This window comes from Esox lucius, chromosome 15, assembly GCF_011004845.1.
Source record: "Esox lucius isolate fEsoLuc1 chromosome 15, fEsoLuc1.pri, whole genome shotgun sequence".
Lineage (NCBI taxonomy): Eukaryota > Metazoa > Chordata > Actinopteri > Esociformes > Esocidae > Esox > Esox lucius.
Window position 1 is genome coordinate 7,291,472 of NC_047583.1, and position 229,051 is coordinate 7,520,522.

A 229,051-nucleotide genomic window follows, 5' to 3' on the forward strand; every position below is an offset into this window, starting at 1 on the left:
CCACAACTGTCTTCATTACTTAAAAGTCTGCCGGTTGGAACTTGAATCTGGTTTCGAGCACTAGCCCATATCAACTTAACTGAACCAGGGAGTGGTTGTGAATACCTCTGATGTGGAGCATGGAAGTAAAAACACCAGTGAAATATACTCAAGTGCAAGCTCTGATTCTGGTATAGCAGAAATCGGTCAAGGTTACTTGGTCTTGTAAGAAAGCTTGTTCATTACAATGTCTAGCATTTCTAATTTTAATGATAATTCAAGGTGAGTCTCTGAATTCTGACCCTCCGATACATGCATATATGGCAATGTTATCTGGAGTTTAAGTGAGATCTGAAATTAACTTATAGAACTCTGTTCTAAGAATAACATGTGTGCCATAACCTGAAAAAGCTGTCTACAAATTTGTCTGCTAAACTGTATGACTAACTTATCTGAACACGTAATAATATAGCCTTGTGTCATTACATAAATATTTCAAATCCATGCAACCGTGCCTGCAACAAACAGGTGGCTAAAAATGCATTTACTCTGAGACTATGTAATAGTTGTAGGAAGACGATGTGGGACACAACTATTTATAAACCTGTATTTGGGCAATGGCATAGATATATAGAGAATAGAGAATGAGTGCTGTTGATGTTATAGACACTGTCCACATGGGCATTAGATTCGATCCAGTGCGTTAGCGCGCCTTTAACGCCCAGAAATACCTTGGACCAGAGATTCACCCATATGCTCCTGACATGACGAGATGTCCAAATAGGGCGAGACATCCCATTGCGCCGTGGAGGTGGTTCTGAAAGGACAGCTACCGGGCTCCCGATAAATGGGAGCCTCAGGACACTGACGTTTTATTTTTTTTAAACAACGGATTGTGTTAGGATGAATAACCAGCAGTAGTAGTTCGTAAGACGAGCAGTCTGTCTCATGAGAGTGAACTTCACCGTGTCTTTATGATGAAGAAACAGAACGTACGCACCCTGGTCCTCATCGTCAGCATATTTACCTACCTGCTGGTTGGGGCAGCTGTCTTCGATACCTTGGAATCCAAACAGGAGAAAAGCCAAAAGAGAATGCTGGATGAAAGGAAATATGAACTGATGCGCAAATACAACTTGACCAAAGTGAACTTTGACGAGCTTGAGGTCGTGATGTTGCAACTGAAACCGCACAAAGCCGGCGTGCAGTGGAAATTCGCCGGATCTTTTTACTTCGCCATCACTGTGATAACTACAATAGGTAAGCTAAACTACTGTTTGTTAAGGGTTCGGCTTTACTGTTTTTTTATGGAGAAAGTGTACTAGATTCTTGTCTACCTTACACACATTTTGTGTGTTTTAGTAACTATAACAGGGGCGAAAATGTCCCGAAACCGAATCAGAAGTATTGAGAATTTCTTCCTGTCTCCATTTTGTAAAAGACAATTTCACGGCTGATGCGTTGAGGTTTAGGGCAAAAGTCACAGTTGGGGTTAGGGTGAGAATAGGGATTTGGGTTAGAATTGGGATTTGGGTAAGGCATTTTCGGTTTAATGTTAGCCAATATGGCTTGGTTAAATTTAGGCATAAATGATCGGTTATTGAGGTTACAGTACGGATGGGTTGAGGTTAGGATTTTAAAAAGGCAATCTACTTAAGTGTCCTCCTTAAGATAGCTAAGTAAACGTGTGTGTGTGTGTGTGTGTGTGTGTGTGCAGAATATTTCTTGCCTTGTGCTAACCTGTTTATAATGGTGAATAGCATTAGATAGGATTAAACATATTAAACATATTGTAGATCACAGTGATAGTACAACGTGATCTCTAAATTACACTTTGATATTTGGCAACATGGAAACAAACGTCAGAGTCAGGTACCCTGCAGACTCTAATCCGCCCTCTCCACCTCTCCCATGATCTGCTCTCCACCCCCCCCCCTTCTCTTTTTTCTTCTCCTCCGTCCCGCCAGGATACGGCCACGCTGCTCCCAGCACGGACTCAGGGAAGGTGTTCTGCATGTTCTACGCCCTGCTGGGGATCCCCCTCACACTGGTCATGTTCCAGAGCATGGGAGAACGCATCAACACCCTGGTGCGCTTCCTGTTACACCGGGCCAAACAGTGCCTGGGCCTTCGGCACACCGAGGTGTCCATGGCCAACATGGTGACCATCGGCTTCTTCTCCTGCATGTCCACGCTGTGCTTGGGCGCCGCCGCCTTTTCCCACTACGAGGGCTGGAGCTTCTTCCACGCCTACTACTACTGCTTCATCACGCTGACCACCATCGGGTTCGGCGACTACGTGGCCCTGCAGAAGGATCACGCGCTCCAAAATGACCCGCGCTACGTGGCCTTCTGCTTCGTCTACATTCTTACTGGACTCACCGTGATCGGAGCCTTCCTCAATCTGGTGGTGCTGAGGTTCCTGATGATGAACACAGAGGACGAGCGACGGGACGCCGAGCAGAAGGTCCTCCTCTCCACCAGGGGGCGGAAGAACGCGGACGGATGCCCCACTGCAGGCTCGGCCTCAGTTTCCCCCTCCGCTCCCCTAGGGGTCACCGGACGAGCCAAGCAAGGCCGGAAGGACATGTATGGTGATGTGCTGGGCTTCCAGACTCTGTGTTCGTGCCTGTGGTACCGTGGCCGGGAGAAGCTGCAGGCTCGGGGATCCATCCCCATGACAATCAACCCAGAGCTGAGCTTCTCCGACCAGTACCTGTGCAGCCAGTGTGAAGCGGAGGTCGGCGCCAGGAGAGGGACGAAGGCCACCCTGCTACACATGGAGCGCTGTGCCATGCTCTCCCCCCACCGTGACCCTGTGTACCCCCACTGCTACGAGCCGGGGGACATTGGGTGCGTCTGCAGCCCTCGCCATTGCTCCAGCATCAGTTCCATATCCACTGGGATGAATTTCCTCGCCCCGTTCATGGCCTTTGCCAAGAGACGAAGCTCTGTCTAGACCCGGAGAATTCAAATCTGGACCTGGAAGCCAGTACCTCTGCCGTTGTTCACCCTTTCCCTTTAAACAAGGACCAGTTTGGACCTGGGACACCTGCTAGGGGATATTATCAGTTGGAGCAGAAGACCTGTAGTAATCCAAACCTCCAGGCTAATATTCAAATAGCCCTGATCTAAACTTATAGCTGGCCATAATTCTCGAAGCACCACGGAGACGAAAATCACTTGAAACTGAGAAGGACTAACTTATCTTATAGCTCCAATAATTAGGGCTTGTTTTGATTTTCCACTGCGAAACCTTTTGCCCTCACGAATGTGTTCCAGTTGTTGGAAACTGTGATGCAGCTCTGTATATGCTATAGTCCATATCCTGGTCCTGTTCCAAGGATCTGAGACTGGTTTAGGGTCGGTCTGGATTCCAGTGTACGAGATTGTCCTTTCTGGGTCCGTTAATGCCAGGCCAAGAACGTGGTTTCAATTCCTGCAGGGATCATATTTACATACGAGTAAAAATGTATGCTTTCTCTGTACTGTGAGCTGCTTTAGATAAAAGTGTCTGGTCTACTAAATGGCTTTGGAATACAGTACCAGGCCAAAGTGAAGACATCAAAACTATGAAATAACATATATGGAATCATGTAGTAACAGTAAAAAGTGTTAAAACCAGTTTCTTGACAGTAATCTGGAATGCTTTTCCAACAGCCTTGAAGGGGTGCCCACACTTGTTGGCTAGTTTTCTCATCCCAAACCTTCTCAGAGGGGTTTAGTTTTGATGATTTTGGAGGCCAGGTCGTCTGACACTGCACTCCAGCACTCCTTCTGGGTCAAGCCTTGCCCATTGAGTATGCCTTGATTTCTAAATAAATCACAGAATTTCACCAGCGCAAGCAGAGATCATTCGTCCACCCGCTCTGCGTCTCACAAAGACACAGCGTTTGAAAGCAAAAATCTAAAATTTGGACACTTCACACCAAAGGACAGATTTTCACCGGTATTTCCCGTATTTCATGGCCCAGGCAAGTCTCTTCTTCTTGTTGGTGTCCTTTCACTAGTGTTTTTTTTTTAGCAATTCAACCAGAATGGCCTCATTCACATGGTCTCATCTGAACAGTTAATGTTGAAATGTGTCTGTTACTTGAACTTTGTGAAGCATTTATTTGGGCTGTAATAAGAGGTACAAATAATTTCCAATTTCTGAGGCTGGTCATTCTAATGAACTTATCCTCTCCAGCAAAGGGAACTCTGGGTCTTCGTTTCCTGCGGTGGTCTCCATGAGAGACAAGTTTCATCATAGCATTTGATGATTTTTGCCACTGCACTTGAAAACACTTTCAAAGTTGTTGACATTTTCGTTCCTGACATAATATGGACTACTACAGTACAGACATGAAGATGGTCTTTTCTGTTCCCACCCTACCCTGTCAACCTCTGTATATTAACCCCAATGCATTACATTTTAACAAAACACACCTGTTAATGGAAATGCATTACAGGTGACTACCTCATGAAGCTGGTTAAGAGAATGCGATGAGTGCACAAATCTGTCATCGATGCAACAGGTGGCTGCTTTGAAGTGAAATGTATTTTGGTCTGTTAAACACTTTTTTGGTTTCTACATTAATTCCATATACATTATTTCACAGATGATGTCTTCACTATTATTCTACAGTGTGGAAATTTAGTAAAAATGAAGAAATAACCTTGAAGGAGTAGCTTTGTCCAAAGCTGTGACTGGTACTGTATTATAATTTAAATTTAAGTAATTTATCAGACACTTACAATTGAGTGCTAAGATTTTCATACTTTGTTTTTTCTTTGTACTGTCAGCAGTTTATGGAAACTACAGTTAATGGTAATATTTTATTATTCTAGATATTCCATGTTGTATTTTGATGAGAGTACCCAAACACAGACTTCTTTCTAAAGGGGCATCCTTTGTCTTACTGTTTGGGCAAAAACTACCGCAAAGCCAATGAATATTGCAAAAACGACACTAAGCTTTTGAACCGATTTAAGAATGCGTAATCAATTCAGTCACCAATGTGGTGACTGAAATAAATCTGTTGCTAAAAGTAGTCATGTTGTCTAGGAGGAAAGTCACATGTTAGCAATCAAATTACCACTGTGTTTGTCAAGGAGACAGGACCACTGGCTGGTGTGTTGTCAAAGAGACGGGACCACTGACTGGTGTGTTGTCAAGGAGACAGGACCACTGACTGGTGTGTTGTCAAGGAGACAGGACCACTGACTGGTGTGTTTTCAAGGAGACAGGACCCCTGACTGGTGTGTTGTCAACGTGACAGGACCACTGTCTGGTGTGTTGTCAAGGTGACAGGACCACTGGCTGGTGTGTTGTCATTTGTGTAAAATATAGAGCTCAAATGAAATACACCTACTGTGATGTTGCTAAATAAATGGTAACTTCCCCCAACGTTACTGGTTTTCCAGGCTCTGGAGTTTGTGCTTATTACCTCCTGATTCCAGAAAGAAATTATTTTCTAGTAATTTAGGAAAGGTTTCTGAAATTGTACAACTCTTATTACAGAAATTGAATACATTTGTTGTGAATGATATCCTGTACTGTATACTACTGTCCTGAATAACAATGAGGCACTGTATATTAACTGCATAGTACACTATGATAGCACTATGATCACTGTGGCTAATCATTTATTTCTGATAATCTAATAAATTTATATTTGAAAACCATGTTTTTTCTTAAACTCTGCAATGGGATACCCAGAACCTGCCAGTTCAGCTGTCCCCCCCAGAAAACCCAAAGCCTCAGCTTTGTGTAAGCAAACACTGTGTAAGTAAACACGGTGTAGCCTCAAACTATGGTTACAACTATAACATGTACATCTCTGTAGTTATAGGTCAGTGATTTTGAGAGTGGTATCTTTCTCTAGTACATTCTTCGGTGAGCACGGCATAAGGATTATATAGTTTTGACTGCCGATTGTTGCTTTATGCCTCATGTGTAATCCTGCCCCGAAAGTCATGCTCAGTGAAAATCACTATAACAAAACCTTTACTTTATATTACTTTACTTTCCTATTGCCAAATTAATATGACCAGTATCAAGTGTCTGTCAGTAGGAAGACTTCAATTCAGGTGTGAATGTTTCTGGAACACACCATAAACCAGGCAGGGATTGGTCTCGGGCAGGACAGGTTGTCTCCACAGGACCTCTGGTCCAAGACCAGGTGCAGCTCTGCTCTTCTGGCCACAGCAACCAAACCTTCCGATGCACCTCTTTCTGAGGTGTCGTAATGCCCAACCGGCACCAATGTGCGGCATCAAAGCCTGGGTTGGCAAATGGTAACTTTCACAAATGATTGGTTTTGGGAAGTTTCCGTGAATAGATAATTAATAATTAAAACCCTGGTGATCCTACAACCAGAATTTCTGCTGGTGGAAGCATATGTGAGTGAGATTACTGAGATTACAGGAAATCCACACAGCAGAGAAGTGTTTAGGTTTGACTGTGTATAGGTTTCACCTGGAAATCAGGTGGTCTTGCCACCCAACCAAGCAGAGAACAGTCTGGGTTCCCTACACAATTCTGACTTCAGGCATTGGGCTAGGGTTCAGTCCAAACAGATTTCAGCAATTAGACTAGGGCCTGGTCCAAACTTAATTCAGCCATTAGATTAGGTCTCTGTCCAAACTGCATTATGTCATTGGAGTAGGGCTTGATCCAAACTGCCTTTAGCCATTAGACGAGGTTTCGTTCCAAACCGCTTTTTGCCATTGGACAAGGGCTTGATCCAAAAGGCACCCTATTCACCCGTATACATCATTTTTGACAGGAAATGGCAACATAATTTCTAGTGCACTGCTCCTCACAGGAGAATGCACTATTTCCTACATTCAGTCAGTGAGTGAATTGATTCTGTCTCTGGTGCCATTTGGGAAGCACTCCACCACCAAACCGCAACAGAAGGAGGGTCCATTCAAAGGCCCTGTGTTGCCTCCCCAGGGAGAGAGCATCTGCTGTTTTTTTGCTTGGCCACAGACTGTTATATTCATGTCAGAGACAGAAATAGTTCACTATGCTGGTCCGATATGACATTACATCATCAAGTCCTTTTGTCACTGCCTTGACCATACAAGGACAGTTCTTTTGTGCTGATTTTCTTTTTTAGTGTTGACTACATTCTGTGACCGAAATCAAATTCGGTCTCATTTTGGCAAAACAGATTTAGCCCAAATCTCATTACAAAATGATCTGACACAGTTGAAAGGGAATTATAGATTTATTGTATATTATCGGGAATATGTGGGAGCAGAATAATTCTCAGGTTAATGGCTGGTGATTATACAGTCTATGATGACATAAGGATGAATTTACAAGGAAAACGTTTTGACATTGCTTTGCCAACCTCTGCCCTACGGTTTATCTTATTTAGGAAATCGAAATTATTATTACTGCGAAAAGTACTGCAGCCTACGCCTGTTTTTAAATTAAATTGTGATATCTGCTCCAACACTTAATGTGTTTTAACTGGCATAGCTGTGTCTCATGTCTTGTTGTTTTCTAAATGAATGTTGGTTGACTATTCAGTGCAGGTAAATGAACCAATAATTTTGGTCTTGGATGGAGTTACGTCAAAATAGGGGCGGTATGTTCTCCTGTGAGTGACTTTAAATAAGTGACAGCAAATAAACATGATATGGTTCAACGTCCACTCGGCAGAATTTGAAGATGAACTTTAAAGAAACATTTGTTAAAGCGTTTCCAGAGAACAAAAACATTCTACTCTTAGCTGGAGGTGCTGGTCTTACTGTTGTAGGATTGGGACTAGGATATAAGTATTTTCTAAAGAAATCGGAGAAAGTGACCCGAGTGGGAGTTGTCTCACAGCTGCTTATTCACCCACTGAAGTCTGGCAAAGCTGTGTCTGTATCCCTTGCAGAGTGTCAACAGATTGGTCTGAAGTACGGCGAACTGCAAGATCGGTTAGTTCGATTTTCTGAAGTATTTTCAGGCCCTAAATCTCAAATGTTATAGCCGCCACCATCCTACTCGGCCTCATTAGTGAATGATGTAAAATATTAATATATATTTTTTTAACGAATTGCTTGTTGACAAAATAAATACACTTTATGAATATTATGCGTTGAAATTGCCTAAGTATAGGCCTACGGTGGTCATTTTGACATATTATGCCAATATGAAGAAACATTTTAAATTCAGTGTAATAACACCCGTATTGTGTTGTCACTTTAACTGAATGTGTTCTCCCACCTACTTTAACTACCTAGCCACCGTAGTTATAACTCGATTGGAGAGTCGGCTGAGTTACTCCAGTTGTTTTGCTGCAGGCACTGGCTGGTGATCACCGAGGACGGTCATTTCGTGACGGGCAGACAGGAGCCTCGTCTAGTGCTGGTGTCTCTGACCAGTGAGAGGGGCCAAACGTGCTTAAATGGACCAGACATGGAAGAGCTGCGGTTCCCGTTGCTGCAACCGGACAACGCCATCATCAACTGCAGGTGTGCGTGTTGTAAAAGCCTGTCACAAATGTCTCCATTTACTCCATATTGTACTACTTTTGTTCTGGGCAACAGTAGTGCACTAGATAGGCTGGAAAATATGAGCTCGCTATTTTGAATTGTGTGGAATAATAGCATCTGCAAAATGACTTGAATTAAAACATTTAATTAAGTTTCTAAGTCTTCTGTCTGGGTCCACAGGGTTTAGTGTCTCTAATGCTTTCTTTTGGGACCCAGAGGTTTTAGTGTTTCTAGCCATTTTGTCTAGAGTCCAGAGGGTTTAGTTCCTCTAACCCTAATGTCTGGTGTAAAGAGGGTTTAGTGCCTCTAACCCTTCGTTCTGGGTCCAGAGTGTTTGGTGCTGACATCCAGGGCAGGGACTGTGGAGATGAGGCGTCTGACTGGCTGACTCGCTTCCTGGGGGTGGGTAAAACCTTTCGTCTGGTGCACTTTGAACCCCACATGACACCCAGGAGGGCAGCGGACAAGATTCCTCTCTTTCCCCCCAATGAAAAGGTAACATTACAGTTTATTTCAAATAAAATACAATAAAAGATAGCAAAATCGCTGATAATACCCATCTCAAATATTAGGGAAATAATTTAGAAATGTAAAACATCTGGAACTGTAATGAACTCTGGAAGAAGACACATATTTTGCCCCTAAAAGTTAGCTTTTTGTCAACAAACATCAGAGGTGTATTATGTTTATTTCCTTCTTATGGGAATCAAAATGCCTATTGTATCAGGACATAAGTATCCTGATAAGTGTATTGTGAGGTTCATGAAAATTCCCAGTTCTATTTAGTCAATTGCCATGGGATTTTAATGACCACAGTGAGTCACAGCACCTATTTATGACCCCATCCAAAAGACATACTACTTCTTATTCTTTTGTCATTGTTTTACGGTGATAAACTAGGATAAATCATATCAGATTAAAATGTGAGTTTGCCAAATGATTTCTGGCTCCTCTGTACCCCAGGTGGTGTACCCGGACATTGCACCGGTCATGTTGCTGTCCGAAGCGTCTGTGAATGACCTTAGCAGCCGCTTGGAGAAGGCGGTCACTGTGGCACAGTTTCGACCAAGCATCGTTGTCAGTGGTTGTGAAGCTTTTGAAGAGGTATTGTGGTTGTGTTGTTGTCAGTTCGGATCAACACGTACAGTAAACCTCTTTATATATACATGTTTATATATACATACATATGTATATACATCTTATACCTCTTTATATCTTGTTTAATATGTCTTTATTTAGGGGTCCTTGCCTCAAACGGGCTTAAGGAGCTAGATTATGTTTGTTAGGATTATTATTATTTATTTAAAAAAATTGGACGCATATTCCTTTGAGATGGTATGCACTACAGACACGCCACTTGGCCCATAGGTGTATACCGTCTGCCGAATACATCTATTACACTATGGGTCTATCACACTATGGGCGCCATTAAAAAGCAAGTCCCTCCAAAAGCCCCACTGGCATTTCCACCCCGTATGACCCTGTATTGGTCTGAAATTCGGTCCACAGATCCCTCTTCATTTAAGTAACACATTTGCTTCAAGAACCCATAAAGTCTGCAATCTTGAATTTACCACCATTTAGAATTTTGTCTAAAACACTAAAAAGTTATCTTCAACTAGAGCTCTGCATCGATCTTCATGCCACTCGGTACATAGCATCTTGGGACAAATATCTAAAGATTTGGTTTAAGGATTGTTGATATCTTTAACAGAATGGCTGATATGAGCCAATGAAAATTCCTGCGGGCATGGTCTCAGTTCAAATGCTCATTAATGCAAGGTGGTGAGGCCTACTGCAAGCAAACTTAGTATATGGGTTCAGGCCTATGGCAGGAAGGCCTCCACAAAGTTTCAAGCTGATCGGCCTGATGGTGGTGCTATAATCAACAAATGCACGGAGCTCCATATGAAATGAATGGAAGTCAATGGGGAATTCATGCAAGTCAATGGGGAATAAATGGAGGTCAATGGGGAATGAATGGGAGTCAATGGTGATTCAATGGGTGTCTATGGTGAACACATAGAAGTCAATGGGGAATGAATGGGGTTCTATGGGAAATTAATGGAGGTCAATGGGGAATTAATGGGGTTCAATGGAAAATAAATGGAAGTCTATGGGGAGTGAATGGGGAGTCTACAGGGAATTAATAGGAGCCAATGGGGAAAGAATGGCAATGATTTCATATATAATTGATGGTGTAGGTATACTTAAAATTCCTAAGAAGTAGTTCCTATCAAAAGCAGTAAATATTGAATTCCCTTGAGATTAAATGTGGATTGTTCTGGTTGCATTTAGTAAGTGAAAATGTTGTTCCAGTGGATGAAAGAGGATACTGATTCTAACAAATCGCTGAATTCTGTGTTCCCCCTTGATCAGGATTCTTGGGAAGACATCCGTATTGGAGACGTGTGGCTGCATCGTGTCATGGCATGTGGAAGGTACTGAGGTTTGAACTAGTCACAGTCGTCTTCAGTTTGTCAGGATCTTCAACGTTGTATCATCCCTATTTGTCATTCTTACCAGATGTATATTCACAACGGTGGACCCTGAAACGGGAGTCCTTACTGGAAAACAGCCACTGGAGACACTCAAAAGGTAACAGAGAATCTGCCTGTGCCTATTGTCAGGAGGAGGTGCATGTGGTGGTTTGGCAGTGCCTTGGGCAGAAGGAGGTGCAGAGGGGGAGAAATAAGATGCACACATTTGAACTAAATATTATTTAAAACCGCTAAAAACCAAATTGAAGCTGTTTCCAAATGATAAAGGACCTAGTGTGTCCATATTGCTAATGATCATTGAAGGCTTAACTGTCAGGGAGATTTAAACAGTTAAAAAACAGTGCCTCTGGGAATTGGATTTTGTTGCAATTATTTCAAAGATCTAAGAAAAACCGATACAGTACCTAGGACAGGTACAAGAAAAGGCTTCATGGTGTTTGTGCTGTCACTGGGACAACACCAGCTATGGAATCTGTTATGTACAAATGTTTCTCAGCACTGTGAATATGAATATTTCAGTTGATTTGTCATTGATAAATGATTCCATATATAGTGTCATTTTCTTAATTAAACTATAGTGTTTGAGAGAGGATAACATGCTGGCCAATAACCAAAGTCTTTCAGTTCCATTCCTGAATAATCATCTATGATGGTGATCAATTGTGGGTTGTTATTAAACAAACTGCTTAAGTCCTCCATTTTCTTTGCTCCGTAGTTATCGAAAGAGTGACCCAGCCCAAAAGAACATCTATAAGTCTGCCCCACTGTTTGGACAGATGTACATTGTCCGCAAGACTGGCTTCCTACAAGTTGGAGATGTGGTGTACAAGATCAGTCACTGAGATGGAAGATAGATAATAATAACAATAATATGAATAAGTCTCATTTTGGATTGTGTGAAGTGCAACAAAGGTTTGTGATCCGTAAAAAATTAGATTTTCAATGTATCATACTACTTGCACAAAACAGTCAGGAAAGTCTGAAGATCTAAAATGTGTGACCGTACACAAATGGATGATGTGTGACTACACAAATGGATGATGTGTGACTACACAAATGGATGATGTGTGACTACAAGAATGCCAGTTTTTGCCCTTGAAAACAACTTTTACAATGACAGGCTGAAATTATACAAAGTCTTCACGATGCACTTTTATTATCCTATTAGAATTCAAGACAAATGACAAAAAATTATAAAATGAACAGTTATTTCCTCAGATTAACAGCAGTCTTTTGAAAGAGTAAAGATTAAGCCTTTTTTTTTGGCAGATTAGATGATTTTGTGATATAACTTTTTTTCATATATAAACTGGACTATAATGTAACAGGATTGTAATATTACAGGACTATATAAATGTTATGAATAATGACATAGATGGCTTGAAGGTTAATGTTACTTTAATTACTATCAATAAATGGAAATAAGACTAACTAATCAGTATACAGGTGGCCTCTATTCTGGGGTGTGTTTAGCTTTAACTATCTTTTACTATGTTCAGTCTACTTTTCTGTCAGTTTGTGTTCTCAGTAAAAGTAAACAATCAAAGTTGTCTTTTTTTTTTTTTATTGCTGCAGGAATATATAGTTCCATAACTTTAAAGCTGGCAGAGACTCCACTCAAACTTTGGTATGATAAGAATATATAATGTAGAACAACTTGTTGAAACAAAAGTCAAATCAAACCTTTCTATATTCATGAATATATTTTCAATGATTCATAGATGTAGGTTTTCTCATAACAGGATACTCCTTATATTACAACGAAAAAGCTTTATAGGAGACACATTTACGTTTTTAACACCTTCAGATGAAACACAGTCTTACATATTGCTATATTGTGTATAGGATTGGACTATATACCAATTGCAGGTTGTTTTTTTGAGGTCATATTCAAAATACATGATGTAATGCTGGATAACTTGCTTATCAAGAACCCCATTTGAACTTCTGGCTGCAAAATCTCCTGAGGCTGGACTAAACCAACTGTTTTTTTCCCCCCAGTTAGGCAAATATCATTGTAGGCCTGTCAATCTGTGCTCCACGGGACAGTTCTTAGTTTGAAAACCCATCAGGTTTTTTGATTGTCTAGATTTAATGGGAAATTACTCATATACAGTGATGTGATCTTTGAAATGCTGTTTACATTCTTAAAGAGAACCGGTGACATTTCACTCCATGTTCCCTGACACCAGAAAGTAATGATGGTGTCCCTCAGTGTGGGCGGGTTAAACGTTTGGAGCAGTCATTTCCACAATCGTCCGGCACTCAAAGTCCATTTTCACGCTTCACCAAAAGAATGGACCACAAATAACGTCAAGTATATACATTTTACGAATAAATAATAAGTAATAATAAGTATAACCCATATACATGGGTTGGTAGACATTGATATGCGCTCACGTAATATATGTTGCTGTTTCTCTAGGTCGATATCGCGAAAACGTTACCACCAACCTGTAAATTAAACAACCGTCAGTCTTCGGTGCGGATGACCTAACGAGATTTTCAGTGTGTAGTAGACCGGAATTACGTAAAAGGCCGCAGCATGTGGCGAGTTTGGCCACTTAACGGGGGACTTCAAATCAGCGACACAGTAGCTAGACACTCTCTAATTCAGTGGTCGAAAATTAAAGATGACCTTTATAGAAACGTTTGTTAAAGCGTTCCTCGAGAACAAAAAAGTTATGCTCTTAGCTGGAGGTGCTGGTCTTACTGTTGTAGGATTGGGACTAGGATATAAGTATTTTCTAAAGAAACCAGAGAAAGTTACCCGAGTGGGAGTTGTCTCACAGCTGCTTATTCACCCACTGAAGTCTGGCAAAGCTGTGTCTGTATCCCTTGCAGAATGTCAACAGATTGGTCTGAAGTACGGCGAACTACAAGATCGGTTAGTTTGCTTATTTTTTCTTTCGTCGAAACACGAATCAACACGAATGCGTTTAATTTGTGGTGGCCTGTTCCACATATTATTACTTACCGGTAATAAAAAGCATTATCATTGATTCTCTAAGCACGATTTTATGTTGAACAAGCAGATGTTTGTTCTTTCGTTTTTTTTATAAAATGCTTATTTGTTTCCTTAGTGAAAAATGCTTTGGGATTTTCTACGGTAATCTACTAGTATTCTTTGGGGCTTGATCATTTAGGATTTATATAGGACGCAGTCCTATCCGTTTTATACCCTCTTCTGGATTTTTATCATAAACATATTTACCAATACAGTGTTATGAGTATCTTCTGGAAGAAGTTAGAAATAATTTGTTTTGAAGCAGGTCATTGAATTGGACTCACATGTCCTGAGTTGCTGAGGCCTGCAACATGAAAACCACTCGTTCAATCAGTACTTTCCTGTTGTGTGTCAGTGTGTGTACCGCAATAAGCATGGATACAAGAAGGGAAACCAGAGAATGTTCTGAGGTCAATACACATGACATTACATGGACAATCACAAGTCCATCTACAAAAAACTTTATGTCCCTGTTACATGAGAGAGGCTGACAGCAGTTTCCCAAAACACACCTAAATATGCCACCATCTGTCTGGGAGAATCTCCTATGGACAGATGAGAATAAAATAATGCTTTCAAATCACACTGTGTTTTCAGAACTGAATGAAGCCAAAATGAAAGGAACACCTTCCCCCGCAGACTAACGTGGAGGAGGTTCCGTGTGAACGTCTTCCCCCGCAGACTAACGTGGAGGAGGTTCAGTGTGAACGTCTTCCCCCGCAGACTAACGTGGAGGAGGTTCAGTGTGAACGTCTTCCCCCGCAGACTAACGTGGAGGAGGTTCCGTGTGAACGTCTTCCCCCGCAGACTAACGTGGAGGAGGTTCAGTGTGAACGTCTTCCCCCGCAGACTAACGTGGAGGAGGTTCCGTGTGAACGTCTTCCCCCGCAGACTAACGTGGAGGAGGTTCCGTGTGAACGTCTTCCCCCGCAGACTAACGTGGAGGAGGTTCCGTGTGAACGTCTTCCCCCGCAGACTAACGTGGAGGAGGTTCCGTGTGAACGTCTTCCCCCGCAGACTAACGTGGAGGAGGTTCCGTGTGAACGTCTTCCTCGCAGACTAACGTGGAGGAGGTTCCGTGTGAACGTCTTCCTCGCAGACTAACATGGAGGAGGTTCAGTGTGAACGTCTTCCCCCGCAGACTAACGTGGAGGAGGTTCCGTGTGAAAGTCTTCCCCGCAGACTAACGTGGAGGAGGTTCAGTGTGAACGTCTTCCCCGCAGACTAACGTGGAGGAGGTTTCGTTTAGGATTTAGCAAGAATTTATCATTTGTAAAGTGATTATTGTTGTTTTGCTGCAGGCACTGGCTGGTGATCACAGAGGATGGTCATTTCGTGACGGGCAGACAGGAGCCTCGTCTAGTGCTGGTGTCTCTGACCAGTGAGAGGGGCCAAACGTGCCTAAATGGACCAGACATGGAAGAGCTACGGTTCCCGTTGCTGCAACCGGACAACGCCATCATCAACTGCAGGTGTGCGTGTGTTGTAAAGGCCCAATCCAATACGACCTCAGTTTCTCATATTTCTAATGTTTCTGTCTGGGGTCCAGGGTTTAGTGTCTTTAACGCTTCTATCTGGGGTCCAGGGTTTAGTGTCTTTAACGCTTCTATCTGGGGTCCAGTGGGTTTAGTGTCTTTAACACTTCTATCTGGGGTCCAGTGGGTTTAGTGTCTCTAACGCTTCTGTCTGGGGTCCAGAAGGTTTAGTGTCTCTAACGCTTATGATTTGGTCCAGAGTGTTTAGCACTGACATCCAGGGCAGGGACTGTGGTGATGAGGCATCTAGCTGGCTGACCCGCTTCCTAGGGGCGGGTAAAACCTTTCGCCTGGTGCACTTTGAGCCCCACATGTCACTCAGGAGGGCAGCAGATGTGGAGCCTCTCTTTCCTCCAAATGAAAAGGTAACAGTTTAGTCGGTTGATTGAAAAGCAGTAGTGTATCTGTACACGTACAACTATGCCTTAACCAAATTGCTTCCAATGTGCCACAGACCATATGTCTAAAAAAGGGTAGTAGTTACCAGCTTCTCAAGTCAATTGCTGGGATCGACATACTCAGGTTGTGCTGATCCAGTGCTTGCATTTCCAAGTCTACCTCATAGAAGAGGTCTGCCTGACTTCAGTTGGTCTTTGTGGGTAAATCTATTTTAAATGAATTGAATGTTACTTATCCCAGTATAAAATCTCAGTGTGTATAGAATTGTGAAAACCATGAGAATTGCAATATACATTGCAGCAACACAAAATCATCTTGACAAAAAGGATACCTTGAGGTTCTGGGATATTCCCAGCCCTACCGATGTTTGCCATTTTAGTCATTTAGCTGACAATCTTTGTCCAGAGTGACTAAGCTACATACTTAGTGGAATACAAACATTTATTTACCAAAAGTACTTTTCTAATTAATTTTACTTAATTGTAAGGATATTAAATGCGATAATTTAGCCAGTTGAATGTTTGGGACCATTTCGTGGTCATGGTGATACAAAGATCTAATTGGTAATGTGGCCATCTCACCAGGTTTAACATCCCTGCTCTTACAATTTGAGCCACAGGATCTTTAATGACCAGGGAGTCAGGACACCTGTTTAAAATCAACCACTTTGAAAGAGGGATTACTTGTTATGTAGTCATTGTTTCAATGTCATAAACCAAGATACATTTTATATTTCTGAGAAATCCTTCTCACGAGACTGTTTGCCAAATGACATCCGGGTCCTCTGTACCCCAGGTGGTGTACCCGGACATGGGGCCGGTCATGTTGCTGTCCGAAGCGTCTGTGAATGACCTTAGCAGCCGGTTGGAGAAGGCGGTCACCGTGGCACAGTTTCGACCAAGCATCGTTGTCAGTGGTTGTGAAGCTTTTGAAGAGGTATTGTGGTTGGGTTGTTGTCAGCTTGGTCGACACATTCAACATCTTAAATTGTCTCTGTCTCGTTTAATATCATTAACTAAAATTATGTTTGATATACACCACCAGTTTTTGAAAGAAAAGCAAATACTTTGACCATTATAATGACATCAAAGTGATCAGAAATACAGTGAAGACATTGTTAATGTTGTAAATGACTATTGTAGCTGGAAACGGCAGTCTTTTTATGGAATATCTACATAGGTGTACAGAGGCCCGTTATCAGTAACCATCATTCTGTTTCCTGACAAACCTGGATTAGCCAACAACGTGCCACTGGCCATGGTCCTCAGTCGGAAAAGGGTGGCTTGCCCACTTCAGGTGGGTGGAGAGTGCCTGCCTCAAGTGGAGGAGTTTAAGTATCTAGGGGTCTTGTTCACGAGTGAGGGAAGGATGGAACGGGAGATTGACAGATGGATCGGTGCAGCTTCTGCAGTAATGCGGTCGATGTATCGGTCTGTCGTTGGTGAAGAAAGAGCTGAGCCGCAAGCCGAAGCTCTCGATTTACCGGTCAATCTACGTTCCTACTCTCACCTATGGTCATGAGCTTTGGGTCATGACCGAAAGGACAAGATCCCGGATACAGGCGGCCGAAATAAGCTTTCTCCGCAGGGTGGCTGGGTGATCCCTTAGAGATAGGGTGAGAAGCTCGGTCACCCGGGAGGAGCTCAGAGTAGAGCCGCTGCTCCTCCACATCGAGAGGGGTCAGCTGAGGTGGCTTGGGCATCTGTTTCGGATGCCTCCGGAACGCTTTCCTGGGAAGGTGTTCCGGTCCCGTCCCACCGGGAGGAGACCCCGGGGAAGACCTAGGACACGCTGGAGGGACTATGTCTCCCGGCTGGCGTGGGAACGCCTCGGTGTCCCCCCGGAAGAGCTGGAGGAAGTGTCTGGGGAGAGGGAAGTCTGGGCATCTCTGCTTAGACTGCTGCCCCCGCGACCCGGCCCCGGATAAGCGGAAGATGATGGATGGATGGACGTGCCACTGGAACAAAGAAGTTTGTTCTGAAACTCGTCAGTCTGTTCTTGTTTTGAGAATTTAAGGCTATTCCATGTGAGAAATTGCCAATAAACTGAAGATCTCGTACAATGTTGTGTACTTCTCCCACCACAGACCAGCACAAACTGGTCTAACCAGAATAGAAAGAGGTGTGGGAGGCCCCGGTGCACAACTGAGCAAGAGGACAAACACATTAGTGTAGATGTACGAATATGTAGATATTCCATAGCAAATCTGCTGTTTCCGGATACAATTGCCATTTACAACTTTCACGATATACACTATTTCTGAACAATTTCATGTTATTTCAATAGACATAAAATTTGCTTTTCTTTTGAAAACAAGGACATTTCTACGTGACCCTAACATTTTGAAAGGTAGTGTATATCTTATGTTGTAGGTGTGTACCACATTCCTAAAAGTAATTTATATCAAAAGCAGCAAATATTCAATTCCTTTGAGATTTAATGTGTGTGGTTGTCAGCAACATCTTAGTTCCACTGGATGATGGACAAATCGCTGAATTGTGTTTTCCTTGATCAGGATTCTTGGGAAGACATCCGTATTGGAGACGTGTGGCTGCATCGTGTCATGGCATGTGGAAGGTACTGAGGTTTGAACCGGTCACAGTCGTCTTCGTTATTAGGGGTCTTCATTATTGTCGTTAGGCTCCAGAATGAATTGTTAACTAATAATTTGGTGCTTCAAGGAGCAACAGGTCTTGATGGTTGTATCATCCCTATTTGTCATCCAAACTAGATGTTTATTCACAACAGTGGACCCTGAAACGGGAGTCCGTACCGGAAAACAGCCACTGGAGACACTCAAAAGGTAACAGAATCTGGCAGTGCCTATGTCAGGAGGAGGGGAAGTGGGATGGTCTGGCTGTGCCTAGGACAGGAGGAGGTGCAGAGCAATAGTCTGGCAGTGCCTAGGACAGGAGGAGGGGAAGAGGGGTGGTCTGGCAGTGTCTGTGGCAGGAGGAGGTGGGTTCTGATGTACTGCCTTTACAGGGTTTTAACTCTTCCATTCTCTTTGCACTGCAGCTATCGAATGTGTGACCCGGCCCAGAAGAACATCTATAAGTCTGCCCCACTGTTTGGACAGGTGTACATTGTCAACAAGACTGGCATCCTACAAGTCGGAGATGTGGTGTACAAGATCAGTCACTGAGATGGAAGATATGTAATAATATTAATCCTATGTGCTATTTAAAAATGCTCAGTAGGATCTTAAGAACGCCAGATCTGTATAGTCTTGAATATGTGTACTGGATTGTAAAGTGTAACATGCAGGAGGAAAAAAAGGGAAAGTTCACAAAGTGGCAAAATTAATGTTGTGCACAACTGCTATTTCTTTTAAATTAACTAGAAATATTTTGGAAGAAAAAAAGTAGTTTATTTGGCAGATTTAATATATAATTTTTGATATGATAAGACTATAATATAACGAACTATATATACAGCTCTGGAAAAAATTAAGAGGCTGCTGCACCTCCAAAAAAGTCGAAAAGGAAATTTTTGAGTGAGGAACAGAAGCGTTCAATTTGCAGTGGTCTCTTTAATTTTAACTCTTCTGTTCCTCACTCAAAACCTTCCTTTTTGACTTATTTGGAAAGGAAAGAAAAAGGCACAGTGGTCTCTTCATTTGTCACAGAGCTGCATGTAGCAACATACTGAGTGTAGATATTAATGTTACTGTGATGGTACCCATTGAGAGGAAATAAACCAAAATAATCGATGCTCAGATGGCCAATCTACTGTTGATTCAAGTTGATTTTCCCAACTGTAACCTTTTTTGCCTGACCTGCCATGTTACTAATTTGTGATTCATCTGATATGAAAACACTGTCAAATTGGTAGTAAATTCCTATGTGCTGGAATATTGTGTCAAAACATCTGTAAATGTTTCCCAGTCCAAGTACTTTACGTTCACTGTCTCTAGATCAGCACATGTTATCATGTTCAACCTCAGGGTGTTGAATGATTGAAGAAGGACCTGGAAGTGGTGATGGACAATTCACTGTGCAGTTAGCTGGTGGCTGTGCTACTCTTTTTCCATACCTTGTGGTGGCTAGTAGTTTTCCAAAGTTACTAGCCACTCAGCATTTTCACTAGCCACTAAAATATATATATACACACACACACAGTATCTCACAAGTGAGTACACCCCTCACATATAATATTTGATTTTCTTTTCATGTGACAACACTGAAGAAATGACACTTTGCTACAATGTGAAGTAGTGGGTGTACAGCTTGTATAAATGTAAATATGGTGTCCCATCAAAATAACACAGCCATGTCTAAACCGCTGGCAACAAAAGTGAGTACACCCCTAAGTGAAAATGTCCAAATTGGGCCCAAAGTGTCAATATTTTGTGTGGCCACTATTATTTTCCAGCTGTGCATTAACCCTCTTGGGCATGGTGTTCAGCAGAGCTTCACAGGTTGCCACTGAAGTCCATGATGACATCACGGAGCTGGTGGATGTTAGACGTTGCGCCCCCTCCACCTTCTGTTTGTGGATGCTCAATAGGGTTTAGGTCTGGAGACATGCTTGTCCAGTCCATCACCTTTACCCTCAGCTTCTTTAGCAAGCCAGTGGTCGTCTTGGAGGTGTGTTTGGGGTAGTTATCATGTTGAAATATTGCCCTGCAGCCCAGTCTCTTGAGGGTGGGTTCATGCTCTGCGACAGTATGTCACAGTACAGGTTGGCATTCATGGTTCCCTCAATTAACTGTAGCTCCCCAGTGCCGGCAGCACTCATGGAGCCCCAGACCATGACACTCCCACCACCATGCTTGACTGTAGGCAAGACACACTTGTCTTTGTACTCCTCACCTGGTTGCTGCCACACACGTTTGACACCATCTGAACCATATAAGTTTATCTTGGTCTCATCAGACCACAGGACATGGTTCCAGTAATCCATGTCCTTAGTCTGCTTGTCAGCAGCAAACTGTTTGCAGGCTTTCATCTTTAGAAGAGGCTTCCTTCTGGGACGACAGCCATGCAGACCAATTTAATGCAGTGTGTAGCGTATAGTCTGAGCACTGACAGGCTGACCCCCCCATCCCTTCAACCTCTGCATCAATGCTGGCAGCACTCATACGTCTATTTCCCAAAGACAACCTCTGGATATGACGCTGAGCATGTGCACTCAACTTCTTTGGTCGACCATGGCAAGGCCTGTTCTGAGTGCAACCTGTCCTGTTAAACTGCTGTATGGTCTTGGCCACCGTGCTGCAGCTCAGTTTCAGGGTCTTGGCAATCTTCTTATAGCCTAGGTCAGTGTCTCCCAACCTTTTTCAGTTACTGTACCCCCAAAATGTTTTTGCACTGCTTTCAGTACCCCTGAAGTACCCCCTCATGTTAATTTCACTAGTAAGTCTATGGTGTCACGAGTGTTTTCAAGTACCCCCTGTGGAGAGGCCAAGTACCCCCAGGGGTCCTAGTACCCCTGGTTGGGAACCACTGGCCTAGGTCATCTTTATGTAGAGTAACAATTCTTTATTTCAGATCATCAGAGAGTTTTTTGCCATGAGGTGCCATGTTGAATGTCCAGTGACCAGAATGAGGGTGTGTGAGAGTGATGACACCAAATGTAACTCACCTGCTCCCCATTCACACCTGAGACCTTGTAACACTAACGAGTCACATGACACCAGGGAGGGAAAATGGCTAATTGGGTCCAATTTGGACATTTTCACTTAGGGGTGTGCTAACTTTAGTAGACATGAATGGCTGTGTGTTGAGTTATTTTGAGGGGACAGCAAATTTACAATGTTATACAAGCTGTACACTCACTACTTTACATTGTAGCAAAGTGTCATTTCTTCAGTGTTGTCACATGAAAAGATATAATAAAATATTTATTAATATATTTATATATATATATATATATATATATATATAAAAATAGATAAAATATATACACACAAAGGTTTTCCTGGTTCAAAATTAGGCAAAGGTGGTACCCCAACCCTCGCAATCTACCGGATACCCCTCTGTTAAATACTTTATATAATATGTGGCTACACACTTGAAAAAGACAACTATTAAATCTGCCCTGTTGTCCATGTCCACTTGAGCAGCTAATGTCTTCCCTAATATCAACCAAAATACATGCAATATATTTATTCTTAACATATTAGCATCTTATTTAAAAAGAAATATGATCTCATTCATCAGCTATATAATTAATAGCAGTCAATATTATTGTTGTCTATTTTCGTTGTTATGCTATATTTCTTGTTAATATAGACTTGCATAAAAACGAAACAGAGCTGTATATATTGCAGCCGTGTCAAGTTATTTTTCCTCCATCCTTGCCTTGACGCCGCATCGTTTATCTCCCTCTATCGACGTCCTTCATCTGTACTAGGCTCTGCTACAGTCGCTGATCCAAAGTCTTCACGTTCATATATTTATATTCTTAGTGACTTAAATATGTTAATCGTGTATTTTTTCATTGTATATTGAATATATAGCCCAATGTTTTTGGTGACAATACAAACCTTAATCTGATGATCTTTTCACCAGTCCTCTTCATTTGTCTGGCAATTTCTCTTTAAATAAATCTGTAATTGTTGGCTACTAGAAGTCACCTGACAAGTTTTAAAAATGTATGCGGATTGGATGTAGTTTTAGATTATTACTTTTTATTGAAATCTTTTGACATGCTTGGGTGTAAAAGAAAACTAGGATCCGCTTGTTTCTGACCTAACTCATCTCCGCGATGTCAGGACCCGTGAGGTCCTGTATGCAAGGTTGCCAGATTTAATGGACAGTACGACTATTCCCCAGCACAAAATCATGTTTTAACATGCCAACAACCAGGCGGTACGAAATTTTGGTAAGACTTTCGCCTTTGAGTTTTTAAAACTGGAAAAAACGTTTGTATAGATATGGAATTCCGCACGCTAAAAGTGGCTAGTAAGAGTGACAGCGTTACCCGCCACAGCCGAATTCCTCCCGCTTGGCGGGTGGGTGCCAATGTCAAGCCCTGGTGGCAATTGAGTGGCACATCTGAACCTACATGTTCTGCTCTCCGGGAGTTTGTTTTTTTTGTCAGCTCAGTGTTTGTATGTATGTAAATGTATTGGGTAAAAAGACAGGTCTCATGAGAGCCAAATGGTATCAATTTGGCCAGAGAACTTAGGAGAACCAAATAAGGAATCAATTTGGCCAGTAGAGGGCAACAGCTCACTGGTAATGACAACAAAACTAAAACTCAACCGTGCAGGAGACCTGAGTTGAAAGATGCAGAAAAAGTTTGCCGGTTTGTCCGGCACTAAGTCAGCCTGTGAGTCATGCACTTTACCATCTGTCGGCTCACCTGGTTAAATAAAGTTAAAGTAACAATAAATGAATTGCTTTATGGTCACCGTAGATGGCAACATGCACTTGCCATGTCAAAGGTGGATGTTTGTATTATCACCGTTTACCTCTCCTGACTTCACATTTAACCGCCCGGGGCAAGGATTTAGCGCTGACTATTTTCACCACAAATACATGCACTGGGAGTTCTGTGATTTCCCGGTCTTAGTCCAAATAGCAGTTAGTCCATTATTAGTCTTTAGTCTGTGTACTCCACTGTGACTAGCTAAAACCTGCTGGCCGATTCAACAGCCTTTAGATTAAGCAACTTAGCAATAAGTAATAGTGGTTCAGGTTAAGCAATTTAGCAATAAGAAATATTCTGTCCACTAGGTGGTAATATGCAACTGTGTTGGGTTTTTTCTTTTGACCCGCTTTAGATCACGCTGAAGAAGAAAAAGGAAACGGAAATGCGTCATAACACTTCATTTATTTTGCTCCAGTTTGTGTGTGTTTACATGAGTAAGCCAGTGCGCCTCTTTTTACTTTTTCGAAATTGCACTCATGTTTTGGGGGGGCTGTCTACAGCGGTAGGTGTAGGTGTATTTGGGATACAAAAGTTGTACAATTTGTTGTTAACCTGGGACGCTATTTGTGAAGAAAACGGGCCTGCGTAGTCACCCTTTGGCGATTGCCCTACAATGAGCTCTGTCCACCAGAGCGACAGTGAGGAAGCCGATGAGTCGCATGACCGGCCTAGCCGCAGGGTTTGTGACAGGGACGACCCCGGCCTGGAAGACTCCGACGATGAAGGCAATACACGGACACCTCCGCAGAGCAGCCGAGAGGAGAATGCTGCTGCCCGGGACAATTCGGAATCCACGGCCGCGGAGGACAGTCGAAATTCTCCGTCTCAGCCGACTGTACGAGGAGCTTTGAGTCACGAGTGTACTGCCACGACTGACCCTGGTTCTGTTGAAAGTAACTCCAACAGTCTGTTCTCCTGGCTACACAACAGGACTATTAGGAGAGGGCTATTCGTGGATCCCGCTCGTGACAACTTTAGGGCAATGACGAACTTGTATTCTTCCATGAGTCCGGCTGCAGACTCCGTCAACCTTAGCACCCAGACTCACGGCGCAGTGTTCAATCTGGAATACTCCCCCGACGGGTAAGGACAGGGTGGAATGGATGTCACGTGTCTGTCTCTGTGCTTTTGTTTACATACGTTCTATCCTTAGTTTGACGGTACTATGTGATAATAGTAAATAGTAGTTGGTAAACCAAGCTGTGCGATCACTGATCGCAATCCACAGACAGACCCTCTACATTACCCAAGTGACTCCTGGTCAACCTGTCAGGGAGATTTAGGGGAGTTCCTGTAGTTGTTGTGACTGAGTGCCTTTCCCTCACCCAGATCGGTTCTCACTGTGGCCTGTGAGCAGACAGAGGTGCTCCTGTTTGACCCTGTGTCCTCCAAACACATAAAGACCCTGGTGGAAGCCCATGAAGACTGTGTCAACAACATCAGGTAACATCAGGCTTTCCAGAAACCTGTGATTCCTCCTGATTCAAGGTCTGTAGACTCTAACCCCCGTTTGGTAACTCTAACCTCTTCCACAGATTTCTGGACAACCGTTTGTTTGCCACATGCTCTGACGACACCACTATAGCCCTGTGGGACCTGAGGAAGCTCAACTCAAAGGTGTGCTCGCTGCACGGTCATGCCAGCTGGGTCAAGAACATTGAGTATGACACCAACACGCGGCTCCTCGTCACCTCTGGCTTTGATGGGAACGTCATCACCTGGGATACCAACAGGTGCGTGTCGATTCCATTATGTTTTCATGGCGGCATGTTCACCATGTTTACTAATGTTAAAGTGTAAAGTTCCTGTAAGGTAGAGGCGCCTTAAATGAAATCTCTAAATAGATTGATTTGGACCCCAGACACTTACCCTTTCCTATCTCCCTGTAGGGTGACTGAGGACGGCTGCCCCCACAAGAAGTTCTTCCATACGCGCTACCTGATGAGGATGCGTCTGACCCCAGACTGTTCCAAAATGCTGATATCCACGTCGTCGGGGTACCTGCTGATCCTTCACGACCTGGACCTCACCCAGTCCCTGGAGGTCGGCAGCTACCGCATGCTGCGGGCCCGACGCACGCCCCTCAGCTCCGGTAAGAAGCCCCCGCCCCTCACACACACACACACACACACACATGCACACTACTGCCTGTGAGTGTGTCTCTGTGGAGGCCACTGTACTGTTTACATTAGGTTACAGGAAGTGCTTCTTCTCTGTCTCTCTAGATGGCTCTGCGTCTGGCTCCAGGTCTACCGGGGCTCCTCGCCATGGGAATGACTCCGGCAAGATCCATCCTCACAGAGAAGGCAAGACTGAACAGGATATATAGTCATTGGAATTAGCAGTGGAGTGTAGTAGCTAGCTAATGCATAGTATAATCCCAATTCATATGGACACCAAATATTGGTATATACAGTCAGAATATTGTACAGCAATGCCCCTGCCAATAACAATATTTTATGGTGAGGTCCCTGCCTTTAAGAGTATTGTATGGTGTTCGCAGGATTCAGTTGTCAGAGGAGATTAAACCCAGTCGAGATGTTTCAAAATATTTCCTTGTACCCCGCTGTAGGCCTCTCCCCCAGAAACAGTTTGGAAGTGTTAACGCCGGAGATCCCCGGGGAGAGGGACCGAGGGAACTGCATCACTTCCCTCCAGCTGCACCCCAAAGGTTGGGCCGCTCTCATTCGCTGCTCCTCCAACATGGATGACCAGGAGGTGAGTCACCTGACCTCCCACAACCCCCAGGAGGTAATTTCCACTACACACCACCCCAACATCTACCTTGTGATTCTGTTCAGCACAGCAACCCAACATCTACCTCATGATTCTCTTTAATACAGCGCTAGACACCTACCTCATGATTTTGTGTAATACAGTGCCCTGACATCTACCTTTATGATTCTGTGTAATACAGTGCCCTGATATCAACCTCATGATTCTATGTAATACAGTGCCCTGACATCTACCTTTATGATTCTGTGTAATACAGTGCCCTAACATCTACCTTTATGATTCTGTGTAATACAGTGCCCTGATATCAACCTCATGAGTCTGTGTAATACAGTGCCCTGATATCAACCTCATGAGTCTGTGTAATACAGTGCCCTGATATCAACCTCATGAGTCTGTGTAATACAGTGCCCTGATATCAACCTCATGAGTCTGTGTAATACAGTGCCCTGATATCAACCTCATGAGTCTGTGTAATACAGTGCCCTGATATCAACCTCATGAGTCTGTGTAATATAGCGCCCCGGGCATCTACCTTTATGATTCAGTTTAACTCAGGACCATTGTCTTGAACATGTTTTTCAAATGACCTTTCTGTCAGCGTAAATGATTGAGGTTATGTTTTGGTATCCAACTTTCTGCTCCTTTCTCTCTCTCTGTCCCTCGGTACAGTGGACATGTGTATATGAATTCCAGGATGGAGCCCCCACACGACCCCCTGTCTCCCCCCGCTGCTCTCTGCGTCTCACCCACTACATAGAGGAGGCCAATGTCGGGAGGGGTTACATCAAGGAGCTGTGTTTCAGCCCCGACGGACGGCTCATCTGCTCCCCCTATGGGTATGGCATTGCTGGCTCTCGATTTTAATACACAGAAGATATACATTTTTAAATGTATTTTAAGGGATTTATTGTTGAAGAGAAATACATTTCAGAGGTGGACTCGTCCATCACCCAGGATGAAGTCACTGAGGTATTCAAGAAACTCCTTGGTGGCAAGGCACCGGGGGTGGATGAGATCCATCTAGAGTACCTCAAGTCTCTGGATGTTGTGGGGCTGTCTTGGTTGACATGCCTCTGCAGCATCGCGTGGTGGTCAGGGACAGTGCCTCTGGGATGGCAGACTGAGGTGGTGGTCCATCTTTTTAAGAAGGGGGACCGGAGGGTGTGTTCCAATTATAGGGGGATCACACTTCTCAGCCTGCCTGGGAAAGTCTGTGCCAGGGTACTGGAGAGGAGAATACTGCCGATTGTAGAACCTCGGATTCAGGAGGAACAGTGTGGTTTTCATCTGGGCCGTGGAACACTGGACCAGCTCTATACCCTCTCCAGGATGATGGAGGGTTCATGGGAGTTTGCCCAACCAATCCACATGTGTTTTGTGGATTTGGAGAAGGCATTCGACTGAGTGTGAAGCGGTTGGGATGAAAATCAGTACTTCCAAATCAGAGGCCATGGTCCTCAGTCGGAAAAGGGTGGCTTGCCCACTTCAGGTTGGTGGAGAGTTCTTGCCTCATGTGGAGGAGTTTAAGTATCTAGGGGTCTTGTTCACGAGTGAGGGAAGGATGGAACGGGAGATTGACAGACAGATCGGTGCAGCTTCTGCAGTAATGCTGTCGATGTATCGGTCTGTCGTGGTGAAGAAATTTACCGGTCAATCTACGTTCCTACTCTCACATATTGTCATGACCGAAAGGACAAGATCCCGGATACAGGCGGCCGAAATGAGCTTTCTCCGCAGGGTGGCTGGGCGATCCCTTAGAGATAGGGTGAAAAGCTCGGTCACCCGGGAGGAGTTCAGAGTAGAGCCGCTGCTCCTCCACATCGAGAGGGGTCAGCTGAGGTGGCTTGGGCATCTGTTCCGGATGCCTCCTGAACGCCTTCCTGGGAAGGTGTTCCGGTCCCGTCCCACCGGGAGGAGACCCCGGGGAAGTCCTAGGACACGCTGGAGGGACTATGTCTCCCGGCTGGCCTGGGAACGCCTCGGTGTCCCCCCGGAAGAGCTAGAGGAAGTGTCTAAGGAGAGGGAAGTCTGGGCATCTCTGCTTAGACTGCTGCCCCCGCGACCCGGCCCCGGATAAGCGGAAGAAGATGGATGGATGGATGGATGGAAGGAGAAATACATTGAAAAGACATGTTGTGTATGATTATTTTACATGGACATTTTTATGGTAAATGTTTTTATGGGAATGTTTTTTTGGGGGGGTGGTTTCCTGTTATGGTTCATACTGGCAAACAGAGTTTGCAACTATGGCTAAATAATGGGTTAACATTTCTAAAGTGGTTTGCTCCTTTTGGTTTAATTTACAGCTCCTTTTGGTTTAATTTACACCCTAGAAACTAACCTGATCTCATCAGGATTATTATCAAACAGCTAATTATTAAAAACTGCTGCGCTAAAAAAAAGAGCACTCCAGATTTGAACGTGATGCACTGGAACAGTATGCCTCCAGATTACAACCTGATGCACTGGAACAGTATGACTCCAGATTACAACCTGATGCACTGGAACAGTAACACTCCAGATTACAACCTGGTGCACTGGAACAGTAACACTCCAGATTACAACCTGGTGCACTGGAACAGTAACACTCCAGATTACAACCTGGTGCACTGGAACAGTAACACTCCAGATTACAACCTGGTGCACTGGAACAGTAACACTCCAGATTACAACCTGGTGCACTGGAACAGTATGCCTCCAGATTACAACCTGGTGCACTGGAACAGTATGCCTCCAGATTACAACCTGGTGCACTGGAACAGTATGCCTTCAGATTACAACCTGGTGCACTGGAACAGTATGCCTCCAGATTACAACCTGGTGCACTGGAACAGTATGCCTCCAGATTACAACCTGGTGCACTGGAACAGTATGCCTCCAGATTACAACCTGGTGCACTGGAACAGTATGCCTCCAGATTACAACCTGGTGCACTGGAACAGTAACACTCCAGATTACAACCTGGTGCACTGGAACAGTAACACTCCAGATTACAACCTGGTGCACTGGAACAGTAACACTCCAGATTAGAACCTTATCCAAAAAAAGCATAAAATGCCATAAATAAATAATATTATGAACCGATGTATCGGCCACCATTTGGTGTTGGATGATTATTGGCCAAACGTAATAATCAGTGTTGAAATGGCAGATTATTTCGACCGATTGTACGTACGTTTGAATAGGCGTTCAAACTGTTCCAGTAGATTTCATTATAATGTTGTTTTTTTTGCTTGAGGATTGGGTTTTGTTGTGATCTGTTGCAGTTTTGTTGACAAAATCTAATACGCATTACTTCAGGAGTTGTAAAATGTTCAGGTGAAGAAAGAGAATGTGTATTTATTTATTATCATAAATGTTTCTATTCATTGCACTTATTTGTGTGGTAGTCTTTCGTTATTTAGATATATAAAAAGATACGTTTGCGTGACTCAATTTGCAATTGTTGGAATTCGAAGCATCGTCAGAAACAGCATTTCTATTCCTTGCCAGGTACAGAAATGACAACAAGAATGGGCATTGATCCTTAAGAACATCCGCTGTCAGCCTCAGGCCAACAAAACAATATATTTTTTTGTTGTCAGTATATAAATCTAACTTGCATGGTTCCATTTCCGTAATGGCTTCCCACTTGGTTCCTACAGGTACGGAGTGCGCCTGCTGTCCTTCGATGAGAACTGCATGGAGCTGTCTGACTGCCTGCCCGTCCAGACCAGCTGTCTGAGGGAGGTCCGCTCCATCTACTCCCACAGCGACGTGGTCCTCACCACCAAGTTCTCTCCGACACACTGCCAGCTTGCCTCAGGCTGCCTTAGTGGCCGGGTCTCCCTCTACCAGCCCCGGTTCTAAACCCCTGTGGCGGGGCGCGGCCACCAAGGTCCCTTCAGAGCACTACAATAGACCAGGACCCAGCGGGTTGGATTAGAGCCACTCCAAACCAGGTTGGCCGTGGTGGAATTTAAGGAGCAAAACACAGTGTTGCACCGACCTTGAAACCCTGACCAATAAGAAACACTATTTTCGGCCTCACGGCACCCCAGTGAATCCAACAGTGGACTCGTAGTGGGCGGACGCTGTCGGGTGGTCTGGTTGTCCAGGGCAGAGAAGAGGTGAAAGGTTAGAGGTGCTAACCCGTCCTACCTTCAACCATTATTAGGGTCAGTTTAAAACTGACCCCGGATCAGAGACTATGGGTTTCTTTAACTGTTGGTTGGGACCCCATGGGAGTCCTGATGGTTCATGAGTATTACCTATTTGGATTGCTGGCAGGCAGTTTGGTTTTACGGGAGGACGCTCCCCTTCCCATTCGGGTCTCGAGCACAGAACATTTCCAAACCGCTGCCCTACACTACTGAAGACATTGGCCTATTGGGCAAGGAACTCATCTTGTAGGAGAGGACCGGAGGGGTTTTCAATCCAACTCCTAACCCAAAGGGTGTCCTGGATCATTCTATCATGCCTGCATTAGTCGAATGGCTTTGTCATCGGTCAGTCACAAGCTAAGAGACAGGGCAGGGCTGCAGTCCAAATGGTGCCCTATTCCCCTCATAGTGCACTACTCTTTTACGAGGGCCAATGGGTCTTGGCTCCCAGTGAGTGCACTATTTAGGGTTTATGGTGTGATTTGGGACTAAAGTCTAAGTGTGATTCTGTTTTTTTGTTTTGTTTTGAAATGTTAGAGATGTTCTGGAATAGAGACTTTGATGGTCATTGTCTGTTCTGGAATAGAGACTTTGATGGTCATTGTCTGTTCTGGAATAGAGACTTTGATGGTCATTGTCTGACAAGTCTCCTCCAACACTTGTCTTCCTTTCCTGATCCTGTAGACTGAAGTGTTCCTCGTTCTCCTCCTCTCCCTTCTTTTTCTCCTTCTTTTCTTCCTGTCTTCCATGATCCTGCTATCTCCTACTCCACACACCTCCACTCTGATTATAGTGTCTCAGTCCATTGGTGTTTGTCCGCCATGCCTTTTAGCGGGTTATTGCTTCCCTTTCCCTCACTGGGTGAAGTTTCCCCTCACTACAGATCTAGGATCAGTTTCAAATCCTATAACCTTAAATATTAGTGGGGGAAATGTGACACCTACCACAGATCACCGCCAAGGGTTCTTAAGCCAATTTAAGCCTATTCGCCTCTGCTCATACAATCAATTTCAGCCTTCTCTGACTTCGCACCTGAAATCTAATGCCTCAGCTTCCTGTCCTTTTTCCTTCTGATATTAATGTTTTTTCTGCTCCACTTCCGATTAATGTTGTGTCCGCTGACCAATGATGTTTATAACCATTTAACCCCTGCTACAACATCCACATCACTCACTTATTAGTGCTGAGTAATGTCTGTCCATTAACCTGCCTCTCTGACGTAGAATCAGGAATCATGGCGCCCTTCACGCCATTTTTAATTAGCAATGTCATAAGTGTGTCGATGCAACTTGGCAACGGGTCATGTTCACTCGGAGACAAACCTGACCGCTGCCTTCATCGGAAAGGTTTTGTTAGCAGTTGCAGAACGCCTGACCGCTCTGCGCGCTAATGAACCAACAGCAATGAACCCCGCCCATATGCCCTCTGACAGCGAAGTGCAAGACGGCAGACATCTGTGGGCCAGATGTTGCTCTTTCAACTGTGGCTTTTCTACTTCCTGATTCATTGTGTGTAAATTATTGCATTCACAAATTAGAAATGCTCACTGCGGATACATCAGTATGTTCCACTTACTGCTCGTGGGGACCGGACGCCCTAAAAGAGCCCTATGTACCGTGGTCAAAAGTTGTGTTGCCATTTGGGATGCTTTATTTATGTTTTACCGTAACCTACACCGAACCTTAAACAAGCAGTATGGTTTTATTAATAAGCCCTTACCAGTACTGTTCAGGGATCAGTTTCCCAAATGCGTCTTTAGAACCGTAGGACCTTGAGTATTGTTGAACTTTGCCTTAAGATGCTTTTGTGAAACCGATCCTTTAAAAAAAAAAAAAAAATCTCATGTTTAGTGGAAGATACACGATGTGTGGTCATTTCTAAGATCTTCATAATCCCAGCAATGTTATTGAAATGGTACTTATCACTGAAATAAATGGTGACATTTTGCACTGTTGGCAGTTCCTATGTCTTCTGTTCCTGTGGTCATTCTGTGCTACGGAATTCAGTATACGAAGGCTGCCACAAGGAGACGTGTGTGTGTGTGTGTGTGTGTGTGTGTGTGTGTGTGTGTGTGTGTGTGTGTGTGTGTGTGTGTGTGTGTGTGTGTGTGTGTGTGTGTGTGTGTGTGTGTGTGTGTGTGTGTGTGTGTGTGTGTGTGTGTGTGTGTGTGTGTGTGTGTGTGTGTGTGTGTGTGTGTGTGTGTGTGTGTGTGTGTGTGTGTGTGTGTGTGTGTGTGTGTGTGTGTGTGTGTGTGTGTGTGTGTGTGTGTGTGTGTGTGTGTGTGTGTGTGTTTTCATTTCAGTGTTTTATCCCTGCTCCATTAATTTCTCATTTCCAACTTACAAGACAATCCTATGACATGCATGAGTGGATGGGCAGAGCAGACAAGCAGAGGCTCTTAAGTGTTCTGCGTTGTGACCTCTGGTGGTTTAGTGGTGCTCCTGGTTGTTTGGTGGTCTAGGCCACAGCCTCCCAGGTACCGGTACAACTACAGCATGGGTTTGAGTCTGGCCAGCGACTCTTATAGCAAATATTCTGTTTTTCTCCACTGTCTCTAACCAATAAAAGTAAACATTTACAAAATATATATTTTTTACCCACCTGTAGCATTTCCCCCAGGTCGTTGCTGTAAATAACACTACACCGTGCTACACTACACAACGCTATGCTACACCTTCCAACGCTACACTTTACTGATTGAATGACAGCAGAAAACATTATACCCTTCCACGTGACAATGTCAGAAACCTGACATTGAAAAACCGTGCCTGAGCAGTAAAGAATAAAATAAAATGATCCGGTACTGTGATCAAATCCCTACTTGATCGAACTCCCAAGCGGTCCTTTAATGAAACCGTCAAATGCATAATGATACACATGGTTATAAAACAAGACAGTACCAGGCCAGCTGATACTGTAGTGGCCACATGAAACATTTAACTTGACCACACAGAGAAGCTGGATGATAGGAGCCATAAACAACTGGACATTCACTAGCCTGGTGCCCAGATACATTGTTGCTGTCTTGCTGACAGCTATTGTCCAATTGTAATTGCTAAACTGCACAAAGAGATCTGCCACTGGGCTACACATTCACTGGGAATACAGAGACTGCAGTGTTTAAGGTTCTGTGTGTCTGTCAGATGGACCACATGGCTGACTTTCTAGAGAAACACTCTTCAAATCTCATCTTGTTCGCCTGATATCAGTCTGTTCAAAGTCGCCGACTGGGAAATGGTCCACCTGAAGTACACAGTCGAGTCCAAGCCTTAGTCTGCATCCCAAATCGCACTCTGTTACCTACATAGCTCACTACATTTGACAGGGGCCCTATGGGGTAACAGGTTGTCATTTGAGACTGCACCTCAGTCCCTCCTCAGTCTCTCAGGCAAGAGGTGTGAGAGGGCGTGGCGCCCAAGCCGATCGCCTCCTTCCGGTGGAGCGCCTCCCCCTGGCCTTCCGGCCCTGCTCCCTACGCTGGTTGATGGCCTTGGTGGAGGCCCTGAGCTTGCGGAGCCGCAGAGCCCGGAGCTTCAGCTGCAGGTCCTGGGGCAGTTTCCCTCCTTTGGCTAGGATTTCCCTAATCGTCTGCTGAGGTGTCTTGATCAGGGCGAAGTCGCAGATGGTGGCTTGTGCTTCAGTCCCGACCCTGCACTGCCTCACGGACGGGAGGTATCCCTGCGCCAACGCCGTCACTTTGAAATCCCCCGGGTTTAGCAAACGCCAGTAGTCCCCATCCGCCGCTGAGGAGAGGAGGTCGTCAATGTTTTCAGTCACACACCGGTCGCCAACACCGTATTTACTGGGTTGAATGAGTCGCTGTGTCCAATGAAGCGACGACAACAACGCGGTGCACGTTTATCTTTATGCAGCATCGAATTAAACGCTGCAGAATTGTTGCGGCTCTTTTGTTTGAGCATGGTAACACCAGGAATCTATGCTCAGTCCCCAACGACCATCAAAACATAATGATTCCTGCATAGATATGTAATATACTGTACATAAATGCAGCTCCTTGGGTGGTGTGTAAAGTATACCTGATCGGATGTCGTGGTCCAGGTCTTCTACTTTGATGATGGCATCTGCGATGCCCTTCTTTGTCAGCTTGTCCCTCACCACACCCTTAATGCCTCTGTGGACCTGGTGAACAAAAGCCCAAACAAACCCAATCGGGGACAAGATGTAGGAATCAGAGAGCTGGTTAGCAACAGCTTGGATTTAGAGTGGAAACAAGGACACGTTCAGGTGTTCCAATTTCAAAAATGTTTTAGTTGTTAGAATACATGCACTGGCTGTAAGAATAACTTCCCCAGTGGAGAGCCGGTTTGGTAAATAATAAAATGTGAAGTAGAGAACCAGTGACCTGCTCCATGTAGATCAGCAAAGACTCCTTGTTGTTATCCCACTCAGTAGGCAGTTCACTGGCGTGGGGGAATTTATCGCAGGACAGCTCCACCGTCACCTCGAAGCAGTTTGTGTGCAAGTAGCTGAAGTCATTCATACCTGCCATGCACAATAGGTAAAAAAAAGGTGTCACTTGACAGAGAAACGACTCAAGATGTTTGTGATAAGGTTTTATACAACATATAGGGACATCTGCTCATTGTGAAGAGAGGGACCTATGTACCAAACCATGTAAAGTTAGCATTTTCACTCCACGTAGCGTCATTATCTGTTTGCAAACGGTGGACATAAATGGCAACACGCATCTTCCACCCAAGTCCGGTAAATATAGCATCAGTGGAGCCATACTGGGTGACAACGATTGTTTGAAACTGGATAGAATAAGTCTAGTATATATCCAAACGGAAAACATTTACTACTCTTTAGTCATCATGGGATATACATCGGTTCTGACTGGCGCTGTGCATTTGCCGAGGAGTCTCTCGGTCATGGTGGACACTACAGTGAGTGAGGTCATCTGTGTGAGGTCATCTGTGTGAGGTCATCTGTGTGGTAACCTACTGCCAGGGACCGTGTGCCAGGCTCCCCCGTTGATGATGTTGTTGTGCTGTTGGAAGTCCTCCGTGTGGCAGATCCTCCGGTCAGGGTTGGCCATGACCAGGTTGGTGGAGGCATAGACGGTGGCCAGCCAGCGGAAGAAAACGTCGTCCGGCGTCGGGGTGTTCTCCTGCGGCGCCCAGTCCCGGGTGCAGTCGAAAGGGTAGGTGACCACCAGTTCGCCCCCGTGGAGGTTGGCACTCAGGACGAAGGGGATGTCCTGCATCCAGCTGATGACGGCGCGTGTCTCCGGGGTCACCTGGAGTAGGGCGACGTGTTACTGACTTGGAACCTTCAGCAACGCCGACACAACCTGGAGCAGCACTGACACAACCTGGAGCAGCACTGACACAACCTGGAGCAGCACTGACACAACCTGGAGCAACACTGACAGAACCTGGAGTCTCATTGACTCAACCTGGAGCAACACTGACAGAACCTGGAGCAGCACTGACACAACCTGGAGCAGCACTGACACAACCTGGAGCAACACTGACAGAACCTGGAGCCTCATTGACTCAACCTGGAGCAACACTGACACAACCTGGAGCCTCACTGACTCAACCTGGAGCAGCACTGACTCAACCTGTAGCAACATTGACAGAACCTGGAGCAGCACTGACTCAACTTGGAGCAGCACTGACAGAACCTGGAGCAGCACTCACTCAACCTGGAGCAGCACTGACACAACCTGGAGCAGCACTGACTCACCCTGGAGCAACACTGACAGAACCTGGAGCAGCACTCACTCAACCTGGAGCAGCACTGACACAACCTGGAGCCTCACTGACTCAACCTGGAGCAACACTGACAGAACTGACACCACCCGGAGCAACACTGACTGAACCTGGAGCAGCACTGACTCAACCTGGAGCAACACTGACAGAACTGACTGAACCATTAGCAACATTTTTGTTGAGTCATTTCCCCCAGCTCTGCTAGCCTATGGCATTTGGTACGCATCGCTACTATTTCCTGCTGAGAGACGGCCCACATATCACAGAGAGGAAGAACACACATTCCTTCAGATCAGCCGGCCCCTTTCCTCCTTAAGCTGTCCTCAGACGCTCCTTCAATAAAAACACCTCTGTGCTCCACAGAATGGTCAGTCACTGGTTATTCTCACAGCTCTCACAGTACCATGGTGTAGTGTAGCATGGTGTAGTGCAGCTTGGTGTAGTTTGGTGTGATGCAGTGTAGCGTGGTGTAGTTTGGTGTGATGCAGTGTAGCGTGGTGTCTTGCATTGTGTAATGTGGCGTAGCATGGTCTAGTGTGGCATGCTGTTATGTAGCTTGGTGTAGTGTAGCATGCTGTTGTGTAGCTGGTGTAGTGTAGCATGGTGTAGTGTAGCATGCTGTTGTATAGCATGGTGTAGTGTAGCATGCTGTTGTGTAGCATGGTGTAGTGTAGCATGCTGTTGTGTAGCTTGGTGTAGTGTAGCTTGGTGTAGTGTAGCATGGTGTAGTGTAGCATCTTGTAGTGTTCTGTAGTGTGACGTGGTGCAGTATAGTGTGATCTTGGTTACTTACGAAGGCATCTTCTTTAGTGTAGTACTCTGGTATTGGGATGTAGTGGTTGGCTGTTTTAACCGTCTCTGTGTCGTTCTCCTTGGCGTCCCACATGATGTTGTTCAGGTCAGGAAAGTTGTGGTTCATGTCAACCCACTCGTAGCTGTACCGCCCCAGGGCCCAGCCTGCCAGGTCTGATCCCTAAAGATCAGCACAGTTCAGGTTATCATAAGGTTATCACGCTGTCCCCAGAGCTTATCATATGGTTATCATAAGGTTATCACGCTGTCCCCAGAGCTTATCATATGGTTATCATAAGGTTATCATGCTGTCCCCAGAGCTTATCATATGGTTATCATTAGGTTATGACGCTGTCCCCAGAGCTTATCATATGGTTATCATAAGGTTATCATGCTGTCCCCAGAGCTTATCATATGGTTATCATTAGGTTATGATGCTGTCCCCAGAGCTTATCATATGGTTATCATAAGGTTATCATTCTGTCCCCAGAGCTTATCATATGGTTATCATAAGGTTATCATTCTGTCCCCAGGGCTTATCATATGGTTATCATGAGGTTATCACGCTGTCCCCAGAGCTTATCATATGGTTATCATAAGGTTAACTTAAGGTTGCCAGAGGTAATCTCAAAGTTGACAGTTGTATCGGCTCAGTCTGCCAGCTCTGATCCCTGAAGACCAGGGGAGTTCAGGTTATCTTAAGGCTTTCATAAGGTCCCCAGAGTTTATCATATGGTTATCATAAGGTTATCTTAAGGTTGACCTAGCTGTACTGCCTCAGGGCCCAGTCTGCCAGCTCTGATCCCTCAGGTTATGATCAGGTCCCCAGAGGTTATCATAATGTTAACATAGCTGTACTGCCCCGTGTACACAGCCAGGCGCTTCTGATACCTGAGGAGTAGTTAATTTGCAGTTTAAATGGCTACTTTCCATATCACATCAATCGGCCCATCTATTAATTGGTTAATGACTCAATCTTTATGTCCTATGTCCAGTCCTTCCAACATGAAGGTTGTATAAAATCTTATCACAAACATCTTGAGTTGTTTCTCTATCACTTTCTCTCTGTGATGATATTGTTTGCAAAGTTTTTCTTTGTTTACAGAGCCCTCGGTCTCTCCCACCTCAGGCCGAAATGAGGGCTTTCATATGAATTACTTTCACAGGAATGTGTAATTGACAGTGTGTGGATTACTTCGAGTAAACCATCCCTGCTGGGAAAAGATAATGCCATCAAAATGTTTTTTTACTCCCACAACTGCTTTACCTTTTCCAGAACATCCCCAAGTCCTTTTATAAACAGCTGCAACCAATCATCTAGCCATTTATCTGGAATCATAAAACACCAAGTACAGGAGGAGGTCCAGGATGAAGAACTGGCTCTCCCAAATTTTAGGTTAAAGACAATCCCAGAAAACCCCACACCCTCTCTGTTTGTGCCCCACTTCAAATTAAAGTGTATATGTAACACTCTGACAACTACACATGGGGCTTGAACTCACAACCCTCTGAAAACAACCAAGTCCGTCACCCAGATAGTACTGTTATCATCGCTCCACAAACTCAGAGCGAGTGGAATAACAAATTGAAATGCTACCAGCACCGACTGTGGACACCCGATACATATACATCTTGTCTACATAACACATTTCAATCAGTTAAAGCACCTCTTCGCAGAGGATATCAGGGCAAAATGGGAGGAGGAACTATGCATGCCGGGAAACCCCAAGATGGAGGAACATAATTGTAATGAACCTAAGAAACCAAGAGAGTGAGTATCAGGCCCATACTATAAGTGTAACGGTTATTGTATGACATGTTCTGAAATGGGAGCGTGGAGATGCGCTGCAGAAGCAGGGTACCGTGGCATGAATCAGCCCAGGATGGTGCCTAGGAGCCCAACACGTCAAGAATGAAACCAAAAGTGTCTCAGTTGAACTTCAGAAATATATCACATTTCTGAAGTTACGTGCAGTCCACGGAGATTCATCCATCGAGCGGGACACGCGAGTCCACCAGTCTCTCGGCCCCAGCCCGCACGCTCTCACCTTCTCGTAGGCCGTCTCGTATCCGTCGGGGTTCATGGACGGCAGAAGGTGTATGCGTGTGGAGGTCACCAGGCGCACGATGCGCGGGTTGCCCCGCCGGAACTCCCGGCAGATGTACTGCATGAGGTTCAGCAGCAGCTCTCTGCCCACCACCTCGTTGCCATGCATACCGGCCACATAGCGAAACTCTGGCTCACCTGTGGGGTGGGGGAGGCAGGGGGAGTCAAGGAGGAGGGGAAGGAGTTGTTTAGATGTACTTTAGACACAGCTGTAGGCAAAGTTTTACTGGGACACATATGAACATTTTCAGCCCATGCACAGATTCTGATGCACACACACACACTCTGAGTCACCCACCACAGGCATGTGCTACATTGACATGTGCCTTCTCTTCTAAAGCCGCCAAAACATTCTTTCTACTTGATTAAGTTTCCAAGCTTTGATTACTGTGTTGGTTTGTGACGCAGCAGGGCAGTAACCAGGGCAGAGCCTGCCAGCGCGTATGTGAATTACTGTGACTGTGCTCATCCTGGGCAGATGGGGGTGGGGGGGGACTGTGAATCAACGAGACGCCGGGACCATGTTTACGCCACAAGGATTGTAAGACGGCCCTGTTTGCTCAAGCGGGGAAATAATCCTTTGGCTGATTCATTTGTCTGCTAGCATAGATCCACAGTCACTGTGCTGACAAATCGCCCCCTGACTCCGCCCATCCGGGCCACGTAGGCATGGTAGTGATATGCACAGGTTCTTCCCACTCTGGAGATAGACAGGGGGTCTTATCATTAAAGTCCAGACCCATCCCTTTATAGATCAGATACCCAACATGTTGTTTATTTCTTGCATTGCTGAACAGTTCTCCTTCACCGTGGAGGTTCCGTATCAGTGGCACAGTGCAGGAGGGCAGATTTAGGGTCAGCTATGTCTTCTAAATGCCAGGGCTGATCTCAGAGTAGGAGTGCTGGCCTCAGAACTTTCAGATCATAGTTAATTTGATTATATAAACAGGTCCTAGATCAGCTTGTATACAGATTGTGTTGTAATAAATAACCCTCCAAAATGAAGAATGTTGTAATATCTTACCCTTTAATTTCTGATTCCAATCTGTTTATTGTCCATATAAGGCCGCTGGTACAAAAGAAGTGCACTTTATAGGGAATAGGTTGCAATTTGAGATAATACTCTAATGAAAAACACAGCCACTGTGACATGATTCAAAACAAAAGGCTTTGGTCTAGAGAACGACCCTTGACCCCCATAACAAGTATCAGCTGTCAATACAGAAACCACGGTCATATCCTTCTGTTGCTCTGAGAGGAAACCAAACCCTTTTCCAATCTATTCAATACATCGTCTTTAAAGATGCTTTGTCGTCTATCAAGAAACGTAATCTTCTTTCAAGAAGCTTTATCGTTCAAACTTTTTAGCTAGTATGTAAAAATACATCATAATGTGTTTCCTGTATGTTATTTGAGCAATCCATGAAAAAAGAAAGAAAAAGTTGGTCACAAAAGAAAATGTGTTTGGAAGACACATTTCTGCCTCAGCTCTACAATGGAATGGAATAGCAGCAGAGGAAAGAAATAGTTTGCTGAGATTGGAAATCCTTATCAGTTTGTTGATATAAGTGAGGCCTCCGCTCTAAAAACCATGTGTGTGTCTCTGTGTGTGGGGTGTCTGTGTGTGGGTAGTGTGTATGTTCCTTCCACAGAACCCTCCCTGTAGAAACCCTTTCTCAGATCCCAAGGAATACACAGCATTTCAGTCAGAAAAGCTAGACACCCCCACAACACCAAGCATATTGAACATCCTCCACACAGATGTTCGATATCAAACCCTGTTCAAAGACTGACAAATGGAATCCCCATTCCCTCACACTCTACCACGCTACTTATTACATGGCGCACCACTCTCGCGTCTGACGGGAATATACTGGAAGCCTGGTCACCTAGTTCATGTTTGCCGGGGTTGTCAGAGATCTCCATGACGTACAGCTTCAGTCCGGTGTAGCTCTTGCCGATGGTGTAGACACGGGTGATGCGAGGGCATTCTTCCGTCACAGCCTTCATCAGCTACACGGGGCGACAAAACACGTACGGCACTGAGTGTTGGAACTCACGGGATGGTCCAACGAGTGGGAATTCCCGTAGCCAGATGTGGTTTTTATTTCTATTTTATACCAGCACGAATAAAGGTTTTACTGAAGAAGTATGTAATGGAGTTATTGGGTATCTACTTAAGCAGGAACAGCTTAATTGCTCCTAAATATCATACACCCTCCCTTGTATCCTTGGAGGAAAGCCACACCATTCTGAATTTTCAGTTTTGTTCATGATAGCGGTAAACCCTGCCTCGGTAAACCCTGTCTCGGGGATCGCGGTTGATTCCCTGTGCGGTTTGAGATCTGGCGACTGTGACGGTCGTGGCATGTTGTGAAATATTGTTTTTTAATACTCCTCTAGTGGTGCAGTTAATACTCGTCCCCTGTGGATGGTCATCCTATTGGCCAGAGTCATGGCAACAGCATTTGGCTCTAAGCATGATAGGGTGTTAACTGGTTTATTAACCCAGGAATGCCAGCTGTGGACCCTCGAGCCAAAAGGTTTGCCCAACCCTGATTTCATTACAAGTAGGTTATTCCAAATGTTACTAGTATTTTATTTTTTTTACAAGTAAATGTTGATTGGATACTATAACTTATTTTTTGGATGCTAGTAAGTACTAACTTTGTTACTAGTTGCAATTCCATGTTTGCTGGTCAAAATTGCATTCCAAATAAAGATATTCTAAACTGTGCTAAGTACTAGTAACAAAGACATGTTTTAATATTTACCAGTACATGCTAAACATTACATTCAATGCATTCCACTTGAGGTTGAGCAGACTGTAGCGTGTGGACGAGAGGCCATCCCATGTCAGAGAATGCATACATTTCTTCAACTGAAGGGGGCTTGAGATTCCACTCCATTGTGCACAGTCTCCATTGACATGAACTACAGACTTTGGACTCGTACCATACATGAGGTGCAATGGTGGCGGTGTGAAACAACCTGATGCTCCATCAAGGTGTGTGGTTTTCTACTGGGAAATCTGTGCAAGTATGGGATTATCTAGTGTCTGAGGGTACAATCTTACCTTCCTCATCTCCTTGTAGTTGTGGTGTCTGAAGTCCAGATTATCTTTAGAGCCAGTTGGTTTCTCAGAAAGGTGTTGCCAGACGTTGTCTGGATCTATGAGAAGACATGGATATTTGGGTGGACCAGGATCAGGATAGCATATCCATGAGCATACCATTGTTGCATTTCAGTATCGATTCTCTTCGGTGCTTTTCAATTGGGAACATTTGGAATCGGAAAATGTTTTTACTGCCTGGATGAACTGGAATGTAAATGGAATTGACCCTTACTCTGTAAACCCTGTCTAGGCCCCATGGTTTTCAAATAGTTGCTATACTGTAAACCCTACCAGTCCTAGACTTGGTACATGTAGTTTACAGTCAGCTCAATAAATCAGATGTAGTTCATCACAGCACAATGCGCTTTGTCACCAGTGTCCCCCACAACACTCATCACAGTGCATTCACCACACCAGACTCACTGATACCTACTTATCTACTAGTCCCTCCTCGGCAAATCCCACTTCTCCACTCCTCAACATCTATCAGTCCAGTAGAATGCTGAACGTAGAGTATCTAAGCACTTATCAATCTGTTGATGTATCACCTCATGTGGTGAGTATCTAAGCACTTATCAATCTGTTGATCTATCTCCTCATGTGGTGAGTATCTAAGCACTTATCAATCTGTTCATGTATCACCTCATGTGGTGAGTATCTAAGCACTTATCAATCTGTTGATGTATCACCTCATGTGGTGAGTATCTAAGCACTTATCAATCTGTTGATCTATCACCTCATGTGGTGAGTATCTAAGCACTTATCAATCTGTTCATGTATCACCTCATGTGGTGAGTATCTAAGCACTTATCAATCTGTTCATGTATCACCTCATGTGGTGAGTATCTAAGCACTTATCAATCTGTTGATGTATCACCTCATGTGGTGAGTATCTAAGCACCTCAGCTGCTGTTTAATTATATCCTGATATGGTATAATTTGTTGACCTCTTGCCTATTCTAATGTGCATAGAGTTCTGACTGTATTTCGTACTCTAATGCATTGAGTTTCTACATTTACCACAATGGTGGTTGCATTATACAAGTTTTAAGTATATTATATGCAATTTTTCAAGAATTGGTCCTGTATGACTTGGTAGAACATGGTGCTTCCAACACAAACGGTTGTGGGTCCAAATCCCACTGGGGCCAAGTTTTTAAGATTGACTGTAAGCGCCTTTGGATGAATGTTCCTGCTAAACGGAATCAGCCCCAGATGCAATTAGTTCTGACCCACCTGGAAGAGGGCAGCCCAGTATCTCAGCTCTGAGACAGATGGTCCCGTTGAAGTACCAGGTCTGGGGGTTGATGCGGATCCAGCGAGCTACCATGGGCTCTGGGAAGAGGGCCAGATAGGGGGTCTCAGGTTCATTTCTGGACCCATCAAACACCTACAGAACCGAAGAACAAACATTTCCGTTTACTTGCAGAACAAAGAAAATCTGTCGGTTCACCTACAGAACAACGTAACTTGTTGACCTTTATATTGCAACCGTTCAAGAGTAATTTACGTGATTCACAAACGTTTTCATCATAGGTTTGGTGACAGACAATTTGCAAATGCGGCCTTGCCCCCACAGTTGATATAGAATAGTGGAAGGCCCAGGAATGCTGTGTCGGGGTCCGGTGTAGCGGTCTCATGCTGTGCCGGGGTCCGGTGTAGCGGTCTCATGCTGTGTTGGGGTCCGGTGTAGTGGTCTCATGCTGTGCCGGGGTCCGGTGTAGCGGTCTCATGCTGTGTTGGGGTCCGGTGTAGCGTTCTCATGCTGTGCCGGGGTCCGGTGTAGCGGTCTCATGATTTCAGACCACACATTCTGCAGGACGACGTGGTTCGAAGCCTGGCTTGACTGACCGTCAGGTCCCTGTCTCCTTCTACCTCTCTCCCTAGCCTCTCCTTCCTACTTTGAAAAGTTTTCCCACCAAGCACATTTTACCACTACCAATCAGATGTGGGTTAAATCATTTGCCCTGTAGAGGTGTTAATGTGATTGGTCAAAAGACCACACAGCCTTAGTCGTTACTGTTTTACTCGTTATGTACAGAACAATACCTATTTCACTTTGGAAATGAAACCGATGGCCTGTCCCTTAATGGACTTATGGACCTCCTAGTATTCAGCAGCACATCAAGTCACACCAGAATAACATTTTCACGCTGTAACAACAACCATCTTCTTGATACATTTCCCTCTACATCCTAAAGGGTTGGCCTCCAGTTTCTTTGTTAACGAACCCATGTTCTATTGCTCACAGGGGCAGGCATCATTCACGACTCCATTCTGTAACTTCTACATCAACTTTGCACAGTCCTCAGTGTTTACTCACCGCCTCCACCGTCCCATTCATGCAGGGTTTCCAGGTCTCCGAGTCATTACTCAGCTGCACCTTGTATGTTTCAACCCAGTCCCAGCTAAAAGGACATATCGGTAATATACAACAGATTCATGATTAACATTCAGTTGATGTATTTCATTATTATTATTATTTTTCAATAAATGCTTAATTAATGAAATTACATTAAGAGAGTCCTGGATGGATTATCTAAATGTGTATTTCTATGATTGTTTCTCCAGATACCCTCCCATGACCAGGCCTGCGTCACCACCCAGCCGCCCATCAGACTGACCTCCAGATTGAGTTGCGTCCCTGTAGGATGACCCCTGTGAACAGAGTGGGCTGTAAAGCGTCCACCTGCAGCCACTGGTTCTGGTCCTCGTACTCAGCACACCATGCTCCATCATACATGTCCCCATCCTCGATACCTGACTGGACACACACACCACACACACACACACGCCACACCAACATTCACACACACACACACATAAACCATACACCCGCCACACCATACACATCACACCACACACACACACACACCACACCAACGTTCACACACATAACACCACACACATGCACACATCACACCGCAACACATACACGCACATCACACCATACACATACACACACCACACATACAAGAAAACAAACCACACCAACATTCACAAACACCAGGCACACACACACAACAGATAAAGAGCCCTGTGTTCAGTTGGTAGATAACAAGAGGCCTGACAGCTTCGTATAGTATTGGCTATAAAATGTATACTGTGGCAGTATTGAGTAATGACTACAGGTATAGACCCACCTGTATATTGAGTCTTGCCCTGTGAGGTCCCAGTCCCATCTGAAGGTAAGAAGAGGCCTGGAACTGGCTGTCATCAACCCTCAGTGACTTCAAGCCCAGTGGTGGGCAATCTGGAGAGATTACAGCAAATGGAGGATCAGATTAGCCTGGGTGCCACGGCACATTAAGGATCAGTGTAGCCTGGGTGCCAGTTTGTCAGTGCCATGGTGCCCCCCCTGGACACCATATGCTAATTTAATTCACTGAATTCAGTTTAGGAGGGATGGTCCAATCAGTAACCATTACCATGGAATTCCAGGGAGTCCCTCTGTGACATGTTGAACATCACAGGGAGTTAACGTGACAGGCCAAACCAGACGAGCTCATGGCTGTTATCAAAACACACACAGGCTCTGAACAGATCTATGCAGAAGATTCAATCTGAATGTTTTCAGAAAGTGTTGAACATCTAAGGAAAAACATCTTAAATTATGGACAGACATGTAGAGGACATCTGGAAGGCACCCACTACCTCAGGAACAATCAACTATTTTTCTGAAGGGCTGCCTAAGGTTGTGCAAGAGTTTATTATGTTCCTTTCTGGAGCTCAAATATCAATAATTCCCCTGGGTCTGTTCTCTGGAAGGGTGGAGGAATTCACCCCTTCCTGGCTTGTTAAGGATTAGAGTCTAGTTACAAAACCACCCGTAACAAGGATGTCCCAAATGAGCACTTATGCCCATATGCAGCCTATAGCGCTCTGGTTTGGACCAGCGTCAACAGGGCTGTGTTCAAAGTGCACTATATAGGAAATAGGGTGTCATTTGGAAGACATTTTAGGGGGACATGTTCAAGTGATCATACTACTTTTTGCAATAATATTTTGTATTATACGATAACATTATTACAGTTATATCATAACATCATCTTTATGAGGATTTTAAATAAATATAAACTGTGGAACAAACGCCAGTGATATTGGCCAGCACAGTGTGTGTGTGTGTATATGTGTGTATGTGTGTGTGTGTGTGTGTGTGTTGGTTGGGGGTATCTGGCAGAATGACAGAGGACTACGGACCGTTGCATGACCAGCTGTAGCCTTGTCCCTTATAAAGTATTAATAACAGGCTGTGTTTAGTAGATTCGTAAGTCTATAATTATTTCTGCTGAAAACTCAATTTACAGACTGCTGAATGTGAAGGTGATGGCCAAATACAATGCAACACAAGAACAGAAAAACGTCTATAATAAATTATTATAAATGCAGAGAAAATGTATCCATGCAAAAAAAAATTAGTAAGGATAAATAAATATATTTTCAAACAAAAAGTAAAATTTACCCGGTCCTTTCCTAGTGTCTGCAGCTGTGGTTGGCTTGGTTACTCTTTTTCCGTCCTCGTCTAAATCGATGCCCTTGTTCTCAACATTTTTTTCCTTTTCCACATTATTCTTTTCTACAACTTTGGTATTGGCTGTGTTGCTGGAGACCAAAGTGGGCAAAGTTGTCGTTTTATAAGCAATGGTGCTATTAACTGTAGAGTTCAATGTAATGCTCACAGCTGTGGTATTTGCATAAAATTCGCCGACATCATCAGTTTTCACAACAATAACTATTGCAGACAAAATGCATAATATTTTAGCCATTCTCTCGGGTCAGAGCGCAAAATCTCTCCAACTACAGAACCCAAGCGCCTCTATTTATAAGACCTTAATACACCAAAAAGTTGCACAATTACCGTAAAATACCGTAAAAGATACATCGTGTAAAAATAACTTAGGAGAGAGATAATTGTATTGTTGAGTTTTTCTTATTCGATGATAGATGAATTTTAATTATTCATATTAAATGACATTTTTACGTATAATTATATTATAAAAAATATTATTTTCATCATATTATTGGTGAGAACTACTGCGTCGTAGACGAATGACGTATATTCCCGGAAATGGCCACGCAAGCGACTCGAATAGTTAGAAAATCATAACAATTCACTTCCATTTTAATTTACAACATTATGTGAATGTAATTTTATTTGCGATTTCTCGATCATCTATGTTTCTTTTGAATGAACGGTTCTGGAGTAATCAGAATTGGGAATATTTTACTTATCGTCAGTAATGACATCGTTATGTCACAATGTAGCTAACGGTAGCTATATTTAGTATGCTAGCGCACAGCGAGAATTGGATTTAAGTACTACTATCAAACGCTATGTCCTTCAAGTCATAGACCATTACAATATTTCGCTCGCTGAAAATCTTGCCATGCAGGAAACTTCTAACGTCGCACATATTTTCAGGTGGTGCAACATCCTGGACAAACCTAGTTTTTTCATATGTAACTAATGTAGACATCTTGGGGAGAAAACAAGTCAAGTTAATTATATTGGACAGGTATGACAATCGTTGGCAAGCTGATTGTTATGACGATCTTGGGCATATGGATTGATCCATTTTCTTTGATCAGTAAAAGGCAATGGACCAGTGGGGTGTGTGCCTATAGCAAGTGAAAAACCGAACATGAAGAACGAACAGTCAGACAAACAGACACACACCTGCTGCTACTCCTTTTCCACTAAGAGATCATTCATGGATCTAGCCATGTGACAAAAATCTTTGCTCAACCACATATTTTCCAACACGCCAGCGGACAGATTTTCTCAAGATGCCGCGTTTGGACGACGTTGCCAACATTGCTCTGAGGGTGCCAAGTATCCTGGTACTGGACCTGCTGTATAAATGTGACATTGATAGTTTCACAGAGCACCTCAGGGCCAAAAACGAAGACATGCTCTTCAAATACAAATATGTCATTTGGAACCTGTATTATCTAGGTATGCAATTGAAACATATCACAAATCTCTCCAATGCCATTTCCCTGTCTAACTAGAATTAACATATTCATTGATTTGTCACCTTCAACGCCAGGCATTTGTTCAGCAGTATAAAACATTTTGGTATTTTCTGAATGAAATATGACATGCTTCTCTGACATGTAGAATACGGGTGTCCATACTAACAGAACTATGCTGAGACAGAGATTTCATGATTACAAAATGATCCAGAGACTGAGGTTTCTCACTGATTTGCCAAAAAAAAGAATGAACAGTGAATGAAAAAATCTAACAAACCATACCAGTCTGCAAAATAACTAGTTAGAATAATTGTAAACAAAAGAAAAATACAGTACTTATGACATTCTGTTTCTGTGGAATTGACCGGCAGGACTCATGTAATCTCTGTTTGTAGTGAATTGACTTGCAATGTTGGACAGCATTCTGTGTATATGCCCCAGCTGTTCAGCTCTGTCTATGGTGTGAACAGTACTATCTCTCTCTGCCAGGTCATCTGGTGAATGTGGTGGTGCTTGTCCTGCCACTAAGACACATCGTTAAGCTCTACCTCCACATCCTCACCGCCCTGCTCTTATACGTGGGACACCAGATTTCCAAGTGAGGGCAGCAACCCTTCCTTAACATGCCACAAACCATGCTTATAGATTTTCGTTCTTTGTTTCCCAAGTTCAGTCATCAAATAGAACACATTTGTGTTGTATGCCTAGACATCCTCAGTTGAAAACAGTGATTGACAGCTTGTGTGGTCCCCGCAGGGACTACGTTCGTGGAGAGGTGCAGTATGGGTATGATGGAGCCCTATATCTCGACGCTTTGGCCTTCAATCGCTTTGTCACCGCACTGACTAGTAAGTGTCATCTCACTTACTAGTAAATCTTTGTCACACCTCACTGCCTACTGTTTCTCACCTCACTGACTACTGTTTGTCACTTCACTGACTAGTTAGTCTTTGTCACCTCACTGACTAGTGTTTGTCACCTCACTGACTAGTAAGTCTTTGTCACCTCACTGACTAGTTAGTCTTTGTCACCTCACTGACTAGTTAGCCCTTGTCACCTCACTGACTAGTAAGTGTTTGTCATCTCAATGACTGGTAAATGTTTGGCAAATCACAGACACAAACACCCAACCACAACACTGGCCTGTGGAGGTTTTCTCGTGTAGGTCTTTGTTTTCCTATTAGATTGTGTCTTTGTACTTTTGTGTGTTGTGTGTAGGTCAGATCATTCTCAGTACTCTGTGTGCCTTCCTCATGAAGACCAGGAAGGTGTGGCTGTTTTCCACCCACCTGCTGCCCCTATTGGCCCGCCTTTGTGCCGTGCCCCATGAAACCTTGCTATTGGTCAACTCCTTCTCCATGGTCCTGACTGGAGTAGGCGTGATCATGTTTCTGCTGTCCAATCTCTTTGTGCCATACCGACTAGCCAGGGCCGCCTACTCCGAGCTGCTACAACTGGAGGTACTGAAAAAGACGGCAGAGATGTAGAGGATTACGCTATGCTCCTGCCTGTCCTACCTGTCATTCCCCTCCATCTTACCCCCTCTATCTCATTCTCCCTCTTTTTGTTGCCAAAGCAAGTGGTAAATAAGAAATATAAAACAAAGTAAGCATTACACCTACAAAAACATCCAAAGCATAAATCAATTTCAAATGTTATGATATTATCTCTCACCACCTCCCCTGGATCAGGTAATAGAGCTCTACCGGCTCCTTGCAGTGGCCATCTCTCTGTGGAACCAGTATGCAGTCCCAGTGCTGTTCAGTGTGTTCTGGACTGTGCTGTTTGTGGTCCAGCTATGCTCTTACTTCACGGATGTCGACTCCTCTGGCAGCCACCAGGGGGTGCTGTTCTTCATACTTACGAGGTACACTCTGTAGAAGTGCATGTTGTTTCCCGAGCAGAAGTTACTTTTCCTTGGGGCCACACAAAAACATTTAAGAAATGAAAGCAGATCATGAGAATACATTGGTCAGTGTTGTCCAGGTTTTTTGACATCATAGTCTGGAAAGTGTAGTGTTGTTAGAACTTTGTCACACATTTTAGGAGATCTAAAAACCTGACCTTCATAGCCACAATTCTGCCATATTATTTTCTTTCTACCGGTCTCACAGGAATTCGCACTTACATTTTTCACGGCGGAAAACAAAAGAATAATGATTACCAATGCAAACCAATACATTGCTGAAACATTACTAATAACCAACGGTAACAAACCAACGTCTGTCTGTCCACATGTCTGCCTTCCTATCGGTCTGTCCCTTGCCAGTGTCTCAGAGTGCTGCGCCACACCCTACTCCCTGCTGGGCCTGGCGTTTGTAGTGTCCTTCCTGGCTTTGGGACTGCTTAACCTCACCAAGTTCTACCTGGGTGGCTACACGGCCGTCTTAACCGACAACGTCATGCACAGGTAATGATGGTAATCAGGTGTCCTGTTTTCCATTATAAGTGAGTCTGGGTGAATTGGAAATGTTTCTTCCGGCTGAGCAACCCATGTGACAGATGTGACATCGAGGCAAGATGCATCCACAGTGGCACCCTATTTCATATATAGGACTATTCCATATATAGGACTAAATATTATAGGACTAAATATTATAGGACTGTTCCATATATAGAACTAAATATTATAGGACTATTCCATACATAGGACTACATATTATAAGACTGTTCCATATATAGGACAAAATATTATAAGACTATTACATATATAGGACTACATATTATAGGACTATTCCATATTTAGGACTACATATTATAGGACTATTCCATATATAGAAGTAAATATTATAGGACTATTCCATATATAAGACTCAATATACCAGGACTATTCCATATATAGGGCTAAATATTAACCAGTGTTTGGTTAATATTTAGTTTATTCTACTTATGAACGTCAGGTTTTATCTTTTCATAATTGAGAGCTTTCTAACTGTAGTATGTATTGATTGTATTGATTGTGTGGCTCAGGTTGGTGCAGTGGTCAGCTGCCTACATTGCACATGTTCTGCTGAAGCATTGGTTTGAATCCAACCCGCAGCTCTTTCAGCAAAAACCCCCTCCCCTTTCTTTCCCACTGTCCCTCAGTCAGAACAAGCATAAAACTGTTTTCATTATTTTTTCCTGGTGAAAAATATCCGATATGGAATCACGGTGGCCAGCAATGCCGTACTCTTTCTCCCTCGAGCATCATTACGAGTTGCGTGTCTGTCTTTCTGTGTCCGTGTGTCTGTCCGGGTGTCCGTCTGTCTCTTCAGAGGGGTCACCGAGGGCGTGACCTTGCTGCTGCTGGCCCTTCAGACGGGTCTGTTAGACATGGCCGCCCTGCAGCGTACCTTCCTCCTCAGTATCATTCTCTTCATCGTCGTCACCTCCACACTACAGTCCATGATAGAGATCACAGACCCCATCATTCTGGCCCTGGGGGCGTCTCGAAACAGGTACATTGCACCCGTAACCATTGCCCTGTCAGGACACTCGCGCATGGTTCCTAACTAACCATTATTTAAACAGGTAAGTTGATTGACTTGACTTGGGATAAAATAAGTACAGTAACTGACAAATCGCAAATTTGACTATGCTCATGAAAATGTATGTGTTAATAAGGCTTGGCTAAAAAAGGAACCGGAATGCTGTTTGCCTAACTCAAGTCAAGAATTGTTGAGAACGGATTAGAATTTTCAACAACATGCAGGCCAAAGGCATTGAGTTGAAAGATGACGACAACACACAGAACCAAATAAATTATACAAACTATATTCAATAAAATAGACAATACGGATTTTTGTTAGGTTAGTCCACGCTTAACCAATCACCTTAACCCTGGGGGTGATCTGAAATGGTTGAAATCAACAGCCAAGCTTTAAAACAATTCACTTTTACAAAAAAAGGTTAAATATTCTGGCACAAGCTGATGAGATTGCCTCATACCTATGAAGCATATGCCTCATACACTCACATTAATCACAGTCAGTCTCACACAACAAGTTCTGTGGCAGTATCCTGAGATCGTTGTCAGAGACAGTTCACTTGTACAGAAGAGGTTGGCAAAGGACGTCTCAAAGGTTGAGCCCATATGTGGGATCTTTTCAGTAGTTTTTCAACACTTCCAACAAATGTAACTCTAACTTCAAACTGTATTAGAAAATGTTATGACATAATTCCTGAAATATATGACTTGCAGGAACACATAAGTACCCCTTACAACCAGATACAGGACCAGGTTCTAAGTCAGATTCTGCAAAAAAAACATCATAGACTGTTATTACATGATGAGTTTTACCTAAGGTTTTTCTGAACTCCCAGTACCTGCCTTCAGATTTGTATACTATTACTAATCAGCCTGTAACTATTTTTTAAAAATATTTATCCCCAAATAGAATATATTTGATGGTTATGGTTGGTTAAGTTGCCGTTAGATGATCTGCTGAGTCATAAATGGCACGTGGCTGAATGTAATTGCCAACCCAGCCAGGAAAGGAATGCCACAAAATGGCATATTCCATCAGCTTTCCTAGCTTTAAACTCCTCCTAAACTGAGAGAGAAGTAGCCTCTGACATTGGCAGCATCCAATCTAGTCAAAACTAAACAACTGTCGATTCTCAGGGTGGTTTCCTTGTTTTTTTGGTTCTGGATAATGATGCCTTCTCCATCTCTCTCTGCTCGTAATAGGAGTTTATGGAAACATTTCCGAGGCCTCAGCATGTGTTTACTCCTGTTGGTGTTTCCCGGATACATGGCCTATAAGATCTCCCAGTTCTTCCACATGGACTTCTGGCTCCTCATCCTGGTATCCAGCTGCATGCTAACCTCTCTTCAGGTAACAGTCACGTGGCTGCCTGCAGGAAAACCAGTCATCACATTGTCTTAGGCTTACCCCCGAGAAAGGAAGCCGTCGTGTATTTTTCCTTTGAGATGTGCACTGTCACGCACTGAATCCCCCCCCCCCCCCCCACTTATTCACCGTTATTTACTGTGAGTGTAGAAATGAGTGATACAGTTGTGTGGATGCTCGGTCTGTCCTACTGCAACCATTCAATGTGAAATGTGCTTGACTGTTCATGTGTTTTATTGACGACTTGATTGATCTTGTAGGTAACGGGTACGCTTCTGATCTACTCCCTGTTCATGGTTGAGCTTTTCCGTAGCGACCCCATTGACCCCCTGGATGAGGTCATCTACTGGGTCAACGCAGGTAACAACTCATCCATGTGTGACGTCACTTGCATAAACATTTGCTTCTTTCCCTCTGACTTGGTAGTACTGTAGCTGCTTTAATGAATTTATGTTTTAACATGACAAGCTAGCGGTTTTAAGATAAATACTCAAGGTGTAAGTCACTCTGGATGAGAATGTCTGCTAGATGACTAACATATGCAGTCATGTGATGAAGTATGTACACACCCTGGACATTTTCTTTTTGTACTTTTGGACGCACTGATGTTTTCTATCTAAATTTCAATCTCAATAATTGATAAAGTTAACCCAATTTAAAAAAGAACAGAATAAAAATGAATTGTGAAACTATTTATGCAATTAAAATAAACAGAAATGCAATTTCCTTATGGAGAAAAGGTTTGTACCACCATATCTTTATTATCACATAAAATGGCTAAAATTCAAATCAAGTGGGGAAAAAACAGGAAAACCATTAGAGTAAATCATGAGAGAGTAATTGGCACTAAAGAAAGATTAGAAACTTGGCCTGGTTTGGTCTTAACCATGTGGGTGTGTGGTATCACATCATGCCAAGATCCAAAGTCCTATCTCAGGCCCTCAGAAAACAGATTGTTGATCCCCACGAGCCTGGGAGGGTTTACGATGCTGTTTCCAGTCAGTTAGAATCATAATTCCACTGTGATCAGCTACAACTGGAGAAAAGTCCACATCTCTGGAAGTCTACATAAGACAGGTCATCCCACCCAATTCAGTCCCAGAGCTCACTGCAGGATGCTCAAAGAAATCTTGAAGATCCCCAGGAGAACATGAAGAGGCCTTTAATATCAAGGCACATGAATCGACTGTAAAGGGGGAAAAAATGCACAAACTTTGCCTACATAAGTCAGGAAGGAAGAAGCCTCCACTGTAAAGAAAATAATTGTTAAAAAATGATATCAAGATACGACCAACGTTTGCCCGACAACACCTGGTTAAAAAAAAAAAACGACTGGAACAATTTGCTCTGGACAGGTGAGTCAAAAGTGGCATCAATGGCTTTGGAATGGCAGAGTCAAAAGGCTTGGGTCTCAATCCTATCGAAATGTTGTGGGCTGACTGGAAGCAGGCCATGCATGCACCAAAGAACTCAAAAAACGACAGAGTAGACGGAGTAACGTAAAGAAGAGTGAGCAAAGTGTCCCCACAGTCGATGTAAGAGACTGAATGACACAAGAAATGTCTACAAAAAGTTATTTCAGCCAACGTGTGGGGGGGGGGGGGGGGGGGGGGCAACGCCAGCTATTAAATCTAGGGGTGTCCTTGTTTTTACACACTATGAAATGTCATTTCTGTTGACTGATTGATGAGTAAATGATTGCAAATATAATTTCAGTGTCATTTGTTAAATTAGGTTACCTTTATCGGTCAGTGGCGTTGAAGGGAAGAACGTTCATATGAATAAAAAAATAATAATAATGACTTCACGGGGGTGTGTGTTCGTACATTCTCACCCGATTGTCACCCCCAGTGAGCCGTGTGCTGGAGTTCGTGGTGGCCCTCTGCGTTGTCGCCTACGGGACCTGGGAGTCTCTGTTCGGGGAGTGGAGCTGGATGGGGGCCTCTGTCATCATCATCCACTCCTACTTCAATGTGTGGCTCAGAGCCCAGACCGGCTGGCGGAGCTTCCTGCTCAGACAGGAAGCAGCCAAGAAGATAAACTCCCTCCCTCGGGCCACAGCCAATCAGCTGCAGCAGCACAACGACGTCTGTGCCATCTGTTTCCAGGTCCGTCCCAAAACAAAGTAGTCTGGGTTCTAAGTGGCCCTCTGTTCCCGTTAGGGTGAATTATGTTTGACATTAAGGCTGTCAGTAATAGAGCACCATAAACACATCCATAGACAAAGACCTCTGGGTGAGAGGCTGGTCTCTGTACTGGTCAAAAGTACCAGAGTACTGTTTAGGCCACCAGTATAGCCCTAATCAACTCTCCACACCTGTAATAAGACTCTATATGAGTAACCTAGTTTAAAGTAAACAAAAATCTATTAATCAGAGCATGATTTCCCAGAAGTAAAATGTGTTAAGTTATGAACCCGGTTTATATCTGCATAGTTCACTTTGAGTTCTCCCTTCAAACGGTTGGTGAAAGATGTTTCTGGAAGGTTTGTTATTGTTAGTGTCCTTTTAGTAATTTACATCCCCTCCACAGGACATGAGCTCAGCTGTGTTGACATACTGTGGACATTTCTTCCATGGAAACTGCCTGCGTAAGTGGCTTTACGTCCAGGAGACCTGCCCCATGTGTCACCAGCCAATCCGCCCCGACCCGCCTCCCCCACCCCAGAGCCCTACCCCAGGACATGTAGTAGGAAACTCCCAGGCTTCTGCTCCGGCCTCCAGAGAGACTGGGCCCGGCGGTGCAGCAGAACGGAGAGGCTCCACAGATAAGACCCCAGACGGTGAGGACACACAGCAGCTCCCAGCTACAGTGCCCCCCCCAGACTCCCCAGAACGGGAGGGGGGACCCAGTGGTTTCGACAGGGAACCCAACAACAGGCCGGGAAGTCCACACTTGAAGCCTGTCCAGGGTCTCCGGTTCAGCTCCACCGGGGACTTTGTAGGGTTTGTCAGCCCAGGATCCAGCTGCTCCTCTGGGACTAGTCCTGGTCCAGAAGACTGGACCCTGGGGCCTTGGGATGGACCTCCTATCAGTGAAGTCACAATTGGAGGCGCTGAGTGCTGCACCAAAGGACTATTAGTGAAGTTTTCCGCCCCAGAGCGGAATGGCAGAGTATTGACTAGAGGAAACAGTGCTACACAAAGCAGCAGGACTGATATCGACCTTCTAGGAGAAAAACAGTTTGGATCTCCTTTAGGGAAAATTACTCCAAAACGTTTGAGGGCTGAGAGTGAGAGCAGGGTTGGGGATCTCACCCAACAGAACCATGAACAAAAGGGACTTCCACATCAAGATGAAAGCCAATTAGAACTTGACATGCCTTTGGGAGGCAGTACCTGTAGTTCCGCAAGAAGCACTGAGAAGGCGAGACCCAGTCACAGTAGGACCATGGAGAAGAACTGAATAGAGACCTGACTGAAAGAAAAATACCATGCCTTCTTTTTGTGTATTACTTTTGTGAAAAAATGAATGTCCTATCCTTCAGTTGAAAGTTTAAAATACATGTGTTAATTCAGTTATTACTGGTGTTTAATCGCATTAATGGGTAATGTGACACCCAAGAATATATATGAATTGCACAATTATAGATTATTATAAACTGGGTAAGTTGTTTCCTGGGTGTTGATTGGCTGAAAGCTGTGGGTTATCAGACTGTATATTATGGGTATGAATGATTAAAATCAGCGGGTTATGAAATGTATTCTTTGAGCTGCTTTAAAAAAAAATGAAAAACATAATTAGCATTTTTGAATTAGATTTCATAAATAGCAAGCTAGGATGGCGGTTTTGGTTTCCATAGCTACTACTCTGGCTAGCTAGCAAACTTGCTTGATACTTCAGAGGTGGTCATATTTTTTGCCGGCCACTTAATACATTTGTTTACCTACGATTATTGCACTGGGTAAACTAATTTTGGGGCTTTAAATTTAGTCTCTCCTCAATTATCCCTAACAAGATATAGAAGGTACTAACCTAGATCTGAAAAGTGATCATCTGTGTGGCATAAAATGGAAGATGACGTAATGTCTTGGTGAGCATGTTCTCATTTCGTTGCAGTTCTCTAACTGAAACCCCACGTAATTATTTATGTTGCCCTATTAAATGAAGATGGGCTTTTCCATCGTTTTACTTCACCACACTCAATACACTGTATTGAGCTTTCTGTTTATTTTTTTTGTCCAGTGATAACATAAGTTACTAATGTCTATGGTGAATTATATTTGAGTGAATCATGTTTAGCTGACAGTATGTGCTCTTTGGCGGATTTGAGGTCGTTTCCAATGGCACTAATAATTATCAAGAACAGAAATAAACAGTGCCTCCAATTGTACATAGAGGCCTAAAAATGTTTTTGTATACATAAATTAAACAGCTGTGTGCTTTATGTCTGTCTGTGTCTGATATGTTTGACTGGCACTGTAATAAATAGGTATAGATTAGTAGGGAGTTTATGTCAAAAAGGAAGGTTTTGAGTGAGGAACAGAAGGGTTAAAATTAAGAGACCACTGCAAACTGAACGCTTCTGTTCCTCACTCAAAACTTTTTTTCTCCACTTAAAGCAAATAAAAAGGTGCAGCGGTCTCAATTTTTTTCCGGTGCTGTATATGTTCATCTAATCTATGCAATTTGGACACGCATGTAAAGAAACTCTTGTTTTACTATTACTACTTAGTTGAATGTACGTGTCATCCTGGCCCATCTTTATCTGCTGCAGTGATGGAATTGGTTGGGAGTTGGATACCAGGCAGGCATCCTGGATCTTGTTTTGGCGTTTCATAGCGCTGTGTCTCATGTAAACAGGTTTGCCCTCTCTGGGCTTGATTTCTCAATCAGTTTTCTCTGAGCCGCTTTCATGTGGTCAAATGCTGCTGCACATGGTCATAATAGGCTTTTTCCAATGACTCTCAATGCTCCTGCACACAACCCTTTAAATTGCCCTCCCTGGCCTCTCCTGCTTCAGACCCAAGGAAATAATCAAAGGGCACACATGGCTCTCGCGTTGCTAGGATCACAGTACTTTCGGTGCTCAGCAAGTCCTTTACAGTTGTGTACAGTTAAATCATTCCAACTGCCGTTTCCATGCAGATGCTATACGGTAGGACAGCTTTTCTGAATCTTGGTTTCAAAATGTCTCCACTGATCTGAGTGTATTCTATCCAAGGTTCAATGATCCAACCAGAAGCCAGTGGTTTCTTACCCTTTTATCTGGAGGGCACAGCTGGGCCCTAACTGGTGAAGGGGTGCCCCCATTCTGATAATAGCTGGCAAAACCCAAAAACGACCAGTGCTCAGGAAGGTTGGTGAGGGTCCTTCAGCCTGAACAGACGCCACCATGTTTGGGTGTGAAGGGATAGCTTTTGCTGAGACTACATGGTCAAGTTATTTCAATTATTTCTCAAAGAAATTACACTTAGAGAGTTTGGTCTTTAGCCCCTGCTTATGCAGCCATGAGAAGACTTCCTTCAACTATTCCTAGGAGTGGAACCATGGAAGAGAACAAAATCACATCGTCAAGGTACAGACAGGTAAGTGGTCATCTTCAAACGTTCCATGAAAGACTGAAATGTGCTTTGGACATTATCCAAACCAAATTGCCTTTAGTTGAAGTAATTCAAAAGTAGTGTAGACAGCTGTCTTTGCACTCTGCTTTTTAGCCATTTCAACTTGTTTATATTCTCTAGCCAAATAAAGCAGTGAAAAACCTTTTGCCCAAGGGAAAATATCCAATGACTTTTCAATTCTTGGTAATCAAAAATTCTATTTTCTTGTTTTGGTATTTAGTTGTTGAAAGTCAGTACACATATTAATAAACCCACATTTTCTCTCCACCAGTATGATGGGATAAAAGTTAGGGCTGGTTCTTTCCCCCTAATAAGGCTATCTAATGGTTCAGTTAGTTGGGCTCCAACTAGTGATGGCCATTCGAGGCTTCATTAGCATTAATTTAGTAGCAGGATATTATGCTGGCAGCACTCAGATTTTATTTATCACAATAAAATGCATCATTGGAATGTATAAGGCAATATAGTTAACAATCTAGCCTGTGAAAAAGAACCGACAATAACAACATTGGAACAGACATTAAAATGTACAGGTTAGATTGTTAATTATATTATTATATATTTCCCGAGTGTCTGCAGGTTTTTCCTATAAATTGTTTCTCAGTTCAGACCAAAACAATCAGGTGAGGGTAGAAACTAACCAATTAGTGACCTAATTAATCAAGTACAAGGTGAGAGAGAAAACCTGCTGGCTCTCGGCCCTCCACGGAACCGGTTTGACACCTGTGATCTACCGGGAACTCAACCTGAGGGTTCTGTTCAAGTTACTACACTAGTCATGTGTACAGTGGCTATGTAGGGTCAACCAGATGTCGAAAAAATTATATAATGTAACTAGGGAATAAGCTAATCCTTGGTGTTTCTAGGCAAGACGTTCTCTCCAAGGCCACAAGTTCACATATGGCTGCACCATGATTAAGGGCTGTTCTTATGCACCGCTCAATGTGGACTGCCTGAACACAGACTTAAGCATTCGAATTTAATGGCCAATATGCCACAAACCATTGACTTTCCTAATTCCTCTAAAACGTTTAGCAGTCTGCAATCCAAATGAGGCTTTTCTAATGTTGCTGTCTCTTACGTTAAGTGTCATACATTTTAGCATAAGTGGTATACAAAAATCCACAAATTCGATAATAATTGTAAAATAACTTAATTACATTCAAAGCAAAATATAATCCCATTCAAAAGACCGAGAGAACCCGGAAGTATGACGTAGACGTGTTCGATGTTTGAGGCGGGGTTATCCATAGTACCGCCCATTATGAATGCATTGATGTAGCAAGCAGTTTGCTACCTGTCATGCTAGCTAGGGTTTGGAGACCGACGGAGAGGACATTTTGTGAAAGAGCCGATATTTGTACAAGTTACGGCACAAATAAATACGCTATTTACGATAAAGACAAACTCGAGAATTTTGACTGATAAAGGAGTGATTGGGAATAATAATTGTTTAGATTAAGTTGGTATTTTCAAAGAAGTAGTTGTTTTTAGACGCGGTTTAGTCACAGTTAGCCTTTTAGCTAACGTTAGCCTAGCTATATTAGGGCCGAAGTTTAGCTGATATTGGCTGGCCAGCTAGCTAACTCTCCAGTACTACGTTACCCTGTCGGGCGAAGTTGGTGAAAATTCACATTGTAACGCTCGGAGCGAGGATGGCGCTGAAAAGGATCCATAAGGTAACTTATTAGATGGTTAAATAATGTAACTAGCTTCCTACAGGATTAGTGTACGTCGCGTCCGGTGAACGAGGTTGCTGCTAGTTTAGTTAGCGAGATTGTTCGATGGTTAGCTAACGCCCGTCCCCTGTGAAATGTACGTAACATCGTTGTATCTGTGGTATTGTCTTGTTGACTCTATCCTAGTATGATTAGTTAACTTGCTATGTTAGATGTTTGAGTTGATTCATATAACTAGCTGGGTACAATTAGGCTTTTAAGTTAGCTGACGTAGTCACCTACAGTAGGTTACTAGCCAGCTGTTTCTAGCTTTGCAGGGGCACTGTTGGTTGCATAATTATGAACATTTTAAGTAAGCTGGGAAACGTTTAACTTAATTTGTGCCTGGGCAGGTTACAATGACTCAGTCTTAGTGTAATAGTACATTATCTGGCCTTTTACTTAACGTATCATAACTAGAGAGCCAGCTGACTGACTTAAGGCCTCGTTGAAAAAGCACAGTTACTGCAACTAGCCTACTAGCAAAAAACTGTTGGACTGGTTCAAGTTGAGTCAGTTACATGGTATTGACTGGTTAACATTAACGAACAACATCTAGGTGTGATGGTGTAGCGAGACCGATGGATGTAAGGTTAGCTAGTAGGAACTTTATGTTAATGTGTATGTCTCGTATAACCCTGTCTGAAGTTCTTCCTGAGGTAGATACGTGCTAGCCACCACAAAACAGCCATTTAATGAAGTTGGCATATTGACATTCAATTTGGAGAGGCCCCGGGGGCAACGTAGCTGTTTAGTGGTTTGTTTCAATAACAATTGTTATGGATCATTACTGTTACTTGTCAGCCGGTATAGATGGCTAGCTGTGTAGTCCTGATCACTAAAAGGGAACACGTGAAGTTACGTGCTGTCTTCTGCTACCAGGATTGGACTTTCTTTTTCAGTGATTCTACCTCATGGCCTGGGCAACTAAGCCTTATGAATGCATGCAGTGGGGATGGAACCTGCTAGGTTGTAGTTACACTCGATCTCCTGTCATGAGAAAGTCCTGACTGTTAATGCTACATGTAGGTGGTGGTCGTATTGAGCCCCCATGGGGTTGCCTAGCCTCTGCACCTTATAAATAGCCAGCAGTGACTTAAAAATAACAGCCGATAGAAGCAGTAACTAGTATGCACAGGTTTCATCTTTCTGTCGGCCCTGGGGTGAGTCCCAATTTGCAACCTGTACTTTGATGTCTGCTGGTTTTACCTGGGTTTACATATCTCTAGGGGTAAGGAAGCCCTTTTAAAATGTGTGCGCTAATACACCATGAAAGTGTGCCTTTCAGAATTGTAAAACAAATCATTTTGTAGTCAGTGTGGAGTTGTAGTTAGTAAAAACGTGTTAACATAACTTATTGTCTGTCAGTTATGCTGTAAACCAACATGGTGAGTGAACCCACTGAGGGAGCATGTTTATATTTAAATATACCTTTTGTATGACTGAGTTTTCAGGAATTTGATTATGCAAAAATCTAGCCCATTTTTGGTTTACAACACCAGACACCTGAAGCTTGGGCTTATGTCGGCTAGTTTACATTAGGGAAGACCTGAAACTAAGCTTTTATTCTGGTCTGCTTATAGGAAAAAGGGTACAGTGCTCTCATTAGTCTTAACCTATTTAGAAATTCAACAACTGATTGAATGTCTTTAAATGTTCTTTGGTTTTCTGTTCTCTCACAAAGTACTGGAGCTTTCATTCAGTCAGTGGCTGTCAGATTGGGAGAGTAAGCAAGTGGTTCATATCTGCATCTAGATGTTACTGAATGGTGTCTGACTGGTTCTGGGAGAAAATGTCTCCCTTCAGCAGACAGTTAAGGCTGTTCGTTTGGCACCAAACGAAAGGAAAGGGCCTGAAACAGGGAGGGACTGCCTGAACTTGTCCAATGACACTTGTTTTTAATATTCCATTGCCAAATGTGTGAGCTGCTGAATACCACCTGACGTAAGCTAGTTGTCCAATTACTCATTCTTTAGTCTCAGGAAATTCATTTAAAAAAAAATTAAACAGCAGGAACTGGTCCGAGGTTGTTTGTCCACTGTTGGTGAAAGGGTCGTCCGAGTCAAATCTTGTTACATGTCTGCCTAACATTGAATAAATGTAGCTTCATCACTCCAGATGGCCACCCCTGGTTTCTAGTGCTAACTGTTCCTGGTTGCTGTCATGTGATTGCAGGAGCTCAACGACCTGGCTCGCGACCCGCCTGCACAGTGCTCAGCAGGGCCGGTGGGCGATGACAGTAAGTCATGTCTCAATTCTCTCCTTCCAGGGTGTTCACTTGTTCACTCACACTTCACTGCTCTGAAAAAGTAACCTACTGATTTGGGTGGAAGTAATTTACCAAGTCGTCTCCTTCTGTCACAGTGTTTCACTGGCAAGCTACAATCATGGGCCCTGTAAGTACAAGATACTTATCCCCCTTGACAAGTTATGTTGCAAGTTGGTTTAATTATTTTCTGGAGTTAATGTCTGTCAGATTTATGTTGCAGTTATAATAGGAAGGAGAAGTTGACAGGTAATATGACGCTCTTTCTCCCTTTCAGAATGACAGTCCATATCAGGGAGGAGTGTTCTTCTTGACCATTCATTTCCCTACAGACTATCCTTTCAAACCCCCTAAGGTAGGGCGCCTTGCTTCTCCCCTCAGTGTGGCGAATTGGCAGTTTCTGACAACATGTGATATGGTGTAATTGCAGCTGTACAGCCAATCTTATTGTTCTCTGCCGTGTCCTGATTGTTAATGCATGTAGTTACTTTATTAAATGGATTGAAATGGCCATGGTTCATCGTCTTTCCTCATGAGATTCCATATCTAATCCCTCTCGTGGACATTTTCTCTTGCTGTCTTTCTGACCTCCCTAGGTTGCGTTTACCACCAGAATTTACCACCCAAATATTAACAGTAATGGCAGTATCTGTCTGGATATCCTCAGATCACAGTGGTCTCCTGCATTAACTATTTCTAAAGGTGAGTACTTGGGCACAAATCTGTGCGTGGGTCCTCTGAAGATAATTTAGTCCTGGACCAAAAACGATCTTGAAACCTGAGTCTAGGTCTAATTTGTCTCTGGAACTAACCCATGAAGTGATTTTCCTGCAGATGTTGTATTAGGCCCTGTGTTATATTGGTGCTGTGCACAGCCCTCTGGCTGGATTACTGTCTTACTGTAAAGGGACACCGCCATTCCCTCAGCCTGCCTTGCTGTGTACTTGAGAGGGTCCTTGCTCCAGGTTCTAACCATTCTATTGCTCTTTTGCAGTTCTTCTGTCTATTTGCTCTCTGTTATGTGACCCCAACCCTGATGACCCCCTGGTGCCAGAGATCGCACGCATCTATAAAACAGATAGTGAGAAGTAAGTGACTTGTGCCTTTGGCGTCTGCTGTAGTGACATGTAGCCGCGCCTGAATAGGCTTGCAGAGTTCTTGTAACCTTTTCCAAGAATAACCAGGTTTTCTGAAATCTTTGTGGGGCGGTTCTTAGAATTCTAAGGGAGGGGAACTGGGCTAACCCCTGGTCTTGGTTTCTGGAAAACAAGGCTTTTGATGTTGCATACCTTCATCTGACCCCAGGTATAACAGACTTACCTCACACTTTGTGACCCTAGGTGTAGCTGACTTCCCTCCCTCCCTCTGTGACTCTAGCTGTAGCTGGCTGACCTCCCTCCCTCTGTGACTCTAGCTGTAGCTGGCTGGCTGACCTCCCTCTGTGACTCTGGCTGTAGCTGGTTGGCTGACCTCCCTCTGTGACTCTGGCTGTAGCTGGCTGGCTGACCTCCCTCTGTGACTCTGGCTGTAGCTGGCTGGCTGACCTCCCTCTGTGACTCTGGCTGTAGCTGGCTGGCTGACCTCCCTCTGTGACTCTGGCTGTAGCTGGCTGGCTGACCTCCCTCTGTGACTCTGGCTGTAGCTGGCTGGCTGACCTCCCTCCCTCTGTGACTCTGGCTGTAGCTGGCTGGCTGACCTCCCTCCCTCTGTGACTCTGGCTGTAGCTGGCTGGCTGACCTCCCTCCCTCTGTGACTCTGGCTGTAGCTGGCTGGCTGACCTCCCTCCCTCTGTGACTCTGGCTGTAGCTGGCTGGCTGACCTCCCTCCCTCTGTGACGCTGGCTGTAGCTGGCTGACCTCCCTCCCTCCCTCTGTGACGCTGGCTGTAGCTGGTTGACCTCCCTCCCTCCCTCTGTGACGCTGGCTGTAGCTGGCTGACCTCCCTCCCTCCCTCTGTGACGCTGGCTGTAGCTGGCTGACCTCCCTCCCTCCCTCCCTCTGTGACTCTAGGTATAACAGACTTCCCTCCCTCTGTGACTCTAGGTATAACAGACTTCCCTCCCTCTGTGACTCTAGGTATAACAGACTTCCCTCCCTCTGTGACTCTAGGTATAACAGACTTCCCTCCCTCTGTGACTCTAGGTATAACAGACTTCCCTCCCTCTGTGACTCTAGGTATAACAGACTTCCCTCCCTCTGTGACTCTAGGTATAACAGACTAGCTCTGGAGTGGACAGCCAAGTACGCCATGCTGTAGGGTAAGGGTTTAGGATAAGCATTGTGGGTAGATGGTTGTATGGTCCGGGCCCAGTGGCTAGCTCTGCATTGTGGGTAGACAGTCGTATGGATGCGTGTGGTCTGCATCCCATAATAAAGGGTAAACTCACCCAATCAACACCAATGTGTGGCACCCACTTGAGTGATGCACGGTGAATTTTTTTATTTATTTTTTGTTCACGTGCGCTTGAAACGCTCATCTCACATGTGGGCTGGTGTGGCGCAGAGGAGGGCCTGGTGTCGGTGTGATTCATGGCAGCATGTTCTCCTCGCTCCGTTCTGACCTCACTGGTGTCGCCAGAAGCTTCCGCGTCGTTTCCGCCCATGTAATCTAACTGCTCGGCTTGGACGACCGATGTGGTGTCCTGCACCTGCCGTCAGCCTCTACCGGGACTTCTTTCACGGCTCTACGGTGCGGCACGTTCGCCCGCGTATATGGAGTGGAAATCGCAGCTCTCATCCGCTCTCACCGCTAAGCGGCGTTGGCACTGCCCGGGCTGTAGCACTGTTGTGTAGCTGGCAGAACTAATCTGGAGTCCCTTGGGTTTTCACGTGTTCCGCTGCAAAAATCGTACAAATGTCACACGTATCCAACCCTCTGGGCTCCCGGCTTCTGTTTAATTGACGTGTGGGAATGACTTTACCCCCAGTTTAACCACCGCTGGCTGAAGCTACACCAGACAATGTCTGGCAAATGAATTTTCAGCATGTTGCTTGCACTGTCTGTGGTGTGTGCTTTGGGTTGACTATTTCTAATGTAAGTACATAAGGATCCTAAAAGCCACAAAGTGCAACTGGGAATTGAGTTTGGGCAAATGCGAAAGGGAATTTATAGGGCCCCATTTAGAATAATTTACATACCCTGGTATGATCGTGCAGTACTTTCTCTTGTATGGTAAAGATCCAGGGAAAGGTTGCAGGGGCCTAATTGAATGCAATAAAGTGACAGAATTTAATTATTTAAATGTAGCTCTTATACCCTAAAAGCTGGTGACCTCAGCATTACACATTGATGTGTAATGCTTTAATGTATGTTTTCAGCTGTCTATTTTCTAATTTAGTGGTTGTCGGCGCTAGAGACAGTTATTGCTACCTCAACAATTCAATCGTTCTCCTACATTTAAGTGCCCCTAGAATTTTTCAGACCAAGAGCACATGGGCTGATTGTGATAATTTTTTTGTGCCAGTGTTGAGCCTGGTCTTTGATATCGGATGTGGTCCGGTTGTTGATAGGTTCCTGCTTTTTCAGTGCACTGAGTAGGATGTCACATCTACACATCCCTGATGGCCCCTTTCAATGTAGCAGCTCTTAAGGGGCTGGTTTTGCTGCAGACGTAAAGCTGGGATTTTTCAAGCAATCTTGTGTTGGACTAATTTCTACTGAACCCTAGATCAGATCTTCTATTCAGCGCTTTGTGGTTAAACATTACTGCTGTATCACATATGGGCTCCTACAGAGAATTCTAATACTTTTTCCGCAGTCTGAAACAGAAGAAATTTGACAGTATGCTCTCTGGCTTCTTCTCACGGCATGGATATTGTATGTTACATAAACCTGTTCTAATGACCATTTACATAGTAGTTTTCTTTGAACTGTGACCTTTTAAAATGGCTGAGTTTAAACATGCACCCATATTCTGGTATTTTGTCCACTAATTGTTTTATTTTCAGCCAGTCTGATTGGCCAGTATAATTGGACAAATGATCAGATGTTGTCTGCCTGTGTAAGCAGAACCAAAGGGTTGTAGACTTCTGACGATATTTCTTTCTCACACAGATACAGCAGAATAGCAAGAGAATGGACGCAGAAATACGCCATGTGATGACTGGTCTCACAGCTCATCGGAAGGAGAATGTTGTAGCTGGATTCAACTTAAATTGCGGGTTTTGCTTTTGTTCGTTTTGTTCTTGGCTTAGAACCACGCCCCCTTCCCTATTTTCACTCATCCATGTTACTCATAAGAAGACAGTGTCTCTAGCTTGGACAAACTGTGTGTGTGTGTGCGCGTGTGCGTGTGCGCGAGTGTGTGCTGATTTTATTTAAGTAAAAAAAAAAAAAAAGGAAAATACTTTCATCTGGAGTCTTCCATCGGCCGTATTCTGAAGCATGCAACAGCTGTATTGGTGTGCCGTGTGGCCTGCCGGTGCTGGGCCTCCTTCCATGTGGTTATCAGACTACACCACCCAACCAGTGTTCCACCCACCCTGTTCTGACCTCCCTGCTGAAGAACACGCTCTGGGGTGAACCCCCCCCCTAAATACAGATCTAGGATCAGGTTCCCTTCTGTACAGTTCTACCATTTATCCATTAGTCTGGAAAATGCTAAACTGATCCACGATCAGCTCCCATGGGCAACTTCACTCGGCACCAAAGACACCTGACCCAAATGGACAGTGTCTCTGGGCCCAGCCGGTGGTGTGGCGTCATCGTCCGTGTCTGAAATGGTAGCCTATCCCCTATGTAGATTACTTCTTAAACACCCTTTAGATTTTGTTCGGGTACGTCTGACCGGACCCCTGTTCGATAATGGGTGCATATAAAGGGTGCCTGCGTCACAATGTCCTTCTTTCTTCCTGAAGTTGTTCGTTCCAAGCACATTTGAAATCGTTGGATTGTTGTAGCCATTGATTAGATTGGTGTTTCCCAAACCTGGTTCTGGGGCCCAGAGGGATACTCTGTTCTTGCCTTTGCACGCCTACCTTTTTGACACTGACAGCTTTATAAGTTGAATCAAGTGTGCGCACGCATTGACAAACTGAGCACATCTTTGGACTGGGACTGGGATTGGAGAACACTGGGTTAAATGTAGTTACAACTTAAATGCACTTTCCTTTCAAATCCTTGTAGTGAACAGCTGCACACTTGGGAATAAAGCAGAGATTGTTTGAAGTATTGCAGTGTGCTAGTAGTGTTCTCTGTAGGGAATAGGGTGTATTTTGGGACACGTCAGTACAACGTTTTCTACTGGTGTTAGATAATGAACCACGGCCTGAGAACATAACCATGTCATAAACAACTGTAGACAAACCCTGTGCCGTGTCAACACCCACAGGAGAATATAAGGATTTTAATGTTGTATTTTATGCATGATATTAATAAAGGTGTATATAAATCTAATATGTTCTGCAGATTGTGGTTAAATTGCAGGGGTGGGCAGATGGAAATGTAATCCCTTTTTAAAAGCTTTCTTTTTCATGGTTTTAGAACTGTAACTATAGTTCAGTCACCAACGTAGACACTGTCTTCTTGTGACTCTGAAACATGATGCTAAGCTTATAGTTGAACTGTCAACTGTTGGCTTTGATTCCTTTTTTGTTTTCCCTTCAATAAAGTTGCTAAAATATATCAACGACTGTTCAATGATTTTGCTGCACTGTCATGTCATTGTGTTGTGTTCGTTTATGTAGCGTTTGTAGGGTAATCTTGGCATCTGTGCTTTAGGGCCTGTTTTGCAATACAACTAAGCGTAGTCAAGGGTGAATTCCACTGCGCTTTTTTTCTTTGTAGTCCATGGCTAGGCTTACATAATTTAAGGTTTAGACCTGTGGACAAATGTTGAATAAACAGGTGTGTGTATATGTGTATGTTATACTGTTACTTGAGTGGAGGCTGGATGTATCTTATAACGTGTTATAAAATTAATTGTTAATCATGGTACGTAATCGAGGCTGAAGGTTTGGCGTCCTGCTCTTTGCTCGGACATACCCAGAACTACCAACAGGCAAAAGCAATCCATCCATAAGAATCATGAATAGTCTAACTTAATAGAACACCGAGTCAAATAAATCCCAATTTGTGTACACCCATATCTTACAAGGGAATAACAATTTGGCTATTGATTGCTTTTACTCTGTGCAAATAGTATTATCTGGTGTTGCGTTTCTATAAAGTCACACCTAAAGCTAAGCCTTTATGTGTACGATTTTAATAACTCACCTGATCGATGAAAATACAAGAGGTTTGCCGCAAACTGTTTCAATGTAGTCACGTGATGCGCGATGGCTCACTTGATGTGTCACATGATTTTGATAACAAGGAAGAACCACTGCTTTTTAAGTTTTAATCAGTTTTAATCGAGCCACAGTTTGTAAAAGCTGTTCTATACATTTGTTTTCTATGTGTTGAACGCACTTATAAGATGTAGTTTTTCTGATCTGATATTTTCCCTGCAAATGCAGAATGCGACAACATGAGTTTGTTCAGACAATTAGGAAACGTTTTAGTTTGCGTTTTTTATGTGTGGAGTTTTCACCTTATATTTGGATACAGTGTATACGGAGACGAACGTCTTGAGCTTAGCCTGAATGGAAAATGGATCCTACAGAACTCGAATGGATCTTTGTTGTTTCCTGCTGAGGTACCGGGATGTGTCCATTCAGCTCTGCTAAAACAGGGCTTTATCCAGGTATTGTGAGTTTTGCTGTTTTTCCCTTTGGTTAGTTTTGTTTAGGGAATGTATTTTAGTTTACTTAATAAAAACGGGCTGTTTCGTTCCCCCTCAGGATATCTATTTCAGGTTCAACGATGTAGCTTACAGGTGGATTGTCCTGGACAACTGGACATACACCATTTCATTCTCTCCCTCCAATGAGCTCAGGTACTCTGTTCTTAGTACATCATTGCAAACATAATCTACTCTCAGTCAATCCAAACTTCGACAACCATTCTACCACAGTAACTCACTTGTATGCTCCAGGGCTAAACAAAGAGTCCGGCTGGTGTTTGAAGGGGTGGACACCGTAGCGTCCATCTTTCTTAATGGAGTCATCACTGGAAATACAGATAACATGTTCCGCAGATATGTATGAAAAGTATTATTTCCACGAAGTATATTTCAGTTGTCACGAAATCCATGGTTTTATTACACTACATAGTTAAAACCAAGAAGCAGTGCATGTTTTCATTTTTCCACATGGTTCTTCTATTTCATGAATGAGCCACACAGTCACATGACCTCCTGCTAATATTGTTTTCTAATCCTCAGGAGTTCAGCGTTGGCAAGATGTTGAGAGGAGGGGAGAACAATGTGGAGGTGCGCCTCCTCTCCCCTGTGGTGTACTCCTTGGAGAGGAGTCAGGCCCACTCCTCCTACGCTGTTCCTCCTGACTGCCCTCCGCCGGTCCAGAAGGGAGAATGTCATGTCAACTTCATAAGAAAGGTGACCGGTTCGACTGTTTTGCTTTCATTTGCATTTGTCTATGTATCTCTTACATTGTTGATGGCTTACTTTGATTGGAGTGAGATCCATCAGTCTTGAATATTTGTAAGCCATAGGATGAGTGTGATATTGTATGCATGTTCCACTATATTTGTGGATCTCTGACATCATTGGTCAGACTTTGGTGAACTCTCCTGCAGAGACACTCGCCCAAATTCCTGGTTTTCCAGAAATCTTCTTCTGCCACCCTGGTCTCATGATTGTCATTTCCTCCCCAGGCCCAGAGTTCCTTCAGCTGGGACTGGGGACCCTCGTTTCCCACTTTGGGACTGTGGAAGGGCGTCCGTCTCGAGGCTTTCAATGTGCTACGACTGATCCACCTCTCCGCTGTACCAGTCTATAGTATGTATCTCAGTTTGGAGGGGGGGGGCTGTGGTGGTGCTAAATAGGATACCCTGGTGTTCCTGCGGGTTGCAGTGGGGTGGCAGGGAGGAAGTTCCTAAGGATGTTTTTGAGGATACTTTCAAGCTGAGGCTAAGTTGTCAAAAATGCGGTGGTGGTGGCAGGAGGTTCTGAACAACTGTCTGGCCCTCTTTCTAACAATTTGGCTACCTGTTCTGGTACCGGCTAGGCCCCATATATAACCTCAAAGGTTTCTTGTGGACTTTTTCTGGCCTGGCCAACATTGCGCATTAGGAGTGTCTTGCGTTTGTTTTAATCAGGGGGCGGAAGTGGACGTTGGCTTGTCTCTGCTTTTTGCTACCAGTTGCATTGACACTTCTGTACCAGCAGGTGTTGTTGGAGAGGCACTGCATGAGCTATTGTTATTTGTGTACAGTCATGGCAAAAAGTAAGTTCACCTCTGGGAAAGTTTACTTTTTCTTTCTTTTTACTTTTTATTTCTTTCTTTTACATATTTGGACATCTGAACACTTAATATTCACTTTAACACATGATGGATTAAGGTAACCTAATTTAAGAAATGACACTGAAAGATTATACTTTCCAATTATTTATTCACGAAAATCATCAGAATTGCAATTTCATAGTGTGAAAAATATGTGCACCTTTAGCTTCGATAGTTGGTGATTTCCCCCTTTGGCTGAAATTATTTCATGTTGCTGTTTTTTGTAACTGTCTATCACATATGTCACCCGTGAGGAGTTTTTGCCTACTCGTCTTTACAGTACTGCTTCATCTATGTCATGTTTGAGGACTATCTTGCATGGCGGGCCAAATTCACGTCCCAACTTCACATTGAGATTGATTTAGTAATTTCATAACAGAATCTTGAGCCGTTCTGTTGTAGATTGGCCTGTTGAAAGTTTCATGTTCGTCTTTTTGACATATTTCCTCATTATTGTCAAGAATTCTATGGTACAATATAAAATTCATGGCTGAATTGTCTGTATTTTTGGATGATCCAATAGTGGAAGCATGTACTTTGAATTGCTTGGAATTGGCTTTGAAACCCCTCCCAGACTGGAATTTGAATTCCAGACTGGGATTGAAAGAACTTTCCTGAGGATGTACTTATTTTTCAAATATTTCTCTGTCTCTATTCTTGATCTCTCTGGTCCCACCGTCCCAGTCTACAGTGAGCTGCTCTCTAACATTTGTGGGATTTTATACAGACCATTAAATACTTTGTAGGGTTCTGTCCACAGTAATTAGTGAGTGAGCGCTCCTCACAGAGATTATATCAAGTCAAATAATCTCATTTTAAAACTACTCTACACGTGGTCTGTGGTTGTTGTCAAGCCCTCCTCTTTCCCTTCCAATCTCCCAGACTCCTCTTTGTCTCAGTGGGTGGTGGAGGTGGAGGGGTTGTTTGACGCTGTGGAGCAGACCACAGTCCGGGTCAGCCTCTCAGTTGTGGAGCTGTGGACGGAGGAGGCGTTCACTGTGCGCTTTCTTCCTGGAACGCACAAGTGCTCCCTCAGCCTCTATGTCAACCAGGTGAGGAGGGTGTGTGGAGAAGGAAAGGGGACTGCTGTATGTCTGTTCCCCTGTTTTCTTCAGGGCACTTTATAGAACTACTTTGGACCAGAGTCAGCCTGTTCCCAGGGGGATGAACATTGTCTGTGTCTCTACTAGGATAAAGATTCCTAATGTGAGCGTGTTTGCGCGTGCTTGTGTGCGTGCGTGCATGCATGCGTGCGTGTGTAGAGCAGCCAGGTGAAGCAGTGGTGGCCCACTGGCCATGGTGAGCAGCCCTTTTATCGTCTCAGAGTGACAGGAGCCATGATGGGGGGCGAGGTCATCCTCAGCATGGACACAAAGGTCAGAGGTCAACATATACCCTCTCTTCCTTCTTTCCTAATCTCACCGTCTCCAGTATACCCCTCTTCCTTTCAGTTTGCTTTAAAGTGTACATTAATCTGTTTTAGTCCCCAGGTGTATTTCACCTCCATCTCTTCCATGTTGTTACCCGGTTGTATTTAATCTATTTCATGTAATCCCCAGATGTCTTGTGTGTTTTATTGTTGTCTCTTTTTCATGTGAATTCCCTACCCAGGTGTATTTCCGTACAGTGGAGCTGGTCCAGGAGCCAATAGCTGGTTCCCCCGGACTGAGTTTCTACTTCCGGATTAACGGAAAGCCAATTTTTTTGAAGGGGTCAAACTGGATCCCAGCTCATGCCCTCCAGGACCTGGTCAGCCCTGCTGAGTGAGAAACAGTTCTTATCCACACAATATTTCTCAGATGACATGTGCTCTATATTTTAGTAGGACAAATCTCAGTTCTATTTCTCATTGGGTTTGTATTGTCCTGGAGGTTTTCTCTTCAACCCCTTTTGTGACTAACCTGATTAAGCCTTTCATCCAGCTTATTATTTGATTCAGGTGTGCTAAATTAGAGTTGGAGAGAACCGGCAGGACAGTAGATCTCCAGGAACAGGGTTGGGAAGTTTCAGAATGGTCTGAGTAGGGTTGCCCTGTGAAACCCTTGTGACTGGTGTCTAAATAATATAAGCTCATTCTGTGTAGCTGTTGACAACAGGGGTGTTTTGTTTCAGTGTACGGAACCTGCTGCAGTCAGCCGTAGATGCTAATATGAACGCCCTCAGAGTCTGGGGGGGAGGAGTCTATGAGCAGGACCTGTTCTACGATCTCTGTGATGAGATGGGAGTCATGGTAACATCATTACTGCCACTATATCAGTCTGGACCACAGATTAAACCCTCAGTTCCATTGGACATAAAGGCTGAACGTGAATGGTCTTGAGATACAGGACCTGTTACAATGCAGTGTTTCGCTCAGTTTTTATTTTAGATTGTTTAGGATGAAGTGTCTTGTTTTTGCTTAGGCGCATGTGTTCAATAAAAATGTTGCAATGCCACTGCTAATTTATATTGTGCTCCTTTTTAAAAGGAAAATATTAAGTTATGTTGTCTGTCCGTAGATCTGGCAGGACTTCATGTTTGCCTGTGCCATGTACCCCACGGAGTCAGACTTCATTCAGACCATTAGAGAAGAGGTCATTCAACAGGTGAGCTGCACCTGCAAGTTGATGTGAAAAGCCTTGTCGGAGCCTGAATGGCCAGCGGCAGCTCAGAGGGACGCTACAGAAGGCAGATTGGTGTAGCATTCCATGGACATGTCTTTATCTACGACTTATTTCCTGGTTGTCATGTGATAACGTGTTATTTCCTCTCTCCTTGTGCAATCAGGTGAGGCGTCTGAAGTCCCACCCCTCAGTCATTGTGTGGAGTGGAAACAATGAAAATGAGGCAGCCCTAGCCACTGATTGGTTTAAAATCCCTGTTGTCCAGCGACCACAGTATTATACAGACTATGTGTCTCTGTATGTGGATAACATCAGGGCTATTGTTCTGGAGGTGAGGGGCAAAAACACTACGATTTTTATAGCTGTCTATAGCTTTTATAGTTTCTTACTTTTGACCAGAGCCCAATCCCATATATTACACTGATATAAAAAAAGCACACTACTTGAGCTATAGAGTGGTATTTGTTTGTATTCATATGAATTCCAGTTTAACCAGGGTTCTCATTCCCCTCAGGAGGACGGTAGTCGTCCATTCCTGGTGTCCAGTCCCACTAACGGGGCCGAGTCACAGTGGGAAGGTTGGGTGTCCCGGGACCCGTACAACCTCCACTACGGAGACACGCACTATTACAACTACACCCACGACTGCTGGGACTGGACGGCCCTGCCGCGCGCACGCTTCGCCTCGGAGTACGGCTTCCAGTCCTGGCCCTCCTTCTCCACACTGCGGAAGGTCTCACAGTTGGACTTCACCCAATGCTAATGATTCAGTCATTTCCTGAAGTGAAAGCAGAGTTCTGTGTTCAACCGGTTTTTGTCGAGGGATGTTCGTTCGAGCTGGCACGGTCAATTTTTACTGCTCCAAATGCCTTGGTCTTCAAGATTCTTCGCGGATGATGTTGTCACTATACTGTCTGTGCCTCTCGTACTTCCATAGGGGCAACTGAAGTAGCGCCAATGGAGCATAACAGGCCCACAAGGATTATCTTCTTCTCTGATCCTTTTTTCACAAAAGATTGTCACTTCCTGTTTTAACTCTGGGCGGACAGAATTTTACAATTGGGATTTCCATAAGAGATTTCCCTAACATAAAGGAAGCAAAATCTCTTCCCTCACTAAAGGAAACAAAAACTATCTGTAATTTAATCAATAATACTTCAGTGTGAGCCAAGAAAGATTTTTCTTCTGTAACGTGTCCATGAGAAATTAAGATTCTCTTTAATAGCATGACAATGGTTTGTATTGTCATTGAGTATTGTTGAGTATTGACCAGTCCAGGGGGAGCTCGCTGCCGTTCTGAGTGTCATCTCAAACCCAACCGGAGTGTGTGGCTTTTCTTGTCCGTAGGTGTCAAAACCTGAGGACTGGAGCTATGGCAGTACCTTCTCCCACCACCGCCAGCACCATGCGGAAGGGAACCAGCAGATGCTGAAGCAGGCCGGGTTACACTACCACCTCCCAGACTCCCCTGATTCTCTGCAGAGATACAAAGACACACTGTACATCACACAGGTACACCAGACACTCTTCATACAGAGACACACATCACACAGGTACACCAGACACTCTCCATACAGAGACACACATCACACAGGTACACCAGACACTCGTCATACAGAGACACACATCACACAGGTACACCAGACACTCTCCATACAGAGACACACATCACACAGGTACACCAGACACTCGTCATACAGAGACACACATCACACAGGTACACCAGACACTCGTCATACAGAGACACACATCACACAGGTACACCAGACACTCGTCATACAGAGACACACATCACACAGGTACACCAGACACTCATCATACAGAGACACACATCAAGAGGCACACCAGACACTCTCCATATAGTACTGTTCAATATACTGGTCCAGGTAATCTCTGTCTCAGGACAGGTGTTCACTAGGACTGGTCCTTCCTCAGGTGATGCAGGCCCAATGTGTAAAGACCCAGACAGAGTTCTACCGGCGCAGCCAGAGTGAAATCATTGAGGGGAAGGGTCACACCATGGGAGCTCTCTACTGGCAGCTCAATGACATCTGGCAGGGCCCGTCTTGGTCCTCTATAGGTGCGTAGTGTGATATTCTTTCACAAATGACACCCTATTGTGACACCCTATCCCGTGTACAGTGTATTATTTTGACCAGGGCCCCTAAAGTACAATATGTGGAATATGATGCCATTCATGACGCCACCCTTTTTAAACTGTGGCACATTGTAGGTTCTTATTACATCCCATGTTGGGTTTATACTCTTTTTATTTGTTGAAAATATTGCTGGAGGATGGTTCAGCGGTGACGCTGTAGACTCACTAAGACATACTGAAAAGCGGGTCATGGGAATGAATCCCATCACTACTGCCAAGTACCGCCTCTGTCAATCAGTCACGTTTATAATAAAAAAAAGCCCTTGTTACATCAGCAGTTTCACAAAGTGCTTATACTGACATCCCGCCTGAAACCCCAAAAGAGCAAGAAACAACAAGGAAAGGAGACACAGTGGCTAAGAAAAAAACCTCGGGATGAAACCCAGAGAGGAGCCAGACTCATAGGGGTGGACAGGTCTTTTCCGGCTGTGCTGGTGGAAGATTATAATAGTACATTACCTTTTTGAGCCAAATCCACCTTGACCAGGGGTATCAATACATACAGATGGACTATGTCCAGAGTACAAGGACAGGGATTAATAGGTGGACTTTGGAGAGGGACAACCTGGAGTTGCCTGGCCAGGTAGGTCTGTGGCGTGGTCTAAAGACTCTGTTCCTCTTAAGATTCAATGGGACACCAGAGAAATTAGAGGAAGCATTCCTTAGATCCAAAAGGATACATCAGGACACAAACTAGGGACACAGACTGGGAGGCTCAAAGACCCTGTCTGAAGGTAACCCCCTTTACAACCTGTAACGCATCCTAGTTACTGACTGTCTGAATATTGACCGAAAAATGCATACTGGATAAACTGCGCACTCAATCCTCTTTAAATATATATTTATTTTGTTTCCGTCAATTCTGTCCATGCCTTTGAAATAATCTCATGTCTGGTGGGAAATGAATTCTGGTTGTTCTTCTGTCTACAGAGTTTGGTGGGAAGTGGAAGATGCTACATTACTTTGCTCAGGAATTCTTCTCCCCACTGCTGCCGGTGGGCTTTGAGGATCAGGGCGTTCTCCTGGTGTATGCTGTGTCCGACCTGAGCCATGACCTTCACCTCAAGGCTGTGGTACGCAACATCTAATGAAACTAATTAAATGTTCGATGGTGAGTTGATTAGTGGAAGCAAGTTGTCCTGGAATAGAGCAAAATGTAAAGTGCCTAACACATGGTAAAATAATAAAACCGGTTTTGTAACCATTAATATGGTCGACTACGGTTAGACATTACAGGGATCCTAATTAATATTGATCCTAATGAATAAAAACTAATTACTGATATGAATCAGAATTGGACTTCCTGTATAATTGTAGCCACAGACGTTTAGAGTATTTAAACCATCTGTCAACCTGGTTTTTTTTCTATGTGGCTGTGATGTTGGTTTAAATGTACGGGTGTAGCAGTAAAACATACTGACTGATGATGCTATCAGGTTTCAATGTACGGGTGGAGCAGTAGATCATACTGACTGTTGATAGCTGGTTTCAGTGTACAGGTGGAGCAGTAGATCATACTGACTGTTGATAGCTGGTTTCAGTGTACGGGTGGAGCAGTAAATCATAATGACTGATGATATCAGGTTTCAGTGTACGGGTGGAGCAGTGTGGATGCAGTGTGTACTGTGGTGTCTGGGACTGCACTGGTGGGAGGAGGGAGCGCGGTGGTCATCCACAAACAGCCAATCACAGCCCTGTTGGCTGGGTGTGGTAGCGGGAGCTGCACCCGCCTCACCTGTCTCATGACATATCACCTGGAGGACATCAACGGTTGCCAACAAGGTCCCATCAACCACCTCTTCCTCAGTTCACCCAAAGAAGCCCATGGGATGCTGAAACCCAACATCACAGTAAGAAAGACTTAACTAGAGCCTCTGTTATTGACCTTTTGGGACTAATACACAGATTGTTATTGGCTGTGCTTTATAATATTTACACGCATCTTATAAATACCTAGAAGTATTTAAATTTGATTGTAACATAATGCCATTAGTGTTAATACAGAAAGATCAGGAGGACTTTGTTTTCGTGCACCTATCTGTCTCTCTGGATGTCTGTATTATTAACTGAGTGACCTCTCCTTCAGTTCTCCGTCCAGCAGGATGAGGTCAGACGATACACCATCAACCTGCGCTCCTCTGCCGTGGCGGCCTTCGTGTGGCTGGATGCGCTGGATGTCCCTGGACGCTTCAGCACCAACGGATTCCTCATGGTCACAAGGAACAGAACTGTCACCTTTGACCCCTGGGGTCCTACAAGCACCAAGCAGTTAGTCCAGGCCCTGACGATCACCAGCCTCAGAGATGTGTATTGAGGGACTACCCAGCACCTAGCACTGGCCCTGACCATCACAACTTAAATGTCTAAAGACTGAAATGGCAACATATACAATATAGTCCTCTCCTTTTGACCAGGGTGCTCTGGTGTTATGTAGTGGACTATGTAGGGAATAAGGTGCCATTTGGGATGTCCATATCCAGGGGTTAACCCAGACCTGGACCTCAATAATCAAGTGCCTAAAGCAATGTGATTTGCCCTACCCTGGAAACCTCCAAGACAGGTTTTTGGATGGACCATGTTGGGTGTGGGCTTTGTTGTAAATAAGACAAATTAAATTTGCAATAATAAAGTAAATGAAGGTTGGATGTTTGTATTTTTATTAGGACATAGAGGGAAGTCCTGTGTTGTGTAAGGCTTTGCGTAACCGTGCTGAGCTTTGAGTCTGTGTGCCTACATAGGAATACTGTGAAGTGATCTACAGCGCCTTCTGAAATTATTCAGACCCCTTTTCAATATGATAATGACAGGAATTGCAGAACACTTAAGTGAAACATGGCAAACCTTTTGTTTGCTTTCAAGAATGAAATAACATAGCAGCACATTGTCCTGATGACTAAGGTTATAAATATGAATAAATAACAAGACGGCCTTGCAACAATATTTTAATACGTTTTTGGTTTGACTTGCGGAACTATGTATATTAGGCCACGTTTCACAGGGACCTCTATTCCGATGACACAAAGTTCCGTTTCTAGCAATTTCGACAGCCAAGTAAAATCTCTATCCTAGGGAGGACTAGACCATTCTAGAACCGTGTCACTGACGGAAAGCAAGCCGGCTTCAGAGATAGCGTCGTTTATCCTGATCGGCTCTCATTAGTGTGGTTTCAAAACACTGTAGCTGTGACCATGGCGAAGTGGGGAGAAGGAGACCCGCGGTGGATTGTAGAGGAGAGGGCAGATGCAACGAACGTTAACAACTGGCACTGGTGAGACAAGAACGACATTACCGGTAGCTAGTTACTGGTATTGTAACTGGATTGGTCGCTAGCCAGCTAGCAATCTTTGTGTGACAACCGTGTAAAGCAGATGTCTGGTTTATAATGATTTTACCTAACAATTTATGATTTACTGTAGCCTGCTGCCAATAACTGTATAAAGTTAACGTGAGTGGTGATGAGACTGAAAAGAGGAAGTTGCTGTGTTCAGATGTGTACCGACGTTATTTTTAACTAGCTACATTATGCATAGCTAGTGTTACTGTGTTAGCTTGCTAACATGTTAACCTTTAAGTAACACACAAACCGCTACTGCAATGACTACAGATCGTTTATACCAACGTTATTTCACTTGGGTGAGTTAGGTGACAAAGCCATTATTTGACTAGTTACCAAAGTATGGTTGTGTAGGTAAACACCCAGTTTATGAAAGAATGACCGATGCTTTTCCCGATTATCGCTTGTCCATGACAACCGTTCTAATAGCAAGCGCACCACGCTTTGTTGTGTCAAACCGGGTAAGCTAAGACCGGAACTGTGTCACTACACTAGTACTGCAGCTCATTAATAGTTCTGTAGCAAGCTTGTCCATTGTATCGTTTTGCGACCAAGCGTTACACACGTAAATAATAACTAATTTGTCTCGATGTAACAATTTAACCTGTTAATTAATGTAGCCGTAGAACCACCTATATTAATATTGGAACAGCCAACAACAGTTTTGAAATATACTTTCTTGTACCGAGCAATCTTTTGATCAAGTTGTCAATGTTTAGTGATTATTAGGGACATAGCAATGTTAACTAGCATGTCATTAATTAGCATTTCTGATATGTAAGTGTAAATATTAATATTTTCAACTAGTTGGTTAGCGACGTGACTATAAAGTACTTCCCCCTATAAGCGGCCACCTTACTATTTTGTTCAATAACGTTTTATTTGTTACAAATGACAGATCAGTCTTTCAAGTGTTTACTTCAACGCTACCTTTCATGCCTTCTAGTGATGAAAAAAAGTAATTACTGATCACTTTGATGTGACATGATATTATGTCTGGTCTGTCGCGCAAGTCGAATTTCACAATTTCTAAAACAATTTCCATATTTTTATTATTTAAATATAAAAAAAAACATTTAACGTCTATAAAAATTGTGGAAATTGTATCTCAAAGATTATATTTAATAGCAAAACGTACGGTTGTCTTCCAGTGCATTTAAATGTTGAACTTGAGAGGATTTAGTTTTCCAACAGCTAGAAACGGCATACATTAAAAAGATTAGAGGTCGGTTTACAAATATGGATTAAAAAAGTGACATGCGCATGGTGGCAAACTGTGATGTATGTAGAAAAGATTGTGCTTAAAGAGTTAATAGGAAAAACAAACTACTCATCCCAAACCTTGCCACTGAACTAGGAGGGCAAGATGTTTGATTTTCAATTTTCTGTTAAGTAACAAGTTACCATCTTTGAGCTATAAAGGTTATCACTTACAGCCATGGGCCCGGGTTCTGTCCCACACTAAGCAATGCTCATCCGTGATGGTATTGTAGTCCAATATTTTCCAGAATCCGATTCCAACAGCCGATTTGCGCTATTTTGCTCAACATATCTTCATTTTTATAAATGACAGTCTACTCCTAATTCCTGAAATAAACCACAACATCTTTTAGCAAACACATTATGTCATTGTCACAGACTGGAACCAACATCAGTGAATGTTTGAATCCTGGTTTGTGTCTGACTGACAATGCAGAGGGTGGTAGAGGTTGTCCCAGCCCTGCATGGCTTTGGGAGGTTGGACGCTGGGGACTTCTTTGTCTCGTCCTGCAATGACTACTCCATTGGAAATCAAGAAAAAGTCTTACTAGAGTTGGACGATGTGCGTTCCTATTGGGTTGTGTGGTGGTCACACTGCTAAGCTATTTGAAAGTGAATCCACTGACTGTTAGTCGATAGACTATAGCATCTGCTGAGTTACTGAAATGTAAAGGTTTGGTGCTTTTCAGAGGATCAGTGAACACATAGCAGGCACTGGTACATAGTCCAGGGCTGTGTCTGAGGTCCTGCAATGTTAGCATCCCTCTCTCAAAAGTGAGCTAACACTTGAATAATGGAACATGGCATGTAGAAATGTAGCTCTGCATCCATACCTGAAGGTAAATACCGGTTCACTACCCTTTGTACTTCATGCCAACCGTGATGGAAAATACATGGATTTCAAATCTGACTGAAACAAAAAACTGTTGATTTGTTAATGCTTACATTGCTGTCCCTAAAATATTGACATCAACATTTCTAGATCTAATCATATTAAATTCAAGTTATGATTGAACAGACAAGGAGTGGAGTTTATAAGGATCAAGTGTAATACTGTGACATGAGGGCCAACCTTAACACAGCTGGAGCGGTTTGAGTGAAATGTCCGGTAAACATTTATTTTTTCAGGATTTGAACCTTTGTGGTATAAGGTTATTGGGTTAATAGCTTCATACATAACCTAATGTGTTTTTCTGCAGGACGGAACGTGACGCAACAAACTGGTCATCAGACAAGCTTAAAGAGTTGCTCGTTGGGCTGAGAGTGGAAAACGAAGAGGGCAGCTGTGAGGTCACCGAAGTCAGCAAGGTGGAAGGAGAGGCTTCTATCAACAATCGCAAGGGGAAGCTGATCTACTTCTATGAGTGGAACTTAACAGCTGAATGGAAAGGTGGGAGGTCCTATCTGGACAGGTGTGAGGGGGAGGGCCTGTCTGGACAGGTGCGAGGGGTAGGGCCTGTCTGGACAGGTGCGAGGGGGAGGGCCTGTCTGGACAGGTGCGAGGGGGAGGGCCTGTCTGGACAGGTGCGAGGGGGAGGGCCTGTCTGGACAGGTGCGAGGGGGAGGGCCTGTCTGGACAGGTGCGAGGGGGAGGGCCTGTCTGGACAGGTGCGAGGGGGAGGGCCTGTCTGGACAGGTGCGAGGGGGAGGGCCTGTCTGGACAGGTGCGAGGGGGAGGGCCTGTCTGGACAGGTGCGAGGGGGAGGGCCTGTCTGGACAGGTGCGAGAGGGAGGGCCTGTCTGGACAGGTGCGAGGGGGAGGGCCTGTCTGGACAGGTGCGAGGGGGAGGGCCTGTCTGGACAGGTGCAAGGGGGAGGGCCTGTCTGGACAGGTTTGCATGTGTGATCTGCTGGTTACTACTTCCATTTTGAACCTTTGGTTTGATTCTTGTGTTTTTCAGGAAAGTCAAAAACAGGTGTTAAATACAAAGGCAATATTGAAATTCCAAACCTATCTGATGAAAATGATATGGAAGACCTGGATGTAAGTTAATACGATATGTGGTATTTGCCCCCACACAATTGCAGAACATTATATTATTACAAATAAGAATTACATGTTACATGAATTACTTATTCCATGCCTTTTGTAATAAGTATTTTGATTGCTTTATTGGGATAGATAAGGGTGACATTAAGCAAAGATGAGCCTGACACACCGCTGATGGCTTTGATGAAGAAGGAGGGGGCCAACAAAGTCCGATCTGCCCTGGGAAGCTACGTGGGCTACCTCAAAACGGGTGACTTGACCCCATCTAACCCCTTCCCTGATCCCTAGCCAAAATTGTCAAGCCTCAAAATAAAATCTGAGACATGTAATATTGCTGTTGCAGAGTTCACTCAGGGAATGATCCTGCCTACAGCGAACGGTGTGTCCAAGCAACAACCTCCACAGTCCAAAGCCAAGTCCGATAGAACTCAGGTGGGTTTTATTCAGTATTTTAGGCATCATTTCTTTGACTATATTATTGGCATCCTTGGTAAAAATGAGGGTAGGGCTGTGAAAAAATATCAGCTCGGTCTCACACTCAAAATACGAAAGAAATCTAACGTTTAATCAAGGTAAAATTGTTCAACTAATGTCTTAAATCAGTTCCTTCACATAAATGGTCTTAGCAGCAGTTGTATTTTTAGATCTACACGGAACTCCACTCCTATATGTTTGAATTTTTTGGTGGCGCATTACCAGACCAGATTAGCCACATCTGATCCGAGGACCACTTGATAGGACAGATTTGTTTTGCAAAATGTTTCTTACCCACCTGCCAAATACTCGTTTTGATCCGTAAGCTCAGGTAAAAATTTGCTGGACTCATTTGTATGTAGCACCGTCTGTCGCAAAAGAACCTTCAGCTTGATCCCTGGACTCTGTAAGTGAGGAAAATGTTAATTACTAGTTTATATTTCTAATGGATAAAAATAATTGGCTACATTGTTTTTGTCATCCATCTAAACTACCAAGTAGCTGTGTCTGGTAATGTAGATGTATATCTTGAAATGGATTAAATTTTCTGTTTCTACTGCATGTACTACTGTATCTCTGGGATTCAGACTTTTTGCAAGGGCATATTTGACCAATCAGTGCATGGTCTTTGGATAAAACAGTCCAGTAATTGTACATAAAATTGACCCATTGACACAGTAATATTTCAACCAATCATGGCACATTTACTGGAATATATGGTTTCATAAAGGAACATACTTTCTCCCATGTGCATTTGTGAAAATTGGCCAAAATGATTTCCAGATTGGTTCCAGTAGCTCATTGGCCTGACCACCTTTTGGTTTTTCCAGATTGGTTCCAGTAGCTCATTGGCCTGACCACCTTCTGGTTTTTCCAGATGGATTCCAGTAGCTCATTGGCCTGACCACCTTCTGGTTTTTCCAGATGGATTCCAGTAGCTCATTGGCCTGACCACCTTCTGGTTTTTCCAGATGGATTCCAGTAGCTCATTGGCCTGACCACCTTCTGGTTTTTCCAGATGGATTCCAGTAGCTCATTGGCCTGACCACCTTCTGGTTTTTCCAGATGGATTCCAGTAGCTCATTGGCCTGACCACCTTCTGGTTTTTCCAGATGGATTCCAGTAGCTCATTGGCCTGACCACCTTCTGGTTTTTACAGATTGGTTCCAGTAGCGCAGTCCCCCAAGCCAACACAGGGGTGAAGATCCCCACCTGCAAGTTCAGTCTGACGGAAACCTTCCTCACCTCACCGGAGGAGCTTTACAGGGTCTTCCTCAACCAGGAGGTAATACCATAACATCTAGCATCATATAAGTACAGCGTAATTCATTTTTTATTGTTAGCTGGGCAGGTGCTGTTTAGCTGGTGACCTGTACTCCAACATACTGGCACTAACCCTTAAAGCCCTTCTTTCATTTTCACGCCGCTGTCATGCGTTGCTAGTTAACCAGGTACGCAAAAAGACATATGTAGAACTGGAACTTCTACATTAGGAACTACTTACATGTGTCAGTCTGGCTAATCCAATGGCTAGTTGGTGGAAATGTGTAACTCTGTCGGGAGGAGAGTGGCCGCTGGCATGGACCCCAGAGCCGATGCGGGGTCAACTCGCTACGCCTGCTGTCAGCAGTAACACCGTTCCTTGCGTGTTTTCAGATGGTCCAGGCCTTCACCCATGCCCCCGCCGTGGTCGAGCCTGAGAGGGGGGGCAGATTCCGTCTGCTGGACGGGAACGTTTTGGGGGAGTTCCAGGAGCTGGTGAGCGAGGACCCGTGCTAAAAACCCTATGGAACCTTTTTATCTGTAAACCCTACCTGGCCGTAAACCCCCCTCCCCCTCACCGTCCTCTGTTGTGTTTTTCAGGTTCCTGATCAGAAGATTGTCATGAAGTGGAGATACAACACATGGCCCTGTGGTTAGTTATGTTAATAAAATGCATATATTATTATAATAGGGAGACACCAGTTCGTGCATTTAACATTGGGGTCTTTCAGCATTTTGAAGTAGTCAGCACTTCACACGATTCAATCCTGGTCATCAGTGGGAATTAGCCAATCATGCAGAACCGTACTGAGCAATATTCCCTGTAAGAAGCAAGCACAGAAGTGTGAGATTCAACTTTTAATAAATAGTTTCTCTCATATAACTGAGTCCACATCAGCCCCTTTTGAATGCAGCAAGTGTTCGTCAGAGTTCATTTGACTTAATGTTTAGAAGATGCACACAATCGATGGTAGACTGTGTAATTCTCTGTAGTTCAAATTTTTTCTGAGGTTTCTTACATGCTACAATCCTAAACAATTGAGGAATCAGATTGTAAAATATTAGAATCTGTCCTCTAATATTTATTAGACTGGATTTAAACAATAACATAACAGGTCTCCTCTTCCCTTACCATTAGCTAGTCCTGGGTAGTTTAGGTTCAGGGTAGTATTGTGAGTGTAAACTCATGGAATGTAGGCCTGCGAATGTAGGCTACTGTTGGCAATAATCACAAAACGGTTCAAATGTTATGCCTTACCTTTAGGTGTTAGTAAAACCTTGCCTCTACTGTTTTAACAACAACCTGCAGATATCAATACTGCCTTGGCTTCATACCTGTTTCAACATCACCCTGCAGTTTGTTTACCAACTCAAAACAATAGAAGAACATGTACTACATTAGCATGAAGTTGGCCTCCATCCTCCCCCAGCACTCACAGGTGTCATTGTGGACGGATGCACACAATGGTAATATATTCTGGAGGTTTGACCCTTCTTCCTCCTGTAACAGAGCGTCAGTTGTTGTTTTTTTTATTTTCTAACAGAACATTATGCCACCGTGTCTCTGAGCCTGACGGACAAAGGCAATGAGACTGAGCTGAAGCTGGAATGTCGTGGCGTCCCTGAGAGTGAGGAGGACCGGACCAAACAAGGGTGGCAGAGATACTACTTCGAGGGCATCAAACAGACTTTTGGTTTTGGAGCTCGACTGTACTAAAGAGGCTGTATTATATTTTATCTTTAGGTTCTCACGTACAATATGTCTAACTCAAAACAAGGAGGAATATGGTTTGACAGGAGTTTCTGTTGCCTGCTTGTAACAATTTGTCTTCATTTCCAGCCATTTCTGAGCTCTCTGGTGATTTGACTGTGCCTTTGAGGACGGAACATGACCAGTTTGGAAATAAAGATTGAGTCCTTTGAATCACTGATACCAGCTGGCCTCTGACCACTCAAATCAGCTGGGGTGTATTCATTGTGCCCAAACAAGTGTTCGTTGTGAAGTGTTTTGTAAAATGGAGAGGGACCTATCTGAATTTGTCAGACAAAACACTTTTGTTTGGTGGAATGAGTACACCCTTCTGTCTGACCACTGAAACCATTTGGTTTACGGTCCAATATGTATTTAAAGACAACAGATTTCAAAATGTTGGATATTGTTTTTTTTGTTCCAATGCAATATGAAATTGTTATTTCTAAAATGTGTTTACTGAAATGATTTTATTATTTTAATCATTTTCAGTAAGTATGCATGTCCCTATTCATTACTCTGTATGTTAAAGGTGATCTTTGGATGAAAGTGCTTGTGGGCTCGTTCATCATTGCTAATAATTTCTTAGCTAATGTGAAAAACTGTACTGTATTTTCGTCAATAGTGTAATTTGCATTTTGTTTTCATCTGCACATTAAAACACTGTCCTATCAAGAGTGATACAGAGTAACGAGCTGTTAGGGGAAACTTAAGCGAACAACAGAGCTGTCTATTGTAAATATAATTGATTTCTTATTCATGTGTAGGTTAGTACTAGATTGCTCAAGGCCTCAGTAAAGGTATGTTCCGGTCTGCTTCAAAACGTCAAGCTTGAAGAGGTCAACTTTTTCCCCCCATCTATTTATTTAGTTTCATAATTTCCCACATTTCTGTAAAAATGAATTTATTGTAATAAACGGAACAAAGCATCCCCTGCTGAAAACTGGTGTTAAACTGAATAACTTCAATGAGGGGCATTAACAAGTAAAATAACTTTTTTTGTTTATTATAGAATGTGTTTGCAACAAATAACATGAATGGGAAAACTAGTGCTACAAGTAACATCTAACATAGCAATTTATTTCACTACTGAACCACACGTTGGTGGTGGGAACCTGGCAAATAACAGCCAACAGGCTAAAATGTCTTCAAAATCTGCATAGTGAAAGTGCTCAGATACATTCAACAGGTGAATGGCGTCAGTCATTCTTTAAATACTACTTGCGAAACAAAATGTTCATCACATATACATTCTCTATATTTACAATATTAACAAAACAAAACAAAAAAATTGCTGCAGGTTAATCAAAGTTTAAAACTCGATAATTTCATAGTAACCATAACATTTACAAAATCAATGCAGTTCACGTCATTCAGTTTTCACGGGCTGCGTTTAAACAGGCGGCCTAATTCTAATTTATTTGTCTTTAATCGCCTGTGAAAAAGATGGGATGCCTGTGTAAACACAGCCAAGGCATCGCCCTGACACCTCAACAGTTGCGCAAGATAAATTAAAAGAAAACAAAAAGATAGCGTTATTTAAAAATCCATTATGACTATGCTCGGCTTCTTGTAGCGCGTTTCCCACTGGTAACTCCAATGTTGCAAGAAGAAAGCTTTTTTACTTAAAAAAGGATCACCTGTAAGGTAAAATAAAATGTTTTACTAAAGGTGCACCAGAAAGACAAAACGAAATGACATATTGGTTTCCTTATTCGGTAGATATTCAGGAAATGCTATCAGTAATGCGTCGGACGTTTGCACACATCCCTTTCTCTCGGGGTAATATTACCGCGCTCTCCCTCACACCGCGATTAGAAGTATGTAAGCACACCACATTTGACAGCACATAGTATAACTTATTCAAAATTTCCACGCGACTGGGGTCTTAAGGCCATTACCATCAGTGACCAGAACACAGAGCAGGTGTACAGTATAAGTGCCTCGGCATAATAGTTGAGTAAGCTGAATTGAGCCAACAACTGAGAAATCATATCAATACGTGAATACAAGTGTTAGGGGTTATAGGTTACATACTGTACCTCCAGTATATGAGTCATGCACTAGCTCCTAAGCAGATGTACATCTCGGAATCCACATCCTAAAGAGACAAAGCAACGCCTTAACATAAAATGGGGGGAGCAAGTCGGGGCTAATGGTCAGGCCGTCGGACTAGTTAACACTAGTGTTCAGGTGATATGCTGTTGCTATTCAACTCATACATTTACACTAGTTTTTAGCTCGGGTGTATTCAACAATTACCCTACCAGGTCCGGATACTTCTACCTCGTCATTAATTGCACCTTGAAAAAATGGAGTGGGACCAGGTTTGAGGTCCAGAATTGAATACCTCTGGTTCAGCAAATACACTGGTGCTATCCACTGCATGTGTGCTCGAGGACCAGAGTTGGGGACCATTGGTTTAGCTTACACACTTGTGCTATCCACTGATACATGTACACAGGTATTTACTTAACACATACAGTGGAACTGTCTGGGTTGTCCAAGGTGTCTTGATTGGCTTTTTTAGGTTTCTTTTCCACATGATTCTGTTGGGAGACAGACATTTCCTGACACTTTCTTCTGTTGATGAGAAGAGAAAACATATCATATCCTTATCTCATCATATCAAATTATTAACTAATTACATCATGCCTTTAAGTCACTGCAGCATATCCCTACATTCATAACTCTCCTTTATTAGATCATATCCCTTTGTCCAAGACCTCCCTCTCTTATCTTTGTTACACCCACCCCACCCCCCCCATCACCCCCACCCCCCCCCCCCCACACCTGTGTGAGTGTATGGACAACCCCTTGCCCCGACCCTCCCTCTTCGTTGTCATGGTTGCATGCTCTGCAAGTTCCTTGAGAAAGTCGAAGAGCTTCTCTGTTTCTATACACTGCTTCCTATAAAGACAGACAATTTCAAACTGTTACGCTCCTTATATTGTCCAATCCCAATTGGAATTATGTATCCAGTCTACTGCTTCAGTACAAAATCAACAATTTATGAAAGTAAAGATCAGACACATAAAAACAGACAACACTTACACGTGAGTGATAGACATGACTCTGCTGTGCTTTGATTTGGTAATCTGACAAGTTTTGGTCAACAGGGATTTCAGAAACATCTCCAAAGCCTGAGCTGATTTTAACAGTTAGTGGGAAATAACCCACTTGTTCCCTCCCACACAAACACAGACAGACTTTTTTTTATTACAGTTGGGGGGGGGGGGGGGGTCACAACTGACCCTAACCCTTAAAACCCTACCTTTAACTCCAATTTGACCTTTCATAACCGGTCTATGCACCAGTATCGGAAATTGTTATTTTTCTGGCAAAAGGATACATATGATCACGGGCACAGCTGTTGCAATTCTTCCCACCTCAGTATCTTTCTGCATGATTTTCTTGATGCGTCCCTGTATTAAAAAGCGCACAGGTGTTCTTTCACAGTGACAAACATGCACGTTGGCCGAGGTCGGTAGTTATCAAGCTATAGTGAAATACAGGCACACAGTTATTTGGGTTACTCACAGGTGGAAAACGCACGCTGTACTTTCTCTTCTGTCCAGGCATTTTGTATGTTTGTATCCCCGTTTAGTGTTACATTTTTTAATATTTTGACAGGAACGCGTGCTGAACTCCATTTGTTTATCTTTCACAGGAAGTAACTGTTAACGCTCTAAAAACACCACGGACAAGGAGGGTCATATCCCCGTGACCCCTTACCATGACGTCACACACACTGAAAAATATGACACATTAAAGTAATGTAAAATCGTTCATTGTTTTTGACCAAACATGCGCAGATCGGTGCATAGAAAACTTTCCATTGCGTATGTAAAAACATATTATTTAGTATATACATTTTAGTAGTCTGTTGACTGAAGTTAGTTGAACCAGAATCTGAGAACAGAGTATGAGCTAAACCCACCTTTTACTGCAACTACATAACTGTCTCCTTAGCAGTAATCAGATAGGCGTAAATGTCAACACCCGCAGTTGCGCATCGTTCCTTAGGCTCAAATAAAAAAATAATCACGGTTCTCGTCAGTCAACAACGGCATGCGTAGCCGCGGGGGCCTGATCAGCGGGTGCTGAAATTGTTGAGCGCTTGGTAGTATGAACAGATATCGAACGGACCGGCGACGCCTGTCTTCGACCGTTGTGACGCGCGCGCATTTGTGTGGGACAAGAGCAAACCTGGGGGGTCTGCCACACTTGTTAAAAATCAGTTTTTACCCAGATAGTGCCACTCCAAGGAATACGTTTCTATATAACGGGCTATGTATTGCCGCTATGATCAGGGGAAAATGTAATCGGTCGAGAGCTGCTAACCGGTGAAAAACAGACAACAAACAAGTTGGTTGGATAGCGAGGAGCCATACGCCTACATGTTTTATTTAATTATCAAGTGCCTTACTACAAGCCCGTTTCCAAAACATTTGGGACGCTGCGCAAAATGCTAATAAAAGCAGAATGCAATGATGTGCAAATCATTTATCCCTATATATTATTTAAAATACATTAGTAGAAAGACAACATATCTAATGTTGAAACTGAGAAATTATATTGTTTTTGGAAAAATACCTTTTTTAATTTGATGCCAGCAACACGTTTAAAAAAAGTTGGGACAGGGGCATGCTTACCACTGTGTTGCAACACCTCTTCTTTTAACAATACTCTAAGCATTTGGGAACTGAAGAGACCAGTTGCTGTAATTTTTAATGTGAAATGTATTCCCATTCTTGCTTGATTTTGGATTTCAGTTGCTCAACAGTTCAGGATCTCCTTTGTTGTATTTTTCATTTCTTAATGCAGGCAGGCCAGTTTAGCACCCAGACTACGTGCAGAATGTGGTTTGGCATTGTCTTGCTGAAATAAGCAAGGCCATACCTGAAAAAGACGTTGTCTGTATGGCAGCATATGTTGCTCCAAAACCTGAATATATGGTTCAGCATTAATGGTGCCTTCACAGATGTGCAACTCATGCTGGATTTTGAACTGTGCACTGATAAGAAGCTGGATGGTCCCTCTCCTCTTTAGTCCAGAGGACTTGGCATCCATGTTTTCCACTTGGCCTCAGTCCATCTTAAACGAGTTTGGGCCCAGAGAACGCAGTGGCGATTCTGGATCTTGTTTATATATGGTTTCTTCTTTGCGTGGTAGAGTGTAACTTGCATTTGTGGATGCAGCAACATACTGTGTTCACAGACAATGGTTTCAGAAGTGTTCCTGAGCCCATACAGTGATTTCCACTACAGAGTTGTGTCTGAGTTTATTGCAGTGCTGCCTGAAAGCCCAAAGAGCAATGCCATTCAATACTGGTTTTCGGTCTTGTCCCTTGCATACAGAGATTTCTAAACAAATATAAACAGAACCGACACAACAAGTCCTTCACCTTGGTTTTTTTTTTCAATGTAAATGGTCTGAAAACGGAATATTCTCATGTGTTATTGTAAGGAGACTGCAAGGCAATCTATACCTGATATTTAATGATTATACAGGTGTGAGATAAGGTTAAGGCAAAGCTCAATATGGTAGTCATGCCTGATAAAAACCCAGTTCATTCCCTGTCCAACAAGGGACTAGATCATGATTGCTACCATCCTGTTTTCAGCCTGTATCCTATCCTACTGTTGCCATCATGGTGAGTTAGTAGCATTATTTTTATTTCACCAACAGAAGTTATGAAGTCATGTGTGTTATCAATTCACTTCAAGTTACAGACTTGGAACAATTGGAATGTGATAATATGCAACGATTTCAAAGACCCTGGTAAGGCTGATGGTTGAAATGGTTTTGACAGTTTGTGCCAAACATTCTTTGGCTGTGCAAGCCAACCATTCCTTCGGGTGTCCTCATGGCTGGTCTCAGACTATCCTACAGGATGTGTAGGTGATTACACGGGATCTGTGTTTGTGAGACAGTTTGGATTTACTATGAAATGTAACTCTCTGGCAACAGTCCTGTTTGAAATTCCTTCGGTCAGAAGGCCAATTCCATACCCCTTTAAAATTGGAGATAGGTGTGGCATTGTGTTGTGTAACAAAACCGTGTTTTGGTTTGGCCTTTTACTGTCCCTAGCACAAGACTCCCCAGTGTAATGATCATGCTGTTTAATCAGCTTTGTTGGTATACGACTGTTCAGGCTTATGGATCATCTTGGCAAAGGTCAAAACATTCCAACAGGAATTTAACAAATGTGTGCCCAAATTTCAGAGAAACAAGTTTTTTTTTTGCATATGATACCTTTTTAGGGATATTATATTTTATCTCAAACATAGGCCCAGGACTTCACTTTATGTTGTGATTACATTTTTGTTGTATATGTTTGTTTCTCATTTCTCTGCAAGGGTATGCATGGGGTCAGGAAGCCGATCAGATTCCGAACGACGTAAAGATCCTCAATCAGGTACAGCACTGTTGAATAACCCATTCCAAACTTCCCTAAATTGACCATAGCAACATCAGGCTGTTCATCAGGCATGTCTATTGTTTTGATTTGTTCCAGATATTCCCTGATACAGCCATGCACCCTGCCTTCCGCTGTCCGGACATGAGCCCCTCCCCCACCATCCCAACCTCAGGTAAGCCCCTCCACTCCTCTGTTCCCCCTTTCAGCCTCTGGCGTGTTTATCCATAGACCGCTGCCATTTATCCGACAGAAAGAAAGAAATATCAGTCAGTGGTTACCGAACTCTGTGTATGTTTGGAGTTTCAACATCCATTCTTCAGTGGAAACGTATGCTAGGTTAAAGGATGATTATATCTCTGACTGCCGGTCAGTTTTGTGGGGACTGCACGGAGGGGGGTCTCTGTAAGTCTTGATGTGATTTCCTGCAATTCCAGTGGAGTTTGTGAAAGCTGCAGATATCAAAGTCATAGCAGCTCTCGGGGACTCGCTGACAGTGAGTAGAATGCTCTGTTTCCTATTACTAACTATTCATTTTAGTAGATATTTTATTTCTCTTTTCTCCTGCCAACGTGGTGAATATTGTTTGTGGCCAATGTAGTGAATCAATAAATGATGTGTCTCTGCAATAAACCAAGTAATAATAATAATAATAAAATGTAGGAATGACATAATATACCTTAGCAGTTGTATAACATCTAACTGTTTGTGTTGTAGACAGCCATAGCTGCTAACGGCTCCACCATTCTGTCACTCCCTGTTGAATATCGACATGTCTCATGGAGGTGGTTGTTATTTCTACAATAATTGAACTTGAACTGTAATACATTTTTTTTAAAGATGAAATACGAAAACATTTAATCTTTAACATATTGTATAAGAAATAAAGAAAGGATAGGTGTTCTGAATAGGGGTTAGTATTAGAAGTTAGAGGGTAAGATTATGGTTAATTAGTGTTAGAGGTTAGGATTAGGGGTTAGGTTTCACTGGTCCATTTTGTAAGGACAGTTTAATTTCCAGTTAACTAAATATGAATGGAATAGGCTATTTAACTAAACGCTTACTTGTTGATTCCCTCGCAACAGTGCAGCAACAACAATAGCAGTGATACGACCTAATAAACTGGATTAAAACAATGAATAAGGACACAATACACAGATAGTAATGGGTATGCACTCAGTCAGTCCTGTTCAAATGTTGAGCTGCGGTAATGACTCGTGAACAGCTGTGCCTGAGCTTGCCGATGTGCTCTGACGCTCCAGTGGTTAGTTGACGAGTAGCATTTGTCTGGGATGCGTGGCTCTGGATAATGCTGCACGTCTAGGTCAGGCCCCTTCCTGGATGTCCAGCGACCGTGAGCAAAGCACTTCCCATTCCAGGCTGGTTGTATTTGGAGAGTATGCATGTTGGCATGCTAAACCTTTTTAATCATCTGAGGCAACTTCACCATTATGGTAGTGTTGTTAGTTCATGACAAGTTCTTGACTACATCAGCGCAGAGGAGCTTGGAACCGATCACCCTCTCCACGGCTACTCTGCTGACATTGGTGGAGATGTTGTCGTCATAGCACCACTTGCCTTGTCAGAGGCGAACAGGAAGTAGAGCAGAGGGCTGAGGACAGACCCCTGTGGGCGGGGCCAGGGAGTAGGAGATGTTGTTGCCAGTCCTCACAGCATCAGAAAGTCTTCCCATCAGAAAGTCCTGTACGCCAGAGAATTTAATTTTGTAGTACGTCCAACTGGTTTCACAACCACAGATCATGTGTCACCATGCCAGGAGCAAGCATAAAATGTGTGCTGGTAATCTGAGTGAGGGATAGCAACTTGATTTGCCCCTGACCGTGTGATTCCAATATTTTGTTAACACTGAATGTTCTGTACAGGGGGTAGACTAGTAAGGGTTAGGAATTAAGGTTTAGTGTGAGATTTTCTGTGTACTTTGCTTTGTATTAGAGGTTAATGATTAGGGGTCAGAGTTTATTATCTCTTTGCTTTGTGTTAAGTAGTATTGGAGGTTATGGAACATATGAAGACGTCATCACACTTGCAAGTAAGTAGACGTGTTGCATTTTGTTTTATATCTAAAGATGATATTATATTGATAATGAGGTCTGAATTCATACTATACTTTTAGCAGTATTTCTGAATAATTTCATAATTTATGATCAGTGTAAAGACCTGCACAAAATAATCAACACTCGCCATGAGATTATTTGCAAGGTTATGTCTCTGTGCTTCCAGACATTTTGAAGCTATTTAACCCAACGCTGCTGGGTCCGGCTCCAACATGGACTGTCAAGGGCCAACCTACAAGTATCAACGAGACAGGATTTAACTTTGCGGTGACTGGACACAATTCTCTGTGAGTGATGGACTTGAACATTATGGGATGGATTCTCAGACCCAGATTAAGCCTGGTCCGGGATGAAAACATTTAGCTCAATGGAGATTTTCTACTGAGCTGTATTTATTCTTCCAGGTTTGGAGTTAATTTGTGTCTGCGAAAATGGCCCTATATATTTAGCTAATAGCTCTACAAGTGATCTATGAGATTACAACTATAAAATGTATTTAATGATAAGAGAAAGGTCAACTTTATCTGAACAAGAGCCGTGTTTCGTCACATTAGCAATCAAAGATCATTTCCCCCCTACCGCTGAGATAACATTTATGATGGTTTTATACTGATATTTCAAAGCCTCTTCCATTAAATATGTTTGAGAGAGATGTTCAATCTGAGTATATCTTTGGGCAAACTTACGCATTGTTTTATTTCTCTTTCCCATAGTAATATCTCTGAACAAACAAGACATATGATCAACACATTCAAATCCTACCCTGTAAGATGTTTTTACAGTGTAACTGTTGTTACAATTGCAACATGCATATTTTTTCACAGTACATCCTAATTATTTTCCATTCAGACCTATTAGTTTTGAAAAATGAATACAGCAATGAATGAAACACCATGATAAATGTTCATTACATTTCAACAACCAAATGCACTTATATGACAAACGATTCTATTGCATCATATTTCAGGGTATGAACTTTAAAGAAGACTGGAAGCTGGTGACGGTCCTTATTGGAATGAATGACATCTGTGATTATTGTAAAAACAAAGTAAGACAAAATTTTCTCATAGACTGTTAAGGATGTTTTATATATCCACAAGCCTTTTAACTTAGCAACACTGCCGTATTTCTTGTTAGCTAGATAACACAAGCTTACTGCACAGTACCCCTTTACTCCAGTGTTTGTAAACAAAGTAAATAAATGTGAAGAAATAGTATATAGCCTCAAATCATGGTTACGATTATATTTTTACATCGTACATTACAAAAATGTTGTCTATAATTTTGAGAGTAGTTACATTCCTCCAGCATTCAGAAAACAGCGGGGTGACATATTTCAACTGCTTAATCTTCCACAGACGCTGTTCTCCGCGGACAATTATATCTACCACATAACAGAGATGCTTGACACAATGATGAATGAGGTACAGCTGCACATGTTTTAGAGTTTTTATTATTATTGTGCAACGAAGAACACGTCATGATATCTTGGACATTCGTCCCTTGTTGACTCTTAGTTGTGTGTCCCTCCCTCTCCCCCCCCCCCACTTAGGTGCCCAGAATGATAGTAAACATAGTCCAGATTCTCCCCATGGAATCTCTCAGGGAAGTTCAAAGGCCCACCGTTGGCTGTCTATTCCAAAAGTAGGAATCCTTTCTCTAACCATGATACCACTCAGTATCATTATACCGTATGACTGACATATTGTGATCCCGTATGACTGACATATTGTGATCCCGTATGACTGACATATTGTGATCCCGTATGACTGACATATTGTGATACCGTATGACTGACATACTGTGATACCGTATGACTGATATATTGTGATCCCGTATGACTGACATATTGTGATACCGTATGACTGACATATTGTGATACCGTATGACTGACATACTGTGATACCGTATGACTGATATATTGTGATACCGTATGACTGACATACTGTGATACCGTATGACTGACATATTGTGATACCGTATGACTGACATACTGTGATACCGTATGACTGACATATTGTGATACCGTATGACTGACATACTGTGATACCGTATGACTGATATATTGTGATACCGTATGACTGACATACTGTGATACCGTATGACTGACATATTGTGATACCGTATGACTGACATATTGTGATACCGTATGACTGACATACTGTGATACCGTATGACTGATATATTGTGATACCGTATGACTGACATACTGTGATACCGTATGACTGACATATTGTGATACCGTATGACTGATATATTGTGATCCCGTATGACTGACATATTGTGATACCGTATGACTGACATATTGTGATACCGTATGACTGACATACTGTGATACCGTATGACTGATATATTGTGATACCGTATGACTGACATACTGTGATACCGTATGACTGACATATTGTGATACCGTATGACTGACATACTGTGATACCGTATGACTGACATATTGTGATACCGTATGACTGACATATTGTGATACCGTATGACTGATATATTGTGATACCGTATGACTGACATACTGTGATACCGTATGACTGACATATTGTGATACCGTATGACTGACATATTGTGATACCGTATGACTGACATACTGTGATACCGTATGACTGATATATTGTGATACCGTATGACTGACATACTGTGATACCGTATGACTGACATATTGTGATACCGTATGACTGACATACTGTGATACCGTATGACTGACATATTGTGATACCGTATGACTGACATACTGTGATACCGTATGACTGATATATTGTGATACCGTATGACTGACATACTGTGATACCGTATGACTGACATATTGTGATCCCAACCCCATAAGTACAGTATAATGTTAAGGTCAGGGATTATAAAGATAATTTCACTGTTTACAGCTTCAAGTTAGATTAGTTCCTAATCTCGTTCCCAGGGGCCTCCTTATTACAGTGTAGCGCCTTAGTGTAATTGTATCTGTCTAATGTCTTGCCAATAAAGAGATAGTGTTTGCAGTTCTTATTGGAATAGATTCCTAGAAAAGCACAAAGCAAATCTACCACATTTAGCCTCACCTAGTAGAAACGCTCTGTCTTTCAAAATCAAGTATGTCTATTAACCAGATCTCCCTTCCCCTTCTGAAGTCAGAAAGGTGCTAACTGAGGCTCTTTTTGTGCCATGGGAGTAACCATAAGCAGAGCCTTTCATTTCTTTGACAGGCTCTGCATGACAAAAGCTGTTGACCTTCGAAGATCAGGCAATGACTATAAAAAGACAGCTAAACGCCCAAAAATACCCATCTCCACTATAACTGCAATAAGTGAAAACTGTGAAACAACTGGAGCTATGATGAATATAGTGAGAAGAATGGCAAAACAAATCTTCTCTGAGTCTTCTAAAGTACGTTTAGTCGCCACCTCCATGCCAAAAAGGTATTAGAAAGGGAGGACTGGAGAAACCATCTGCTGTCACCAAACCACAAACATAAGCTGTTTGATTTTGATGACTGTCATTGGAACCAGGTTCTATCAGGTTCTATCAGGTTCTGGTCACGCAGAAAATAACCTAATCCAGCTGTGCTGAGAGCGACTAGATTATGAGTGACATTAAGAGATGCTGCAGCTCCTCCTGTAGTATCCGGAGCACTGCCATCCAGTCACATCCCCGGAACAGATGAATGTGACATTAACCCCAACAAATGATGGGCGCACATCCCTAAACGCTGATGAGCGAGGCAATTGTCTGTGGGGTGTGCGCTCCTGTGGCCGATGGGCATGCAATGTCTGTCCATTTATTCCCAGCGCCCCTCTGATCCACAGATCTTCCCGTGACTATGCGAGTACCAAGAGATTTTTGGCCAAAATCTGTCTTCCTCTGCCAGGAGGCTCAAATTGGGTCATTGTTGGATCTCCCAGCAGGACAACAGTCCAAAGGAAATCTTCAAATCCACATGAAACGTGTTCACTGACTGTAGCGTTATGCTTTTGCAATGGCCATCACAGTCCCCTGACCAAGATGCCATTTGAAAACCTGTGGGGTGAGCTGATGGGGCGAGTACACAAGCAAGTGCTAAGGACGTTTCTGTATGGTAGACTGGTCTCAAATCCCTTCCAGTGTATCCTCCCTTGTCATCAAACATTATAGGAGATGAGTCAGAACTTTTGCCTTGGCCAAGTACCTAAGTTTAGGGGTTATGTGTTAAGGATAGGGGTTATGTGATTATACGACTGAAACATTGTCATCTCGTTCCCAGGAAGTTCTGCTCTTGCTTGGTGTTGCCTGAGGATAACTCTAGTGAGCTTGAGGAAGTGAGACAAATCAACATCGAATTCCAGGTGTCTTTATGCAGCCCTCTATCCCAAGCAGCTAACCAGTGTGTACACCTCCACGTAAGGCCTTGACATGATCATCTTCTGTTGCCAGAGAAGGCTGGAGGAGCTCCTGCACAGCGACCGTTTCTTCAAACAGGACTTTGCTGTGATCCTTCAGCCCTATTTACAACGAGCCCAACCACCAAGACTGCCTGTTGGTTCCACATTTACACAGTACTGAATCATTCTGACGGATCATCTGCGACTCACTGATTCATTTCTCATAAAAACATGTGATATATTTAAAAAAAAATATATATATATACAGTAAATTTGCTGAACTCCTTTTTTATTTGTTCAATTTAGACTGGAGAAATTGATCTCAGCTATTTCAGTGCAGACTGTTTTCACTTCAGGGTGAAGGGTCATGAGGAACTGGCAAAGGGTCTTTGGAACAACATGGTAAGATAGGTTCAGGGTTATAAATTAATGGGATGAGGGGTTATGTTTAGGGTCGGGAGTTGGTGAAGGGATTGTGGAACAGCATGGTAACCTCGAATTGTTTCTTTATTAACGATGAAGAATACCTTTTTCTTCTTGTATTTTGTTAATATGAACAAAATCTAACTGAAAAACCTTTTCAGTTCCAGCCAGAGGGAGAGAAAGAGTTAATTGACACATTCTCAGACCCTGTCAGACTCATCTGCCCACCCAAGGTAAAACGCAGTTGTTCTTATGTTCGTCTATGTCTGTCATGTCTTCTATGGTAGTTCCTATGTCAGCCTTATGTCTCCTACAGCATGTCCTAATACTGTCCATTTGTTTAGAATAACTTAAGACATTCCCAATTGTCTATTGATGGTAATGTATTGTGGATTTCAGGAGCATCCTTACATCTACACCCGACCCAGAGCTCTGTCTTCTGGACCTCCCCCGACATACCTCACCATGCCTGCGTTGATCCTTCTGATTCTCACAATGTCTGCAGCCAACTGAGCCAAGTGCCGTTTCCCATGATCGTTCTGATAATGAAAGAATAGCTCAGGTTTTTAGCTTTCGTACACCAATGCTAACTACAGTTAGCACAATGATAGGAGGTTAACAGTAAAGCTAGCTTCCTTGCAATTCCCAGAGACGTTAGCATGTCCTAATTGATTGATTGATTGATTTGATTGATTGATCGTGCCAACGTCAGTCCAAAGAGCACAGTGAAAGATAGCATCCAATGTTTGTTTGTACTGTATAAACTGCTGATTGCACATATATTATCTTCTCAAAATCCAAACTAGATATTGTCTTGGACTATTTCTTTTCAACAATCAAAATAGAAAAGGCTATATTACTGTAAAGAAATCCAATCTTGATTTTCAGTTTCTTTACAAATTCATTACTAAACAAGATACAAGAGGGAACAAGTTACATTTTGAATGTGAATTGTCCAGGGTTTTAATTTCAATATTATTAAAATGTAATTTGTAAGACCTAGAAAAAATTGTGTATATTTCTTTGTTAGCACTAATTCATGATCTAAGAGTGACTTTCTCCTTAGTTTTAGAATTTGTAGCAGATTACAATACAATCACCAGCATAAAATGTGAAAACATTTTATTTACACAGAATATGATTTATATACTGTGTAAATAACAGTGGACCAAGGTTCAAATCCTGTAGTACCACTTCATGCACTTAAGATTTGTCCCCTTCAGTCACAATAGCCTAATTTGTATCACAAACACATTTCTGAAACCACAAGCATGCACCACCACTTAAGCCTAATGACACAAACATAAATTCAGTTAAAGTATCGAATTATCGAAAGGCAATATAATTCCTCTGATCATCCTGGTAATATCAGCACAGTCAGTGTGGTTGCAGTCACAGTGATGTACCCTGGTTTTAACTACATTTCCCAGGTAGCACATTGGTCTAAATCACTTCCTTGGAATAAACATGCATCATTACAGCCAGGAGCTTGAATCCTTATGGGGCCACATTGCACAGGGGTCCAGCATAGGACAAACCTACTATGGTTTGTTGACTCTAGTCCCCTTGCCGACAGCTAACGAGGCAATACACATTTTCTGTAAAGAGCGGAAACCAGAACATTGACCACAGTTTTCTGAGAGATCCTGTGCCATTTTACCCAGATCATCACACAGGGAGGAAAACCAGATGATCTGTTAAAAAGATGACCAAAATAAAGTAGTATTTCAGCATGGATCTTAGCATAGGATTCAACATAGGATCTTTATCATCAATAGAAACAGTGGCTAATTTAACCTTTTGTGAGTGAGGAAGAAGTTCTACTTTTCAAGGTATTAAAATACTTCCAAATATAATGCAGGATTTCCTTTACAATCAGTGTGTTTTCACAGAAGTCTGATAACTTTGTTGACTAATGTTACATAGATTTCTCAGTTACCTAAATTGTCAATCAGGAGTTTGTTTTCTTGTCAGACTTGAAGCATGGGTTGGAAATTGGTTTCCCTCTAAATATCTGCAAAAGCATTGAAAGCCTTTGAGAAGAAAATTTAAAGTTAATTCAAGTTCTGATATAGCTGAAGTATATTAATTCAATAATAAATACCATGCTAATATATTGTTCACTACATGTCTGAAGTTGCTTTAGTGAAGAAGCTAGACTCAGCATTTTGAATCCTTATTAACACAGCCAATAGGACAACGGTCACTAATATCCAGAGAAACAAACCCCCAAATGTAATGTCTTGGATGGACTGAACCCCCCCCCCCCCACCCCCACCAAAAAACTTCACTCCGAAGGTTACACCGGTCTTTGGGAGGTTCCAGTTGGTTAGCACAATAAAGCCTGGTGTGCTATTTCAGTTTTAAAAAAGTGAAATGATCCTCCCTGCAGTTTTATCTCCGTCATGAGTATGTCAGATATTTACTAACGTGAGAACGCCCATTTACCCAGAAAATTAAAAACGACATGAGTCGTGCATCTTAAATATATCCATCCTCTTCGGTTCCATCCGGTTCTATGTTCCGTCAATGGAAATGTTGCGGGTGAAATACGCCCCCTATAGTCCAACCTCTTGCAACTGCAACTAAAGTTACAAACATATGGCAACAAGCTACAGCTATTTTTAACTCTCAGAAATATACAAGTCGTACCAATGCTCTGTTAAAAAAACAAAAAAACATATTCACTGCATGTCACAATACGCGTGACGTAACGGGTGTGACTAGCAGGAATGTCGACCGTATGAAAGATATACGGTGTAGGCCACGTCAGATTCATTATTACCAGTCACCACTTTGTCAAAAACCTGTAATAGCACTGTCTGGCGGCCAGGGGCAGCAGCGTCGCTGTTGACCAGTGGCCACGATCTACTATAGCAACTTTCCTTTAGTAGGGAGGGTAGCTAGCTAGTTGAATTTAGAGGTTGTAGGGAGGTCGTTATTCTGGTGTATTGACGTCGCTATTAGGAAAACACATTTTGCTTTGATCGCTACTAAGATTTGGAAACGTCGCTCAGAAACGGGACATAGGCAGGGTAAAAGGGGACGTTAAAACTTAGTCCTGGATCCTGCGTGGGAGATTCCGATCCAACCAAAGTTGTTTACAAGTTAGGGTTGTATGGTCGAAATCTTATTAGCGAGTTTTGGAGTAGCAAACTAGCTACATAATTCTCTGATTTGAAGAAAACACCACGAGGACACCCTGGATCGAGATACTTTTTAACCAAATAACGTGCAGTATGTCCGCCGAAGTTAGCTGTGACTCTGGACTGACAGCGAACTGCTCAAGTGGGGGAGAGAATCAAACCACGTCTGAGGCTCCCCAACTACAGCATAAAGCAGATAAGACACAACACGAGGACGGGCATCTAAAAACACAACTTGATCTGGTTGTTGATAAGGTTCACATCCAGATGGATGTGCAAGATAAATGCAAGGTTTATGACAAAGAAAACGACCAAAATGCTCCCAGCAGCAATGTGGACTCCAGTGAAAAGGTGCAGAAAAAAGTTATTGAGGCACCGCCACCCAAAGTAAACCCGTGGACTACGAGGAATCCGATCAACCGCGTGCCAAACAGCACTACCAACACGGACAACCAGGAGAAAGGTGAGGATTTTAAAGGTTACATGCAAAAGTCCTCATGCCATATGTTATGGTAGTAAAAAAAAAAGATGGCGAGATTGGCCACTCGGCAGGCTAGCTTGCTAAACTAGGCAACTATATAATGTATACTTATCACTGGGCACGTTCCAGTTAGCCTGCATTAGTCAGGTGTATTCACTCATCCAAACGTTGTAGTAGTATTTTTTCAAGATTGAGAGTTTAACCACCTCGCTTTAGCGATACACCACAATTTGAGGATTATTAATTCTGCTGATTCTGTTGCATACAAAACGTTCTCTGTGTTGCAAAGATATTTGTAAAAATATAAGGAAACAGACTTATCTACATTTGGCCAGTGTAAGTTCTAGATTAAGTTGCACAACATTCTGTTTGCAACCGAATAAGTGGAATGAGTAATGCTCATTTTACATACATTGTTTTTGGGTTTTGTCAGAAATATTTGTTATTTTGTGCCGGTGTCTGGTGTGGTTGTTTAAGCACCTGACTCCTGACCACACATGCCCACTGGTGACAGGGGTTCAATTGTCTGTGTTGCTCCTCCCTGTCTTCCTATTTTTATCTGTCTCCAAATCCTCTCCTTCATAATGTCCTGTCAATAAAAATACTAACCCAATCAGGTTAGGTCCCTCTACAGAATTTTTCCGATATAAATATTTTTTGCCAAACCATTTCAGAACTAAAACATTTTGTTTGGCAGAATGAATACCCCTTAGTATTTGAGTTGCAAAAAGTTTCTTCAACAGAGGCAAACAAAACGAAACAGAGACCTTTTTGGTGAAACATGTTTTCTATTCAACATATTTCGGGTATGTCCCTCCCTCTTATTCTGTTTGCTTCTGTTGGAGTAGCTTTGGCGTTTTGTTAAACTAAATCAATACACCCTTGGCATTGCTTCACATAGCACATTCTGTGGGGCTGACAAAATTACATATAGATACACACCCCTGTGTCAGCCTGGCTTGTTTACACAGAACCCTGTGTATATTGATGAGGCCTTAATATCTCCACTAACCATGGGGATTGTCCAGAGAGAGCCAGGTTCTAACTACATTTCAATGACATAAAATCTGATTCCTTATGCACATAATCAAGTTTCAACCTAATCTTGCGTAGGCATACCTAAAAACACAATGTCAGGTAACAATGCTGTCTTTTCTCGCATTTTTGTAAATGGAGAAAAAACTTGTTCATCTGAAGAGAACACTCCTCGCAAAACAACTCTTGCAACATATCAACATTTTTGGGTAGGCATGACTGAAACTTTGGATGTGAATTATGCTCATGAAAAATCTGTTTTCCCCTCAAGCAACAATGGAAAGATATCAATGTCACTTTCCTCAGATTTTCTGGGCCTATCACCTGTCTTCTTTCTTCTCTGATTTGCATTAGTGTATACTGTATACTTCTTCATGCTTTTAAAGTTCTAACATATTTCAAAATAATTTCTGAGATACTGAAGTGGAGGTGGAAATGGGGAACCAACACCACTGTGAAACCACTTGAATTTCCAATACAAAGTTGATTTCACACTTCAGAATTAACGGACCAACATGACTAGGTGGTGAACTTGTCAGATTGTATGTGGACCCTAGAAAGATTAGCATCTGCATCGGCAAAAGCCAGTGGTATTCTAATAAAGATGTTTGCATGATCGCTGCGCCTATTATCCTAGCTCCCTGCAACGCGCCCACGGCAGCGTGGCTAGATTGCTAGCTATAAAGTTAGGCTTCAATTGTGGGTAGCACTATCAATTTGCCCAAATGGCTATTGACCAACTAAAAAAATATATATATATTATTCTTAATAGTATCTGGATTCGTGTTGTTAGGTTATCGGGTAGTTTGGGTTTGCAGTAACAAGCAATTGCGTGCCAGTTGCTAGCTTAGCTGAAGTCTGTAAGTTAGCTAACGAATTGTACAGCCAGGCAGCGAACCGGAATGCACGAGTCAAGTGACAGTCAACATGTGGTCGAGATGTGGCTGTCAGAGCAAATCTAACAAAGACTATCCTTCCAGATACAAATATGTGATACCTCACGTTCATTGGCTTGTAGTACCCTCGTGTCGAATAAAACTGGTGAAATGCAATGCCTAAATGTTCGGAAATTGTAGTCCGCTGAGAAAGACTACGTCGTGCACTGTTAGCCGTATTCGATCTGTTGGATATAGACTGTGAGGTTTGCTGATGATGGTGGCCTATTGCCCACACCATCCCCCCAGTAGTTGATCAAATTGCATTGGAGTGCTGACAACTGCAACTTTAGCTAACTTCGGTAGCCGGCTTGTTTGTGAGGACAACCACACAGCCAGCTAAACCGATATGGTTTAATACGGTTAGCGAAACAGGGTCACCACTACCACTAAACTAAACCTTTATTTCTGAACCACAGAACTTTACGTAATTTCTCAAACACGTGCTAGACTTGCTGGCTTTGACGCGTTTGGTAACAACGATCATTGACTTCAAAATAGTACTGTACATGACTTCACAACCACTTCAGAAGATTCAGAGTTCCTCTATCGAGTATTCTTTTTAACTGAATAAAACGTCAGACATGAGGAACTACATTTAAACTGTCAGGAAGCCAAATAGCTCCTCTGTTTTTGCTGCCTCTATCTCCCCACCAGAGGACCTTACAGATGTATCTAGGCGTGCCTGCTACCTATCAGTTTGCCAACTATTTCCAGAATATTTCTTACTTCACATTATTTGAGTGGTAAATGTAATCATTCCAATGATACCATAATAGAGGCTGGTCTCTCAGACACTCAATCAGCCTAATCTAGATTGACAAACATTGGCTTCTCACAGTTTTGGCTGATTTTTCAGATCATCTCTGAAAATATGTAATGTAACTGGTCATATTTATACAGCTCCGGAACAAAATTAAGAGACCACCTCACCTTTTCCTTTCCTTTCCAAAAAAGCAAAAACCTTCCTTTTCAACTTTTTTGGAAAAGGAAAAAAAAAGGTGTAGTGGTCTCCTAATTTTTTCAGGTGCTGTATATATTTTGCCAGGTACATATTCCTATTTGCCTGAACAACCTGGAAGCAGTTGGATTAAATGTCTTGTACTGTGTTGCCCTTGTGGCCAAATACTGTGGCTAAGAGCTGTTCTTGGGGACAACTCAATCAAACCCCAGAGGGGCCCTGTTGCTGTTGAATTTGGTTACCAATACACGGGCAATTATAAAACATTTTAGTTTTTGATGTGTTTACAAAATGTCTTTTGTTGCTTATTTCAACAGAGCAACAGAACCCAATGAAAGTGGTCCGTGCAGCCAAGCCTAGAACAAGGAAATCCAGCAAGGTAACCAGTGGTGGCAATTTTTGTCTGATGTATGATGTGGCTCAGTGGTTTAAGTCGCTGCCTAGCAGTACAGTTGCGTTGTTACGGTCAAGGGGTTTCGTATCCTGGATACAGTGTTGCCACAGGTTCTAGGGGTCTTGGAGACTGCATGTTGGTGATAGACAGTGTTGCCTTGTCTTGTAGCAACTTGTACAAAGCTTGTTGAGCTAAATCATGGTTATTGCCCGGGATTTCCGCTGTCCTCCACTGCGTGTGTCACAAATACTTCCCAGTTGAGTGAGCAATGTGATAAGAAGCAGAACAGCTTGGTGAGATGTGTGTCAGAGGAAACGTTTTGATCTTTGAATATAGCAAGGCCATATTGCAAAATGGGCATAGTAAATCATATAAAATATATAAAATTATGAGTTGCCCTTTAGTTTCGAATTTGTTGTTGGGGTAAGACATAAAATGTATTGGCGATAGCTACTCAGCGCCATTTTAGAACAAGTGGAAGCTGCTCATTTGTGCCTTGTCTAATCGCGGTGCTTTCCAGTGGCCATCAACTTGACTTTGAGCCATCAGAGCTCGCAAAAGTCCAATTAAGGAGCCGGCAGGACTGAGGACACACAGGAATTACGTATAGCATGTGAATGTAGAGCCGAGGTCCAGTGATCTCGTTACCGGGTCCGTTCACATAATGTGGCTTCATTCTGGAGACCGGGGTTCAATAGCTGCCTCCACCGGTCACCTCTGTGTGTCCACCTGGCACCAGCTGATTTCCGCTTTCAATAAAACCTTTGCAAGACAAAAAAAAGATTACTATTTAAAAGGAAAAAAAGAAAATGGGGAAAAACAATGGCTTATCCAAGGGCATTAATGTGACCTATAGGATTATTTATTTTAATGTTGACCCCTGTTTTACCTAGTAAGTATGACTGAGAACCTGTTCTTATTTTCAGCAATGACCTGGAAGCAATTCCAACCACCTTGCTTAAGGGCAGAACTGTGAGCTCTGACATTCGATCTAGCAACCTTTCAGTTACTGGTCAGGTGCTCGTGCCATTAGGCCACCCTGACAGTCCCGATATCACATTAATCAGTGCTGTATTCAGATGCATGAAGATTAAAGGCTATTTCTCCCTCGCCCGTCCATGTAAACATTACGGGTATTGTCCCAGGCTGGGTGTTGCTGTAGTCATTATCAGTGACACCCCACTCCACTCAGAGAGAGGATTCTTGGGAACTGTAGGATTTTATTTAATATATCTGCGTCAAAACTAATCAGGACAATCAAAGCTAGATATCTACACTAGACGTCATTTTTTTCCCTGTGGCGTTTTGAAAACAAACCGCTGGCTAAAAACGGTTAAAATGTCACTTTTAACTAATAAAACCAACCCACCACAAGGCTGCATTAATACTCCTCTCTGCTCCCTCCCTCCCACATTCCAGTCCGGTGACTTCAGTGACATCACCAACTGGCCCACTCCCGGTGAACTGGCCAAAGAGGTAAGCCACCCTACCGGGGTTACCAGGACAACGGGGTCGTCGGGGTCATGGAGCAGGGAAATGTTGAATGTACTCTGACCACAACTCCACACCACTCCAGCAGCACCAGAATGTGATCAACACTGGAGGGAAATGTCCACCTGCCCGCAAGAAACCGGACGGGAACCGGGCGGAGAAGAGCCATGACCGGCAGGACGGGAGTGACAGTAAAGAGAACCGGGGGAATCTCCAGGAGCCCCTGACAGAGCAGCCCAGGGACCGAGAGGGGGAGGAGGGGGAGGAAGAGACTCGGAGGCGGAGAGGAGGTAAATGTTCTCACCTGAGGAGAGAATGAGGCGAAGAGAGAGGTGAAGGAGAGATTCGGGAAGAAGGGGAGGAGAGAGAGGAGGATGACACGACGAGGTAATTCGTCTCACCTGACGGGGAGAGGAGGAGGAGGAGGAGGAGGGAGGGGGAGTAAGGGAAAGAAGAGCTACGTAATTTTTCTTTCAAATTCCACAATTCTGAAGTGAAAAGGCTCCTCATATAATACAAATGCATTTCAACAACATGAATGGTTAATATTAACAATATCTAAAATATTAACGATTAATATATATATATTTTTTTGAATGTGATCAATGTGTATGCTCCAAATGAGTAGTTGTTTCAACCGTAATGGCAGATAAGAAAAGAGGGGGTGTCTCACGTCACGAACCGTTGCCTTGGAAAGGGGCAGAGTGTGTGAGCTTTGTACAGTTGAGAAGATCACTGACTTCAGAATATTGACGTACCTGACTTGATTAGGTGACCTCTTCCCCACAGACGGAAAGAGGCGACGGCCCTTTAAAGAGGTTTCCTGTTTTCCGTCACTGTTCTGTTCAGATGTGGTTTGTCCTCGTCTAGCCCTGACCTCCAGCCGTCTTTCTGATCTCCCATTGTCCATCTTGCTGCCAGGCTGGAGAAGAGAGCAGCCGGAGTATGTGGAAGACCTGACGGGCTTCCGCAGTGAGGGGGCTCTACGTGGAGGTCTACGGGGCCGAGGGAGGGGTCGTGGCAGAGGGAGAGGGGGCCGCGGTCGGGGTAAGACCTGATAGTTGTTTGTCGTTGTGTCTGAAAGACTGACTTGGATGTTGGCTGCCGGAAAAAATACTGTATTGTTGTTGTCGATGTCTCAGGTCGTTATGAGTTCGCTCAGACTCAGCGTGACTCGCAGGCGCCAGCTGAGTTTGGAGCCAAAAACAACATGGTGTACTACTACGATGATGGGGGCCGCGTTCAGATGTACCCGGTGGACGAGAAGCTCCTCAAGGAGTACATCAAAAGACAAATGTGAGTGCTGAATAGACAGACGGAGGGACAGCGTTCAGTGATGAACTCATGGTTTAGCCCAGCTCAGGTGGTACCCCTGCTCTTTCTCCCGAAATGCTTTTTAAAAAGCTGCATTAGCACAAACACAGTGTCAACTTTTAACTTGGTTTTTACTTTTGGTATTGGTGTGGAATGAACTCGTTGTGAAGTTTACCTTGACCAAAAGTTGCTGTTACTTGTTAGACTTGGGTCTTCATGTCACTGCTACTAGGCTGTGTGGGCTCATCCACGCTCCACTAGACCAACTGGGCTCATCCACGCTCCACTAGACCAACTGGGCTCATCCACGCTCCACTAGACTAACTGGGCTCATCCACGCTCCACTAGACTAATTGGGCTCATCCACTTAGACTAGACTACACTCCAATTGATGTCATCCACATGCCACTAGGATACATGGACTTATCCATTCTCTACTAGGCTACCTGGAGACATCCACGATTCACTAGGCCTTGTTTTTTGGCCGGCCACAGGGTCATTTTGTTACCCCTTGGCAGGTCTGCTCAGGGTAATAGTGATGGGTAGTTTGACTCTTTCAGATCCTGATATTTCTGAGTCGATTGGTTTAAAAAAATCTTTCTAGTCATTTTGTTAATTTGTTGTCAGTAACATCCTAACCATCCCAGACCCATTAGCCCTTTAGTAAATTGCTCATTGTTCAAATGAATGATTACATTTTAGTCACTTGATCTTTCAGTGATTTTAACTTAAGCAAAGGCTCTGTGTGTAGCTTCTTTAAAGCTTGGTCTGTCATGTCATTCAGATATCAATAATATAATTCAGTAAGCAATCTTGGTCTTTATGAGATCGCACAATGACAGCACAATACATTTAATCGAGTACAGAATCAACGTTGATTTCCCATTCCTTTTATTATCAATCTGGCCAGCTATGAACAGGAAAAAGAAAATATTTGAGAGGGAAATTTTTCTGGTATTTTCTGTATATTTTGGGAGGCCCATTTTCAGGTTATAAATGGTATGCTGTCTTAGTCATATCATTAATTTGCAATAGTTAGTTCAGTTGGGGAACATTAGATAGACACTTACCAGAAGACACTTAATTAGTTGGCTCCACCAGAAGACACTGTTAATTTGGTGGATGCGCCAGAGGATAATGTTATTTCGGTGGCTCCACCAGAGGATAATGTTAATTCGGTGGCACCACCAGAGGATAATGTTAGTTAGGGTGAGAGGGATTTGGGGAGAAAAAACAGGAGAGAGAGAGGGGAGGGGCACTGGGGAGAAAAAGAACCAGCTGGGGAGAGAGAGCTGGAGAGGGGGGAGAGAGAGAGCTAGAGAGAGCTAGAGAGAGCTAGAGAGAGAGAGAGCGAGAGAGAGAGCGAGAGAGAGAGCGAGAGAGCGAGAGAGAGAGCGAGAGAGAGAGCGAGAGAGAGAGAGAGAGAGAGAGAGAGAGAGAGAGAGAAGTGAGGGAGGCAATGGGGAGAGAGATGTGCCTTTCTATATATAGCCCAGCGCCTGGCCTGACAGACAGTGTAAATGATCTGTGGGCCTGACTGAGGAAGTCAAGGTGGGGGTTCATGCTGTATATTGGAATCAGAATAACCTTTATTCTCTAAGTATTTACACATACTCAGAATGGTTATTGGTGTTAAGGTGTAGATGCGTAAAGGATGTGAAGTGATGGTGTCATTGATCTCTTCCTGTACCCTGGAGCAGAGGACCAGTTTGTGTTCTAACTCTGTTTCTTATTCTGTATAACTGTATGTTTCTAAATAGTACAAGGACATTTAAGTAATTTAGCCAGCGCTAAAGACAAGTTCATACATGTTAATAAAGCTAGGTGAAACAACCATTTAGATTCTGTATGTCCATTTATGGTTACTACATGTCCATTTTTCAACCATAACATTGAAAACACAGAGGGCTATGAGTTTTCAGAACTTGATATTTTAGAGATGACATGTCGACACAATAATTCCTTATTTAGGGTCTCCCTCAACGACGGAGGGGTAGCCAAAGTAATAAGCTTCGGCAATACCTTTGAATGTTTCCTAAAGCCCACACAATCAGACCAAGCTTTTCCACAGCCGAAGTGTACAAAAGGCTAGGCAGAGTAAATATTAGTTCATAGTAATTTGGAATAATTTAGAAAGAGAGCTGAATTAAGTGGAGAGAAGCGATGCATCATGGGCGGTCTCTATTACTGAAGTCAATTCTAGATATTTTGTTGACCTTTACAACAAAGGCCTGTGTGCGCCGTTAAGAGTACATACATTTGTGAATACATGTACGCATATATACATTCGAGTACATATATTTGTTTCTCTTCAAGTGTTTGTTTGTGGCCACACCCAGCAATGTAAATGTTAATATTTCTCTAATACACCATTCAGATGTTGAAACCCTAAATACACTGTCCAATATAAAGTCCTCAGCTACACAAAGGGAAATATCTTATTAAATACATACTGCAGGGAAAAAAAACAACAACCATAAAACCCATCTGAATGAATGAGCTTGACCACATACAGTTTTTTTAAGGAAGTGAACTATACTCACTGTCTTCTAGTGAGTACTACTTCAGCCTCCACAACCTTGAGAGGGATTTCTTCCTGCGGAGAAAGATGGACGCCCAGGGCTTCCTACCCATCTCCCTGATCGCCAGCTTCCACAGAGTCCAGGCTCTCACCACCGACGTCAGTCTCATCGTACAGGTCCGTCGGCCGTAACCTCCGACCTCCAACCCTAGACCTTTAGTCGTAAAAAGGCTGACATGCTCCACCCCCGCTCTTTGGTTTTGGAAATCAGACTGCCACATTTCTCATATGGTTGTCGACAACGTTGCTGGTTAGCATGTGTCCTTCTTTTCAATCGGCGCGGAGATCTCTGTTGCCAAACCGTCTGCTGAAACGATTTAAAAAATGAAACGGGGGGTAAAGTTAAGGTAAAAAAAGAATCATGCTTTGTCCTTATTGGCCTTGGTTTCTAATCAAGGGTTCACCACTGAGCTTGTCGCTGTTCAGGGTTTGGAAGCGCTATGACCAGCAATGTTGTTAGAATGTGTACCTCTCGAACCATTATGTGGAAAAGGGAGGGGTGTGGCGTGTCCCCCCGTAGACCCTAAAGACAGGCATCGCGCAACTTTGTGCCAATCTGTGGCACTCATGGGAAGTTTCTGTTTTATTAAATTTGTACATACCCTAGGCAACAGTGTATGTGTTTTTAATGTAGTGGTCTGCCTGACTGTTCTAGGGCAACAATGACCAGGCAACAATGACCAGCATATAGTTTCAGTGAGGGACTATTCTGGCATTGAGGAGCTACACTTTACCGCTTATATCCCCTCCTTAGCCACTAGAATTAAACGATGACACAGAAAAAGAAGCTAGCAACATAAAGATCACAAATGTTTGCATTTCGAAAGTATCTAGTTTGCATCAGCTACCTTGACAAAGACTGTGTTTTGTACCTTCACCTGGGAACTGTCTGTATGTCTAGGCCCTGGAGAACAGTACAGAGGTCGAGCTGATCGATGAGAAGGTGCGTTGTAAATTAGACCCAGAGCACTGGCCGATCCCCACGCCTGCCGTTGTCGGTTCCCCGCGGACCGACTTCTCCCAACTCATCAACTGTCCCGAGTTTGTCCCCGGCCAGGCCTTCAGTTCCATAACCGGTTAGTAACTAATCCCACCCCTAACCCTCATCCTAATGACAGGTTAGTAACTAACCCCACCCCTAACCCTCATCCTAATGACAGGTTAGTAACTAACCCCACCCCTAACCCTCATCCTAATGACAGGTTAGTAACCAACCCCACCCCTAACCCTCATCCTAATGACAGGTTAGTAACTAACCCCACCCCTAACCCTCATCCTAATGACAGGTTAGTAACTAATCCCACCCCTAACCCTCATCCTCATGACCGGTTAGTAACTAACCCCACCCCTAACCCTCATCCTCATGACCGGTTAGTAACTAACCCCACCCCTAACCCTCATCCTAATGACAGGTTAGTAACTAATCCCACCCCTAACCCTCATCCTCATGACCGGTTAGTAACTAACCCCACCCCTAACCCTCATCCTCATGACCGGTTAGTAACTAACCCCACCCCTAACCCTCATCCTCATGACCGGTTAGTAACTAACCCCACCCCTAACCCTCATCCTCATGACCGGTTAGTAACTAACCCCACCCTTGACCCTCATCCTTATGAATGGTTATTAACTAATCCCATCCCTAACCCTCAACCTCATGGCTGGGTAGATGGACCCAACAGGACCTATACTATTGAACTGTTTGAACTCTAACCCCTAACCAGTAGTCAGTGCACACGTTATCTTTATTATCTTAACCTTTAACTCCTATGTCCTTTCCAATGTCGACTCCTCCCCAGGAACGTCTCCTGTCCAACAGACGGCTGTGGAACCTAGTGAACCTGAAGGTCAAGACCTTAAAGGTCCACCACAGGACCCTAAAGATCTACCACAGGACCCCAAGAGTCTATCACAGGACCCAAAGAGTCTACCACAGGACCCTAAAGGCCCACCCCAGGACACTAACCCAGCGAACGCCTCTTCCAGACAGACCGACCCTGAAGCTGAGCCCTGGATTCAGGTGGAGAAACGTCATCGCCAGCAATTCACCTCCAAGACCAAGGTATCTGACCCAGAACCCCCCCCCCCTCGTACCATGGTACATTGTACTTTTGTTGCTCATGTAGACAAAGTACAATTTTCCCCCCATGTGCCACTACTCCCACCTCTAGATGACCTGTGTTATGTAATTGTGCTGATAATGGGTGTTGTCTCAAGGGGGGCAGTGACCCCGCCCAGCATGATCCCCCATCCAAACCGACCCTGGACCAGGAAGAGCTGGACTTCCTGTTTGATGAAGAGATGGAGCAGCTGGCCCCGAAGAAGAACACCTTCACCGATTGGTCGGATGACGACTCTGACTATGAGCTTGACGACAGCGACGTGAACAAGATCCTGATCGTGACCCAGACGCCGCCGCACCTGAGGAAGCACCCAGGAGGGGATCGCACCGGGAACCACGAGTCCCGCGCCAGCATCACGGCCGATCTGGCCAAGGCCATCAACGACGGCCTGTACTACTACGAACAAGACCTGTGGACTGAAGAGGACGTCCCTGAGGCCCCTCCCATCAAGGTAACCCTCAACCCATTGGAGGGTGACAAGCATTTTAACCATGGAGGTATTGGCCCTAGCCTCACTCCTAACCAGACCAGTCTGTTACCGACTGCAAAGGCCTCCAACATGTTTACCCACCAGAGAAGGCAGTATGTCCATGGTTCCCCCATGAGAGGGTGTCTCTGGAGTTAACCCTTCACTGTTCTCTGATATAACCCCAGGGCTTCCTATTATCACAAACATATAGCTGGTTAAGGAACATAACAGGGAGTGAACATGTTGGAGATTGACTTTGATGCTTTGGTTTAGATTTACGTGACAGTGGCAGACCGCTGTTTACAAATTATAAAATGTAAAAAAATAGATTATACACCCTGGAAAATGTCAAATGATACCCCCTGGAAAGTTGTATATTTGTTCAGCTTTATTGCCACCATGTTCATTGATAGGTAAAAAAAGGTAGGAAGTTAACCCAGTTAAACATGTTAAAAAGGCAGGAAAGTTGGTACACATTTACCATCACAGATTTTTTTTGGAAGTAGAACCAGGTGCTCCAAAACAAGTGCAAATTATTAGCAAATCAATAGAGCGTTAGTTGGGAAAGACCAACATTTTTGCTCTTGATATCATTCCCATGATGTGGTATTTGTGCCAATTAAACTAAACCATCTGTTGCTCTTCTACCTTGTCCACGGACAACTTACAAAGGATGAAAACGAGTACGTAATTTACGTGAACTGTCCCTTTAATATAGTCAGCTGTGTGGGACCTCCGAGGTCAATGACCGATCCCTCCTGATAACCCTGTTGGCCGTCCGGTCTAATGTGTCAGGTGGGTTCGGGCAGTGAATGGTCCTGGCATTTACTATACCACGGGCATGGTCTCATTGGAGCTGCAAATGCCCGGAACAGAAGTTACAGTGGCATGGATACTCACATGAGGTCTTTCTAACTATGTGAGGAACTCATTAAAATAATCTATTAGTGGTTTATATGCTGTGTGTGTGTGGCAGGAGTAAAAGTCTCCAGGCGAGGAGAGCAGAGGTGAGGAGAGAAGACCATCTGTTGAGGCATAATAAACTCGGATGCGTTTAGCATATGAGACTCCCACACTCCCGTCTCCAGATCTAACCCCCCTTGTACCAGACTGACACTAACCACGTTAAATGCACTGCATCATCAGCCAAGTTTTGTGTCCACCTGTTTAACTTTATTCGATGTGAGTGTAGTGTGTTTTGCTCTGAGATGGCGTCCACTGTAGTGTGTTGTTTTGCTCTGAGATGGCGTCCACTGTAGTGTGTTGTTTTGCTCTGAGATGGCGTCCACTGTAGTGTGTTGTTTTGCTCTGAGATGGCGTCCGCTGTAGTGTGTTGTTTTGCTCTGAGATGGCGTCCGCTGTAGTGTGTTGTTTTGCTCTGAGGTGGCGTCCGCTGTAGTGTGTTGTTTTGCTCTGAGATGGCGTCCGCTGTAGTGTGTTGTTTTGCTCTGAGGTGGCGTTCGCTGTAGTGTGTTGTTTTGCTCTGAGGTGGCGTCCGCTGTAGTGTGTTGTTTTGCTCTGAGATGGCGTCCGCTGTAGTGTGTTGTTTTGCTCTGAGATGGCGTCCACTGTAGTGTGTTGTTTTGCTCTGAGGTGGCGTCCACTGTAGTGTGTTGTTTTGCTCTGAGGTGGCGTCCGCTGTAGTGTGTTGTTTTGCTCTGAGATGGCGTCCGCTGTAGTGTGTTGTTTTGCTCTGAGGTGGCGTCCGCTGTAGTGTGTTGTTTTGCTCTGAGGTGGCGTCCGCTGTAGTGTGTTGTTTTGCTCTGAGGTGGCGTCCGCTGTAGTGTGTTGTTTTGCTCTGAGATGGCGTCCGCTGTAGTGTGTTGTTTTGCTCTGAGATGGCGTCCGCTGTAGTGTGTTGTTTTGCTCTGAGATGGCGTCCGCTGTAGTGTGTTGTTTTGCTCTGAGATGGCGTCCGCTGTAGTGTGTTGTTTTGCTCTGAGATGGCGTCCGCTGTAGTGTGTTGTTTTGCTCTGAGATGGCGGCTGCTGTACCAACCTGAGAATTGCAGCATCTGAGTTAACACAGCAAGGTCGTCTGTTTGAAGGTCAAAGTCTCTTCTGTGATAAAGCAGAGGGAACATCACACCTGCTGATGGTCACATGATCAACTCCTCTTTCACTGAAGCAGCTTTACAACAGGCTAGTACACTGACAGACAAGCACTCCAATTTGACAGGCTAGGAACCTATTCTGACAGGCTGGTACCCCATTCTGACAGGCTAATACAGGGTTTCTCAGATTGAACAGACTTTAAAGTTACATTCCACTCTTTCCATTTGAGTTAACTGAATGAATTCCTGAGTTCTGTGACCATGCTGATTTTATGTCATTTACAACAGAAGACACCTTACTGAATTTTGTTAATATTCTTGTTGATGTTGTCAATGTTCTCAGCCGGAGGTTGAAAACTTCAAGAAGCTGACGGTCATCAGTAAAGATGAGTTTGACATCCTCACCCCAAAACCACCGGTTGATCCCAACCAGGAAGTCCCGCCGCCTCCTCCTCCAATGACAGGTTCATCTCTTCATTTCTTGGTGCTGTTGTGGTCGAGTTTAATTGAATTTGACCCAAACAATGTCAGTGCGAGATTGTGAATCTCCTCAGTAACTCCCAGAAAACAAGTCCACATTTAGGCTATTATTTGTATTTTTATTTCATACTTTTTTGAGGTACATATCTGGGTACGATGCTTCTGTGGATCTCAGTCCCAATATACAGCTCTGGAAAAAATTGAGAGACCACTCCTAATTTTTCTTAAACCAGCATCTCTACATGTATGGCAGCCATTCCATTCCAGTGTCTGTTAAATTCCAACACAGGCACACCTCATTTTACTTGATGTGGTACTGATTAGGTGATTACCTGAACCAAATCTAATTTCACAAGGAAAAGTATAAAAACCACTGCTGTGGTCATCACTATCCTCTGGATGGCAAAAACTGTGCAAGAAGTACCTCAAAGGTAATTTGAATAAAAAAATAACTATACAGCATGATAAGAGTTGAAATGAAAAGCTTTGAGTGAGGAAAAGAAGGGTTCAATTCTGGCTTTACTGGCAGAGGGAGACCGTGAACGTCGGGTTGCTTCTATCCTGAAAATTTCAAAGACGGCGGTTCATAAGAACAAGGTCAAGCAACAGACACTGTGGACAACAAAGCTACAGACTGGCAGAGGGCGAAAAACGACTGTCCACTGACCGAGATGACTGTCAACTCATTCAAATGTCACTCAACAACCGTAGGATGACATCAACTGACCTACAAAAAGAATGGCAAACAGTAGCTGGGGTGAAGGGAACGGCGAGGACGGTTCGAAACAGGCTCCTAGGGGCAGGGCTGAAGTTGTGCACATTTTCAGCTTTGCCCAACACCTGGTCATCTAATGGTTAGACGGAGACCTGGAGAGGCCTACAAGCCACAATGTCTCACACCCACTGTGAAATCTGGTGGAGGATCGGTGATGATCTGGGGATGCTTCAGCAAGGTTGGAAGTAGATTTGTCTTTGTGAAGGATGCATGAATCAAGGTTATTCTGGAAGAACACCTGCTTCTTTCTGCTCTGACAATGTTCTGCAAATCTGAGAATAGTTTTTCCAGCAGGACAGTGCTCCATGCCACACAGCCAGGTCAATCAAGGTGTTGATGGAGGACCACCAGATCAAGACCCTGTCATGGCCAGCCCAATCTCCAGACCTGAACCCCATTGAAAACCTCTGGAAGATGGACGGTCACAAGCCATCAAACAAAGACGAGTTACTTGAATTTTTGTGCCAGGAGCGGCATAAAGTCACCCAACAGCAATGTGACTGGTGGAGAGCATGCCAAGACACATGAAAGCTGTAATTAAAAATCTGGGTTATTCCACCAAATATTGATTTCTGTACTCTTCCTAAGTTAAAGCATTAGTATTTTGTTGTTGAAAAATGAATATGAATTTGTTTTCGTTGCATTATTTGAGGTCTGAAAACATTGCATATTTGTTTGGGTTATTTTGACCAGTTATTTTCTACAAATAAATACTCTAAATGACAATATTTTATTTGGAATTTGGGAGTAATGTCCGTAGTTTATAGAATGAACCAAAACTGTTCATTTTACTCAAACACATACTTATGAATAGTAAAACCAGAGAAACTGATAATTTTGCAGTGGTCTCTTAATTTGTTCCAGAGCTGTATTCATGTAATTCTCACCAGTCAACAGCATTATAGATGGAAACAACTTTTCTGATTTCTAGTTATGCTATCAGCTTATTTGTTTGTGTGGAAACATTACGCAGTCAATTCTCAATTTAAATAGGACCATTTCTAAAAGTTATGCAACAAAAACTATATTTGAATTAGACTTGAGGAACTACACTGTGGACATGTTACAATGAACAGGCAGTGACAGATAACTTTTTAGATATTGACTGTGTGCCAATAACAGCATTTATCTTGGCACGGTTTGCATTCCTCTGACCTCTTTACCACTGTAGGTTCCACGGAGCTGAAATACTCTTATTCCATTTCAGTTTCAGTCAGACAATTCAGATTTTTTTGCCTATGATATGGATGATATATGGTCATGTATTAAAAAAGATGGTAACACTGTCCACGGAATTGAATAACTGTGCTGAATGTTTTGAGACCGCCCTCCTACGACTGCGCTTTAAAGGCTGTATGTCCCTTTGGTGAGACATACTGACCAATGTTTTCTGTTGTGTCTCAGAGGAGACGGCCGGGTCTCCCTCCACATCTCCCCCAACCTCTCCCCAGCTCCCCCGGACTCCCCGCACCCCCAGAACCCCTGGCCGTCAGGACCCAAGCAAGACCCCGCGCTTCTACCCCGTCACCAAGGACTGTGGCAACATCGACGTGCAGGTGTGTCTCGTCTGTTCCCGCGTCTCTCAGGGCGTGCACACGGCGTGCACACCGCGCCCTGAGAGTGTCTCTCCTGGATGTGGACAAATGAATCCACAGCTAAAGCGAGATGTTGATCCAATTCCCGAAACACACAAGCCAGTCCAATTCAGAATATGTTAAAAGCAGCTGATTGTGTGTTTTGGAAGGCCTAGTTCAGTGGTTCCCAACCAGGGTAACTAGAATCCCTGGGGTTACTTGGCCTTTTCTCTGGGGGTACTAGGAGAAGGTTGGGAACCCCTGATCCTAGTTAATTTCGTTAACTAAACACCAGTTAATATGTTAAATTGATCAGTTCCTTATTTGAAATCCACACGTGCCACCGAGTTAAAGAAGTTTTTTATGAAAAAGTGGCACAGAATTTCTCCTGACAGATCCCCAACTACAGGGAGTGTCATTGAGCATAAGGGGGCAGTTGCTTTTTCCACCCTGGTAATTGAGTGATTCATAAGAAAATGTAAAATAGGTGATACAACAAGAAAGTGAAATACATTTCACCCTGGTTCCCTTTTATCTAATATTAGGTTTTGGTTGAAGACCGAGAAATATCGTCTCGTCTCTAACTTGTGGTGGTTACATGAGGAAGCATTTTGATTGTCTGAAGGTCAAAGATGACAAATTCTTGACAGTCCTATAGAATTAAACGGTCCCTCTTTAATTTCCATCTTCCATTGGGGGTGTTCCAGGGTGGTATGTGCTGCGTTTTGGAGACGAGGTTTAACGTCCGGTTATGTTCAGTCCTAACAGTAGGCAAGAACGGAAGAAGGGGTGAAATGCTTGGTAACTCGATGTGTCTGCATGCTTTTCTCTGTCTGTTTGTTTGTGTCAGCCGCTGAATTATTGTCAGAGGTCAGACTGTGACAGTGTTGTGTGTCTCAGACCCCCAGGAAGAAGAAGACTCGTCACAGCTCCAATCCTCCTCAGGAGCAGCATGTTGGCTGGGTCATGGACTCCCGAGAGCACCGGCCTCGCACCTCCTCTATCAGGTAGTACTACTGTTGCACCTCCTCTATCAGGTAGTACTACTGTTGCACCTCCTCTATCAGGTAGTACTACTGTTGCACCTCCTCTATCAGGGTGTTTTACTGCTGTGACTCCTTTATCACTTCTTTTACCAGGTAGTATAACTAATGCACCTCTATCCCATCCATTCCCCCTCTCCTCCATGTTCCTCCTCTCCTCATGCTGTTCCTCCTCTCCTCCTGATCCCTACAGTAGCTCCAATGCGTCTCCGTCTGAAGCAGGAAGCTATGGGTGCACCCCCCGGTCTTTCCCCAAGTTTTGGCATCCGTCTCACGAGATGCTGCGCGACAACGGCTTCACTCACCAAGGCTACCACAAGTACCGCCGACGCTGCCTCAACGGTGAGGCTTTTGACCTCTGACCCCTCGCTCTTCTGGGCCGCCTCATCTTTCATTTATTTTCCATGGAGTGAAGAGAGGTCGTTCATTTCTTTGTTTGTTTTTTTTTCCTCAGAGAGGAAACGCCTTGGAGTTGGCCTGTCCCAGGAGATGAACACACTGTTTCGGTTCTGGTCCTTTTTCCTGAGAGACAACTTTAACAGGAGGATGTACGAAGAGTTCAAGCTATTCGCTCTGGAAGACGCTAAGGAAAACTACAGGTACACGCAGGGACCTGCCCTTGTTTCAAGACACATGGCTCTTTCTACTTCATACTCCTATTTTGGGGGGTTATTTTCACTGCATTCCGACAGTTTGAGTCCAAGAGGGAGACTGGCAGACGGTAGGACAGTAGAAAGGGAGGATGCTGGGATTGACCCCCGGTCTCTTGTGGGTAGCTATACATGCGACTTGTGCAGCGCAGTTTTACCATTAAACCACGGCTCTGTACATTGTATTTGTATGTGAGGTTATTTTGGGGGGGGTTCATGTAGTTGGAACTCCATCCTTCCTACTGACGTTCCCCTCGTCACCGAACGTTGTGGTGGAGATACCGGTCCGTTTTATTACTCACACAATGCCAATAACAGCTCGGTATTCCTTTGTTTACTCCCTCACTTCTCCGGAAGGTATGGTGTGGAGTGCCTGTTCCGTTACTATAGCTACGGCCTGGAGAGGAGATTCCGAGGAGACCTCTTCAAGGACTTCCAGGAGGAGACTCTACGCGACTATGACAAGGGTAGCTACTTTACTAACCATAACTTGTCTACATCGTTTTGACAACCTCTTTTTAACTGCTCGCCATCAGCGTGTGGGCCTGTGTGGGTCGATCAGCTTTAGTGGGATGTCTATTGTCTTAAAGCTGCTGACAAAGCAGTTCCCCCATCCGTCTTTTTGGCAAACGTCTGAGGGATGGGTCTTGAAGAAATAGACCTACCCTCAAAATCATAGGTGATGCTACAAAAGCATGGCCTGACCATTTAATATATCTCAATTATAGCTTTAGCCTTGCCTTCTGGCCCAGAGCCTTTGAAATCGTGCCGGTGTCATCAGGGTTATCCACTGAACCCTGTTGTACTATTCATTCAGCCTTGGAAGCTGCCCAAGAACGCTGTAATCAGAGTCCAGACCATCACAATTAGCTGGATGAGTGTGCTGCCTCCCTACTGTTTCACACAATCTAAGCAGAGCTCTGTGATTGGCTGAGCAGTCGTGGTAAAACGAGTACAAGGACGAGTCCAAACCTGAACTTGGCACTGGTTATATCTGATATGTCCACAAGGGGGCAATTGGGGTTTTTAGACACAGGTGAATCTAATGTTGACTGTTTACGTTTGCTGCAATTCAAATCGGCTGAGTCAGTTTGAGATGGCAGTGCTTTAATGACAGGAGCCAGCAGACGAGCTAGATGGAACTACATGAAGTGCCCCTCAGTCAACACTACCTAGATCTGGAACACTTAAAGGGATAGTTTGTCCAAAATCCATATTTTTCTCAACATTCAAAAGATAATCCTGAAGGGAGGGTCATTTTTTTTCAAACGATCCATTAGTCAGCTCTGTCCCTGTCTGTAATTAGCATTATTAGCATCGTCCAAATTCATGAATGGAAACGGTTCGTACCGCTATCGCAGAGCTGCATTGCAAGCGGAAAACTACTTAAAAACACTCAGACAGGTGGTTTTAATTTTCGCTATGTAATTCTCATTTCAAATAAACGAGTACTTCCTCCACGTTCATCCCTAACTCTTTCCCAGAATATCCGGAGACAATGTGTACTTTGTGTATAGCAACATAGCAATCGGAAGTGTTACTTACAATCTGTCTTTTCTCCACGGGTTGTACTGGGTAACTTGATGGAATTGCATTCGCCTTTAGTCCTCTTCTAAGTGAACGTGGGTCACGATGCTCTGTAAGATGTTTCTCGCAAACTTGGTATGTCCAGGGTTTTTCCTGGCTGAAAATTAGGCAACGGTGGTACCCCAACCCCCACTCTACTGGATGCCCCTCTGTGATATACTTTATGTAATATCTGGCCACTTGAAAAATAAATCTATTATAGTGTTAAATCTGCCCTGTTGTCCATGTCCACTTGAGCAGCTAGTGCACACTACAATGTCCTCCCTAATATAATAACAACCAAAAAAACAAGCATAAATCTGTTCTTTGCATATTAAGATGTTACATCTTAATGTTTGATCCTTTTTTTTTTTTTTTTACATAATGTAGGATTTTACCCCTAATCTGTGTTTTTAGTTCTCTGCCTGTCCAGGACCAGTAGACATTTTAGTGGATTTAGGTGCTTCCAGCCAATAGTTTCTGCTTTGCTTTGAAGATCTAGGAATGACATAAAAATATGAAATCACGTTGATTAATTAAAGCTAATGTGATTAATTATAAAGCTAATGGCTTCTGACTTCAAAGGGATTGCTCGTCCAAAATTCATATTTTTCTCAAAGTCCACTCCCCAAAAGATAATCCTGAAAATGTTTACTTGTTGTTATATTTAATCGCCATTAGCTTTATAATTAATCACAGTCAATATCATTATTTTTGTTGTTATACTATGTCCTTGTTAATTTGACTTGCATTAAATACACATCAGAGCTGTAGGCCTTGTTGTGTTGTTTTTTTTCCTCCATCCTTGCCTTGACGCCACATCATTTATCCCCCTCTCTCGACTTTCTTCAGCTGTAGCCTACTTGGCTGTGCTGCTTGTGCTCATCCAGCGTCTTCACACTCATTTATATTGACTTAAATATGTTAGTTATATATTTTTACACTGTATATTGCATACCAAATGTTGTTGGAGACAGTATTCTATATGCCATAATCTAATCGTCTTTTCACCAGTCGTCTTTGTCTGTCTCGCAAACTCTATTGAAAAAATGTAATCTGAAACGTTAACAAAAGTTATGCTGATTGGATGTAGTTTAGATGTTAAGTTCTATATAAATATTTTGGCATGCTTGGGTGTAAAAGAAAATTAGGTACCACTTGTTTTTGGGACTTGACTGATCCCTGTGATCTCAGGACCGTTATGCAAGGTTGCCAGATCATTGGCATCAGTAAACCCAAACAAATGCCATGTCTTCTTTACAACCCTATCTGTAAATTGACCCGCCCAAGCACTTTATATATAGCCCATTTGTGGGGGAAACCTGCCCAGTTGTCGGGGAAACCTATCCATCTGGCAACACTGCCAATATGAAAAATGTTTCCTCCTACTGTCACATTTGCTGCAGTACATCGCTGGTAAGCTATTTAGCGTATGAGCGGCAAATTGTTTTACCATGCTGACACATAGAGGCGGTGCGAGACTTTGGGAAGACGGACGCTTTTGAGTTTTAAAAGCAGGAAAATCCCTGATGTCTCGTTTGGTGAAGTTGCTCCATTGATTCTCCCACAGTACGACTCGTACGACTCAATTGTTCCAATTGCAGAGTGGGTAGAATTACATTTCTAAAACCCCAGGAGCAGGCTAACAGCGTGGTCAAAATGAGATCAGGCAGAAGTTGATCCAAAGGATCCAAAGTTCAACGTTTATTTATCAAACGCACCGAATAACACAGCGTCCTCCTGCCCAAAGAAGTTCTTGTGACATGGCACCTGACATCTACGTAGTAAGAATATAGCAAGAATACAGACTAGGATAAGCTAAATCGTAAATACTGAAGGCATAATAGGATTAAAGAACATTAGAAAGCTATCACAAATTCTTGAACGGGTATTTCGGTGATTGGGAACTGGGAGGAGTGCTGCATTCGTTGTAACTGGAATCTGGAGGATCATGGGATCTGGGAGTTATATGTCGTCCTGGTGATGGGGTTGTGAGAACTGTGAACAGACCTTACAGATATAGCAACGAGTGAAACCTCAAGTCTCCTCTCCCACGTCCCTTGTACCTTTCTTATGACCGCAGCATTTTCCACAATTACAAATATTATTCCGAGATCCACCGACGAAAAGGGGCCAGCTAGGCGAAGCAACCGATCTTCACATAGCTTGTTGAGGTTAAAGTTCACGCTCACCTCAATGACATCACTGCCGAAGAGCAGAAGCTGTGTATGGTGGCTATAGGAAATAGTTTGCTAGTGCCGGTTTGAATTCAGCCAATGCCGCCGGCTGTTTCTTCAGTGTACAGTCGATGCTACCATGACAGATTACTAAATGTAGTTTGAAGTGTTTTGGAGGAGTTTGTCGCTTGCAATGTAGCTTTGCAATAGGGCTATGAACCATTTCCTTTTATGAATTTGGATAGTGCTAATAACGCTAATTACAGACTGGGACAGAGCTCAATAATAAACTCTTGACTGTCTTCAGGATTATCTTTTGGGGAGTGGACTCAAAATATGAATTTTGGACGAACTATCCCTTTGAAATCCGAAGCCATTAGGAAGGTACTTATATAACTAGATGGAAGCATTTGGTGAGTTTCCTGAAAGCAGTGATCAAATGGAAGTAGACGCTCAATCACTGGCCCAGAAGGCCTTCAGCACTGAAACGGCAGCATGTCTGACAGGGTCTAGGACTTCAGCACTGAAACGGCAGCATGTCTGACAGGGTCTAGGACTTCAGCACTGAAACGGCAGCAAGTCTGACAGGGTCTAGGACTTCAGCACTGAAACGGCAGCATGTCTGACAGGGTCTAGGACTTCAGCACTGAAACAGTGGAATTTCATGACATTAACATCAATACACGGCTCCTCTTCACTACCTAGTGGATTAAAATGTTCCTCTGCTTTTGAATGACGACCTTTTGGACTGTTAAGAGTGTCCATCTTCAACACCAAGCCTAGGCCTCTATGCTCTGTGCTGTAAAACAAGAAAAACATGCAAAATGTTAGGCCCCCTTTTCATTTATTATGTCATGCTTGAATGTCGTGGTGTTTGCTTATTCAATGTGATCTATTCATACTATGCCCTATTTACGTGTGTACTGTATGTCCATTAATAGGGTATTAACATATCATACGTACTATAAGAAATTGGTATTTGCTCACGTGACTTAGAGCCAAGCGTTTCAAAAATGTCACTGGTAGAAATGGGCCGTGTACATTTCCTAGTTGAATGTAAACCACAATATTCAGAATTCATAATGATGTTCAGCTCTTGACGAATCATCAGAAGCAGCCATTGTTTTTCATAATCTCAGTAGTCTGTTAAAACTACCACCCCATTTTGAAAAGCCTACATTCTAGGGTGGGTACAAAGCTCAGTTCTATCTGCCTGTGCCCCCATTCATGACACTGTCATCTACCTATGGCCCTGGTTCTAACACTGGGCTGTCTTCTGTGCTTTCAGGTCAACTGTACGGTCTGGAGAAGTTCTGGGCCTTCCTGAAGTACTCCAAGATGAAGAACCAGACCATCGATCCTAAACTGCAAGAACACCTGAACAAGTTCAAAAACTTGGAGGACTTCAGAGTGGATGTGAGTAGTGTGTGTCGGGGGCAGTGTGGGGGGGTTATTGAAATGCAACATCCAGGAAAAATGAAGACATTTGAGTCCAGACACTCAGCTTACCTCCAAACGAGGCCTGATATTGTTGTAGGAGAAGTTGATGCACAAATGTTAGGGTTTGGGTCAGGGGATTCTGACCTCTCCCATCTACATGTTGCAGCCTCCAATGGGAGAGGATGGAGGCCGGAGGATACGTTCCTCTTTGGCAGCAGATGAAGGTAGACGCAGGCGACACCCATCCAACCCCACATCAAAGCCTGGCCACACCTCCAAGATGGCGGCTGGCCCTACTTCCTCTGCCACCCCTGCTGTGTCAGGAACCAGACCGGCCAAAGAAAACGCCAAGAGGCTCCTCCCAACTGAGGGGAGGAAGGGAGAGATTGGAGTTGGCAACACCAAGAAGGACACTTGTGCACCCATCAAATAAGTCCCTCTCTTCAACCCCTGTTCTACTGGTGCACCCATCAAATAAGTCCCTCTCTTCAACCCCTGTTCTACTGGTGCACCCATCAAATAAGTCCCTCTCTTCAACCCCTGTTCTACTGGTGCACCCATCAAATAAGTCCCTCTCTTCAACCCCTGTTCTACTGGTGCACCCATCAAATAAGTCCCTCTCTTCAACCCCTGTTCTACTGGTGCACCCATCAAATAAGTCCCTCTCTTCAACCCCTGTTCTACTGGTGCACCCTTCAAATAAGTCTCTCTTCAACCCCTGTCTCAGTGGTACACCCAACAAACTAGTTTGTCTCAATGTAGACAGCCTCTAAAACCTTACACCTTGAATTACGTTTTATATCCGAGTGTACGTGCAAGTGCAGTTGCTCAAGTAAGGGTGAGTTCAGAGTTGGCTAACTCGCTTACGGAGTTCACTAACTAGCTACGCGTCTCACAAGGAGTCTGACCAATGAGGTTTTAGTCACAGAAATTAGTTGTGTGACAATTCACAACCACAGGCGTTAGATACGTGACTGCAGTTTGCATTGAATTGTGGGTGGCATCAACCTTGCAAGTGAGCGAAGTTATTCACTAATCTCCTCAAGCTAAATCAAGGGCAGAGGGGGCAGCTTTTGTAAATTGGAGTGGCACTGAAGATGGGTATCAAAACTGCATCCGGGTAAACCCAGAATTAAAGTGTTTAGGGTCTGTCTACTATGCGAGTCCACCCAATACCTGCAACCCATATTTTACTGATGCACCCAACTAATTAGTTTCTCCCTCTAACCCCTAACCTACTGGTGCACCCAACAAATTACTCCCTCCAACCCATATTCTGCTGGCGCACCTGACAAATAATGTTCTACCTCCAGCCTGTGACTGAGACTCCCAGGCTAAAATGAGACGCTTAATCTAGTCCGTAAGAAACAAACAGTGCACAAGCCTTAACTCATTAACTATCAGTCACAGCCAGTGCTGTGTTCAGGCATGTGTTCATATTTTGTCATTCAATACTCTGATGATTGATTCGATTGTTGTCTGAATATTTTAGAAACATGCTAGGAAGGGAAGTTATTGTCACAACTTACAGCTCAAAAGTTTACAGAAAGACTGCATTCCACCAGATTGCATAGAATGAGTAAAACAATCTGCCTTTTGATCTTGATAGACGTTAGCCATCTATCTTTCTAAAGGAGATAATATCAGGGGTGCCTTACCTTTCAGTAAGTGTCTCCTGGATACAGATCTATCCAGCATTTCCGCTGAAGAGGTAATTGCTAGCTTTTCTAGTTTGACATTAGCGTGCTTAACAGTCTTGGGTGCCTTGTGTTAATTTTATTTTTAAGCAAGGGCAGTGTCTTTTGCCAGTGGTGCATTTTGCCCTGTTAAATGGGATTAACATGTTTTATTTACATGTTAGCCTTGACAAGTACATCCTTCTTTACACATTTGAGAGCTGGTTAGTGAACCACCCGGTTGCTTTAGTGTTTCATGTGATCCCTCAGGCTCTGCCTCCTCTTAAAAAAAACATTATTGGGACAATGTTGACTTTACTTAAATTGCTTGAATTAGGAAGTTTCTACAGACTTAATGATTTTGATATTCTTAAATCAGATCTTTCTAAAGAAATTGTATTTCTATCAAGTTTGAAATCCATTGGAAGATAATTTATTGTTTTGTTTATTTTATTCCTTGATTTGATTGTTATCGGTTTTTATGGCTTTAACTTTTGGATTTTAATATTTTGGAATATTACAAACTTGAAGAAATGTGAATTATATGTGGATTTAATTATGCGTGACAGATTTTATAAAGGCCTTCTATATCAGTATGGTAGAGTTGGGCTTGTAGAGGCTTTCTTGATCATGATTGTAGAGTTGGGCTTATAGAGGCCCTCTGTATCACAGTGGTAGAAATAGGCTAATAGAGGCCCTCTCTGTCAGTATAGCAGAGTTAGGGTTAACCCATTCACAGGGCTTCAAGCGTTGCTTTAAAAAATGTACATATTTTACAAATCATTTGGAATTTTACTTTCCCCTTTTATGGAGTGTGTCTGTCTGTGTCTGTCTATCTGTGTGTGTGTGTGTGTGTGTGTGTGTGTGTGTTTTTTTTAGAGTTAGGTATGCATGTTGATACCAGGTTTACTTTAATTATATGTAAAATGTGAAAATATATAAAGTAACAGAACTGATTGTTTAAAGACATGTTGCGTAACTGTTTGGCATGATGTTTGCTGAAATTACCTATAATGCATTACCATCACACATGTTAATTACTTTCAGTGCAAACATCACATCCTTATATTTAATGAGCTACAAACTGATATTGTAATATTTAGTGGGTTACCATAATAATAATATTCAGCAAGTTACCATTTGATATTATAATATTTTGTTACAGTGCTGATATAATAATAATCTTGGCTGTCAGAATATCTCCTAATGTCAATCCACTATCTAGGAAACCAGTGATACTGTTGCTCAGGTTTCATATCACATCTCATGATACTGACCACTATCACGTCTGTTACACCTCATGATACTGGCCACTATCACGTCTGTCGTACCTCATGATACTGGCCACTATCACGTCTGTTAGTCCTCATGATACTGACCACTATCACGTCTGTTAGTCCTCATGATACTGACCACTATCACGTCTGTTACACCTCATGATACTGACCACTATCAGGTCTGTCTCACCTCATGATACTGACCACTATCAGGTCTGTCACAACTCATGATACTGACCACTATCAGGTCTGTCTCACCTCATGATACTGACCACTATCACGTCTGTCACACCTCATGATACTGACCGCTATCACGTCTGTTACACCTCATGATACTGTCTGCTATCATGTCTGTCTCACATCATGTCATGATACTGTCCACTAGTATGTCACTTCTCATGATACAGGTTTATGGGTCAATTCCCACAGGGGACCGTGGAGGAATTGTGTGCATTTACTACTGTAAATTGCCCTGGATAAGTAATCTGAATGACGAAGGGTCAATGTAAAATCTCATGATACTAATCACTATCTTATCTATCACAACTCTTGGTACTGACCACTAGCATATCACATCTTCAAGCAAATTTGTAGAGATTATAGGTAAACTAATAGCATTTAATTAAAATGCTGGTGGCGGAAAATACGTTTGGAAGCAAGTTTAGACAGAGTTAAATTCATAGGATCTCATGCGATAGGAATGTGAGTGGAAATGTTTGTAATACCTGTTATTAATTACTCCATATTTAGTACTGTTTTAGTACATATTTAGTTATCACGACAGACGTATGTATGATAAATTCATACCCTCAATAGATACGTAAGAAACTGATCCTTGCGTTCAATTTGGAAATAATCTGTCACCCAAAAACACAAGTTGCTGGTGTAATTTGAACAAACACCCCATTGTTGGAGTCGTGTTATTGTTCTGTTCGCTCTTGGAGCATGAGTTTCAAAGATTATTGACACAGGCCAATCATATTTCACGAGAAACCCGAAATGGGCGGATCTTTGTGGGTAGACGCTATCGACAGTATGGCGGACGATGGAGACAGTTCGAGTGGAGCAGTTGACACTAGTAGCGGGAAGGGGACTTCAGAGGAGTCGGACGTGTTCAGTCTTGGCGGGATGTTGTTAAATGTATGTATTTTAGTTTTAGTGGCTGCGATCTGCTATGTTATTTATCGGCGATGGGGTAAACGGATTGGTGCTGACGCGGCCCATGGAAGCGAGGCCTCGTCTCTTCCAAAGATGAGAAGACGTGATTTCACTTTGGAGCAGCTGAGGGAATACGATGGACTTCAAAACCCCCGGATTATGATGGCAGTTAATATGAAAGTATTCGATGTTACCTCCGGCAAAAAGTTTTATGGTCGAGGTAAGAATTAGTTAATGGATTAGAGTGCGCTACTGTCTAGCTAACTTGTTACCCTGGTCTGGAACCAGCGCAAATTATGGAATCTCTTATTTGGGCGCAATCTCTTATAGCTGGCTTCGGCTAGCTTACTAGCCAACTTTCTAGTTTACTTGGTTTTATTACAAGTTACTAGGTTGCTAGCAATCCAAGTAGTTATTTTGTTTGATGTTGCACGTTAACCACTTAATTAATATTAGCTAGCTAGTTGAGTCTGGTACTGAGCATTGATTGTTTGCTTTTAAATTGATTGTTAGTTTGTCGTTGGTGCAAGCGGAGTTGCGCGCTTGTGTTCTGGCTAACGCGTAAGTTTAGTACAGTAGCTGAAGTGTTACCACAAGACATGTATTTTTTGTACAACCAACATAACTAGTACATGAACAACACTATCTTGCTACATTGCTTACATTTGTTAGGTAACATTAGCCACTACACTAACTACCTATTATTAAAAATGTATGTTCGCAAACTAGGAAGTTAACGTTACGTGGCTCATTTCAAACAATACGCAACTTGTCCACTCAAGTAACATAGCTCTTTAACGTTGGTTAGGTAGGCTATTAACAGAACGAATGCAGATTAACTGCCTTAAGAAAATATATCTAGACAAATTGGTCAGTGTTCCGGTACTAGAAAGTACCTGGGGCCAAAGTGTACTGTACTCGCGCTTGCAATAATATGGTTAACCAGGTGGCTAACTTAGCTAGCTTATTGGTCCTGTGACTGTACAGTAGCTAGCTAACTGACGTTGTCAATGCGTATCAAAAACCTATGCACTGTTCTGTATACATGTACCACCATTGAATACTTTCAGTTTTAACGCCAGTCACATTTGCTACTGTTCAACCAAACAATCCAGCTAAGTCGGACTCACTGGTAGTGCTACTAAGGCTAGTCATCTGTATGACTTGGCTGGGTATAACATTACCGATGCCCGTGGGTATGTATACTGTAGGCCAACGAAGGTCCCTTTAAATTGGTTTGAGGACCCACCCATATTTAAACCGCTTATGTAATCGTCATCATAAAATACACTTAAGAGCACTCATGTAGCTCTAAAGCTAGCCAAACAACACGATCAGGTTATTTTGAGTTTGCTGTCTAGTCGGCTACACATCACGTACTTTTGTTTGAAAGACTAAGGTTAGTAGATTGAAAGACTAAGGTCAGCTGGCATGCAGCGTCTCCAGATGTATTTGATTTCGGACTGTTTCAACTTTAACACGCCCATTCACAGTGAAAACAATTTGTTTATTTGATAAGGAACAACACCACAAATGCGCCAGTGGCTGTGTGGAGGTTACTCCTCACATGGTGATCAGATGATCATGAATCTGTTTTTCTAAGAAATTCTGACGTGTTTAGTAGTATTTATGTAATATTGTAGATTAATCTCTAAGCCTCTTTATTAGAATCACATTAGGATAACTGCACTATGCCTACTCTTATAGATGTACAGTTTGATGATTAAGGCAATGGCTTGGTTAGGGCTATGTCTGTATTCTGTTAACTGAATACAGACATAGCTAAGTATTCTTTTTCCACCATCTCTTCCCTGCAGACGGTCCATACGGTATCTTTGCGGGCCGGGATGCATCGAGGGGTCTGGCAACATTCTGTCTGGAGAAAGATGCCTTGAGGGACGAGTATGATGACCTGTCAGACCTCAACGCAGTTCAGATGGAGTCGGTTAGAGAATGGGAAATGCAGTTCAATGGTAAGATGGGAATGACAAGGTGTATTGCCGTGGTCCAGGATTTCAGATTTGTACTTTTTTTTTTTTTGCAACCATCTTGGCAGTGAAGAGTGTGAATTTTTAGCCATATTTCGGCAATTCTACACATTGTTTTGTGGAACTGAGGGAGGTGGTTGTGGTTTAAAACCAATGACTGAAGCCACCCTGCTAAATTTATTCATCTCTCAACAACTAAAGCAACTTTGCTAAATGTATTCAACTCAACTAAAGCAATTAGACTAAATAAATGTAATTCATTATGTAAAGCAATACGGCTAAATTGATTTAACTCAACAAGTAATACTATATTGTTAAATTTTGCAAACTTGAAAACTATAGAAATAGAACTAAATCCAGTCAACACAACACCTAAAGCAAAACTTTCAAGTCATTATTTTATTAGGGGTGTTATTATTTTTCAAAGATTGTATTAATAAAAAATATATACTTATCTTGTTTACATGTTTTGGTCATTTACGTTTCCATCCCAAACATTTAAATACATTTTAATAAATACAATGCTTAGTTGGTCTGCCCAATGATTACTGTTGCAGAAAAACCTCTCACAATAGCCAGAATCATGAGAATCCCACTACACACCTTACACGCCCTAATATAGATCTACGTGGTGAGAGAAATCATTTTAACATTAGCTTGTTTTTTTACCTGATGATTTTTATCTCCATCAAATTCCTAAAAGCGTATGACCCGGCAAAGTGTATTAAAAGTTATCTAGAGTACTTTGTCCCTTGCCTTTTTAATGCAATAAAATCAAGGATATATTTCTACGAACATGTTGATTGCGTTAGGCTTTTTGATTGGGTTTTGCCTAACAGTCAATCAATATAGAATGTTATTTTGCTCAAAGAAGACTTTTTGTGTTTTTGGTGTTTAGACGGGGTCCCAGTCTGTTTTTAGGACTTAGCTTAGATCAGTGGTTCCCAACTCTGGTCCTCGAGTACCCCCAACACATTTTTGTTTTAGCCCTGGACAAGCACACCCAATTCAACTCCGTGAGAGCCTGATAATTAGTTGACAAGTTGAATCAGCTGTGCTTGGCTGGGGCTACAATGAATGTGTATTGTTGGGGGTACTTGAGGACCGTAGTTGGGAACCACTGTTTCAGGTCAGATTTATTCAGAAAGGGTTCTTTATGTAAAGGGTTCACAAATCACTCATCAATGTGTAATGTCATTATCAGATATGTAAAGATATGATAGATAAATATTGTATGGTTATACAGTGTATCCCAGGTGTATGGAGAGTGTCGTGTTTAATTGTTTTGGCTCTGTACTCCAGGACTTTGGACTATGACTGGCTACTTTGAAGTTAAAGACCAGACTAATGTCTTTTATTTTTGGATATTTTAAATCATATTAGGGGAATGTTTAAAATGTTAGTACCACTTGGAGAATACCAGCATTCAAATACTCGTAAGTATGGTGTAATGGAAACCAAACTTTAAAAAAAAGTTTTGTATATTTGTTTTTAAGCGCACATAATCCAGAGTTAGCATTGTTTTTTAAGATATGAACCATTATTTTACAACAGTTTTTCTTCTGGACCAAAGGGTTCCCTAACATTTTGGGTTATTGGGCAACTGCCTGGTCTCTGTAGAAACACTGAAGTTGTGAAAACTCTGCACCTTCCGGTATGCATTTTCAGTGAACACTCAGGCTATTGTGGGTATTTCAAGTACGTTTAGGACTAGAAGAGTACCTTACAAACAAAACCTGTGGAGCAAATACTGTAGTATTTTCATATAAAAATAGCTTTGATGATGTAGCCTTCATTTGTTGTTCATCACAGGCCTGGGTTCAGTTAAACATGTTTAAATTAGAGGCTGATGTTCATGATTTTTTTTAAAGTAAACCACCTAAAATGCTTCATAATTACCAGAGAATTAAACAATGTAGGTTACCATCTGCTTATTGACTTATTTACATTATATCATTGATCTTCTTTTTAAATTACTGCCTCCAAATTGGAACTGAATTTTAAGTACTTTACAGATATGAAGCAACTACAATAATGTAGAATACATAAAATATCAGTATTTATATGGGAAGTTTAAATTAGGGTTTATACATAGGACATCTTTGACTAAACATTCCATGACAAAGTATTACATTCTCATCGGATTAGATTAATGCAATGCAAGAAATTATTAATTTTGTTTACTTGGTTTTTAAATAGGTATTAGGTTAGTAAAAAAACAAACATTGTTTGCTGCCTTCAGCTATTTAGGATTACAATTGATGTCTAAATGTAACTATCTATATAGAAAGTAGTAGTAACTAGTAGTGTTTTTGATCATTTGTTAACACTATGAATATCTGTAGCGCATCTACAGATGGTAACTCTGTCCAAATAAAGTATAACCAAAAGTTGAACAGGTTTATTTACTTTCCCAAGAAAAATGTTGGCTAATCTTTCGCTGGTTAATGTTCTTGGCTCGTGAAGGTAGTTCTGCGCTACCGAGGGTGGGAGAGAGCCTACCTGAATAGTTCTTTCATCTGGATTTGTATGTTGACATGTTGGACCCACGCAGTGCTTTAAGTAGTTGCTGTAAATCATTCAGTAGATTTTTTTTTGTTTTGTTTCACTTGATTTTTAGCCACTTATCCATGTTTGTGCTCCTGCTACCTCCAGCAGAGACACAGGTCACAGAGTGGGGTGACAGGTGTGGCAAATGGCGTACATGCATACAGTCCTACTGGGGCACCTGATTGGCTGTGGCAAACAAGTCTGTGTAGGGTTTTAGACTGGCACATCTAATGCGCTCATGCTCTGCCAAAACCAACATACATTGTGCTTTGTTGTGTTAAGAAGGGTTTTGAAGCAGTGCATAGACAAAATGTGATATTGCGATAGTGATCGTGAATATTGCGATATCGATAATCTTTTTGATATTCTTAAATGTATGTAAAAACAAGTTATGGGGAAATGCATCAAAGTAGATTCATAATATAGGAAAACAGGTTTTCTCACAACAGAGGTTTATTTTAACTGAGTCATATTGGACTGGTGAAATATGAATGAATAAAGACCATGTCTACAGAACAGGACATTGTACTGTTGGTACAGCAGACCTGCCAACCCTGTCCAACTTTTTAAGAGTACCAGATACTTGTGGCTTGGCACTGCTATTTGCACTTCCATGTGCCTTTATTGCACATCTATACATCTCACTTGTAATACACATTATACTTAATACTCCTAAATGATCTGCCCTCTTCTATTTGCACTTCTGGTTAGATGTTAACTGCATTTCGTTGTACTGTACTTGTACAGTTCAATGACAATAATGAGACACAAGATTCAAGCCATCTTAATTCTCAATAAGCATGTAATCCCCTCAGTTATTTTTCTTACCCACTAGGCCTTAACATAGCCTTATTTCTGGACCACTAACTTGTGGAAGTATGCACACGTCACCTGGTATGCTCCATAGGGTTCTTTGTGTAGTGGGACCTGTGCGCTCACATTTGCATGGGACAGGGCAATTGGTCAATGAAACATGATCGTTATATAGCGGTTTCAAGCGGGCTCCAAATCGAACACAACTAAGCCACAGCCAACGGACACGTCTCTCCACAAAATAAACACAAAATTGCGTACTTTCCGCCACATTTTCGAGGTGATATTGGGATAACGGTATTGGGTCAATAAATCACGCACCTCTAGTATACGGTCAACAAACGTTATCCCTTCTGAAATGCAAACACAGTGAGGTCTCTGATGTTGTGGTCTCTGTGGGCTGGCATCAGACCTGGAGGAGCTGCACATTCTCAAATGCACTCCGCTTAGAGGGGATGTTGATTGCCATTAAAATTGTGTTTTTTTTCATTACTAGTATTGTCACAGATCTAGAAATTGGAGTACCTTTTGTACAGTGTGCCCCATTTTAGAAGGCCAATGGCATTTACAGTTTGTTTCCATTGTTTTATTTATTGTCAGTCCTGAGTCTCCGGTGTTGTAAATATGAATAGATGGTTTCTAAACAATTGTAGATGCTACCTCCGGCCATTTTGAATAATGAGTGAAAAGGCAAATTGGGGGAAACGTATGGCATAAAGGTGTTCATCACACTTGTACCGCGGTATACCAACTATATAAGCTACGATTTTATAGACATTTTCATTTGTTGTCATTGTTTTATTAATTTATGCTTTCTTGTGTTTTAGTTGCAACTTAGGTGTGTATGTGTGTATGTGTGTATGTGTGTGTGTGTGTGTGTGTGTGTGTGTGTGTGTGTGTGTGTGTGAACTGATGGAATGAACAACTGGGTTGAGTCTGTGGTGACCAAAACACGAGAGAACATGATTACTGATAAAACATGTAAATATAAAAGGAAACAGAATTTCAGCTAGAATGCTTGCTTGTTTGGCAAATGTGGTTTAAGTGAGATAAATACCTCCATATTTTCTAGGTGTAGCCTAGTGGTTTATACTTTCAAAATTAAACCTGAAATTAAAGCTTGATGTTTGCCGTTACAGTTCAGATTCTCCTGAATGGAGGCTGTCATATATAGTGTATGCAGTAGGGTTGTCACGCTATACCGGTATTGACAAAAAAATTGTGATATTTAAAGAATGAAAATGATATGTTAATAATACATGTGATAATATTGTATTCACTAGGCGAAAATGAAATAGATCCAAAAACACTTGTTTTTTTGATGGCTTATTCATGTCGTCTAGACAACGATGCATGTGCTTAAACTACGAGTCTGGACCTGTGCACTGGCGTGAATTACCGTAAAGACATTTTTATTTTTATAAAAACTCCCCTCGGTGTTAGGATCTTTTGTTTATCAGTTCATCCGGTTGCCTTTTCACAATCCCTCGATAATCGTGCAGTGAAAATCGGATATCGTTGACAGCCCTAGTGTGCGGGATGTTTTTAAATCTGATGGTGCTCTTTGAAGATTAGGATTCAGCGCCACACTGTTTGATTTAACCTTTGTGATTTCGCCTTTACAGAAAAGTATGATTATGTTGGCCGGCTGTTGAAGCCTGGGGACGAGCCTTCAGAGTACACAGATGAAGAGGACATCAAAGACCACCTGAAACACGAATGAACTGTTGGCCTGTTCTGTACAAACCACCAACCAAAGCCAGGACCCAAACTGCTGCCAGTGCCCATCTGTTCTTCCACAGCCCTTGTTCTCCTCCTTGCCCTCCTCCTCGCCCTTTTTCCTCTTCCTGTTTTCCTTCTCCTTTCCTCTTCCCCTGTTCTCCTCTTCTTCGCCCTCCCATTCTTCCTCCTTGCCCCCTCTTCCTCAACCCTCTTCACTCCCCAACCCCCCTTCCCAGTCCTCGGATTGGATGGCCACATTGCCTGATTTTCCTCTTATTGGATGTTCCAGTCCTCGGATTGGATGGCTGTCCTGGATGGGCGGGCCCTGGACATGACTCTTCCCCCTTTACCATACAGATTAGCGCCAACAGAAACCAATTATGACAGACTGTTCAAAGGGGATTTTAATGACATTAAATTGTCTTGGTTTTGTGCAGTTAGTATATTTCAAAAAGGAAACAAAACATTTTATTGAATTTTCCTTGGGATGCCACGGTTATATTAATGTGAATGGAAGCGAAGTAGATGACATGGAGCGGTGAGGGTGCAGGAATGAGGCTGTGATGGTCAAAGAAGACTGGGTCGGACGAGACAACTTTATAGTTTGGTTTATTCTCATCCCTCACCTCACGAATACACACAGCTTTAGCGTTAGATTTAAAGCTCATCAATCAGTTAATCGATTGCCCGCGGGACTTAGTTTTCCTTGCCCCACCCTTAATTGCGACGGCAATGCTGTGGTTTTGGCTGAACCAAAGGAAATGGATGGGGAGTTAGCTTACCGTGTCGGTAGTCTGTGCACTACTAGGCTCTGTCTGTCACCATGTGATTGTATTTGTTGGGGGTACTAGTGGGTGTGGGTGGGTGGTGGGGTGGGGGTGGGGGGGGGCTGCTGTGTAGTCAAGGTCCTTGCCAGAACATAGAGTCACTCGGATTGATTGGTCGGGAATACAAAGGGAAGGTCAGCTGACGGTTCTAACCAATCGCCTGTTTACAAGCCACTCTGCTGGATGTCAGTACAATCCCCTGGAAATGAAATGGTCAAAGTATTAATTGTGCCTTATTTTGTTTGTTTTATACTACTAAAATCCTGACCAGTCTAAAAAAAAATCTATTTTATCCGTGAAGTTTATTTGTTCCTTTCTTGGATGTGTTCTGAACAGTGGTTTCCTTCATTGGAAATGTTTTCTAAAGAGCGGTTTTCTTTCATGAGAATCTGGTTCTGAAGAGCAGTCAGACTTAAGGTATGCTCTGGTCTGTCTCAGACTGGCAGACGAACTCCTCTTATCCACCACCCTGTAAATATCCCCTCAGTGTTACTGCCATATTCATGTAGTTAATGACGAAACCATGTTGCTGAGCTGACTGGCCAAAAGCCTCTTTTTTTTTTTTTTTTTTTTTGCTCAAGATCTTTTTAAACGTGGGTGAATTTCAAAGTGAACGTTGAAAGTGCTCTGGGGTGGGATCGAGGCATGTTCAGGTTTGGGAGAGAAGTCGCTTATCTTGTAAATATATCTATCGTTTTATTAAAGCATGCGCAACAATGGTGAGCTGTGCTGAATTCCCGCCACGTCATGTATTTAAATGTTGGGTATGTGTCTGCAACGAGAGAGGCAAAGGATTCCTTCATGCATAATAAAGTGATTTGGTTTATAATTAATGTGAGTTTTAATTCCAAGCAAATATTTACGTTATGTCTTTAAGACAACACTATTTTAGATACAGCCCTACTCAGTCAATGGATGGTAATAATGCCAACTTTTTAGATGTGCATGCAGTCGTACAGAATGTCACCAGAATTTCTGGTTTCTGCATTTTACCCACGCCTGAATTGCAATGGTGCTGCCACAATATCCCACATTAACAATAGTTTTATCAAAAACGTAAGTTTTAATAGCTTTTTTTTAATTATAGTTGTCAGACTTTCAATAATCACATTTTATAAAGCCCTTTGTATATCTCCAGTCAGGGGCGTTGGACTGGGGGGAAAAGGGGTACTAAGTATATAGGGCCCCTAATGTGTAGAGGGGCCCTCAAAAATGTTTGAATCTTGAATAAAGTGGGGAGGGGCCCTCAGCGACCGCCTATGTACAGGGCCCAGAATTTTGTGCTACATCCATGTCTCCAGTCACTGATGTTGTGTTCAGAGTCTCTAGGCGGAACCCCGATCAGCGGCACAACCAGGTGGACAAGGACGGCAAGAAACGTCGGGGAGAAGCTAGATCTGCAACACACCCAGGGGGACTTGAGATTGGCAAATGGGAGTTGCCAGACCGGGTAGTCCTATGGCGTGGTCCAAGGACTCGGGTCCTCTTTCGAGTCAAGAACAAAAGAGCAATTAGAATGAACATTATTTAGATCCAAAAGTATTCCTCATTGAAACAATTAAGGGAAGGTGTAAAAATTGCTCAACGAAGATGCAGAATTGTCTTCCTTACACAGTGGAGAAATATGTATTCTGAATTTGTGTAAAAACGGTAACCTATGCAAGACGTTAATGTTAGCTTCTTTAAACTTATTTGGACAATAAATCAATTTGGATCAGATCAGAGGTATTATTTCGGCTGAGAAATTATTGTCCATCGAATGTTCCATATAATCATGGATCTCTTTTCAGGCACATCGTAGCCGCAGAGGTTAGGACTTTAGTCGCCAGCGAGCATCATTTAAAATGACTGCACCCAAAATAAAAATCAAACTTACACAGAGAAATTGTTCCCAACTAATAAATTCAATGATTGAACATGAAACACCAGCTCTCCGTATTTATAATCTGAAATGTATGACATGAACAATATATGGCTGCGCTGATCGTGGTTGTGATCCGCAGATCTGAGTCTGTCTGCAGAGCAGGCGTCTGCAGAGCAGGTTTGCCAGATTTGATTGACACCATATCGGTCAATCATATCCTAGATGCTGACAAACTCACTAAAACATGCACAAATGGTTTGTTGCCTTAAAATCATATCTATTAATCAACACGCCCAATTTTTTTTTTATTGTGAACACAGTCAATAAATATAGCACAATCAGGCTAGAAACCTCTGCATTTGCCAACACTACTTTAAAACGAGTTGTGTCGCCCCCTAGCGAGCTGGGCACACACCCAGGTAAAGTTCGAGTCGTCAGACTGATGGACTAGACGTGCTCTCTCGCTGGCTGGCTGAGCCAGCTCCCTAGCGCCCGGTCTTAACAGGCGCATAGCAGAACTGCACATTTCTTGTGTTGATGTATTGTAAACATCGCTTTATGTTAGGCGACTTTTAGCTTTTCATTTATTGCTTCATCGGTCTAATTAATAATAGAAAAAAAATCGACAGCAAATTAACAGGTGGACTAAATTGCCAGGTCTGTGCACACAGATCGAAATCCATTTTGAATCGCCATTCCAGCCGCGCCGCCGGTTCCAACAGTAGCCTACAGATTCTGAAGGAATATTCCCCCGTCCAACCTGAATTGTCCATCGGACGATCATCAGTAGTTGGCAGCATCGCCATCGGACCATTGTGTGAGTGTTAATGTAATCAACAACAATCCCTGGCACCCTCGAATCTCAATACCTCATCTTTTTTGTTTGTTGAAAAAGTATGCATATTTGACACTTGGCAGGATTTTCCACGCTTCGGACAGTCTTTTTTCTAAAGCACTATGTGATAGGCTATTCAACACCTTAAATTTACATACCCGCCTTCCGGCAACTAGAAAACGGTTGTTACGCAACGGAGTTCATTTTTATCGCACGTCCCTGCATATGCTTTCCTGGTCCCCTAAAGCTGCTAGCGCGACTGCTGCTTTAAAGAACCTGGATGTCCAGTCCATTGACTGATTTCCCCAAAAGTGCACAGACCTGGCAAACTCAAGCAATGCAAACGTTTCCTTGTTCATTAGCATGGCTACATGACATTAATCTTACTTGTTTGATGTCTTTCTGTTTTGCCTGCAATAGGAATTAACGTCATGGCAGAACATCTGTCCCAGAGTGAACTGGACTATCCCTTTAAACTTCTGGAGTATTTCAATGGATTCAGAGTTTCAAAGGTTGAGCTTCATAATATTTGTCTTGTCAACTGACATCCCCAGAACTATGATGCAAATCCAAAGAAAATTATACAGCAAGGCCTTTGTTAGGTTAAAGTTCATTAGTCCAATCATGATGAATCAGATGTTGTTAGAGTTTTTCACCATGCTGACCTTTGACCTTGCCTTCCCTCAGGTAATCTTCTCCGCCTGTGAGTTGGGTGTGTTTGACCACCTGCTGAAATCCCAGAAGCCCCTGCCTGCAGCGCATGTGGCCCAGGAGCTAGGCACGAGCGTGGATGGGATGGAACGCCTTCTGGATGTGCTAGTGGGTGTCAACATCCTGGAGGTGGAGCTTATAGATGGAAAAGGTAAATTTCTTACTCCCCAACACACCTGTACAGATCTCAAAACTCCCCAACACACAGTTACTCACCTCAACACAGACATACCCCAACACACCTAACCATCAGCACACCTAACCATCAGCACACCTAACCATAGTGTGTTAAAGCAGTAACGTTCTATTTGTTCTAGCGTGTTACAGCAGCACTGATGTGGCCAGCCTCTACCTGGCTAAAGGCAGTGCTAAGTCTCTGCATGATATGATCATCTACCAATCACAGACCATCTACCCACTGTGGAACAACATGGTGGATGCTGTCAGGTGGGCAAACAACAATAACAACAGACATTTCAACAACAACACTAATTTGTGCTCTAAACTGAATACTAGCAATTATCCCACATTTATCAAACTAACATAGACCAGTTAAGAGGAATGTTGTCAAAACATTTTTGTTAGCTGAAGTAGTGCAGTGTCTTTAATGTCTTACAGAGAGGGAAAAAACCAAAATGAGAAAACCTTTGGGATCTCTCCTGAAGAAATCTTTCAAGCGATCTACAGGTATGTGAACTTTATATTATCATTGCAGAAATCCTTCAAGACAATTTGGTCTCTATGTATTTTCTACTTTAACTGGATGGCCTTTTTTATTACAATATTAAATGTTGTAGTTTCTGTTACTTACCCATCAATGCTGACAAAGGCTATTGCTCAGTTTGGGAATTTAGGATGGTTTCAGGGCCAGGGTATATTTTCGAATCTGGGTTAGAAATCTTGGATATCCTAGAATATCTAAGATAAAGATGTAGGATGGGTTAGTGATGTAGGCTGTGTTAGGGATGTAGGCTGTATTAGAGATCTGGGATGGTTTAGCATCTTGGCTGTTTAACACACTGAATGGATACAGCCCAGTGCTGGTTGTTGATGTGAGGCCAATGCATTCATTTCTCTTTGTGCTTTGAATCAGCTGAAGCTTCATTGAATATTTTGCCTGAAGGGATTATGTGTCTTTACTGTTGTGTGCTCTGCTGTTTCCCTCAGTTCCAGGTCTTTATACCACATAGAGGGATCTGTCACCTTACACAGTACCCACAATTTACTGTTACAGTTATGTACTATAGTACAGTCTATCTATCTATCTATCCTACCATATTTTGACAAATATCTTCCAAATAGCAGTCTGATTGGTATTTCAGTTACGCCTGCCTAAGCTATATTTTTCACATACTTTACATACTGTGGTCAGGTGACAAGTGTTAGTCTGTCCTTGAGCAAGGCTAAATGCGTCCTAGGTGGTCATTATGGCAGCTCCCATCAACTTCTGACGGGTTCGCCCAAATGCTGTCTACATTTTGCGTGGCATGTCTCCAGTCCTGCTGAAGACTGCCACTGTGTTCACACAGGCAGCTTTAACTCTAACTGACAGTGTCACTATGAATCCAGTTTCATCAGAATATCATTGCCATAATGAATCCAATGCCAGTGTTGTTTAGTGGGCTCCCTGGGTTTATATTTGTCAGATGACATGAAAATTGAGCTCTTAGGCGGTTCACACCAATAGTTGTTTTTGTGTTAAAATGAGAATGTATGAGCAGAAAAGAAGGCTTCCCAAGGGCCTTTTTAAGGTCAACAGCATTATGAGCCATACTCCGTACAAGGATTTGGTTGCCTCTGCCAAGAGGCTGAAATGTCTTTACAAGTGGATCTTATTGCAAGTTTGTAACCCTCAGCACACCCCAAAATCCACAACAATGATTAATTTACCACAAAATCTAAATTTAGCAAGGACTATCTTAGTCTCAAGAATCCAATTAAAAGCCAGGGGGTTGAAATGTAAGTGGGTCTGTAAGTAAAGTCCAAAGGACCTGGGCAGACACTATGGCATAAAGATCTATGAACCTTTCCAATGTGTTTGTCAGTGTCATAAAAACATTAATGGAAAAGGGTCCGTGTGGTTATCCTTGCAAGGGGAGGGGCCACAAAGTTCCATAATCACTTTTATTATACGTTTTTTGAGAAATACAATATATTACACAATGTAGCTCAAAATGTATTATACAATATAATTAAACTTCTTTCAAAATAAACATTTAAAAAATAAATGAAAAAATGTGTCCGTAATTGTTCCTACTAATATATGTATGTAATGCCCACTGACCACCCACACAAATGGTACCATGGTCTGTGTGATTATCAGATGTCAACTCATGGTCTGTTTGACTATCACCTTTTTGCCCATGGTCTATGTGACTCTTATCAGCTAGCTGTTTGTCATTTCAGGTCAGAGGAGGAGATGCTGAAGTTTATGGGTCTGATGAACTCAACCTGGGTCCTAGATGGTCAGGATGTCGTAACAGCCTTCAACCTCTCCTGCTTTAAGTCCATAGTGGACCTCGGGGGTAGGTGACCCCAACCCTGAACCTCTGACCTTTGGGGGTAGATGACCCAAACCCTACCCTACACCTAACCCTGACCATTGGGAGTAGGTGAATGGATTGTTTTCTTAGTCTTATGCAGGAGTATCCATGGCAATGCAGGATAGTACAGAACATTCTGGTAATGTTGTCGTGGTGATATTGTGTTGTCGTGATATATCGTTTGCTGTGGTGATATCAGTTGTTGCTGTGATCTTCAATAGTCATGTAGTTGTTGGGATATTCAGTTGTCGTGGTGATATTAAGTTGTTGTGGTGAAATTGTGTTTCTGTGGTTATATCAATTTGTCATGGAAATATTCTGCAGTCATTTTGCTGTTCAGTTGTGGTTGTGATATTCACTAGTAATTGTGATATTTTGTGGCAGGTTGTTCAGGGGCTCTGGCCAGGGAGCTGTCTAAGGCCTACCCCTCCTCCATAGTCACTGTGCTGGACCTTCCTAAAGTCATCCAAATCGCCAGACAACACTTCAGTGAGCAGGACGACGCCATCGTGTTTCAGGAGGGTCCGTGCCACTAATTTAATAATACATGACATATATAACCTATGTGACTGAATAAGATGATTTAGTCTGTATAAATAGATTGTGTTGTTTTGTAGGAGATTTTTTTGATGGAGACATCCCTCCAGCTGATCTGTTCATCCTGGCCAGAATCCTTCATGACTGGGAGGAAAACAAATGTCTTCAGCTGCTGAAGAAGATCCACACTTGTTGTCAACCAGGTGATATCCCATGTTGTCAACCAGGTGATATCCCATGTTGTCAACCAGGTGATATCCCATGTTGTCAACCTGGCTAATGTTTCATGTTGTCACTCCGGTGATTTTCCATGTTGTCTACTAGGTGAAGTTTCATGTTTATATAATTATTTCTAAAAGGGTAGATAAACCATGTCTGGGGCTGTTTTGAATTACTAATGAAGCGATTTGTTTGTGGATAGCAAACAACATTTAGACATGATTCTTAGCTAGCTAGCTAACAAGGCTGTTCAGTCAAATATAGCACCATAGGACATAAACGAACTGTTTAATGAACAGAATCATTGTTTAAACCTTCCAGTTTTACCAAGTACAATTAGTATAATATGACAGTTATTCAAGTTGAAAATGGAATTGTTTTGTTGACACAGGCCACAAATCGGTGTGACATGTGACATGGTACACCTTTATCAGGGACCTGAGGGGTATACTATGAAGGGTCAACCTACTCAGATTGAACTCAGGGTTTTTCAAGGAAAGTCAGTGTTGACAAACTCTGATCGCCTAAAGTGGTGTTCGGATTAAGATGTTTGTTAGTTGACTCTGTGTTAACTTACTGGAGTTTGTGCGCGTTCGCTTAAAAGGGGCGCGTTCGGCAACGCAAACTGCGTTTTTGTACGATGGCTCGCCTGAATGGCTCTTCTCGCCTGGAAGTAAGCACGTTTATATTTAAAGCATATGAGGAGTTTCAAGAAAGGTTAACGGCCAAATTGAACACTGTAGCTGCCAACAAAGCCAGGGAGGCTTGTTGGCAGTGTATTGAAGACAATACATTTGTGAGAGTAGTGTTCTTGTCATATTTTCTCTGTTGTGGCTTACAGACTCTTATTTGTGATATGATTGAGATGTAAGGACAAGTAAAATCTAAATATGTGAAAACAATTAAGATAATTCAGCTATGGCCTACACATGGGCTAAATCTCTGAAATTGACCCATTACTCACTGTTCATTATTTAAGATCTTTTTACGGTCAATCACACCAATCACCCTTGGGATTCCTATGGAAAACTATGTGTTCTTTATATAAACTAGGCCCAGCCTTTGCATATAAAAAATAGACCAAGTCTTTTTTGGTAATTACTTGCAATCCCATAAAAAGCATATTTGATCTTTAGAACGCTTAAATGGCCAGGGAACACAAATGCATGAAGCAGTTTAGTGAGTACCACCTTGCGAACTTCACAGCATATAGTATTCCTGCTCAGATGTTCAGCATCACCGATGAAATACATGAAATGTCCACTGGCATTTTTGCAAAGCTCGACACACTGTTCTACATGAGCACATTACTCCGGGGAGTGGCATTAGAGACGTCTGGCCCTTACAGCTTCCATATTAGGAACATTATCATTCCTCCCCAGAAACTCTGTTCTTCCTCCTCCTCAGTCATCAGCCCTCCCCCGGTCAAACGTCACCCCTTCCCAGGTCAAGTATCCGGTCTCACCTTGTCAAACATCGCCTGTTTAAGCTTCTGCCCTCCCCTGGTCAATCGTCAGGCCTCCCCTGGTCAATCGTCAGCCCTCCCCTGGTCAATCGTCAGGCCTCCCCTGGTCAATCGTCAGGCCTCCCCTGGTCAATCGTCAGGCCTCCCCTGGTCAATCATCAGCCCTACCATGGTCAATCGTCAGTCCTGACATTATCAAGGTCAATCATCAAAGCTGATGACTGAGGTGGAGGAAAAGTTTCTGGGGAGGAATGATAATGTTGCTAATATATTGATGCTGTAGGCCCTAGAATCCGTCAAATATACGGAATGCCCTCATGAAAATCGATATCTTTATTAGAGAACATCATCAGGGAGAACTAGAGGAAGTTACACAGCCTCTTAACACCCTCCTGCAGAGTAGGGCTTTCACAATCTGTGTGACAATGTCGATTGGGTCTTCCAAATGTGCATGCCTTTTTCTGGGAGGAAGGGCGGAGCTTATACTGGGTAACATCGAGTTAACCATGAAGATGACCTGATTGGGGCAGTATAGAGATGCAGCGTAAAACGTATTCACCTTTCACAGTACGGGTTCATCGGGAAGTTACACCCGACGTCACTAAGCTACTCCTGAAGTGACCTCTAAGCCATTGACCTCGCTTCGTAGGATACCCCTCTGTTTTTGCTCGACAGTGCCACTTTTACAACCAGTGGACAACAATCGCAGAATGCATTTTTAACTGCACTTCCCCTACGGCGTCTTTCCCATTGTTTTCTTTGAGTTCGGTTGACCTCTTTACCGCATCTATCAGGGAGTGTGCAATGCTTCTGATGTAGGAAACCTATTTCACTTGAGGGAATTATTAGTATGTGATTTAAAGACGGCGGTCTTCTTTGAAATTTAACAAATATGTTTGTAAAATTTAGCCAGTATTAACATTTAACTTAAAATAAAAAAACTACTATGGGGAGAACAAGTATTTGATACACTGCCGATTTTGCAGGTTTTCCTACTTACAAAGTATGTAGAGGTCTGTAATTTTTATCATAGGTACACTTCAACTTTGAGAGACAAAATCTAAAACTAAAATCCAGAAAATCACATTTTATGATTTTTAAATAATTTTTTTGCATTTTATTGCATGACATAAGCATTTGATCACCTACCAACCAGTAAGAATCCCGGCTCTCACAGACCTGTTCGTTTTTCTTTAGGAAGCCCTCCTGTTCTCCACTCATGTTTGAACTTGTTACCTGTATAAAAGACACCTGTCCACACACTCAATCAAACAGACTCCAACCTCTCCACAATGGCCAAAACCAGAGAGCTGTGTAAGGACATCAGGGATAAAATTGTAGACCTGCACAAGGCTGGGATGGGCTACATGACCATAGGCAAGCAGCTTTGTGAGAAGGCAACAACTGTTGGCACAATTTTTATAAAATGGAAGAAGTTCAAGATGACGGTCAATCTCCCTCGGTCTGGGGCTCCATGCAAGATCTCACCTCATGGGGCATCAATGATCATGAGGAAGGTGAGGGATCAGCCCAGAACTACATGACAGGACCTGGTCAATGACCTGAAGGGAGCTGGGACCACAGTCTCAAAGAAAACCATTAGTAACCCACTACCCCGTCATGGATCAAAATCCTGCAGTCCTCCTGCTCAAGCCAGCACATGTCCAGGCCCGTCTGAAGTTTGCCAATGACAATCTGGATGATCCAGAGGTGGAATGGGAGAAGGTCATGTGGTCTGATGAGATAAAAATAGAGCTTTTTGGTCTGAACTCCACTCGTCGTGTTTGGAGGAAGAAGAAGGATGAGTACAACCCCAAGAACACCATCCCTACCGTGAAGCATGGAGGTGGAAACATCATTCTTTGGGGATGCTTTTCTGCAAAGGGGACAAGACGACTGCACTGTATTGAGTGGAGGATGGATGGGGCCATGTATCGAAAGATCTTGGCCAACAACCTCCTTCCCTCAGTAAGAGCATTGAAGATGGGTCGTGGCTGGGTCTTCCAGCATGACAACGACTCGAAACACACACCCAGGGCAACTAAGGAGTGGCTTCGTAAGAAGCATCTCAAGGTCCTGGAGTGGCCTATCCAGTCTCCAGACCTGCACCCAATAGAAAATCTTTGGAGGGAGCTGAAAATCCGTATTGCCCAGCGACAGCCCCGAAACCTGAAGGATCTGGAGAAGGTCTGTATGGAGGAGTGGGCCAAAATCCCTGCTGCAGTGTGTGCAAACCTGGTCAAGAACTACAGGAAACGTATGATGTCTGTAATTGCAAACAAAGGTTTCTGTACCAAATATTAAGTTCTGCTTTTCTGATGTATCAAATACTTATGTCATGCAATAAAATGCAAATGAATTACTTGGAAATCATACAATGTGATTTTCTGGATTTCTGTTTTAGATTTGGTCACTCACAGTTGAAGAGTACCTATGATAGAAATGTCAGACTTCTACATGCTTTGTAAGTGGGAAAACCTGCAAAATTGTCAGTGTATCAAATACGTGTTCTCCCCGCTGTAACTTAAAAAAAAGACAGAAATAGTTTTTTACAACATGAACACTGATTGTTTCAAATATTCTATGTTCTTGAGAATACAAACAAAAAAGACGGCCCCACTTGTTCTACCCCAATGTCAGCCAGATGTCTTCCTGCTGCCCGAAACACATCCCACCCCTAAAGATGTTCACCCCGCCTCCGTTTTGCCAGACTGACGGTAGTTGGCTTTGTTGAGGTAAAATGTATGGTCTGTAGATTTCATGCACAGCTCCCTTCTCTCGGTCTGTTTGTCTCTCTGTCTCTCCTATGTAGGCGGTGGTGTTCTGTTAGTGGAAGCTCTGCTATTTGAGAACCATCGAGGTCCAGTCATGGCCCAGATCTTTTCCCTCAACATGCTAGTCCAGACAGAGGGAAAGGAACATCCTCCATCTCAGTACTCTAACATGCTGTCCTCCGCTGGCTTCCAAAACATCCAGGTCTGTCGCACTGGGAAGTCCTACGCTCAAATAAACCTGTCAGGCTGTTGAAACCATAGGATCTCTTAGGAGGAAGCCTCTACAGTGTTTCTAGCAAAGCTCCCCTTTTACAGCATGAACCTCATCCTTTAGAGGCAGCAGAGCTTGATCAACTCCTAGTGACCTGTGTAGTACAACATTTACTGACTGAACTAAACTGTGTAGTACAACATTTACGGACTGAACTAAACTGTGAAATACTACATTTACTAACTGAGCAACACTGGATAGTACTACATTTACTGACTGAATTAAACCGTGTAAGGTTAAATGTACTGAATTAACTAAACTGTAGTGTAACAGACTGAATTAAACCGTGTAAGACTAAATGTACTGAATGAACTGAACTGTAGTGTACTGTAATTCTAACTGACTGAATTAAACTGTGTAAGACTAAATGTACTGAATGAACTGAACTGTAGTGTACTGTAATTCACACTGACTGAATTAAACCGTGTAAGATTGAATGAACTGAACTGAACTGTAGTGTACTGTAATTTTAACTGATTGAATTAAACTGTGTAAGACTAAATGTACTGAATGAACTGAACTGTAGTGTACTGTAATTCACACTGACTAAATTAAACCGTGTAAGATTGAATGAACTGAACTGTAGTGTACTGTAATTTTAACTGATTGAATTAAACCGTGTAAGACTAAATGTACTGAATGAACTGAACTGTAGTGTACTGTGATTCAAACTGTTTTACAAACATTTTGATGTGTTTGCACACCATTCCTGTGTACTTTGGACCGGTACTGGCCTAACCTGTTAAGTCACCAACAGTCATTACAATGTCCTTACCTAGAAATGGGTTAGTGTAAGGAGGAGAATGTTTTGTTTTTCTGCCAGGTGTATCACTGTGAGAAGATGTGAGCCGGATCAAGGTGAACCTGTGGAAGCAACACCTGTTGACTCAGTGGATTACTGAAGCACTGCGACTGTTCTGACAATCAATTCTGTCATAATTGTACTTCGGTAGTTGTGGTCTCCCACATCCAACTTTATGCGGTTCTTCCTCTGCAGAAGACTGGAACATCCCTCCACATTTCAGCCTCTGTGATTGGACCTCATTTACGTATATTTTTTGCATGGACGAGAGGTCTGAAATGACCTGATATTATGGGCAGGTTTTGTTGTCCTTGTTGTTCTTACTTCTAATGCAGGAAATGTGGACATAACTTTTAAGTGTATTCCTCATATGAGACCTGGTGTCATTTCCGAATAAACAGTGTTGTCACCAACGCAATGATCAGTTGAACAGGGATCATGTTGTTACCAAGTGCTATCAAGGTTTCACACAGCAGATCCCCACACCGCTGTTATCCTGTTACTAGCCTTCCTACTTCCTCCAGTGGCCCATTTGGGCCACCGCACAGATCTCAACCACTACAGCCGGTTCAACCAATGCTTGTTGAAGTTCAAACATTGACGTACAATAGGGGGCTGTTCAATGTCCAGGGAGAGAAAGTGTGACGTAAATAAAACATTTTCTATTTGAGCATTGTAAAGTCTGTGTCCAGGAGACCCAACAAGGCTTTCTGTGCCAGGCAATGATTAATGACGACCTGCAAGCAAAACGGGACAGCTACGAGTATCGGTCCTGGTTGGCTAGCATGAAGCAATATCTGGGAAATGTTTTTTCAGTAACAGTGTTTGACAGCCTGTGATAAGGTTTGGGGTTAGACCGAATGAGGGTTGGTGCTGAGTGAAGGACAGGACTGTTTATCAGCAGCATGTTGACTGCAGTGCGTCTAGCCTTTTGCAAAACAGCATTCTGACCCCATGGAACTCCACCATTCACATTCAGTGTAGATTCACAGCTGTGGATTAAGAAATCTACTGGAGCACATTCCTTACCAGCCTAAATCAAACTGGTACATCAGTATGTGCAAGTGAAGAAGGTTTGATGTGTACACGTGGGACAAAGTGTTCCTTTGTTTTAAGACACTGTCTCATATGATGTGGCAGAATATAAAAGTACAATGTTTTCTTTACTTTGTAATATTATGCTGTGATTTTATTGCTGTTAGGAAAGAATTGTTTTCCTTGAGGTTAAAATACAGGTAAAATTAAAAAATATATTAAAATAACTATGGCCAATGCCAGCTGGCCTCACCTTTGCCGGCTCCCAATGGAGGAAAGTCAGTGACATAACTACATCACAGGACCCTGCGTAACAAGTTTCAATACCAATAAGGGCTCTCTTAAAATATAATTTAAAGTATTTTAACAAGGTCTAAAAGTCCTACTGCCTGTTCTTATCGCTATCATTACGCTGAAACTAAAAATATTATCACTTGCCCCAAAGGAGCTAATATAGAAGCCGAAAAGCTAAATCTATCTATCATACTGAACACAGGCGTGTTGGGCCAATAAGCGAAAAGATATTGGTTTGTGTCAGTAAGCAAAAGGTCACCGGTTCTAACACCCAAGTCAGCAAGTTGAAAAACTCAGTTTTTTCTGTTCCTGACGGGAGGGCAACTCCCACTCAACCCAGTCAAGAGTCTTCTGTCCCGCCACAATGGTGGACCCAGCTTCCCCTTGAAGGTAGGTTAGCACAGTCCCTGCCCATTTTCAAATGTTTTTCTTAATGTAAATAGATAGTATCATATTTCATACTGTATATATTACAGCAATGTACTTTATATACAGCATCACTATTTAGGGTGGCCGGTAACAGCCTTCCATAATAAACTGGGGCTAAGATACTTTAAATCATAGCTTTACTTCACGTTAAATCATAGGGTAATTTAAGCTATAAGATCCGTGTGGGTGTGGTATATTCCATTTGAATACTGGTGGATGTCCTGCATAGGCAGGCTACTGTTTACCAGTTGGTTTAGGCAGACAGACAGGCTTGAAGGCAGGCAGACAGCTGTGGTCCGTTCAACTCGCTCTTTAAATATAGACATCCAACCGGTAAGCAACGCACGTGTTTGTACATTTGAAAAAAAATGAAAGAATCAATCAATTTATCAGGGACCTTTGGGATTGTGATTGTAAACCTTCCACACGTTTTAAAAGGTTTGAGGTTACTTTTTGAAAACCTATTTATCAAATAAAAGGGCTCCCTCTACTGGCGACAGGCGTAATTAGAGTGAATCCTACCCTCTAAATTCAGCGTACGTCAGTACGGTCAGTCAGATGATTCAGTGTTTGTGTTTGAGGAATGCGGGTTGAGCGGTACCCACTGCTGCACGAGCTGTATTTAGAAACACCACCGCATCGGACAGACGTGCTGTAGGTACTGTCCCATTTCTTATCGTCTTCCTCTGGTGTTTATTGAAAGGTATTTCTCATGTACAGTATGATTTTCAAACCCATGTGAATGGGTGGTGGAGACAGCTAGGGTTGTATTACCACCACCATCATGTTCCCAGCCCGATAGGCACACAGTACGTCATTTAAAATGGCGCCAAGATTAAGTTCAGAGGGCCACGGAGTCTGTCAAAACGTTTCATATCAACATAATACTGATTATATACCTCAAATTCGCTAACTTACAGAATAAATGCCGTGTGCAGTGGGTGGAAAGCTGTGTTAGTGATAGGTACCATACAGCTTTACTAAGTTCGTTGAATGTGAATGTAGTAAGTTAGCCATCCTAGCTAATGCTAACGTTACGTGGCTTCTGCTTCAATCAGATAAGTAGGTAGTCAGTTAGCTTAGCTAGGAGCTACAGTGTTTACTGTATGAGTGCGAACTAGCGATATAGGTTACTGAACCTAGTTATTTACAGTACGTCAGGCAGGGTCTTATAGTGATAACGTTTCATCCTCTTGACTGCTCGTATAGCTAGCTAGTAAGCCACTTAGGTCTTTATTGCACGTTTTTGTCGCAGGTCAGACAAACACGGTTGTGCTTGCTCGGTCAACATGAGATATAATATATCTGCCAATACGTTTGTTGTGTTTCAAGGTTGTTAACGTTGGTTGTTAACGTAGTTTGGACCGTAAGGTGGTTTATTGTAGCTAGCTGAATCATGCTCAGTTCAAATGTTGCCGTGAGGTCATTGTGACGTAGACAATTACTTTATCGCTTGATGGGAAAGTAGAACACATTCGGTTTCGCTGGTCACTACTAGCCAGAAGGCTTACTAATAAATGAGTGACTAGCACTTCATTGAGATGTTTTAGTTGAGGGCAGCGGTGGAGGTGACAATCTTATAACTCTCCAAGTAAGATACATATTTTGATTCTTCATTATTTGAATCTAACAAACTGCCATACCAGTGTGCGACTGTGATTGTGATTGGCAGAGGAGAAGGACTCATTGATCTGTATTGATTATCAAAATTCAGCTGATGATGGCTACATCTGCAATGGCAGTGGCTGGGTATGTTTACAAATCTCCTCTTTTCAATTCACACTTCTCAGCCTCACCAAGACCGACCATGAAGAGAAGCCGGCATCCAAGCAGCAGTGAAGACTCAGATCATGGAAGTAAGCATTCTCAGCCCTGACTGTAACTAATATTCCCACTACTAACCCCTATCCCACACTTCCTAAAGGCTTAGTTGTGCCATAAACACAGTTATAATGGAATTAAACTGTATAAGTGGTCAATGCACCACCTTATTAGGTCATTTTGCATAACGACCTCAGACTACCTGTACCCCTTACTAGTTTCTATAAAACATACCGGTGATTTCTGTGTCTGGAGCTGTTCAGTTGGGCTTATTTGCTTGACTTGGTCTTCAGGAAAGAGCCAGAGACATCAGGCTCAGAAAAGGACCATCTCCATAGGGCGAGAGAAGCCGAATAGGGTTAGACAGCACTACTGGACATTTAAAGATGGGTTGGCAGGTCAGGCAGGACAGATTGAACTGAACCAGCAGGCTCCATACATTTCACATGACTATGTAAAGGCTTAGTGCTTCAGAAACAAGGCTATGTTAAGGCCTAGTGGATGATTTCGATGACAATTTCGAGGGGATGACATACTTATTGAGAATTAAGATGGCATGAATCTTTTGTCCCTAAGGTAACTCCACTTCCTGGTCCCAACATTCTCAACCCAGGAGAGCCAATGGGAAGAAGCCCTCAGAGGTATGTCAGTTCACCCCATCCGTCCACCCCCCAACCTAATGCTGTTATAGCCTGTCAGTCTACAGTGTGTCTTGTTCATGTTGCAGGTGTTCCGGACAGATTTCATCACAGCCATGAAGCTACATGACACATACCAGTTGAATCCAGAGGACTACTGTGTCCTGGTGGACCCCTGGAGACAGGAGTGGGAAAAGGGTGTCCAGGTCCCTGTCAGCCCAGACACCATCCCTCAGCCAGTGGCCCGGTAGGAGAACACCCAGGCTATAGCTTGTTATACCACCAATCGCCCCCATGCTATAACCTGGTAGAACACCAATCATCTCCCAGGTTATAGCCTGGTAGAACACCAATCATCTCCCAGGTTGTAGCCTGGTAGAACACCAATCATCTCCCAGGTTGTAGCCTGGTAGAACACACACCACGCCCAAGGCTGTAGCCTGGTAGAACACACACCACGCCCAAGGCTGCAATTTGTCAATAACTTAAGCCCTTGCCAAATATGTTGATTATATTTATTTTCCCTGAGCAGTTGTGATCATTTTGTAGCCTTGTGCTCTTAAATATCCACATGGTACAGACAGTATAACTGGTCTGCTTTTGAAGCGTGGTTCCTTTATGGGTTTCTTCCTTGGCTCTGAGTTTTTAATTGCCTCTGTGCTTTGCTTGTTGGGTGTCTATATACAAAGTTTGGAACTATTGATGGGTCTCTTGAGGTCTCTTAAATGTGTCTTAAAATGAATGTGATCGATTGCAGAATCATGGCTGAGAAGGGGACAGAGGTCATGTTCTCTAGGCCCAAGAAGTTGATTCGTTCTGGGGGTTCTGAGTCGCTGGGTTATGTGGCCATCCAGACGCTGGCTGAGGGGACATGTCGCTACGACCTCAACGAGACTGACGTGGCCTGGCTGGAACTCGTCAACCACCAGTTCACTCAGATGGGTAAGCATTAGAACCATGGTTCAGTGTGGGGTTGTTTGGGTATGTGGGGTTAGACGTGTTCTCTTCACACGAGTCCCAGTTCTAACTTTGCTGGTATGTAACTAAGTGTAAGCTTTTGAAATTATAAATATTTTTTGGGGCCAGTGTTTTATTTTGTCTGTTCACTAGGCATGGCTGTTCTGAATGAGACGACCGTGGAGAGGGATTTGCGGTCAGATGTTCAGGACAGACTGTAATATAATATTGTATTCATTGTGGACCTGTTGGTTAGGCATGGATCTGCTCAATGAGGCCACCATGGAGAGAGTGATGGAGGAGTTTGAGCGCCGTTGCTACGACGGAATGAGCCACGCCATGGCAACAGAGGAGGGGCTTGGCATCGAGTACGACGAAGACGTCGTGTGTGACGTCTGTCGGTCACCTGACAGCGAGGACAACAACGAGATGGTTTTCTGTGACAAGTGCAACATTTGTGTTCACCAGGTGTGTATGTTCCTGTAATTCAGACCGCAGGATCAACTCCGCATCGAGCGCTGGTGATTTTACTAGTGAAATCCGATGATGTGGCCCCTTTGGGACCGGAATGGAAGTGAAATTCTAGCTAGGGGCTTCCATGTATAGCTGCCACATTGGTGGTAAGACAGTGGAATAAGGCGTGTTAAATGTGCATTGTGGGTTCCAGGCGTGCTATGGGATCCTGAAGGTGCCGGAGGGGAGCTGGCTGTGTCGACCCTGTGCTCTCGGCATCACGCCCAAATGCCATCTTTGCCCCAAGAAGGGCGGGGCTATGAAGCCCACCCGGAGCGGAACCAAATGGGTCCACGTCAGCTGTGCCCTGTGGATCCCTGAGGTGATGACCTCTGACCCTAAAACCTGCTCATAGTGTGGCTCCTAACGAAACATAATTTAACAATTTTTTCATTTAATGACATCAAAGGGATTTTCTATTTTTTTGCCTTGTTTTGTATTTATGAAGAAAAGCTGTAGTAGGCCCAAGTCTTGGTTTAGAAAATGCTGATTTCCAAAAGGTAGTCTTACACCTTCTGTCTCTCTCTCCCTCTCGTATGCGGGTCTGTATGTGGTGTGTAGGTGAGCATTGGCAACCCAGAGAAGATGGAGCCTATAACCAACATGTCCCAGATCCCCAGTAACAGATGGGCTCTAACCTGCTGCCTCTGCAAAGATGTCACAGGGGCCTGTATACAGGTACACGCACACACACACCTGATACACGTTTATACACAGTTACCTGATACACAAACACACCTAATACACGTGTGCGTGCGTGCGTGCGTGCGCACTCTAGATATATGCATTTATACATCCGGTTGCGTATATACACAAACAGTTTCCAGTGTTGTAGTTACCTAAGACATCCTCTGTTTTCCCGCAGTGTTCAGCCAAGAGCTGTCGGACAGCGTTCCACGTGAGCTGTGCCCTGCAGAGCAGTCTGGAGATGAACACCATCCTCACGGAGCAAGACGAGGTCAAGTTCAAAGCCTTCTGCCCTGAGCACTCTGGTCTGGAGGGTGGCGAGGAGGAGCCGGAGGGGGACCGGCACAAGAAGGGGAAGAGGAGAGGAAGAGTCCGAGGCGATGAAGTTGCACCCCTCCACACACCAACCACCTCACCTGGCCCTGTCCCCGACTCCCAGGGGCAGAGCAGAATGAATCAGGATGTGAACCTCCGTCAGGTCAAACTACAGCAGCTGGAAGAGGAGTTCTACCAGTTTGTTGACGTCACAGAAGTAGCCAATCACCTACAGTATTCCCCGGAGACTGTGGACTTTCTGTACCAGTACTGGAAGTTGAAACGCCGAGCCAATCACAACCAGCCACTCCTCACACCCCAGAAGGAGGAGGAGGACAGCCTGGCGAGACGGGAGCATGACGTCCTCCTGCGCCGCCTGCAGCTATTCACTCACCTCCGGCAGGATCTGGAGAGGGTAGGTTCTACTTCCTGTTACCCTCGGCGGGGGCTCGGGGTGCCACACCTCCCCGGGCTGCCCGTCCCAGGCAGCCGGCGCTGGCTATTGGCTGCTGCTTCCTGTTGCAGACGGGTGGAGCCTATCAGCAACAGGAGCTACCAGTGAAGGGAATGTCTTTAACCATTGCCCTCCCCCTGATAGTAGTAGCGAACGTTTTAATAAAACCGGAGTGCATATTTTAAAGGCTTGGCTGCGGCCTGTGTACTTGTCTGAAGTAGTCACCAGTATTTCGTTACATGGATTTTATTTCATTTCTTATTTAACTGTGTATAGCCTTTGATCTCAACAGAAGCAAGATTTCTGAAAAACATGCTGCCAGTTAGTGCTGCTGTTTTAATATTTGGAATACAGTGAGACTTCTATCATTGTCAGTTGCTCATACCGGTCTAGTTGTACAACACCATCTGAACGTTCAGTTATTGAGGTAACTTTTCTTATTCAAGACTTACACCAGAACGGATGTGTCAATACAATATTTCAGATAAACAGGCCAGGGACATTACTTTACACATTTTTTATGTAAATACAGCACAATACAAAGCATCACTTGTGTGTTCTGACATGGATATGACCGCCTCAGACAGAGAAGGGTAGAAGGGGCTTAGGGTTTTGAGTCAAACCTATTAAGCATGGTTCAATTTAACTACATTGGTGTCCGCTGCTGGACAGAGAAATCCTTCATGCAACCTCACACGGCCATAATGTTTGAGTCTTGGTTTTGAGGTTCTGATATGCAGAGATAATATGGACCAAATTTGGTACTGATGGATCCGGTGGTTCTGGCAAAGACCAATTAAAACAACGATGTTTTAAAAGTAGTTAATGTCATTGTCAGGTATCCAAGATTATTGCAAGATTTGGTAGAATCTTGAAGAATAGTGGACATCAAAAGGGAGAGCTTAAAGTATTTCCTTGATGGTGGCTCAATGGTTCCAAAACGTGAACCCTGCTTTCTTTTTTTATTATTATTATTATTATTATTATTATTATTTTCTGACATTGTTTGTTATCCATTTGTGTATAAACTGTGATTGCGTCACCTGTTTTTTATTTTTCTCCAAGGTGCGTAACCTGACTTACATGGTGACACGGAGAGAGAAGATTAAGAGGACCCTGTGGCGTGTCCAAGAACAGATCTTCACACGCCATGTTCTCCTGCTCGACCAGGAGATGATCACGGGTATGTAGGATATGTAAACACAAATGGTGGACATTGATAGGTCGTGGTTAGAACATGATGGTCATTGATAGGTCGTGGTTAGAACATGATGGTCATTGATTTACTGAGGTTAGTCCAAGAGACGACAACTGTACTTCATGGTTGTTGGTGGTTAAGGTCATTTCGCAACAGACTCACTCCTGTAAAGGAGGTAGAACGCTGTAATGTGTAAATGTGGATTGTTTTCCTTCTTTAGACAGATCTGCTGAAGGTCCAGTTGTGTTAATGTGTGTGTGTGTGTGTGTGTTGCTGTAGGTGTGTCTTCAACAGGCTGTCTGAATGATAGCGTGTCTCTCAGCTTGGTGTCCTCTCCAGGGACTGTGTGGGGTTTTAGTGGCCTGAAGACCAGGAAGAGAGACCGGGGGAGAGGGGGGCACCGGAGAGGAGTTCTACATCTACCACATTACCTAAATGAGGGGGCAACACAAACCAAGCTGAAAGCAGAGTCCAGTGATACAGATAGACACACCAAACTGAAAACCAAGTCCAGGGAGAAAGACAGACACCCCAAAGTAAAAACGGAGGCCAAGGAGAAAGAAAGACACAACAAAATGAATACCGACAGAGATGGGGACAGCAGTACCAGACTAGTGGCCAACGAGGGGGAGGGTCTTACCCAACCAGGGTCTGGTGCAGAAGTGGGTCGTACCCGACTAGGGGGCATCGAAGGAGAGGTCCGTACCCGACTAGGGGCCAGCGAGGGAGAGGGCTGTACCCAACTAGGTGTTAAAGAGGGAGAGGGCCTAATCAGATTAGGGAATAGCGAGGGAGAGGGTCGTACCCGACTAGGGGCCAGCGAGGGAGAGGGCTGTACCCAACTAGGGCTCGGAGAGGGTCATACCCGACTAGGTGTTAAAGAGGGAGAGGGCCTAATCAGATTAGGGAATAGCGAGGGAGTGGGCCGTACCCGACTAGGGGCCAGCGAGGGAGAGGGCCGTACCCGACTAGGGGCCAGCGAGGGAGAGGGCCGTACCCGACTAGGGGCCAGCGAGGGAGAGGGCCGTACCCGACTAGGGGCCAGCGAGGGAGAGGGCCGTACCCGACTAGGGGCCAGCGAGGGAGAGGGCCGTACCCGACTAGGGGCCAGCGAGGGAGAGGGCCGTACCCGACTAGGGGCCAGCGAGGGAGAGGGCCGTACCCGACTAGGGTTTAAAGAGGCACAGAGCCGTACCCGACTAGGGTTTAAAGAGGCACAGAGCCGTACCCGACTAGGGGCCAGCGAGGGAGAGGGCCGTACCCGACTAGGGTTTAAAGAGGCAGAGGGCCGTACCCGACTAGGGGCCAGCGAGGGAGAGGGCCGTACCCGACTAGGGGTTAAAGAGGGAGAGGTCCGTACCCGACTAGGGAATAGTGAGGGAGAGGGTCGTACCCGACGAGGGGCCAGCGAGGGAGAGGCCCGTACCCGACTAGGGGCCAGCGAGGGAGAGGCCCGTACCCGACGAGGGGTTAAAGAGGGAGAGGTCCGTACCCAACTGGGGGCCAGTGAGGGAGAGGGTCGTACCCGACTAGGGGCCAGCGAAGGAGTGGGCCATACCCGACTAGGGGCCAGCGAGGGAGAGGGCCGTACCCGACTAGGGGGTAGGAGGAGCCTTAGGGAGCCAGGACCAGGCAGCACGTTCCCTGACCCTGGGCAGCCAGAAAACCGAACAGGAATTGAGGAGAAGCCGGGAACCGAGGTCAAGAAAATGAGGGACAGGGGGAGTGGAGTGGAGTGCTCTTCTGTTAAAACCAAAAATAGACTCAAATTCAGGAAAAGTGAGAAAGCAGCCAATATGGTTCGAGTTACTGATCATGTGACCAGTGCTACGATTAAGGTTAGTGATCGTGTGACAAGTGCTAGGGTTAAGGTTAGTAATCATGTGACCAGTACTACAGTTAAGGTTACTGAGGTGACTGATGCTATAGCTAAGGTTAGTGATCATGTGACTGAGGCCAGGGCTAAGGTTAGTAATCATGTGACTGATGCCATAGCTAAGGTTAGTGATCATGTGACTGAGGCCAGGGCTAAGGTTAGTGATCATGTGACTGATGCTAGGGTTAAGGTCAGTGATCATGTGACTGATGCTAGGGTTAAGGCTATTGATCATGTGACTGGAGGTAAACCAACCAACAGAATGAGTGAAGCTAGAGTTAGGTTAACACGGGTCAAGGTTCATAATGTGAGCGATGCCAGGGTGAGGTTAACAAGGGTGAAGGTCAGTGACCATCTGACTGAAGTGAAGGATAGGAAGGAGAGGCCCAGCAGCAAAGATGACAGCCAGTCAGCCCCCGGAGACACTCCTGTCTCCATGACAACCAAACCCAACGGCTGGCTGTCCAGTGGTCCCACTGTCAGCCATCTTAAAAACTGGGGTAAGTTCCGAATACCCAAGAGAAAAGAGAGCCATAAGGAGGAGTCCTCTCACCCGTACGGCCCGCCCCGCAAGCCCCCTAACGCCCCGAACCGCAGGCCACTGCACAAGACTCCACCCAACACCAGTGAGCCATCTTATCCCAGAACACGACTCCGCACCGGGACAGAGACTGATGGGTACATTTCCCCTAAGTCTAAAGCTCTGCCCACTGGGCCAGGCATGGAGGTGTGTCTGAAGAGATGCCACACCCACAAGCTGAGTGACGGGGCCTACGGCTCTGACATCATCCACCAGGGGGTTCTAGCCTCCTGATGGCATCGTAATGGTGTCATCCTCAGATACCCACTTGAAACCAGCGGCACCATGTTTATAGAGAACTAAGCTAGTCGTTGGTTGCTTTTTGTATTTTATTTTTTCATAATCAATGAGATGCCTAAATTTATAGAACTGATATCTTATTTATTTTTTATTTGATTTGTAAAGTTGTATATATTTCCAATTCTGTTGAACAACTTTTTGTTCTGTTCCTAAGGTGTTATTTTTCAGTGAATGAGAATGTATTATGACCACTATCTCTAGAGATGCTGGAAGCCTCAACAAAATCACTCCTGATTGGTTGTTGTTGCAGCATAAGCCATGAATTAAATTTGTTGTTTGGATATTACAGCACTTGCAAGAATTGTGTGTATTCAGAATGGTAAGGTATTGTTGAGATTGAAACAAATTGAAATGTTTGTAAATTCAACATGAAATTATGAAAAAAAAAAACACTGGAAGTAAGAACCAGCCATCTACATACTGATGTGCTTCCCAGCAGTGAAACCAGAGGGTGGGGCAGTGAAGAAGTAAATTCTGTCTCTAGTGTGTTTGCCAACTCATAGAAGTAGACTGCTTAAAAATGGAGATGAACTCAATGGCGCTGCCTGTGCACAAGTCTCACTTGGATGAATGTGAAAGTAAAGAATCTTTAAATTCTCTCAAGTGGCGTTTATACTTGATTGTAAGATGCATTAGCTGTCTTGATCTTGTCCAAATTTTCTGACCAGTTGAAATCTTGGAACTAGAAGGTTCCAACTGATATTTTGGTTAAACATTGGTAATTCCCATAAAGTTGCTCTTTATGTGGTCCTTCACTTGAAAAACCTAATAAAATGCAAGAAAGTTCTAAGCAAATACCTTTGAACTTGGTGTAGTAATGTGCTATCAGAAATCCACCGAAGCATGGTGCTTGAGTTGTGAAGAGGGTAGATGTCACAACATTGTTTTCAAGCACGTGACTAGAAACGTTATTTCAACACCAGACATTCACAAGATAGAACCTTACGATTCCAAGTCCTCGATTAGTCATGTCACAGGTTATTGGCCTCTAGCAATTACTTGAATTTCTTTCACTTTTTCAGAAGAATGTCCATAATGTGAACTCTTCATGGTAAATACTGGTTCCATTATGAATGTTTTATCACAAACATCCACAAAAAAGCGTATTCTGTGAGAATTGCCCTTGACTAAATATTTCCGCCTCTTGTCTGAAAGATCTTGGTACTTGGTGGAGTTTTATGATGCTGTAGACCTTAACAAGAGCCCAAGAAATAAGGGAGATTATTCAGGCCCATACCATCAAAGAGCCACCACCATGTTTGACCAGTCTGGTAACAGTTGTAGGTTTTCATACAGTACTGAAGTCCAGTGTGGTAGTAGTTTTAGGTTTAGGTCGTTTTAAGTACCTAAACTGGTCTGGTAGTAGTTGTAGGCTTGTGCATTTTTTTTTTACACTGAACAAAATTCTAAATGCAACACTTGTTTTTGCCCACATTTATCATGCGCTGAACTGAAAGATATAAGACTTTCTCTATGTACACAAAAGGCCTATTTCAAATATTGTTCACACGTCCGTCTAAATCTGTATTAGTGAGCACTTTGCCGAGATAATCCATCCTCCTCACAGGTGTGGCATATCAAGATGCTGATTAGACAGCATGATTATTGCACAGGTGTGCCTTAGGTTGGCCACAATAAAAGGCCACTCTAAGATGTGCAGACACGACACCATACATGCTGTCTGCCATCTGCCCTGCAGAGTGAAAACCGCATGAAAAGAACACCTCTCTCAAATCCCAGACCCCATCGAACGTGAGAGCATTTGCCCACTCAAGTAGGTTGCGATGACGAACTGCAGTCAGGTCGAGACCCAGATGAGGACGACAAGCATGCAGATGAGCTTCCCTGAGACGGTTTTTGACAGTTTGTGCAGACATTCTTTGGTTATGCAAACCAATTGTTGCAGCAGCTGTCCAGGTGGCTTGTCTCAGATGGTCTTGGAGGTGAAGATGTACATGTGGTCTGCAGTTGTGACTGCCAAATTCTCTGAAACACCTTTGGAGACGGATTATGGTAGAGAAATGAATTTCGCGGGCAAGAGCTCTGGTGGACATTCCTGCAGTCAGTATGCCAATTGCACACTCCCTCAAAACTTGCAACATCTGTGGCATTGTGCTGTGTGATGGAACTGCACATTTTAGAGGGGCCTTTTATTGTGGCCAGCCTAAGGCACACCTGTGCAATAATCATGCTGTCCAATCAGCATCTTGATATGCCACACCTGTGAGGTGGATGGATTATCTTGGCAAAGGAGAAGTGCTAACTAACACAGATTTTTGAACAATATTTGAGAGAAATTGCCTTTTTGTGTACATAGAGAAAGTCTTAGATCTTTGAGTTCAGCTCATGATAAATGGGGGCAACAACAAAAGTGTTGCATTTATAATTTTGTTCAGTGTAGATACCATATGCCTATTTGAAGTTAGCATAGCATCTGACAACGCACTGAATATAGAGGGTTGAGGTTAACGCCACTTATCTAATATTCTGAACGTATTCAAATAAGCAGATACAGAACATAAATCTATCCAAAGAGGAACAGGCAGAACGTTGACAGCTAGCCATTCCACTGGACAGCCAATATTCGGTGAACATAGAACAACCTGAACCTTATAACATTGTCTCCCGATTCTCATTTTTTTCCAATAATGTCTTTAGACTGATGTGCTAACTCACTTACCAATATTTGGGCAAAATAGAAGAATTTAGCTGCCTTATGTAAATGCTGATGGAGTTCGGACAGTTCAATTTCAGCATCAACACTTTGTGTCACTAAAGTCCAGTTTACAACTTGTTTTAATGTGTTCCTGTTGTCAATCAATCAAATGTATTTATAAAGCCCTTTTTACAACAGCAGTTGTCACAAAGTGCTTTTACAGAGACACCCGGCCTTAAACCCCAAGGAGCAAACAACAGTAGTGTTGAATTTCAGTAGCTAGGAAAAACTCCCTAAGAAGGCCGAATTTTAGGAAGAAACCTAGAGAGGACCCAGGCTCAGAGGGGTGACCAGTCCTGATCTTGTCCAAATTTGGGTGGTGCCTGCATTTTGTATAGATTGTTAAAAACTGTATTTGTGATTAGATTATTATCATAACTGAAATGCAAAGAGACATTATAAAAAAATCATCACATTTTTTATATTTGTTTCCTCTTTCGACTTTGGTCAAGTCTGTTTTTTTTTTTTTTGAAAAGATCTGATTTGGTTGGTCAAAAATATCGTACGGTTACATATGCCAGGGGACGTTTGCGTCAGGTGTTAAGAGCTGTAGGCATGTCATAGGGCCAGACAGTTTTGAAGGAAATCGTTTTGTACACCAATAAACTCGCTATAACCTAAATTCTGTGAGTATTTGAAGAATAATTGGAGTTAACGGAGTAACCTATTTGGATAGGTGTTTGGGAGGTTGCGTCCGCGGCACAATCCTGTCAGCTTCCCGGCGTCGCAATATTTACGCCAACATTAGTACATTATTAACCTTTAATTTGAGTAATTATTTGACAATACCTCCACTGATTTAAAATGTATTTGCCGACTAGGTTTTCATCGGGACCAATACACATGTAGCCTTAATAGGTGTGTTTACAGCTAAAAGCTCGAGTTTGTCTCAGCCTTTTCACCGGCTTGTTTTTTCGTTATTTCTACCGCGAATGTATTTCTACGTACACTGTAGATTTCGTAGGGCTACTTCTGTCCTTTTGTAGATTATGGTCTGATGCATTAAGCACAGTAGCGGTTTAGTCTGACATTTTATACGCGTATCCTGCTGTAATGAAAATGATATTTTTTCAATAATCATTTAAAAACATCTGTTAAGTAGCTTACACTATTTCCATCAGATATTGCCAGGAATTCTCATGAAGTTCCTTGGCTCAACCCCATCTGGCTCTTATGTGCTAATATCCAGACCAATTGAATCTCTGCATCTACCCCTCGTTCCAGGTACTATAGCAGAACCTTGATGTTGATGTACCAAAGGCACAGCTCACATCTGTTTTAAAATTGATACAAGGCAGAGTTTGACATTTTCTGTGGCTAAAACTAAACTTTAACTCATGTAGAAAACCTGTCGCCTTGCTGTTCAAAACGAGAAACCACACAATGGAGGCTGAAATGCACGGTGATGGTTTAAACACTTTTATTGCATGATTCAAAAAGTCCTGCACAAAAAGGGTACTGTCAGTCCTGCATTAAGCATACAATCGTAGACATTGTATGATATTTACAATAAATGCATCACTAGTCCCCTTTTACAGTATTTACACAATAGTCTCTGGTTACTACAACAGCAGTTACAAAACTCCTAAACACCACAACACCTCTTTATAGTGGAGTACAGTGCTTACATTAACTAACTGGTTTAACTACATTCATCCAGCCACCATCTCCAGGCTGGATGAAGGTACAGCTACTGCCAGGCCATTGGCAGACCGGAGGGTTGGGCTCAACAGAGATAGAGAAGGCTGGGTTAAACAGAATGGAAGAGAGGGCTGGATTAAACAGAGAGAGCTCAAGTTGTGTTAAAACACAAAGACAGAGAGGAGTTAGGGTGAAAAGCATCTGTGCGTAGATGGTGAAAAGGCTAGCAAACTTCGGTACACAAAAGGACCAGTTGTTGCACTTGTGTCCCTTTAAAAAAAAAAAAAAAAAGTTTAGAACTATGAACAAAAATAAGGTGGCCTTTTGCCCTTTTTTTTACACTTCCATCAGACCAAACAGGGAAACATTCAACAGGCTTCTCTCAGTGGATGTAAAAACTCTGAACCTGACAGCAGAACCAGGACTGACCTCCTGAAGGGGTTCGCCTAAACATCAACCGTCAAACTGGACGGGATAAAACCAAAATAATAAAATGACTTCAGTGAAAGTCTTCATTCCAATAGAGGCACAGGTATTTGTTGATATTGAAAATATGAGTTCATGCCAGAGGCTAAAGATATGTCAAACCAGCAATGCTGCACCAATGGTGCCTCAAATCTTGCTTTTTTAAATAAAAAAAGGCTTTTTTAAAAAGGCTTCTGTTACAACATTTTTATTTTGCATTCTTTCTTAACTAACAGTTTGGCATAAACGAGTTATTCCTGTTTATGATACTTAATGAGAAAACTATTTCAACATAAGAACATTAAGAACAGAAATTAACCAGACCAACTATGGTTTAAACCAAAATTTTAGCAAGTTTCATCTGTGATTTGACAGAACAGAACTCCAACTCTAAAAGAAAACTTTACAAGATGACATTTTAAAAAGTCACCTGCACCTTAAGGAAGAAAAAAACAGACTATTCTTCTTACTTGATGCTGTGGAAAGACCAAATGCAACAACTGTCAGGAATCAAACTGCGTTAACTGATTACGAGACATTCTCTTCTCACTCGTCAATATTCAACATTTGCCGCTGCAGAGTTAACTGTTTAAAGCCTGTAAGTGTTTTTACAGGACCACATTGGGAGAGGCTGACGGAAAGAGGAGAGATAAAAGTCCAAAATAATATTCCACAGTAAGATCTTTGAGTAAACATCAACAATAAGGTTTTAGATTTGTGCTTTAATATCACTGTTTCTGAACAGGTTGATATCACAACTCAGTACTAGCATTAATAAAATAAAAAATAAACTACAAAAAATTAAAACAATATTCAGTACTTGTCTATAGTTAAATGTATCCTATGGCTATTAAAGGAAACACGTAATTCAAGACCAATCCATAGTGTTGTCTTCTTGTGATTAACAATAATACTTATATATATACACATATATGTATATATATAAAAAAACAAACAGATTCAATCTGTCAGCCTGGTACTAACATTATTCCCGTATTATTATAATTTTGGTCTTTCATATACCCACATATATATAATATCAAGCTCTACCATTCCAAGTCATCTACGAGGGGAGGAGAGGATAATGCTTGGTACTGTTCCACCACAGGTGTTCACTCAGTGCAGATGAGTTACCAACTAGTTACAAGCTGAGTGTAAAAGGACCTTATTGGCTATCTGAATGTAAAGGGACCTGATTGACCAGTTGAACGTAAAAGGACCTGATTGGCCTTCTGAATGTAAGAGGACCTGATTGGCCATCTGTCTCAGTGTAAAATGACCTGATTGGCTAGCTGTCTCAGTGTAAAAGCACCTGATTGGCCATCTGAATGTAAACGGACCGGATTGGCCAGCCGGCTGAGTGTAAAAGGACCAGATTGACCACCAGCATCAGAGTAAAAAAAACTATCGGCCAGTTGAGTGTAAAAGAAGCTGATTGTTTGAAAGAGCTGTAGAGCATGTTCCTGGTGAGAGGTCATGACATCATACATACAGTGCTTTCTATCTGTCACCTTGAAGAGATTTTTTTATGAGTAGGTGTCTCCCAGTCTGGGGTTAAGGGTCAGAGGTCAGGCTTCGGTTGCAAGACCAGTACCTCCTGGTGTGTTCTGGAACATTTCGGGGCCCAGGGGACAGTACGACCTGAGTCTCCTCCAGGACAGGGTGTTGGGGTAGGCTTAGGTTAGGGGTTGTCATGCTCCTGGCAGCAGAGCTGACCGGTTGGGGCCCAGGGCCGCAGCGCCCCCTCCTGGTGGTTCTTGCAGAAGGAGTTGGGACACAGCTGGCAGAAAGCCTCAGACAGCTTCCCACAAACATCACAATGGTGCCAGGGGCAGTCCCACCGACCTGTAAGAAAGACAGTTCTATTAGAACATGACCCGACACTACTAACTAACACATGACATTCTATTAGAAAATGAGCAGAACAAAACGATTAGAATATCTAACTAATATACCAGTGTAAACCAGTGAGGAAGTACCCAACTCTGAGACAAATGCAGCACAGAAGCAGCTGAGGTAGCAGAATTATTCGTGAAATCCATATCAAAATCACTCGCTTTTGGAAAAGCCAGTGAAATAGAATGGCAAACGGCAAACCAAAGTGGCAGGCAGTATTGTCCTTGTTCGTAACAAATCGGTGGACTGTAGTCGACCAAGCACAACAAGCACGCAAATCTAACAGCGTGGAGGAGAAACTGATGTGTAAATGTTTCTTCTGCTCTTAGCTTAGGAAGAGGTCAATAAGCCAATTTGAATGGGATTTGGACGATGCCGTAGGTGACCTTACCGAAGGGTCTTTTGGTGCGGTCCAGACAGGACAGGTGGTAGGCTTTGGTGCAGCTCTTCTTGTCACAGAGAACCAGCTGCCCTCCATCCCCACAGCGGAAACACTCGTCCTCAGACTTCTTCCCCTCATTGCGACTGCGCCGCTTCTTCACCTTTTTCTTGAGTTTCTTACCCTTGGGCTCTGTAGCCGGACCACCAGATGTCTGGGAGGACAAAAACAGGGTTAGCCTCATGGGGGCAGGACCACCATATGTCTGGGAGGACAAAAACAGGGTTAGCCTCATGGGGCAGGACCACCAGATGTCTGGGAGGACAAAAACAGGGTTAGCCTCATGGGGCAGGACCACCAGATGTCTGGGAGGACAAAAACAGGGTTAGCCTCATAGGGGCAGGACCACAAGATGCCTGGGATTCTGAAGTGCGCGTCTAAACATGTCAATGTCACAAGGACTTAATAACTCACCTTGGGCCGGTCACCAAGAAAACCGCTGCAGTTTGGAGCACCGCAACGACATACAGTTTTCTCATTACCAAGGCAATCCAGGTTGTAGTTGAAGGTGAGTTCTGTCCCTGGAAACCACAACACACCGTACTATTAACAACATTCTGTCCCTGGAAAGGTGTGGACCGCACCATCACACCATTCTGTCCCTGGAAAGGTGTGGACCGCACCATTACAACATTCTGTCTATGGAAAGGTGTGGACTGTACCATTACAACATTCTGGAAAGGTGCAGATGTATCTAGGCTGTGTTCTCACCTGCAGGGATGTCACAGACAGCAAACAAGCCCACCCTTGTATCTCCATTCACGGTCCATTTCTGCGTCTCACAGTTTGGTTGACAGCTATGGTTCATGAAACGTGAGTAGTTCCCTTTGGGGCCAGCATCAATGATCCGGTCCTGGAAACACAACAAGTCAGTCTGGAAATCAGGCCAGCAGTACCATTACATAGTAATTGTAATCATAGCAACATGCCTGTATGACATAGAGCTGCATTATTTGGATAAAATATTGAATTGCGTGTATTTCTTTGAAAAATATTGCAATAGAGGTTATGATTTGCGATTTTCAAACATGGGTGTAAACAGCGTAGATAATATCTCTTGAAAAATAGAGATCATAGCATACATAATGTGCTATTACACTGAATAAAAATCAAGTTAAAGTTCAGTGTTTTCTATTTTACACTCATGACTAACTTGAAAGTGTAGCCTGTGTCGAACTGCACTTATAACTGCTTATTTAAATGCAATGGCGTTTGCCATGTTAGCGTCGTTGCCATATCTGGTTCGCCCATATTAAGTTTGTTTTTAGGCACCGACATTAAAGCTGAAAAGTTTAATGACCATGCTGTTGTGTATGTAGGACAATATCTTGGGGCAACTTGCTAACAAACGCCTTCGCTAGCACTTGCAGTGTTAACTCAAACTAACGTTGAAAAACCAAGTATTTAAACAAAATTAGTCCAGGTATTTAAAGTAATATACAGAAATACCTACAGCACCCGCAAGAAAAACAATTAAGGACGTACGATGCATGCCTGTTGCCTCGAGTGAAGCACATCTCATTCACCTTGTTTTGGAGCCTCTAACACCATTCAAAAGTGGGCATCGTTAAAGGTTTTAATAGCTTTAGCTATTTGGTTGTAATATCATCACCTCCACACATTTCTGAGTACAATGCAAAACACATTTTTGCAAGATCACCTTAACTATAAAACTGCAATGGCCAGGGCTCTTAAACTTCGCTCCAAGAGGGCAAAAACACTTCTGGTTTTTGCCTCAATCTGGTAGTTAAACTTGACAAATGTTGTCTGTACATTTTGTTCTTTTTCAGACTATATTGTTAACTATATTGCCTAATACATTTCAATTATGGCTTTTATTGTGATAAAGAAAATGAGTGCTGCCAGCATAATATCCTGCTGCTAAAATAACGCTAATGAAGCCTCGAATGGCCATCACTAGTTATCGTCACCTATATTGAAAGATACTGTATCTATGTCATTCACAAATGGCTAATCAGCTGTTAAAACGACCAGTGGCAAAATAGGATTTGTTCAGGATAGACAAAAACCTACCTGGCTACAATCTTGAGTGGATACATTATGGGAAGCCGAAAATCAAACTTTAGTATATTGCGACTATTTCTGGGGGATTTTCGAATTATGTCTCAGGATTTGTTCAGGATAGGCAAACACTTTGCTGGCTACACGATTCTCTGGTCTTTTCACTTGATGAAAAAGTCAGTTATCGTCACCTATACTGATACAATAACTACTGTATCAATGTCATTCACGAATTACCAATAAGATGTAAAAACGGCCAGTGGCAAAAGCCATAAAATGCATAGATATTCATAGGTAAACTTCAAAAGAAACGTTACTCAAATGTTTACCTGATAACGAGGCAGATTGCTGGCAGCAGCCCTTTTAGGATAGTTTGTGACTTGATCTTGGTGACTTAGGAGTCCTCTTAGGTAACTCTTCCCAGATTTAGGAGCAGGTTTTAGCGCTAAAACGCTTTCTTAGACCAACACATTTAAAGTCCTAAGGTTACAACTGACACATCCATTAAAAATAATATAAAATCAGCAAGTTAGGAGCTACTTTTAAGATGCTTTGTGAATAAGGTCCCTGAAGTCTTTTGACCCTCCAGGACCAGAGTTGAATAGCCCCGGCATACTCTTTTCATGATCATTGAACATCAATTGATCGTAGTTTAAGACACAGCCAATCAATTTGTCATATAGCTAGCTAGCCAATAAACAATCTGTCATTAAGCATGCTTCATCAGACATTTGCACTCTAAAGGAACTTGACATTTTATTCAACACTATTTCTTGCTGTAATAGTCTGATCAATGGCAATCCATCATTAGCCAGCTACCAGCATTATCCACTGTACTGTGGTGGTCCATCAATCAATGGTGCCTATGTCAGCAGCAACGAACTTGATATGCAGGGTAAAGAGAAAAAGTACATTATCATATTTTAGTCAACAGCACAACCTTTCCAGCTATTGACAATGTTAGCTTGAAAAGGACTGGTAAATCAACTAACAGTAAATAAGTCATTCTGCTGACTGACCATAGTCTGTCCCTCAAAGAATGGGAAATTAACCTCAGAGTCCATTTATTTTACTACCAACATATCTAAATTAAAGGTGTGGAAAGAGTCATTAGGCTACACGGTGTGTCATTTGTGATATGAAAAGTGTGCGCAACTGTCAGGGTTGATGAACTTAAAACAATTAGCAAACCCTTGGGATTTAGATTTTTTTATTGTCTGTCAGTTGTCAATGGTTGAACCAAAGACGGACGCTTTTGGCAAGGGAGTGCCTGGCTCTTATCCACAGCGACTAACATGTCACCCCTCAATAATTCATAACCCTGCCATCATGCTCTGAGCAACATGGGAATAATGTTATTTACCATATTTAATTATTATTTTCTTTTTTAAACAATCCATTCTAAAAACAAACTGTTACTCCCAGACCATCAGACATATTGGCATGTTGGTGAGACACTAGAGTTAAATCTACAGAGACAGTGGTGTAGTTTTGTTTTCTGTAATGTCACACAGCTCTCTGCTGTAACATCCCCAAAAGCAAAACTGTTTCTTTGGCTTCAGCGGTGTTGGGACACTGACACAGTCAGACAGGTCCCTCTCAGTGCTGGAGCAGACAGACAGGTTGTGTAACGTTCAGCAAACTCAGTTTTGGTGAAGGGCATGAAAAGTGGCAGAGTTCTTTGCCGGACCAGGCTGGTTTGTTTACCTTGTCGATGGTGAGCATGTAGAAGTGAGTGATGTCATTCTCCTGGTAGTACTTGATTCTGGAGCGACACTCCTCTTCGTCGATCAGCTCTCCGATGTACTCATTAACAAACTCACCCTATCGAGACATCAACAGATTAGATCACAAACACATATTCATCAACCAGCCAGACCACGGACCTGCCTTTTAACCAATCACAATACTCTAAAGCAATAGATTCTCTACGTTTGTACAGTAAAGCAGTATAATAATGTACTGTTGTTACATTCGGTGACCTACCAGGACAGTTTGGTCTTCCATAGACTCCATGCTCCAACAGTTTCTCTCCACTCACCTTCTTAATGTCTCTCAGTGCCACCAGGCCCCAACCCTTGCCTGCGGTCTTGACAATCTTGGTCTCTGGGTAGAGTCTCTTGGTGAAGTCTTGGTTGCAGCACCGCTCTGCGCTTGGGCACACCTGGGGGTGGCACTCGTACATCAGCATCCTGTTCAGACACTCTGACTCAAAGCCGCATGGCTTCTCATCTGTGGGCCTGCAGTTACACTTGGGGATCTCCGATAGGTCGGCTGTGTAGACCTGCACCCGGCCACACGGCTTGTTGACCTGCGGAAGACACGGGAAAACATGGAGCACGTCATGAGGTATGTACACCTCCTAATTACAGACAAAGTAATTAGGAGGTCTACATACCTTGATGTATTTATACGGAGGTGGCTTGCGGTCGTTCTCCTGTGCCTCCTTGGCTTCCCGTTCCATCTTTACCTCCATGAAGCGATTCTCTGCTTCCAACAGTGCTGGAGAAACATGGCTGTTATTTTCAGGCGTTTCCCCAGTCATTTAAATTGGCATCAATTAGAATTCACCACATAACGATCAGGTGGTCAGACGACAAGACTATTACAGGGTAATCTCACCGTTCTTGAAGACTTTGCCGATGCCAGTCTTCTGGAACTTGCTGCCACGGTCTCCCTCCATGTATGGGAACACTCTTCCCTGATGCATCCAGAAGTAGTCCTTAGAACCGAAGAAGAACACGGGGAACTCTCCAATCTCGTGGCGAAGGTGCTGGATATTGGTGGGGATGTTACGGGGGTGCTGGATCTCCGCAGGCCACCATCTAAACCAATCAGGGGAGAGAGGGGTCAGAGGTCTAGGACTGATACGCTACATGACCTGGCAGTTATACATAGAAAGACAAATATTAAAGGGCAACGCCGCCCTCTTCTAATATGTTGGTTGTCGTGCCTATGGACTTAGTGATGGATATCAAAGCACTGTTAGGTATTATAGCCTGACTGCGGGCTAATGACAAAACTGACAAAATCTGAGTTCATTTAATGATAAGATGGCAACAGGGTTTTCTATTAAATATTAGCCTACTTCAGCAATGCTAAAGTCGTGTCACCAACGTCGTCTTAATTCGTCTGTTTATAAAATACCCCACGTTCCAGAATTAACAGCAAACTGAGATACTGCCCCCAAAACAAAATTGCAATTGGAAAAAAAAAAAAGTTTTTAAACCAGCGTTGAGCTTTTTCATGTGGTGTTGTACGTCGACAGTCACCTGTAGTTGCCCAGTTTAACCCAGAGTACGTCGACAGTCACCTGTAGTTGCCCAGTTTAACCCAGAGTACGTCGACAGTCACCTGTAGTTGCCCAGTTTAACCCAGAGTACGTCGACAGTCACCTGTAGTTGCCCAGTTTAACCCAGATTACGTCGACAGTCACCTGTAGTTGCCCAGTTTAACCCAGATTACGTCGACAGTCACCTGTAGTTGCCCAGTTTAACCCAGATTACATCAACAGTCACCTGTAGTTGCCCAGTTTAACCCAGAGTACGTCGACAGTCAACTGTAGTTGCCCAGTTTAACCCAGATTACGTCAACAGTCACCTGTAGTTGCCCAGTTTTACCCAGATTATGTTGACACTGACCTGTAGTTGCCCAGTTTTACCCAGATGATGTCTTTGTATTTAGGTTTCTTCCCGGCTCTGCAGTCATTACAGAACCAGCTCCCATCTGGCATGGCAATGTTCAAACAGTCTGGATGGAACGCTGCTGGACAGGACTCACAGCACAAGAGCTGGCCCCCTACACACACACAAACCCAAAGTTAAATTACGCCCTTACGTGGTCGTGCCTGTAATGTGTGATTGAACCCGTATGGGTTGGACCCCTAGACAAGACTACCCGACCAACCTGTATGTAGCACACACTGCCCCATGATTTCACATTATATTTGTAAATGTACAAACTCCTGGGTATTTCGTACAGTACATGCACTGTGGCACTAAACAGTTTTTCCGCAAAAAATGTCCCTTGTACATTACAGTGGAGGGATGGATAATATAGTGTGGTTGGAATTATAAACACAATCCTTTTCCAAAAGCTAATGAGGACATGCAAATAACAATAACATCAAAATAGGATTGAAAAAATATATTAGATGTTCTCTACATTAACCTAAGCTCTAACCATTTCTCAGTGTGCTCCACCTTATAATATTCTATAACTCATGTGTTATTTAAACAGTTATTTGGTTTTGTTTATATTTTCCCCACAGTTTCTCCCTTTGAAAATGACAACAAAACACGCATGGTGGTAAACTGCGCTCAGCTTGGGGGGGTAAATCTGGTTTTTCATATGTATTTATTTTTAAATCCGTGGTGGCCCAATGACATTTTAGCATTGGCGGGCCGCTGCTGTTACTACAATAAGAGGGAAAAACGGCATTTGTGCTCGTGCCCGTACGGATACCTTTGGAACATACAAAGCACCAGCTGACGTTGACGTGTGCATGGTGGCTGTACCCCTTCTTGGCAGTGAAGTGGTGCGTACAGATGATGGTGGTGGGGGTCAACATTTCACTCCCGGCAGCGACACACATCTCTCCCGTATGATAGGCAACCGGACAGCGCAAGCAGCGCATCATTTTGCCTGCAACATAACAGGAAACCAACCAACCGTACAGTTATTTCTCTTCATTTTTTATATCATTATTATTTTTGTCACACACACCAGTTTGTACAGCTACCCTCATGGGGACCAGAAAATAGAAATTGCATGCTCCCTTGCCCTAAACTTAACCCTAACCCTAACCCTACCATAATCTAACCCTAAACCTAACCCTAACCTCAATAAAGTAACATTTATGCTTAACCTTAACCCTAAACTTAACCAACAACGCCTGGACCTTAAAGAAACCCCCATTCTAACTATAAAATCTATTGTAAGTTTGACCCTAAACCGGAAATTGACTTTTGCTTCACGGGGACCGGCAAAAGGTCCCAATGAGGTCAATTTTTTCTGGTTTTACTATACTCATTGGGACATTTGGTCCCCATTCGTTCAGTAAGACCTAACACACACCCACACACCCACACACCCACACCAGTTAAAGACCCAAAATATCCATTGTAACTCCTAAAAGAAGAATGGGCACAAGGCAGCGGCATGGAGAACAGGACCAACTTTAAAAATCAACCTAGACTACCCGACCAACCTTAAAAAAAAAATCAACCTAGACTACCCGACCAACCTTAAAAATCAACCTAGACTACCCGACCAACCTTAAAAAAAAATCAACCTAGACTACCCGACCAACCTTAAAAAAAAATCAACCTAGACTACCCGACCAGCCTTAAAAATCAACCTAGACTACCCGACCAGCCTTAAAAATCAACCTAGACTACCCGACCAGCCTTAAAAATCAACCTAGACTACCCGACCAGCCTTAAAAATCTACCTAGACTACCCGACCAGCCTTAAAAATCTACCTAGACTACCCGACCAGCCTTAAAAATCTACCTAGACTACCCGACCAGCCTTAAAAATCTACCTAGACTACCTGACCAACCTTAAAAATTAAACTAGACCACCGAACCAACCAAGATTCCTCCCAGATGCATTCTGAAATGTACATTCCTTCAGAACATAACAGAAATAAGTTGAGACAATGGTGGGGTGAGTCCTCACCCTTGCTGGCCTTGGGATTGGAGCGGCAGCTGTAATGGCAGCTGAGGCAGGTGTGCAGTGGACAGCGGAAGCCCTTGTTGTCGAAGACGGTGAGCGGGTTGGGGCGGAGGCAGGCGTCATGGTAGAACTTCCCACAATGCTGCACACCGCAGCGACGCATCTCCCCCTCCGAACCCTTACAGCTGAAACATGGGTGGACCCCTAGACAAGACAGAGGGGAAACTCTACAGGGTTAACACCGAACCCTGGACTCCAACCAGTAACTAGAACTCCAAACCTGTGCTAGCGGAAGGCTAACTCCTCTCCGCCTCACCTGAAGTGCAGTCTGGGCATAGCAGTTTGCCCGGCAGCTTGAGGTCTTGGCCTACACAGGAGAGGTGGAAGGATCCACAGCACTGTCCCTCACATGGCAACACGTCCTCTCCAGCCTTCTCACACACCTACAATGCGCGTACACGCACACAATTAACATACAACAGCAAAGACTCGCGCAGTAACTCACAATATTGAAAAATCGCCCCAACGCGGACCCACCTGACAGACGGACTCCTTCTTGGAGCCTCCGTTGGCCTTCTTGGCCCCGCTGGTCTCATCGATGCTGTCACTGGGCGACTCAGGACGCTCTTCACTGCCGGAGCCTTCTGGCTCTGGACTGGCTGTGGCTCGCTTCCTCTTCTTAGTCTGTGAGGATGCAGAATCCTGCCGCGTCTTCCTGATTCGCTTGGGCTTCGATGGCTCCTTGTCCTCCAGCGATTTAGAGCTAGCGAAACCCCTCTTCCGGACATCAGTCTCCGGTTTCTTTCTGATTCTATTCTTGGTGGGGGCCGAGGAGCCTGCTGCCACCACCTGAGGTTAGTCAGGAAAGAAACATTCCTAATTATGATCCCAGGGACATCTGAAGGCAACATACTGGACACACCAGAATATCTTAACAACTCACCTGAGGTTTGTCACCAACTCTACGTCTCTTCTTAGGCTGTTGGTCTTTCTCCTCCTCATTCTCCTCCAGAGCACGCTTACCAGACTGTTTACTTGGCTGCTTTTTGCTAGGCTGCTTCTTCTGAGGACCCTTCTTCCCTGGAAACAAATGAAGGGGCAGAATATGAACTACATGAGGACCACAGATGAGAGCAATTATTCACCTGATAAGTAGAGGCCCTGCAACGCTAACTGGCAGGGCTGCTGTAACAACGATGCACAAACCTCCAGGTTTTGTCTTTAGTGGTTCTTTACGGGTACAGGTCTTGGTTTTGGGAACTTTCTTAGCTGTGGGAGGGAAACGGATGAGTAAAACCCTGCCTGCAGCTTTGAACAGACATCCAGTAGATACAACCCTAACTTACCTATCAAAGACGGTGCAGTTAAAATGATTTTTGGGTGGCTGGCAGTCAGGACATCCACTTTGGATTTCTTCCACCTGGACTTGGTGAGTAGTTGAGTCTGTTTGGACTTCTGTTTCAGCTTCCGAGGTTCAAGTTGTTCAGTCTCTGAGGCGGGGTAGCGAACATCCTACAAGCAATAACAACAACTACTTCACATGACAATGAAGATCACCAAAACCACCAACATCTTCATTGCAAAAGTGGGAATTTCCATACTTTTTAAAATACTTTTTTGTATAAGACCTGGTGGAAAAAGCGATTGCATAGAAATATTTAAAATAGTTTCCTAATGCCCATAGAAACTGCAGATATCAACTGCAAAAAGAGGCTTGGATAAAGTGTAAATTAACAAGTTAGTTTTCAGTAATATTAAAAAGACAGTGAATTATTAGACAAAAGGATGATTTATAAATAAATTTATCATAAAATAGTTTGTAAACATGAACTTCAGTAAGCAGCAGTATGCTGTACCTGAGAAGGGGTTGGTCCTTTATGGGAGACCAGGGCGTTTGTTTTTTTAGTCGTTTTCCTTTTCAGTATTGAGGCAGTCAGCTTCTGTTTTCCTTGTTTTTCTGACCCTCCTGTCGTCCTGGAGCCCCCTCGCTGTCTCTTCTCCAGTGAAGTGCTGATGTCTTTGGGTGTGGCCTGCACCGGTGAGCTGGGCAGCACGGGGCTGAGTCTGGATGATTCCTGCCCCTGTGACCGGGCTTGGGTCTGCTCTGGTCCTGAATTAGCCAGCAAATGGGGGTTGAGGTGTGGACCGTCAGCACTGTAGGTAAAGGTGTACTTGGCTAATCGGTCCTCCAGGGCCAGACTGGCAGCCTCCTTGGCCTGAGTAATGCCCACCACCCACTGGGCATGGAGCTTCTTGGGCACGGAGGGAGATGTACTCTGTGGACAGCAGGGCAACAGAACTCAGGGGACAGTAGACATTAATTAGAAGGCCTTCACAGTGGCTTCACTTTCTTGACATGTTGTGGTATAGACTTAATTTAAAAATGATTAAATGTTTACCAAGAATGGACACAGTTACACAATACCATGCATATTTACCCTCAGAAAAGTGAAACACTTGCCCATTACGACCACCTGAGATTATTTAACTGCTGCTTTCGCTTCAACTCATTGTCAGGCTTATTTGTGTGGTTTATTAAAACTTTGTAACAAGGAAAACAATATAGATGAATGTCTCAGTTACAACAGAACAAAAAAGTGTTGCAGGCAGAGCCTAGTTGCCTAGCTACCATATTGATACTGCGTAATAGCGGAGCAGAAAACACTGCAATATCCCACAATGACAAAGAAAAAACTAAATAAAACTGAAATCAGTACTTCGTAGAAATGCCTCTGGGGATCACAGCCTACAGTCTTCGAGTACGTTTTCACCTGCTCCACACACCTAGAATTGGTGCGGTCTCTCACATTTTTCCTAAGAGATCCCAACCAGTTCTGTCAGATTGGATGGAGAGCGTTGGTGAACTGTTATCTTCCTATCACCCAACAGATGTTCAAAGAGATTCAAGACCAGGCTTTGTTTGGACAACTCAAGGACATTCACAGACCCGCCTTAAAGCAAATCCAGCTTTATCTTGGCTTTAGGTTGTCAAGTGATTAATCTTCACCCCAGTCTTGTACGCTCTGGATCAAATGTTCAAAAGGACCTCTCTGTATTTTGCTCCATTTGTCTTTCACTCAACCTTGACCAGTCTCTCCTAGCATAGCATGACGCTCCAACCACCATGTTTCACAATAGAGATATTATTAGGGCTAAAAGTTCAACTCTGGTCTAATCAGACCAGATCCTTTTCCTCATGCTTTCAGATCTCTTGAAGTGCCATTTGGCAAAATCCTGGTGGCATATCAAATTCCTTTCCTCAACAGTGGCTTCTGTCTGGCCAGACAGATGGAGTGTTGCAGTGAGGGGGATCCTTCGGGCAGGAACACCTGCAGAAATCTGGCACACTTATAAAAATGTTTTGTTGCCTTGTCATTGAAGTAGTGTAGATTGGAAAAAATTATCTGTAAGTAATCTGAAATAATATGAATACTTTCTGAAGCCATGGCAGGCTACTTTCTAATTGGTCACTAAAGAGGGGTTATTTTGTTTGTAGCGTAGGTACTCGTTTATTTGATGTCTATATTTTATCTTCTTGATTGGTCACATTATTTCCATTCCGTTCACATGTAATTGTTTCTACTTTAACACTGAGAGGGTCTGAACAACAAGACGCTTCATGGTTTTAATTGACTATTGTTAACAGCTACACAAAGGCTTGACATATGGGCCACGCGCACACAGAGAGATAGGGGGAATTCCTGTGCTCTTTCAGAAAGTGGTTGGAAAATATGAATCAAAGATTTATTTCGTCAAGTTCAATGCATTTAAGGACCTAATACAATTTGAAAAATAAAGAAATTAATGTTTTCTGCACAGTGGTTATTATGGTTACTATACCTTCTTGACTACAACCCGGGAGGACGGCTGTTTGTTGCCGTAGCAGAGCTCAACATACTGTTCTTCACCACTGAACAACACCACATTCTTCTCAGAAATGTAGCCCCGCTCCGGCGTGCCTCCAAAATACTGGACATGGTACATGATGCCAGTCGATTGGCTGTTAATGGCTGAGAACAAGGAGATGAAACAAGTCAGAACCCCAGAACAATATTATAGTGTCTCATGACTCCCTTAAATAAAAACACTGACCATTGTTTGGCCCTTCTAGATGTCAGTGACTCCCAGCCAACTAAAGCATATAACAGACGGTGATAAAGCAAGGCCAAATGATAGATTGCGGACAGATATTTGAGCACAGAAGCTGAGGCATGCATTTATAGTAGTTCACCATAATCTGGTGGTGACATAAACGTTGCTGGCACAGTATCTATTCAATGACTTGACAGACATGTTTTCTTTCTTATAAAATAAACCAATTTTAATCTTTAGCTTTGGGTTAATAAGTTTACGGTCAACCAAAGCTAAGTTCAGTGACCTAGGAAATGGCTTTTTTTACACCTGAAGATCGCATGTTTGATTACCAATACCTTGCATACAGAACAATTGAATCAAGTGCCTAACTGGTGTAATTCTCTCTTTCCAAGTGGGTACATTACTTCTTTATCAATACGTTCCTGCCCTCAAACCACCTACTTGGAAAACTTGCTTCCCATGACTGAACCCTGTTGCCCAGTCCTGGTATGCAGGCTGTGTGTCGACATACCTCTGAGTTTCAAGTGAGTGTGGAGTTCGGGGTCAGTAGTGATTAAGCACGGCCACCATGGATACCCTGACACCTTGGTCCAGACCACGTCCCCCATGGAAAACACTCCCTGGACCTCCTTCTGCACCTCCTTCTCCAGACCTTGCTCCTCCTTGACTACAAGTTGAGTGACCTGCGGGGAGAACAACAACATGCAGTCAGAAACCTCATTAAATAAGACATTTTTAACAAAGTTCCTGGATAGTAAGAATAAGCCAGTTTTCTTCCATTTTAGTTTTAAACTTTCTACCATAGCTGTTGTTCTATTGTCTAGCCTACAGAAGAATGTCATGTGCTTTGAACAAAATAAATACTAGTCGTACGCAGCCATACTGTCACGCCTCCTTTTGAGGTCTGGATAACTTTTTCTTGAAGTCAGAGCAGTTTTAGGTGTACAGGATTCCAGTGGTCACACCTACCTTTCTTCTCTCACCTATTTTGTGATACCCAATTTGCTATTTCGGATGAGTCAGACAGCAAGACATTTGTATTCTGATGCACATATTGCCTATTTGGTGCAAAATTGCTAGGGACATTGCTGGCAAGCAATCTGCAGCACACACTTCCATAATTACAGGACAATGGTTGGGTTCAGGAACTAATTTTAACAACCGCAAGACAGTTCAATTTTGTCATTGGCAATGCTTTTCCTTTAGTAAGCATTGTTTCGATTGCATTTAAAAATGTTGTGCATTGTCTGCTTGAGGTCCGGAATTTAGTGATGATTAATGGTTATTTTTAGAGGCGATATCTTTAAAACAGCCAACTAAATTGAAACCCAGGGAAAAGGTATCCTGCTAAGAATACGTAGTTAAATGTAGGCTAGATAAATATTCAACCTGTAGGTCAAAGCCTAGGTGATAGCCTATGCAATTACAGGACGCATAGCCCGGATGCAAACTTTATAGAGACATTTGATTTCTGTTTTAAAGAATCTAAGCCAAAATCTGAACATAGAATTCCCATTTTAATAGCCTGAACTCCAACATGCCCGTGAACCCTTGAAGCATTTATTTTACGCTGGTTATCAAATACACTTCACGCCACTAGCCAAAAGCACACACACTGTTTCATAGCAACAACTCCCAGCAGACTCGGGACAGTCAATGTCAGGATGCATCTCCCAAAGTACCCTGTACCTCACTTGAGCTTACAGATGCCCAAGCCAAGAAGCCACTAGAGCATGATGAGGCAAGGCAACCATATTCAATTACTAGCCCCCCCAAAACCCAAGAAAAGGCATTGAATGGGTATGACGTGTTGTGAGGCATCAATGATCTAAACCAGCTTCCACTTGTTATTTAGCCATAGGGTTAATGTTTAGAGACAGCAGGATTTCAACGCAGCTAGGCAACATTAGAATCTCCTCTACCTGTTGGGGAGTAGCAGCCACCTCGGCCGGCTGACTAACAGATGACACCTCTGAAGGATGAACAGGGCTTGAGCCAAATATGTTTTGGAGCGGAGGTTTGGGGAGGATGGGTCTTCTCTTCCGACCCTCCTTGTTCGCCGGAGTCAAAAGTCCCTCTGTGGCCATGGGCAGGTGGGGTCCCTCTCCACAGCACGGCTCGCAGCAAAGCGGCTTTCCCTTGGCCACCACCTTGGTGATTTGTAATTTAATCTCAGGAGAGGTAGCTTTCCTCTGGGAAGCGGGGTGGGCATCGGCACCCTTCAGGATGGGGGGCTCAGGGTGTGGGGGGCACAGCTTGGGCAGTTTGTCCTGGTCCCCATTGAGCATGCGAGACGTAAGGTCCTTCAGCCTCTCGTGGCTGTGGATATTGTGGTTGTGACCATGTGTGGCCATCTTGTTTAGAACGCTGTCCTGAAGTGTCACGGCCAGGTGGGCGGCGGCCTTGTCCATCAAGAGGACCGGGTCTGCCCCAAGATCCGCCCCACCCCGAACCTTCCTCGCTACCAGTGACTCTGCTGGCTGCTTCATGCTGACAGGGTTCAGTGGCTCAGGCATGGAGGGCAGAGACCTTCCCTTATTGGCACTTTCCACTCCAGACCGTCCCTTACTCTCCATCCTATCCAGCTGCACCCTCACTCCGCTACAGAACGAGGAGAGAGATAGAAATTATGAATAAGCCCAATGTATAAACACATCTAGTTTGAAAGTCAGATTAACTAGGCATCTGTCTAAATATTAAATTTAAAGGCATGTTATCATTGCAATTAAAGTGAGAAAAATATTTTATACACCAATTATTACAATAAATACATGCACCATTCAATATTTTTTAAATTGCAACTTCCATTGCAGCTATGCATATTTTAGTGGATATCATTACACTGAGATGGAATACAGACAGGAATTACTGTAATCCAACAAAGCCTCCAGTACTGTATAACGACCATGCCAAATAGATTTGATCCAAGCTCAATCAACAGGTGAAAGATATCAATATTTGCACCTGCAATTTTCTTTAACAAAGCTTGTGGAGTTGGGGCGATGCACCAGGCACAAATAAGTATTAAATATATTTTTTAAATGTAACGTTCGATAAACAAACTATGAACAATCCGCTAATATACACTGCTTCACACACTAAAGTGTATACTAATATGAGATGGCAACAGCACAGCAAAGCAAACCACATTCAGCCGCGTCGTTATTTCACTAAGATGGCTCCCCATTCAATCTGAAAAGTGTAAATTAGTAGCCAGTTACCTCGATACATTTTGTTGCAAGACATATTCTGCAAATTATCAACCAGTCAAAACCTATCTGATGAGGACGAAGTAGTCAGTCACCCGACGTGAAATGTAAAACGTCTCACCAACTAGCAACATTTTCGATTTGCTTGCTGATGCTACGGCACTGTCCCAAATAATGAATGAATGGCCAGAGCAGGCAAGAACCAGTTAGCGAGCTAGCTAACCACATGCAGTGAATGGCCAATACGTAGCGTAGGGTTTACTTTGACGCAAACAGCATACAGTAATCGACCGGGAAAAGCCGCGGAAACTTGAGACAGCCTATCTACAGCGTTGACTTAACCAATAGCCAAATTTAGAAATTGCAAAGCACTCCATAAACCCAACAGTCTAACTCTTTAACAGAATCTGGTGACATAGATCATAATTTTAGAAACTGCCGGCGCTAAAAATAACTAGCTAACTGGTAATAGATGTATGGCTATTGGCTAAGCCTCAGGTTACTTGCAGTTAGCGTATTAACGTTAGCAAAAATTGGCGTCAACTAAAACATAATACGAATACAGGATGAAAATGTTGTTAATTTGCTTCATATCATGAATGAATCCGCAAATTATTACAGTAGACCAACACTCAATGACAAGCCCTGAGTTAACTAGCTAACGGCCAGTCACCATTCAAAGTTAGCTAGCTAGTGACGTGCAACGTCCAACTTGCCTGATCCACTTAGCTACAGCTAGCTCTTAGCTAGCAACAATCCTAGGAGATACCTAGCCAGCTAAGTCATTTGCTGTTAGAAGAGACGTTATCATCTTTGTTACAAGTTTATTGTAAGATCACACCCCCCCTCTCCTCCCATAATTAAAGTAGCGTCTTGTAATTACCTGTTAAATTTCTCGAATAGTTATCAAATTGGAAAATAGTCTGAATCATCTTGAAAACATTCAACTTGAATGAAGGCTTGCGGGAAACTATACTCCCAATCAGCGCGAAAAATACTCACTTCCGATTGGTTGAGAGCAAGGATGAGTTTAACCGGCCCTTTCAAAAATCAACCGTATGCCCTTGAATCCCCTGCAAATTATCTTAAAAATTATTTGGACATGTCAATATAACTATAAAAACAATTTTCTGTGGGACACAAATTTGACTAGTTTATGTTATTATATTTAAAATCGAATTGTTATAGTCCAAAATCAGGGGTCGATCGATAACACCGATGACGTCACACCAGAAATGATGGGGTTTCCACCGGTTTCTAGATGAAGAAAAAACATGACTATTTTCAAATGTACTTCGTACTTTATTTGGTGTACAAATGTTACAATTATGCCAATGTAAACACATAATCTATTCTTATAATTATTCCCATAATTGTAATATCAAACGTAATAGCTAAACCTTTAAATATATACGGAATAACACGGTTAATACTACCGGCTACAGCAGAACAGCATTTTGTATGGTGGTTTGTTTTTTAAACCGTGTCACTTCTCTTTGAACAACAGCTTTTTTGTATCTGTATTTATATGTATTCTACAACTATAGAAAACATTTATCTTATTTGTTTAACAGTGGCAAGTAGTGGAGGATGAAGTGATTTTGAACCACACTTGAGGCTTATCCGCAACCCTTTTGATTGACAGGTCCACTGACCGCTCAGAAGTGGGGCTCCCCTTCATTCTGTACAGTCATCCCACTAAGTAGCTAACGGGGGAAAAAAGTAGAATTCAATATACTGTTCGCAGACTGTGTGGAGCTAGCCAGCCACCGTATCTATTTTCTGATAACCCGTAACGTTAATAACGTTAACTCCTTAACGTTACGTTACTCTGATGGTCGGTCTCCAGGAAGACGGAAGCCAATGCGAACCGCAGTTCATCCATATCGCCGCTGTCATCCACGGAGAAAGCAAGGGCATGGAGCTAGTTAGAAGTTCAGATAGCGACATATGAAAGTAGCTACGTAGCAGCGCATTGGCGTTGTTTCGCTAAATACCCAGTAGTACTTTTTTAGTTAGTTGTCTAACCAGCTGAACTCAGATAACGATAGCAGTTTATCAGAATCAGGAGCATGGCGTTAATCCTGTTGACGAGGTCCCGCACTCCATTGATGAAAACATCTCAGTCATTGAAGAGCGAGTTTCGAAAAGGTGAGAATTAATTTTCGCGGCTACGCTAGTACAGTAACTAGCTAGGTAGCTAGCCAAGTCATTGGATGTGTATTCAGTTACATTCTGGTAATGATCTTTATTATGTGGATTTTACAAATTAGGGAGGATAGGGGCATTGATCATGTTTAATGTTATGTCAAGTTAATAATCGAGGTATCCTTATATGCATACATAACGTGTAAGCTGGTTCCCATAGTGTAAATTAGCTTGCTACTAGCTACTCAAACCGTAATACAATATAACCCTTGCCCTGGCTTTGTAAATGTGGAAGGTTGAAAATGTCTAACATAATTTAATAATGTTAGTTAACGGTCTGTTTCGCTGATATAAAGGGGTAACTACGGGCTCTTTGAAAGTTATGGTTAGCTAGCATCTAACAGTAGCCACCCGGTACTGTCTGTATGCATGTTCCAGAATAATGGGTGTTGTGGCATGTTCATGTAGCGTTACTGTGGCATTGACGTTAGGGTCTTTGTTGATCATTGACACTGATCCTTACGTGGCCGATAAAGAAGAGGCGCCTAGACTGATTCATTCTTGCTAACTATAGCTGTTCTGTTACAACATTAGTTATGCTTGTTACCTTGGACATCTGACTGTTACAATGCTCCGGGTTGCTGAACTGAGGCTGTCACATGCGAATACAGCTCTATTTAGCGTATCGACTTCCTACCGTACATATACTATCAGGTTACAGCTCTCAATTTATGTAGCCTAATGCAGTCCAGGATGTTCTGTAGATGTTTATAAACACGTATTGTGTGTATTTTCTTTGTAACTTGGTGGGAAATAAAACAACAGGCACCACACACACACACCTTGCCAATGTCGCTAAATAATTTTGAGGAGGATAAGTCATGAGTGGCCAGGCTAAATGAGGACAGTCTGGGTTCTGTGTCACAAGCTAGTCAAGCCGACTCCTTATCCAGCTCTGCAGTCTGTCATAGGCCTGTTTTCCTTTCTCTCTCAGGGCCTTTCCTTCTGCACTCCACAGCTGAGAAAAACTGATTCTATACAGAATCCCTTGGCATATCTGCTTATAATGTAGCAAGGACCAGGTTAAAACAAATGAAGTCACAGGAAGTAAAGAACCTGCAACAGTAAATTATCTCAATTAGTACAACAATCAGTCCAGATGCAGAGACCTTTGATCCAAAAACACTACATTTATGAACATTTCAAGATTTTGTTTTACAAATTAGGTGCAAGAAAACAAAAAGCGTGTACCTAACTCAGTAGAGAAACCCAAGCAATTTCCCAAGCAATAGTGGGTTTGGTAGATCAATTGCCCCAATAGTCAGTAATATAGGTAGGGTGCGGTGGGTTTGGTGACTCCTACGTCTAATAGTCGGTAATGATGTTGGGTTCAGTGGGTTTGGTCACTTGTATGTCTAATAGTCAATAATGATGTTGGGTTCAGTGGGTTTGGTAGCTTGTATGTCTAATAGTCAATAATGATGTTGGGTTCAGTGGGTTTGGTAACTTATGTCTAATGGTCAATTATGATGTTATGTACAGTGGGACCCTAGGAGGGTTTATGAATGAAAACCGCCTTTCTGATTGTGAATGCAGGGATAAGTACTATAATGCACAGTGTTAAACCGATTAACTAATCAATATTTTGTTTAAAAGACAGCTTTTTGGCTGTACAGATACCCAGACATTTTTAAGCTGGCAGACAATATGGGCATTATACATAAGTACATAAGCTTAAATAATAAAACATTTTAGTCACCCTAGAAAACAACCAGTAATCAGTTTTGCATTCTAGACTAACTTCAGATCAATAAAGTTTTTCTCAAAAAATAAATGTACTGCCTCTAGTAGTCTACTTCCCTATTCCGGTGCAACAATGCTCCTTCAATTTGGGTTCAATCTTGGCCCTTTGCTAATTTCAGCACACTCCTCTATCTTTCTCACTTATTCCATCCAATAAAACCCAAATAATGTATATTTAAAAACTGCAAAGGCAGCCAGTAGTTTGGATATTGCCTGATCATCTATTATCAATTTGTCAATAGCATATACAACACTGATCACATTCTTGGCCGATATTCTAAAAACACACTGGTGTATCCTGGTATAAAATATGCTGAATGATGCTGTTAATTTCAACAAATGCAAATTCAATCATAAAAAAGTATATTTCAGTGTATTTTAATAACAAAAGATTAATGATCTAATGGGTAGTTGTGATTATACATTTATATTAAATATTAGGTTTTCTTTGCTCCTCCCACACTTGTACACATTTTATTTTCCTGTGTGATATATTGTTAACATTTAAAAAAAAAAAAGGAGACAATGTCCCATCCCAAAAGACTAATGAGTAATCTCTGTGACTATGTAATTCATCATGTTTGAAAATGTAGATAATCTAAATTTTTTATATTACATATTACACATCAGCCCAAAATGGGAGGTTTAAAAAAGTTTTAATCCCATCTTTAACGTCTTGTGGTTGGGTGAGTCACTGGAAACAGGATTCTTCTTTCTACTCCCTCTGTCCCCTCCTGTCTATCTATATTCAGACCTTATATTAACTCAAAATGAAAGTTATATTGTGGTAGCCGTGATGTTAGGCCTGGTCTGTTACTGTGAAATATTTTGAAAGAGAGGATCTTTGAGTGAGATTGTCTGATTGGACTGTTAGAGCCTGACTGAATGGACCCTCAACCTAACATGGCACCCTCCTCCCCCAACTAAACACAGCTCTTGAGTAATAAACCCCACCCCCTACTGAACACAGCTTGGTCCTTTTTGTCTTAATGAATCTGAAATCCCAACTTCTTGATGCAACTTCACCATTGTATCCAAATTGTGTAGTAGTGTACCATAATGCATTGTTATATGCTTTCATTTTTTTAAATGTGCTACTATGTTAGAAACTGCAGGAGCACAAATCGGTTTGGGTGAAGGAACTGGCACTGTTCTTGTTTTCTGGTTCTTTGCACCAGTCATTTCTTCCATCAGGGAAGTTTTAGATCTACTTCAAATAAGGTCTGTGTTTGGTGTGGGCTTCCACCACCTATGTCTTGATAACTGTAACCTGTAGGACAAAGTGACTTCTATCAATATCTTTGCCTATACTTGCTCTATTTGTTTTGTATAGTGAATTGATGCTGATATATTGACCAACTTCACATAGTCTTGAAGAGATTTACATGGCTATCAAAACAGGGAGTCTGAGTAAACCATAATGAAAGGGAATCTAAAATAATTACCGGTAGACAAAGTGAATGGTGTAATAACGTAAAACAACCCCTTTTTCAAGTTTGGTTGGTACCGTTTATGGGGATAATGACGTGTCAACCGTCCCTGTCTTTGGGGGTTACAGGGTAATAGACTCCTGACAGTTTGAACCGCCTCCCTAAACACAGCTGTTCTGTTTGGAGTCATTGCCTCAAGCCAGTGCTCATCGTTAGTTAATATGACCCCTAACTGACTAACAGTCTAAAGTAAATCAAAGCCAGGTGTCTGCCATCAGCTGATAGGGGTTAAAAGGTTGGAATGAGACCTCACACCACCGCTATAACTGGACTGAGGCTTAAGCCCGAAGCACTCCCATTAACCGCACATATTATGTAAAATTATACTTCCTTCACTGTGATCGGTATGGGGAGCAGTTTACTGACTGATGTGCCGGTTTACTGACTGGTGGGTTTGGTTTGTTGTCTGGTGGGCTGGTTTGTTGTCTGGTGTGTTGGTTTGTTGTCTTGTGGGAGAAGACTTCAAGTTGGGTAAGAGACCAGGATGAGTTTTGTGTTTATTTTCTCTTGCACGCTTTGCCTTTCAATTCTGTTTGTCTCTCTCTCTGTTTCAGGGAAGCTGCAGGATGGGTCCTGTTTCAGCTGTTCGGCTCTCAGACTCTCCAGCCAAAGGTAGCTATGTTTACCACAGACATGGAGTTTATCCCTAGAGGAAGTGGGCCAGGATGTTGTTGTTTATTAGCGCCCTGTCTTCCTCTGTGCCCCCAGCAGAATGGACGGTGATAGGCTGGTGTTCCGAGGCAGCAGCCTGACTCCTCCTACCTCAATAGGCCCCTCCCTCCACACCACATCAGATGGATACCGGGTTCCAGGCCACGCCCCGTCCCAGAGGCTGTACTGTGCCATAGTGGAGAGTTCCTCCCCCTCCTCTCTGTACCATCTGGGAGGGGGGTACCCCCAGTGGACGTTCCCCCGGCGGGGGGACAGGGTGAGGTGGGTCCACACCACCGGCTGCCTCCGAGACGACTCTAAGGTGGAGAAGTCCCTGCGCTCGCTGAAGGACAAGAACAAGAAGCTGGAAGAGGGAGGGCCAGTGTACAGCCCGACAGTGGACAACACGGTGGCCAAGCGGACAATCGCTCAGCGCGTTGTGGACGAGGTCAAACATTACTACCACGGCTTTAGGCTGCTGTGGATCGACACCACCATCGCAGGACGCATGCTGTGGCAGGTCCTCAACGGGCACCCACTGTCCCGACGGGAGAGGCGGCAGGTGAGGGGGGGGGCGGGTTGCAGGGTCACGGGGTGATGGGGGGGGTTGCAGGGTCACGGGGTTGGTGGGTGCGGGTTGCAGGGTCACGGGGTGATGGGTGGGGTTGCAGGGTCACGGGGTTGGTGGGGGCGGGTTGCAGGGTCACGGGGTTGGTGGGGGCGGGTTGCAGGGTCACGGGGTGAGTGGGGGGCGGGTTGCAGGGTCACGGGGTGAGTGGGGGGCGGGTTGCAGGGTCACGGGGTGAGTGGGGGGCGGGTTGCAGGGTCACGGGGTGATGGGGGGGGGGGTTGCAGGGTCACGGGTTGGTGGGGGGGGGGTTGCAGGGTCACCGGGTTGGTGGGGACGGGTTGCAGGGTCACCGGGTTGGTGGGGACGGGTTGCAGGGTCACGGGTTGGTGGGGGAGGGTTGCAGGGTCACCGGGTTGGTGGGGACGGGTTGCAGGGTCACCGGGTTGGTGGGGACGGGTTGCAGGGTCACGGGTTGGTGGGGGAGGGTTGCAGGGTCAGGGGTTGGTGGGGGCGGGTTGCAGGGTCACGGGGTGAGTGGGGGGCGGGTTGCAGGGTCACAGGGTGATGGGGGGGGGTTGCAGGGTCACGGTGTGGGGGGGGCTGGGTTGCAGGGTCACGGTGTGGGGGGGCTGGGTTGCAGGGTCACGGGATTGTGGGGGTGTGGGTTGCAGGGTCACGGGGTGAGGGTCAGCTCTGAACTGAGTTGCAAATTGCACTTTATTCTAATTTAGTTGTTAACTTTGAATTGGTCACACCTCACGGGTAACTGGAGTGGGAGCTTAATTAAAGGGAGAATAATTAAGGACAAATTGCTTGATGTTTATTTACATTGTTTATGGTTACCTGCCAGTAGCACTAAGGTCTACAAATCCTTACCCAACCCTGGAGGGTTTATTCTAATTAATATTTATTCAAATTAATTAATTAATTTAAAAGTGAGTATTCTGGTTAGTTTTTTTTTTTTTTTTAAAGTCAATTGGGATGAAAGTGTCAAGATTCAGGATTTTCCTTCCAGTAACTGGCAGAGGAAAACGGAAATGAACGGCAGCTAAACAAAGGGTGAGTATTAGGAGTGACCGATTTCACATTTACCAGGGGGCAGGTTATTGTTGCAGTGGATGGTGGGGAGTGAGCTGTGGTAGAGGGGGTGTGGCTTGTAAATCAGTTGGCCCCAGTGGTGATGTGTGAAGGTAGGGCCAGTTAACCAGATTGTTGACGTTCACAGAGCAGGGTTGTCGGGGCTATGGCAACAAAGCGGATGGCAAGCTTGTAAACTACAATGCCATAGTCCAGGATTGGCTGGATGGTCTTTGGCTATTAGATCCCAGTTCTTGATAAGACCTGTGGAGAGAGGACCTGGTTGAATCAAGGAGGTTTTGGGAGATGGGCAGGGATCCACTGGGAGGGATCCAGTGTTTTGGGAGGCATGCTGTTCTGTTTTATTTAAACTCTGAGAGTCCTGATGGGATTAATTAGCCTCATGTTGTTAGGTGGTTTGAGTCCTGGGCTTATTAGACTGAAAGATTACCTCTCTCCAGGAAGTGACTGTAATCTGCTTTCTCTCTGTCTGCTCTCCTTCACAGTCTCTACCTCTTCCTCCATGTATCTCTGTCTGCTCTCTCCTTCATTCTCCCTCTATCTCTTCCTTTCTCTCTGTCTGCTCTCCTTCATTCTCCTTCTATCTCTTCCTTTCTCTATCTGTCTGCTCTCTCCTTCATTCTCCCTCTATCTCTTCCTCCCTATGTCTCTGTGTGGTCACTCTGGAATCAAGGAATCTGTGCACACAGCAACTTGATCTGTTTCCCTGATCCGGATGTGTTTTCATGGGCTACATTAGGTGGTCTATATAAATATATACTTGGCTAAGCAAGCCAATAGTAGGCAATTTTGCATTTGTTCCACCTGCTCCATCAGCCTCTAAGTAGGCAATGGTCCCTTGGAATGTGCATTTAACAGTGTGACATGATGGCATATATTCGGGCTTTACATTTGAGATTTGTTTAAAAATGGACGACAAATTGAAATAGGGGTTTACTCATTAACTCTGCTGGATTGAAATATTAAATGCAGAAAAGAGGGAAAAGTGTTTAATTGGGCGGTTGTATATTAATAGGCACAAATCGCATTCATTAACGAATCTGTTATTGCTTTCATGCTCAGTCCCCATTTCTCTCAAAACACAAGGATCTTGATTCGGACAGCACTCTAGAGAATCTTATACTCCCTTCACTAAAACTAAACTAAAAAGATGACAGTTACGGAGATAATAGCTGAAAATATGTAGAACCAATGTTTGTGCAGAGACTCCAATGTGGTCATGATTACATTACCCTACTCACCGTGAAATGTGTCCTGTGGAAATCAGAATTGCCCTTAAAATACTGTGTATCTTTTGAATAAACCCACCTACATCCTGCAGGTGTTGGGCTCGGTTGAACCTGCTTCCAGGTCATTTCTGAAGTGACTGTCCTTCGCCCTCCCCTCCATCTCTCCCTCTCTCTCCTTTCATTCTATCCATCCCTCACTGTTCTCTGTCATTCCCTCCTCTTTGCCTTGGTATCTCACTTGATGCGGCCAAACATCCCCACATGTTATCACATGAGCTGTGTATTTAGCCTAGATTGAGAAACTTTGCGGCAGTGAGGGTGTACAGTTCTTTGACAGTTGTGAGAACCCAGGTGAACTGTAGATGTAAGACATCCTGGGGGAAGGAAGACCCATTTTCTTGTCCGGGCAGGTTTTTATTTGTGATCTGAAGGCTGCTGAGGGGCTGAGATCGTTTAGTATATCACTAGTGATGTTAATGGACATAGTTTGGGCTGGCTGTTCTGGCAGTATATCAGTGTCTGTCATGTTAAAAAGAGCTTGACGTGACGGACACTGAAATGTGACGGACACTAAAATGTGACGGACACTGAAATGTGTCACACTTAATGTGACGGACACTGAAATGTGACGGACACTGAAATGTGACAGACACTGAAATGTGTCACACTTAATGTGACGGACACTGAAATGTGACGGACACTGAAATGTGTCACACTTAATGTGACGGACACTGAAATGTGTCACACTTAATGTATTGAGCGCATCCGGTAAGGAAGTCATTATTAGAAAGGCCTTAATCTGTGATGGCTTTGTACTGATATTATACAAAAAGTCAAGTGGGGAATTATACCTGTTGGTATTTAGGAAGGGTTTGTTTTAAGCTTGTTTGATTAAAGTTTACAACTGTAACATCTGTGTCTGGGTTTAAGCGTTCCTTTGGGCTGGGTATGGCTTGCTGGCCTTCGGTTTTGTAACCATGGTTTACTGTCAAACCAGTGACATTAAAGCACATGGATTGTTCCTTCATTGTCAAACCAGTGACATTAAAGCACATGGATTGTTTCTTCCGTGTCAAACCAGTGACATTAAAGCACATGGATTGTTTCTTCCGTGTCAAACCAGTGATATGAAAGGCAGTGTCGGGTTGTTAGTGATTCTTCCTCCAGTCATCTACAGTGATTATGCCCTGTAAAGGCCTTGTCCCTTATCTTAACATGTGCATTCATAGCAGACCTTTATGATGCGCCTGGCTGTAAGGCCTCCACTAACTCGGTCTATTCATCTAACCTGGGCTGCTTAGCCCTCTTAAATTCCCCCTTTTCACACTCCCTCAGGGCTCCCCAGGCCTCCTCTGTCTACTCCTGCTGTTTGAGCCTAGCAGTGGGAGGTTAGGGGAGATGATATACATGTCAATGGGCTGGCAACAAAGAACTTTTCACCGAGTTTGGCTTAAGGCCTTCCTTCAACCTCAGAACCAGTGACACAGGTGGCTGGGGAGAGAAAGGGAGATGGAGGGAGGAATGGAGGTGAAGAAGGTTGGGTTGGTGTAGAGAGGAGGGAGGAATGGAGGTGAAGAAGGTTGGGTTGGTGTAGAGAGGAGGGAGGTAAAGATGGGGAGGTGGGAGGAGTAGGGAGGACCGTCTGATTGGTTTTGGTTCTACTACAGCTCAATATTTTTTGCTTTGCTGGACTGTAGATGTTCAGATATGTGTGCTAATAATGTATCATGTGTTATCCAGGTGCAGTGTTTCCCCTACTTTTTCCCAACAGTGTGGTGGGGTTGCGTCCCGACAGTTCAATGCGTGAAATGCTAAAACGTCCTCTCTGTACACCAGTCTCTCTTGTCAACTTGACAGTATTATTTGACAATACTATCTTAACATCATTCTCTAATAATAACCTAACTACTCTGTTTACCATTCACTAAAATGGTTTGTGAATCACCTCCCAGACTCCTAATAAAAGCTACTAACTAATGAGACAATATGAATTCCATGTACAGTATAGTGTGTTGCATTGGGGGTTGCAGAGGGGGTAGAAAATATAGTTTTGCTGGATGTAGCACACAGTGGCCCTTAATTTCACATTATATTTGTAAATGTACAAACTCCTGGGTATTTCGTACAATACATTCACTGCGGCACTGAACAGTTTTCCCGCAAAAAGTATCCCTTGTACATTACAGTGGAGGGATGGAAAATATAATGTGGTTGGAATTATAAACACAATCCCTTTCCAAAGCAAATGAGGACATGCAAATTAACAACGATGATGACTTATTTAAGCTCTAACTATTTCTCAGTGTGCCCCACCTTATAATATTCTATAACTTGTGTAAAGTGTTATTTAAATAGCAATTTTGTTTTGTTTATATTTTTCTAACATAGTTTTTCCTTTGAGAATGTACAGAGTATACTATATAGACACACCGCCAACTTTTATTTTTGAAGGCAAAATACAACAATTGGAAGTCTTACTGTTGCTGCCAAATCTCTAATGATGCCTGCATGATGCTAATCTATTGTAGCCGATTGTTGCTATTGAATTGTGAAAGTTGGTTCGCTAGCTTACTTCTTGCCTTTGGTTTGGTTGCTCAGACGTTGGCTACCTTCTTTCTATCAATGTCACAGCCACTTACTGACAGTTCAGCACGAAAGTGCGCGTGCACAGACACAGCCAGTTAAGTTTCTCTGACCTCACTCGCTAGCTTGATGACTCTGAACATCGGGTGCAGGACTTTGCTGCTCTGCGTGCGATGGTAAACTGCGCTCAGCTTGGGGGGGGGGAATCTTATTCCGTACAAGTATTCTGTTTTTCTGTGGCGGCACAACACATTTTAGCAGTGGCGGACCACCACCTATAATTACAATAAGAGGGAAACACTGAGGTGACAGGTAGACAGGCTCTATAGAGGACTGATGTGTTTATTTATTGACTAATCACTGCACTCTAACACAGCTAACAACTAGCCAATCAAACAAAGCTGTCCGTTGCCCTGGTGATGTGTGGCCATTTGGTCAAAAGTGCTGACAGTTTAACATCCTGTGAGATGACTGGGGTAGAGAGGTGCTGAGGGGTTGTTGTCTGTCACTGCTAGTTTGCCATCGGAGTGTGCTTCCTAATACTGCCCCCTTCTGGAGGCATAAAGTACGTACTCTGCATAACTCTTAAAATCTTAGACACTAAACATCTTCTGTCTTTCCTTCCTAGTTCCTGAGGACATGTGCGGATGTCTTTAGACTCCTCCCTTTCCTGGTTTTCATCATCGTTCCATTCATGGAGTTCCTTCTTCCTGTAGCGCTGAAGCTCTTCCCCAACATGCTGCCCTCAACATTCGAGACGCAATCCAAAAAGGTTTAGTAGGACCTCTGTATTCCCAGTCCCTGACACTTGGCCTCTGACCTTACATGGTATAACCTTTGGGTATTTCTGTAGCAGTAACTCCTTAACCCCTGACCTATCGCCTTGAACCAAGTCCATGGTACTTTATTTCTATGGTAGGACCTCCTCCCTGACCTTTCACCTGAAGCTTTCATCCTAACCTCATCCCTACACAGATCCTTAATTCCATTTGTGTAATACCCCATAGCAAACCATAGGCCCCTTGAATTCACTAGTAATCCTGAGTATAGACCCCTTGCCCTCACCTGTAATCCCAAGCATAGTTTGGACTTCCTGTTTTAGCCATCCCCTCCCCTGGCCCTAACTAATTGTTTGTGTGTGTGTGTTCCAGGAGGAGAGGTTGAAGACTGAGCTGCGTGTAAAGTTGGAGATGGCTAAATTCCTCCAGGACACTGTGGAGGAGATCGCTCTGAGGAACAAGGCTGCCAAGGGAAATGTCACAGAGGAGTTTTCTACTTTCTTCCAGAAGGTACTACCCACATCAATTCATAACTGCTATGCCCGCCCACCAGTCTGTCTGTCTATACCTCCTCAACATGCTTATTCATCCGTAACTCCTCAACCCCCTCATCCATCTGTACCTCCACAACACGCTCATCCATCTGTACCTCCACAACACGCTCATCCATCTGTACCTCCACAACACGCTCATCCATCTGTATCTCCACAACACGCTCATCCATCTGTATCTCCACAACACGCTCATCCATCTGTACCTCCATAACACGCTCATCCATCTGTACCTCCATAACACGCTCATCCATCTGTACCTCCATAACACGCTCATCCATCTGTACCTCCATAACACGCTCATCCATCTGTACCTCCATAACACGCTCATCCATCCATCTGTACCTCCACAACACGCTCATCCATCCATCTGTACCTCCACAACACGCTCATCCATCCATCTGTACCTCCACAACACGCTCATCCATCCATCTGTACCTCCACAACACGCTCATCCATCCATCTGTACCTCCACAACACGCTCATCCATCCATCTGTACCTCCACAACACGCTCATCCATCCATCTGTACCTCCACAACACGCTCATCCATCCATCTGTACCTCCACAACGCGCTCATCCATCCATCTGTACCTCCACAACGCGCTCATCCATCCATCTGTACCTCCACAACGCGCTCATCCATCCATCTGTACCTCCACAACGCGCTCATCCATCCAGCCGTTCCTCTACCACGCGCTCATCCATCCAGCCGTTCCTCTACCACGCGCTCATCCATCCAGCCGTTCCTCTACCACGCGCTCATCCATCCAGCTGTACCTCCACTACCCGCTCATCCATCCACCCGTTCCTCCAACACACGCTCATCCATCCACTCGTTCCTCCACCACACGCTCATCCATCCAGCCGTACCTCCACTACTCGCTCATCCATCCAGCCGTACCTCCACTACTCGCTCATCCATCCAGCCGTACCTCCACTACTCGCTCATCCATACCTCCACTACCTGCTCATCCATCCATCCGTTCCTCCACTACCTGCTCATCCATCCAGCAGTACATCCACTACCCGCTCATCCATCCTATATCCGTCTATAGATTGTCTGTGGCTATAAATGATGTCTCTGTGACTATCCCCCCTGTAGATTCGCGACTCTGGGGAGCGTCCCAGTAATGAGCAGATTATCCGCTTCTCCAAGCTGTTTGAGGATGAGTTGACTCTGGACAACCTGACCCGTCCCCAGCTGGTTGCTCTTTGTCGTCTTCTGGAGTTGCAGTCGATGGGAACGAACAACTTCCTCCGCTTCCAGCTCATCATGAAACTACGAGCCATCCGGGCAGACGATAAGGTTTCTATCCCCCTGCCACCGGCCCCTAACGTCTGGCCCTTTGAACTCATTATGGAGAAAAGAGCCGTCCATGCTGACAACAGTGTCTGTAGTCCCTAACCTCTGACCCCCATGACCCCCCCCCCCCCCCCCAACCTTTGACCATTCCCCCTAACTCCCAATGTAATTTACATTATTAATAAACATGGAATGGACCCTTGAATTTAGAAACATTACAAATGGGTTTTGACAAGAGGCAGCAGGAACTAGTCACCCAACATACAGCACAAGACTAAGTGTACGGTTTTGTGTTTGTGTGTCCAGCTGATATCCGAGGAGGGTGTGAACACGCTGAGTGTGAAGGAGCTCCAGGCGGCATGTCGGGTCAGAGGAATGAGAGCTCTGGGCGTCACAGAAGAGAGGCTGAGAGAACAGCTTCAACAGGTAATAGACCACACTGCTATTATAATTGTTACAGTCATATAATACGTCAGTGTTCTACTGAAGGTGAAGCTGATCAAACAGCAGAAACGTGAAGGCTCAAAATGATAACTTTTATATACAGACACACACACACACAACATATTAATGTTGTGTACAATAACTCAGTCACAAACACTGAGGTACTGTCTCAGACATGTCTGGGTTATACTGACCTGGGAGCCGCAAAGGTGGCGCAGTAGCTGCAAACTAGAAACATGATAATCTTGCTAACGCTGGTGTTAAAGAGGAGGTGTTAAAATGTGTGTGTGTGTTTTCCTCTCTAGTGGTTGGATCTCCATCTAAACCAGCATATCCCCACCTCCCTGCTCCTCCTGTCCAGGGCCATGTTCCTCCCTGACACCCTCTCTCCTGCCGACCAGCTCAAAACCACGCTGCAGAACCTGCCTGACATAGTGGTACGGAACACTACAGTTCTATATGTAGATGGGGGTACGGAACACTGCAGTTCTGTGTGTGGATGGGGGTACGGAACACTACAGTTCTATATGTAGATGGGGGTACGGAACACTACAGTTCTGTGTGTGGATGGGGGTACGGAACACTACAGTTCTGTGTGTGGATGGGGGTACGGAACACTGCAGTTCTGTGTGTGGATGGGGGTACGGAACACTGCAGTTCTGTGTGTGGATGGGGGTACGGAACACTACAGTTCTATATGTAGATGGGGGTACGGAACACTGCAGTTCTGTGTGTGGATGGGGGTACGGAACACTGCAGTTCTGTGTGTGGATGGGGGTACGGAACACTGCAGTTCTGTGTGTGGATGGGGGTACGGAACACTGCAGTTCTATATGTGGATGGGGGTACGGAACACTACAGTTCTATATGTAGATGGGGGTACGGAACACTACAGTTCTATATGTAGATGGGGGTACGGAACACTACAGTTCTATATGTAGATGGGGGTACGGAACACTACAGTTCTATATGTAGATGGGGGTACGGAACATTACAAGGTGTCTCTATGTCCTTCTTGACTCAGGAGGCCCAGGTCAAGGGTCAGGGGTTATCCTTTATAACATGGGTGTCTCTGTATCCCTGTAGGCTAAGGAGGCCCAGGTCAAGGTGGCTGAGATGGAGCTGTCCCAGGTGGACAACAAGACGAAGCTGGAGGCCACGCTGCAGGAGGAGGCGGCCATACGTCAGGACAACAAGGAGAGAGAGATGGAGAGGCTGGCGGACGCAGCCGAGAGGACAGAACAAGCCCTGAGCAGCGTGGAAAACGCTGCTCCCGCCGAGACCCTCAGAGACACTGCACCTGCCCTCGAGGGCATCAAGGTAACCGCAAATGACTACTGCGGGTGGGAGAGCTTCACACCGACACAACTTCCAGTGGATTGGATCCAGGAGGTTTCACCTTGCAGATGGTAGTCAGCCAAAGTCGTCCTCAAAAACACAGAAAATATTGAATATAAGTGGGTTCATCTATGTGGACGCGTTATTTCATGCCTGCTGCTAACTTCATTAGGAACGTGGTTTGACGTCCGTCTCCATGGTAATCACGTAGCCATGTCTTTCTTCATGCCACACAGTATGAGCGGTGGCAGAGGTACCTCCATATTCAGGTTAGAGGCTAATACCCCTCATCTATGTTACTCCACCTCGTAGCATCATGACTGCTTCCTGACTGTCCTACAGTGTCCTGTGAAACTCCCGTTGCCCGACTACGCCTCCCTCCTGTTGCCCGACTAGGCCTCCCTCCCGTTGCCCGACTAGGCCTCCCTCCCGTTGCCCGACTAGGCCTCCCTCCCGTTGCCCGACTAGGCCTCCCTCCCGTTGCCCGACTAGGCCTCCCTCCCGTTGCCCGACTAGGCCTCCCTCCCGTTGCCCGACTAGGCCTCCCTCCCGTTGCCCGACTAGGCCTCCCTCCCGTTGCCCGACTAGGCCTCCTGTTGACTTTTACACAGATTACACATGGCAAGGCGTGGATTAAAGTAGCTATGCCCCAAGTGTGGAACAGACACTATTCAACCCTACAAATACGGAATTTTAGTGTAATTGTATACACATTTCTGAATTTCTTGTTTGTCATTTTAAACATACAAATGTCAGAAGTTTAGCATAAACCTGTAGACTTTTGCATAGGGTGACCACATTTTCACCCTTGAACTTTGATGAATTGTTGCTTAACTAAGCAATTCTACTCCGTTGTTTGTTTGGCTCTGACTCGTATGTGGAAACATTACAGTATTATTATTGTTATTTTAATTGTGGTGAAAACCGGGACAGTTTGTTAGCGAATGTCGAAAACAGCAACATTTTAGTGTTTTACAGATATTTGTCAGGACGCCCAGCTTGAAACCGGGACAATCCTGGGCATGCCGGGACAATCCTGAGCATGCCGGGACAATCCTGGGCACGCCGGGACAATCCTGGGCACGCCGGGACAATCCTGGGCACGCCGGGACAATCCTGGGCACGCCGGGACAATCCTGGGCACGCCGGGACAATCCTGGGCACGCCGGGACAATCCTGGGCACGCCGGGACAATCCTGGGCACGCCGGGACAATCCTGGGCACGCCGGGACAATCCTGGGCACGCCGGGACAATCCTGGGCACGCCGGGACAATCCTGGGCACGCCGGGACAATCCTGGGCACGCCGGGACAATCCTGGGCACGCCGGGACAATCCTGGGCACGCCGGGACAATCCTGGGCACGCCGGGACGTCTGGTCACCCTATTTTAGTGCACGTCACAAAATCAACCAAACCACCAATTGTTAGCTAACACTGAATGGTTGTTACTTGCTGTGTTTTAACAATAGTAGAGTAAATACCCAAAGACAAGCAAATTTGAACCTATTGGTTCCAGACGTGTTAATGAAACATTGTGTGCATTTAATTGCCAACCAACGATAACTACACCAGCTAACGCTAGGTAATTAGCTAATGCCAGCTACTCTAGTTAAGTCTAATGTAGGCTAACGTCACCTGGAGCCGCAGGAATGCTAAACAGTATCCTTAAAGGTGACATTTGTCATTTTAGCCCTCTTGCATCTCCAACCGGCTCTAGACAACCTTAGCAGCCAAAGAGATAACACCTAACATCCTTGGCAGTCTAGCTCATGTTTTACAGTATTGCTAGAAATACCCAGACTATCCTGCCCTTGGTATATCTAACCAAGTGAGCAAATGTTTTTTGTATACGTTTCCTAGCCTAATGGTGCAGGACAGAGAAAGCTTCCTAGGTTTAGTTTCAGGAGTGTCTAGATAACCACTAACTCTAATAACCACTAACTAATTCTAACTAGAGTTATACATTTTTAAAGCCTTTCCTGCCCGTGGAATGAGTATAACCAAGTGAAAACCGCTATTTGTAAAGATGTGGTAAAGAGGGCGAATAGGTTAATGGAACTCCTACGAAAAAATACTTTACAAACTAGCGTACATTTATTTTATTATTTGTATTTAACACTTTATTAGGGTAATAACTAGGCATGCACGATATAGCTGTTCCTCATGTAAGGTTCACGCAAGAAAATTAAGCAGATTACATGTGAGTGAGAAAGTACCCCATGGTTTGTTCTCTGATCTGGGGCATGGTCCTGTTAAGTCACTCTCTGTCATGTGTATCTTTCCAATATCTGAACCCCCCACTTCCACTCCTCTGGACTGTCTGCTGTCACACAAACTATGTCATGGAATGTGCCCACTCTTCCTTTTCTCTTGTCCTCCCTCTCTGCAGGGCTTGTTGATCTAATGAAAATATTAAAGGTTCTGGGTATTTATTTGATGCCTGTCTGCTGTCCCTCTATGACCTGTCTCCTATCCCTCTACTGTCTCTCTATGACCTGTCTCCTATCCCTCTACTGTCCCTCTATCCCTCTACTGTCCCTCTATGACTTGTCCCTCTATCCCTCTACTGTCCCTCTATGACTTGTCTCCTATCCCTCTACTGTCCCTCTATCCCTCTACTGTCCCTCTATGACTGGTCTCCTATCCCTCTACTGTCCCTCTATGACTGGTCTCCTATCCCTCTACTGTCCCTCTATGACTGGTCTCCTATCCCTCTACTGTCCCTCTATGACTGGTCTCCTATCCCTCTACTGTCCCTCTATGACTGGTCTCCTATCCCTCTACTGTCCCTCTATGACTGGTCTCCTATCCCTCTACTGTCCCTCTATGACTGGTCTCCTATCCCTCTACTGTCCCTCTATGACTGGTCTCCTATCCCTCTACTGTCCCTCTATGACTGGTCTCCTATCCCTCTACTGTCCCTCTATGACTGGTCTCCTATCCCTCTACTGTCCCTCTATGACTGGTCTCCTATCCCTCTACTGTCCCTCTATGACCGGTCTCCTATCCCTCTACTGTCCCTCTATGACCTGTCTTCTGTGGGTATTTATTAGACTCCTGTCCTGTCCTTCTGAAACATGTGTCTGTCTGTCTGTCTCTGTGTGTGTGTGTGTCTGTCTGTGTGTGTGGTGCAGGGAGAGGAGATTACTAAGGAGGAAATTGACATGCTGAGTGATGCCTGTTCCAAGCTGAAGGAGCAGAAGAAGTTACTCACTCTGGAGAAGGAGGAGCTGGAGGACTTGAAGGACGACGTGCAGGAATACTGCGAGGTGTGTGCTTTGTGCGTGCGTGCGTGTGTGTGTGCGTGCGTCACAGATCTGATCACTAAAAGACATGTGCGTCTGTCTCCAGGACCTGGAAGAGATAAAGAAAGAGTTATCCAAGAGTGGCCAGGAGAGGGCAGTGCACGAGAGTAAGGCCTCACAACGACTCTCCAAGAGAGTCAACCGGATGATCGGCAGGATCGGCAAGATCATCACAGAGCTGGAGCAGGACAAGGTGCTCCTGGATGGACAGATGGATCGACCGTCCACTCCCCCTATTGGGTAAGCGACGAGCGGTGTCATCAGAAAACTCCTGTGGGAGCCAATGGGTGCGTTCCATCAGACTGGGTTGGGCTAAGGGCTGTTATGTGGCCAGACTGAATGTAGTTACCATTAGTTACCAAAGGGCGAGATGTATCTACCGGTAGTTATAGATGGGCTAAATGCAGTTACCGGTAGGATCAATGTTACAATGTATAGTTACGTTAGAGCTGGTCCATGTATTGGATGTATTCCAGGGCTTGTATTAGATGTATTCAGTTAATCATCAAGCCCTTAGCTGCTTCGTTTAAGTGAGCTAGTTCTGGGTTACAAAATGAATGGTGAGACGGCTGTGGGACGCCAGAAGAGGTTTGAGAACCATTGAGCTAAATGTTACAGTGTGTGGTTATGGTTAGTTACTGATGAGCTAAATGTTACAATGTGTGGTTATGGTTAGTTACTGATGGGCTAAATGTTACAATGTGTGGTTATGGTTAGTTACCGATGGGCTAAATGTTACAATGTGTGGTTATGGTTAGTTACTGATGAGCTAAACATATAGTTATTTCTAGAACTGGAGTAAAGAGTGAGGAGTCAGATTTACTCTTAATTAAAACGTGTGCATCCGTTGAAATTTCACTTCATAGGCCTCTGCAAAAAATGTAAGATATGTTATCATCCATACTGTGTGGTGTACTATGTACTGCTGTCGGGTCATTTGACATGTCTCAGCTTAGTTTAGTCTGATTGGACAGCCGCCCTTGTCACACATTCACGGGTGTGTGGACAGGTGAACGGCGCTGTTGTGGGCTCTCTCCATTTGAAAGAGTACATTTTCTCTCACAAGCAAAATAATGGCCTTCAGAGTGCTCACTAACTCTGTACTTTAAATTACATCCTCATCATTCATTAGTATTACCTTGCTGATATGTTAGGACTCTTGTAGGTTGTCGTGGTTCCCTGGATGTCCAGGGGACGTCCTTTGTTTGCTGGGAATGTTGTTGTTGCTGGCGTCGGTACACATGAAGTGGTACCAGGGTGGATGAGCAAACAGATTATCTTCACAGTGGTTTTACCATTCTGACCAACAACAAGACAAACAAAACAAGGCTGAAATCTTAACATATTGAAATTATTCTTATTATTCAGATTATTCTTTGAGAAATATAGAGACTCTAAAAGGTAAGCTGAATGTTGTTAACATACTGCTAGCCTGTCATACGACTGACACATTTTCACATTGCCTGATAACATTTTCATATTGCATTGGAGTTGCAATCATTAGGTCATGAAATTACCCCGGGGAGAAAAAACAACACAACCCAGGTGTTCTGCAGAGGGCGGCGCAATTGGCTAAGGACCGTCCAGGTTTTGGCCCTTAGTAATCCAATATGGATCCAACAGAATACCTTGCTTCATCTCGCTCTAGCAACACTGGGTTGTGGCGCTGAACTCAAACATGGTCAAAGCCAGAGAGTGCGTTCCGCCAAGCGTGTTAGAACTTCGGTTCGTACATCCTGGTTGACTGAGCAGCGTGATATAAACGAGAAAGGCATCGGATGTGCTTCCTAAGAAACATGTCTCGACAGCGACTGTCCCGAGTCCATTGGGATTTGCTCCGATGAAGCAGGGCCTTGATCATGAATTGGATATCATGAAATTGGGGAGAATAATTGTTTTCAAGTAAAAATAAAAAAAATTCTCTCTCTCACACCCAAACACACACACACACACACACACACACACACACAGTGCTCTTCCCTGCGTTGCTGTGCTTATCCTACTGACTGATTATCTTGGATCAGTGTAGTCTCTAGACCACTCATCAAATTCAGTGTGATTAATCACCAATTCTAAGATGTTATTATTTCCAATTAATAAAGTATATTTGTTGTAATACTTGTAGCTTATGCTTCTTTGCACTTTACTGATGAAATTCGCCCGGAAAAATGGTGTTTGATTTGATCTGATTGGTGTTATCTGTTCTGGGACCCTCCCCCTGCATGGCAGTGTCGGCCCCTCGTCCGCCACCGTGTGTCCTGTGTTAGCCAATAACATGCCTCCTGTATGTAGCCTTCTCTTTACCTTCAGGGAGAACTTGATCAGCATCAGCGAGCTCATCACCGTCATGAGGCAGATCCAGAACATTCCAGAACACAAGCTGCAGAGCATCGCTGACGCCCTCGACGAAAACAAGGATGGCCAGATCGACATTGACGATGTCATCAAGGTATGTGCTGTCGAGTCGGTCAGACGGAGCGCTGCCTCTGGCTCCTTGTCCTCGGCCAGTCAGACCACACCTGTGCACCAACTGAATTCTCACCCGATGTGTGTGCGCGTCTGTGTGTTACTCTAGCTGGTGGAGTTGATTGACAAGGAGGACATTGACATCAACACCAGCCAGGTGGCAGAGATCATGGTGATGCTGCAGAAAGAGGAGAGGCTCCAGAAGGAGGAGAAGGCCAAGGAGAAGGCCCAGAAGGAGCAGGCAGCTAACTTAAATAACTAGGCTCCGCGGGGGGGGGAAGAAACTGCCCCAGAGATGCCGTAGCTGAAGCTCACCCCTGGACCTAAGACCATCCTATACCCTGACCCTGATCCTGACCCTAAGCCTGACCCCTGTCAAGAAGACCAAAGCAAGTCCCTCAGCTACCAGCTACCATCTCTAAACAGTTTCTTCCTCTGCAATGTGCCACTCAAGAACATTAGTTAAACACATCCTAAAGTTGCTAATAATATGTACTCAAAAAAGTATCCGAAAGCAATTAATTTTAAGGAACACATCTTCCGGATTTTTCTGTCTAGGTTGTTTAATAACAACTTTTTATTTATGCCTATAAATGGAGAATGTAAATTGGTTTAGTTAATCTAGGCCTCCAACAGGTAATTATTGAAGTATGTGGTTTGTCTAGGCTTATAACAGGTAAATATTGACCGGATATGATTTGTAGAGGCTTATAACAGGTCAATATTGACCGGATATGATTTGTAGAGGCTTATAACAGGTGAATATTGACTGATATGGCGTGTTTTCACTGCGCAGTGCAGTGTGTAAAGGCCTATGATTTATCTAGGCCTATAACAGGTGAACATTAACAGATATAATAACAATATTCATCTCCTAAGACAGCCACTGGAATCCAAACAAGTTAATATGATTCTAATCAGAGCTGTGTATTAATGGTTGCTCTATATAACTTGTACGATAATGGCTGATGTCATCTAATAATGTTTGAGATGAGCCACCTTGCCTTTCGTTCATTCAACTCATCGAGCCCATTAACAATCTGAAATAACGATGAGTTCTTCAAGACCACTCCTTGACTCTTCACACTAAATCACATCCATCACTAAAACCCATTCATGTGTCATGCATTGCCATTCACACACGTTCATTCCTCTCAGGCCAACGTTGCTTTTTCCTTGATTTTATTGTATCTTATTTTTCTTATGATAATTCACTATTTATTGTGTTGAATGTATCACGGAGATGATGTAGATACATTATTTGATGCTTTTGGGTTTGTCACCACGTAGGCTGTCATACAATTGGGTATACCTTTGCTACCTATAGGGTCCAGTGGTCCCTAAGACTACCTGTATAGTCCTTTAGTCTCTCTGACGAGCCACAGTTCCTCTGCAGAGGAATCTGTTGTGTGAAATTTGCACGCAGGATTGTGTCTGTATTCTTATCATTTTCAAAGAAATTCTAACTGACTGAAGGAGCGATCACATTTAATAAATCAACAATCCGTTGTTGTATTAATCGTCTTAGAGTTCACATCGACAATGATAATCTCGATATCATGGCCTTGAAGAGTACCAAATTTCCTGACGATACGCTGACTTGTTCTTGAATATACAGTATAACCTATAGAATGAACCGTGTCGCCAGCTACCCGAGGAGGTTTGGCTCGGAGTGTAGAAAGTGTTTTTGTATTGGACCAGAGGTGGTGTCTTTAGGCCTGGCCCCAGCTCATGCTGATCCAGAACCTTCCCTGATTTTGAGCTGTAGGCGGAGAAGTACAATGGGTTCCCGGCCCAAATCGGCCCCTGGGCGAGTAGGAGGTGGCTGGTGAGTTCTGAGAGTACATCTGTGATCACGCAATGTTCTTTCTTAATAATGGCCAGCGCAGGACATTAACTATTCTCCTTTGGGGTCTCGAGCTGAACAAGTTTGTGCTATAAAGTATTGAATGTATTTTCTTTTATTGCACTGTAGTCTAATAATAGATATTATTTTCTGGGTGTACTTAGGGTCTGTATGTACGTGACCATGCCCACTGGATCCTAGCTACTAGAGAGATCAGGTTTTGAAGCAATAAGTAATTTACAGTTGAACACAGGTTAAGTTTGAATTTTTTTTGGACAAATTAAGATATTAAATTGTTTTCCTTTTCAGGGCACACACTGTAATGGCTGTGTTTTACAATGAATGTTATTGATTAGTGTTCCAAATTTGGTTTGTTTTTAAAAGAAAAGGGTAGAATGTTTCAACTGCACTTCTGGAAGCTGGCAGCTGGATTAGAGGATGAGTTAGAGGCTTACAGGTGGTGAGGGTTGGTTATCAGAGACTGTAAGTAGGTTTAGAGTTGGTAAACAGAGGCTGGGATTAGAGTTAGTCATCCTTTACAGGGAATAGTGTTAGGGTTGGTAATCAGAGGCTGTCAGCAGTGTTAGGGTTGGTAATCAGTTAGAGGCTGGGGTTAGGGTTGATCATTCGAGATTGGGGTTAGGGTTTTGTAATGCAACAAAAACAACAAATCACATTGCACAAAGGTGAGTAGGCTCTTCCTCGTCTTGTCCTGTGTGTTTCTGTTTTGGTGACAGTACGGAAAACGTTGCATCCATTAGGTTAAATTCTTTGATAGAAAACTGCCAATTTAAAGAACTTTGGTCTGAGCTCTGATAAAAAGTTCTGAATATAAAGCTTAAACTTGGGTCATATCGTAATGTAGCAGGCAAGGGGTGTGTGACCCTCAACCTTACAGCTAAGCCTATGCCGCAAAATCATGCTTAGGTGTAAGTTGATTTCTGCGCTTTATATTATTCAGTCAGTTCAATGGACTGCTATTGTTTTAGATGTGTTGCAGTAGACTGAAATTCACTACTTTAAATGTTTATGAAGTGATTTACGAAAGTACTTAATAACAAGTAATTATTGTATACTGCTATTTATTCCTAAAAGCTGTAACATTTTTATTTATTTAATTGAAGTGAAAATGGAACAAAAATATTGCTAATTGAATAATTTTTAACATGGTCCATATGATTAAGTAGACAATGTTTACTTCACTGCTTTTAGTTGACTTCAAATTATTAGTTAAAATCCTATTTTTTTTTTTTGTCATGAATCAAATATTTATGTAAAGAATACATTTTTACATAAAATGGCACATCTGTGTTAAATAAACTGGTTGATCCTGAATAATTGTGGTCATTGTTTTGTTTAGATTTTCCTTTAATGTTTCATATCATGATCACTCACAATTCTTTAACCTAACCACATCCTTAACCACACCATTAACCCCACCTCACTCCAACCACACCCTTAATCCTACCACTAACCACACCCTTAACCCCAGCCACACCCCCAAACACACCTCACTCCAACCACACCCTTAATCCTACCACTAACCCCACCCTTAAACCCAGCCACACCCCCAAACACACTCCACTCCAACCACACCCCCAATCACCCCTAATCCCAATCACACATCCAACCCCAACTTCACGCCGACTCCATACCTAATCCCAGCTACACCCCTATCCATCTCATCTGCCTTGCCACTCAAAACTACATTTTATGGCTCTGATTAATTCAAAACCTACATAACAATGTTGCACAGTGACTTTATTTGCGATAGTGGTCCCTTTATACCAATGTTACGCCGTGTCTCTATTGACAACATTCGTCCCTTCCCCCTCAACAAAAAAGAAAAGCTACCGTGTAAGTACTGCAATACGGGTTTGCTGTAATTGAGCCCTAAGCAGACGTGTCTGAATATGATCCCCGGAGCGTAAGGGCATTAAAATAAAATGTTGGAATAATGTCATTACTGTAGGACGACAGCTGGCTGCCATTCCCCCTAGTACTTCTAATGATGTTACTGCAGCTCTTTGGGCTGTGTTTGCTCCGCGGGCGCAGTTCAGCATTATAGGGTGATTTGAAATATAAAGGCATCGATCTTGCGTTAGCAGAGTTCACATTCACAGGTGCAACCTAGTTTCGGCTCAACCGGAAATCACCATATTCCTTTAGATCAAAGCAAAATCAGGAGTGCTCCCGATTGATTCCAGCCCTTAGAGACTACATGCAGTAGCTCTGTAGGAGATATTTCTGCACTGAAGGGATAGTATGGCCCTCTAGATTCAGCCAGGGTTGGACAGTCAAGTTTGGGTGTCTTTGTTATATCCATGCCTAGATTTAGTAATAGCAATAAGTGATTAAAATATTCCAAGTTATGTGATCTGATGGTTATAAATTCATGATGGTGTAGTTTTGTCCAGTGCATTGAGGAAGGTTTCTGTGTGTAACTACATCATCAGAAGGCAATGTTCCCTAAACGGAGCAGGAGGTTCTGAGTTAATATCTTCAGATCTAGAATGAAGCATGAGAGACACACACATTGCCAGTCAAGATTCATTATTTTCTACTCTCCTCAAATACTGATTTAGGCTGATTTAGTTCTTCAACTCAACGTAAAGACCTGCTTTCTAAAGGTGCCTGCTCTGAAATGAGTCATGGGACATCGGTTTGGAACATGTAGAACAAAGTGTTAATCCATCTGAAATTTCTGGTAGCAGTGAACTGTAATTACATTTGTCAGATTGTATGGAAACTACACTAATGTACATATGTAATACTGTTTGTAAATGTAACATTTGTGTTCATGTTTAAATGGACTAAACCGGTTCTAATGTAAAGTCACTCCAGATTGTCAACTATAGGAAAGGCCAAACAAGTCAGCTTAACCCATAACTCGAACCCTTAACAAAATATTGCATGTTGATGTCTGATGTTTCTGTAATATTTTATTAACTTATTTATACATGTTGACAACAAAGTAAATTACAACAGAGACGCTGTATCTATAGGAAATAAGGAAGACTGGAGATTTCGTCATAGATGGCCCAGGACCTGCGAAATCCCTCTCAGAGACATGACCCCATTCTTTTTCTATCAATATGGCCCCTCCCAACAGAGATGTATTGGCCTGTCCATTTCTGGATTAAAAAAAGACTGGGGATATCTCAATATTTATGCATATTTTTATACCTATAAAATCTTTGATGTTGTCACTGTGGTTAAGTTCCCTCCCACTCTCCTTAAGACACTCCCACTGTTTCTTAGACACTCCCACTGACCTGAAGACACTCCCAATGACCTGAAGACACTCCCAATGACCACTCCTTGTAGTATTGAAAATTCCACTCAATCCTTTTCGGTTATTACATGCAACCACAAGACAATATTTACAAAAATATTGAGATATTAACATAATTTTTCAACACTATGATTTCTTTACTAGCATTAGAACTGTATTTTCCGTTCATGGTTGACGCAGCTCACATGCCATTAACCAGTCAACGTTTCTCAGCACCCAAGACGGCTATGAACGCTTCCTACTATTTAAATATACGTAGTTACCATGGTTTTATGTTGCTAGAGGCAATATGGACCCTAGGCCATGACGCTGGGAATATGTTATGTACTGGTCAGAGTAACGCCTAGTTAGACACTCCATCACAGACTAATCCTTTATAAACGCACAGTGGGCAACTGACACATGTCAAGATCATGGTTATTAATGTCTTTCCTGTGACGCTACATAGACATATATCTGTCCTGTAAAGCTAGGTGTTTCTATAGGCCGTCTAGGTGCTGCTGCTAATGCTGACGGGCGATGGGGAGTGTAATAATGCAGTGTTTTCATCAGACGGCGATGAGAGAATGCTTTCAGACAGTTCTGTCCTCGGTGCATACAGCTCTACGTTCACTGTCCGTTACACTGCATACAGCTCTACGTTCACTGTCCGTTACACTGCATACAGCTCTACGTTCACTGTCCGTTACACTGCATACAGCTCTACGTTCACTGTCCGTTACACTGCATACAGCTCTACGTTCACTGTCCGTTACACTGCATACAGCTCTATGTTCACTGTTTGTTTTATAATGCACATGGCTCTACGTTCACTGTCTGTTACACTGCATACAGCTCTTTGTTCATTGTTTATATTACAGTGCACATGGCTCTGCATTCACTGTCTATGTTTACAATATCTATAACTAGCTCTATGTTCACTGAGACTGAACCTAATCTACATATCTAGCAATGGTGCATGTGTAATCATAATGTAAGACGCCATGATGCATGTGTAATCATAATGTACACTGATCGCTGTCTGTATTTCCGTTTCATTGTCAGTATTCTTCCATCTCACGACAGGTGAATGTAGCCATAGATACTATACAGTACTGGCTCTATTATATGTATTGACGTGTGTATGACTAAGGAAGCATTGCCTTCTATTCCTTAGTATTTGTTTAATTTATTATTGTAGTTTCATTTCATGCATTTCATTCATGTTTGCAGGGACATTGTACAAGTCCTCATCATTGCCTGTGAAATGACACAGACGTCTCCGGCAACATGTCGGTCAAATGAGTAAGAGTAGAAGTCTGATCTAGGATCAGTTTAGCCTTTAAGAGGCAGTTGTTCCCTTAGCTGTCCCGTGTTGAAACAGAAACAGATTTACCACACAGTGAAACACACATAAAAGACAACAGATTCACCGCACAACAAAATACACACAAAAGACGACTAGATTGTTCTGTCCTTGTCTGACGTGTCTTAATGTTTACTGTAAGCTTTATGATGCAATAAAAACACTAGCACCACCTTATCCACTTTTTCATTCTTCGGAGTGCAGTGATTGTCTTTAGCCTGTAGATGGCAGTCAGGGTAACGTTGGGGGTAACACATTTAATTGCATTCATTTCACCTGGTGTCCCAGGTCTAAATCAATCTCAGATTAGAGGGCTAGTGGAAAACTATCAGTACTCCAAGGCGAGTCCTAAGGTTCCCAGTTGGGGACAGGATTTGGTGAAAACTTTTGTTGAAAAACCACGTCTACATTTTTTTTTTATTCAGCAGAGGGCCACACAGATTTTTTCCCACTATCTGTATCTATTTTTATGAGACCAAGAATTGTCTGCATGTTTTTCTAACCCAAAATACCCTCACCTACCCCCAAAACAATATGCCGTGGGACGTATTTTTGCAAACCGCAGCTACAGAATGAGGCAGTCCAATGAAATTACTGTTTCTAGTCCCAAGATGGCAGTATGAGGTAAAGTCTAAGCGATTTAGCAATAACCACAACTGACAGCAAGTTTAACATCTTATTGCCAAAATATTGCTGACATTACAGAAGTTGAATAAGACACGGTAAATACTGTGTTTTAGTGCAATATCTATATGTATCATCATTTGAACCACAATCATCTTCGAGAACATTTTGAAATATCCAAGCATAATATCCAGTGCTGATTGGTGCAATCATAAAAAACATTTATTATAGAGACAGCGGTTTTCTATATCTATGGTTTTGATCTTATTCTTGATAAAAGTCATGATCAGATCAAATGCAACGCAGCTGTCGTTTCCCTCTTTTCTGAGGAGCGGCTGCTGTTGAAACGAGTAAATGTTGACTCTCTCGCCCCACATATCTCTTCTCTTTGTTCCTTTAGCAATTTCTCCTCATTAGAACCATCTCCGTCTATATCCTGACTGAACTGAACCAACACGGACAATCTCAATGAAAATATTGACAGTGTGAAACAATGAAACCATCCTGCCACAATGTTTTCAGCGTGGCGCTTCTGTCACAGTTTACCAGCTACAGCGTCTATAGGAATTAGTTAATATGCTAAGCCCAAAGCTGCATTTTAAATCTCTTTGTTATAATAATCTGTGCAAGGTTGTTGTTTGTCATAATACGGCATTGTACACACTGCCGACAACTTTAACTGCATTTCATCGACTATCACAGTGAACATTATTGCACCTGTTCAGCGTTGTTTTAAAAAAAAAAAACCCATTGTCATTCTCAACGATTCTCAACCTGGCCAAAATATTATGGTGCAAGAGTACAGGACATCACCGAACAGAAATAACGCGTAGTCTGTGTGTGACGCGCGTCACTCGCACCGACGTCTACGCTTTGACCGGCATCCGTTCCGCTTGCGGCGTAAATCCCGGGAGGAACTTTTCAGATTTGACACGTACCCCTTTCTTTGCTTGAGCCATGGTCCACTAAGTTTTTGCAATGCATTGGTCTTAGACCTCTGTACTACTCTGGGGGCTATTTAGTTAATAACATGTTATTTACCCACCAGTGGTCCTTTCAGAAATACAGCTGACCACTGAAGCCCAGCAAGTCCTCCCAACCACTAAAACACTTGAAGCCCTCCTGACCGCTTGAGCATCAGAGGCCCTCCCTTGCTGAGTCTTTACCTGAAGCTGGGAGCAGCTCATTAAACCTAGGTTTATCTGAAACCTTATGAGGCCCTTATAATACCTCCACCATTATCATAATCATCTCAGATCACTCTGGAGAGGTTTGCAATGAAAAGGGAAAGCGTCTTCTCCATAATGAATGTAATGGTAACTGTGGATGGAGCAGAACTCCATCTGAATAACAAAAGGCCCCCTGTGGTACTTCACAGTAATAACCGCTGTGATTTAATGATAAGATGAAGGGTCTGTGGGATCAGAGTTTTACAGACGCCAAGTCGGAGCATTGAAATACATCACTACGGTCATCAGCTGTGACTGCAGCCATTACTGACTTTCATCTTTGATTAATAGTACAGGCGAGTATTGTCATACGGCCTCTTCAGAAGGGATGTCTTCTCCCAGTGTTGAATAAAAGGAACTAACAGTCAATAGAAAACAATATTTTGCAGTTCTAAAACAATATTCTAGTTCCATGCAGTAGTATACAGTTTTAAAATGATTATACAGTTTGATTTCACATAAAAGCATTGCACTGATTGAGGCTGGTGTCTGCAAGTGGAGGTGCTTATTTTTCACTGCATTGTGACCCTACAAGGAAAGGAGAGATAGTGATCTCTCTATCTCGATATATGTACGTTATATATATATCTATGTTTGTCTCTCTCTCTCTCGCTCTCTTTCGTTCCGCTTCCTTCTCCCTCTCTTGCTCTCTCCCCCCCCCCTGCATCTGTCTTTCCCCCTCTCTGTGGCTCCTTGTCTCCCTCCCTCCGTCTGTCCCCCCTCGCTACAGATGTGGTCTGATGAGGGAAAATGAGAGGACTTAATGGGATGCCATGAAAGTGGTTAAAAGGATGAGAGCAGGAGAAGGGGGGAAGAGAGGAGAAGAGAGAGAGGGGAAGAAAGAGGAAGAGAAGGGATTTTGAAATGAGAGAAACACTGCCACGAGAAAAGGCTCGGTCATGCAAAAAACAAATGTATGATTTAGGATTTCCAATGTAACAATAACGAAAGAATGATAATGAATATATTTATTTCATTAAAAATAAATACATAAGGCTGAATATGAGACGGTGAGAAAGACAAGTAACCTATACTAAAAATTTGGGGTTTGTAGTGACATTTTTCTGAAGTGGTTCTGGTAGAAAGCCACTGAATCAACTGGGTCAGATATCGTGCAGTTCCTTGGTCAGATACAGTGAATCGACTGTGTCAGATGGAGTGCGGTTCCTGGGTTACATATGTGGATCGACTGAGACAAATATAGTGCAGTACTTGTGTCAGATATAGTGCAGTACTTGTGTCAGATTTAGTGCAGTACTTGTGTCAGATATAGTGCAGTACTTGTGTCAGACATTGTGTAGTACTTGTGTCAGATATAGTGCAGTACTTGTGTCAGATATAGTGCAGTACTTGGGTCAGATATAGTGCAGTGCTTGGGTCAGATATAGTGCAGTGCTTGGGTCAGATATAGTGCAGTACTTGGGTGGGCCCAGAGTCTCATTCACTGTTTACAGTTATGCTGTATCTGTTGGAACATTCTCAGAGCGACACTTTCCCCTCCACAGCCGTTGCTAAGTGCTGTTTATTTTCAGATAGTTACCATGCCGATGAAGATGTCCCATGAAAGCAGATATGCAATTTGTTGACACCACATTAGTAGGATATACATGATCCTGAATGCTAATCTATCAAAGCTGCTCTGTTTCCCAACTTCACAGCAGGCCATTTCATGTAGGCACTGGTGCTCTGGTATTTGCAGAATAAAATGTTCTAAAACCAATGTATTTACAGAGCAAAGATGAGCCATTTAGTGCCTTAGTATTCCAGACTGGGTTTGGGCTGCAGTGTGTGTGTGTGTGTGTGGGTGTGTATGTATGTATATTATATGTGTATATGTCTATGTGTGGAGCAGGCAGCATGAAGCATCAGGTCTGGCAAAGCTCTCCTTGACGACCAGCTGCCACCTGGCAAAGGAACAGACGAGACTTGAGAGAGTGGAGGGGCTAGCCGGATCCACCACTGGGGTGCCGGGACAGAGAAGAACTTCGACTAGACTAAGCAGGAGCTGCCCCCCCCCCCCCCCCCCCCCCCCCAGAGTGGTGGGGCGGCCAAGAGACCAGAGGTGGCAGAACGAAGGGCTCGGGTAGGGATGTAGGCTACTCCACAAGCACCGTAGTGTTGTATTGAATGCAAGTTTCAGCACTGCAAACCATCCCGTGTTCACCTGCATCCCGTCTCACTCCACTGGAAGTCACTGGAGTGAGACGGGTGAAGGTGAACACGGGATGGGTTGCAGAGTTAAGTGTCAAAGGTCAGATGGCTCAGTTCTGCCCCCTGCACAGTCCCCATACTTCCCCCACACTGCCCCTGTACTGCCTCTGTATTTCCACCCTACACTGCCCCTCCTACACTGCCCAACACACTGCCCTGCATAAACTACTAAGGCATTAAACGGCAACGAAACAATCCTAAACCACTAAAAATACAACTGACAAGATTGAATTTGCCAAAATGTTCTATAGAATTGGGGGGGTGGGTTGAAACAAATGTTCTAGGTCCCCCTTTAGAGTCGTTTATAAACCCTTATTTGACCAGGTATATTGACAGAAAAATACTTCCTCTTTTAAGAGACTGAGGAGAAAGATGTCAGGCATAGAAGAATGTGCCCAATTGAAAACACCAAAAAAGAGAGAAGCTCGCAACCCCCAAGCCATGTTTTCAGTTTTTAAACTGATTGTTTTACCTGCCAATAGCTAACTTCACCTGTATTTTGACTAAAATGTAGCCATAAAAGTGTATTTTATTGACTAAAATCGTTCAATGTTTCCACTATGACAAAAACTAGAGTAAATCATTGTTCAAATTACAAAAATGTGACAACCTTAAAATATTTCAGTCAAATATACGAAGGCTTGATTAAATTAAAAAAGGGTGCCAAAATGAACACTGTCCCATACTAACCCCATACAGCCCCATAAGAGTCTCTCAAGCCAGACAGCTACTTCAGCCATCTTTGATTGGCTACATGACAGACATCTACGTCTGTATGAAAATTCACAAAAGGGTGGAGGAATCGGAAGTTAAATTAACAGAATACTACCCCCATATTAACTGTGTGATACCCCCTTACTAACCCAATACTCCACCCATACTAACCCCACACTACCCTTATATGAACCTAATAATGCACCCATACTAACCCCACACTACCCCTATATGAACCTAATAATGCACCCATACTAACCCCACACTACCCCTATATGAACCTAATACTGCACCCATACTAACCCCACACTACCCCTATATGAACCTAATACTGCACCCATACTAACCCCACACTACCCCTATATGAACCTAATACTGCACCCATACTAACCCCACACTACCCCTATATGAACCTAATACTGCACCCATACTAACCCCACACTACCCTTATATGAACCTAATACTCCACCCATACTAACCCCACACTACCCCTATATGAACCTAATACTGCACCCATACTAACCCCACACTACCCCTATATGAACCTAATACTGCACCCATACTAACCCCACACTACCCCTATATGAACCTAATACTGCACCCATACTAACCCCACACTACCCCTATATGAACCTAATACTGCACCCATACTAACCCCACACTACCCCTATATGAACCTAATACTCCACCCATACTAACCCCACACTACCCCTATATGAACCTAATACTGCACCCATACTAACCCCTCACTACCCCTATATGAACCTAATACTGCACCCATACTAACCCCACACTACCCCTATATGAACCTAATACTGCACCCATACTAACCCCACACTACCCCTATATGAACCTAATACTGCACCCATACTAACCCCACACTACCCCTATATGAACCTAATACTCCACCCATACTAACCCCAGAGTAATCCCGTACTACCCCCACTTTAACTCAGTACTGCTCTCCACCACATTGTACCCCATATTTCCTTCACTCTTATTGCCCCACCCACCCCTTTACTGTAAAGAAACCCAGAGCCCCAGATGTCTCATTAGTTATATCATTAGACAGACAGCCGGATGGGGGACGGGGAAAGGGGGGGAGACAGCTGATAAGTGGGTGGGCTACGAGTGTGGGGGGTGGGCGGGGGCATTATTAGCCTTGACTTGAGATACACAGCAGAGGAAAGGGAGGGATATGCAGCGGGCATCTTACGCATGCCCATCTAAAACCATATTTTCCCCGATACCCTCAACGCCTAACTATAACCTTAGCCCGAAACCTCAAGACTCCGTGTAAAACAAGACTGGCTGAATGTTTTACTGTATGTGGGAGTTTTCGTAGCAACGGCTGTCTGTGCTCTTTAATGTTCTTCCTTTTTATGACCTTTTTATCCCCAGTGATATCCAATTTTTATGGTTGAACAGTCTAGTGTATATGTATTTGATTTATCACATGTAAATCTATGGTTTAACTGTCATACATATCCGTCATGACTATTCTATAATCTGTACATCCATTATGTAAGTGTTTGGTGTATCTCTCATTACTGTTCTATAATCTGTTATGTATGTTATAACTGTCTGATGTATGTGTAATAACTGTTCCATAGCCTGTATAACCATGATTTCACTTTCTAATGTGTCTCTTCATGTGTCTCTTCTAATGTGTCTCCTCATGTACACCAGCTAGTGCCATGGTACATTCCTGACCCCCCCCCCCCCCCCCCCCCAGCTGGTCATAATTTGGTACATTCATGCTCCCACCAGCTGGGCAGGACAATGGTACATTCTTGCTGCCCCCAGCTGATTGTAACATGGTACATTCCTGCTCCCTCCAGCTGGTCAGGACATGGTAGGTTCCTGCTCCCCAAGCTAGTCATGATATGGTACATTCCTGCTCCCCAAGCTAGTCATGACATGGTACATTCCTGCTCCCCCCAGATAGTCATGACATGGTACATTCCTGCTCCCCCCAGCTGGTCATGACATGATACGGTCAAGTTCTGAGATGACAGTAATGTTATGTTGGTCACATTAGTGTAAAATTGTAATTTGGAGTGAATAATCACCCCACACTACATCAATAATCATTCCTACATCCTTCCTCTCTCTCTCTGTGTCACCTTCTCCTTTTTCCTCCTCTAGGTTAAAAAGGAGGTGACACTCCTCTCACCCCACCTGATTGTCCCTGTCCTTGTCCACTTGGTCATGTAGCTGACTTGGATTGTTTTTAGGCTCTGGAAAAAGCCTGCATGCATTTACTAATTATTATAATTTCTACTCTTAAAATCTTCACCTGGCACAGCCAAAAGAGGACTGTCCATCCCCAGTCTGGTTCCTTTCTAGGTTTCTTCCTAAGTTCCAACCTATTAGGAAGTTTTTCCTAGCCACTGTGCTTCAACCCTGTTGTTGCTTGCTCTTCAGGGTTTCAGGCTGGGTGTCTGTAAAAGCACTTTGTGACAACTGCTGCTGTAAAAAGGCCTTTATAAATTACATTTGATTAATTAATCAGTAATTTCTAGAGCCACATCAGTAGCAATGTATTCACATTTTGCAGGAAAACAGACTAATTTTTCTGGAGCATCAGTAGCCATGTCTCTCTCTGGCAGGCAGACAACCACTTTTTTTTGGAGTCACTTGTCTTTTTCTGGATGTCTCTGTCAGGAGAAAGACAGACGCGTTGGAGAATCAATAGCCATGTCTCTATCTGACAGGAAGAAAACAGACTTGTTTTTTTAATGGTCTTCATAATAATTAGGGCTCATTTACATTATGCTACATTTTTTTAACCATATCGAAGAAGAGTCGAGAAGCTGGATTATTTTGTTATGTGAACTTGCAGATATTGATAGCTCGAGACACCACATAACTAGGAAGAATGCACCCCATTTTGGATTGAGCCCCCCCCAGAGGTTTTCAAGTGTGAAGAAAATGTTGTTGGAACTGTATCAAGTTTTTGTGCAGTGCACATGCATCTCACTTGATGGTTGAATTTCTGATCGCTCCTCCTCCCCCACACCCTCAATCCCCCTCTCTGTAGTTGAGTGGCAGAAGTGAGTGTTGTGTGAAAATACCTTTAAAGGTACTGAGGGACCCTTCGTACTCTCTGCTCAAACTGCTGCCCTGCTGTTCCTCTTATACACCCCCCCCCTCCATATTAGACAATGGCTACTATCTAGTTCAGACAGAAAACACCATGTATTAATGAAACCGTTTATTGGAGAACTATGAACAGCTGTTGACATACAATGTCTTGGCGTTAGGTTCTGCTCCTCTGGGGTAAACCACTGCCATCACATGATAATGTATACAATACTACCAACAATAACATCACTACAATATTATTAATAGTAATCACCATAGGCATGTATGCAGTACCGATCCCCTAAAACAGCAGAAAACACTGCCAGACACTACCATGTTTGTCAGAGCGCCATCACCTATTGATACCAATTCAAGCATTCTCAAAACGTCACCGCTTGGGGCCTCGCCGGAACAAGACAGCCCAGACAAGCTGTACACGGGAACAACCGACTTACCGAGCCAGTTTGGCAGAGTGTTTTTTAGGTCATTTCCCCTTGCAATGCTACATTTGTGGCACTGGACCCACAGTTTCAATTAGTGAATTTGGAGAATGCTACTGTAATAATACAAATTCCAGGCAGGGACAGGGACGAATGGCTTGTTGTGAAAGAAATAAGCAGAATTTCAGACAAATATGAATATAGCTCAAACTACCCCTTTAAGATAATCCATGCATAGCATATGCAGTAAACAACTAAATATATCGATAAACAGTTACGTACGCAACCATAGCCCGCGACAAATGGACACCACACCCGATCCGGCAGAATCGCAACTGTGGAACGAATGAACCCACGGAAGAATGTAGGTGGAGGTTGCCCAGAGACCACATTTCGGAATGACGAAGCTGCATCGGCGCCAGGAGCAAAAGCAGAAGCTACAGACCTATTCTTCAACGACGCAAATCCCCGTCCATAAAACGACGAGCATGGCGCCAATCTCGAGTTCCCGACTGTTCCACCCGGCTCAAAATCCTCGTCTGATGGGCGGGAAAGCCGCTCCTACCGCAGGAAGTCGAATAACCTTTCGTGAATCACGCCTCTGGGAGCCCACGACACCGGCCAAAAACGAGTCAAAATATAAAGGCCTATAGTCGCCTAAAAGAAAACACCAGTAGGGGAACAGGATAAAACCCGGATCCCCTCGGCTGTTCCAGAATAGGATCCTCCAGGAGGATAATCGGAAAAGTCATCACTCAACAAGGAATACAAGAAAATAATTCGACAACCAAAATTCGCAGCCGCTTTGCTAGTAATTAACATTACAGACTGAGTAAGTAACCTGCCCCAACCTAAGTTAGATATCTGACATTTGTGAAGGAAGTGATCCGACATCAGCTGATGCTTCGCTGGCCAATTGCTACTTGGGTTTCCTGACTTAAATGGCCATGCCAATTTCTGTGCTGTTCTCATAAAAATCTATAATTATATGCATGAGTATAAATTATTTAAAAAGCTTCAAGTCTGACAATCAGGGTGATAATGAATATGATTGACTTATGACACCTTTTAAAAAATGAATGCCTGTGTTTTTGGTTGTCATAATAAGATGAAAAATGTATCAAATCACAAATCTTCCGACAAAATCAAATACAATATTGCATGTTAGTTTCCTAACCATTTTGGAACTAAGCTCTTCAAAGCTCTTTAAATACTGTAGGGTGCATTTGTTGTGCTTGTGGACAGCCTGTGAATTCAAAACAGGTAATTCACAGACATGTTATCTTGTCTCAATTTCCGCGGCTGTTTTCCATCAGGATTTATTTTGCTGATACCGAAAAATGTGTTAACATATTCCATCTTCATTGCAAGGTGAAAAGTCAACCCCCACATTAGAACACCGGTTTTTATCTCTCCCTCTCTCTGGTTTTCTCGCCCTCTGTCGCTCTCAGTCTTACCCTTCGTAGCTTTCCCTTTCAATTTTTCACTGTCTCTCTCTCCCCTCTGTCTTGCTCTCTCAATTTCTCCGTCTATTTTTCCTGGGGCAGGAGCGCTAGATGAAAGGGGAGTGTGTCTTGTCTTGGCAGTCAGGACGACCTCAAGGCTTCTGTTCTGTTTTCCACTCCTTCCTTCTATGCACCTGAAAATCATCCCTTTAAACCCCCCTCCCCCCACTTTTCCACCTCCCCCTCCAGAGAGGGTGACAGAATTGTCTTCCTATTTCAAACATATATTCCCATGCCAATAACGCACCTTTGAATTTGAATTTGACTAGAGTGATATAATCATCCCATTGTGATCTGTTTATTCCATGGAGAAGAGGTGAGAGAGGCGAGAAGGCCAGAGGTGTATAGGACTAAAGAGAGGCCAGAAGAGGGAGGAGAAAGGAGAGTGGAGGGGAATGTAGAGGAGCCCCATTAAAAGCGTCCCCAAGGCCCGGAGCCTTGCAGTACACAGTTCCCAGGTTATATTTAAACTGAACACATTTTAGTTAATGGGCGTAGCAATTAGAGTGCTGTTAGGGTTACCAAGCTCTTATTTTAGTAGCCGCCAGGTTCTGCTGACAGCAGCTCGTTAAGGTGATTAGATGGACAGACATTTAGACTATCTACTGGAGATAGGGATGGCTGTAGGGCTGAATGTAATGTGCTGAAACTGAAGGACATGGTATCGTGTTAGACCTACACTGAAACAAAAGCCAGTTTGAAGATTTAAGGTAGTGATATACTATTATAGCAACCAAACTGACTTTTAACCCGACTGTTATATTTAGGACTAAAATCAGAAGGAAATCTATTCAAGACTTAAACATTCACTATGTGATTATTATTTTTTTTTTTAAATGTGTAAAATGTCCAGACATTAAAATATGCTTTCTTAGTTCGTTCCATTTTTTCAGGTGTGTGAAAACGATTTGGAGTGAACTGCAACTTCCTATTTCACTTCCAGAACAGCAGATGAGTGGATAAGAGCCAGAGCAGCAGAAGACTCTATACCCTGTCCTGCTGGTTGCCAGGCAACCTTCTTTTCATCTCCCTGCACGTAGCCGTGCACGCTGCCTTTAAAACACTCAACTCGACATTCTGCCTCTGTTGCTTTTTGCTGAGCACATGGCTTTCAGTACCTCAGGGAGAGGTGTCTACCGAGCGGAGATGGGAGGCGGTGTTAGGGTCGTTAGGTGCGTGTTGGGTTGGTGTGTGTTGGTCCTGTGTTGCTGCTTGATGGGTCTGTGTTGGTGTGTTAGTGTGGTGCAGACAGGCTGACAGCTGGGCCTAACTGGGCTGGAGAGCAGCGGGGAGAGAGGCATTAATAGCCAAAGAAAATCAGCCATCAAATTGTTCAAAAGCTATGTAAACTGAGACAATTTGCTAAATACTGCAAGATGGAGGAAAATTAACGAGTTGGGGACAGTACCAATGAAACAGCTATGATTGCATCTAGCTGATGACAGGTGTCAGGTTTGCGACAGGGGACACAGAGAATGAGAGAACAGGACTGTTTGTACTGTTGGCAGTGACAGGGTTTTCTAAGCAAACCTCTTACCACTCCGTGCCCCCCTAACTCCCAGACCCTCCTCTTCTGGCCGTCACTCTGTCCAGCCTCCAGGAAGTTGGTCTGAATAGAAAACTATTTGGCCCGTCACCGGACCCGTCAGTGGTTGTCGAGGAGAGCGACAGGAGTAGCCAGAGACGGACATGCTCCTGCTGCGGCTCATTGACTGACATGGCAGCCGGGTGCAGGGTTTGGGTCCGACCCAGTAACCTAGCAGAGTGTCTAGCTTGGCCCAGTGGGTTTGGCTCCCTAGCCATGCATTGGGGCTGGCTGTTGCCCGGCCCTTCAAAACATAACACAATCTCTTGCTGGCCTGTCAGAACACTGGACACCATCTGACTGGCCCATCAGAACACAGGACACCATCTGACTGGCCCGTCAGAACACAGGACACCATCTGACTGGCTCATCAGTACACCATCTGACCGGCCCATTAGAACACAGAACACCCTCTGGATGGCCTAGCATCCTGACACCACATTCACAGAACCCCTGCTCTGTCTGGGTGAAGTGTTGAAAGGAAGTGATGGTTTTCTGGGTTTGTCATGGTTGACAAGTGGACACAGATAATGTTATGACATTTCTAAACCTACTAACTGGTTCCATTTAAGTCCAAGAACGTAATCTGCAATTTTTGTTATGGCAAAATGCATTCAAACAGTTATTGGACCTGGTTAAGTATCATGAATCAAACCCTCGTTGCAGTATTTACGAAGTAGCCCTTTTTCAAGCAGTATTGAAGTTGCAGACTGGTCTTCAGTATAGAAAAATACAGCAGCTCCCAGTGTGGGATGAATTCAAATACTGCTGGAGAAAGTGCTGTTACGGCGGACTGGATTGAATATGAGCCTCAGTCAGTGGATGTCACTTTCTGGATGTCCAGATTACTCCAGCTAATGCTTGGGAACATCCACGAATATAATCTAATCTCACTTTGACCTTTTGGTCATGTGTTGGTTTGGTTCTATCATTATATTACGTGTATGAAATACGTATTACTGGCCAATATATAAATCATACAGAGCTGTTTGGACACACTGGACATGTTTTCAACAACCCCTTGAAAGTCTCCCTATGAAATTCACGCTAACACAGGAAGCTCCAACATAAGATATTCAACCAACACGAACCCAGTAAACAGAACCAGCTGGTGTGACAGAGGTCAGGTTTGGCTACTCCTGACAGATTTGAGCCCAACACCTGTGTCTGTGGAGTTCACAGCACCTCTGTCACCTAGCTGCTGTCTCTGGGCACATTCAAATGGATGGGTTCTGACCCAATGCTAGCAGCAAAGTTTCACAGGTCCTGTTTAAATTCCTCAGTTTAGCTGTCTGCAGAAGTCATCTAACTGTTTGTCTTTCCGTCTGTGTATTTCACTGTCTGGCTGTCTGTTGATTTGTCTCTCTGTTTACCCATTTGTCTATTTGTCTGTCTGTCTGTCCGGAGTCTGATGACATCAACCCACTGTCTCTGTAGCCAGTAGCAACTACAACTACATGAGAGAGGGTGAACATGAAGGAGGAGATGGAGGAGGAGATGGAGGAGGGAGAGAGGGAGGAGGGAGAAGGAGAGTTTTGGGTTCAAGTGGAGGGAGAGAAGGAGAGAGAAACCTGTTTGCCAAGCTCTAACTACAGGACACTGGGTACCATGTGGAACCATTTTCCTTCCTTAATGATGTCTAATTTCACAGCAAATAAAGTAAACAAAGATACCTTTGAATCTCCATCTGCTGCTGAATAACCTGCATTCTGTTCCAGGCCAGCGCCACCTGATGCTGAGCTGTCTGTCCTATCTCTGTCATTAGCGTTCAACTGGAGAAACCCTGTGCTGTTTGTTTATTTCCTTAGGAGGTGAACTGACTGACTGTTTCTCCGGCGCTGAATGTATTCCTGCAATTACTAACTTCTCTTCCAGGTGGCAGGAAGACAATGAGCTGCTTTAGCTATGAGACATCATGATCATACTTACTTAGTAATATTCATCAACATGTTGGTATCACCTATGTTTATCTAACTGCATGCATTCCAACCTTTGTGCTGTTATCTTCAGTGGCTTTCATCATTAATCCCCTTCATGTGAATTATGTTGGACCATTACAGTGTTCTGAACGGTTACCACAGAGACAATATTGGACCTTTTGTCCTTGTCAAGTCCACCGGTACTCCAGTCCCCCAGTACTCCAACCTCCAGTCCCCCAACCTCCAGTCCCTCAATCCTCCAGCCTCCAGTCCCCCAGTCCTCCAGTCCCCCAGTCCTCTAGTCCCCCAGTCCTCCAGCCTCCAGTCCTCCAGCCTCCAGTCCCCCAGTCCTCCAGTCCCCCAGTCCCCCAGTCCTCTAGTCCCCCAACCTCCAGTCCCCCAGTCCTCTAGTCCCTCAGTCCTCTAGTCCCCCGGTCTTTCAGTCTCCCAGTTAGTGTTAGATAGCTGAGTGGGTTAGTATTAGTTAGCCAGGTGAGTTAGGATTTGTTAGCTATGTGAGTGTGTAACTGTTAGTTAGTGGGGTGGGTTAGTTTTATTTTGCTGTATGGGTTAGTGTTAGTTAGCCAAGTTGGTTAGTGTTAATTAGCTGGGAAAGTTAGTGTTCAAAAGCTGGATGAGTTTGTGTCAGTTAGCTGGGTTGGTTTGTAGTTAGCTGTGTGGGTTAGTGTTAGCTATCTGTTTGGGTTAGTGTTAGTTAGCTGTGTGGGTTAGTGTTAGTTTGCTATGTGGTTCTGGGTTTGTTAGCTGTGTGGGTTAGAGTTAGTTAGCTGGGTGGGTTAGTGTTAGATAGCTGTGTGGGTTAGTGTTAGTTAGCTGTGTGGGTTAGTGTTAGTTAGCTGTGTGGTTCTGGGTTTGTTAGCTGTGTGGGTTAGAGTTAGTTAGCTGGGTGGGTTAGTGTTAGATAGCTGTGTGGGTTAGTGTTAGTTAGCTGGGTGGGTTAGTGTTAGATAGCTGTGTGGGTTAGTATTAGTTAGCTGGGTGGGTTATTGTTAGATAGCTGTGTGGGTTAGTATTAGTTAGCTATGTGGTTTAGTGTTCGTTAGCTATATGGTTTTGTGTTAGTTAGCTGTGTGCCCATTGGTAGGCTAGTCCAGTAAATAGAATTGTTTTACTGGCAGCTGTTCCCAGTCCTCACTCTGCTCCACGCCTGTCCTGCCCTGAGCTCCTTAATCTCTGATTTGGCACACTTACACTGACAACATTCCACGCTCCAGTTTCAGGAGTTTTAAACACGCATGCAGCGCGCACACAAACACACAAATGCTCACATGTGCATAACACAAACACAAAGATACACAAGGACGTCATACATTGAACACACACACACACACACACTATCCTGAAGGGACGGTTTATCTCACGCTAATTCTGAAATCACATGTGGAAAACAACATTTTCTCACAACAAGATGACAGTATATAAATGTCTGCCTCAGAGCTTAAACCACATCACATTTCCTGCAGAAACCAGTCAGAGGGCTCTAAACAAGAGGTTCTAAACAGAGGGTTTTAAAGAGAGGCTTCTAAGCAGACAGTGGTAAATAGAGATTTTGAAGTTCAAGTTTCTGTTTATTTGTCCTATGTACAGAAGAAAATGCCGATGGTATTGCATGTACAGTGGGTTATTAACTCAGAGTTCTAAACTGAGAGTTTTTAACAGGATTCCAAACAGAGTTTTAAGGAAGTGTATTCATCCTACAAATCTATTACGGTGGGGAGTTTGCAAAGCAAATTCTGAGCGGAAACTTTGATATAGAAAGAGGTCAAAGTTCAGCTTTAAATTTCTTCAGTTTCCAGGTGGAAACCTTGTTGTTCCTGTCAAAAGTTCCAAAGATGATGGCTGGAATGGCAACCAATATGATTGAAGACAAGGAGTTAATGAATACCCTAAAGGAGAGCCAGTATGATCTTGTCATGACTGATCCAGCATGGGGAGCAGGTGTTAATGTTTAATGTCTGCTGGGTCAGTAGTGGAGATTGACTTCAGACCATTGCACAAACACCCATGTCTTAGATTCCAGTGACTGGATTAGGGTTGTTGGACAAAATGACTTACTTAGAAAGAGTATAGAATGTGCTAATTAAGTTGCTTGTGGAAGGTCAGGTCAGCTTCTTAGTTTGTGATGAGTTTTTCCAATCACATGTAGATTTCCGTGTGTTAAACAGAGTTCAAATCGTTTGTTTAGAACGTTTAAAGCTCTCTGTTTAAAGCTTGCTGTTTAAAGAAGAAGCTGTCCTCTGAGGTACATGCATCCCAAATAGTACCGTTTCAATACTACTAAGCACTACTTTTACCACTTTCAATACAAGTTCACAACTTTAATGACTTTCAGTACATGGACACTGCTTAAACCAGGCCACATAGGCCTTGAGCCAATCTGGTCCTCTGTATAACTGAGTATCTCAGCCCCAGAAATATTACACATCAATGTTAATCCAGACAGTATCTAGTCTGGGACTAAAGACTAGCCTTCAGTAGTCTGGTTGGAACCATTCATTATTTCCATTGTGTGTGTTTGCGTGTGTTTTTGCATGTGCGCGTGTGTTTGTGTGTGTGTGTGTGTGTGTACTGTGTGGTTCAGAGACAACCAGAAACAATTAGTGGTGCAGCTTGGCAGGACATGAAGACAGAGATCTCATCAGAATGTGTTTCAACACTGGGTGTAGGAGACCTCTTTCTACATCTGGTCCACTGTTGCCATGTCCCCTTTAAGGATAGCTTTCATTTCTGTGGCATTCCTCTGTCTTTTCTGGGCAGACAATGATATGGTTTTGAACAAGGACAGTGTCACGGCTCGTGTGGACTGAAATAGGCTGTCATGGATGGAGTCCCTGGAAGTCCATGAAACATCATAAGGAAAAGATCATAAAGAAACTGAGACGTGAAGTACTCCGACATGGTGACCTATCAGTTGTTCTGCTTCGGTTCTGACCGAATCCTTGATTCAGCTGGATTTCCTTATTCACCTCCTGCTCTCTGTGAAGAGGTCGAATGAAGTGTGTGATGTTATTTGTGTACAGAGTGCCAGATCAGATTTCCTGGACTATCAAGATAAAAAAAAATGGCAGTCCCACATAGGATATTTGAAATAAAGTGGTGGTAAAAATATAGCTCTAAACATGTAGAAATATTGAATCATTTTGTAGAATAACAGCAAGGTCACTTTCTATTGGTCACAGAGGGATGGAAGCGCTTTAAATCTAAAGTTTAAAAAAAAATCTAAACATATTTGAACAAAATGTATTTTACAGAGTAAATATAACACCTCACCTTAATTGTAACTGTAAATAAGTAAAAATGATCATCATCTAATATGATGGATGACAAAGAGTTTTCTGCTAAATAAGCTTTCCAATAATTTACAGTCCCTTTACCCCGTGACCTTTGGTGAACTAGTGACGATCTGATATAATGTTTTCCATATTTCCATGACAACACATTTGCACAACACTATGTACCGCACTTGTACTTTTGTCCTCAGTAGTGACGACACCTTTGCAGAACATAACCGTTTCTAGGAGAATGTTGAGGTCCAGACTGTCCAAGAACCATGCAGCATTACAGGATACATTATTGGCCATTTCATGGGGAACCTTTGCCTGGGCCAGATTCAAACCCATGGTCACATTGGCACGGGGTTTCTGAAGTCAGTCACTCAGGCCGCCAGAACACCACAGCAGAACCGACAGCTAGTTTATTTATAGCTATTTTAAACTAGCATTTCATTGGAGAATTTTTTTTAAGTCCGCCTACAGAAGTATTTCTGCTTCATTTCGTTTTTTTCACTGGAGCCTTCTACTATTGAATGAATAGGATCATTGTAGTTTTTCTCTGCTGTGCTTCTCATTCACTTCAGTACGTTTCATACCACCTTTAAACAGAGAAACGGTTCTCGACATGTTTTTGTGCCAATGACAAATCTGACTGATGACTGATCTCCTCTGTCTCCTCCTCTTCTTCCTCTTCCTCCTCACTTGAGGTGGTCTGAGGGGTGATGAGGAGTTTTTCGTGCAATAATTCACATCAAATCAATTTGGGCAAATTTACAGAATGGGCAGAGAAGGGATGGGGATGAGAGGTAGAGGGAGGGGACGTGTGGGAGGAAAAGAGAAGGAAGGAGAACGCTGAAGGAGGAGCGATGGGAGGAGCAGGAGGAGGAGTGATATGTATGCAGCAGTAACAGGGTGGAAACAGAACCATCCATTGAACAGGGAACAAGCCTCCTCAGTAGACCTCCCTGAATAGAACCATAGAAGTCCTCAGCTGGAGCAGGAAGTTCCACTGAGTGCCAGGATGTTCCCTTTAGGACACACTTCACACGAGAAAGGCCCCAGGCCAACAGCTGAGAAGAAGCAGGGAAGCATCAGCACATAGACCCTCAGTAGGATGGAGCAGCAGCCAACCGCTTCAGTAGTGACCAGCAGCCAACCGCTTCAGTAGTGACCAGCAGTCAACAGATTCAGTAGTGACCAACAGTCAACAGATTCAGTAGGGACCAGCAGTCAACAGATTCAGTAGTGACCAGCAGTCAACAGATTCAGTAGTGACCAACAGTCAACAGATTCAGTATAGACCAACAGTCAACAGCTTCAATATAGACCAACAGTCAACAGCTTCAATATAGACCAACAGTCAACAGATTCAGTATAGACCAACAGTCAACAGATTCAGTATAGACCAACAGTCAACAGCTTCAGTATAGACCAACAGTCAACAGATTCAGTTTAGACCAACAGTCAACAGATTCAGTATAGACCAACAGTCAACAGCTTCAAT

General features: G+C 43.4%; 17 protein-coding genes across 43 annotated transcripts; 14 read left to right on the top strand and 3 right to left on the bottom strand.

The window, feature by feature from the left end:
* The first annotated feature begins 799 nt into the window (after nt 1-799).
* Nucleotides 800-5,619, top strand: kcnk3b (potassium channel, subfamily K, member 3b). The gene is made up of 2 exons (XM_010879357.3): nt 800-1,239; nt 1,947-5,619. Exons 1-2 carry the CDS (start codon nt 954-956, stop codon nt 2,936-2,938), a joined length of 1,278 nt encoding a protein of 425 aa, XP_010877659.1. The 5' UTR covers nt 800-953; the 3' UTR covers nt 2,939-5,619.
* A 1,974-nt stretch (nt 5,620-7,593) lies between these two features.
* LOC105015889 (mitochondrial amidoxime-reducing component 1) lies at nt 7,594-12,502 on the top strand. The gene is made up of 7 exons (XM_010879355.5): nt 7,594-7,899; nt 8,266-8,436; nt 8,787-8,952; nt 9,421-9,561; nt 10,837-10,898; nt 10,984-11,055; nt 11,674-12,502. Exons 1-7 carry the CDS (start codon nt 7,646-7,648, stop codon nt 11,798-11,800), a joined length of 993 nt encoding a protein of 330 aa, XP_010877657.2. The 5' UTR covers nt 7,594-7,645; the 3' UTR covers nt 11,801-12,502.
* Nucleotides 12,503-13,144: 642 nt separating this feature from the next.
* LOC105015888 (mitochondrial amidoxime-reducing component 1-like) lies at nt 13,145-19,049 on the top strand. Of its 3 annotated transcripts, XM_034297222.1 has the most exons (8): nt 13,759-13,845; nt 14,563-15,162; nt 15,267-15,437; nt 15,700-15,865; nt 16,695-16,835; nt 18,415-18,476; nt 18,631-18,702; nt 18,918-19,049. In XM_034297222.1, exons 2-8 carry the CDS (start codon nt 15,071-15,073, stop codon nt 19,042-19,044), a joined length of 831 nt encoding a protein of 276 aa, XP_034153113.1. In that variant the 5' UTR covers nt 13,759-13,845; nt 14,563-15,070; the 3' UTR covers nt 19,045-19,049. The 3 variants fall into 3 exon arrangements, with proteins under 3 accessions (XP_034153112.1, XP_028981532.2, XP_034153113.1); XM_034297221.1 differs by lacking the exons at nt 13,759-13,845; nt 14,563-15,162 and adding an exon at nt 13,145-13,275; XM_029125699.2 differs by lacking the exon at nt 14,563-15,162 and having other exon boundaries at nt 13,286-13,845.
* A 3,524-nt stretch (nt 19,050-22,573) lies between these two features.
* On the top strand, nt 22,574-32,118 carry wdr32 (WD repeat domain 32). 3 transcript variants are annotated; one of them, XM_034297590.1, is made up of 9 exons: nt 22,574-22,727; nt 23,632-24,362; nt 24,609-24,722; nt 24,815-25,012; nt 25,169-25,371; nt 25,505-25,585; nt 25,852-26,030; nt 26,685-26,851; nt 29,660-32,118. In XM_034297590.1, exons 2-9 carry the CDS (start codon nt 23,893-23,895, stop codon nt 29,862-29,864), a joined length of 1,617 nt encoding a protein of 538 aa, XP_034153481.1. In that variant the 5' UTR covers nt 22,574-22,727; nt 23,632-23,892; the 3' UTR covers nt 29,865-32,118. The 3 variants fall into 3 exon arrangements, with proteins under 3 accessions (XP_034153481.1, XP_010877653.2, XP_010877655.2); XM_010879351.5 differs by lacking the exon at nt 22,574-22,727 and having other exon boundaries at nt 23,539-24,362; XM_010879353.5 differs by lacking the exon at nt 22,574-22,727 and having other exon boundaries at nt 23,540-24,362; nt 25,852-25,997.
* Nucleotides 32,119-32,958: 840 nt separating this feature from the next.
* LOC105015886 (probable carboxypeptidase X1) lies at nt 32,959-46,693 on the bottom strand. 2 transcript variants are annotated; one of them, XM_029125649.2, is made up of 13 exons: nt 46,372-46,693; nt 45,053-45,162; nt 44,534-44,673; nt 44,233-44,317; nt 43,146-43,299; nt 41,871-41,965; nt 40,684-40,807; nt 38,736-38,932; nt 36,689-36,868; nt 35,123-35,417; nt 34,521-34,660; nt 34,195-34,297; nt 32,959-33,900 (listed from the first exon to the last, which is right to left on the bottom strand). In XM_029125649.2, the coding sequence occupies exons 1-13, from the start codon at nt 46,673-46,675 to the stop codon at nt 33,542-33,544; spliced, it is 2,286 nt and encodes a 761-aa protein (XP_028981482.1). In that variant the 5' UTR covers nt 46,676-46,693; the 3' UTR covers nt 32,959-33,541. The 2 variants fall into 2 exon arrangements, with proteins under 2 accessions (XP_028981482.1, XP_028981483.2); XM_029125650.2 differs by lacking the exons at nt 44,534-44,673; nt 45,053-45,162; nt 46,372-46,693 and having other exon boundaries at nt 43,433-44,313.
* Nucleotides 46,694-46,984: 291 nt separating this feature from the next.
* zmp:0000000662 (RING finger protein 145) lies at nt 46,985-57,107 on the top strand. Its single transcript, XM_010879348.3, has 11 exons — nt 46,985-47,865; nt 48,375-48,483; nt 48,642-48,733; nt 49,104-49,345; nt 49,577-49,752; nt 50,155-50,295; nt 51,143-51,325; nt 52,558-52,705; nt 52,981-53,080; nt 54,572-54,828; nt 55,253-57,107. The coding sequence occupies exons 1-11, from the start codon at nt 47,697-47,699 to the stop codon at nt 56,123-56,125; spliced, it is 2,490 nt and encodes an 829-aa protein (XP_010877650.2). The 5' UTR covers nt 46,985-47,696; the 3' UTR covers nt 56,126-57,107.
* Nucleotides 57,108-59,563: 2,456 nt separating this feature from the next.
* On the top strand, nt 59,564-67,890 carry LOC105015883 (ubiquitin-conjugating enzyme E2 D2). Of its 2 annotated transcripts, XM_010879346.4 has the most exons (8): nt 59,564-59,963; nt 62,178-62,241; nt 62,367-62,398; nt 62,546-62,623; nt 62,865-62,970; nt 63,263-63,356; nt 64,476-64,525; nt 66,322-67,890. In XM_010879346.4, exons 1-7 carry the CDS (start codon nt 59,940-59,942, stop codon nt 64,522-64,524), a joined length of 447 nt encoding a protein of 148 aa, XP_010877648.1. In that variant the 5' UTR covers nt 59,564-59,939; the 3' UTR covers nt 64,525; nt 66,322-67,890. The 2 variants fall into 2 exon arrangements, with proteins under 2 accessions (XP_010877648.1, XP_010877649.1); XM_010879347.4 differs by lacking the exon at nt 64,476-64,525 and having other exon boundaries at nt 59,567-59,963.
* A 627-nt stretch (nt 67,891-68,517) lies between these two features.
* Nucleotides 68,518-78,014, top strand: manba (mannosidase, beta A, lysosomal). Of its 2 annotated transcripts, XM_010879345.5 has the most exons (17): nt 68,523-68,950; nt 69,048-69,142; nt 69,242-69,347; nt 69,530-69,703; nt 69,982-70,105; nt 71,493-71,662; nt 71,873-71,986; nt 72,222-72,373; nt 72,723-72,840; nt 73,109-73,195; nt 73,377-73,544; nt 73,728-73,946; nt 74,561-74,725; nt 75,149-75,293; nt 76,302-76,444; nt 76,955-77,221; nt 77,458-78,014. In XM_010879345.5, the coding sequence occupies exons 1-17, from the start codon at nt 68,735-68,737 to the stop codon at nt 77,683-77,685; spliced, it is 2,691 nt and encodes an 896-aa protein (XP_010877647.2). In that variant the 5' UTR covers nt 68,523-68,734; the 3' UTR covers nt 77,686-78,014. The 2 variants fall into 2 exon arrangements, with proteins under 2 accessions (XP_019909909.2, XP_010877647.2); XM_020054350.3 differs by lacking the exons at nt 73,377-73,544; nt 73,728-73,946 and having other exon boundaries at nt 68,518-68,950.
* A 344-nt stretch (nt 78,015-78,358) lies between these two features.
* Nucleotides 78,359-86,385, top strand: ahsa1b (AHA1, activator of heat shock protein ATPase homolog 1b). 2 transcript variants are annotated; one of them, XR_828409.4, is made up of 10 exons: nt 78,359-78,639; nt 81,165-81,355; nt 81,867-81,949; nt 82,088-82,205; nt 82,299-82,387; nt 83,589-83,714; nt 84,086-84,187; nt 84,293-84,344; nt 85,002-85,159; nt 85,237-85,344. XR_828409.4 is itself a non-coding variant. In XM_010879344.4 (9 exons), exons 1-9 carry the CDS (start codon nt 78,560-78,562, stop codon nt 85,407-85,409), a joined length of 1,014 nt encoding a protein of 337 aa, XP_010877646.1. In that variant the 5' UTR covers nt 78,360-78,559; the 3' UTR covers nt 85,410-86,385. The 2 variants fall into 2 exon arrangements, 1 of the variants encoding a protein (XP_010877646.1); XM_010879344.4 differs by lacking the exon at nt 85,002-85,159 and having other exon boundaries at nt 78,360-78,639; nt 85,237-86,385.
* Nucleotides 86,386-86,423: 38 nt separating this feature from the next.
* Nucleotides 86,424-89,169, bottom strand: LOC105015880 (dr1-associated corepressor). Its single transcript, XM_013137548.3, has 7 exons — nt 88,983-89,169; nt 88,795-88,867; nt 88,497-88,590; nt 88,236-88,352; nt 87,926-88,025; nt 87,485-87,543; nt 86,424-87,082 (listed from the first exon to the last, which is right to left on the bottom strand). Exons 1-6 carry the CDS (start codon nt 89,022-89,024, stop codon nt 87,499-87,501), a joined length of 471 nt encoding a protein of 156 aa, XP_012993002.1. The 5' UTR covers nt 89,025-89,169; the 3' UTR covers nt 86,424-87,082; nt 87,485-87,498.
* A 1,851-nt stretch (nt 89,170-91,020) lies between these two features.
* On the top strand, nt 91,021-99,543 carry LOC105015879 (phospholipase B1, membrane-associated). 3 transcript variants are annotated; one of them, XM_010879343.3, is made up of 16 exons: nt 91,021-91,098; nt 91,805-91,863; nt 91,963-92,038; nt 92,301-92,359; nt 92,581-92,648; nt 93,870-93,913; nt 94,105-94,225; nt 94,652-94,703; nt 94,906-94,986; nt 95,297-95,362; nt 95,491-95,582; nt 98,173-98,254; nt 98,343-98,444; nt 98,597-98,692; nt 98,875-98,946; nt 99,113-99,543. In XM_010879343.3, the coding sequence occupies exons 1-16, from the start codon at nt 91,044-91,046 to the stop codon at nt 99,224-99,226; spliced, it is 1,239 nt and encodes a 412-aa protein (XP_010877645.2). In that variant the 5' UTR covers nt 91,021-91,043; the 3' UTR covers nt 99,227-99,543. The 3 variants fall into 3 exon arrangements, with proteins under 3 accessions (XP_010877645.2, XP_010877644.2, XP_019909454.2); XM_010879342.3 differs by having other exon boundaries at nt 98,348-98,464; XM_020053895.2 differs by lacking the exon at nt 99,113-99,543 and having other exon boundaries at nt 98,343-98,464.
* Nucleotides 99,544-101,543: 2,000 nt separating this feature from the next.
* On the top strand, nt 101,544-128,046 carry larp1b (La ribonucleoprotein 1B). Of its 3 annotated transcripts, none has more exons than XM_034297452.1 (18): nt 101,544-102,322; nt 105,589-105,650; nt 107,085-107,141; nt 107,242-107,446; nt 108,027-108,203; nt 108,299-108,452; nt 111,024-111,168; nt 111,953-112,127; nt 112,851-113,113; nt 113,269-113,625; nt 116,040-116,160; nt 118,356-118,507; nt 119,426-119,532; nt 119,762-119,910; nt 120,023-120,167; nt 120,576-120,685; nt 125,250-125,377; nt 125,568-128,046. In XM_034297452.1, exons 1-18 carry the CDS (start codon nt 101,953-101,955, stop codon nt 125,832-125,834), a joined length of 3,144 nt encoding a protein of 1,047 aa, XP_034153343.1. In that variant the 5' UTR covers nt 101,544-101,952; the 3' UTR covers nt 125,835-128,046. The 3 variants fall into 3 exon arrangements, with proteins under 3 accessions (XP_034153343.1, XP_034153344.1, XP_034153342.1); XM_034297453.1 differs by having other exon boundaries at nt 108,078-108,203; XM_034297451.1 differs by lacking the exons at nt 101,544-102,322; nt 105,589-105,650; nt 107,085-107,141; nt 107,242-107,446 and having other exon boundaries at nt 107,946-108,203; nt 125,568-125,817; nt 125,863-128,046.
* Nucleotides 128,047-129,351: 1,305 nt separating this feature from the next.
* pgrmc2 (progesterone receptor membrane component 2) lies at nt 129,352-137,440 on the top strand. Its single transcript, XM_010879337.5, has 3 exons — nt 129,352-129,732; nt 131,330-131,485; nt 136,489-137,440. The coding sequence occupies exons 1-3, from the start codon at nt 129,354-129,356 to the stop codon at nt 136,584-136,586; spliced, it is 633 nt and encodes a 210-aa protein (XP_010877639.3). The 5' UTR covers nt 129,352-129,353; the 3' UTR covers nt 136,587-137,440.
* A 2,274-nt stretch (nt 137,441-139,714) lies between these two features.
* Nucleotides 139,715-148,613, top strand: asmt2 (acetylserotonin O-methyltransferase 2). Its single transcript, XM_034297422.1, has 9 exons — nt 139,715-140,093; nt 140,532-140,623; nt 140,799-140,973; nt 141,140-141,269; nt 141,441-141,509; nt 143,229-143,347; nt 143,750-143,887; nt 143,983-144,105; nt 148,399-148,613. Exons 2-9 carry the CDS (start codon nt 140,543-140,545, stop codon nt 148,611-148,613), a joined length of 1,050 nt encoding a protein of 349 aa, XP_034153313.1. The 5' UTR covers nt 139,715-140,093; nt 140,532-140,542.
* A 2,892-nt stretch (nt 148,614-151,505) lies between these two features.
* Nucleotides 151,506-160,816, top strand: jade1 (jade family PHD finger 1). Of its 7 annotated transcripts, none has more exons than XM_034297546.1 (12): nt 151,697-151,849; nt 152,982-153,047; nt 153,589-153,653; nt 153,740-153,897; nt 154,408-154,592; nt 154,864-155,075; nt 155,275-155,442; nt 155,682-155,798; nt 155,986-156,537; nt 157,642-157,759; nt 158,054-158,955; nt 159,055-160,816. In XM_034297546.1, the coding sequence occupies exons 2-12, from the start codon at nt 152,999-153,001 to the stop codon at nt 160,462-160,464; spliced, it is 3,936 nt and encodes a 1,311-aa protein (XP_034153437.1). In that variant the 5' UTR covers nt 151,697-151,849; nt 152,982-152,998; the 3' UTR covers nt 160,465-160,816. The 7 variants fall into 7 exon arrangements, with proteins under 7 accessions (XP_012992976.3, XP_034153437.1, XP_034153436.1 ...); XM_034297545.1 differs by having other exon boundaries at nt 158,054-158,945; nt 159,012-160,816; XM_013137522.4 differs by lacking the exon at nt 151,697-151,849 and adding an exon at nt 151,506-151,524 and having other exon boundaries at nt 158,054-160,816.
* A 3,833-nt stretch (nt 160,817-164,649) lies between these two features.
* Nucleotides 164,650-183,690, bottom strand: nsd2 (nuclear receptor binding SET domain protein 2). 4 transcript variants are annotated; one of them, XM_010879326.4, is made up of 21 exons: nt 183,576-183,690; nt 181,406-182,084; nt 179,995-180,166; nt 179,229-179,398; nt 177,245-177,664; nt 176,735-176,900; nt 176,595-176,657; nt 176,332-176,468; nt 175,926-176,237; nt 175,705-175,831; nt 175,392-175,592; nt 174,174-174,353; nt 173,351-173,507; nt 172,332-172,534; nt 172,108-172,211; nt 171,751-172,020; nt 171,417-171,533; nt 168,399-168,540; nt 168,102-168,208; nt 167,640-167,841; nt 164,650-167,197 (listed from the first exon to the last, which is right to left on the bottom strand). In XM_010879326.4, exons 2-21 carry the CDS (start codon nt 182,057-182,059, stop codon nt 167,034-167,036), a joined length of 4,068 nt encoding a protein of 1,355 aa, XP_010877628.2. In that variant the 5' UTR covers nt 182,060-182,084; nt 183,576-183,690; the 3' UTR covers nt 164,650-167,033. The 4 variants fall into 4 exon arrangements, with proteins under 4 accessions (XP_010877628.2, XP_010877629.2, XP_010877630.2 ...); XM_010879327.3 differs by lacking the exon at nt 183,576-183,690 and adding an exon at nt 183,409-183,502; XM_010879328.5 differs by lacking the exon at nt 183,576-183,690 and adding an exon at nt 182,705-182,790.
* A 712-nt stretch (nt 183,691-184,402) lies between these two features.
* letm1 (leucine zipper-EF-hand containing transmembrane protein 1) lies at nt 184,403-211,113 on the top strand. Of its 6 annotated transcripts, none has more exons than XM_034297333.1 (15): nt 184,403-184,843; nt 188,688-188,745; nt 188,842-189,346; nt 194,894-195,037; nt 195,417-195,554; nt 196,700-196,903; nt 197,207-197,326; nt 197,650-197,781; nt 198,431-198,664; nt 198,919-198,951; nt 201,818-201,952; nt 202,035-202,228; nt 203,357-203,389; nt 204,281-204,437; nt 204,564-211,113. In XM_034297333.1, exons 1-15 carry the CDS (start codon nt 184,765-184,767, stop codon nt 204,714-204,716), a joined length of 2,319 nt encoding a protein of 772 aa, XP_034153224.1. In that variant the 5' UTR covers nt 184,403-184,764; the 3' UTR covers nt 204,717-211,113. The 6 variants fall into 6 exon arrangements, with proteins under 6 accessions (XP_034153224.1, XP_034153225.1, XP_034153226.1 ...); XM_034297334.1 differs by having other exon boundaries at nt 188,845-189,346; XM_034297335.1 differs by lacking the exon at nt 203,357-203,389 and having other exon boundaries at nt 184,404-184,843.
* The last annotated feature ends 17,938 nt before the right edge of the window (nt 211,114-229,051 follow it).

Coding starts and splice junctions, on each gene's coding strand:
- kcnk3b (XM_010879357.3), top strand. CDS start 954: ATGATGAAGAAACAGAACGTACGCACCCTGGTCCTCATCGTCAGCATA. Junction 1,240..1,946: donor CACTGTGATAACTACAATAG/GTAAGCTAAACT, acceptor CCGTCCCGCCAG/GATACGGCCACGCTGCTCCC.
- LOC105015889 (XM_010879355.5), top strand. CDS start 7,646: ATGAACTTTAAAGAAACATTTGTTAAAGCGTTTCCAGAGAACAAAAAC. Junction 8,437..8,786: donor AACGCCATCATCAACTGCAG/GTGTGCGTGTTG, acceptor TTCTGGGTCCAG/AGTGTTTGGTGCTGACATCC. Junction 11,056..11,673: donor CCACTGGAGACACTCAAAAG/GTAACAGAGAAT, acceptor TTTGCTCCGTAG/TTATCGAAAGAGTGACCCAG.
- LOC105015888 (XM_029125699.2), top strand. CDS start 13,592: ATGACCTTTATAGAAACGTTTGTTAAAGCGTTCCTCGAGAACAAAAAA. Junction 15,866..16,694: donor TCTTTCCTCCAAATGAAAAG/GTAACAGTTTAG, acceptor TCTGTACCCCAG/GTGGTGTACCCGGACATGGG. Junction 18,703..18,917: donor CCACTGGAGACACTCAAAAG/GTAACAGAATCT, acceptor TTTGCACTGCAG/CTATCGAATGTGTGACCCGG.
- wdr32 (XM_034297590.1), top strand. CDS start 23,893: ATGAGCTCTGTCCACCAGAGCGACAGTGAGGAAGCCGATGAGTCGCAT. Junction 24,723..24,814: donor GACTGTGTCAACAACATCAG/GTAACATCAGGC, acceptor CCTCTTCCACAG/ATTTCTGGACAACCGTTTGT. Junction 25,013..25,168: donor ATCACCTGGGATACCAACAG/GTGCGTGTCGAT, acceptor ATCTCCCTGTAG/GGTGACTGAGGACGGCTGCC.
- LOC105015886 (XM_029125649.2), bottom strand. CDS start 46,675: ATGGCTAAAATATTATGCATTTTGTCTGCAATAGTTATTGTTGTGAAA. Junction 44,674..45,052: donor GGGCAAGACTCAATATACAG/GTGGGTCTATAC, acceptor GTGTGTGTCCAG/TCAGGTATCGAGGATGGGGA. Junction 43,300..44,232: donor TGAATGGGACGGTGGAGGCG/GTGAGTAAACAC, acceptor TCGGTTCTGTAG/GTGTTTGATGGGTCCAGAAA.
- zmp:0000000662 (XM_010879348.3), top strand. CDS start 47,697: ATGCCGCGTTTGGACGACGTTGCCAACATTGCTCTGAGGGTGCCAAGT. Junction 47,866..48,374: donor TTGGAACCTGTATTATCTAG/GTATGCAATTGA, acceptor TCTCTCTGCCAG/GTCATCTGGTGAATGTGGTG. Junction 48,484..48,641: donor GTGGGACACCAGATTTCCAA/GTGAGGGCAGCA, acceptor TGGTCCCCGCAG/GGACTACGTTCGTGGAGAGG.
- LOC105015883 (XM_010879346.4), top strand. CDS start 59,940: ATGGCGCTGAAAAGGATCCATAAG. Junction 62,399..62,545: donor AAGCTACAATCATGGGCCCT/GTAAGTACAAGA, acceptor TCTCCCTTTCAG/AATGACAGTCCATATCAGGG. Junction 63,357..64,475: donor TATAAAACAGATAGTGAGAA/GTAAGTGACTTG, acceptor CTGTGACTCTAG/GTATAACAGACTAGCTCTGG.
- manba (XM_010879345.5), top strand. CDS start 68,735: ATGAGTTTGTTCAGACAATTAGGAAACGTTTTAGTTTGCGTTTTTTAT. Junction 73,545..73,727: donor TCAGGGCTATTGTTCTGGAG/GTGAGGGGCAAA, acceptor CATTCCCCTCAG/GAGGACGGTAGTCGTCCATT. Junction 77,222..77,457: donor TGCTGAAACCCAACATCACA/GTAAGAAAGACT, acceptor CCTCTCCTTCAG/TTCTCCGTCCAGCAGGATGA.
- ahsa1b (XM_010879344.4), top strand. CDS start 78,560: ATGGCGAAGTGGGGAGAAGGAGACCCGCGGTGGATTGTAGAGGAGAGG. Junction 78,640..81,164: donor AACGTTAACAACTGGCACTG/GTGAGACAAGAA, acceptor GTTTTTCTGCAG/GACGGAACGTGACGCAACAA. Junction 84,345..85,236: donor ATACAACACATGGCCCTGTG/GTTAGTTATGTT, acceptor ATTTTCTAACAG/AACATTATGCCACCGTGTCT.
- LOC105015880 (XM_013137548.3), bottom strand. CDS start 89,024: ATGCCTGGACAGAAGAGAAAGTACAGCGTGCGTTTTCCACCT. Junction 88,868..88,982: donor ACAGCGTGCGTTTTCCACCT/GTGAGTAACCCA, acceptor TTTTTAATACAG/GGACGCATCAAGAAAATCAT. Junction 88,591..88,794: donor AGCTGTGCCCGTGATCATAT/GTATCCTTTTGC, acceptor TGTTAAAATCAG/CTCAGGCTTTGGAGATGTTT.
- LOC105015879 (XM_010879342.3), top strand. CDS start 91,044: ATGATTGCTACCATCCTGTTTTCAGCCTGTATCCTATCCTACTGTTGC. Junction 93,914..94,104: donor AGACGTCATCACACTTGCAA/GTAAGTAGACGT, acceptor CTGTGCTTCCAG/ACATTTTGAAGCTATTTAAC. Junction 98,465..98,596: donor GTTGGTTCCACATTTACACA/GTACTGAATCAT, acceptor TGTTCAATTTAG/ACTGGAGAAATTGATCTCAG.
- larp1b (XM_034297452.1), top strand. CDS start 101,953: ATGTCCGCCGAAGTTAGCTGTGACTCTGGACTGACAGCGAACTGCTCA. Junction 107,142..107,241: donor CCGGTGAACTGGCCAAAGAG/GTAAGCCACCCT, acceptor ACACCACTCCAG/CAGCACCAGAATGTGATCAA. Junction 112,128..112,850: donor GGCCTTCAGTTCCATAACCG/GTTAGTAACTAA, acceptor ACTCCTCCCCAG/GAACGTCTCCTGTCCAACAG.
- pgrmc2 (XM_010879337.5), top strand. CDS start 129,354: ATGGGCGGATCTTTGTGGGTAGACGCTATCGACAGTATGGCGGACGAT. Junction 129,733..131,329: donor CAAAAAGTTTTATGGTCGAG/GTAAGAATTAGT, acceptor TCTTCCCTGCAG/ACGGTCCATACGGTATCTTT. Junction 131,486..136,488: donor ATGGGAAATGCAGTTCAATG/GTAAGATGGGAA, acceptor TCGCCTTTACAG/AAAAGTATGATTATGTTGGC.
- asmt2 (XM_034297422.1), top strand. CDS start 140,543: ATGGCAGAACATCTGTCCCAGAGTGAACTGGACTATCCCTTTAAACTT. Junction 140,624..140,798: donor ATGGATTCAGAGTTTCAAAG/GTTGAGCTTCAT, acceptor GCCTTCCCTCAG/GTAATCTTCTCCGCCTGTGA. Junction 144,106..148,398: donor CCACACTTGTTGTCAACCAG/GTGATATCCCAT, acceptor TCTCCTATGTAG/GCGGTGGTGTTCTGTTAGTG.
- jade1 (XM_013137522.4), top strand. CDS start 152,999: ATGAAGAGAAGCCGGCATCCAAGCAGCAGTGAAGACTCAGATCATGGA. Junction 153,048..153,588: donor TGAAGACTCAGATCATGGAA/GTAAGCATTCTC, acceptor TTTGTCCCTAAG/GTAACTCCACTTCCTGGTCC. Junction 155,799..155,985: donor TCACAGGGGCCTGTATACAG/GTACACGCACAC, acceptor GTTTTCCCGCAG/TGTTCAGCCAAGAGCTGTCG.
- nsd2 (XM_010879326.4), bottom strand. CDS start 182,059: ATGGAGAGTAAGGGACGGTCTGGAGTGGAAAGTGCCAATAAGGGAAGG. Junction 176,238..176,331: donor GAGTTGGTGACAAACCTCAG/GTGAGTTGTTAA, acceptor GACTAACCTCAG/GTGGTGGCAGCAGGCTCCTC. Junction 171,534..171,750: donor CACTGAGAGACATTAAGAAG/GTGAGTGGAGAG, acceptor ATGTCTCGATAG/GGTGAGTTTGTTAATGAGTA.
- letm1 (XM_034297333.1), top strand. CDS start 184,765: ATGGCGTTAATCCTGTTGACGAGGTCCCGCACTCCATTGATGAAAACA. Junction 195,555..196,699: donor TTTCTACTTTCTTCCAGAAG/GTACTACCCACA, acceptor TCCCCCCTGTAG/ATTCGCGACTCTGGGGAGCG. Junction 203,390..204,280: donor AAATATAGAGACTCTAAAAG/GTAAGCTGAATG, acceptor TCCTGTATGTAG/CCTTCTCTTTACCTTCAGGG.